This window comes from Anabrus simplex, chromosome 1 (genome assembly GCF_040414725.1).
Source record: "Anabrus simplex isolate iqAnaSimp1 chromosome 1, ASM4041472v1, whole genome shotgun sequence".
NCBI classification, from domain to species: domain Eukaryota; kingdom Metazoa; phylum Arthropoda; class Insecta; order Orthoptera; family Tettigoniidae; genus Anabrus; species Anabrus simplex.
Genome location: NC_090265.1, coordinates 641,210,515 through 641,498,872, shown reverse-complemented (window position 1 = coordinate 641,498,872; position 288,358 = coordinate 641,210,515). Strand labels below are relative to the sequence as shown.

Below are 288,358 nucleotides of genomic sequence, written 5' to 3'. Positions count from 1 at the left end.
TTGTCGAGAATCAGTGAAATATGATTCAAGGACGAGGTTATGCATTGTTCTAGGTCATGGCCAGCGAGTGTAGAGTTTTGAAATGGAGATTAATCCTTGCTGATTCAATCAGGGTTTGTCAGGAAGACTAGTGATCTTTGTTCTTGTTTTATGTTGCCGTTTTGCCGCTGAGTTTTGTTTAATAGGGCTGTTTTTTATTAGTACCTTCATAGTGTTATGTATATTCTAGTATTGATTTTCTCCATTTGTTTTGTTCTTTCTATTTTCTCCGTAAAGATTAAGGTTGAGAAACTATAAATCTGGAGAAAATAAAGATACTGGATACTTAATACTAATGCTCTACGGTGAGCGAAGTCACGTCAATAAACAACTTTCCCCTTGTGCACAATGCTTTAACCTCATCTAGTCAGTCTTATAATGACTCGTTTGCTTCTAATATATAGACCTGCAGCACTCGCCTTCAGTAATAGTAAGCCGTCTCACTGAGCAATGTGTTATTACAATATATTAACAAATTTTACCTTCTTGTGAAGTGGGTAAATTATAATTATCGACAACTCGACTATATAAGAATTTGTAAGTGTAATCAATGTTAACATCTAATAATATCAAGCCACTCTTCATATTTAAAAAAAAATAACTTTGAAGAACGTCGAGAAGAGACACACAAACCCTTGTGGTGACTCTGATCATCATGTATTTCAAAACCAAGAACATGCGCCAATTCTTAATTTTTTCTAGGTATAATTTAATGTCAGAAGATCAACAAAACAGTATATGTCACGTTGTCCATCCCTATAATTGGAGGAAACGAGCAAGTGTCCCCATATATCAACAATTTTGTACAAAACCCAGTTGGCATGTATAGGCGTGGGTTCGATTCCCACCTCAACCATCCTCGAAGTGGTTTCCCACTTCTCCACCAGACAAATGCCGGGATGGTACCTAACTAAAGACCATGGCCGTTTCCTTCCTTATTCCTTGTCTATCCCTTCCAATCTTCCCATCCCCTGTAAGGCCCGTGTTCAGCATAGAAGGTGAGGCCACCTGAGCGAGGTGCGGGTCCTCCTCCTCAGCTTCTCCCCCACGATCCAAAACTCTCACACTCCATGACAGTGCCCCTGAGGCGTTAGAGATGAGATTCCTCCATGAGTCCGAGCGAAACATCAACCCTGGATGGTAAACGGATTAAGAAACAAAGCTGCCATCCCCGAGGGCCCGTATTCGATTCTCGTCTCTGCCACCAAATTTGAAAAGTGGTACGACGACTGGAACGGGGTTTACTCAGCCTCAGGAGAACAAAGTCACTATAGGGGTTCGATTCCCACCTCGGTCATCCTCGAAATTGTTTTCCGTGGTTTCCACTTCTTTTTCTTCTTCTTCTTCTTCTTCTTCTTCTTTTTCTTCTTCTTCTTCTGTTTATCCTCCAGGGTTGGTTTTTTCCTCGGACTCAGCGAGGGATCCCACCTCTACCGCCTCAAGGGCAGTGTCCTGGAGCTTCAGACTTTGGGTCGGGGATACAGCTGGGGAGGATGACCAGTACCTCGCCCAGGCGGCATCACCTGCTATGCTGAACAGGGGCCTTTGTGGGGGATGGAAAGATTGAAAGGGATAGACAAGGAAGAGGGAAGGAAGCGGCCGTAGCCTTAAGTTAGGTACCATCCAGGAATTTGCCTGGAGGAGAAGAGGGAGACCACGGAAATCGAGGTGGGAATCGAACCCACCTCTACTTAGTTGACATCCCGAGGCTGAGTGGACCCCGTTCCAGCCCTCGTACCACTCTTCAAATTCTCGTGGTAGAGCCGGGAATCGAACCCCGGCCTCCGGGGGTGGCAGCTAATCACACTAACCACTACACCACAGAGGCGGACGTTTGCCACTTCTCCAGATAAATGCCAGGATGGTACCTAACTTATGGCCAGGAAGGCTTACTTCCCTCTTCCTTGCCTGTCCCTTCCAATCTTCCCAACCCCCACAAGGCCGCGGTACAGCAGAGCATGTGAGGCCACCTGGGCGAGGTACTGGTCCTCCTCCTCAGTTTTATAACTGATCAAACGTCTCACACTCTAGGACACTGCCCTCGAGGCGGCAGAGGTGGGATCGCACGCCGAGTCTAGGAGAAAAACCAACCCTAGGGAGTAAATGGATTTTAAAGTACGTACAACGCTACATTCTAATGTCAATTTCAATAATACACTGACTGACAGAGCAAATGCAACACCAAGAAGGAGTGGTTCGAAAGGGATGAAAGTTGGGGAAAAAACAGAGACGGCACGGACGAATAATTGATGTTTATTTCAAACCGATATGCAGGTTACACAATGCGCACGGCATCGACTCAGTAGGATGTAGGACCACCGCGAGCGGCGATGCACGCAGAAACACTTCGAGGTACAGAGTCAATAAGAGTGCGGATGGTGTCCTGAGGGATGGTTCTCCATTCTCTGTCAACCATTTGCCACAGTTGGTCGTCCGTACGAGGCTGGGGCAGAGTTTGCAAACGGCGTCCAATGAGATCCCACACGTGTTCGATTGGTGAGAGATCCGGAGAGTACGCTGGCCACGGAAGCATCTGTACACCTCGTAGAGCCTGTTGGGAGATGCGAGCAGTGTGTGGGCGGGCATTATCCTGCTGAAACAGAGCATTGGGCAGCCCCTGAAGGTACGGGAGTGCCACCGGCCGCAGCACATGCTGCACATAGCGGTGGGCATTTAACGTGCCTTGAATACGCACTAGAGGTGACGTGGAATCATACGCAATAGCGCCCCAAACCATGATGCCGCGTTGTCTAGCGGTAGGGCGCTCCACAGTTACTGCCGGATTTGACCTTTCTCCACGCCGACGCCACACTCGTCTGCGGTGACTATCACTGACAGAACAGAAGCGTGACTCATCGGAGAACACGACGTTCCGCCATTCCCTCATCCAAGTCGCTCTAGCCCGGCACCATGCCAGACGTGCACGTCTATGCTGTGGAGTCAATCGTAGTCTTCTGAGCGGACGCCGGGAGTGCAGGCCTCCTTCAACCAATCGACGGGAAATTGTTCTGGTCGATATTGGAACAGCACATGCTGAAGAATGGCGGTTGACGTGACGTGCGGGGCTGCCACCGCTTGGCGGCGGATGCGCCGATCCTCGCGTGCTGACGTCACTCGGGCTGCGCCTGGACCCCTCGCACGTGCCACATGTCCCTGCGCCAACCATCTTCGCCACGGGCGCTGCACCGTGGACACATCCCTATGGGTATCGGCTGCGATTTGACGAAGCGACCAACCTGCCCTTCTCAGCCCGATCACCATACCCCTCGTAAAGTCGTCTGTCTGCTGGAAATGCCTCCGTTGACGGCGGCCTGGCATTCTTAGCTATACACGTGTCCTGTGGCACACGACAACACGTTCTACAATGACTGTCGGCTGAGAAATCACGGTACGAAGTGGGCCATTCGCCAAAGCCGTGTCCCATTTATCGTTCGCTACGTGCGCAGCACAGCGGCGCATTTCACATCATGAGCATACCTCAGTGACGTCAGTCTACCCTGCAATTGGCATAAAGTTCTGACCACTCCTTCTTGGTGTTGCATTTGCTCTGTCAGTCAGTGTATTTATATAATATCGACTTGTGCTGTAATTGTGACTTCAATTCAGATCAGTATTCACCAACAACCAACACTCTCCTTTCCATTATAAACATTTTTTTTATGAAATGCGAAACCAGAGCATTTTAAAGTGCAGACCCATTCCTTTCTCTATCTGAGAATAATCTTTAAAAATGCCATGAATAAAAATCTAAAGCTATCGAAAAATTACCTGTATTCACCACCTGTTATGTTAGAATGTGTAGTGAAAGTTGTAGATGACGAAATGAATCAAGCTTTCCAAAAACCATATGTAGCGTAATGGTAAAGATAAAACAGTAGTAAACTTAGCCCCGCGAGTTCGAGTCCCACTTGTAAAAAATTTTTACTCAATAGTAAAATAATAAGTCCAAATTATCGAATGACAGCTGAGCAGTAAGATTAAGTTGGAGTTCAGGAGAGCAGCGGGAAGGTGTCATGGCGACATCGTAGTAGAAATAAGGACTCAGAAGGAAATGGAAATAAGAAGCTGCGGTGTTGTAAACAGTGAGTGAGCCGGTGGGAGGATGAAGGTGTAGGATGAAAATGCTAGTTGCTTTACGTCGCACCGACACAGATAGGTCTTATGGCGACGATGGGACAGGAAAGGGGCAGGAGTGGGAAGGAAGCGGCCGTGGCCTTAATTGAGGTACAGCCTGGTGTGAAAATGGGAAACTACAGAAAACCCTCTTCAGGGCTGCCGACAGTGGGGTTCGAACCTACTATCTCCCGAATACTGGATACTGGCCCCACTTAAGCGACTGCAGCTATCGAGCTCGGTATGGGATGAAAATGAGAGGTGCACCTGGGAGTTAGGCAACGTGCATACAATGGTCAATGACCTACTTCTAAAGGAAACTATAATTATAATTCCCGTCCTGAAACATATACCAACAGTACCATGATGAATCAAGTTTATCTTCATCTTCATTATCTGTTTACCCTCCACGGTCGGTTTTTTTCCCTCGGACTCAGCGAGGGATCCACCTCTACCGCCTCAAGGGCAGTGTCCTGGAGCTTCAGACTCTGGGTTGGGGATATAACTGGGGAGGATGACCAGTACCTCGCCCAGGCGGCCTCACCTGCTATACTGAACAGGGGCCTTGCGGGGGAGGGGGAGATTGGAAGAGATAGACAAGGAAATGGGAAGGAAGCGGCCGTGGCCTTAAGTTAGGTACAACCCCGGCATTTGCTTGGAGGAAAAGGGGAAAACCACTTCCAGGATGGCTGAGGTGGGAATCGAACCCACCTCTACTCAGTTGACCTCCCGAGGCTGAGTGGACCCCCTTCCAGCCCTCGTACCACTTTTCAAATTTTGTGGCAGAGCCGGGAATCGAACCCGGGCATCCGGGGGTGGCAGCTAATCACACTAACCACTACATCACAGAGGTGGAAGAAACACTGCTTCACTAAGCTAAAACAGCATTTAAATATCTCAATGGTCCTTTAAACTGAAGTAACGATTACTGTTTTGTTTTGTTTTGTTTTGTTTTGTTTTGTTTTGTTTTGTTTTGTTTTGTTTTGTTTTGTTTTGTTTTGTTTTGTTTTGTTTTGTTTTGTTTTGTTTTGTTTTGTTTTGTTTTGTTTTGTTTTGTTTTGTTTTGTTTTGTTTTGTTTTGTTTTGTTTTGTTTTGTTTTGTTTTGTTTTGTTTTGTTTTGTTTTGTTTTGTTTTGTTTTGTTTTGTTTTGTTTTGTTTTGTTTTGTTTTGTTTTGTTTTGTTTTGTTTTGTTTTGTTTTGTTTTGTTTTGTTTTGTTTTGTTTTGTTTTGTTTTGTTTTGTTTTGTTTTGTTTTGTTTTGTTTTGTTTTGTTTTGTTTTGTTTTGTTTTGTTTTGTTTTGTTTTGTTTTGTTTTGTTTTGTTTTGTTTTGTTTTGTTTTGTTTTGTTTTGTTTTGTTTTGTTTTGTTTTGTTTTGTTTTGTTTTGTTTTGTTTTGTTTTGTTTTGTTTTGTTTTGTTTTGTTTTGTTTTGTTTTGTTTTGTTTTGTTTTGTTTTGTTTTGTTTTGTTTTGTTTTGTTTTGTTTTGTTTTGTTTTGTTTTGTTTTGTTTTGTTTTGTTTTGTTTTGTTTTGTTTTGTTTTGTTTTGTTTTGTTTTGTTTTGTTTTGTTTTGTTTTGTTTTGTTTTGTTTTGTTTTGTTTTGTTTTGTTTTGTTTTGTTTTGTTTTGTTTTGTTTTGTTTTGTTTTGTTTTGTTTTGTTTTGTTTTGTTTTGTTTTGTTTTGTTTTGTTTTGTTTTGTTTTGTTTTGTTTTGTTTTGTTTTGTTTTGTTTTGTTTTGTTTTGTTTTGTTTTGTTTTGTTTTGTTTTGTTTTGTTTTGTTTGAACGCTCAAGTTCTCCTCGCCCGTGGGTAATAATATGTTGATTCAGTTAGTGCTAAAGGGTACACAGTGAAGCTATAGGAGTTTGCTCTACCGCGTCCTACAGCCGCAAAACATTCCTTATACTCAGTACACACGCTCCATTTTGACATAAATCAATTTTTTTTCTGGGAGGTGAACTGAAAATTTGCGTCACGAAATTTATTATGCAAAATGTGTGACGTGATGTTATCTAGCAACCGTGCAGGCTATGATGTGAAGTACTGATGGATGGTCATGACTGAAAAACGTATTATCAATGGGGGTTGTTAGAGTACAGATGGCCGATGTGATCTTTCAGGCTGTTATGCGAAGAATTGGCGATGGCCATTACTGAGACACATACAGAAGGTTCTTTCATCAAAGAGCCCTCATCTCATCATACTCTAGAGCAACCATTTCCAAAACAGTGGTGCGCGGACCCCTGGGGGGCAGCGACGGTAATCCAAGGGGTCGGCAATAATAATGTACGTTGTAATTAATTAAAGAGCGAAATTTTATTGTGCACACACAATTCATTATTCCAAATTTAGGGACAAATTTCTTCGACGATAAATGGTACAAGTTGGCAGTATGTTGTGAAGACCTTGTATCACAACTCCACGTCTCTGATTTACTTTTGGATCAATGACATACCCTATACCCCACAATTTCTAGAAAGGAAACACTGCGTTTAATGCTGTTCGTGACAATATGCCTGTGCGAGTTTACCTTTTCCTCTCACACAAATGAAAACGATGTAGGGAAACGGAACTAACGTAGAGGCTGATCTTCGTTTCGGGTGACTACACTTGTAAACGGGCAACGCGTCCGCCTGTCACCCGGCGGCCCCGGGTTCGATTCCCGGCCGGGTCAGGGGTTTTAATTGTAAACGATAATATCCTTGACCTGGGGACCGGGTGTTTGTGTCGTCATTAACGTTCCTCTTCTCACATTCAACACTTTACACTTCCGCCATTTACACAATACACACAGGTTCCTCACATATGGTGCAAGTAGCGGCAAAAGATCTTTCTAGGTCGAGGCCCAGAACAAATAGCATTTTATAACAAAAAACTCCGCTTATAAACGCTTGGTCTTTGGAAAACAGCACCGTCCGTTCCTGTGATCCAACAACTGTCCCAAGTGAATTTTCTCAAGTAAGTTTCCAGATGCCGCCTCCGTGGTGTAGTGGTTAGTGTGATTAGCTACCACCACCGGAGGCCCGTGTTCGATTCCCAGCTCTGCCACAAAATTTGAAAAGTGGTAGGTCAACTGAGTAGAGGTGGGTTCGATTCAGACCTCAGCCATCCTGGAAGTGGTTTTCCGTGGTTTCCCACTTCTCCTCCAGGCAAATGGCGGGATGGTACCTAACGCAAGGCCACGGCCGCTTCCTTCCCTCTTCCTTGTCTATCCCTTCCAATCTTCTCATCCCCCACCAAGGCCCCTGTTCAGCATAGTAGGTGAGGCCGCCTGGGCGAGGTACTGGTCATCCTCCCCAGTTGTATCCCCCGACCCAGAGTCTGAAGCTCCAGGACACTGCCCTTGAAGCGGTAGAGGTGGGATCCCGCGCTGAGTCGGAGGGAAAAACCAACCCTGGAGAATAAACTGATTAAGAAAGATGAAGTTTCCAGATCCAGACTGTTGTAGTTATTAGCCAAGTGTCACAATGTGTTATAATATCTATGCATATATAAAATAGATCGATGTAAATAAAGTTACATTTAAATTTAAAGGACCGGGCGAGTTGGCCGTGCGGTTAGGAGCGCGCAGCGGTGAGCTCGAATCCGGGAGATAGAGGGTTCGAACCCCACTGTCGGCAGCCCTGAAGATGGATTTCCGTGGTTTCCCATTTTCACACCCGGCAAATGCTGGGGCTGTACCTTAATTAAGGCCACGGCCGATTCCTTCGCATTCCTAGGCCTTTCCTATCCCATCGTCGCCATAAGACCTATCTGTGTCGGTGCGACGTAAGGCAAGTAGCCATCTCTGAGAATCTTGCTACCTGCCTTTCTCCATTTTGTTTCACTCATTCCCAATATGAATAGATTTTTCTTCTTCATCATATCAATAACTTCTTCAGTTTTTTCCAGTCAGGGTCAAAATATTCATTGTCCCAATTCTTACATTGTTCTTCGGACATATCTGTCTTTCGCCGGAGCTATATTGGCCGTCATACCTGCCAGATCTGATCGAAGACTTTGTCAATTTTGGTATTATTTGTTATCTCCATTCGAGGCTCGTTTGATTGTAGAAAGCAATTCGAAGACGCTACCTCTGGCTTGCTAGGCCTACCATGGATCTTTGCGTCAATACTTTGTTATGCACTAGATCAGGGCCTCTCAAACGCCCAAACTCTCACGTATGCAAACAACAGTGCAGAGTTCCTGTACACAGTGCATCGATTCCGCTCGGCTCGGTTCGGCTTGGACCAACGCTTCGTCTCTGGACTAGTCGGCTAAGCTCGGCTCAACTCGGCTCAACTCAGCTTAGATTTGGAGCGCTACGGAACAAGTGAGGAAGAGGAAGACAGGCGGAGCAAGCGAGACAGGCATGGGGAAAGAGAGAGACAGTGCTATTGGTCCAAATCGAGGAGTAGGGGTCTGCAGTCTAGTCAACCAAGCAAAGTCGTCTTTTGCACCGTGCACAGTGCATGCACCAGGCGCATGCACCCTGAGAGGCCCTGCACTAGATGGTCGGTGCCTGACACGCATTTCCCCATGTCAGTTAAGGCTATGGTTTACCCGCCAATACTCAGGAGGCTGATTGCAGTGGTTGCCCACTGAGCGATGGGGTCGCCACATCCCTAGAGTGTCATGCTAATAGAAATAGCCATTTTATGAAATCAATTGTAATATAAATATTTATTTTATTTTTGGATTTCGACATGTATGAAGTTTCTGGTAGCGGTTCATTCATGGCACATGTAGAGTACGTTTTTCGATGCACGCGGGAAAATATTTAGGTTGCCCAACAAGAGCACAGAGCCAAGAGCGAAGTAAAATAATTTTGTATTTGGTTGCTCTGTACGAGTGGGTTTGCCTGTATTGATGGCAAATTGTGATTTTTGTAGTGTTCCTCTTGGATTATAGGTGAAGTTTTTATGAGTTCTGTGGCATTCTTAGTGGATATAACAGTTGTATACGTCGTGAGGAATATTTCCCGTCATTTGTCATTCCTGTACTATGCTCAGTAAACAACTGAAACTGTAAAACTTCGTCGACGATAAAGTACCTGCTAAATATTGCTCATTCAGTTTAGGTTAGGCTTTTTACGTTAAAAACAAGAAGTTAGCCCCCGTATATTTCTGTGAAAAGCATGACTGTACTATTACAAAGTGTCAGTGGATATAGCTTTTTTTTAAATCTGCTGTAATTACGATGGTACCGTCACTGCTGTGAGTACCAATTTGGAAATATGTGTGAGTTTGTGGTTGAAAATATACTTATTCAAGTGAGTTATAATAAATAAGTTCTTATTTAGTTATTTATTTATTTTATTTTATTTAGTTGTTTGCTTGTTATATTTTCACTTAGTTATCGAGCGAGTTTATAAAATGCTAGAGAAGGGGTGCTGCGATTGCTTTTAAAAAATAATTTGCAGCTTGAGTAACGAATGTGTTGACCGCACGCCACTTGGTGAAAATAAGCTTCGTGACCGATAACGGAGGAAATATTGTAAAAGCTTTTGAGCTCCACCGCTATTATCCGTGCATTCTGTACTGTATAAAGATGTGTTCAAGCATGTTTTCAAGATAAATTCATGACGGAAGCATATCGGACAACCACCGACCAGTGGCGTATGCTGGGATCAAGACGTGGGTTAACACTATACCTTTTCGATGGTTAGTTTAGTGAATATCAAGCCTTAAACGTTTTGAGGTGCAGCCAATAGCCAACAGAATACCCTGTTGTGTTGTCAAGGCTGCTTCACAAGCTACTGCCCTGGCCTCTACAACTGTCTATCCTCAATACCTGATCAGTGGATATGGTAGCCTAAGGTTTAGCAAATTAAAGTCCTTAGCAAAAGTCTGGCTTTGTGGTTAAATGGTCCGATGGCCCCGGTTCAATTCTCAGAATCAATCCCCTTGTACTGTCAATTCCCCTGGCTTAGGGACTGGATGTTTATGACATCTTTGCCACCAAACCTATACAGATTCCATCATCATCATCATCATCATCATCATTATCTAAAGGCTTTGCCTTGTCGCTGCAACCATTGATCTCTTCTCTCTGCGATCCTTTTAGTCCTTCACTGTGCTGATACTGATAGCGCTGCTTCCATGCACCCTTATTATTATTATTATTATTATTATTATTATTATTATTATTATTATTATTATTATTATTATTATCCGCCTCTGTGGTGTAGTGGTTAGCGTGATTAGCTGCCACCCCCGGAGGTCCGGGTTCGATTCCCGGCTCTGCCACGAAATTTGAAAAGTGGTACGAGGGCTGGAACGGGGTCCACTCAGCCTCGTGAGGTCAACTGAGTAGAGGTGGGTTCGATTCCCACCTCAGCCATCCTCGAAGTGGTTTTCCGTGGTTTCCCACTTCTCCTCCAGGCGAATGCCGGGATGATACCTAACTTAAGGCCACGGCCGCTTCCTTCCTTCCTCCTTGCCTATCCCTTCCAATCTTCCCATCCCTCCACAAGGCCCCTGTTCAGCTTAGCAGGTGAAGCCGCCTGGGCGAGGTACTGGTCATTCTCCCCAGTTGTATCCCCCGACCAAGAGTCTGAAGCTCCAGGGCACTGCCCTTGAGGCGGTAGAGGTGGGATCCCTCGCTGAGTCCGAGGGAAAAGCCGAACCTGGAGGGTAAACAGAAGATGATGAATAGTATTATTATTATTGCCATCTCCATGGTGTAGGGGTAGCGTGCTTGCCTCTTACCCGGAGGCCCCGGGTTCGATTCCGTCAACTTGGGAATACTGTAGCCAACCCTGAGTGCTCGCTTTTCACAAAAAATAGCATTCAAAGATGTATATAATCCGGCATAAAGTTAATCAGAATCACTCTTGTGTCGATAGTTCTAGAGCTATCGATGATATTAAAAATCAAATCATATCGATTTATATTTTTTCTTTAGCATTATGTATCGATGGTTTAGTTTTACCGAGACTGCCATCGAAATGTGCATTATTCATTGTAAACAGATTGTAAATGTAAACAATCTGGGGTAAACAATGTTATTGCCCATGTGAAGCAGGGTTATTTGGCTATACTATATTCACGTCGGCAGTAAGTGATTGTGTGTGCTATTAAATGTGTCTAAATGATCCGTAACATCATTAGTTGCCTTTAGATGGAAAAGTCTTCTTTCATGTACAGGTTAATCGACGAAGTGTCAGTACGATGTTTCATCTTACAGAACAATATTAGCGGAGTTGTTATGAATAGTCTACTTACGATTGAAAATAAATAACATAACCATGGAAGTGATTCCTGTGAGTATTCCTATTAGCAAAGTTTACTGGATAAGTTATCATAACCTAGTTTGAAGTTATCGTAATTAAGACTTTTAATAAAGCAAACGGACATAATCAGCCTCAATCAGTTCGCATCACGCTGCTCAAGTTCATTATTAAACTTGAAGTATCTTCAGAACTTCACAAAACAATGCTTTTCTTCATTTTCTCACTTTCCTAAATTAAAGACACTCTTTTAGAATCCTTTAACATTATTATTAAATAGTAAAGCGTACAGTGTGCATGTTACAAATTATTACAATTCTAAACTGGCATTCACTGCCAAGTACTGTCCGCACACTTTATCTTGATGCATTTGTGTACGGGGATGTGGAGTAAGGAGGGAGCTGTCCCGGTATCGATAGTGCTGCCTGGTGCTGCCAACTGAATGAAAATGAAATCTGAATTGAATCGAGAATATGATCGATCGATATGAAATTTCTAAACCGTTATCATCTTAAGCCAACAACTATGTCACATACACATTATATAACATTATAAAACATATCTCTCGATGCGAATCTTGTTCCTAGCATGAATTCTAAACTTTGGCTTTGATGTGTAAACAACAACAGTACTAGTACGTAAAGTGTACGCCAGATGTCGCACAACGATGCTTAAGCGATTCATAGTTTGTGTTTCAAAGGTTGCCAGTACGAATCTCGAAGATCGCCGAGGTCGACCGATTCAGCACTAGGATGTAAATGCACCAAGATAAAGTGTGCGGACAGTAGCTGTATTAAGATACCTAGGCCTAGTCCTTTTATTGTATGCTAGAGAATGATATCTGTCACATGTGCCCCCACACCATTCACACTGGCAGTCCAAGGTTGGGTTGTAGGATTTTTTATTTGTACACCCTTTAAAGTGGAAACCATGTGCTGCAAAACGAATAATCGTGTGTCTCAATTCATAGTTTGTACTTTTCCATATATTGGATGGCATAGCTTCTGTGGCATAGAAGTCATCTATGATATAGGAATGTTCCTCTTCTTTTCAGTCTGCAATAATGTGATGCTTTGCTGTATTTATGGAAACGTCATTTCATATCTTAATCCTTCAATGAAGAAAAGTTTTCTTGCCATCTCGTAAACCAATGTTGCCTGGGAATATTTTAAGACATAAAGGACTACCTTTATGTAAATGGATTTTACTTGTTCCAGTTTTATCAGGTCACTCTTAGATATTCCCACATGAGTTCTAGTCCATAGGTTACAATTGGGACTATCTTGAGTCAGAAAAGCTTCATTACAGTCTTTAAAGGCAAGGAATGTCGCTTTTTGCTATAATTGCTGCTGTGGCCTTCTCTCGTGTGTGAACTGTAAAACCCTGTGGGTCTGGAATGTTATGCCCAGGTATTTGAATTGATTTACGAGTAAGGAGGGAGCAGTTACTCCTCAAGTACGCTGCCAAAATTCGTGAAATGCCGCTGCATACGAGCTATCAATGCATCTTTAGTACCCAGTACCATCAGAGGTACCACACGGCTGGTTGGGATTCGAATTGATAGCTTTGGTCATGAGTTAAATATGAGCAAATTTCCGTGGTTAATTCCACGACCGGATATACGGCTAGATCTACTCCGTTTATCGGAGGTATTTCCAGGACTTTGTTCACCAGTGTCTGGCCGTGAGACATATCTTCACGGATGGTTCTAAGTTTGTATAAAATGTTGGTTGCTCTTACGTCACTACCACCTCTCAAGAACTACTGAGTAGAAATGAGGCTCACCTCTTCTACCTAAAACACTCAACAGTAGAAAAATTTACCTATCGAGTGAGTTGGCTGCGCGTTATGGGCTAGTCAGTTGATAGCTTTCATTTGGAAGGTGGTGGGTTCAAACCCCACCATCGCCAGCTCTGAAAATAGACCTAAGCATAAAGGTCTCGCTTTCTAGTGTATGTAGCATGTATACAGTGGAGCTCTACACCATCTTAGAAGCTCTGCAGTTTGCACTGGGTGACAAAAGAAACCATTTTCTCATGTGTACAGATTATTAAGTTCTCTGCAGTCTATTGAAACCTGTTTCTCACAACACCCACTGATGCAGCATATTCATGACGTTCTAACCAGGTTAAATGATGCTGACACCGAAATCACTTTCGGGTGGCTTCCAAGTCACGTTGGGATTGCGGGAAATGAACTTGCGGATGAAGCTGAAAAGGAAGCGGTACTTTTACCTCCAAGACCTATGAATGTACCTGCTAAAGATATTTGTTTTCAGCTATGCCGAACCATCTTGGAGTCCTGGGAATTGGAATGGTTAGCTATCCAAACTTCCAACAAACTGAGAGCAACTACTGTGTGACGGTCCTCTTTCCAGCCTCCATGGAGAGAGGCCATAGTACTGTGTAGGCTGAGGATAGGTCATGGACGATCTACCCTCTTATCTACTAAAGAGGAAAGACCTCCCAGTGTGTTCTTGTGGTGCCAACACCATGGCCCACATCCTCATAGAGTGCGCCGATCTCTCTGGCCTAAGACGGAGTCTTGGCCTGCAGGAGACACTCGAACGCATACTAACCGATAACGCAACTGTTGCTGACCTCGTCATCTACTTTATGTGTGACAGTGGATTAATCAAGGTTATGTAAATTGCAAGTGTTCTGTTACTCAGGGAACTCGTGTTCCCTTTTGATTTATTAGTGACCTTTTCGGCTTATAAAAATACTTTTTTATTTTGTATTTTATTTCAAAATTCCTTCATTGAATAAATAATTTTGTTTTATTTTAAATTTCTTTTCCACTTTATTTGTTCAGAGAGGATGATTACCTAGTTGCACTTCCTCTTAAAAGAATAATAACCACCACAATCACCACCTTTGAATTGATTCACTGATTTGAGTTTCCTCTCCTTCAAGTATATAGTATCTTCCCTGGATGGTCCTCCCCCTCTCCTGAACATCATGGTCACAGCTTTCTTCTTGTTGATCATAAGATCATTCTTCTCTGCCCATTCTACAAGGTTATTGAAGGATTCCTGAAGTCTTTCTCAGCTTGTTGAAACTAGAGTAATTTTCTCTGCATATATGTATGAAGTTACTTTCTCAATTTTCATAGCTGCTACCACAACATAAGTTGTGATGTTGAATAATACAGGGCTCAGTGGATCTCCCTGAAGTATGCCTAAGTTCCTGTTTGTAGCAAAGGGCTGGAGGTCGTGATGTAATCGTCTATGACAAACGTTTTCTGATAGGATGTTTCTGAGTAGTGGTTTTACCAGCAATTTATTCCTATATATGGAATCAAATGCCTTAATAGCTACCACCACTACCACCACCACCTCCCAAGAACTACTGAGCAGAAATGAGGCTCACCTCTTCTACCTAAAACACTCAACAAAAGAAAACTTTACCTATCGAGTGAGTTGGCTGTGTGTTATGGGCTAGTCAGTTGATAGCTTTCATTTGGAAGGTGGTGGGTTCAAACCCCACCATCAGCAGCTCTGAAAATGGTCTTCCATGGTTCCCTATCTTTACACCAAGCAAAGGCTGTACCTTAATTAAGGCTGTAACTGCTTACTTCCCGCTTCACATCATCGCCGAAATCCTATCCGAGTTGGGCAACGTTATAACACTAGCATATAAAGAACTACTCCAAATAAGTAAACTCATGTCCTCATCCCGAGGTAGTGCAGCTCTTTTCAGGCACACCCCGAATGGAAGCGACCTGCATGTACCATTTGAACCACTTACCAGTCCCCTGCCATTCTTAAATTTCTGGCAGTACCAAGAATCGACCCCGGACTCCTGAAGATGGCAGCTAATAACACTAACCGTTACGCTATGGAGGCGGACTACTCCTAATTAATGTGTAAACTATGATCTAGAAGTTTAATACTCAGATAAAATAAAATAAGTGTTCCACATTAAAAGCCTTCTTTCCCCCTGAAATTGTTATCATTGAGCTTCTAAAGTAAATTGAAGTGCAGAAGAGGAGGAGCTTGCAAGTGCAGTGCAGTTGAGAACACTCTTAAGCTTTACCATCCAGTGAAGAGTTATCTCAAAAAGTATAAATTCTAACTATGAACTCTCTGCATCGATTTCAGCCTGAGAAACCTATTGATAGTGAAGGTAAATCTGTGAAGCTACTGTCCAGTTTAATGAAGATTGATAGCATTTTATGTCTGTTTTGTAAATACAGCAGGGTCTACAAACTTGAGAATCTGCTGTGCGGATGGAAGAACTATCTGTAGAAAGCAGTTGAAATGTCATTCTCTGTTAATTTCATTCTTGCGTACATTAGGGCCTACAGATGATTCCGAAGGTTCCATTTTTTTTTTTTTTTTTTTTATATCTGTTCTAACTCTTCTTTTAGGTAATAAAACAGAAATTTAGTTGTCCACCTAGTCAACACAATTATATTTTATGTACAATTTAAAATTGTAAAAACCATTACATACACCCTAATTAGTGATCAAGACATGTTTTGGCCTATTTTGGCCATCTTCAGCTGTATTAGGTTATACAGTACAATAGAATGACATGTAAAATATCTGAATATTAGGCCCTACATAGTGAATCTTACCTTCTTATATAGTAAAAAGGATTTAAGTTAAAATGTTGCAGTTAAAACATGAAGAATGAGTCATAAATGTTGTGGAATGATTAATAAAATTGAAAATATAGTCCTTAAAATCAAAAAAATGATGTGGGAGATATAGTAAATGTAATATTCAGATATTTTACATGTCATCGTATTGTAGGCCTATGTACTCTAATGCAGCTGAAGATGGCTGAAACATGTCCTGATCACTAATTATGTAATGTTTTTACAATTTTAAATTGTAAATAAAATATAATGGTATTGGCTAGGTGGGCAACTAAACTTCTGTTTTAGAATATTGTAAATTGTCAATCTGGAACCACAATGAAATTTAATACCTTTTTTTTTTTAGGTGTTTGATTGGGCCCATGTGAAAGTAGCTAGTGAATTTCTGGAGGCCATGAATTATGATAAGGGTAGAAGTAAACATGATGTGCTGCAGCATTTGGCTCTTACTGGAGGAGTTGCCATGGAATGGGAAGGTGAGGGTGACATCACTCTTAAAGGAACATGGTCGTGTATGTTACAGGCTCAGGTAAGCATCTTCTTCTCTTTTGAACTATTAAGTTTTGTAATGAGGTGGTATGGATTTTTTTTTTTTTTTTTTTTTTTTTTTTGCTAAAAGTTATCCTATCTTGATTGGTAAAAATTTATACAAAATATTCAACTAAAGTGTTTCAAAATGAAGTACTTTTGAAAGTTCTAGGCAGTGAATAGTTTTAAATCTTGGCCAGAAAGTGTGGACAGGTAATTTTTACACCTTCTTAAATAATATGCTTTTTTATTTTTACAGCTGATAGTACAAAAGTGTTGGATGGTTAATCTCTGGTCTTCTGTTCAGGTTTACAATGTGTTTCATATTTGTATCATATATCTGCCTAATTACAATTGATTTATATTTTATTTTCTTCAGTATTCAAGTGTAAGTAGGCTCACTGTAACTAGCAACCCATCCCGACTTTGCATAGGAGAAATTTTGAATTTATGGTGATGGACCTTATAAGATTTCCTTGTAGATGACATCAGTTGTTTTCCTCCTGATGTATATATACGAACCCTTGGCCATGATGATGATGATGCTAAACCTAGGCTGATGATGGCATAAAAATGCCAAAACCGGTACCTAACAATTATTAATACAATATGACATTTTATTTATATCACATTTTAAGTTGTATTGAACAGGTGGAGAATCCTACCCTTTATTTTTGAATATAAATCTTTTTTCAATACGGACCAGTTATGAAGTTTTGACGTTAAATTAGATATGATGATATCAAAAGTCACGTAAAACTAAACGCTTGCAATTTTATTTCTTATGTGTCATAAATGTTTCTAAGGTCCTTCAGGCCGCCTGTCTGTTAACTCACTCCTTTCTTCCCTTGCGATGTTTGAACCGTTCCTGTCCTGCACTTTCACTATAATATTGATAACTTCTAAACCATTTATACAAATTACATACTTTATTTTTATCATAAGATTTTTGAGATGATTAAACAATTAATTTTGATAAGGATTATATGATTAATCTCAAAATACGGTTTCTAATTTTAAGTAGGATATAGGATATGAACAGAAAGGTGGCCCATAATGATTATGACAGTAGAATCATTTTGGCTGAATACTTCAAAACACTACTTAATAGTGATGAACCTGAAGATTAATTTGGAATTTGATCTTATCCCAGAAATAAAACACCCCTGGAAAAGTTCATACCACCGGTTTGCAATGAGGTGCGTGCAGCTATTGATTACTTAAAAATTTTAAAGCGGCGGGAGAGAATCAACTAGTAGCGGAACTTTGGAAGAATGCAAATGTACAGACTATTCAGAATTTACATAACATCTCATTGACATATGGAATACCGAAAAATTGCCTGAAGAATGGATTGTTGCAATTATACATCCACTAAACATAAAAGGCGATAGATCAGATCCTAGTAATTCGAGGAATTTATTTGCTGGATATCACTTATAAGATTTTTTCTAAGATTTTATATTCCAGAATTCATGAACAACTTGATAGTGAATTTGGTGAATATCAGGGTGGTTTTCATCCCGGACGAAGCTGTCAGGTCAGAATATATTCTGTCACTGTATGTGACAGTAGACAGTACTACCTGGCAACTGTCTGGCCGAGGGTCTGGCAGCCGATACCAAACCAGGCAAACTAAGGGAAAACCAATAGCTGCGAGCAAAGGAGTTTTCCCTTAGAAGGTTGGATAAGATGAGACCTTTGTGTGGGAAATAACACACAAATTCATCAGCTGCTGCCTTGCAGTGAGGCAGGGGACTGCCAAAGGCTAAGGGAGACCACCCTGAAAGAAAGTCCTTTAGTATGTTAGGCCTAGCAAGTCAGTACAGGAGTACAATGCAGTTGCTTTCAAAACTAAAACGCCTTGGAAAAAAATATATTCTGAATGTTGACAATACTTCAAGTAGGCTACTCTTGGAACTAATGACGACGTCATGTCTGTGTTCATTCAAGATGCACGAGAAGAACCGATCATAGAAACAAGCTTCGGATTGGAACCTTAAACGTTATGACTCTATCAGGAAAATGCAACAAAATCATGGATTTAATGAACCGTAGACATATTCACATCCTAGGGTTAAGCGAAACCAAATGGAAAGGGTGCAACACAAGAATGTTAGAGGATGGATATAAATTATACTGGGGTGGTAATCCTGCAGTGGCAAGGAATGGAGTTGGTTTTGTATTCCATAAAGACATTGATAGTGTAACAGATTGCTCATTCATCAATGAGAGATTAATCAAAGCTAAAATATGCCTAATTGGAGAAACTCCCCAGCAGGGTTGTAGCGATGACCAAAAAGCAAGCTTCCTAGAAAAACTAGAGGACGTCATTGATGAAAAGAACATAATGATAATTGGGGATTTTAATGCCCAGGTAGGAACTGATAAGTCAGGTTATGAAGGAATTATTGGTCCATATGGATTTGGTAACAGAAATGAGGAGGGTGAACTTCTGCTTGATCTGTGTACACAAAACCAACTTCTGGTGAAGAACCCATGGTTTCAGCTATGGGATAGCCACATGATAAAGAGATACAGCTGGGATGGTCAGTATAGATCAGTGATAGACCTTATCATCACAGAGAGGTCAAGTGGTGAAAAGGTGCATGTTGTAAAAGTGATACCTAGTGATACACCACGCTCATAGATTTTTATTTTGTCTTGTAAATATTGGTTATTAATATTATTTATTATTTTAAAAATTAAGATGTGCTGTCCTAACATTGAGGTATTTGGTGTTTCTGGTTTTTTTATTTTTCTTCTTTTTCAAAATGTCCATTATTGTGCATATACTCCTGTACTGTTGGTATATTTCAAAATATGTAATTGTACTGTCTATGGAAGCTAAGTAAATGCATGAATGAATGAATGAGCCTTGATAGTGACCATAGACTCCTCAATGCAGACTTAAGAGTCACCAAACCTATTATTAAAGTAAACAAGAAGAAAAAACCATGAATTAAAGACTGGAAATTAAAAGATCTGGAAGTCAAACAGCAGTAACACGGGAAATCAGAGCTAAAATACCAATAACAGACATAAAGAAAGGTAATGAAGAATGGAATGATTTTAAGGCAAGTCTGGTTGGTAGTGCAGATAAATATGTGGAAGAACAAGCAGAAGAGTTAGAGAGAAAAGAACATCTTGGTGGAATGATAAAGTGAAAGAAGCCATAATGAAAAGGAATAAAGCCAAAAAAGTTCTTGATGTGGCTAAGTCTGGCAGAAGAATCAACAGCGACCGAATAGACAACAATAAATTGGAAGAGATGGCAAAATAATATAGATACAGGAAGTTGGAAGTCAAGAGAATTGTATGGGAAGGAAAAGGGAAAAGTTGGAAAGAATTTACAACTAAACTGGAAGAAGACAGTAAAGGGAATATGAAATATATATGGAATAGCAAAAAGTAAAAGATCAGATAAAGAAGCAGCTCTGGAGATAGCAGATGGGAATATAGTTCGCAATATGAAAGATATCACGGATACAATGGGACGGTATTTTGACAAGCTCCTAAATGGCCCTAATGAGATCTCTGTTGAGTATGTAGGACAGAAAACAATAGAGGAAGATATCCCAATTACATGGATAGAAGTAGAGCAAGCTCTCCATAGGATAAGAAGTGGTAAGTCAGCAGGAGCTGATGAAGTTACAGCTGACATGATTAAAGCTGCTGGTCCAGCAGGAATACATTATCTATGTAGAGTTCTCAGAACAATATGGAAGGATAACAAAATACCTGAAGATTGGACAAAAGAGGTAATAGTTCCTATCTTTAAGAAAGGGAGTAGAAGGCATCAGTTTTTGAAAATGAGACAAAGTCTCTCATAGTGCATTGGCACTGCTGGTGGCTCCAGGCAGCGCCTCCTAGAGAACAAGGCCTGGCAATACGATTCGTGACGTCACGCGACTGGGCTCAGCCGTGACCACCACGGCTCAGTGCGAGTGGATAGTAGATGAAGCTAATTCCTTACGAAAATTGAAAAATATGCTGGTTAAAGTGCATTCTACGAATATTCTTTCTCGTAGACGCGCATATCGGAAGCGAAATGAGTAATATACCGTAATAATTAGAAAGAACAATTAAAAATGCAAAGAATTTTTTAAGAGTCTTAATACTGAACAACTTTAATAATATGTTTATATGACACTTTCTTACGTATATTTAAGAGTCAAAAATGATCAGTTCCTTTTACAAAACTCGCCATAAGACCTCTCTCTGTCGGTGCGACGCAAAAAAAGAAAAAGCAAGCTTTTACAGAACTGAACTTGCTGATGAAAGGTAAAAAACAACATGTAAGTACAGAAAAAGCTATTAAATAAAAATAATAACGTATAAACTACCTTACTTACAGTATATTAGTAGCAGTCCAGGAACATGCAAGCTGTAATGCTCAGTGTTGTCGGTCATGAAAACAGGTAAACATTTTTTTTACAATAGAAGCCTCACATAAATTAAGGGCGTGAAGAGCCCACACAATTTGGCTGTTATGCAAAGAGAATGATTATAGTACATGCCAACAATAGTTTGTTCATCAAGTCATCAAAATTATATTCGCATTCCCTAGTGTAAATAAATGTACTTATATGATTTTGGACCCTGATTCAAATAACCAGAACAGGAAAAAAATTGAAATTCTTAAATTTGAAAAGTAGCATGCCAATTCTTATTACATTTGAACTGACCTTCAGCCAGACATTTTCTGAAATTGTTTTCAATTTAACTTCACCAGGTTGCTTAAAATTGAAATGGACATGAGGTGAACATTATATAAGAAAATATAAAAGGAAATCTCTATGAACAGTAATTGTTAAAATCCTAAGAAACCATATTAAGAACTTGCATCCCTGCCATTACATTAATAAAAAAGTAGCAGAACACACACTGAACTACTCATTTCATGCTTTATGAACCAGCTGCACTATATAGATATGACACACATGAGATCAATTAAGTAATTAATCCCCAATTTTTCACAGATGCATGTTAGATTCATTACATAACAAAAGCTGGAAGGAGTACTCTCTCCAAGAGGAAATTCATAACCAGAGTGTGAATAGGCTGTAATGCTGGAAGAGGAAATTCATAATTGAATTCACAATTACTCAAACAGGAATGTTTACTACTGAAGGAACTTACAGTGATTAGCCCTGAATTCAGAGTTTACACATTCCCTTTGAATAGAATTCATAGAGGTTCATCAACTCAGTGATTAATAATAGTAATGTACTAAAAAAAAATTAGAAAGCCTCAGCTTACCACAGACAAAAGGAAAGGATGGTTAATGATTTTGTAGGATATGTGCCACCAAGGTAATGAACCGTATTTGTTAAATGACAAAATACCTGTTTAACATAAAAGGTGCCCTCTCAAATGTAATATCACTCCCTGAAAACGTAACACCTGGCAATAAATATGATAAAATAAAAGTACTCTTGTGTTATTACTGTATTCTCTTCTAAAGAAACTACTATGGAAAATAGAGCTACTAAATTTGTTCCTTTTCAGAGCAGTTCCAGTCTTATTTTACAGATATTGAACTTAATTTTTCTTCAAATTCCTGGAAGTTCTTGAAAGAAACAGTACTGACATGAGCTTCATAGGTCTCTAAACTTTGAGCAAGAGCCTTGGCCAAACTTTCATTGTCTACTCGACAACGCCTATCGTCTGGAGCTTCTCGGTGGGCAAATGTGGTATCAGACAAGTACTCTGGGCAGTTTGGAAACTGAGAAGGAACAGCTCCTGAAACTTTAGACCAAGTTAGAATGCATTCGCCTAGGTATAAATGCGCTCGTCTATTAATTCATGGCACCACTTACTTCACAGGACCATGTCATGTCTTAGATATATCTGGTTGATTTTAATATAAAATGAATAGCACACAAGGAGACAGAGAAAAATCATTGAACTTATAATAATTATACAGAACCTAACATAGTTGCAATAAACACAATAACATTGCTGTCTAGCCTGAACTAAAAATATTAACCCACACTAAGTGGTATTTTCCCTCATGCGATATAATAAACAGAACTGGCTCACTTGCAGTTACGGGGTCCAGCACAGAAGGAATACTTGAAAGCCAATACCTTACATACCTTCATAATTTAGTCCCTATAAGTTTTCCCAGAATATCACTATACCCACAACAGTAGTCCTTTAAAGTAATGTGAATACTCAGCACATTCCAAACTAAATGTAATAACTGGTCAATTCAATACAGCAAATGCTTAAATCAGTAAGATATAAATCACCCTAAAAAATCTACTATTTCATTCATCAATAGCAAAGATATAAGAGACCTATCCACAAACCTTTCACAAGCCTTGGATGAGATAAAGATGCAGTCAATAATTTCCCATTACTCTCATCATACATGCTGGTCGTCTTTTCAACCTCAGTTTTGAAATGGAGCTCGCACACCTACAACACAGGGCTCCATTTCAAGGACCATTCCACAACTTAAGTGATTGAATGATTGGAATCATATATAATACACTAATAACTAAGACTTACCTCTGCAGTTTTGGAAGGAACGAAATCATCCCGGCGAATAGCTCGTAACCACTTAGCTCTCTCCGAGTCGTCAGTTGGAAACGAGAAAACACTCACTTTAGGGCCAGTGCGATAATTGCCCTTATAGTTTTGGAACACTGCATTTTTGAGGCATCGTTATTCATAATTTGAAAAACAGTGATCGCAATTCACAACACACCATTAAAAATAAACTCAGTTCTAACCTCACGTGGTGTCCATGCCGGCACTTTAAACACAATTTATCAATATTAACAATTTATAAGTACTATCACCTTTAACTGAACTTACACTAATAGGAATATTAAGCGAGTGTTAACACACAAGACTCGATTAACATTAATATAATCGATGAAAAACACACATAATAGGGAAACGCATCCTCATACACCAAGCAGCAACAAGCTAACTGAGTTACTGGCATGGGCCAACTTCAACATACGTCATCAGCTACTCTCATTCGTATTGCCAGGCCTTGTTCTCTAGGAGGCGCTGCTCCAGGATGCCTACGCAGTGGCCTCCACGATATGCACTAGCCATGCGTCTTGATAGGTATGCTATTTACCAACTGATGATCCCAACTTAGCACACTGGGGCGAAATACTGGCAACCAGGAACGAGTTAGCTGGAAAATTTATAATGTCCAATAACGTCCAACTATATTGGTATTATAAATTTACTCATTCAGAATAAATATTTCAAGTTCCCTATGGGAATCAACATCTTTATCAACAGTCAGTCTCTCCAGTATTTCTTCATTGTTTCACTGTGTTCCTTTCTTTTTTAATCCATCCAGACAATTGCATGCTTTCCGTCTTTTTACTGAAAACTCCCAACATTTCTAATCCTGTGGCAAAATGTAGGCTTGTTTAGAATTTCTGTTTTTGTAATCATTTCTGCTTCATTTCTTCCAATAGGTTTATTTATTCAGTTGCTGTTTCATTACTTTTGGAAAATATTGCTAAATCATCTACAAAACATGCTAGACAATCAAGTTTAATTTTTTATATCTTAATCTGATTTCTTGGATTCTTTTTCTTGAAGTCTATGGTTCCATTCTCTTCCTACCTTTTCCAAAATATGATAAAGGGTAATTTTTACCCATATTTCAGTTCTTATTTCAAATAGTTCTGAGATTTCTTCATGAAATTTTATTTTGTACTTAGTTCCTATTAATGTTTCTTTAATTATTGCCAAGGTTTTTTTATCTGTGCTAAATTCTTCAAGAGTATTGAAGACGGTTTCTCTGTCCACGGAATCATAAGTTTTTTTGAAGTCTACAAAGACTATGAAAAGTTTTTGTTTCTAAGACCATAAGATCTGTTGATCAATTTTAGATTCAAAATTTGTTCTACGCTGGACCTGCCCTTCCTAAATCCTCTTTAATATTCACTGAGCTGTTGGTTCACTTGCTCTTCCCACAACAGGTGACTTACATGCACTCTACAGTGTGATGGCAGTACTGCCAGACCTGTAACTTATATCCTTTCCAAAAGAACAAATATGACCTAGGCCAACATAGCTCAGTTGGATAGAGCAACCCACGCAAAATCAGGAGGTTGTGGGTTCGGATCCCACTGTTGTCCGGTTGGCCATTTTTGTTCTGTACTTAACATCCCTACAATATGTACTGAACATGACTAACACGTTGAAAGTTTATTTTGAGATTTGAAGGGCTTTGGATAGGATTTTGTACATTACAGTCATTGAAGAGATCCCTTTATAGTTGTTAAAATCTGCCTTATTTTATGTAGTAGATGTATGAGAGCAGATTTCCATTCTTCTGAAATTTTCTCAGTTTTCAAACATATCATTTGCATATTTCCACATTTGTACAAGAATTGAATCTTCTTCAGAAATCTTATTATTTAGTTATTTTATTAATAATTTATTTAACGCGCACAATGTTTTGAATTTGGATAAATATTTTCAGGTTCAGTTTTATTAAAACTTATTAATTGCTGGTTTTTCATCATTATAATCATCTAATTAAATGACTTGTTTCTAGGTAATTTTTACCCAGTATCTCTCAGATCTGAAAACAACTTGCTCCTCTACAACTGTAGAATCAACTAAGGACAAGCAAATTGCTGATGCAATTTGCATTCTGGACAAAACTGAGAATGGGATTGCAGAGAATCACCAAACTTCTTTGCCCTTGTCTAGAACTCCAATGGAGGTATGTGTACTCCTTAATTAATTATATGTTCTTCAGGTCCAAAATATTTCTTCAGATTACTTTTGGTGTAAAAAAAAAAAAAGAAAGAAGGTGTATCCCAAAAGTAAATTCCATTGGGCTATTTATAGAAAGCAGACCTACTATACTTTGTCATTAATGACCAGACACAACCTGAAAGGAAAGTAGAGTGATTCCATACATCGCCCAAGCATGTTGTGAGCCCATATGTGAGGCAGTGAGCACTCAGCAGAAATGTTTCTTAGCTACAACAATCAAAATGGACATATGTGAGCTCAGTGAGGCTCAAAAGGGTATGATTATCAATGCCCATCGATTCAGTAATTCCATTCCACTCATAACTATTCATCGGGGGGGTTGCACTTAGATTCCATGGGCAAGCTGTGGCACAAAACAAAGATCACTAACCTTAACACTTGCTGCCAATTACATCACCTACAGACTTCATAACAATAGAAGAGCATCGTTTGAACTGAAGAATCACACTACACATTGTGGCAGTCTGATCGACATATATAAATGTGAAACATGACGAATGCCAAATGAGCAATACTTCCTAGAGTGCATTGTTCTCACTGTAAAATTTGGCAAAGGAGGCATTATGGATGTGGGCCTGTTTGGTGGTTTTTTTTTTTTTTTTTTTTTTTTTTTTGTTTTTTTTTTTTTTTTTTTTTTTTTTGGTCCACTAGTTTTAGTTCCTTGAACAATGAATACCAAAGCCTATCAGGCAATATTGAACAATTCTTTACCACCTCCCCTCAGGCATCAATTTGGAATTGGCCCGTTTCATTTTCAATAAGACATTGCACTCTTTCTTAAAGCAGAGGCCTTAACCAAGTAGATTGTTGAAATGGGAGTGAATGAGATTGAAAAGCAAGCCCAGAGCTCTGATCTAAATCCAGTTGAGCATCTCTGGGATGAGTTATAGCCCTGGTTGATGGCCAGATCATACCAGACCAGAACAAAATAGCTACAGAATTGTTCACCACGTTGCAGGAGAAATACCTGCAGACATCTACCAAAACTTAGTTGAAAGTCTTCCTGAAAGGGAGTATAGCACTTGTTGACAGCCAGATCATACCAGACCAGAATAAAACAGCTACAGAACTGTTCACCACGTTGCAGGAGGAATAGATGAAAATACCTGCAGACATCTACCAAAACTTAGTTGGAAGTGTTCCTGGAAGGGTAGAGGCTGTGATAGCAGTGAAGGGTGGGCCTTCGTCATTCTGACACCATAGCAGCTCCAGTTAAGCCAGTGCCTATGGATGTCCAATAGTGTATTTTATGTCCATTGAATCCTAAACCTGGTGCCTGGCGTCTGAATGAGTTGGCTTCATGGTTCAAGTCGTGTAGCTGTGAGCTTGCATTCATGAGATAGTGGGTTCGAATCTCACTGTCAGCAACCCTGAATATGGTTTCCCATTTTCACATCAGGCAAATACTGGGGCTGTACCTTTATTATGGCCACAGCTGCTACCTTTTCAGACCTAGATCTTTCCCTTCCTTGCCTCGCTGGAAACCTTCAATGTGTTAGTGCAATGTTAAACCACTAGCAAATAATAATAATAATAATAGACCTGACAATCTTTTTTGGGTATTTGCCTTGTCAGATAAATAAACTGTAGGAATTCTTTATTTCATGAAGACTTTGTTCTGTGATCTCAGAAGAAAAACATGTCCTTTAATGACGATGACTCTTCTAACACTGACAGTTGGAACCTGGAAATTACCGATTGGTGTTTTGTTTTTGTTTTTTACGTCGCACCGACACAGATGGGTCTTATGGGAACAATGGGATAGGAAAGGCTTAGGAGCGGGAAGGAAGCGGCTGTGGCCTAATTAAGGTACAGCCTAAGCATTTGCCTGGTGTGAAAATGGGAAACCATGGAAAACCATCTTCAGGGCTGCTGGCATTGGGGTTCGAACCCACAATCTCCTGGATGCAAGCTCACAGTTGTGCGCCCCTAACCGCACGGCCAACTCACCCGGTGATTACTGATTGATGGTGTATGGATTGGATCATACTCTTGTTCGTCCGCAGATAGTTTACTATGCACTATTGTATTTTGAGTAGGAAGCGATGTGCCCCTCTTAGCTCTAAGCATGTTCACACATTTGTGAGTTGCGGAATAGACAACAAGGTTGCCATCTTAGCTCTAAGCATGTTCACATGTTTGTGAGTTGTGGAATAGACAACAAGGTTGTCGACTTTTCTGTGTTTTACTCATCTATTTTTCTTTCAATTTTCTCTATTCTATTCCTGTGTATCTTTCTTCCCTTGCACTTAATTTTATTTTTCTATGTGAAGAATGGAATGTCAAATGTATTTTATTTACAGTATCTTTCATAAAATTGTGAAATTGTGTTCTCCTGTAACTTACTTACCCTCCCCCCAGTCTTCTGTTTTCTTATAGGTCATTTTCCGTTTACCACAGTTAAGTTATAATGCATGTCCCCCAACAACCGTGTTAAATCAAGCTTCTGCTGTACCTCAAGAGGTGGTGATTTACCCTCCAATGTAGAGAAATGGGTATACATTTATCTTTCCCCGATTTTCCTCTCTCAGCTCTTCTATCATCCATTTCTTTGATCAAGGATTATTTGTATTTCTTTTCTTTGCATCCCCTTTTGGTCATTCTCATATAGATATGTCCTGTAAAACATGAATATAATTATTGTTTGTTTGTCCACCCGTTAGTCCTGTTCCTTGATACGGGATCAGGGATAAGGTGAGATCAATTTATATGGCCAGGTGCCCTTTCTGATGCCAACCTCAGTTGAGGATCTAATGAAGCTGAAATAAATGAGAGTGAATGATGGGTAAGGAGGTGGAAAGAATCGGTTGTGGCCTGTGAATTGGAACTGTCCCAACATTTGCCTGGCAGTGAAAATAGGAAACCATGGGAAACCATTCTCAGGACAGCTGACTTCAGGGTTCAAACCCATGTGCTTCTCAAATGCAGAACTTGGCTCCATAGTCAAAGCACACTAACATGTGCAGGTACTCCACTCGGTATGAATAATTCTTGTTAAAATATAGAAAATTAATTTGTTTTTGTGTGTGCTTGTTTTCATCAGCTACAGGTCTGGCTCCATGTCTAAATGGTTAGCATGCTGGCCTTTGGTCCATGGGGTCCCAGGTTCGGTTCCCGGCCAGGTCAGGAATTTTAACCTCCATTGTAAAATTCCGATGGCTTGGAGGGCTGGGTATGTGTCATCTTCATAATTAGAATTCATCATCGGTAGGGCCCCATCCTCATAGATGCTCAGGTTGCCTATACAGCGTCAATTGGAATGACTTGCACCAAGCCTCTTTGGAGACCACATGCCGTTAAAAATTAATCAACTACAGAATCATTCACATTTTTTTTAAAGCATTCAACTAAGGTTGAAGGTCTTCTGAAAGCCTCACGGTCATATTCAGATATCCACCAAGTCTCAAAAATATCCTCACTTGCTATGAGCCACTCCAATCCCTGTTCCCTTCTGCCTCTTTTTCTGTGAACACAACTATTGCCATTTGCAGCACCACTTTCACCAGTAACACCACCAAGTCTTACCCCATACAAGGTCATCATTAGTGTACTTTATCCAGCATCATCTACCAAATTCATTGCAGACTCTGTTCAGTTTTCTGCCTTGGCTTAACTATCACTCTAGCCAAATGAATATGAGAACCTCACAGTACCTGCAGATCCTATAACATGGATCGTCCTGTCTCCATTCACACCCGGGTTAATCAGACCACCTTTGATGATTGTTTTATAGTTGAAGTCCTTAAATATTTAGCTCTATCTTCCTACCCTCTTGCCCCTAAAGATTCTGAAGTCAGATACAAACCAGTGCTGAGGTCCAGGCAAGCTCCTGGCCTTAACATTAAATAACTGCTCCATTTCTCCATTCTCTAATTTTGCCTACTCCCCTCTCCCTTTACCTCACAATAATAGTTTATTAAGGTGCGCTCAAAAGAGCATTACTTAACCTGCGGTAGTAAAAATTTTACAAATTTGCAATTTTTATATTGTCAGTTCATAACCTGCAGATATTTCCTACTATATTCACTAATTGATTTTACTCTTTTCGGACATACCATTATATGATATAGACTGCACTTTTGATCATAGAGAGACCAAACATACTAATTGTTCGGTTTATGAAAGATGGTATTCCTGCAGATACTGTGGTGAAAGCCATGTATGGCTAGCCTGATAACAACATGCCTTTGTTCTTGATCTTCTTTAGTCCAGTTTCTGTCACTTATAACACTTGTGCTGTAGAACGCCTCTTCTATCTCTTCTCTCTTCACCTCGTTTAAGCTTCTGGCTTGATCTAGTAGCTGACAGAGAGTATTTTACCTCACAATAGCATCTACTTGTCAACAGTGAACACCACCATTCTTACTCTGTCCTCAACTGATGAAGGCTGCAGTCAAAAATGTTGAAGCCATGTGTTTATCTTATGTATATCTGTGTATGCTTAACGGTAAGTCGCTGCTCTCTATGTGTTTTCTATAAATACAAATTTCTTTATCATTTTTTGTTTCTTCTTCAAAAGGTTTCAAACTCTGTTCCTGAGAGAGATCAGCCAGTATCTAACATCAAGAACTTTGAAAAGTGTAGGTTAGAATCTGAGGTTAGTTTGCTCATTTTTATTGTTGCATTTTAGTCAAATATTTTAATGGCTACACAGAAGCATATTAAGTCAGTACTTGTGTATTAATATTTTATTTTTCATTATAGGTAAATGGATCTACGTCCAAAGCCAAGAGTCAGTCTGAGGAAGGAAATGAAGTTTATGTTAACATTACGTTAAGTTCTCTTCCTTTCCCTGTCGTTGCTACTGATGGGAAAAGTAGCATTTCTCAGGATCTTATATTGCCTCATGAGAAAGGTTCTACCAGAAAATCAGAAAAAAGGTTGCATATACAAGATGATAGTGTAGTAAACTATTGTATTCCTGAATTAAGTGAGAAATGTAAGCCAGACCCTAACGGAGAAATTTCATCAAATAATAATCGTGAAGGTATTAATAGCCAGTGTGTTCAGTTGAAAAGTGTTAATGCTAGTGAAAAGGACTGTATAGTTAGTGAACATTCCACTGAAAATCATCAAACTGACTCTGATTCTGAGAAGAATAAGGATATTATGATCAAGATCAAGCAAGTTGCTCAGTTTCTCAAACTCCCTGATGGAATGCAGGTTAAAACAAAAGAAGGGGATAAAGTTAAACTCAGTGATAGGCGCTCAGAAGTGTCCTGTGCAAGGGAAAATAAACCCAGTCTTATAGCAGAGGCAGTGCCTGAAAGTGATCACGTCGCAAAGGATGTTTCACTGACTTCCTCTACAAGTGACTGTGCTGTCAAAAAAGATTTTGAGGCAGAGACTTCCAGTGAGAATAAAAATGTGGAACCAGTTAAAAGCACTGTAACAAAGAAAAAGATCTATGAAGAATTATCACCATTCAAATTCTTCTGCACTATTTGCTCTTTCAAGTCTAAGCGAGAAAGCCATTATCAGCGTCATCTTCAACTTCACAACCAGGTTGGTATTCGTTTTTCAGATAGCAGTGTTGATGTTGTTTGAGTCACCACTCATCAGTAGCTCTCCATGCCACCCTAAGCCTGGCTGGTGGCCATGATCGTTAAGGCATCAAGTTTATATGGTCCGACACCATGGTTAGCCAGGTCAAGTCCCACTGGTGGAAAAAACTGTCACCATTAGAATTTTGGCCGGCAAGGTAGTAGAGCTGGTGGTACACAATTTATAATCACTAGATTGCTTGCCAGAAGCCTGGATTCAGTTCCAAACCTTTCCACAGTGTTCGTATGGAGAGAGGGCATATGATTCTGTTGATGGTAATCCAGCCATCAGACAGGGATGTTAAGCCTTGAGCAGACCACCGCTCAGAGTCATTTGACAGGAGTAGGGAATGTGCTAACACTGGTTTTCACCCTCACCCTACTCATCATTATCATAATCATCTTCATCATCATCCCACATTCAGATGTGCTGGTCGCCCATGGATGTCCTGTACCAGGAGAGCCAGACATGTTCTTTCTTTACCTTTTCATTTTTACATAACTATTACATCTACTGTAATCTGTTTGTCATATTCATGTAACCTTAAAGCTTTTCAATCTGTCAAAACATTAATTATAACACATATAACATACCTATCAAGAAAACTCACACAAATAAACAAAAATGTTTCATTCTACGAAAACATCCTCAGATTCTATCAAATAACTTTAAATCATGCATAGAAGAGAGTCATAACTGTCCACGAGAAAGGCTTCTCAAACAGTGAGGTTTGAATTTAGATGTTATAATAGAAGTGGAAGTGGTCACCTGTTCTCTTATAACGTCTAAATTCAAACCTTGTTGTTTGAGAAGCATTTGTCATCGACAGTTGAGATTTTCTTCTGAAGACACAGAGCAAAGTTCTCTGTGAAACGTAGAGAATTTCACCTTCTTTTCTTGACACGGCATAAGCCCAAAAGCCTATATCATGTCTATAAGTACAGGCCATGAAAGCATCGATGGCAACATGCACAATGTTGTTTACATGTTAATGATTATGAATTGGTGATGTTGGGTTTTGTTTTTATGGGTATGTATTTTGGAATGAGCTTAATTTTCATTATTTTGATATTTTAGTGATTTTGAGTTTTTTGGCTTCATAATTTGCCTGAGTAGCTGAATAATTTGTTAAGAATGAAGCCATACTTTTTAGTGTCACTCGGTTAATGTAACTTCAGAGCTTTTCAGTCTGTCGTAAACACCAATCATGACACTATAACATACCTGTAAAAAAACACACAACAGAAAGTAATTAAAATATGGTCTGTGGTGTTCAGGTAATTTTATTGATGAATTCATAAGTTTGATGCTTTCATAAATGATTCACTTTCAATGTCATTTTGAACTAGATGTATAAAATTCACTGTCCCGTTATTTTGACTTGTATTTTTAATGTAAAATAGGACATTGTAAGATTTTGAAGTACACTAGAGTCCCGTTAATCCGAACCCTGTTAATCCAAAAGTCTGGTTAATCCGAACTGAAATATTCAATTTTTTAAAAAAATTCTCCTTATTGAAATGAAAGAACATATTATAGAATGAAGATTTAGTTGCATTTTATTAGTCATATTTTACTAGAATAACTTAATGTAAACATAATTACACATCATAAACCATCAATCACTTGTCATTTATCTTTACAAAGTCTGTTAGTTTCGTTTGCCGTAGTGATTGGAACCTACTCGAAGATGGAGTGTTAAACCAGCTTCTCATAAACATCACATCAGTAAGTCACGTGTTCACGTTCTACAGCGATACCACTGAGAGAGCGGCAGAACTATTAAATAAACATCACAAGCAGCTCTTCGCATCCCGGGCACAATGCAAAAGTGTAACCCGTTACCGTATTTTAGCAGTTTTAGGAGACAAGTTTTGACCTAGTTTTAGTCATTTTCTCCTCTACGGGTTCTTAACTACCTACTGTAATTTTATACAGTATTTCTTTAATGTAACTGCCAAAGAATGGACATTTCAAATTACAGTGTGTACTGTACTGTACTGTATTGTAGAAACTATTTTCCCCAGAGGGTTGAGGCGCTGGCCTTCTGAGCCCAGCTTGGCAGGTTCGATCCTGGCTCAGTCCGATGGTATTTGATGGTGCTCAAATACGTCAGCCTCGTGTAAGTAGATTTTTTGGTACGTAAAAGAATTCCTGCAGGAGAAAATTCCAGCACCTCGACGTCTCCGGAAATCGTAAAAGTAGTTAGCGGGACGTAAAAACAATAACATTATTATTCAAAAATATTTTCTGGTTAATCCGAAAATTTCATAATCCGAACAGACTCCGGTCCCAGTTAGTTCAGATTAACGAGACTCTACTGTATATGTGTTTCGACTTCTTGACAAAAAAATGTTAATATGTTTATTTTAAAGTATTAACTCTATCTATGATTATTAGCTGAAGAAGGCCTATTTGTTGAACATATATGTTTGTCTGAATAAAGAATAAGTAGAGAGAGGTGTCAGCCTCTCGTGATGCCCCTTCATCTCTGGTGATAATCTAGCAGGCGCTCCTTCCAGGGAAGTACTTTCCACTATACACGTGAGCCTGCATTAGTTATTTAAGCAAAGCTTGCCCTGGAGGGAGTGTCACTCGGAGTCAGTACAGGGGACAGGACACTATGATCTACAATATCTACTCCTCCCCGCCTATCTTTTGACTGGCTTATATAGCCAAATGGGGGACGCATGTTATCGAAGAAGCATTGGCGCAGCTGTGGAAGAGCAAAGAGGGGCAAACAGGTACCCTGACAAACATTTTGTTAGGCTAAGGCACCTGATTGCTTTATTTTATTATAAATACATACTGCCCAAAGGCAAAATTCAAACATCAGCAGAAATAAGGGCATAAAACAAATCAACATATATATATTCCCTCAGGAGAGGGGCCAAAACCAAATAACAAAGGGTACATACACCTGCGCCATAGGAAGAGCAGCAAGAGTCAGGGAGCAAGCACAACATTTAGTCTAGAACCAACACCGTAGCCGTAAATGATCATGTAGCATCGAACAATCACTCAAAATCATGATAGTGTGTGTGTGAGGAGTAACAGAGAGAACATCAGACGAATCAGGGATGATTGTCATCTTAATTGGAGCTTAATGTTATCGTCAGCTCCCGCGTGGAGTGCTGTGCCAGCATACAGTGAGCCACCTGGTGACAAACGAATGTACCACTACAGCTCCAAAGGTAAAACAATCTTGAATTCAAACCCTCAGTTTTTGTAGAAGACATCCTTGTGAACAGAATTGATTATTTTCACCATGTTGGTTATTCCTGTCCGTATTGACTTATATTCAAATTTCTATAAAACACTTTCCCACCTTGTCAATACTTTACATATTTTATTATCTTAATCTATCAGTTTTGTGCAATAAGTGTTGAAATAGTCCTCCTAGCTGTGCTGTCCCCGACATCCCTGCAACTCACACACCACACATAACACTATCCTCCACCACAATTACACGCAGTTACCTACACATGACAGATGCCGCCCACCCTCATCGGAGGGTCTGCCTTACAAGGGCTGTACTCGGCTAGAAATAGCCACACGAAATTATTACATGTTTTATTATACCTAATTCCCGTACATGTTTCGAGAGCCAATTACTCTCTTCCTCAGTGGTGCCAAAACATCAATAATCTTTGGACTTGGTACATTGTTACAGATATACTTATCAACACAACATTTATATATAACAATCTTGAAATTGTTAAAATATTTCTTTGTGTTTCAACTTTTACTTACTTACTATGTCAATTTATTACAGACTTTAAAATAGAAATTTTCAAATCATAAATGGATATCTGTTAAATTAGTCAACTATATGCTAAAATTTTAAATCTGCTCTGCTCTTTGAACTTACGTCCTTATTTACATCTAAAGAGAACTAAAATGTTTCTTTGTGTCTAAATTTACATTTACTTTGTCATTTAATAAAAACACTTAGATTTTTTTTAAATAAATAACACCTATTAAGTCAGTCACTATGTTGAACTTAAAATATTTTCTGCTCTCTTCTTGAAAATTTCTCCTTTTCTTAAGTCCTAAAAAGAAAAACATTATATTTAAATTTCTAATCTGTAATTCTATTACCTTTGTCTTAGATCCCACCATTCGCTTTGAAAGGGACCTGGATCAGGCTCGGGATGTGGACCTAGAAAAGCAAGCTATTTATGTTCCATGCTTCCCTTACCTTTCATCTGAGTATAAAATACCTATCGATCGGTGGATTGTCAGAGGCCTGCTATTCGGAGCAAGAGGCTTGAAACTTGAAAGTTCCACTCTGTGAGTTAGAAACAATAGTAATACAGATACTGAGGGACTCTCTGCAAATCATTCACTTCCATCTGTACCTGAGAACGTGATTGACATTTCTCCCCCACTAACCCTGGGAAAATAGAAGATAACAGCCTCAACGATTAAATTTTCATTTCTTGATATTTTTAAACTCCATTGAAATTGAAACTGTATTCCGGATCCAAATGGTCACCCTCATTGGAGGATGGATGATTATTTCTTTAATAAATCTCTCTCTCTATTCCAATAGTTGTTCCTTAACTTAGTGCTGTATTGGTTTGCTGGTGGTTTATTTTAAAGGAATTGGACGGTTAAGATGGCTAGCATGGTTGGACGGGATTAAGAGGAGGAATTTCCGATTTATATGAGAGGTCTCAGAAATATACATTTACATGGACTATTTAGAATCAAATCAAATAATTGAGAAAATTAAAGGATTAATCAAAAGGTTGAGATGTGTGGACAACGTTTACATTGTTATAGATGAAAAAGAAATAGGTTTGGTAGAAGTATTAAGAAGGGTGAACGAAATAGACAATGATATCAAATTTACATTGGAGTCAGAGGTAGGAGGATCGCTGAACTACTTAAACGTCAAAATAACGAGAAATGGTCGGGAATTAGAGTACCAGGTTTTTAGAAATAGAAACGACCACTAGCACTATTATTAGGAAGGGCTCCAACCATCCAGGTCAGCAGAAGAAGGCAATATTTTACAGTATGATCAATAGGGCCCTTAAATTTCCTTTAAAAAGACAAGCTTTCAAAAAAGAGATGAGTACTATATATGAGATCGCAAAGAGAAATGGATACACGAAGAAATATGTAGATAAAATAAAGAGCAAGTTAATAAATAAACAGAGATCAACGTTGGAAAAATAAAAGAAAGAAAGGAAAAATGTAGCTGTAATAACATTCCATAACAGACACTCGTATGGAATAAAAAAAGATCTTTAGCAAAAAGGGCATTGACATTGCATTTAAGAAAAACAACAATAATAATAGAATTTTATTCAATTCACATAAGGTAAATAGGTCCAGTAGGTTCAATAAATCAGGAGTATACTGCATCAAGTGCCAAAGTTGTGGAAAGAAATATACCGGACAATCAGGGAGGAGTTTGGAGACGAGATACAAGGAGCACGTGAATGCAGTAAGACACAAAACGTTCTCGGCAATGGGTGAACACATGGAAGAGTACAATCATAACTTTACAAAAATAGATAAATATATGGAAATACTGCACTACAACGAAAGGAAAATTAATGGACACTCTAGAGAAAATAAGTGTATATATTTACCAGAGAAGCAATAATGAAAATAATTTAAATGAACCACTGAATGAAGAAAATGCGATGTACAAATTAGCATACAATCATATAAGGAAGAAGGAGAGAAAAAGAGACCAAAAAAGAAAGAAACAGTTCCGGTTGTTGGCACGCTCCCCTCCCTCTCCTACATTACATAACCGGCAGCATAGCAACAAGTAGCAGCGCGCTTCGTAAGGTCATTGACAGCAAGCAAAGAGCAAGAACATATTTATTTGATTCAGACTAGTGTAATAATATTTAGTTCGTGAATAAATTTGGTAACCAGTTGAGATTGAAGTTAGTAAATAAATTTCTCTAATCATCTGAGTTGTCATCCTTTTCGTAAAATATGTCGCTAAAGCAGGTTTTTTGTTTGTTTATTTAAAGGACTAGCAAGGTCATTACATATCCGACAGCATAGTAGCAGCTTGCCCCGTAAGGTCATTGCCAACAAGCGAGTACATATTGTTTGGTTCAGACCAGTGTTATGCCATTTGAATTTGTGGATAAATTTAGTTGAAACTGAAGTAAGTAAAATAAATTCCCCAGTCATCTGAGTTGTCATCTTTTTCACAAAAATGTCTCCAAAGTTGGTTTGTTGGTGGTTTATTTTAAAGGAATTGGACGGGATTAAGAGGAGGAATTTCCTATTTATACGAGAGGTCTCAGAAATATAGCAGTAAGTTAAGGAACAATATTGGAATAAATAAGGTAATGGAATTACAGATTAGAAATTTAAATATAATGTTTTTCTTTTTAGGAGTTAAGGAAAGGAGAAATTTTCAAGAAGAGAGCAGAAAATATTTTAAGTTCAACATAGTGACTGACTTAATAAGTGTTATTTATTTTTAAAAAATATCTATTTCAAGTGTTTTTATTAAATGACAAAGTAAATGTAAATTTAGATACAAAGAAACATTTTAGTTCTCTTTAGATGTAAATAAGGACGTAAGTTCAATGAGCAGAGCAGATGTAAAATTGTAGCATATACATAGTTGACTAATTTAATAGATATCCATTTATGATTTGAAAATTTCTATTTTAAAGTCTGTAATAAATTGACATAGTAAGTAAGTAAAAGTTGAAACACAAAGAAATATTTTAACAATTTCAAGATTGTTATATATAAATGTTGTGTTGATAAGTATATCTGTAACAATGTACCAAGTCCAAAGATTATTGATGTTTTGGCACCGCTGAGGAAGAGAGTAATTGGCTCTCGAAACATGTACGGGAATTAGGTATTTAAAAAAAATATGTAAAGTATTGACAAGGCGGGAAAGGGTTTTATAGAAATTCCTCGTGAACAGTCGACATTTTCTTCTGAAGACATGGAGCAAAGTTCTCTGCGAAACGTAAAGAGTTTCACATTGTTTTCTTGACACAGCATAAGCCTAAAAATCCATATAATATCTACAAGTACGAGCTGTGAAAGCATCAATGTTAAGTTGTCATATTTGCATTGGTCAGCTCCCTCTGTGGATCAATGGTCAAATGTCTGCGTACGAAATGCAAGACCACAGGTTCAAACATGGCAGAGGTAGTCAGATTTTTTAAAGGTGAAAATAATTCCATTAGGTACTCCATGTTGTACGATATCAATATGTAGAAGATCTGTGGTGACACATTTCTTGTTTACTGTACAAAATTATTTAAAACTCAGACACAGATCGCCCAAGAGAGATCCGGTTTACTCTGCCATGTGTTTGTTCACCATATGTTTACTAGCTGGCAGTGCTGAATGTCATTGTCTTTTTTCTAAAGCTCTCAATGTTTCAAATTCTAATGTCCCCTGTCTTTTTTTTTTTTTTTTTTTTTTTTTTTTGTAGGTTTCTAAGTTGTATGCTTGTGACAAATGCAACTTCAAAGCAATTCGCTTGGGTCACTTACGTCGCCATGAGTTGAGCCATAGCAGTACCACTGTAGCGTGTAATTTGTGCCATTACCGTACTAACAACCACAAGGCCCTTGCAAAACACAAACGCATCAAACATAAAACCAATCAGGTAATGTTGTTATGTTATTTGTCTTAACTTTCAACTTTATAAACTGTATAAGTGAAACAGACATGCTAATTTGGTTTTTTCTTAGATCACTGAAGGCAAGAAGGAAATATTCCAGTGCAAACATTGTGAGTACAGCACCAGTAAAAACCACTTCCTACTCAGACATCAACGAGTACATGGTCTAGGATCAACTGTGAAGATCCAGAAGAGCTACCAGTGTGATCAGGTATTATTTAAGGAAACACATACACTTCCATGATTGGAAAATTAGACAGTTTTATAAATGTTGTTCCCCCAGCCTATAAGCGCTATACACATTACCATTCATTGTGCCTTATATGAAACTTGCTCTTCAGAAAAAATGCATTATCTTACTTTTTAAAGTGAATGCATGGGGGTGACTATCACACAAAGTCATAGTATTGACATGCATCTGTCCAAGGATAATCAGGTTAGGAGTGGGGTTTCTATGACAATTTTCCTTCTGTTGTTTAGAAATTATAGGAAAATTCCGATGATATCGCGTTCAGCATTGGGACTAAGCTAGATTAAAAAGCCCGCTGTGGGTGCAGCCCGGAGTTTAACAATGTCACGCTTGGGGGGTTAATCTTACGCATTTGTGAAGTTTCTAGAATTATAAAAGTGATTTATATGATGTTAATGTACTATCCTATGTTGTTTCAGTGTCAGTATAAAACTAGCCGCAGAGAACATTTAGTCCGTCACTCTAACAACATACACGGTGGACAACGGCCTTTCCTGTGTCATCATTGTGGAAAAGCCTTCAAGCGGCAGGATGCCTTGAAGCAGCATGCTACCACTCATGTGAGCGAGGCTACTGTCATCTGTCCAGTCTGTAGCAAAGGTTGTCGCTCTCAGGCTCATCTCACTCAACACATGGTAATGAATGTGCCTTACTACAGATATCATGGCAATATTCTTTATAAATATAATTATAACTTTTCTGTACACTTCAGACTTTTGCCTCATACTTCCTTTTTTTCCTTTCAATCTCAGATTAGGTATACATAAGTCGAAAGTAGGTCTGTCTGCCCGTCCTTTTGATGGGACACTCACTGAGCATGTCCACGATTACATATTTGCTGACCATTTATTGACCCATTCTACACAAACTGGGACTTTGAAATATTGGGATATTGGTTTAATTTCTTCATATTTTGATGTTTTGTTTCTGTTGTTGGTCGAATAGAGTATCCTTCTTCAAACCCTAAATCAGAATATGGATACAGGCACTCTATAATACATCTTGGCAATGTGAAAAAACAAATATTGAAATAATATGGCACTTACGCTTCTTCCTGCCAACCTGTAACTACAGTTCTATTATTTCAAGTTTGATTTCTATGATAATTCAAAGCTCAGAGCATAAATATATAGACATATATATGAAGCCTTTAAAATATTGTCAGAATGATGTCCTTAGCAGTTTTCCATAGAGTTCTTTATCGGCTCTTAAACTTTCACCAACCCTTTTGTCCAGTGACCTTTTCTGATACAGTGAAAAGCAGAAGGAAATATCATTGTCGGTTGTGTGGTTTTTATACTGGTATTTTGTGATCATGTGAGGGTAGAGAGAAAGACCTGAACACAAAAAGAACTAGAAAAGTTCTGTAAGACACTGATCAATCAGATAGGATGAATTTTCATAATAGGTAATTGCGATCCTTTAGTTTCCTACGATGATTACGATATGTTGTTGTGTTAGACCAGCCCCATGTTATTCTTCTTGCAAGCCCACGGCAGGTCTGGGCACAATGAGCACTGAGGAATAAACAGCCGGAAAACACAACACATACACAGGCAAAAAGATAACGAAAAAAGAAAACAAACATTTTTTTTAAATCAGTGGAAGCTCAAATCAACCAGAGGTAATGGGGCGATAAATAAATACTTACCTATTATGTTTACACAGACCGGGTTGAAAAATGACCATAGACGAAGTCATGAACTGAACTCGAGCCTATTAAATCAAAAGGATAAAATGTAAAAGGCTACTTCTCCTACTCCTACAGTAATAATGCCGAGTAGAAAACAAAAGAGTTTATTAAATAATCATTAAATCAAAACAGAAAATTGTCACACGAAAATCAGGAAGTGATAAAATAAGAAAAAACAACACATAAGCTTAATAACCTTTTCACTATCGTCATAGTTTCATGCCTACCTATAATATAATCCAGCCAACAGGTTCAACCATACATAAAATATAATTAATCAGAAAATAACAAAAGAAATTGTTACTTTAGGATCAAAATAGAATAAATCCAAAACGCAGAGCTCAGCCCAAAGAAATAAATTATTTGATATCAATATCAACAGGACGAGTCTTTACAGATCGCGAGACACGGCCATTCAATGAGATGCCACACAACAGTGGTTTCCAATGAACTCAAAAAAAAAAGGGACCAAAGATAAAATATGGCCAAATCAAAGACAAAGGAAAGGGAGGTGCACGCAAGCATGGCGCCCGATCCAGGGATAAACAAGGCGTTGCTAAGGGAACATATACACACCCAAAAAAATAAATACCAGTGCCCAAAAATGCAAAAGTAAGAACAAATGACACAACTAGGCAATATGATATGCGTCCTACATATCTCACATTTGAACACTCACACAATAGGGATCCAAGAAACAGGGAACGCATAAAAGATAACAATGGTCAAAATAACCTCAAAAATGTAGAAGCTTGGTTCATAAATAATGTCTCACACGGATATTCGAAGCCAAACCCACACAAGATCGGAGGCCTAAATCACATCATCAATATGTCTCTCATATACAATTCAAATGTCAAAACAGCACAAACCATTCATGTACAGGTCCTTCCAATACACGACGCATAGCGGGGACATCGGAGAGCAATTTGGTACATGAATAATAAAAAAGAGACTTCTACAACATGAACCCTAGAATAAAATCGACATAACACACATCTAAGGTGCAACAGAACTCATTCACGCATTAAAGACACTCGATTACAGTAAGACACAAATCAGTGTACCGAGTTGTGACAAACATAGCTGATATAAATAACGTTACATGGACAACAACAGAAAGAACAAGACAGGCCACCAAATAAATAAATACCGACAGAGAGCAAGAAATAGTGGCCAACCACAATGCCACGTGGCGATATAAAACTAACATGATCCACGAGGCCAACCTCAAATAGCAGAAAGAATTCAAAAAATAAAAAATAGTATTTACATTACTTAATCAAGCCATTCATATAAGTGCAATAAAGCACGTTGGAAACCCCCGAGACAAAATGCATTTACATCTTAAAACGTTTAAAATAACGCTTGTAAAAACAAGCGTGTAGAAACCTTGTGTCGCTCGCCATAACCCTTCACTAAGATAAAAAGCTTAGAGGAAAAGCCATGGAGAAACAATATAGACAAGATCGGGAACAAACATCGTACAATCACAGGATGACAAAGGCGACATCTGTGATCTCCTTGGGCTAAGGTTGCGTGTGCAATAAAAGTCAAAGTCGGCCAAGATACCAAAGTCAGTCAGTACACATAAGTAACAGAGGGTAAGCAGTTCATCCGAAAGGTGAACCAGATAAAGATAGAGATGGCACACACGATACATTCAATATTCTATTAAACAGTCTCTGAGGAAGTGACATTGAAGCAAATATAAGTACAGTTTGAGTAAGTAACTGTGAAAATTTGCAACAAACTTCTGTAAAATTGGCAATTTGACTGACTAAATAGCTATTCCAACCCCTCGTATGGGATGCCATTAAAAAGTTCTCTCTGTCTACAAGAGGATGATACTACAACAGTTTCTGGATGACCATTAGGGACAAAGTTATGTGGGGTCAAAGGAAATTGTCAGTTTTGTAATTGACAGTTCACTGGACAAAAAGAACTTGCAGGTGCATTAGGTGACGTAAGGATAGGGCTAACGATCATAGATGGTTGTTGATGAGGAGGGACATTCTGAGTTTTGAGTGGTTCAAAATATGATGACATTATGGGACCAGAAAGCTTGAAACATAATATGGCCCTTTCCTCAACAGGCTCTTCAGGCTGTATTATCATATTCTCTTCATGATACACTATCAGATGGTAAGGGTATATATTTCACAAGCAACCACAATTTTGCAGTGGGTGGTGTATGAGGTGGAAAGGAAGATGTAAGCCTGGTACTCAACCATGGTTCTGTACATGTTTCCACACGGCACACTTGAAACTGTCGTGATTAGTTACGAATATGTTGTACAATCCTAAACTTGCACCTGAGGTGTCAGCAAGTCAGTGCCGTACATTAAGTAAGGTTAGGTAATAGAAAAAACAGGACCTGTCTCCCTTCATATGTACAGCATGTTGAGGTGCCATTACGCTGCCAGTAGCGATAAGCTCCATGCATAATGAATCCTATTATGGAAAAGAAAAGGAAAATAGCTACGAGAAACAGGAACTACAGTATACAGGAGCTGCAGGTAAAAAGAAAGAAAAACCTGGTAGAACAACTATAGCGTTGTGAAAAAAATGAGTCCGGAAAGGTGGAAAGTATTAAGAATAAAAGAAAGAAAAGATAAGAAGATGTGTGTGATGAATACAATTTACTTCAGTTAATTGTATGAAACAGTATAAAGCTGTATGATAGAACGCAGAAGCACGGTTGATTGTACTGGTGTAAATGAGACAGCTGCACACAGAAGCTCATCTGTACTTTTCTAGGTATAGAAGGTATATATGGAAAATAGAGTCAGCTGTAACAGGAACTGCACTTTACAAAAACCAGAGCCACGGTATACAGAGATGTAAAAAGTAGATGTGTCTGATGAATAAAGGTTAGTTCATTGAACAGTATAAATCTGTCTGATAGAACGCAGAAGCATATCTGATCGTATTGCTATAAATGAGACAACTGACAGTAAAGACCGTGAATTTCCCTCAGAGAATAATATATTTTTCTTGCAATCTGTCTGCATGTCTTATGCAGTCTGCCCAAGTGGAAGTGGCAATGCTTCCAATCGCCTCCTTCGTGAGTCTGTCAACATCTGCTCTCCAGCTCTTTGACTGACAAGCGATGGCAGTGTGTTGCCAATATCTCATAAACAGTTTGTTTTAAGTCCTTATAACATTGTTTATGGTTTCCTATGATTTATTCCTTGTGACATAAGATTTAAAATTATCTTTATATCATCCTTAAACAACAAATTTTATTTTCACCTTTATTAGCCTATGATATTGTCCAAAGGGCTTAAATCTTCGGCAGAAGCTGAATTTTGAAAAACCGAGCTCGATGGCTGCAATCACGTAAGTGTGGCCAGTATCCAGTAATCAGGAGTGTGTTCGAACCCAACTGTCGATAGCCCTGAAGATGGTTTTCCATGGTTTTTACCATTTTCACACCAGGCAGATGCTGGAGCTGTACCTTCATTAAGGCCATGGCCACTTCCTTTCCATTCCTAGGCCTTTCCTGTTCCATCGTCGCCATAAGACCTATCTGTGTCAGTGCGACGTAAAGCAAATAGCAACAAAAAAATAAAAAATTCTTGTAAAATATTCCTTGGTGCACCTTTAGAGCAAACGATGAACCTATATTCCTAATTTCAGCTCTGTTGGTCTTTTGTATATGGAGATTTCATGATCAGTGAGGTGGTATTTGGCTTTAATATACTGTTTAGATATGCACACGTATCCAGAAATGAATATGAGTAGAGTTATGTAACCAGCCAAACCCTTCAACTCCTAATGGTTAAAATGTTTCCTGGGTCCTTCATTTTCATATTTTTCATCACTCTGTATGATTCATATGTTGTGCAATGGTTTTCAGAATTGAAGACATTGGGCCATATAGGAATCTTGTGACTTTGTACGGAATATGAAACATCCTTTATACATTTAATTTTAAAATCCTATTCTTGTCTCAGGCTGTTCATTCAACTGTACGCTCATATCTCTGTGAACTCTGTGGGTCAGCATTCAAAACTCGTGCAGTACAACGTAAACATATCCTGACCATACATCAGCATCCAAAGGCATTCTTCTGTCATCATTGTTCACGGAAATTCAACACAAAATATGCCTTGCGGCGTCACAATAAACAACACAGGTACGAGCTGAGGACATAACTATGCTGTTATCAGCACTAAAACTCGAGTTGCTTTTTTCAGTGTTTTCCACTACAAAGGTTAAATTGTTTTGTTTGTGTATTTTAGTTCTGAAAGAAAATCTAAACCTGAAGATCAAGCACCTCGGCCAGTAACCAGTGCTCCAGGAACAGTGCCAGATGCTCTTGGTACTTCAATGAAAATGCTTCAGGCTGATGCCATATTTATCCAAGACACTCCAAGGAATCACTTTTCAGATAACCCTTCATCAATTACCATGCAGGTGAGCATATTTGTAGACTTGCGATGTGCAAAGTAGTCATTCCTAATCAAGGTATTTACATACACAGTGGTCAAAAGTAAACCGGGGCCGATGACCTTCGATGTTAGGCCCCTTTAAACAACAAGCATCATCATCATCAAAAATAAACCAATCTTTGCTTGCCACTACCTTATACAGGGTCTCTCTTATAAATCCAGACCGAGCGCATGGTGTTTGTACTCTTCGCTACAGCAGCTGCCTCATCCCAACTTACGTCGCACGTGGCCGCCCTCCTTTAAGCGTGCACACAATCTTATATGAAATCTTACCTTATAAAAGATGCTGGAAGTGTCATCCTTCATAATGAGAGACTTCATAAACACCATTAGGATTTTCTGCACACCAAAGCTGTCTGATAGAACGCAGAAGCATATCTGATCGTATTGCTGTAAATGAGACAACTGACAGTAAGCACCATGAACTTCCCTCACAGAATTAATATATTTTCTCTGCAATCGTCTGCATTTCACACGACCATTAAGATGAAAGAAGGTCTCATCCGAAAATAACACAAGCTGTGGGTTGAATAAACGATCATTCAGTGATGCAAGATACCACTCACAATATCTCACTCCTGTGGCTGGATCAGCAGGTAAACAATGGGCCCATGTAAACCTGTACGGTTTGATGAGTAACAGCTTTGTAGCTCTATGTGCAGAAGAAACCAAAACCCCTACTCGTTATGCTAATTTTATGAGCGATTCATTCAGTGACCATTCAGGATTTGCACCAATGTTGTCTAGCTTTTCCTCGTTAAAACTGTTTGTGTGCGCACACGTTTTTTATTGATCACTGAACCACTAGTTTCAAATTTCCTTACAATTATGTGAATCTGTGCTCATGAAGGTGGGCACTTCACCAGGAAATTGCTGAACAAATGCATCGCATCCCCGTCCAGCCAACTCTTACTTGAAATAACTTTTACATACGAAAATACGGTGTTGCAATGATAACTGTCTCACCATGTTAACAGCTGAGATTCAGACTGGCTATTGATGCTAGGTCGAACATATCTACGCTCCTTGCAGGGTCAAGAACTATGCGCATGCCTCCCGTACAGCTGCTTAGGTCTCAGAGAATAAAAACGCTGCAGGACGGTCTTGGTGTATAAGAGAAACTCGTAACTGGCAACCCTGCTGTGCATACAGAACTCCATTCCACTTTTCATCCATCACTTATTATTATTATTATTATTATTATTATTATTATTATTATTATTATTATTATTATTATTATTATTATTATTATTATTATTATTATTATTATTATTATTATTATTATTATTATTATTATTATTATTATTATTATTATTATTATTATTATTATTATTATTATTATTATTATTATTATTATTATTATTATTATTATTATTATTATTATTATTATTATTATTATTATTATTATTATTATTATTATTATTATTATTATTATTATTATTATTATTATTATTATTATTATTATTATTATTATTATTATTATTATTATTATTATTATTATTATTATTATTATTATTATTATTATTATTATTATTATTATTATTATTATTATTATTATTATTATTATTATTATTGCCTTTTATTTTAGCATTTCAGCCATCTTCTCCAGGGTGCTTACTAGTCTGAAGTCTCACCTTGCTATTGGATCAGCGGTAGAGTGTCGGCCTCCGGATCCCAAGATAGCGGGTTCAAACCCGGCAGAAGTAGTCGGATTTTTGAAGGGCGGAAAAAAGTCCATTCGACACTCCATGTCGTACGATGTCGGCATGTAAAAGATCTCTGGTGACACATTTGGTGTTTACCCGACAAAATTAATTAAATCTCAGCCATAGACGCCCAAGAGAGTTTCGGTTTACTCGGTCTGCCATCTAGTGGGGGCCTAGAGTAAAACGGAACGTCTAAATTGACGAGCAGACAGCCAGATGGCGTCAAATTGAAATGTCTGCACACGGTAGCTGAGGCCATACGATTATTATTATTATTATTATTATTATTATTATTATTATTATTATTATTATTATTATTATTATTATTATTATAATTATTATTATTATTGCCTTTTATTTTAGCATTTCAGCCATCTTCTCCAGGGTGCTTACTAGTCTGAAGTCTCACCTTGCTATTGGATCCTGCTTCTGTTGATATCAAAATATTTGCAGTTGATCTTGGTTGTTGTTACTTAAAACAACAAACATCATAATCATTTTTTGTGTGTCCTTCAGATCTACTATGTGTGTGTAGTTCACGTTTTTGTCTGGGTAAGTTTTTTCTATTCTAAGTTTTGTCTGTTTACCATCTTCATGATAGTCAATTTTATTTAAATTGATTTATCAAGGAATCTCTGTCGTGCATGATTTTACCTAGAGTCCTGTCTAACTCATTGGCTGAATGGTCAGCGTACTGGCCTTAGGTTCAGACGGTCCCGGATTCAATTTCCGGCCAGGTTGGGGATTTTAACCTTCATTGGTTAATTCCAATGGCTTAGGGCTGGGTGTTTGTGCTGTCCCCAACATCTCTGAAACTCTCTCACCACACATAACACTATCCTCCACCACAATAACACGCAGTTACCTACACATGGTAGATGCCGCTCACCCACATCGGATGGTCTGACGTACAAGGGCTGCACCCGGCTAGAAATAGCCACACGAAATTATTATTATTATTATTATTATTATTATTATTATTATTATTATTATTATTATTATTATTATTATTATTATTACCTAGAGTCCTTTCTAAAAAAATCTTACTGAACGACTTGGCTACACATTTTGGGAGATGGTGGGTTCGAACATCACCATCAGCATCCCTGAAGACTTTTTTTTTTTTTTGTAATTTTCACACCTGACAAATGCTGGAGTTGTAGCTCAGTTGAGGCCATGGCTGTTCTTTCTATTCAAGTATCATCAAAAACTGTATGAGTCAGTAAGATATTACACCTTTATCAAAACATTTCTTGTAATTTGTTTCAGGAAAACCCTGGCCAACATGATGGAGAGAAGATCACTGTCCAGCTGGCTGAAAACTATGATCCAGAGACATTACGAGTGATTCTATCTCACATGTATGTGCATCACAGCAATGAAACGGCCACTGCATTGCTCTATCTCACTGGGAACTTTACTCCTTACTAAACTCAGCTAGCAATTTAATTGTGTGACAAACTCTTCTAGGAAGAGGAAAGTTCTGATATTGACAATTTAACATGAGTAACTGGTTACAAACATGGCCATATCCAGTTTTTCACAGACTATGTTATACAGAAGAAGTCCGTTATAGCAAGTACGGGATATAGCAAGATTGATTGATTGATTGATTGATTGATTGATTGATTGACTGATTGATTCACCATTGTAATGACAGGATTTTTTAATGTCCCTTTCACTGAGTCATCTGTTATTACGATTGATTTTAACGTGTTTTATTTTCAGTTATTGATATTTATACACTGCAGTGTAAAAAGCTAGCAAAACACTCTTGATTATTTTTGTCTATGTAACTCTCGATACTCCATGAACTAAAGTTCGGTAAATATTTTTACATTAGTTTGACCGTTTTAGTCTATTAGAATTATAAAACCTTCCACGAAAAGATTGACAAAAATTGCAGCAGCAGGTCTCTTGCAAACATTTTATTGACACCATTATGCTCTTGTTTGTATCAAGAATTCACACGAAGCGGTAGATCTGTCAGATGTCACAGATTCACTGGGTTGGTCAACCTGTTATAGCAATGCATTGTCGCAATGAAGAGTTCTTTATTGAGCTGCTATTATTGCTGTTAAAAATTGTTGTTCCTCGTGGTATGACTGAATCTGTTGGGTATTCAGCCCAAAGGCTGGTTTGACTCTCTACAGCTCCACCAGCAGCTGTTATAGATAGCCTAGGTGTCACTGAAGAGGAATACTAAGGAAATGAAGAGTGAGGTAGTTTCCCGTTGCTTTCCTCACCGAGTCAGCAGTTGCTATTACATGTCAGTCTGCCAAGCCCACTGAAATGCATGCACCAACTGACCATATGAGCGATATTTTCACACCATTCATAACAGAAATTGGCTGCACAAGGAACGGTGTTACTAGAAATTTATTCTAGCCCATACCAGAAGATATAGTGCACTGTAAACACTACATCCTGCCAGCAAAGGCATACTGAATATGATGCTTTTATTTATTTATTGCTGTCACATGCAGAGTAAAATCACTTCTTGTGTTTTTGCTTAAGTCATGATTTCCTTAGTGTGCTTGTCTAAAATTGCTTTCTGTATGAGATGCGAACAGACTGTGCTATTGTTTATTTAAAAGTTTCTTTCTGTAACGTGCAAAGAAGTCGTGTATTAATGATATTAAAAGCAATCTGACTGTACCATGTAGTGTTAATTTAATTTTCTGTTTGTCTTCTGTTTTGGGTTCTGTGAACAGGATAGTTCAAAGTGTCAGCTAAGTTGTGTTTGGGATTCTTTGTTCCATTTGAAAACAGTACCGGCAATAAAACAAATCCACTTCATTCTACTGTGACTTAACGCATTACAATGTTGAGTGGGAAATGAAACTCGTTAGATTTGGCTAAAAAGTATGAAATTGTGCAGGCTTGTGAAAAAAGCAGCATGAGCAAAAGTGAAATAGTCAGGCAGTATAATTTAACATCTTCAACTCTATTTACTATCCTTAAAAACAAAGGAAAAATCAAAGACACTGTTTTAAAAAGTAGCATTCCAGGTCGAAATAAAAAACTGCATTCTGTGGACCATGCTGATCTTGAGGCTGTCCTTTTTGAGTGGTTTACCCAGAAACTGAATGAGTGACTTTGGACCCCTTTCTTAAGCCTTTGTAAGGTAACTGCTGTTTACAAATTGAGTGTTTTCCATGGAAACTTTAAATGCAAATGTAATATAGCCTAGAATAGTTTTAACTTTCATTTTGCACGGTGAAACATGTTTAATCGCTGCACGTTTCGCCAGTTTTAGGATTTTTCCTTCAGAATCAAAGTGTGCCATAATACGACCTTTAGAAAAACAAAGAACCCAAATCCCATCCGTGTTGCTGCGACGTAAAAGCACTTGTAAAGACAATGATAGTAGAGACAATGAGGTTGATGGATGGACAAATAAAGATAATTTAGAAACCTAGAACCATTTACAGATTTTACTGGCCTCACTTATATGGCTGATACTCCTGTGAGTATCCTGAAGGTAGTAGTTGGTTTCCTTTGCGATGACTTGTTTCAGCTTCTTTTGAAACAACCAAATCTCTGTTATGAACAAAATTCCCAGAGGCATAAAACCTCCCTCCTCTGAAATGGATAAATATAAATGTGGTGGAAATGAAGAAGTTCTTGGCTCTAATATTTTCAGTGGGCCACTTTTTTTTCTTTTTTTTACGTCCCACCGACACAGATAGGTGTTAGGGTGACGATGGGATAGGAAAGCCCCAGGAACGGGAAGGAAGTGGCTGTGGCCTTCATTAAGGTACAGCCCAAGCATTAGCCTGCTGTGAAAAGGAGACCACAGAAAACCAACTTTGGGGCTGCCGACAGTGGGGTTCAAACCCACTATCTCCCGGATGCATGCTCACAGCTGCGCGCCCCTAACCGCACGGCCATCTTGCCCAGTGTGGGCCAAGTTAAGAAGGACTCTACAAGGGTCTACTGGAGAATAAATAAATGGACGTGAATGCCTGATTTTTCTGAAGTTATGAGCCAAAATTGTTTTGAACAGATCTAGAATTTTTTGCATTTTACTGATAATTTGACTGCCAATCATGATTCGTATATACTCTACAAAATAAGGCCTATTTTGGACTGTTTACCAAATAAGTTTCCATTTCTGTATAAATCTATGCAGCAGCTTTCTCTTGATGAATCCATGATCCTGTGGGATAGCAGACTTAAGATTTAGGACCTACAATCCTAGAAAACTTACCAGGCATGGTATATGAGGCCACTACAGGATAACATTGGAGATTTATACTGGAGAAGGTAAGAGATTAGCAGAAACTATATTATCAGTTTTGGAACCTTACCTGGGCTAATGGCATTATGTATACTAGGATAACTACTGTAATAGCACAAAAATTACAGAAAACCTCGCCAAAGGAAAATTAGAGTGTGTGGGACTATTAGGGTGAATAGAAGAATTCCCAGAAGTTGTTTTGAAAGCTTTATCGATAATACTGAAGAGAGTCGAAAGTGGTGGTGGTGGTGATTATTGTTTTAAGAGGAAGTACAACTACGCAACCATCCTCTATATATCACTAATTAGAGGGAAAAATGGAAGGGATCCGAAACTTCGAAAAATGAAGATATCGGCCAAAGGAAGACAAGGACCACGAAGGCCGTGAAAATTAAAGACTCCCTAGCCCTCGCAAACCTAATAGCGTCGGGGTCGGAAAAGAACAAGAGTTCACCAAGAGAGGTCGGATAGGATAGATGACAGTGAGAAGCCTGGCACAAGTAAGTGGAAGCATTGCCAGGACTCAGCTGAGTGCCCCATGGTTGCCAACCCACACTCCAAAGTTCAGAGCACATGGGGCCCCTTTTGGTCGCCTCTTACGACAGGCAGGGGATACCGTGGGTGTTATTCTACTGCCCCCACCCACAGGGGGAAGAGAGGTGAAAATGTGGTTTGTCAGAAACCAGAAGTTCTTCTCCATATTTGTAAGAACAAGATGCAGAGTTTTTTCTGCCGGTATGCAATGGTACACAGTACCGACACTTCCTTTTCCCAGGTTTTTTTTAAAGAACCGTGAGTTTTTGACAGAGCAATTATTATATACATTCAAGCTTACGGTACTGTTCGAGAAATTGAATTTTCAGTTTTCATTCTCACAACTTGGTACCATGTTTCTTAGGCTTCGTAGGTTGGGAATGCAGCTGGAAACAGGAAGTTGTGTTCACTTTCTGACTCTTTCCATTGTTAGACTCTCAGTTTTGCATCCTCTCTGCAACATTTGGGTGTTCATGGGAGTTTTCAATAAATCTACTCTAAGTTAAATCAGTGCAAACTTCATTAAAAATTAATAAAATAAATAGTTACTTTTAATCAATGAGCTAAATGTCCGGCTCCATGGCTAAATGGTTAGCGTTCTGGTCTTTGGTCACAGGGGTTCCGGGTTCGATTGCCGGCAGGGTCGGGAATTTTAACCTTAATTGGTTAATTTTGCTGGCACAGGGGCTGGGTGTGTGTGTCATCTTCATCATCATTTCATTCTCATCACGACGCGCAGGTCGCCTACGGGAGTCAAATCAAAAGACCTGCATCTGGCAAGTCGAACTTGTCCTCGGACACTCCCGGCACTAAAAGCCATACACCATTTCCATTTCAATGAGCTAAATAAGAAAGGCTGAAAAAGTATAAATTATCAAATCTGTGATCCTGTAAAACACAAAACTAGTACCGAAAATACACGTGGTGAAGAGGATCACAAAACCAAGACTGAAGATTCACGGGGTCAAAGAAAATAGACTCAGATAATGGCTGACCAGACCATTGGATACTTTTGAAAAGAAAAAGCTTCTGCAAGAGAAAGGAATGAGTGTACATTGGAGTGTATGTTAGATGTGTGGGAGTTACTGTAATAGAGTACCAGCACCTTTTCTCCCCGAATAAAAGCACTGACAAGACAGAAGTTTGCATGATAAGTACAGTCCATTTTTGGCACAACAGAGGAGGTTGTAAATAGATTTGGAAAGAAAGTAGAGAAGCCAAAATGTATGATTGAATATGATAAATTCATGAAGGGGTTGAGAGGCCTGATCAGTACTTGGCCTACTATACATTTCTTAGGAAAACAGTGAAATGGAGCAAAAAGTCTTCCTTCGGCTAATAAATTGTGAACTTTTCAATGCCTTCAGACTATATCAATTGCAGAATCCAGGATTTAACATGAAGCACCGGGCAAGTTGGCCATGCAGTTAGGAGCGTGCAGCTGTTAGCTTGCATCCAGGAGATAGTAGGTTTGAATTCCTCTGTCAGCAGCCCTGAAGATGGTTTTCCGTGGTTCCCCATTTTCACACCAGGCAAATGCTGGGGCTGTACCTTAATTAAGGCCACGGCCGCTTCCTTCCCATTCCTAGGCCTTTCCTATCCCATCCTTGCCATAAGACCTATATGTGTCGGTGCCACATAAAGCAAAATAAAGTCAAAGTCACCTCCGTACAGGCCATGAAGGCCCTTGGAGGAGTGGAAGGCAAAGGCTTCCACCATTGTTAACCTCGGCACGTGATGGGGTAGAGTGGTTAGCTCTACGCCCGGCCGCCTTTGCCCCCAGGAATTAACCTGGTGCTCATTTTTTGTGTAGGCTGAGTGAACCTCAGGGCCATATGCACCTCCGGAAGTGGAAATCTTGTTTCTTAAATTTTATGACTTCCTGACGGGGATTAGAACCCACTTCCTTCCGGGCGAACCGAGCACGCCTTTACCGCCTCAGCCAGGCAGCCCCTACATAAAGCAAAATAGTAAAAAAAAAAAAATAATAATAAATATGAAGTATTAGAAATTCCTTGGGTAGGTTGCAGATTATTGGGTAGGAGAACAAGAAGAACATGGGAAGAAAGAGAAGCGGAAGAAGAGGATTTGGGGGAAGAAGTATCAAGACAACTCCATGTACTCCAAGAATGGATCCAGCTGGAAGAATGTCTGGAGATCTGAAGCTTCATAAAATTGAACCAGTCATTGGGTCTGGAAGGAAAAAGTACCCTCAGAAGCACTGCACACAAGATACGCAAGGACACAAGATACAAATGTATGCTTAGCTTGTTAAGTTCCTTTACACAAGGGCAGCTGCTTCATGTGATACCACACAAAAAGCAAGTACTAGAATCATTGGTAAGTGCTCCCACTAAGTTTCAATAATTTATCTCGTGTAAGTTAAAAGTTACAGGTATTTATGTTCCATTCTACTTCTCATGCTAGGTGTGCTTCAGCTGCTCAGTCTATAGGAAAGAATGGAATAGCATGCACTCAGACAACAGTGTATTAATAAACAAGGGAAGTGACTCTCCATGACCAGCTCTACTCCAGTAGAACTAGTAGTTAGAACTTCCAAGTACCGGGCAAGTTGGCCATGCGGTTAGGAGTGCGCAGCTGTGAGCTCGCATCCAGGAGATAGTGGGTTCGAATCCCACTGTCGGCAGCCCTGAAGATGGTTTTCCTTGGTTTCCCATTTTCACACCAGGCAAATACTGGGGCTGTACCTTAATTAAGGCCACAGCCGCTTCCTTCCCATTCTTAGGCCTTTCCTGTCCCATCGTTGCCATAAGACCTATCTGTGTTGGTGCGACGTAAAGCAAAATAGCAACAACAAAAAATTAGAACTTCCAAGTTGTAATATAAAGTTATTGATTTTACGTCCCACTAAGTACTTTTACGGTTTTCAGTGACACCAAGGTGATGGAATTTTGTTCTGCAGGAATTCTTTAATGTGCTCTTAAATCTACCAACTCAAGAGTGGTGGTGGTTATTGTTTGAAGAGTAAGTCAACTAGGCAACAATCCTGTATTAACACTAATCAGGGAGAAAAACAAATTACCACACGGGTGACGGGCCCCGAGAAATCTCGGTTTTATTCACGACATTGTTTTGGGTCTTCTTGTGACATCTCTTGACCATATCTTGAACTATTTCGGACGTGCACATTGAGTAGAATAAATCGTAGATGTATATCTGCCACAGTGTTAAATGACGATGATATTTTAGAATTATATGCCGATGATCGTTCAAATAGAAATAGTCTAATGAATTAGTGGAAACTGAATGTGAGAGTAATAGTGGAAGTGATATTCAAGCCTCTACAGGTCGTAATTGACCTAGTATACTTATTTATTCAAGTGATTCTGAATGTAAACATTAATGATGTGTTAGGAATTGACGCTGAAGATGGTTTTGTAAAGGCAGATCCACTACTACTAGGGGCATTGGAGAGTACCCATACCAACTTTAAAAATAAAATATTGACTGCTTTAATATTTATTTACATTTTTATAATCAAGTGCACCCTAGTATGCTTAGTAGAAAAATGTCCGGTCCGCAGGGTATGTGACAAGCTCAAGCATCCGGTCAGCAATGTGTTAAGGGTTCTGACACTTCAAAAAATGAAGGTATCGGCCAAATGAAGACACGGGCCACAAAGGGCATTAAAATGAAAGAATCCCTAAGCCTCGCAACCTAATACTATCGGGGTCGGAAAAGAACAAGAGTTGACCAAGGGAGGTTGAATAGCATAGATGAAAGTAAGGAGCTTGACCCAAGTAAGTGGAAGAAATGCCATGACTCAGGTAAGGGACCCATGGTCGCGAACCCACACTCCCAAGTTAAGAGCCCTTGGGGCCCCTTTTAGTCACCTCTTACAACAGCCAGGGGATACCGTGGGTGTTATTTTACTGCCTCCACCCACAGGGGGTTAACGACGCAAGACTGAACGTATTTGAGCCCCTGGACTGAGCCAGGATTGAACCTGCGAAGTTCTACTGTCTACTGCTCTACTGTCCGAGCTAATCAGCCCGGCCTTCCAAGTGGAAGGACGTAGAGAAGTTGTTAGAAAGTAAGTTGGATGATAGAGAACAGTTGAAATGGTACAGAAAAATCATCAACAACAACAAGGAATTGAATGGAGCTGTTGAAGAAAATTGTGAGGATTCAGAATGTGATCATATGAATGAAGAAATTGTTGATGATGTGGAAATTATCAAAATGATGTCTGGTGGAATATATGAAACAAATGAAAAGGAATAAAAAGACCAGATTACAATATTACTTATGAAACATTTTATATGGTAAGTCTTTCAGGTAAAACAAAATGCTGAAGGTGGAACACAGGATTTTTTCCACAAGTTTATGTTTCATATGTAAAATTGTGTTCAATTTTTTTATATTTATAGGTTAAGTGACTGTGATAAAACAGAACATCACTGTTCAACAGCCTTCGTGTTATCTTTCTTGAAGGAAAGACCCCCTCATGTTAACCCCTTAACTAGGGAATAGTTTCATAACGTCAACCAGCCAGTGGGTAATTATTCAGCGCAACGTGCACTTTTGGAATGGGTACAGTAGCAAGCGGCAGATGTAAATACTCAACAGAAAAATATATTTCACTTGATTTATTTAAATTATTAGTGATATAGTAGAAATTCAATAGCATTATGCTATTACTGTTTTTCTGGTAAACCCATAAGTATATACACAGTGTGTTCATACAAAAGTGAATATAAAAAGTGCTCCTTTCATAATTATGATGACATTTTTCAAGTTTTCAGATATGCATCAATAGGTTCTACATACTTTCTGGTTCATAGGTCATTCAGAAATTGCTCACAGTGTGGTAAATACGGAAGCACGGGCAAACACAAAGTGCCACGTCACATTCCTCACAGCAGTAGACAGTTTTCCGTCGCCTCTGGTTTGACAGGCACACAACACAAAGTTTTCTTGAGTGATTCCTACTTCCGGTCGGGGGTTCTCAGATAATTCAATGTCTTTCCTAACCAAGCCATGTTCACGTCACACGGAACAGTTTACCACGATACACAGACCAATTTACAAAAAGTTATCAGAACATGGACAATGGAGTTCGCAGAACAACTGTATCATAACAACAAAAACAATGACAACAACTTGCAAATTTAGTAATTTCAATGTATATATACACAAATAAATTCTTTACGAAGAATTTGGCGCGGATCGTACGAGGCAACACGAGACAGCTGTCGGACTGCCACCTAGGCGCCAACTACCCGACTGGCATGAGACCGGATAAAAATGAATAGGACAGCAATAATCACATCTAATATGAATGGAATTAGTTTTAAGTTACGATAGTAGATGTCAGAAGTGATTAAGAATAGCCAGACGCCTATAGGCAGCTAACCCTACGTTAGAACACATTTAGAATTACAAGAACGCCTAAAGGCGTCAAACATAATACTCATGCAACAGCGAAACCCAATTAAGGGGTTAACAGTCTAGAGAAAGGTATATTGTTCCAAGAACAGTCAACTCCATGTCTTGGTTACAAAGCCAGCGAATAATATTTTTCCTTTCACAATAAATAATAATCTGAACTTTTAGAGCAGGGATAAGCTTGAATATGTGATTAAATCTGTCCCTGAATCTATACTAAAAATGTCACATTTTTAATTACCGTCCATAACATGTTGAGCGCCAAAATCCGGCTCTATGGCTAAATGGTTAGCGTCCTGGCCTTTGGTCACAGGGGTCCCGGGTTCGATTCCCGGCAGGGTTGGGAATTTTAACCAAAATTGGTTAATTTTGCTGACACGGGGACTGGGTGTATGTGTCATCTTCATCATCATTTCATCCTCATCACGATGTGCAGGTCACCTACGGGAGTCAAAACAAAAGACCTGCATTTGGCGAGCCAAACTTATCCTCGGACACTCCCGGCACTAAAAGCCATACACTTTTTTTTTTTTTTTTAGTGCCAAACAAAACTTTTGAAATTTTGCTCTGTGGGCCAAAACTTTATTTTTATTTTCTGGTATTTCAGTAGCAATATTCCACCACACGTTTAACCTAAAAGTAAAAAATAATGTCAAAAACAAGAATAAAGTAAGGTCCACTGTGGCCTATTGGGAAACTTATGTCAGCTGGGGCCAAGGCGGTCATGCAAGTAGACACTAGCATGTGCCCTGGTTATCCGTATATGCCACCTACTCCGGAGAGATAGGTGGTGTTAAAAGTACTGATACTGGTGTGCTTAATTGCACTCCTCACTCGGTCTATAATAATTGTACTGTACCTATTAAGTTATGATTTTAAAAATTTTCAAAAGGGAAGTAATTTAGTTGTGGGGGCTGATTTATGTGTAGAAAATGAAATTTGTATTTCGGTATGTGTGTGTGAGACCAGGGCAACGGCCTTGCTGTTATGTTGGCTGAAACAGTAATTATTATTATGCATCGGTATGCGGTAGTCCTGGGTGGGTGGTCACCCATCCAGGTACTGACCATGCCCTATGTTGCTTTGGCATTGCAACAGGACTGTACTGGTGGTATTATGCAGTGACTTGCATATTTATAATTCATAATTTATAAATGATAATTTATGCGAGTGTGCGGATGTTAAAATTTAGAAGAGCAGCATTTTGTGTGATTTAGTAACTTTGTGGCGCTCCGCCTCGGCTGTACCCGAGGTTTCAGTGCTTCATTTTGTCTTTAGGTGGGAAGTGAGGAAGTGAGATGGTCTTTGTCATGGCAGGATGGTTTTAGTGTGGGGTGGGGTGGGATTTAATGTAGATTATAATGTTGGCTTGGCAGGGGGTGTAATAGGGGTGTGTTTTGGGACAAAAGTAACTTGAGGAGTAGTATGTGTAGGAGGGTGGATGTATCTTGGCTGGGCTGGTGGGCGTGTGAGTTGGTGAGAGGACTTGGGTTCGAGGGTGGTGAGATGTGGAGGCTTAAGAGGGGGAGGTTTTGTGTGCTTGTTTAGATGTTGTGCATACCTGTAGTGTGCTCTGATTGCCTTCTTAAGGAATGGGCCACCAGGGAGTGAGGCGGCGTGACTGCCTTGGCAGTTCGCACACCTCACCTAGTCCTTTGGTACCTTACAATCAGTGTGGCAGTGAGAACCGCCACATCTTTTGCAGTGGGTGGGTTCTCAGCAAACTGCTGCAAAATTATTTAATTTAAGGCAATTATAGCATTGTGTAATGAGTGTGGGTCTGGTGGATGTGCGGGTTTGAATTTCTGGTATGGGAGTGTTTTATGTTGGTGGTTTGTGTGACTTAGCAGCAGGTTTTTTTACGCCTGCTCCTAGTCTGTGTGTACTTGGCCTGTGTTTCTGGTCTTGAGACTGGTAAGGCCTCGGTCTCGGGTTTAGTTGATGTTTGTGGAGAGAGGGGAGAAGGGGGATTAGTGTCTGTGTCTGGTAGTAATGTAACATCTGTCTGTGTTGTTTGTGTAATTTGGTGTCTGTTGTTTTCAAGAGTCTGCAAATATTTGGTACATTTATGAGGTGGAGGGTTTGTTTGTGCTTCTGAGTGTTTGATGTTAGGTTGGGTTTGAGTATCAACGTTATCTGAGCAAATTTTATAACTGACACTATGGATTTTCAATTGGTTGATAATTTCATCATAGCCTTCTTCGCCACGTACAAAGATGAAAATGTATCCATTGTCTATTTCCTGCATGTAAAAAATGTGTTTGTGCGCATTAAAATGGCGATGAATGCGAGTTTGCGATGGTCATGTTTTGCATGTAGTAGTTGTTGTTCGTCGAGTTGTGGATTGTACTTGTTAGGAATAATTATTGGGTACTAGAGAGTGTTGGATGAGTCGTTGGGACAGAATCATAGTGGTTTGTGGAAGAGTGAGTTGGGGTTTCCAAAATTAGATGACATGGCTGTGGTGTAATGAGGTATTGGGATTTCTTGTAATCTGGGATGTCGGTATCCTGGTTACTCAGTCCACCGGGGTGGAACTAACAAGGTGGTTGGTATTGGGTGGGCTGTATGTTGGTGTTATTGAAACACTTGGAACGTTCAAACTCAAAAATGAGGACCGGCTTTGTGAATTTGCTACTCGGTTGACTACGGTCGGGTCAGGTATAGTTATACTGATCTTGCAGTGACAAGAAACGAACCAGTAATTTTACTGAGAGCGTGACAAATTGCTATACGTTGATTTGACTCGGTCCTGCCCTGTGATTGGCTAGCAGGCTGATTTTGTGACTGTGTGGCGAGCGGGGGCTCGCGACGGCTGGCTGGTCGCATGAACGCTCCGTGTGGTGACGTGGGGTACTGATGTACCATAGAGCTGGCAGGCAACGGCTGGAGGGCTAGCGTTCAGGGTGCTAGTGTCGTGCTTGGTGCTCCCGATGTGCTCTCTACGAATGCTCAAAGCAGTGCCCAAGTATGTGCTGAATATGTATGGCAGTATTGATGATGATGATGATGATGATGATGCTTGTTGTTTTAAGGGGCCTAACATCGAAGGTCATCAGCCCCTAATGGAACGAGATTGACGACATGATACATGATATTTAAAATTTTAAAATGTATCCACTGACAAGAGTTTAAAAAAAAGGTGATGAGAAAATGAGTATGGGATTAAAACAGCAGTGGATCTAATTCGCAATGCCTTATTTTCTAATAAAATAAGAGAAAATTTTTTTTTTTTTTTGCTAGGGGCTTTACGTCGCACCGACACAGATAGGTCTTATGGCGACGATGAGAAAATATAGGAGACAAAGGAATAAGGCATTGCCTGGTAGTACAAATGTATATACATAATTTACGTTAGATGTTAAAATAACACATTAAAATGCGCAACACAAACTAAAATGAAGTGAATAGGATAAAAAACGCAATTGACACAAATACACTAGCACAAAAGACATCATTACACACGATAAAACAGACCACTATCCCTCATAAAGCGGATGACGAGATCTGCTGACTGCTCGTCATCACGCAGGATAAGGGAGATGGTACTCGGGAGGTTAAGACTACGGCGAAGATTGACCAGGTCCACACACTCCGTAAGGATGTGTACCACGGTAAGATGATCGCTGCAAGTACACACCAGAGGGGGTTCTCCTTTCAATAGATGGGAGTGAGTCACGATACCGTGGCTGATCCGAAGACGACATATTACCACAGCTTCCCTCCGCGAAGCCCGAAGGGAAGTCTGCCATACCTTCGTTGTACCTTTTATCACTCTCAGCTTATTTGCAAGAGGAGTGGCGGCCACTCCATCTCTCAATGGGACATAACCAGATGTCTCAGCTGAGAGCGAATATCACTTGCTGGAACCTTGAAAGGCAACGGGGGCAGTGTAACTGCCTCCTTGGCAGCCTTATCTGCTAATTCATTTCCCTCTACACTCATGTGGCTTGGGAGCCACATAAAAGTGATTCTGGTGCCGGCCGCGTCTTGTCTGACAAGGCAAGGAACCGAAGGTACGTCAAACAATTCGTAACTGCTATCCAAGCGTATCCCAACCGGCCGCGTCGCTCGAGGACAAGCAGCGCGCAGCAAACGGTTGCCATTATTGAACACGCAAGGATAGCTTGGATGAAGTGGCATCTGTCGCAAATTTGCAGCATACAAAAAAAAGCATTTGCTGGCGCCTCAGGTGTAAAGGCCAGACTCAGCGAGCAGGCTGGCAATGGGGCTTGTACAAAAAGCTCCCGTCGCCAACCTGACCCCACCGTGGTGGATGCTGTTCAGCTTCACAAGAACCATATGCTGCACTGCCTTAGTCTAGCCGAAATAAAATATGTGCCCTATAGAATCGTAGGAGCACCGCGTGATCAGCCCCCCAAGAAGTGCTGCTAAGAAACTTCATGATATTCAGCCTCTTAGTGCATTGCACTTTTAACTGCCGCACGTGTGGCTCCCACGATAATTTACTGTTAAAAAGGAGCCCAAGAAATCGGTAAGTGTAAACAACTGGAAAAGCGACATTTCCTAAATAAGGCTCAGGATGGGGGTGAAGAGTACGTTGATGACAAAAGTGGACAACAGAGGTCTTTGTGGCAGAAAACTGAAAGCCATGTTCTCAGGTTCACTGCTCCACCCTCCTAATAGCTTGCTGTAACTGTTGCTCTGCGACTGCCATACTGCACAAGCTAAGCTATAGTGCAGAGCAAAATCGTCCACATATAGGGACGGTATTACTGCTGGACCAGCAGCAGCGACAATACCGTTTATGGCAATCGCGAACAGAGTGACGCTAAGGACTCCATTTTCTTGAACGTGGTATTGCGAATATGTCCTCCCTACTCGGACACGGAATAGATGGAGGGACAAAAAATTTGCAATAAATACCGGCAAGTTACCTTGCAATCTCCATTGATGCAGGACTGAAAGGATGCCATATCACCATGTGGTGTCGTAGGCCTTCTCCAAGTCGAAGAAAACTGCTACCAAGTGCTGTTTGCGGAGGACACATTCTGGATAGAGCTCTCCAGGCGTACCAAGTGGTCAGTGGTAGATCGAGTGGCTCAAAAACCACATGGTACTCGGACAAGAGTCCTTGTTTCTCCAGACACCACACGAGTCGGCGATTTACCATCCTCTCAAATAGCTTACACAGGCAGTTTGTAAGACAAATCGGTCTGTAACTTCCTGCATACTTAGGATCTTTGTCAATCTTGAGGACAGGAACGACTATGCCCTCTCGCCACTGAGATGGAAAATCACCCTCTATCCAGATTCGGTTGAACACACAAAGGAGATATAGTATACTATCATCACTAAGGTGTTTCAACATCTGGTTATGGATGTTGTCCGGTCCAGGAGACGTGTCCTTGCAAAGCGCTAAGGCGCTGCAGAGTTTCCACTCTGTAAAGGGCACATTGTAGTCCTCTGAAGCTTGGGTGGCAAAACTAAGGTGATGACGTTCTGCCTCCCGGTTCAGAACAAGGAAATCAGGATGGTAATTCCCGGAGTCAGATACATCTGCGAAATTACTAGCTAGATGGTTAGCAATTGCGAGAGGGTCAGTGGCGACACTGCCTGCAATTTAAAGATAAAAATTTCATTGTTCCGTATTGAAATTATTGATGTTAAAAATTAAATAACATTGTACATGTTTTTACGGCTGATGATGACCTGGACTAAGGTCGAAACCGGTCCCATTTAAATAGGAATGTGATTACTGCATTTCTTTCTTTTAAGTATTGAATAGGTTGAACCTCCTTTTCAATTATTTAATTTTTAACTGCCTGCAATGGAAATTCTCGGTACTGGAGATGATCCTTGGATACCCGAAATCCGTCGAAGCTTAGTCCACACTTGAGATGATGGAGTATGTGATGTCATAGACGACACATACCTCTCCCATGAAGCCTTCTTACTTTGTCGAATAAGAACTCGCGCCTTAGCGCGGAGTTTCTTAAATGTTACCCCAAGTTGGCTACCGTAGGCTGTCTACGGTAACGCTTATGAGCGCTATGGCGTTCTTTGATGGCTGCTGCTATTTCATCGTTCCACCAAGGAACGAGTTTTCGGCGAGGAGTCCCCGAGAAGAACAAAATGGACTCCTCAGCAGCCGCAAGAATAACTTGGGTGACGTTAGTTATTTCCTTGCCGACGGTCCGCCTGATATCGTCATTAAAGACAGCTAGTGATGTGTACTTTGGCCAATCAACATGTTTAAGAATCCATCGAGGGGGAGCCTCGACGGATTTATGTTTCAACAAAGTAAGGATGATGGGAAAATGGTCACTGTCACAGAGATTATTGTGTGTATTCCACCGAAACTGTGGATCCAACATTCGGCTGCTTATGTCTATGCGAGAATATGTGCTGTAACGTACACTAAAGTGAGTTGGTTCTGCTGTGTTCAAAATACATAAATCCAGCTCTGTTACTAATGTTTCCAGCTCTCCTCCCAGGGGGCAAGGCGTCTCAGAGCCCCATGTGGGGTGATGGGCGTTAAAATCACCCAATAAGAGGAAGGGAGGTGGAAGCTGATCTATAAGATCAGCGACATCATTTATGGTAAGATGCTGGGCTAGTGGAAAATAAACATTACACACTGTTGCTATGACAGGCAGCGGAACGCGAACAGCTATAGCCTCAAGCGGGGTTCTTAATGGAACCTCTTCGCTGTAGGTATCAGAACGTACAAAAATGCCAACGCCACCGAAAGCCCAGTGAGCATAGTATCGTTCTGTCGAGTATGGTCTGAAATTTCTCAAGACCGTACGATGACCAGGTCTGAAGTTGGTCTCCTGAATACGGACTATACTCGTTGCGTACTCACTAATGAGCTGACGTAACTCAGCAAGATGCCTGTCATAACCGTTACAATTCCACTGAAACAGTGCCATAGTGTGGACTATAAAAGGAGTGTTAGGTTAGGAGCGACAAAATGCTCGCAAGTCTAAACACTATCAACATCTACATCCGTAGATGTAGAGGACAGCGCGACATCCATCCCGTCATCAACAAGCGGTGGGGATGCCGCCCAGAACTTCGACGCCTTTCGGGGGCGAGCAGGTCCCCTACGAGGAGAGCGCGCAGGTTTGCGAGCAGGAGTACCTCCTGGTGCAGACTCATATCCCCCAGATGGGCGGCATGACTTCTCCTTCGCAGGGGAAGTGCGAGAGTGCTCAGCAAGGGCGCTCTTCTTCTTTTCTGGTTTAGATGGGCTGGGAGATGGTTTCCCAGCCTTGGTCGACGATGCCGCCTCCGTCGGCTGGGGCACGGCTTTCACCGACCTCTTAGGGAGGGGAGACTTAGCCTTCCCCTTTTGCTGTGCCAGCTGGGAATTACCAGCCGGCACAGACTTCTGGTTGGTCGAAGGGGGGGTGGTCCCCCCTTTCGAGCTTTTACTCTTTGCAACGTTGCTAGGAGCAGCAACAGTCACCTTGGGCGCAGCGATCAGCACAGGTGACGATGTTGTAAATGATGAACCTGGAAGACTCTGAGCTATCATGCTATAGTCGAGTGTATGGGCAGGTGTATTCGTAGAATTAAACTTACGGCGCGCTTCCTGGTAGGAAAGACCATACAGGGTCTTGATCTCCTGGATCTTCTTCTCACTCATATGTCGGACAGTTCCAATCCCAAGGAGAATGAAAACCGGAGCAGTTAGTGCACTTGTACGGGGTTGTGCACTCCTCCGCGCCGTGAGCTACTCGTCCACATATACCACATACAGACTGATTCGAACAGCGAGATACCATATGTCCGAATCGCTGGCATTGATAGCATCGCATAGGAGGCGGGATGTACGGCCTCACATCGCAACGATAAGTTGTTACCTTGACTTTCTCTGGTAACACCGACAACTTGAAGGAGACAATGAAGGCACCTGTGGCAACGACTTCACCGTTGACCTTGCGCGTAATACGCCGGGCGTGTGTCACGCCACAGTTCTTCATGTCTTCCATCAACTCGTCGTCAGTGTTCGAAATAAGGTCGCGGTGAAAGATGACTCCGCGAACCAGATTCAAGGACTTATGCTCCTCCACTTTGATGGGGATTTCGCCAAAGTGGACGCACTTAAGCAACTGATCAGCTTGCAGTGCTGTACGAGTCTTCATAAGCAAACTACCGTGGCGCATTTTCTTGAGGTCCTCAAGTTCGCCGTAGACGCCTTTAATATGTCTACTATACAGGATCGACTTTACCAGCTAAAAATCATGCCCATTGGTTCTGGTAGCCACCAGAAACCTAGGGAAGCTGGATCCCATTCCTTCACGCTGCGCGTGTTCCCAGGGAGTTGAACCTCTCAGGGAAGCAAAAGTTAAAGGCTTAGGTGGGGGACCACCTTGAGAGAGGCGACTTTGTTTGGAAGCCATGCCCGAAAACTTCCTCCCCGAATGCCACCCACTCCGATCAGGGGTCTCTGTAGCCGAACCAAGCAGCCAAGGCAATACCCACCTGGTCATTGCAGGTACTGCCTTGGGTCCAATGTTGGACGATGCCTAATACGGGATGACTGAGGCAATGAGCACCAGGGCTCCCTTCCTCCAGTCACCCGCAATAGCATGTACCCCATAGCGTGTACAGAGCACTAAATATAAATTAAAAAAATAATTAATATTAATATGTCCTTCTGGCATTCGGCTGTGCGGGGACCTGTGTTGTCAGGCGGATACTATTGCCAAGGTACATGGCGCTCCCACCCGCAAGAGTCCTGGGTGGTTAATTGCGGGCTTTTGGGCGTAATCGCACACGTAAGAGGCCCATCTCCGGGCAGCACACACATCAAAATTTGGAAATGGTCTGCATCTGACCCTTGGAAAAATAATAAAAAATAAAGAGGGGACCATGGCCACATGACCCTTTAAGTCACCTTCTACGACAGGGAGGGATTACCTGTGAATGTATTCAACCCCTCCCATCCACAGGAGGTCCAACACATTATACCAAACCGCAATCCATATCCGCGCCTAGGTCGCCCCTTTTAGTCAACTCATACGACAGGCAGGGGATACCACGGGTGTATTCTACATGTGCGTCCCCCACCCGCAGGGTGTAGTGTGTTTGGTCTGCGAGAGGTATTTTATTTCCCTCAAGTCCGCCGGCAAGCCGGTTAGGACCCCCCTATCCGCCACCTGGGACGTGCCACGTGGGAGTATCACCTCTCCCCCTGCTACGCCAGCATAGTAGGTTCATGGTATGGCAGTATTAGAAGTGTTGTGTTATACAGTATTGGATAATGGAGCGAAGCAGGAGACTTGTAGAATTCACATTGCAACAACTGAGAGGTATATATGTATAATTCAATTTGTGCATACTGTCTCTGCATCTATCAAGGATATTTAGTGTATACCGTTGATATCATTTTGCGGTTTACAGATCAGAAGCGGGAGTCGAGTAATAGTGACTGCAATTATTCTGATGCAGATCCATATTATAGTACTCGTCACATAAGGCCAAACGCTAAAAAAGCAAATATCGTTGCCCTATTCTCTGTTGTTTTTTTTTTAATGGCTTATCACTGCTGCCGACTTGACTAGTTATATGTTGAAATCACGAGACATAACAATCAACAAACTAAACTCAATGTAAGTACTGTATCAATAATGGAGGTTCCCTTACCCAAATAAATGATCAATCAAGATATTCATAATTAAGAGGGTTTTTAAGCCCAATGAGGAACTAAGGAAATACACACTCTTTCTCACCCTCATTTAATTTAATGTTTTATATTTCTGCCTTGATTTTGATGTATGCATTACTATAACTGTATTTTTTCATGTTTGCCTTGTGTAAAAAATTCAGCTACCTTCCTGGAATTTGCTATTACTTGTTGGACTTATGTGAAATCACGCTGTAATAATGCACATAAGTAAACATATTACATATGCGTATGCCACAAGTCAATAAGAATGTAAAAAAGGCGAAGTCTTCAAACTGTACCAAAGTCATGACAAAACACAGTTAGGTTAGGTTGATAACAAAATTTCCTACCATTTCAGCTGAACTGATCTTTATAGAGGAGGTAATGTTGCTTTCCTTTTCGAAGAGTTCTTGCAGATTTTTCTTGTTTCTCATACATCCTAACCGAGTTCTATACATACAAAATGGACGAAATAAGACCTTATTATTAAAATGCTGCGTTTGTCATTTAACACCAGTTACATTATTAAACGCATTATTCGAACATGCCACAATTTTACTTACCTGTTCATAATAAATTCGTATTGTCGGCTTCAATATGAAATAAGGTCTAATTAATTGAGTGACCCCACCTTTACAATACAATACAATATTCTCTTTTTATTTTATTTTAAGAAAAGGGACATGTTTCCTCTCTTCTATTGTGAAACATCTTCAGCCTAAACTGTTTGGTTAGTGACAATGAATTGAACTTAACAGTTCAGAAAGTAACTATAAATTACTACCTTCAGTATTAACAGGGGAGAAAGAGTAAGGTTGTGCCCTTAGTGTATAAGCTTAACATGGCAGGGAGTATACCTACAGTCATTTTCATCAGAGGATATTGAGAAAATATCGGTAGTGAGTAGCAGTAGCAGTGAGGGGCAAGAAAACGGAAAGGAACTTTACACAACTGAATTATTTCAAACAAGTGATATATCCGGTGGTCACCAAGATGAAGTTTTGAACAGACTGTCAACATCTAGTGAAATAAATAAATGTTCCGAATAGTGGCTCTGATATATTAGGCCCTAGCAGTTCATCAGAAAGAAAACTGTTCCCATGTGGCAAATTCCAAATAGGTAATCATGCACAATTTTCTGTCACGGGGTACACGTGGCATAAGTGATGCCTACGCTGGTGCAGTGAGTAATTGCACTCCATTTGAATGTTATTCTGCCTTCTGTGATGTTAATATACTTATTAAATCATGCAGCAAACTAATGTATATGCTACACAGGAACTGACGAATGAAACATATGTTTTCAAATAAATCCGGGCTGCACCCATGGGCACCGACGGACAGATCGGAAATGAAGATATTTCTACACCTCATAGGTTACATAGGCGTGATGTGGATGAATTCAGTATGGGACTACTGGAGCGAGAATCCCTTATACAAGAATTAAATAGCTCCAAATATTAGGAGCAAAAATCGCTTTGAAATGCTACTAAGAATGTGGCATTTTTTCAAGTAATGAAGAGTGTATGGAAGGAGGTAGACTGCATAAAATACAGCCCTTTGTTTCCAGGATAGTTTCTAAATTTCATCAAATATATACTCCTGGAGAAGTATTGTGTGTTGATGAGACATTGGTCCCATACCGGAGAAGACTTTTAATGAGAGAGTAAATACCTCAAAAGGTACCCAAATATGGTGTAAATTTTTTAAAATTGTATTGTGAACATCAGTATGCTTGGAACCTAAAGATATATGCAGGTAAGGAGAAAGATTCCCTTCAGTCAGTTTCCACATCTGTTGTTCTGAAATTATCCAAGAATTTACTCACTGTGGGCTGTACAGTAGTGACATCTTCTACACCAGTCTTTAATTGGCCAGTATCCTCTTAGAGAAAGAGAGGCAACTTGCGGGAGCCCTCAGGCCAACTAGGCACAGCAACCCTGCAGAAATTATAGGCAAGAAAAGAAGTAAAGTGATACATATGCTCTTGAGAATGAGAAAGGGGTATTTGACATCAAGTGGCATGACAAAAGAGATGTACTGCTTCTATACTAAGGCCCACAAGAGTTGATGTCTGACGTTTAGCGCCTCCAGCAAGAAAAAGTTGACTAACGCTGCTCGAAAATGGTCTGTTCCTATGACAGTGATAAGAGTGATGCCACATTTAAGGAAGCTATCGCCATGTGGGGTGGTTTGCTCCCATTCACTTTTGTGATATTATTCAGAGTGGTACTGTGTTAGCTGTGTTAATTGTTGCTGCTTTATGTATTTACATGTTTATTTTCTGAATATTATTTTTGTTGTTAGTTTATTTTTTGTAAGTTGATCAGTGGCTAGTTGTACAGGTCTATTCTGTATTTTTAACATGTGTATTTGTTGAGGTTATTGTCAGGAACTGATGATTTTGTTAGTGATTGTGAAATCTCATATTTATCGACAATGACGTTTTCTGTCTTAATATTAGCACAAGCTTAGGAAAGGGTCAAAGTTTATTGAATTGCATTAGGCCTAACACGTTTTATTTGTCAGCCTGTCCGAAAGGGTGATATGCCGCAGATGCAGGTAACTATGACAATGCAGCATACTTCGTAGTTACTGCATTCTAAGAACAAAAACTAAGAACAAAAAATTGTGTTACTGCTTTCGCCACTCAAATGTCAGACTCCAACTCTCGTAGGCCCAACTATAACAACAAACCACACAGGTCAGACTGTTGAAGTGTAGAGGGGCACTGGACTTGTAAACAAACCAACAGGAATTGTTGATTACAAAGCAGGAACCGGTTCCATTGATATATCCATCCAAGTGTCCAGCTATAGCACAGCTCTCGGGCAAATTGTGAAATGGTATAGAAAAATTGCCATTGAACTTTTGCTGGAAACAGCTGTAAGCACACATTTTATTTTTCGAATGGTGACAAGCAAAGAAATTTCCATCACTAAATTCAGGGAAGTGGTCATAACAGGTTTGCTAGAAGAAACCAAGAAAGAATACCCACAAGATTCTCATCTGAGAAGGAGATCAAAATCTTCATACTGTTTTGAATAAAAAGCAGGCCGAACACGTGACAGCCGGAAGTACTGTAGAGGTTGTTACTCCAAGAGGAATAAGAAAAGCATCATTGAGAAAAACAAACTGAAGAAAGTGAAACATCTACTATAGAGACTGTGTAGGAGAACCACACCAAGTGCGTCAACACAGAACACAAATAAAAAGGTTATTGTTGTTCTGGCTGTACATCCATAGCATCTATGTACATTTCTGATTCCATTGCCTAATTTGTCTGAGTTTGTATCAATTGTCTTATTATTTTCTAATTCTATTTCCTAATTTGTCTGAGTTTGTACCAGTATATCTTATAATATACTAGCAAGATACCCGTGCTTCGCTACGGTATTATACTGAAATTTATAATTGAATGCTTATTGTTTTAGATATATAATCCGCCTAAATTCGCGGTCTGACTCGTTTTCTGCGAGAACCCACCAAAATTCCCGATCTGACTCGTTTTCTATTAGATTACGGCATGTTTCCTCCCATTTTTCAATCTTCTTTTCCAGCAATCGATTTCGTACTTCCCGGGCTAGGCTCAGGTATTCCTCCCGGTCAGTTGGGTCCGTAAATCTTTGCCATCTTTTCCTATAATCATTTTTAATATGGATAAAATCCTTCAGGAGATCCGGCGTGGTGTCGTATTGGGTGCCGAGAAGGCAATGAACCCGCGGCCGGACTGCATTCTTAGTCATTACCCGTCCAGGAGCCGTTTCCAGCGCGGTCCGCACATTTGACGACGGTCCGGAACATTATTATTATTATTATTATTATTATTATTATTATTATTATTATTATTATTATTATGTGTTGCTGGAATGGATGATGACAGGAAAACCGGAGTATCCGGAGAAAACCCTGTCCCGCCTCCGTTTTGTCCAGCACGAATGTCACATGGAGTGAACGGGATTTGAACCACGGAACCCAGCTGTGAGAGGCCGGCGCGCTGCCGAGGATCCTTATAAGTACATTAATAACAGTAAAATCAATTGGTCTCACCTCCTTCTACACCCCACCGCCGTTAAGTTTATTTACCGGCACCCCCCCCCCCTGCAAAAAAATTAAAAGAAGGCTTGTTTCTTATGTTTAAAGAAGATTTCAAACACCAATGTTCACGTCTATTACCTTCAGTTTTGAGATATAAGTATCCCCATAAAAATAATTTACCTTTTCACTTCATTTCACACTACTCCCCCCCCCCCCCTAAGTGAATTTTCCCGCAAAAAATACTTGTTTCTTTAATAGTAAAGGATCTTCTAAATACCAATTTTCACGACTCTAACTTCTTCAGTTTTTGATTTATGTGTCCTCATGAAAGGAATTCAACTCCTTTACACTCCCGCCCTCCAAGATGGTTTCCCCCCAAAACGCGTTTTTCTTTGTTTTTAAAGGAGATCCAAATACGAATTTTCACGTCTGTAACAACTTTAGTTTTTATTAGATGTATGTATTCTCATTCAATTAATTCAATTAATTTTTTGAATTCTTTCACCCCCCCCCCCCCCTTCATTGGATTTTCCGAGAATACGTGTTTCTTTATTTTTAAAGCAGATTGCAAATATCAAATTTCACGTCTGTAACATCTTCATTTTTGAGATATCAGTAGCCTAATTAAAAGAATTCAACACCATTTTCAGTCACTTTTACCCCCCCCCCCTCCATTCAAGTGGTATTTCCGAAAGCTAAAAATACACGTTTCTTTATGTTTAATAGAGATAAAAAACCATTTTTCACTTCTGTAACATGTTAAGTTTTTGAGATAAACTGTAAAAATTCTCATTTTAAAATTTCACCCCTTTTGAGTTCCCCTTAAGTGGAGTTTCCAAACACAAATCACCTATGTTTCTTTAGATTTACAGGAGATTACAAACACCCACTTTTTACGTCTGTAACATTTAACGTTTCCAAGATATTCTGTAGATATAGTCTTTCAAAAATTCACCCAATTTGTCACTCCTGTTTAACCGCCATTAATTGGATTTTCCAAAACTAAAAAATACGTGTTTCTTTATTTTTAAAGGAGATCCCATATACAAATTTTCAGTTCTGTAATATCTTTCGTTTCTGAGATATATGTATCCTCATTAAAGGCATTCAACCCATTTTTCACCCTTTTACACCCCTCCTATTGGGATTTACAGGAAACAAAAAATACGTTTTCCTTTATTTTTAGAGGACATTCTAACTACCAATTTTTACATCTGTAAATTTTAAAGTTTTAAGATGTATACACACTCATTTTAAAAAAATTTACCCACCCCCTTTTTACCCCCCAATATTTGGATTTTCCAAAAACGAAAAAATACGTGTGTTTATTTATTTTTAAAGGAGATTCTAAATACCAATTTTCACATATATAACCTTTAAACATTTTGAGATAGATACACTCATTTTAAAATATTACTCCCTTTTCACCCCCCCCCCCCCTAAATTGGATTTTCCAGAAACAAAAAAAATACGTGTTTCTTTATTTGTAACGGAGATCCCAAACACCAATTTTCAGGTCTGTAATATCTTCAGTTTCTGATATATATGTAGCCTCATTAAAGGCATTCAACCACTTTTTAGCCCCTTTTCACTCCTCCTATTGCGATTTTCCGAAAACAAAAAAATACGTGTTCCTTTATTTTTAATGAAGGTTCTAAATACCAATTTTTACATCTGCAAACTTTAAAGGTTTGGAGATATAGATTCACTCATTTTAAAAATTCACCCCCTTTTCACCCTCCCATTAATTGGATTTTCCAAAAACAAAAAAATACGTGTTTCTTTATTTTTAAAAGAGGTCAAAAGTACCAATTTTCAGGTCTGTAATATCTTCAGTTTCTGAGATATAGGTACCGGTATCCTGATTAAAGGCATTCAACCCATTTTTCCCCATTTCACCCTTTTTCACCCCTCCTATTGGGATTTTCTGAAAACAAAAAAATACGTGTTTCCTTATTTTTAAAGAAGATTCTAAATACCAATTTTTACATCTGTAAACTTTTAAAGTTTTGAGATATAGAGCAACTCATTTTAAAATTTCACCCCCGTTTTCACCCCCTTATCGAAGGAATGTCCAAAAATCCTCTCTTAGCGAGCACCTACGTCATAATATGAATATATCCCCAAAATTTCTTCTCTTTATGTCCAGTAGTTTAAGCTCGGCGATGATGAATCAGTCAGTCAGTCAGGACAAGCTACTTTATATATATATAGATGTATTTGTCTTTGCATGGGAGGGTGAATGACATTCAAACTGCATGGAAAATAAAATAATTTTTGTCGTACCTGAATGTATAATTTTGAAGCCTGGTGCATGAATTATAACCAAAAGGGACCTGACGGATATTCGACATGGTCAAATTCAGTATTAAAGTGGACAAGTGCATATGGTATCAATTTTGAACCAGCGGACACCCACGTCCGCCATGGCCTAGCAGGAAATACAAAAATAGTCACCATTGTCCGCTGTGGCACTCAGCTTGTTAATAAGTAACCAAATTTTGCTCCCTTCTGAAAAAAGGGCATGTTTGTAACCAATTTACTTACATATGCTTGAATATGAAAGGAAGCGATTCAGTATATTTTGAAATTTGGGATCTATTTATCCATGTTCTTTTGTGAATGTTTTTCACCATACTGCAGCTTCTTATCAGCATAAATACTTTGATCAGGAACACATATAACTACAACCAATTTTTTTTTTGTCCATTTGCAAAGAAAAAATCAGAACTTCAGTTTATTGAAAAGAATATTGGAACTATGTAAGAGAAAGCACATACTGAGACAATATAGAAAAAAATCTTAAATGATTTTACAAAGAAGGAAATCACTAAAAAATAAATTTAAAAAACTCTGCATATCCTCTTGTTATTTGTTGTCCTTCTGTTCCCAAGATAGCAGGTTCAATCCCAGCTACAGTTGGTGGCTTTGAGGGTGTTTAAACATGACAACTCATGCGTCATTGGCGTTCAACACGTCATACTGTTTGCACAAGGTTTGTTGGGCATTGGCTTTACAAGGAAGTAGGGGCAGGGAAGGGGGAAGAGTGCCGCTTCGGCATTCGTTTCTACAGTACTGCCAACCAAAGAGAGTGAAACAAATGGGGAAAATCTCAGTCTAAACAATATTTACTTTAAATACGTATGTTTACTTTTATATGCATAAATGAAAAAGAAATACTGTAAAGGCAAATGTAAAGAATCTTAAGTCTGTTTTGAGATGGGCCTTGTCCGAGATGGTGAAATAATTCTTTATTAAATAATTCACTTCACAATGCATTTTGAAGACATTAAGTACCAGACATACAAAATTCTCTCATCATTTTTTACACACACAACCAAAAGGGATAAATCTGAACACTTTAGAAACAGTAGAAATTTATAGACATAAGTCAATAGATCCACAACACATGTTTGCTCAATGATAAAAAAGAATATTAAAATATAATCTTAAGCTTTATCAAAAACTATATATTTCTGAAACTACACAGCTGACCCAACTTAGACATTTATCTTCTACTCTTAAATGTATTGTAATATACAAAATTCTGTGAAAACAATTGTATATCAAGTAGAATAATGTCATCATTTCACCACCTGACTCGTCCTGGGATCTCCCGGCACTAAAAGCCGGACACCATTTCATTACCACCTGACTATGGAGCCGAGTCTCTGGAACGTATTGTGAAATGAATTATTTAATGAAACTTCCAAAGTGACTAGTAACTGATTTATTATTTCATAAAGAAATGTAACGAAGTACAGTGCTATAGATAGATACTTGCGCTTTTCTGCTTATTTCATTTTGCCAAGCATTTTTGGAGGTTTGTCGGGATGAGGCGCATAAAATTATTTGATTCTCCTTACAGTGTTAATTCTTTTCTCCATATAAGCAGCAGCTTGTTCTATAGACTTGCTGAGCGGGAGCATCAACTGACAGTACCGCTACGCCTTTTCAAAACCACAGCATTCTGCCACTTTGGCTATTATTTTTCTGCTTTCTTTGTACACAGTTGTACAAGTACCGCAAGAAAAAAATTTCATAGTAAATCTGTATCGTCGGCCTCAATAAGAAATAAGGTCTAATTGATTGAGTGACTCTACCTTTACATTACAATACAATATTCTCTTTTTATTTTATTTTAAGAAAAGGGACATGTTTCATTGCTTCTATTGTGAGACATATTCAGCCTAAGCTATTATGGTAAAAACACATGATAATCTTAATGCCAAAAACAATGACATATATTAAAATATTGAAGAGTCAAGGTGACTCAATCTGTCACATTTAAACACAGATTTTTGAAAACACAGTTCATCTAAGTCTTAAAACCAATTATTTGGATAGTAAAAGTCCCATTGAGCTTTTAATATACAAAATGGATTGAAAAGATGGTCATATCATGCTAAAATCAGAGTTCAAACTTGAAAAACTTCTATGTGATATTGTGTTGGAAGCCTTGAGTACGTGAATATCTGATCAAACAGGGCTTGTTTGTAGGTAAAATAACTCAGTTGAATTGTATTATTTGGCCAGACAATTCTTGCAAACCATATATTATTTGGAAAATCTAAGAAAAAAGAAAAAGAAGAAAAGGTAAGAGACTTGTACAAGATAGTGAAATAAACAAAGTGTTTTTATGAAAGCATCTGAGTACTTAATTCTCTGCCCTGTTTTTCTCTTTCCCTTTGTCGGTTGGCTTGTGTATGGTTCCGTATGGGACTGTTGTCTGCTGTTATTTGGGAGCTAGGAGCAGGGGTGAGGGGAGTGGTAATAAGGAGAGTCGAGTGGAGGGGAACGGATGAATTAAAAGCGTTAGAATTGTTCGTGTTTTGAAAGAAAACTCTTTATAATTTCTTTGAAAAGAATGTTGTGAGTTTCGGAAATTTTGTTTTGATTACTGTTGGGGTTAATTCCTTGATCAATGTTAATAAAGATATTTTCATATATACTGAGAAGAGTGCCTTTATTAATTATTTTTAAGATGGAAAGATCTTGTTCAATTTTGGAAAAGGAGTGATTGTAATTAGACGTGACTACTCATGGCCGAGAATATACCATGAACGTGTTCCGAATAATGAACAGAAAAGCCGTGTCCTGTTTGCCCAATATAGCTGGTGGAACAGTGGGTACAATTCAGTTTATAGACTCCTGAATTAGAGAATTTAGATCTGGTATTGATTTTATGAAGACTGAAAAACAAAGTAGAATTATTATTAACGATCTTAAAAGCTAATTAAAGTTCTGTCTTTTAAAGAGATTTGTAATTTGATATATCTTATCATTATGGTAGGTAAATGTGATGTGATTCTCCCTTTTTTGGTTTTTTGTTCTTTCGTAAGAGTGGTCACAGGTTTATTTCTCATTTTATTGACAATTTTATCAATAAATGATTTATTGAAACCATTCTTAATAGCTAGACTATAGATTATGTTCATTTCCTCCTTTAGATTGCTAGCCAATGAGGGGATACTGAAAGCTCTATGAATCAAACTAAAGAAAGTCGCTCCTTTTTTTTTTTTTTTTTTTGGGTTTCGGAGTGAAAGGAATCCCGTCTTACGGTGATATCGGTTTGTGTGGGTTTTCTGTAGATGTCATAGGTAAGTTTCTCGTTAGTTCTAGTGACAGTTAAATCTAGGAAATTCAATGATTTGTCAACTTCTGATTCTTGTGTAAATTTTATAGAAGGATCTATTTGGTTCAAGTGATTAAGAAGTGTTTAGCCATTAGATGCCTTCTGGTCAATTATAGCAAAAACGTTTTCTACATTGCACATCCCAAAGACAATTCCGTCTATTTTATTCAAGATCTTATTTTCTTCAAGATGGTCAACATATTAAATGAGAAATAACAAGATGGTCAACATAGATCTCTGCAAGTAGGGAGGCCTTCCTATCAATAAATTATATTAAATGAGAAATAATTATTGGCAAGGACAAATGAATGGATGAAAACCATAACGGTATAAGTGACATTTTTAAAAAAATGAGTTAAATGCAGGATGTAACTCCGGGAGGTTGTATTCTTTTACCAGCAAAGAGATACAAGTGATAGCGGTAATACACTGCGCTCTAGTGATGGGTGGTATAACTACAAATAGCATGCTTTATATGAGTGTTAAGATGTTTAAAAGCCTTTTTCTCTGAATGACCAAAATGCTACTTATACCGTTATGGTTTTCATCCATTCAAATTTCAAGATATAAATAAATTTGTCTATTTCATATCTGCTTAAAGAGCTGTGTTTGTATAAGTTGTTCTTAATTATGTTAATAGTTTTGTTACAGGTTTATTAGAATACATATTAGTTGTCATAGGAATGTATTGTATAATGGGGTTATATGAGATTTGAGGAAATTCTGCAAAAATCAACTGAGTTTTTGATGGGATTCTTGTTAAAAAATCTATAGTGTTTCTTTAAAAAATTGTGTATAAATTTGGATGTTTTGTAGGTGGGACTCCTTATATAATTAATAATTGGTTTTATAGGAATACCATTTTTGTGGATTGCTAGTGGGATACTTGGATTCATGCTAATTAGCTTCCGAGCTTCATGTTCACTCAAGATAAATGAGGTGTTTTTTCAGGATTTGTTTTAAGTGCCTTTGGACTTTGTTAGTAGGGTCTTTTTCGATCTTAAGGAGCTAGGTCGTCTTAGAAAAAGTTTTCTATTTTTTCAGTGTAGTCTTGTTCGTGCATATTGGCTGTGGTATTCCCTTTGTCGGCTTTAGTACTTATTAGATTATTTTCTTTAATTTTTACTTTAAGATTCTGTATAGCTTTTTTAGGAATTTGGGGAATGTTTGGGTTATATGAATTATGGGAATTGGTTAGGTTGGGTAATTTTTTACGTATTTCATACTGGTATCTAGTCTCTTCTTGTTTTTCTAGAGGTAATTTAGAAATAGCCTGCTCACTTTCTACTACTGTGGTTATTAAATTCTGTGATTTGTTTTAATGGGGCCAGTTAAACTTTGGACCTCTTTCCAATATATTAATTTCAATGTTATCAAAATGCAGTTCTGTTAAATTTTTGACAGGAGGATGAAAGTCATGTTCGTTACTCGAAACTTTATAGTCATTAACTTTTTGAAAGTAGTTACCATTGGATTTTTTATTGTGTAAGAGTCGTTCTAGTTTCTTATCTAGTGCATCTTGTTTTTTGGAAAGGATGTTCTGGATTCTGATATTAGTATATCTTTGGAAAGCGGGATTAGCGTAGAAGCACCACTCAGATGCATGTCATATAGCTGAGAGTTCAGCAATGATTTTTTCTTATATAGGAATTTCATTTCATTCTTTAGCCATATAGGTTTTTGTATGGATTTTTTTGTTACCGATATGTTAGTTTACGTTTGTTTGTTTTTTAAATTCAGAAATTTAGGAGTGAGGTCATTGATTAAGCATTCTTTAAGAAAAATCAAGTCTTTACCAATTTTTGAAATCTTAGTCTTAATATTCAGATATGAGTTGGCTAACGTATATGCCTGGTTGGCATGGCTACTGCGAGAAATAAATTTCATAGTAAATCCCTATTGTCGGCCTCATTCTTTTATATTTATTTAAAACTAGCTGATGTACCCGTGCTTCGCTACGGGATTCTCAGAAAGACTGACTTGGTGGTTTTCCTAACTGAATTCAACATAAGTCATTACAAAAACGTCAGTAGGAATAGAGCGATTGAAAGCAATGTTGTCATATAAAATACTCTATCAAATGAAAAACCGCACACTTTCTCACTTTCAACAAACAGTACTACGGTGCCGATCTAAGAGTCCAAAGTTCCAGAGATGGAATAACCAGGCCGCAGACTGCCGTGAACACTCCTCTGTCATTATTCCGTTAAATATGCACACTACTCATTCCCATCAGTGCCTCAGTGTAGGGATTGAATAGCTCGAATACTATGATGAACCAGTGTGTTACGTACCAGATATATCAGGAAATGTATGAACCAGAGGAATGGCATGCTAAAGAAGAAAGTTATCTTACTCCCCAGCTACTTCCCGCCAATATACAGGCAGGCTGTTACAGTCGGTACGACGAGGCAAGTTGCCCGTGTGGTTAGGGGCTCGCAGCTGTGAGCTTGCATCCGGGAGATAGTGGATTCAAACCCCACTGCCGGCAACCCTGAAGATGGTATTCCGTGGTTTCCCATTTTCACACCAGTCACACCAGGCTGTACCTTAAAGCCAAGGCCGCTTCCTTTACACCACTATTCATTTCCTATCCCATCGTCGCCATAAGACCTACCTGTGTTGGTGCGACATCAAACAAATTAAAAAAACCTCGGTACGCTGCAGTAATCCTATCTGTCGGGTATGAGAGGAAACAGAAGACAAAAAGCACATCACAACAAACAATGGTCAATGTAATGTTATTGTTGATAAAGTTTATGAGTTTTCTATATTGCAGCCCTTCACATTAGTTTTCTTTCGACTCTGTGATATTAGGGTGTCCTACAAAATTATTTATATCGTAGACTGTAGTTCCTTATTCTCAGACTTTACATACCGATTTTCACTAAATTCTGTTTACCCATTTTCTCGTGATTCGGCGCTGATATGGACTTAGTAACAAAAATCCAAATTCATGAATATCTCTGATTATTTGCGGTACGGTAACAATGTATAAGACATAAGTGATTGGAAATTTAATAACTTCTTACATAACTACTAGTAACTTACGACATAACTACAGTTATGTTAGTTATGTAGTATTTATCGATACAACCACTAATAACATAAATAACTTATTTGAGAATTACATTTCAGGCCTTCCCCTAAACTACCATTTCACTCAACGTGAATAAAATAATTTGTAGCCTAGATTGCAGTGGTTCATCACCCGACATTACATACCGATTTTCATTAAATTCTCTTCAGCCGTTTTCTATTGATGTGTGTACATACATAGCTACAGACAGACAGACAGACCGGCAGACAGAAATTACGGAAAAGTAAAAAATGCATTTCCTTGTTACTGTGGACGTGGCAGATACAGAAATATCATTCATTTCAAATTCTGAGCAATGCACAGGCAAAACACTTCTTTTATATATAGATTACATTTCAGGTCTTCCCCTAAATTACCATTTCACTCAATGTGAATAACATTATTGATAGCCTAGATTATAGCGACCTATGCCCCAACTTTGCATACCAATTTTCGTGAAGATACAACCACTAATAAAATAAATATTTGACAATTAAATTTTAGGCCTTCCCCTACCATTTTTCTCAGCGTGTATAGCCTATATTGTAGCGAATTATTTCCCATCTTTGTCTAGCGATTTTCATTAAGACATGACCACTAATAACATAAATATTTGAGAATTAAATTTCAGGCCTTCCCCTAAACTACCATTTCACTCAGCGTGATTAAAATAATTTATAGCCTAGATTGTAGCGGTTCATCACCCAACTTTTACATTCCGATTTTCATTAAATTCTCTTCAGCCGTTTTCTCATAATGCGTATACATACAGACAGACAGACAGAAATTACGGAAAAGTAAAAAATGCATTTTCTTGTTACTGTGGACATGACCGATACAGAAATACCATTCTTTTCAAATTCTGAGCAATGTACAGACAAAACTCATCCTGGCCACATCCGTGACATTTCCACAGTATTTGTAGAGCTCTTGGTTGGCTCACATTTTGTATCCATTCCCTGTTGTGAAATGGAACCAAGGAGGATGCGGTCCATTTCAACAATGTAATCTTTTGTTGTTAGTGACAATGGTCTGTGCATGTCCTGGCTAATGACAAAACCCATCCGTCTAACATATCAGGGGAGGGGAGTGTGCTCCCACAGAGCAGGAGCACTGTTTCAAATCGGACCATTTGTCCAACAGCAAAGACATTTGTGAAGAAATTATTTAGGAGTTTTTATTGTGCACTAGTAGTAATGAAATCTATCTGTGTTGATTTCTGGGAGCAACGGTATATTTCATGAATTTTAGAACAATATATCAAAAGACCACGAAAGACAAGAGTACAAATGAAGGAAACAGAAGGAAGCTGGCATTAAAATACCTGTTACTGAGCTTTTAGGAAGATGCAGGCTACAGTGGTTTGGACATGTTATGAATATGGACAGAACAAGAACAGCAAGGAATTACTTTGACAGAGAACTGAAGGGGGAGGCCAAGGAATCGATGGATGGACACGGTGAAATCGGAGGTCAGCAAGAGGAATGTCAAGTGGGAGACATAGAGGAACAGAAACTATATTTTGACAGGAAGAAGTGGCAAGCGCTTGTACACCTCTCACAGGAAACTGGAGCTGGAAAATGAAAATGATTATGATGATGATGATGATGGCAGTGGTAGTAGCTGCAGGAGATATGGAAAATACTGTATTATAACATATATTCATTATCATTATAGACTGTTATGCCTTTCAGCGTTCAGTCTGCAAGCCTCTGTAAATTTACAAAACGTCGCCACAATCCTCTATTTGCAACTACTGCTGTGGCCTCATTTAGTTCCATACCTCTTATCTTTAACTTGTTAGAAACTGAGTTTAACCATCATCATCTTGGTCTACCTCTACTTCTCTTACCATCCATAACAGTCCATTATTCTCCTAGGTAACCTATCCTCCTCCATTCGCCTCACATGACCCCACCACCGAAATCGTTTTATGCGCACGGCTTCATCCATCGAGTTCATTCCTAAATTAACCTTTATCTCCTCAAACGAGTACCCTCCTGCCATTCCCACCCATTTGTACCAGCAATCATTCTCACTACTTTCATGTCTGTTACTTCTAATTTATGAATAAGATACCCTGAGTCCACCCAGCTCTCGCTCCTGTAGAGTAAAGTTGGTCTGTAAACAGAAGGATGTAAAGATAGTTTTGTCTGGGCGTTGACTTCCTTCTTACAGAATACTGTTGATTGCAACTGACAGCTCACTGCATTAGCTTTACTACACCTTGATTCAATCTCACTTACTATATTACCAACCTACGAGAACACACAACCTAAATACTTGAAATTATCGACCTGTTCTAGCTTTGTATCACCAATCTGACATTCAATTCTATTGAATTTCTTACCTACTGACATCAATTTAGTCTTCGAAAGGCTAATTTTCTTACCATACTCATTGCACCTATTTTCAAGTTCCAAGATATTAGACTGCAGGTTTTTGGCACAATCTGTCATTAAGACCAAGTCATCAGCATAGGCCAGACTGCTTACTACATTTCCACCTAACTGAATCTCTCCCTGCCATTTTATACCTTTCAGCAGATGATCCATGAAAACTACAAATAGCAAAGGTGAAAGATTACAGCCTTGTCTAACCCCTGTAAGTACCCTGAACCAAGAACTCATTCTACCATTAATTCTCAATGAAGTCCAATTGTCAACATAAATGCCTTTGATTGATTTTAATAATCTACCATTAATTCCATAGTCACCCCGTTTGGCGAACATCTTTTCCCTCAGTACCCTGTCATATGCTTTCTCTACATCTATGAAACATAAACACAACTGCCTATTCCTCTCGTAGCATTTTTCAATTACCTGGCCCATACTGAAAATCTGATCCTGACAGCCCCTCTGAGGTCTGGAACCACACTGGTTTTCATCCAACTTCCTCTCAACGACTGATCGCACCCTCCCTTCCAAGATGCCAGTGAATACTTTGGCTGGTATACTAATCAATGAGATACCTCGATAGTTGTTGCAATCCTTCCAATCCTTTCTGTTCCCTTGCTTATGGATTGGTTCAGTTACTGCTTTTGTCCAATCTGAAGGTACCTTACCAACACTTCATGCTAATCTTACTACTCTATGAAGCCATTTCATCCCTGCCTTCCCACTATACTTCATCATTTCAGGTCTAATTTCATCTATTCCTGCTGCTTTCTAAAAATGGAGTTTATTTACCATCCTTTCCACTTCCTCAAGCGTAATTTCACCAACATCATTTTCCTCATCCCCATAAGCTTGGCTGTTCGCACCACCACCAGGAAGATTTCCTTATACGTTGGGAAGATGTTCAAAATATTCCCTCCACCTCTCCAGTGATTCCCTGGGATCAAAACACTGTTCATTTCCTTTTTCTCTCCCTTCCTAAGATTCTTTATTACTGTCCAGAAAGGTTTCCCTGCTGCTTGACCTAGCCTTTCCAGGTTATTACCAAAATCTTCCCACGACTTCTTTTTGGTTTCAACAACTATTTATTTTGCTCTGTTTCTTTCATCTACATACAAATCCCTGTCTGCCTCGGCCCTTGTTTGGAACCGTTTCTAATAAGCCTTCTTTTTATGTTTACAAGCTGCTCTCACTTCATCATTCCACCAAGATGTTTGCCTTTTCCCATCTTTACACACAGTTGTTCCTAGGCATTCCCTTGCTGTTTCTACTACAGCATCCCTGTCTGCCACCCATTCTCTTTCTATATCCTGAACCTGCTTACTGTCTACTGTTCGAAACTTCTCACTAATCGTATCCATGTACTTCTGTCTAATTTACTTGTCCTGGAGATTTTCTACCCTTATTCATCTGCAGACAGATTTCACTTTCTCTACCCTAGGCCTAGAGATACTTAGTTCACTACAGATCAGATAGTGGTCTGTATCATCGAAAAATCCCCAGAAAACTCGCACATTCCTAACAGATATCCTGAATTCAAAGTCGGTTAAGATATAGTCTATTATGGATCTGGTACCCCTAGCCTCCCAAGTGTAGCGGTGAAATAGCCTTGTGCTTGAAGAATGTATTCGTAACTGCTAAACCCATACTATCACAGAAGTCCAGCAAATGCTTCCCATTCCCATTAGCTTCCATATCTTCCCCACATTTACCAATCACCCTTTCATATCCTTCAGTTCTATTTCCAACTCTCACATTGAAATTGCCTATTAGCACTATTCTATTCTTGCTGTTGACCCTGACCACGATGTCACTCAATGCTTCATAAAACTTGTCAACTTAATCCTCATCTGTACCCTCACATGAGACAGTTCTCGTCCTAATTCCTCCAACTGACAAATCTACCCATATCATTCACTCATTTACGTGCCTAACAGAAACTATGTTGCGTGCAGTGGTATTCCTGATAAACAGCCCTACCCCATACTCTGTCCTTCCCTTTGTAACACCCATCAAGTACACTTTATAATCTCCTATCTCTTCCTCGTTATCTCCCCTTACCCGAATATCACTTACTGCTAGTACATCCAGATGCATCCTCTTAGCTGACTCAGCCAATTCTACTTTATTTTTTCCATAAGCCCCATTAATATTGATAACTCCCCATCGAATTATTATAAAAGTAAATATATTTCTAGGGGCAGATTGGTGGGTCTCTGTCATTCTTAATTAACCCATCACTCATACAAGTTGTGCGAGGTAAGATCTGCATCATTTACCTTTTGCTATTATGCCATTTATGCTGCACGTCCTTGGTAATCTGCTACCTGCATCTTTCTTTAACACTAGAACTGCAGCTGGGTCATTACTGGAATATTTGCTAATTCTTTCTTGTATAAAGTTATTTTTATTTTACTTGGGATCGTGACTTTTTATTACTTTTCATCAATAATTATAATAAACAATCACATGTACTTTCGTATTTCTGGGGACAACCCATTAAGAAAAATCTGCATATACCTAGAACTACAGTGTCTTTTGATTCTTCCTGCTTTCTCAACAATCACACTCTTTGTCACAGTTGGGCAACTATGCACGCCAGCCATGCAGGTGGAGAAGCAGCCTCTGATATCAGTTACATTATTCATGTCTGAATATGCCGAGTGTAGTCAAAAAGCTTCCTCATTGTTTTGTGAAATACAATATCAATGTGCAATTTTTCCAGCAAACATGGTTGTGACAAGACTCTTTATTATGGTTGTGCATCGAATAATTAAAAAAAATAAGATATTATTGACACCCTAAATGACATTTTGGACAATGAATTCGAGCCTTTGAACGTTACATCTAATGCAGAAATACATCAACTTTCAAACTCGTCATCAGAAGACATTTCTATACTAGTAGCAAGTTTAGTGAATGCCAGTACTTCGAGTGAGTATCAATTTTTATTTAATAGCTTTCATTCCACCAAGCGTTGTTGCATTGGCATTCCTTACTACAATCCCCAAGGTCCCAGTTTCGATTACCGGTCCGGCAGTGTAGGGAACGGTATCTCACCTTCCTTCTCATACCGAGGGTTTAATATAAAGTGGAAATAAAAGAATGACCCCTCTGTCTCCACAAACTCTTGAGATTCCAATCAGTCTTTGGGCCAAGGACACAGCACAATATGAAACTCTTTACTACTGATGTGTTCATTTGGAATATTTAAATCACATAACAATGCTAATCAGGAATTTAAAAATGTTAAATTTATTACAACAAGGATTCTATTTTACTTTCAATCTATATGCTCCTCATTTGACATTAGACTATAAAGGCAGCATTGCATGTTTAAAATTTGTATTGTATTGCACTTTCAACTGAGTTTTGGATTTTCTATTTAATACTAAATAAATATGTTATAACAATATTTAGTGACCAATAACTCACATACTTTGATTCGTCGTCGTTGTCGGCAGTTACTCATTTCCGAGTTTACATATTTCCTGGCTAATAGCTCACTTCAATTCACAGCAGTTTGTGTTTAAACTTCTGGTGACTGTACAGGCCAATTCTTGCATAGAACACCCATCAAGTACACTTTATAATCTCCTATCTCTTGCGCAGCTGAGGGACGAGGGAGATCTTGGCTGGGTTTGGCGAAGTTTGCGTTCCTGTCGCTTACTATCTTCATGTCTGCGGCGTTCTTGTTCGAAGTGTTGATCTGAGGCACAGACACTTTGCTGCCAAAGTAAACAGTCCTTGGCAAGTGTTTCTTTAATCAAAATTCACATAAAAGGAAGATCCACGGTTCTAGAGGTGAGCCAAACTGTTGCAGTTCTAGTATTAAATATAATATTCTGAGAACAGAAATATACAGTTTCTTTAAAAATTACCAATGATATTAAATTTTGTACAAAACATGTAAATCACAGGGGGAAAGGTTATAAAAAAAGGTCAGTATTCATTGTATTGTTTCCTGCAAAAGAATCTGACTAGAGAATGCATTTCCAAAGAGTTTTACTATCCAGTGGCCATCCCTGTGTTGTAGGATTTTAATTCTGGACTGAGGGCTGGAACAGAGCTCACTCAGCCTTTTGTAACCAACTGAGAATCTGTCTGATGTGAGAGGAAGCAGACCCACTCTCAAAAGCCAAGCAACAGGCTGAGGATGTCATCACTCTCACCCTGTGATATTCCAAGGTCTGTTGTTGCCTTGGCAAGTCCATGTCATTGATGGGTTCTATATGCCATTAGGTTCTTTTACCACCCAGTGATGTAAGTTGAACTCCATTTTGTTGGGAATCTTACTGTTTCTTAGTGTGGAAAATTTTAAAACATGACTCCAAGCAGCCAACTTCACCTGTTTACATCAGCATCTTGTATCCTTACAAGAACGTTTCCTGGTCAACTTTTTGTTTCTGAAGCTGAAAATATTGGATCCTGACATGTCCTAATAAGCTGAAATACTTTGCTGTGGCTGTAGTGCCAGACCTGTCACTCAGATCACTACCAACAGAACAAATATGACCAGCACCACCAATAGCTCAATCGGGAGAGCATCAGATGCAAAATCCAAAGTTTGTGAATTTGGTCCCCTCCAGTGTCCAGTTGGACATCTTTATTCTGTATTTTTATCCCTTCATATATACACCTTTAAACTCCACTGCTGTCCTGTCCCAAGCCCAGAATGAGAAAGGAGGAGGGTTAGCTGGGTTGGCAACCAGCTTGTAAAAACAGCTAACGCTGAGTGTTGAGCGGCAGTAAATAACTCAAACCCTTAAGGTAGGCCAGCGACTTTGGGTGGAGGAGCCTCCTTAGAATTGAATGATAGTCCCCCAGTGGAGGAAATGCCACTGAAGTCAACTGTGTTCTGATCCAACAGCAAAGTAGGCAGAGGAGGAGCCTCTTATTTCTTAGTTCCCAACGGCTGAGGAGGTGGAAGGGGTCATGCCAGATGGATTGGTTGTAAAGGGGCTATTCAATTGCACTCTGAGTCTGCAGCAGTCCATTGCAGTTCTGGTGCTGGAAACTGCATGTCTCATGCTATTTGTGCCGTAGTGAATGGCTCCAGGACCACAGCGTGTGGGTCACTCCCTGGCAAGTTGTGATCTAACTTAAACAAACTCATGCCTATGGCATTCTCTCCTGCTGTTCCTCTAAAAGCCCAACGGCGATGGGATAAAGATGATGGAAGCAGGTTTGGGTAAACTGTAAGCTTCTAGTCTGGACCTACACGTTGGTAGCAGATGTGTGAAGGTTGCCTTCCTGAGACCCTGTGACTACTCAGGGATCCGGTCCTGCATCTGTGACTGGGCAGGCCTATTTAGGACCACCACTGCCCATCCTGAATGGGGAAGGCCCTAGAAAATGTGTGCTAAACATCGGTAGTCACTTTTAAAACCTGTCTGGGAAACTGCACTCAGAGGATTACCCCAACTTGGGGTCGAAATCATGAAAGAAAGAAATCTACGCTCATCACTATTTGTGCATGGAACGTCAGAACAGTATTAGACAACGATGATAACAGACCAGAAGGAAGAACAGCTCTCATCAGCCATGATTTAAAGAGACTCAACATTGATGTCATCGCCGAGAGTGAAACCAGATTTGCGGGAGAAGGAAAAATCATCGAGGATTCATCAGGTTATACCATCTTCTGCAAAAGAAAGGAGGAAAATGAATGTTGCATCCATGGTGTGAGTTTTGCAGTAAAAACCAAATTCGTGAATTATCATCGACTTGCTCCCATCGCAGTAAATGAAAGACTCATGACTCTCCGCATACCTCTTCCAGGAGGCAGATTCATTACTCTCATCTCCTCATATGCCCCCACTCTTAAGGATGACGAGGATTCTAAGAACCGCGTCTACCATCAACTGAACCAAGGTGCCTGCTACAAACAAGCTTGCACTACTACGAAATTTCAATGCCAGAGTGGGGAGAGACAACCTCTTATGGGGAAAAGTCAGGGTAAACATGGAATTGGGAACTGCAATGCTAATGGTCTGTTACTTCTTTGCCTGTGTGCTGAGCATGAGCTTTTTATCACCAATATCCAATTCCAACTGCCAAATTGCTTCAAGACCACATGGGTGCCACCACGCTCTAAACATTGGCATATGATAGAGTATGTCATCACCCGACAGTGCGACAAGAGTGATGTCCTAATCATGAAAACAGCCCGGAATACTGATGACTGCTGGACAGATCATAAACTTCTTATTAGTCAATTCAGGATTACCATCCATAAAAAGCCACTTCACGAATCCAATAAGGAAGAAGTTCAACACCTCTAAGCTTCAACTTGATAGTGTTGCCACAGAATACCAAAACTCTGTTCTAGAACAACTAACTCACAATCCAAATAACACAAAGGATGTAGAATGCGAATGGACCTCACTTCAAAATATCATTACAGAGTCTGCACAGAAAGTCATTGGCTATAACGAAAGGAAGAGACAAGACTGGTTTGATAATAACAATTAAATCTTGAACCTCATCCAGGCTAAACGGAATGCCTATCTATCCGTTTCTCAAGATCCATCCTCCAGAGAGAAGAAAATGCTTTTTCAAGAATTAAAACAGAAGTGTCAGTCTGAAATCAGGGAAATAAAGAACATCTGGTGGTAGTAAAAAGCCAAGGAACTTCAGAAATTCTCAGATATCAGGGACTTGTGCAACTTTTATGCAGGACTGAAAGAGCTCTATGGTCCTGTCCGCTCATCATCAGGAACTCTGAAAGCTGTTGATAATACCACCATTCTTACAGCCAGCCAGGACATCTTGAAACGATGGAAAGAGCACTTCAGCTCACTCTTAAACTGAAGATTTTCTTTTAACATGTTCCTCAACATACTCCCCAATCCTGGATGGACACTCCTCCAACCTTCCAAGATTTTGTCATGGCTCTCAGCAGAATGAAAACAGGAAGCCTCCAGGATCAGACAACATTCATCTTGAACTCATTCAAAGTGAGGGCTCACCTCTAAAAACCAGGCTTTTCTAGCTGATTCTTCTAATCTGGGTAACCAAATATGTTCCTGCTGCCATGAAAAACTCCAGAATAGTTACAATCTCCAAGAAAGGTGATCGCAGTATCTGTGGAAACTACCGTGGTATATCCCTGTTCTCCATAGCTGGAAAAATATTTGCTAGAATCTTACTGAATCGACTTCAGGTTGTTTCTGAGAGGTTACTACTTGAATCTCAGTGTGGGTTTCGTGCCTCTCATGGTACAATTGACATGATCTTCTGCGCAAGACAACTCCAGGAGAAGTGCAGAGAACAAATGACACCTCTGTTCTTAGTGTGCTATGACCTTGAAAAGATCTTTGATACAGTTCCTTGAAACGCTATGTGGATGGTTTTGAGGTGCTTTGGATGCCCTGAGCATTTTGTTGGTCTGATCCAAGCTCTCCATGATGGTATGGTTGGTCAGGTACTGTATCAGAATGATATCTCAGAAGAATTTCCAATGACAAATGGACTGAAGCAAGGATGTGTACTTGCACCTACACTTTTTGCCCTTTACCTGGCTGCTATGCTTTATGAGACAACGCCTGCAAACAACACAGGTGTGGAAATTAAATATTGATATGACGGGGGGGGCTTTTCAATCAGGCCAAACTTCGCTCCAAAAGATTAAACTATTCTACCTGGGTCACAGAATTGCAATATGCAGATGACAATGCTTCTCCAGCCTACACACCAGAAGAGCTTCAACAATCTGTCATCTGCTTCAACAGAGCTTATGAACATTTTGGCCTGACTGTCAACATTCAGAAGACCAGACTGGCACAGCTCTGGAAAGGGTGGAGCACTTCTCGTACCTTGGGAGTATTCTTTCAATGCACTGTACCTCTAATAGGGACGTGGAAAACAGAATATTGGCTGCCCATGTGGCCTTTGGACATCTTTCACATCGTGTATTCCAGAACAAAGATCTAAGTATACGCACGAAAATAATGATGTACCAAGCTGTTGTTATTTCTACGTTACTCTACAGGTGTGAAACCAGGACCCGAGATTGCCAGGACATCAAGAAACTGGAACGCTTTCATCAACAAAAACTCTAATCCATCATGAACGTCAAATGGAATGACTATATACCTAATATAGCAGTTCTTGAGAAAGCAAAGCTCAACAGTATCGAAGCCACCATCGTTGGTCATCGGCTTAGATGGGCATGCCATATCCATCGTATTAATGACAGCAGACTGCCTCGGCAAATCCTGTATGGTGAACTCAGCCCTGACAAGAGGACTCATGGTGCTCCTCTGAAGCGATATAAAGACCAACTTAAGCAGACTATGAGAAGAGTAGATATAAACGCAAATACTTGGCATACTCTTGCAATGGATCACCTTCGCTGGCGTACTACCATCTTAACTGCAGTTGCACAGTTTGAGCAGGAACGTCGAAGACAGAAAGAGGAAACTCGCCAGAAAAAAGAAGCTACGTCAAACACTGCCACGTCTCCCACCTTCCATCAGATGCAACATGTGTGACCGCATCTTTTATGCAAGAATTGGTCTGATAAGCCATCAGCGTTACTTTCATTGTGTGGCCTAAGGATTACGGAACTGCAGGTGAGAAACGAAAACTCAGATACGAGTATCAGCCAACGATGACATCCCTTCAACATGTACTGTATGAACTCAACACCAGTGTTGCCAGATGTAGGGACTTTTCCTAACACATAGGTACTTTTACCCACGGATTTTGTGTAGGGAATTTTCAACTAAAAATATTCAAATCATAGATACTTTCAGTATTAAAACATTTTTTAAAATGGGTAAACTTATTAACATTCCAACATTAATGCATTTTTTAACAACTTCCTGAAACTTATTTTCTGTACGTAGGATATGTATTAGATAGTATGTGGAAAAGTTGTCATGTCATACTTGCTGGGTGTGGATCTCCCCGAGTTCAATCAGCGGTGCTGATTTGGCGCTTCACTCATCCTCTGGTGGCTCCTAGCATCCTTTGCCACTAGTACTGTACATGTGAGTTTTACAGTTCATTTTGATGAGTTGAATGAGTGTATTTCTTGTCTGTTAATGTATGTAGTTTAGTGCCATATATGTCATCTGAAGAACAGTAAGACCCATCTAAACCTAAAAAAGTATGTGAAAATAGGGGACAACATTTAAAAACTGAAAAAGCATGGAAAAGGCAAGAATTTTCAAATAAATTGCTTGGGGAAACTGAATGTTGGTGTTGGCTGACTCCTCAAGAAGAGAAATTTAAAGTTATGTGTTATGACAAAATATGAAATGCCAGTAAAATTGAACATTTGAATTACAAGAATACAGGACATAATAAAAATGAAAAGAAACTGATTAAATTAACCCAAGTATTTCCCTTCAGTTAAATATGATCAGTCAGTCATTGCTGAATTAAGATTAACCTTGTCGGCTGTGAAACATCTTCTTTTCTTCATGGGGCCTCTAAATATTAGTTCCTAATTAGGGTCAACCTCTAAGATCTTTTGCTACCATGTTTTTCCTTCATTCCTGCCTAGATATACCTGCTCACTTCACAAAGCTGCAGGTTGTTCTTATTGGGTCTTCTTGGTATTTCTCTCTCTCTTCACCTGGTAGTCCTAGAGTGGAGAGTCTAATTCTACCCAGCACCTTACATTCGAAAAGTATGTGTTCAGTTGATTCCTCTGCTTCATTGCATTTCCTACATTTTTTGTCTCTTATTACTCCAATTCTATGTAGATGTTTTTTCAGATTGCAGTGTCCTGTCAACAGTCCTACTACCCATCTTATACTTTCTCTGCTGAGTTTCAGTAGTTCTTTAGTATGCTTCTTGTTTGGTTCTTTTATTGGTTCCTTTTGCAAGCCTGCATCCTGGAGTATTTTTCCAGTTTTTCCATTTGTTTCTTTTGTACCCATTTTCCTATGTACAGGGTTATTCTAAATGATTGTCAGGGTTTTGTGAATTTTTTTTTTTTTTTAAAAACGTGGAAAACGTACCATTTTTATTGTTGCAGTAACGGTTAGACAAACTCTCAAAGTTTTGTTTTGCATCAACTATAGTACATATAGTGGATACAGGTTGTTTGTGCAAAGGGAAAAGTAGTGGGCGTCCCACTGTGTCAGAAGCGGATGTGAATCGGATTACAGGCGTTTATCTCAGTAGTCCTAAGAAATCAACTACGAGATGTAGCAGGGAACTGCAAGTTCCTCAAACCACAGTATGGCGTGTGTTACGAAGGCGCCTAAAGGTAAAGCCATATCGCCTACAATTGCGTCAAGCTCTAACAGTTAATGACAAAGCCCTACGTCTCAACTTTTGCATGGCACTGCAGGAACGGATTGAAGAAGATGATGGTTTTCTTGACAGAGTAGTTTTCAGTGATGAAGCTACTTTTCATGTAAGTGGAAAGGTAAACAAACAAAACGTTCGCATTTGGGGTGCAATGAACCCCCACTGTTATGTGGAACATGTGCGAGACTCTCCTAAGGTGAATGTTTTCTGTGCCGTTTCAAACACGAAGGTCTATGGCCCGTTCTTCTTCAATGAACAGACAGTAACAGGGCTGACTTACCTGGACATGCTCACAGAATGGCTGTTACCCCAGTTGAGTGACGACAGGGATGATTACGTGCTGCAACAGGTTGGTGCACCACCTTATTTCCAGAGGGAGGTTAGAGCATTTTTAAACCAAGAACTTCCACAACGATGGATGGGACACGGAACGGAAGGTGATCTGATGCTCTTACCCTTTCCACCGCATTCACCAGATCTTACACCATGTGATTTCTTCCTGTGGGGATATGTTAAAGATCACGTATTTGTTCCCGTCTACCGGTGGGTATTCAGGAAGTGAAGCAGCGCATCCAACCCGCCTTCGAAAGCATCACCGCTGCCATGTCGACTCATGTGTTGGAAGAGATGGACTATCGAGTAGATGTGTGTAGAGTGACACAAGGCACACATATCAAGCATTTGTAATGTACTATGTATGTCAAAATAACTTTATGAGTTACAGTACACAATAAAACAAGATTCATATTCCTACGTCAATTGCACTGTGAGTTATGAATTTTTATAACCCCGACAATCATTTAGAATAACCCTGTAGTAATTCCAAATGGAACCAGACTGTGCTTCATAAATAAGCTTCTGATAAGTTCACCTGCATACACCCCAGCGTCAGTGGGTAGGGTCTGACACATCCCACTCTGAAGAGTCTAGTGTCAGACCTAAGACGAAACGCTGGTTAATAGAGCAAACGCCGGAAAAGCCATCCATCTAATTTTTGATATGCTCTATTGGTGGAAAAGAATCTAATTCCCTTCATGGGAACTTATAATTTCCATTTGGAATTGCTAGGCGGGCATATTTCCATTGTGGAGTTTTATCTCCCGTATGCAGTTATCAGACTGTGCTTCATAAATAAGCTTCTGATAAGTTCACCTGCATACACCCCAGCGTCAGTGGGTAGGGTCTGACACATCCCACTCTGAAGAGTCTAGTGTCAGACCTAAGACGAAACGCTGGTTAATAGAGCAAACGCCGGAAAAGCCATCCATCTAATTTTTAACCCTGTAGTATGGGGCTTGTCCATAGGAAATCCCGCATACAGGTTCTGGGCCTACAAAATGTGTTTCTGCCCCTTTGCTGGCCAATTTATCTGCCTTTTGATCTCCTTCTATACCTGCATGCCGTGGTACCCATATTATTTTGACAATGTTGTACTTTGAAAGCTTCAGGAGAAGTGAGTACCAAAACCAGACAATTCTGGATATTATCCGGACTGCCTCTAGTGCCTTAATGGCTGCTTGGCTGTCCGTAAAAATGAAAATGTTCTTTTTCCTATAGTTCATTTTCAGATTTTCTTCAAGACATGTTGTGATAGCTATCATTTCAGCTTGAAAGACTGTAGTATGTCTACCCAGGTTCATCTGGATTGATCTCTCAGGAGGCTTTAAAACATAATTTCTGTTTCAATTCCATGGAACGTACTGTTAAACTGGCTCAGACACTTTTTTCTGAATTCAAAAGTTTGTGCTGGTTTGGAAATGCAACACACTAAATTAATGAGTATAGTCAAGATTATTCTGAGTAGACTTAAATACTGTATTTACCTAACTGTACAGGTAGCCAAAGTCATATAGGGGCCAAGAATTGGTGTATTTTAGTCAGATTATGTAATACTGATATAATGCTTGCTGGAGATGGTTAAAATAGATGCAGATGGCATGACCGCAAATAATTTGTGCAAAGTCGTATATGGACATGTGAATTTAATTTTATGTAGGCCTACGCTTAGGCTAGGGTAATTATTTATGTAATTTTTAACAATTCATTGATAAGATAAAAATCTCAACCTAGGATTGACTGAACTTAAAACCCCAACCTTCCAGGAGGAAAGCCAGCTGCTAAGCCACTGAGCTAATCATACCCCCAGTTTTTTTTTTAAGAGCTCATAATGTGCATTAATCTTAACCATGTTAATATACACTGGCAGAAAAAAATGTTCTAACACCAGAAGGGGTTGTGCTAATTAACAAACGTTGGTAGATGTGTTTATACATCTGAAGGGCGTAGATTGAAATTTCCTGCAAATCGCATTAGCATGGTGCTAACAGCGATCCCATGATGTTGCTCATCATGCTTGTTTAAATATGAGGTTGTACTGTTCAAGAGCATTAGTTACTTGTGAGATTGGACAGAGTGACTGTGAGTGGGTCAAAAATGCCTTTATGGCAACAAAGAGGCCAGTATCAACAGCTCACTGCGGTTGAACGAGACCGTATAATAGGGCTACGTTAAGGTGGGTTTTCCTTTCGCGCTATTGCAGAATGACATGGTAGGAATGTCTCCACTGTGCATGCGTGCTGGCAGCAGTGGCCACGAGAAGGTACACTCACAAGTAGACCGGGCTCCGGACATCCCATTGGCACCAACGAGAGGGAGGATCGATGTATTCGGTGCATGGCTATGGCCAGCAGACTGCATCTGCAGCAGTAATTTGAGTGGCAGTTGGCACCATGCAATGAACTGTTCGAAATTGGTTACTTGAAGGACAGCTCCATGCCAGATGCCCTGCGGTGTGTATTCCACTTATCCCAAACCACTGCCATCTGCAACTTCAGTAGTGCCAAGCGAGAGCTCATTGGAGGATGGAGTGGAGGTCCATTGTGTTTTCTGATGAAATAAAAATGTTGTGATTCTATTAACAACATACTTTGTATTGAAAAAAGGTGGATCAATTACACTTTCCTCTACTGTATGTTAATCTCCTTTCAATACGGACCAAAGATGAAGTTTTTAATTTTAAATTATGAAAGCTAGCTCTGCCTTGGTGCCAGTGATGGTCATGTGTTGGTTAGAAGGAAGCCAGGTGATCACCTGAATTCCACCTGTCTACGGTATCGACACACTGGACCTACACTGGAAGTTCTGGTCTGGGGAGCAATTTCCTATGAGAGCAGTAGCACTCTCGTGGTTATCCCATGCACCCTAACTGCAGATGTGTTCGTCTGTCTGGTGATTCGACCTGTTGTGCTGCCATTCATGAACAGCATTCCCGGGGGTGTTTTCCAACAGAATAATGCTTGCCCCCGTGCTGCTATTGTAACCCAACGTACTCTACAGAGTGTCAACATGTTGCCTTGGCCTGCTCGATCCCCCGAACTGTCTCCAATCGAGCATGTATGGGATATCATTGGACAACAACTCCAGTATCATTCACAACTGGCATTAACCGTCCCTGTACTGACCAACCAAGTGCAACAGGGATGGAAATCCATACCACAAGCTGACATCCGGCACCTGTATGACACAGTGCATGTAAGTTTGCATGCCTCCATTCAACAGTCAGGCAATTATACCGGTTACTAATGGACCAGCACGGCACATTTGCGATGACTTCTCTCGCGTGGATATTAACCTGTAGTCTTGTACCTTTAATCAATTAAATATGTTACGTCGACAAATATATTGCCAAAATTTCTGTATTCTACATTATTTATTTCATGGTGTTTGGATATTTTTTTCCACCAGTGTATTAGGGTCAGGTCATTTGAAATCAGGATTAGGGGCTATTTTAGAGTGTACAACCAATACTTTATGCCCATGAACAAACTAACTGGTAATAAAATTCAAAATAGGGAAAAATATAACATAGTAGACAAAACATAGGGACATTTCAGCGGCTCTGTAGGTACAACTTGTGTTTCCCAACTCGACACGACTAATCAGGTGAAAGTCTACTTCAAGTATTTTAATAATTATTCATTATTATGGATTTGAATCCATTTGTCAATTTGGCTCTTTGGATAGAAGGCCTTATGAATAAAGGGATTTTTATGGCTATGAATAATATTTTAATTTTGTTATTAGCACAATTACTTACTATCTCTTCACTTAGATAACCGAGATTGGAATCTCAGTTGATCTCAGGTTGGCATTATTCCCTGAAAAATCATGTGGTAACAGGAAAGGTTTCCTTCTTTAAAACCTCAATCGAAAACTAAAATCAGCTGGGGTGCTTCCAACAACCCTAGAAATACTTGGGATAAGAAAGATTTTCAATAATATCCAAGTTTTAACACTTTATTGTTTGAATTTAGTACAATGAAGAAGTTACATCTTTACATTAAACATTTCTATCTGAGCTCTATATTTTCAATTCAATTTTCTCTCTTACACATTTTATACAAAGTTGTAATAAATTCCTGCTTTTAAACCTCTTCATTTGGAATGAATTCTAGGCAGACACTGTTGATACAATAGCGCAGACCTGTTGGTTTTGGTCCATCTTTAAAAACATGTCCGAGATGAGCTCCACACTAATAAAAACAAAGAGCACATATTTTAATTTTTAATTTCACTTTAATTAGACATATTTCTTCAGATAATGCATACATTTGAAACTTATCTTTGAAGAGTTTCAAAATAATATATGTGCGTCATGTGTGAGTACATGGATTATTTGTCTTTGTACATTAAGCCATTAAGACCTTGTAGCCATTATAATGTACATTCAACTGCACAAAAATTAGCCAGCAAAGAAATATTAGATTTTATACATACTCAAAAGGATATTCATAAACTGTGAATAACCAGAGGCCGGATACGTGAAATCCTACCACTTGCACAATATGTTCACCCTATTTCAAACAAGAGGCTTTAGAAAGAAAATCATCTTCTGTGATACCAATTTTTGTGCGGTTGACTGTACATTTTTTTTTTTTTTCTTTCATAACTTTGAAATGGCTTGTAGTTAATAATGAACTTCTCTGCCCCTTGTTGGAATCAAGTGGGACTCAGTTTTAAAGGTAAGAAGTGTGAAACAGCAGTTAAATGATTCACAGAGGCTTGCAAAACTGAATGCTGAAATAATAAAGATGTTTGTGATACGTAATAAGTTGGTATAGTGTACATGTCATACTGTACATGACCTGATTGTTGAAAAACTTTAAAAATGAAGTTAATCATTATCATTCTGCAGAGCTTCCAGCCACTAACCAGGTCTTTCATCATCTTCCACTTTCCCACCATCTGTCTGTCGTCAGTTTGATCCAATTGTTGCCCCCTGTGAGTGGGGGAAGTAGAATAACACCCACAGTATCCCCTTCCTGTTGTAAAAACAACCAAAATGGCTCCCATATCCACTTTAGCTGAGTCCTGGTATTGCTTCCACTTACTTGTGCCAGGCTCCTCATTTTCATCTATCCTATCCAACCTCCCTTGGTTTACTCTTGTTTTTTCTGACTCCAGTGGTACTGGTTATCGAGGCAGAGGGAGTCTTCCAGTTTCATGCCCTGTGAATTTCTTCATTAAGTGTCAGACCTCTTCCATTTCTTCCCTCTGATTAGTGTTAATAGAGGATGTTTGCTTAGTTGTACTTCCTCTTAAAACAATCATCACCACGACCACTGGTCCAGTTGTCCCCTATTTTCTTTACTTACTCCTCCACTCTTTTCAGTCATCTGTCCCTTGGTCTTCCTCCTGGTCTCCTGCCTTCCACTCCCATCTTATGCATTATGGTAAGTATTCTCAATTCTGCAGATGTGTCTATACCATCTAAACCTTGATTCCTCTATCCTCATGCAATGGTTCCCCTTGAACTAGTTCTCTAACCTTCTCATGTTTTATCTTATTCATTTCTGCTATTTGTTTTTTGTCGCACCGACCCAGATGAGTCTTATGGCGACGATGGGACAGGAAAGGCCTAGGAATGGGAAGGAAGCGGCCATGGCCTTAATTAAGGTACAGCCCCAGCATTTGCCTGGTGTGAAAATGGGAAACCACGGAAAACCATCTTCAGGGCTGCCGACAGTGGGGTTCGAATCCACTATCTCCCGGATGCGAGCTCACAGCTGCGTGTTCCTAATCGCACAGCCAACTCACCCGGTTATTCATTTTTGATACTCCTATTCTACTTCTCAAAAATTTCATCTCACTAGCTTGGATTCTGCTCTTCTCTCTTCCAAGTTTCTGAAGCATATGTCAGTATTGGGACATAATATGTCTTTTGCTGTTTTAGTGCAATGCTAAGTATATTTATTTATTTACTAGCAAATGTACCCATGCTTCGCTACGGCATTCTACATTGTATATGCATCATCATCATCATCATTTCCCTTTATCCAGCTGTAGCCGGGTAGGGGCAAATATGGTTCCTCTCCACTTTCTTCAGTCGTTCCACCACTCCTCCTCCAACACTGTGTCCCAGTCCAGGTTTCTTTCTATAATGCTGCGTTGGATGGTATCCTTCCATCTCAATCGTGGTCGTCCACGGCCTCTCCTTCCTTGGATTTGCATTTCCATCACCCTTTTTGGCATTCTATCGTCGCTCATTCGCTTTATGTGCCCAAACCATCTTAGTCGGCTCTTCTCTATTCTATCATTCATTTTTTCCACTCCAATTTCTTCCCGGATTTTCTCATTCTTTATTTTGTCTCTTCTACTCTTCTGTATCATACTCCTCAAGAATTTCATTTCGGCTGCCTGTATTCGACTCTCATCCTTCTTTGTCATTGTCCAAGTTTCTGCTCCATAAGTTGTTATGGGTACGTAATACATCTTGTACATAGTATCCTTTGCTTCCATTAGCACATCTTTGTCCCATAACATATTTCTTACACTATGATAGAAACAACTTCCAGCTTGAATCCTTTTACTAATCTCAGCATCCAGTCGAGCATTCTCCATTAATTCACTCCCCAGGTATTTAAACGTTTCCACTACTTCCAGGAGCTTGTCTGCAAGTCTAATCTGACCTTTCCCTTCTTTCTCCCCTCTAGTCATAACAAGAGTTTTACTCTTTTCTACACTTATTTTCAATCCACATTCTTCAATCTTCCCATTCACCACATTCAACTGTTCTTGAACCTTCCTGTCGTTTTCTCCCCAAATCACAATATCATCTGCAAATAACATCATGTTCATTTCTCTTCCTCCATATGCTGCTTTTGCTGTTCTCATGATGTCATCCATTACTATTGTAAACAGGATTGGTGATAGAACACTTCCCTGTCTCAGCCCACTAGTTATTTTGAACCAACTTGTCCTGCCAACTTGTGTTTGCACGCAACTACAACATTCCTTATACAATGCCATGATCATTTTTATTAATCCCTGTCCAATTCCTTTTTGCACCAGACTGTCCCAAACTTTCGTCCTAGGGACACTGTCATATGCCTTTTCAATATCAATGAATGTCATGTATATGGATATCAAAGTAAATTACTGTACATGCAGTGAATAAGATTTTTTTAAATTGCACGTCCCTTAGCGTTATCCAGAAACAGCAGGGGGAGGTTCCCATATGTTGTTTCCAATGTAAAGTGCGAGTTACGGAGTTGTGATGATAACGGCAGGCTCACTTGCCTACTGCCATTCACAATCGAGTAGGTAAGTTTTCGTTATAATGAGAGGCCCCATTACCTACTGCGCAGTCACAGTCAATTTGGGGAGTTTTCGTTACAACTGCAGGCCCTTTTCTACTTCCAGACAGATTACAGTTGAGAAGTTTTTATTATAATAGCAGGCACCTTCCCTACTGCCTGTCAAAATTGAGTTGTGCTGTTATCATTATAATGACAGGCCCATTTATCTTTTTTTGCTAGTGGTTTTACGTCGCACTGACACAGATAGGTTTTATGGCGATGAAGGGATAGGAAAGGCCTAGGAGTTCGAAGGAAGCGGCCGCGGCCTTAATTAAGGTATAGCCCCAGCATTTGCCTGGTGTGAAAATGGGAAACCACGGAAAAGCATCTTCAGGGCTGCCGACAGTGGGGTTCAAACCCACTATCTCCTGGATGCAAGCTCACAGCCGCGCGCCCCTAACCGCACGGCCAACTTGCCCAGTCCCATTTTCTTAATGACAGTCACACCGAGTTGGAGAGTTTCCATTATAATGGCAAGACCACTATGTCTAATGCCAGTCACATTTTAAATGGGTACATTTGTTTATAATTGCGGGCACACTTGCCTACTCCCAAACACAATCGGTTAGGCAAGTTTTGAACAAAATTGCATGTTCCCTTGACTTCTGCCAGTCAAATCGAGAAGGGAATTATTAATTACAATGGTAGTCCCTCTTGACTAATGCTAGTTACAAAGGAGTTGGAGAAGGATCCTGTTCCTACTGCCAGTCAAAGTCGTTGTGGAGAGTAATATATAGATCGATATACGAAGTATATGCATGTTTAAAATACTGCAAATCTTCATTTACAGGTTAACTGCTGTTAAACGATACGTCATAGCGACAAATGGATTGTACTATAAGATGCCTCATTTAGCGGTCTAAATGGCTGGTTTTAAGATATTTTCTCCTGTCTCAACTATTTGTGGGTAAAATTGAGTTAGAAACATTGAATAGAGTGAAATTTGGGTAAGGTTTTCTCACAGTGCACTACTTTTGGGTACTTATGTAACAGCTACAAACATAGAATTTGGCTTTAGAAACATTGAATAGGGTGAAATTTGGGTAAGGTTTTCTCACAGTGCACTACTTTTGGGTACTTATGTGACAGCTACAAACATAGAATTTGGCTCACATTAGGATACTGGGTGAGCCAATGTTCGTGTTGAATTAGATGATTCTATCTTTTATATAAGTGATTCGAACAACGAATTATACGTGTACAAAGAGCAAAATGTAGGTATAATCGAGAAATAGAGACAAATCTAACATATAAGAAAAAGAGATACGACGAAACATCATAGGACCTGTTGTAGATCACTCCAAATTTAATGGAAATTGTGCCATCTGTTTTGTGATACGACTTACCGTTTAGCATCAAAATACCTTGAAACAAAGGTCTGCACCATCATTAAAATTGCCTCTATATTTCAATATTCTTCTGGGATAAAAAGTGAAAAATTTAAAGATCTTGGAAGTTTTCCGTCGGTTACAGGCTAAAACTTATAATTTGGCCTAATTTCAATTTTCTGGCTCGTCTGTCAGATTGTTCCACAATCTTGATTTTGGGTAATGGGGGTAAAATTTAGGACTTTCAGGAAACATTAGCTAAAAAATATGCAGATGGTCATTATTACCCCTTAAAGGGATATCTGTACGAAAATTTCACGAAAATAGTCAATGCACAGACACATGGTCATTACAATTTTATTTATATAGATAGATAAGGAATGTACTCCATGTACAACACCTTTTGGGCTATGTCCGCTGCACTTAGCCTCCTAAAAAGACCGTTCATGATATCTCCCTTATAAATCCTCCTGTTGAAAAAATTCACATGACAAAAAAAAAGTTTTAGAAATTGGTTTCAATCAAGGTTGGTCGATTTCCAGTCATGTTGGTCTTGTATGTATTGTGGGAGAGTAAAATCACTGTTTTGTTTCCCTATAAACCCCCAGTCCATTCTGGGAATTTGAAATGGTATGGACCTTAAAACCTACCTTTGGGGTGGATGCTAAATACAAAATTTGGTTGAAATATCTTCAGTAATTTTCAAGTTATAAGAAATGCGCTTTACACACACCCGCTTTTGAGTTAAGTCCGGTGGGACTTGTACCGAAAAATGGCCTGTTAATGATATCTCCCTTATTAATCCTCGTATCAAAATGATGCATATGAGAAAAAAAGTTTAGAAATTGATTTCCGTTAAGACAGGTAGATTTTCATTAAGTTTGGTTGTGTATATTTTGTGGGAGTGTAAAATCTCGGTTTCATATAAACCCCCAGCCAGTTCAGGGATTTAGAAACAATATTTGCCCTAAAACCTACCCAAGGACAGGCAAATTCTAAATACAAAGTTTGGTAGAAATATATCCAGTAGTGTTCAAGTTATAGACAAACAGACAAATAGACAGACAGACAGACAGACACCAAAGCTAAAAAATGTGCGATGGTCATTATTAACACCTGAAATGGATAACTGTATGGATATTTCACCAAAATAGGCAATGTACAGAAACATGGTCATTACGATTTTATTTATATGGATTTATTTATTTATTTATTTATTTATTTATTTATTTATTTATTTATTTATTTATTTATTTATTTATTTATTTATTTATTTATTTATTTATTTATTTATTTATTTTTTACATTGAATGGCCTGCATAGGGCCACTCTAGTCTATTATACAAAGGACTTTATTATTATTATTATTATTATTATTATTATTATTATTATTATTATTATTATTATTATTATTATTATTATTATTATTATTATTATTTCTTGTTTCGTTATGCCCATTCATAGAGCGCGTTGGAACTTGTTCATTGGCTTGATGACTTTCGCCTTCCTATTCTTCTAAAATCTCTTCATGAACTCACCATGTTGCCTCTTCCATTCTTCTGACCACTTTGTACCAGTCCTGCTGCTAGTTTTGACCACAAATATGTGTTTATTTACCGAGGTCCTGAAGACTTGGCAATTTTTCATGATGTCTTCACTGATGTTCAATACATTCAGGTCTCCTGTTGTTTCCTCCAGCCAATTTATTCTCCCCTTTTGGGAATTTATTATTATTATTATTATTATTATTATTATTATTATTATTATTATTATTATTATTATTATTATTATTATTATTATTATTATCATCTTAAGATGGAAATAATTCAAAATGGCTTACAAAAATTGGAGGAAGCTCCCACTAGAAGCTGAGCTAGAATATTTTTCTAATACCTGCAGTATTGATTTACAGCTTTATCAAATAATTTCATTGAATTGTAGAGAAATTAATTGCAGATAAGTGTTTGATCAATCAGGATTATAGGTTATAAGTTGCTTTCAAAGAACATGCGACATCAAAGACAGGGACAGGATCTCCCGCTGCCGTGGCTCAGTCACGGCCAGTTAGATTCCTTTCTTGCATGAAGACGGAGGCAGAAGTTCAGAGAGATCCAGTAGAATTCTCTCTCTTATGTCAGAATAGCAGTGGAAACGTACAGTAGTTGAATGTGTCAACTTTGGAACACAGGATATGATGCAAGTACCTAATGGGAGGAGGAGTGAGGAAATGATAATGGACGAATAGCGTAAGAAGGAAGAACATCCTGGGATCGCTAAGACATTGGTGAAAGGCATTCTGGCTATTCCACTTACGAATCTTAAGATGGAAATTCAGAATGGCTTACGAAAATTGGAGGAAGCTCTCAATGCTGGAGTGGCATGCAGGACATCCTGGAAGAGAGCTAGGGAAAATCTAAAACAGGAACAAACAACTGTAGAAATGAATGAATTGCCTGCGACACCCTTAGTGACAAACGGGGAGGAGAAAGATAAGCAGAAATGGGTAAAGGTTGTCTGCAAGAAAACAAGATGAGTGAAATGAAGGAGGATAAAGATATTCAACCTTTAATAGATGGGGTGGCAGAATGGAAGTCATTGATAGTGGGAAAAACCAGCATGAATGGACCCATTTAAAACCAAGGGATCGTTCAGATGCTGTTCTTATCAAACCAGCAAATGGCAAGACCTTTGCAAATGTTTTGAAGGGTATTCGGAGTAAAATAAAACCAGAAGACAGCGGTGTGAGCATTTGATCTATTCTTAAAACTCACAGGGGACAATTCTTCTCAAGTTTAATAAAGCCACACAAAAGGAGAACAGGGACAATTTTAATCAATCTTTGAGAGATGTCCTGGGAACGGATGGCAATGTGAAGACTTTGACCCCCATACTACCTTGGAAATTCAGGACATGGACAGTATCACCACTGCTTTAGATGTAGAGGAAGCTGTAAGACAGGATCTTCAGAATTTCAAAGGAGAACTGAAAGTCTCAATTAATAATCCAAACAGCAGAGGATAAAAACTTGCTATTGTTGAGATAGAAGATAAGGAGGCTCAGAAACTTTTGGAAATCGGTAAAATTAAAATAGGATGGTTAAATTGTAGAATTCGAAAAAGGATCATGGTACCTCGCTGCTTTCGATGTCTTTCATATGGGCATCATGCACGAAACTGCAAAGGTGCAGATAGAAGCAAACTTTGTTTTAAGTGCAGAGAAGCCGGGCATAGGGTGGTAGGTTGAAAAGCAAATCCAAGATACATAATTTGTACAGACATTAACGTTGACGAAGCTAATCAAAGTCATGTTCTTGGCTTAGGAGCCTGCACAGTATTTTGTGAAGCTCTCAAAAAGGTTAAAACTAGTGGTAAATGATGCAGGTTATTCAGGCAAACATGCACAGGAGTCGAACTGCCAATGATCTTTTGACGCAGATGACCTTTGAGATAGGAGTAGACATGTTTCTTCTTAGTGAACATTATCAGGACAGGGACCACCCAGGATGGTTTGTGGATAATTTTGGGAGAGCTGCAATTTGAATACCAGATTTGGGTAAATGCCCAGTATCAAACTAAGGATGCAGAGACAGTTTTGTTTGGGTCCAAACTGGTAAATATTCTTTCGTGAGCTGTTATTTTACTCCAAATGAGTCAGTATTTTATTTTCAGGCTAAGCTGGATGGCCTAGAGGATGTCTTACAAGGGTTTGACAACAGTTTAATCGTTGCTGGTGATTTCAGTGCCTGAGCACTAGAATGGGGTATGTTACAGTATGACTCCAGAGGGCGCCGAACTATGGAGATGGCCGTTAGATTGGGTTTGATGGTTACTAATATTGGAAATGTGCCAACCTTTTGACGACTGGGTTGTAGGGGAACTATACCGGACGTGACTTTTGTATCTGAGGACATCGTGTCGAAAATCAATGACTGGCAGGTGATTGAAGAATAAGCAAATTATCACAAAATAATTTATTCTATTCAATACATGCCATAGGTGGTACGATAGAATAAATTATTTTGTGATAATTTGCTTATAGTCAGCTTCAATACAGACCAACCATGAGAACTGTCTCTTGCAGATTGAAGAATACACGGGAAGTGATCACCAGTACATTATTTTTCATGTCCTTCCTAAAACTCCACAGATGAATACTACATCGTATAAACCAACATGGTGGAATATAGAAAGTATGTACAGAGAGAAATTTCTTGCTGACTTAAGAAATGAAATGGATAGCATAACAGAACAAAGTTGTTGTTATAAAGAGAAAGAAGCAGCTGAGAAATGTGTTGAACTCACCATGCAGCTTATCTGGAGAGCATGTGATTTGTCCATGACTCATAATACATTACAAAAGAGGAAGCGTTCAGTGTATCGACGGATCAAAGAAATTGCCGACCAGAGAAGACGTCTGCAACTTAGACAGAGGGCACAGAGAGCATGAGTCAGCCAAGAAGACACCTCACTCACAGCTGAGTATAAGTTGGTGAAGAAAAACTGAGAAATGCTATTAAAAAGAGTAAAGTCAAAAAGGAAAATGGTTGGATGACGACCTATGGGGTTTAGGATACAAGGTCGTTATGAAGAAACTTGGAAGTTTCTTGAATTTGATCATGGACCCAAATGCAATGAAGGATATTGTAGATACATTATTCCCAGACCATCCTGAGAGGTCTGATGATGATAATGATAATGACTTCATAGATGATGTACCACTTTTTACACTAGAAGAATTGATGAGAGCGATTAACTCCCTTAGAAATGAAAAGGCCTCAGGACCAGATGGTATTCCAGCAGAGATACTAAAGCTGATAGCAGATTTCTGCCCACATCTGCTGCTGAAAATGTACAATAACTGCCTGCTATCGGGGGTATTTAGTGTTCGCTGGAAAACAGCTCAGCTAGTTTTAATAAGCAAAGCGAAATCTGGGGGCTACAGGCCTTTATGTATGCTGGATACTGCTGGGAAAGGATTAGAGAAACTTCTGCAACCAAGAATACTTTCAGCAGTACAACTAGTTGGGGAAGTCTCTGATCATCAATATGGTTTTCGATGAGGACATTCAACAATCAATGCAGTGTGGGAAGTGTTGAATACAGCGAAAAGTGCACAAATGGGTAATCATCATTCTCGAAAAGTAACACTTCTTGTGACTCTGGATGTCAAGAACGCTTTCACTTGGTGAGATTGAATGACATGTTGGAAGCGCTTTAAGAAACTTTCAAACTACCAGAGTATCCCATGCACATAATGAGAAATTATTTGAGAGATCGTACTCTAGTATATCACACAGAAGATGGGCAGAGAGTGAAACAGCTCACAGCTGGTGCAGCACAAGGGTCCATCCTTGGCCCAAACCTGTGGAACATTTTTTATGATGGATTGTTGAGATTAGAGATGCCAGAAGACACGATGCTAATGGGCTATGCTGATGATATAGCTGTTTAAATAGTAGCTCAAAATTTGGAGCAGGATCAGTTTAAGCTAAAAGTGATACAACTGGTGAAAGATTGGATGGGAAATCACAGATTACAGCTGGCAGATCATAAAACAGAGATAGTTCTCTTGACAAGAAAAAGGATCACGACTGTTATTCCGATGTATATTGGACAAACAGTAATCGAAACATCTAGAAGTATAAAGTACCTCAGTGTGACACTTGATACCAAACTTACATTTTGGGATCATATCAAATGGGTGGTGGATAAGGCAGTAAAAACAACGATTGCACTGAGTAGATTAATGAGCAACATTAAAGGTCTGAAGTCTAGCAAACGACGACTTCTGATGTCAGTAGTTCACTCGACACTTGTGTATGGTGCTGAAGTCTGGGCTGAATCTCTGATGTTTGAAAAATACTGGCAAAGGATAGCTGCAGTACACTCAAGGGGAGCTCGGAAAGAAGGGTGCTAAGGAGCTAGCTTATAGGCAACAAATGCAATGATGGCAGCAAAGATCGTAGGAAGATCCTCGAGGAAAATGGACTAAGCAGCTGATATCATGTTTAGCTGATTGGGTTGCACAAGCTCATGGTGAGGTTAACTTTTACCTCGGGACAGGTCACGGATACTTCTGGAAATTTCTACACAGAGTAGGTGGAGCGAGTGATCCGGCGTGTATTTATTGCAATGATGTTGACGATGTACTTCACACATTTTTTGTATGTTATCATTGGTCAACCCAGAGAAGATGTTTAGAAGCTATGCAAGGAGAATTGACTCTAGAAACTATTGTGCAGGTGATGCTACGAAACCAAGAATCTTGGGATGAGGTAGCAGTATATGTAGAAGGCATCCTGCGTCAGAAAAAGAGGGATTTTAATGCTCGCGAACAGCAGTAAAGGAGAAATAAACGAAGAAGATACCTGAGAAATTACAAGCACAACACCGCTCTGAAGTAATGCGAGAGCAGTTCCGGGGCGGATATATACGTCGTGGGGAAAAGGGTGTGTGGGTTTTAGTGAGTAGAAATCTCACATGCATGTGGAGTGTGAACCCTCGCAAGTGTCTCATGAAAGATTTCCCATTATCCCACGTAAAAAAATATTATTATTATTATTATTATTATTATCCTCCGTGGCTCAGGTGACAGCACATCGGCCTCCCACCGCTGGGTTCCATGGTTCACTCCTTGTGAGATTTGTGCGGGACAAAGCAGGGTGGGACAGAGTTTTCTCCAGGTACTCCAGTTTTCTCTGTCATCTTTCCTTCCAGCAACACTCTCCAATATCATTTCATTTCATCTGTCAGTCATCAATCGTTGCCCCAGAGGAGTGTGACAGGCTTCGGCAACCGGCACAATTCCTGTCCTCGCTGCAAGATGGGGTCTTCATTCATCCCATCCCTGACCCGGTCAGTGACTCGAAAACAGGTTGTAGGTTTTCTTTATCATCATCATCATCATCATCATCATCATCATCATCATCATCATCATCATTATTATTATTATTATTCATAAAAGTCTGTGAGGTGTTAGAGCAATCAGTGAGCCCAGTATGGTAGCACTGTGGTGCAATGCATGTGATTACTAAACCAAGTAAAATAGGGAAGAGTGTTGTTGCACTGATAAATTTTGAGGCTCAGTTTGGGTAAAGTCACATGGACAGACCATGGGCCACATGTAAAAGGTGTGTGTTTTTCTAAGTTACAGTGTAGACGGGGTGATGATGTACATAAGGAAAATTACTTAGGAACAATCTTTGAAGCTTGTACGCCAGATGAATCAAGTAAGGCAGATCCTTCCAGCATCATATTTTAAATAGTTTTTTTAATGAGATTATACAAGTTAATACACGAATAGGTGCTATTTTATGGTCAAATTCATCAACAGACCTACCACAACGTTTTCTGTTGGGGTGAACTCTCTTAGCCTTTCATAGTCCCGTACTTCATCTGCAAGGCAGCAGGTACATTTAATACCAGGTGTTGAATAAGGCATTCCTCTATAGTACAGACACCACTTCACTGAAGTACAGATGCTGCTACATGAAGATACTGCTCCTCCTTTGTCTGCCATTGGGACAGTAAGTCATCCTCTGATGTCCAAACAGTTGACTGTCTTCTCCTGAACCCAGGAAAGGGGCCCTTACAAGGTACGAATAGCCAGACCAGCTGGACCAAGGCTTTTTAGAAAAGTGTTACCCCTCTATACTCACCCTTTGTCCTGACTTGTGAGACAGAGCCTGGGTAGCCAGATATTGGACCCAGGTTGACACAGTTAAAATGAAGTTAATATGGTTTCAAAATTCCATATTTCTTGGAAGTCACAACTATTTAAAAGAAAACACGAAATAATTTTTAATAATCTTGGACCAGATGTAAACAAAAAGCTTTTCTCTTACCTTGCTGCATTTAACTTCCACTCGCTTCATTCCATGGCTTAAATCCTCATGTTCTTCCACACTATTGTTTATTGCAGCATAAAACGATGGCCATCCAGTTCCAGAATCAAATTTCATTTCTGATCTAAAAGAAATATAAAATTAATAATGAAAGCATTCCATGACTAGACATACTTTTTTAATGGGAACCAAACATAAATGCACACACTGAATTATGAAGATCTCTAAAAACTGAATTTAAAAGTAAAAGAACAAAAAGGTCTACATCTCATGTGACCTACATTAATTTATACTGAATGCTTTGTAATGAAGTAAAAGAAACTACAGGTGCAGGTGTAAGAATCCTAGTGGAGAAAGTGAGCATGCTCAGATGTGTTGATGACATTGCAGTCATCATCATCATCATCATTCAAGCATCTCCAGGTACAGTGTAAGAGCACTCTTCATCTCTGTCTTTACAGGCACATTTCATCTTCTTCTTGGACTTCCAGGTCCTGCTTTATTTGGGAGCACCAATTTTTCCTTCATCAGCCCCTAGGTCTCTTGTCTTCTACATTTTTTTCAATTTTGGTTCATTCTTTATATGTCAAAATTATTTCAACCTTGATATGACTATGTTTTCACAGGATGGTGGTTTCACTGGAATCTCTTGACAGATCACTTCGTTTAGGATCTTGTCTCTTCTTTATTTCAGGAATACTACACTACAAAACTTAAATCTGCATCTTGGGGTCTGCTATTAATTGTAAATGTTTTAAGGCTATAGGTTGTTGTTGGTAAGAAGTAGGCCCCCTGAAGCTATTTTTATGGCCGAACTCTACAGGAGATGGCTTTCTACCAGTAGGTCCAGATGTCTCACTTCTGTTACTCTCCTTCTTCAGTGCTTCCCCAAATCACCACATTATCTGCAAAAGTGAATGCTGTAAAATCCATGCAGTTATTCTGTTATTTCATTCTCTTCATGATTTCATCCTTTACAGAGATTAACAGCAGAGGAGACAGTGCACTGCCTTGTTACACTTTATTTTCTTTATTAGACATTCCCATAGTTTGTACCTAGGCTATCTGATGATGCTTGTTGTTTAGAGGGGCCTAACATCTAGGTCATCGGCCCCTATGGTACAAAATGAGACGAAATGTGATTACAATTTTAAAATAATAATAAAATCATCCACTGACCAGAATTCAAAACGTGATGATGAGGAATGAACTGATGAATATGAATTTAAAACAATCAGTGGATAAGACGCGCAATGCCTCACATTCCCAGAAACAATATTACTGACCAAGGGATTGCTTCCAAAGCCCAATCCTGAATCGATGATGCTTGTCTAAATGGGCCAATATCTATGTCAACGATCCTGCATAATGGCACTTATCGCTAGTAAAGGAGAACCATGGTATTTCTCAAGCTGTGGTACTAATCAAAGGTAGCGTAAACTCACGGTGTTCCAAACATTATGGTACTACTCACAAGTATTGTACCTCATACAGGTAACGCAGACCTATGGTATTTCTCACACAATGGCGCCACTCACAGCCAACGCAAACCGATGAGGTTCCTCACCTAGGTGTACTAATCACAGGCACTGGTATTCCCGTGGTGTTCCTCACATAGTAGGCACCAATCACAGGCAACGCAGACCCACAGTGTCGCTCATATAGTGGTACAACTCACAGGCTACACCCAGACCCGTGGTGTTGTTCACATGGGTACGACTCACGGGTACTGGAAACCCACAGTCCACACCCACTGCTGCTATGAATCACAAACCTATTGTATACCTAATATATTGGCACTACTCACAAGTAAAGGCGACCCATGGTGTTCCCCACGTGATGTTACTAATCAAAAGTAGTTTCATGGTTCAAAGGCAAACATCCCTTGGTCGCCCCTTTTAGTTGCTTCTCACAACAGGCAGGGGATACCATGGGTGTATTCTTCGTCTGCATCCCCCCACCCACAGGGGGTCCTAGGCTATCCAGGAAGACAAAGATGATATCTCTTCCTTTCTCTCAGTCCCATAATTATCCTAACAAACAGTGAGGTCTGTTGTCATCCTCTTACTATTAAACCCATCCTATTCCTCCTTAAGCTGAAGTCCAATAATGGCTCTTAAACGCTTTTCAATAACTTTTCTATCAAATTACATCCATGAGACAGGAATGTATTTCCTCTCTAATTGCCACATTTTCATCTACTTCCCTTTTTGAAGAGGAGGAACTATAATACCCGTTGCCCAATCAACTGGGATTTTACCTTCTTTCCTGATGGTGTTTATTACCCTAAATAGCCACTAAAGTCCACGAATTCCAGCAGTTTTAACCATGTCTGCACTTACTTTGTCAAAGCCTTGCTGTTGTTGTCATTCATTTTGCCCGCATAAGGAGCGTGATTGAACTTATTCAGCTGAAATCGTTGCCTTTTTCTTCTCCCAAAATTTCTTCATCTTCACGCCGTGGCTTTTCTTGTGATCCTCTGACCAGGTCTTGTTGGTGGTAGTGCTTAGGTGGTCTGCAAAGCGGTGATTGTCAACTAATTTTCTGAACTTTGTGATCTGTTTAATACAATGTCATCTGCGATGCCTATTTCCTAAAGATCTCCAACTTCAAGCAGCCATTTATTTATTTTTACTTTCATTGACTACTCATTCTGAGAACATGTCAGTAAAATTTCAAATGTCTTTTCCTAAATGTGTTTAAGATTTTCTCTGAATGCTGGTATAATTCATGAGACTTCCTTATCAACCAAATTCTCCCTGTATAGACTGGTCCAAAAAATGTTCCTTATAATTTTTCATTCTTGCTTTTCTACATCTTTAATCAATGATCTGCCCCCAATGATCAGTGTTTCAGATGCATATAATGCTTCAGGTTTGATTACAGTGTTGTAATGCCTTAATTTTGCATTGCAGGATCATCATCAACATCTTCCTCCCTTGCCCTTTTCCAGCTCCTGCCAGGTTGGGGCATTTATGGCACTTCTCCACCTTCCTCTCTCCTTCTGCCATTCCTCTTCCATTATTTTGTCCCAGTCTAGGTTTCTTCTTCTTGCATTGCTCTTTATTGAATCAATCCATCTTGTTCTAGGCAAGGGCACCCATGCCCGGGAGCAAAGGGGACACACGGCCCCCCCTAGCTCTCAGAGAAAGGAAGAAATCTAATGTAGTCAGGGGTTTTTCTTTCAAGAAAATTATTCAAAAGTCAGTATTATGCAGAAGTGGTAGGGGATACCATTTGTGGTATTCTACCATGGAATACAAGTCGCCATTCATCTTCCAAAATATTAAAAATACTACATACCCCCAGGTCTAGCCCCCACCCTACAAACTATCCTATGGGCGCCCTTGGTTCTAGGTATCCTTCGAACTTCATCTCCATCGTCTATTTTGGTATTCTTTCCTCCTTCATCCTCTTTACATATCCAAGCAATCTTAGTTTATTCTTATCAGTCCTCTCATTTAGGTTTTCCATTCCACCCTCCTTTCTCACATCTGTGTTTCTCAATCTGTCTTTCATTGTTTTTTTCTATCATAGGTATTTCATTTCACTGGCTTGAATTCTACTTTCCTCCCTACTTGTCACTGTCCAGGTGTCAGCTACATAGGTCAACATGGGTGCATAATATATTTTCTACATTATCTCTTTACAGGATATTATTATTGTTATTATCATTCATTCATTCATTCATTCATTCATTCATGTCGTATTGCCCAACTTTGGACCACATCATTTCAACTGGCCACTTCTGACTATGATGTCTGCTAAATACTTCCACATGCGTTCTCGGTGTTGTTCTTTCCTCTCCTGCATGCGTGATTTCCAGTTTCTAGTTTTGGCTTGTCTCAGAAACCCTGGAATGCTTAAAGTTTCTTCTTAAGTTGGGGATGTTCCTGATGTCATTTTGTGTGATTCCTACTTCTTCAAGGTCTCTATCCACCCCAATGAACCAAGCCCCTTTGGTTTTCTTCTGCTGAAAGAAGGTAATGATGCGGTTGGTCAGTCTTGTTGGGTGCATTCGTGTTATCATCATCCCATTTAATGCAGGGTCAGGGATGAGGCAAGATGAATTTATTTGACATGTGCTAATGAAGATGAAATGAATGATGGTAAATGAAATTGGATAAGGAGATGGAAGCAATCGACTGTAACATATGAGTAGGAACTGTCCCAGCATTTGCCTGGGAGTGAAAATGGGAAACCATAGAAAATCATTCTCATTACAGCCAACGGTGGGGTTCGAACCCATGCATCTTCCGAATGCAGACCTTGGCTCCATAGCCATTGCTCATTTCATCAAAGCATTGCAGTACTGATAGAAACTGAACAACATCTTCAAAACTTTCAAGTAACAGATGGAACACAATTTGGAAACATGGGATAAAACTGAACAAGAAGAAGACTAATATTTTTTATTTGTGGCAAAGAGGAGAAAATATGAACATAAATTGAACTTCAAACACTTGGGCTGCAAAATTAAAGAAGATGGTTGATCGCCATCATCATCATCCAGGTATTCTGCCTTATGGCAGATCTTGTCATGAGATGAACCTGTTCTACTTTTGCTTGTCCTGCGCTAAGTCCGAATATTTCTTTCCTTTGATATTGTCCAACATTGATATCTTTTCCTTTATCTTCCACATTTGCCTTTCACCATTCCTTCTATTCCTTCTTTCAGTAAACAGTCCCTCCTCAAACAATGTCCGATCCAGTTCATTTTTCTCCTTCTAATGATTTGCAACATACTTCGTTCTTCTCCAACTCTTCGTAATACCTCCTCATTCCTTACCTGGTCTTCCCATTTCACTTGTTCTATTCCCCTCCATACCCACATCTCTAGTGCCTCCAATCTTCTCTCATCTTCCTTTTGCAATGTCCAAGTCTCTGCACCATACAGCGCTACGCTCCAAATATAACACTTAGCAAGTCTTTTCCTCAAATCTTTGTTTAGTGGTCCACAAAGTAATTTTGATTTTCTCTTAAAGCCTTCTTTTGCTATGGCAATTCTTTTCTTAATTTCTGTCATGCAATATGTATCATCTCTGATCATACTTCCCAAATACTTAAAGTTACTGACTTGCTCTATTACTTCTCCTACACTAATACAACAACTTCTACCTCTTCCTCCAATTATCATACCTTTGGTCTTCTTCTTATTAATTCTCATTCCATATTCTTATAGTTTCATGTTGAGTTTATCTAACATTTGTATCATTTCACGTTCGCTTTCTCCCATCACAACCATATCATCTGCAAATCTTATACATTCTACTCTCCTCCCTCCAACACAAACTCCACTTTTTCCCTTTAAACTTTCATTGATTACTTCTTCGAGACAGATGTTGAACAGTGTCAGTGATAAAGAGCAGCCCTGTCTTACACCTCTTCCTCATTCAATTTCTTCACTCATCTCATCTCGTATTCTCACTCTTGCTCTCTGATTTAAATACAATTCTTTATTAGCCTTCTATCCCTTCAATCAACTCCATGTTTCTTCAGGATTGTCATCAATTTGTCCCATCTGACATAGTCAAAAGCCTTCTCAAGATCAATAAATACAGCATAAACCTTCATGTTTCTTTCTATGTACTTATCTCTTATCACCCTCAGTAGCCCAATGGCACCTCTTGTTCCAACTCCTCACCTGAAACCAAACTGTTCTTCACCTATAAAGTTATTCAGCTTTCCATATATCCTTCTGTTGAGCGTCCACAGTAAGACTTGCATGTGCATGTGCTGCATGTGAAATTAGACTCAATGTCCTATGTTCTTCACATTTTTTGCTGTTCTTTTTCTTTTCCATAGGGATTAAGATGATATCACTAAAGTCCTTTGGCCATTTTCCTGTTATGTATATCTGATCACATAATCCAATCAACTCATTATTTCTTCTTCTTCTTCTTCTTATTCTTCTTCTTCTTCTTCTTCTTCTTCTTCTTCTTCTTCTTCTTCTTCTTCTCCTCCTCCTCCTCCTCCTCCTCCTCCTCCTCCTCCTCCTCCTTGCATTCCGACCATCTAAGGACCACGTTAGAATTTCAGTTCTTCCTTCTTAGTTGTTCTTTCCTTTTCTTCCAGTATTCCTTCATTGTTTCACTGTGCTTCTTTTTCCTGTCTTCAGTCCTCTTTGTGCTCTTTTCCTTCCTCCCTTGGAATCCTTCCATTTGTAAGACTTTCTTCCTGAAAATATTTCTTTCCAATAATTCTTCTTCTCGTATGTTGTTCCTTTCCAGGTCTTTCTTGACTTCTTGAATCCAGGTGGTGGTTGATTTCTTTTCCCAAATGTACCGGTACTCGAAGATTCATTTAGTTAGTTTAGTCTATTGTCATCCATTCTGTAAATGTGTCCAAGAAATAGCAATCTCCTTTTTTCTTATTTTTTCTGATATGTTTTCTATGTTCTGGTAAATTTCATTGTTACTTCTTAATTTCTAAAACTCTGCAATTCATAGAGGACCTAATATTTTTCTTATAATTCTTCTTTGTAATATTTCTAATTTATCAAGCTTGTACTTCAGTGCCAGACATTCCCTGGAATACAGGCATTCTGGTTTCACTACTGTGTTGTAGTGCTTTATTTTAAGTTCTGTTGATAAGCACTTTTTGTTGTAATTATTCTTAGTTATGCCGTAAGCTCTTTCCATCTTTTGTATCCTCTCTTTATCGTTATTTATTTAACGCTTTTAACAGTTTAACAGGAATCTCATCTATTCCCATTGCTTTTCTATTTTTCATCTCCTTCAGTGATGCTTCAATCTCTCTTCTCAGTATGGTTTCCTCTTTATCATCCCCTTTAACCAAATCTTCCTCCTCTAATTGAAGTTCTTCTTCATTTAGTCGGTTGTCCCGATCATATAGCCATTCTATGTATTCTTCCCATCTTTTTCATTATTTCTTGGGGTTCATACATCATTGTGCCATCTGTAGCCTGTATTTCCTTATTGTTGTTGTTCGTGCGGCTGTGAGCTTGCATCCGGGAGATAGTAGGTTCGAATCCCACTATCGGCAGCCCTGAAGATGGTTTTCCGTGGTTTCCCATTTTCACACCAGGCAAATGCTGGGGCTGTACCTTAATTAAGGCCACGGACGATTCCTTCCAACTCCTAGGCCTTTCCTATCCCATCGTCGCCATAAGACCTATCTGTGTCGGTGTGACGTAAAGCCCCTAGCAAAAAAATATTGTTGTTGTTCCTTCTCTTTTCTTTGAATACTATATTTGTTGCTTCTTTGTACATCAAGTCATATTTCCCTTCTTTCTCCATTTGCTCTATCTCATCACACTTTTCTGACAACCATTTCTTCTTTGCTTTTTCTGTTTCTCTTCTTAATTCATTATATAACTTCCTGTAGTTACGCTTTCCTTCTTCTGTACTTTGTATTTAATGTTTTCCATTTCCTGCATTCCTCCATTTTTCTTATCATTTCTGATGTTATCCATTCCTTCTTTGTCCTTTTCCTCTCCTTGACGCCAAGTGTTTTCTTAGCTGCTTCTTTTATCCCATTTTTAAAAGTTTCCCATCTCCTTTCTACATTTTCTGTTTCATTTCCTGGTGTATTATTGTTATGATACTCATCCTCTAGTTCTCTGCACTTGTCTTTGTTTTTCAATTTCTCAATATTAATTTCTTCTCTCTTCTTTCCTTTCCACGTTATTTCCAATTTAATTAGTACCTCTGCTACAACTAATATATGGTCAGAATAAATGTCTACTCCTGGGTAACATTTAGCATTCTTTAGGCAGTTTCTGTACCACTGTTGTATCATAATATAATCAGTTTGATATTTCTTGTCATCTAATCAAGATATCCAAGTATACCTTCTCCTTTTGTGGTTATACACAATGTTTTTCCAACCACCATGCAATTTTCATTACAGAATTCAATCAACCTTTCTCCCCTCTCATTTCTGTCTCCCAATCCAAATTTACCAATGGTCTTACCATCTGATCCTTCACCAACAACCACATTCCAATCACCCATTACAACAATACATGCATTCTTTTCCACTTTCTCGATGAGTTCATCTATCTTCTCATAACACTCTTCTACCTCATCATGTCCGACTCGTTGGCTGAACGGTCAGCGTACTGGCCTTCGGTTCAGAGGGTCCCGGGTTCGATTCCCGGCCGGGTCGGGGATTTTAACCTTAATTGGTTAATTCCTACAGCACGGGGGCTGGGTGTATGTGTTGTCTTCATCATCATTTCATCCTCATCACGACGCGCAGGTCACCTACGGGTGTCAAATAGAAAGACCTGCACCTGGCGAGCCGAACCCGTCCTGGGATATCCCGGCACTGAAAGCCATACGACATTTTATTACCTCATCATCAGTATGATTACAGGCGGCATACTGTATAAACTTGAATGATCATTCTTTTCTTTTCCCTTTCAGTCTTATCATCGTAATCCTTCCATTAATATATTCAACCTTCATAACTTTGTTCTTCAGTTGTTTTCCAATCAGTATTCCAACTCCATACAGTCCATTTTTATCTTCACCCGAATAGTTCATTAGTGAATAGTGAATTCATTCATCTCACTTCACACATTCCAAGTATATCCAAATTATTTCTCTTCCTCTCATATTTAGCATTTTCTAATTTTCTTTCTTGTAAAAGGGTTAGAACATTCCATGTTTCTATCCATAATAATTCTTCTTCTCCTTCCTTCCTTCCTTCCTTCCTTCCTTCCTTCCTTCCTTCCTTCCTTCCTTCCTTCCTTCCTTCCTTCCTTCCATATGGATCTCTGGGAGGTGTATACAACAAGGTTTTTAAAGTACGGACAAAGAAGTCCATCTCATGAACGTCATGGGACATACTGCCATTGGTTGTTTCCCGTTGCCTTCCACTGTCCTCCACATCCTGTCGGCTCGCTGACCCAGATTCCCACTGGAGTTGGTACCCAACCTTCCACTGGGTTGTTCAGCTTAACAGGGGCACCACGTGTAGGTAGAATTGTGGAAAAAATGGAAATGGCGTATCGCTTTTAGTGCCGGGAGTGTCTGAGGATAAGTTTGGCTTGCCAGATGCAGGTCTGTTGGTTTGACGGCCGTAGGCGACCTGCGCATCGTAATGAGAATGAAGTGATGATGAAGACGACATATACTCCCAGCCCCCGTGCCAGTGTAATTAACCAATTATGGTTAAAATTTCTGACCCTGCCAGGAATCAAACCCGGGACCCCTGTGACCAAAGGCTTGTGCGCTAACCATTTAGCTATGGAGCCGGACAGAATTGTGGTGAATTAGGGTGAGAGAGGCTAAGAGAACTCTCTTGTTGAGTTCTTATATTCACATCTCACCCCCATTTATTAGCCAGAGTCACAAGGTTGAATTAGTGACTCCCCCAGGTCATCTCCTGGAAATTTTCCCCAATGTGCATAGCTTAACATATACCATAAGCTAAATAAATAACAACTTCCAATAATATTATTCTAAAGACGATAAAATGTATTTCCATTACTTGCAATACAGAGACATACCAAGTGTGAAGATTCAACTTACCTAAAGAGTTCATTTCCACAACTGCTGCAGTTGTAGACCCCAGGGAGGAAATGTTTATTGTAAATGCCAGAGCCTGGCTGTAAAATACAGAATCTTCATGAAACACATATTATTTTGTTAATCTGAGTTCTGTCACTAACCTTTGCAAATTATTTTATAAATTCACAATATTCTTAAGATGGGCTGCAATGAGTAAGTTGATATAATTATCCATTTTACAGCTAATGGAAGATGAAATACAGTGGGCACCCTCTTAATCAGCCAACCCAGTGAATAATGTTCATTCCAGTTTCGCACAGTTATGAGCACCCACGCTGTCTTCCACTCTGACCCCTCATGATTGGATGCAACTTGTTTAATTCATTGCTTATTGCTTAGAAGAGCAGATGCCATTTTTAGTCAGTTTTCTGATTTATTCCAGGCAGGAAGCAGGTTTACTCTTGTAGTGATTGTAAAATGAGTGCCGAGAAAAGAAAACAGAACATTTTAACAATCCAGCACAAACTTAGTGTGTGTGAATCTGTGTGATTAATGAATTATGAGTTGGAGACGTACAATGAACTATTGGCATTGGAATTGAAAATTTCTCCAGGACTACTTAGTATCATGGCAGACAATCACATTGTTACGTAAGCAAAGCAAAGCAAAGTCATCCCTGTACAGGCCATGAAGGCCCTTGAGGGATGGAAGATAAAGGCTTCCACTATCCTTAACCTCGACACTTAGCTCTATGCCCAGCTGTCTTTGCCCCCAGTGGAATAAATTTTTGATGTAAGCCTCCGTGGCTCAGGCGGCAGCGTGCCGACCTCCCATCACTGGGTTCCATGGTTCAAATCCCATCACTCCATGTGAAATTTGTGCTGGACAAAGTGGAGAAGGGACACGTTTTTCTCTGGGTACTGTGGTTTTCTCTGTCATTTTTTATTACAGCAACACTCTCCAATATAATTTCATTTCATCTGTCAGTCATTAATCATTGCCCCAGAGGAGTGTGACAGACTTTGGCAGCTGGCACAATGCTTATCCTCACTGCTAGATGGGGCTTCATTCATTCCATTTCTGACCTGGTCGAATGACTGGAAACGGGCTGTGGAATTTTTACATTCATTTTTGGTGTAGGCTAAGTGAACCTCAGGGCCATGTGCACCTCTGGAAACATTGATATGTATGTACTGTATTCTTGCATTACTTTTTCATGTTGAAATAATTGTAATAGGCCTACTGTAGATAACTAAAATTAAATAAAATTTATAAAGCTATGTTTCAAAAATATTGTTTAAAACATAGTGTAAAATCTTAAAGTACAGCACTGTTAATTACTAGATGGGCCCTTTATTTTAATATTGTTGGTTTAACTGGCCATATCATTATCTGACCAAGCAAGGGTCTGATCCCAAGGAGGGTGGTTAAAAGGGTGTCCACAGTAAATGTAAACTATATTAGTTTCCAAATGGATATGAAAACCTTCAGTAATCATCTATGGATGCAAACAATAAAATGTAATAAATAACTATATCTGAATTAGATCAATGTGTTCATTGAAAACTCACTCTTTCTGTGCCAGATTTCCGGCACACTTTGTATGCCTCAGGAGAAAGCTGTTTAGCCCATTCTGCATCTGTTAAATTTAAATTATCTGGAAAACACAGAAAGGAGACATAGTAAGTGCTTATTTTAGCAACATTTTGTATCTAAGCTTGGAATGAGTGGATACTGGTAAAAGACAATGACTACTACTACTACTACTACTACTACTACTACTACTACTACTACTACTACTACTACTACTACTACTACTACTGTCTTCTTGACTCTTCCCTTTGACAGCTTCTATCTGAATCTTCCATTTCTATCAATACATTGAACATAGTGTAAAACCTTAAAGTACAGTACGGTACTGTAAATTGCTAGATGGGTCCTATATTTTAATATTGTTGGTTTAACTGGCCATATCATTATCTGACCAAGCAAGGGTCTGATCCCAAGGAGGGTGGTTAAAAGGGTGTTCACAGTAAATGTAAACTACTTTAGTTTCCAAATAGATATGAAAACCTTCAGTAATCATCTATGGATGCAAACATTACCAGTGCAGCCACCACAAGTGAGCATAATCAGATGTAGAATTAGAAGCAGCTCTGTGATTGTTGTTGCTTTATGCATAGGGTTTAGTCCATGGTTTTCAATAGCCTTGTGTATTAAGACTGATTAATAGTCTGTGTTAAAGCAGTGTCTGTACTGATATATTACTTTCTTCTTCTTCTTCTTCTTCTTCTTCCACTCTTCCCACACCTGTGGAGTCGCAGGTGCAAACTGTGTCACACAAGTGGATTTGGTCCTGTTTCAAGGCTGGATGCCCATCCTTATATGGAAGGATGTAATCACTATTGAATGTTTCTGTGGTGGTTGGTAGTATAGTGTGTTGTCTGAATATGAAGAGGAAAGTGTTGGTACAAACACAAACACCCAGTCCCTGAGCCAGAAGAATTACTCATACACGATTAAAATCCTCGACTAGCCAGGAATCAAACCTGGGACTCTCTGACCCGAAGGCCTCAACGCTGACCATTCAGCCAATGAGTCGGACAGTGTCCATATTGGTATGTGTCTTAATAAATAATTGCATTTAGGAATGTGAATGAAGCAGCTCTGGCTTATTTAGTAACAGTAGTACAGCCTCAGCTGCCACATCCAGGCATTTTAATTTGATGCTATTTAGGCTGCCTGCATCATTATACGACTTGGGGTGGCACATGGACTTTCTTCACCCTTTAAAAATTCAACTGGGTTTGAGGCCAAGGCCTTGGAATCCACAGGTGACACTCTACCACTAATCCACAGAGGGAATAATAATAATAATAATAATAATAATAATAATAATAATAATAATAATAATAATAATAATAATAATAATAATACCGGGCGAGTTGGCCGTGCGCGTAGAGGCGCGCGGCTGTGAGCTTGCATCCGGGAGATAGTAGGTTCGAATCCCACTATCGGCAGTCCTGAAAATGGTTTTCCGTGGTTTCCCATTTTCACACCAGGCAAATGCTGGGGCTGTACCTTAATTAAGGCCACGGTCGCTTCCTTCCAACTCCTAGGCCTTTCCTATCCCATCGTCGCCATAAGACCTATCTGTGTCGGTGCGACGTAAAGCCCCTAGCAAAAAAAATAATAATAATAATAATAATAAAAAATAATGAAAAATTAAACAAAATCCCTAAACACCATGTCAAGCTTCTTTTGGGTGACTTCAATGCCCAACTAGGTCGTGAACAGAAGTACAAGAAAGTTATAGGAAATTACCCTGCTCACAAAAGAACCAATCCCAACGGCAAAAGACTGGTGTCCATTTGCGAAAATCACAACCTGCAGGTCATGTCGACCCACTTTCGCCATCTACCCAGAAAGCAAATGACTTGGCGTTCTCCCGTCCAAGCTCTCGGAGAGTTCCAAATTGATCATGTTGCAATCTCCAGGAGAAACAGCCCTGAGATTATGAATGTCAAGATAAAGAAAGGCATCAATGTGGCCTCAGATCGTTATATGTCCCTTATCAAATTCAAACCAATTCCCGCAAACACAAGGAAGACAACCAAACAGATCACACGCTTCGACAATGATAAACTTCGGCAAAGGGTCGAGGAGTTCCAGGAGAAGGCTAGACCAAATGACTGTGACTTTAACAATGCCAAAAGTCTCCTTGTTGAGGCCGCCAAAGACGTTGCAGAAATCAAGAGAAGCGAAAAGCATGCCTGGTGGAATAGTACCTGCGAATCAGTCCTCCAGGAAAGACTCAGTGCGTGGAAACAGTACTACTCTACGAAATCAGAAAATGATTGGGAAACCTACAAAACCCAACGTGCCCAAGCAGCTAGGGTATTCAGAACTGAGAAACGTACATACGAAAAATCTCTCATTGAAAAGATAGAACAAAACTTTAGGAAGAATGAAAGCAGAGAGTACTACAGAGCCTTCAAACGCAAACTCACTGGCTATAAACCACCATCTCTATGCTTTGAGCGAAAGAACGGCACACTGGTGACGTCGAATGAAGAATTTTGCAGCATTCTGGCAGATTACTTCAAGAATTTACTTAATTGCTGTAAACCGCAAATCCCCATTGAGACCAAGGAACCCTTACTCAGGTACCCAGATTCCAGACCACCCGACAGAGATGAAATCAAGCGCCACATTGCCCATCTCAAAAATAACAAAGCGCCGGGGGAAGACTCAGTAGTAGCAGAACTATGGAAATATGCCCCAGAGGAATCACTTGATATCTTGCAAAAGCAAATAGAAGAAATTTGGAACAAGGAGACCCTACCCGAAGATTGGAAAATAGCTTTGATCCATCCACTACACAAAAAAGGCAGCATGAAGAACATCAACAACTACAGAGGAATATCTTTGCTACCCGTGACTTACAAAATTCCATCACTTGCCATCCTGGAGCGTTTGGAAGCAGAAGTCGAACATCAAATAGGTGAATACCAAGGAGGGTTCAGAAAAGGTCGCTCAACAGCTGAACAGATCCAAAATCTCAAAACGATCATCAGATATTGTACACTAAGGTCCAAGCAGTATGTGTCTGTCTTTGTGGACTTTAAGAAAGCGTACGACTCCATTGACCGGGAAGTCCTGCTAAACATCTTAAATGAATTTGGAGTTGATTTGAAACTGCTGGCATTAATTAGAGCCACCCTGACCGATACAAAATCCAAGGTGAAGTTCCACGGATGTCTCTCGCATTCCTTTGACATCAAAACAGGAGTCCGACAAGGTGATGGGCTATCCCCGATACTCTTCAACTGTGTTCTTGAAAAGATCATCAGAACCTGGCGGGTGAGATTACAGGAAACCAACTACAGTCCATTGAGAATAGGAACCAAATCCAAGGGGATCGCAACAGACTGCTTAGCATTTGCCGATGATATTGCTGTTCTCAAATGACATAGAAACCGCTATAGCTCAAGTTGAAATTTTAAAGGAAATTGCCAAACAAACTGGTTTGCAGATATCGTTTGAGAAAACAGAAGTAATGACTAACATCAAAGAGGCTCCACCAAAACTCCATACAAAATACGGGGACATCACCCGAGTAGACAAATTCAAATACCTGGGTGAGATCATCATGAAAAATGGACTGGACAAAGAAGCACTTCAGGAGCGAGTACGCAAACTGGAAATAGCCTACCAAACATCCTGCACAATCTACAACAAAAAATGCCTTTCCCAAAACACCAAGATACGTCACTATGAAACAGTTCTGAAGCCAGTAGTTCTATATGCAGCCGAAACCCTGTCTCTAAATGCCAACAAAGGACTCCTTGAAGAACTGGAGAAAAGAGAACGCAAAATTGTGAGAGGAATCTTGGGATCAAAGTACAGACATGGAATCCATCAAAAGAGATCCAACAAGGAAGTCTACAGCAAAATAGAGAAAATTATCGACACAATCAGAAAAAGACAGGCACGATTTTACGGTCATCTGAAAAGAATGGACGGAAGAAAATTAACTAAGGAAATCTTTCACTTTTTTGATTCAAACCCCAAAACCACAATTCCCTGGTTTAGAAATACCAAAGAAGACCTGCAAATGCTACATATCTCAGCTGAAGACGCCCTTAACAGAGATCTCTTCTGCAAGAAAATATTGACGAACGGGCTAAACCGAGACGAGCAACCGAAGAGAAGACACGGTGCCCCTTGGACACAGGAGCATAAGCAGGCCCACTCACAAAGAATGAGGGAAATTTGGGCTCTAAAGAAGGCCAAGTTCAGTGTCAAATGCAACAAGACTTAACATGGTCTTTGATGGCCCCAGCGAATTATATATATATATTATAATAATAATAATAATAATAATAATAATAATAATAATAATAATAATAATAATAATAATAATAATATTCCATTTTTAACATACTAAAATAACATGGTCAGGTTTCTCAATAATTTAATTAATTAATAAATTTTGCTGCTGCAACCCATCTAGAGCCATCAGTAATATTTAAAAAACTTAAAATAGCAATTGGTATAATGGGGTTATACCGTTTAGAATGAAAAACAATTATGTGATCAGTGTTGGGGTAACACATTTTTTATCTATTTTATGGAAAGCTGAAAAAATCAAATTCATTGCCAAAATAATGACAAGTTATAATAAAACATAATTTAATTTTTACAGCCTCCGTGGCTCAGGTGGCAACGCGCCGGCCTCTCACCGCTGGATACCGTGGCTCAAATCTAGGTCACTCCATGTGAGATTCGTTCTGGACAAAGCCGAGGCAGGATAGGTTTTTCTCCAGGTACTCCAATTTTCCCTGTCATATTTAATTCCAGCAACACTCTCCATTAACATTTTGTCTATCAGTCATTTATCATTGCCCCAGAGGAGTGCGACAGGCTTTGACAGCCGGCACATTTCCTATCTTCGCCGCTAGATAGGGGCTTCATTTATTCCATTCCTGACCCGGTCGAATGACTGGAAACAGGCTGTGGATTTTCACTAATTTTTACAGTTCAATATTATAATTCCTGGGAAAGTTACACTAAAAAATCCAAGAAAATTGATCGGTATTTCCCCACATGTATTGTAAACAATGATTGTATTTCAGGTTCTCCAAGTGCTTTCATCATGTTCACACTGAGCTCATCCAGTCCAGCAGACTTGTTTGTCATTTTACATATTGCTGTCTCCACTTCCAGCCAAGTCAAACTTTCTGCGTTGTTGTTTATAGGGTTTGGAGAGTCATCTAGTGTGTTGTCATTTGTATTACACTTCAGTAGGTGATTTAAATATCTACTGAACTCCTGTAATATTTCATTTTCATTTTTAGTTACTTCTCCAATATTACATATTAAACAAAAAATATTGATATTTTTGTAGGCAAAAAAAAAAAAAATCCAGCAATTGAATTTATTTTCTAGATTATTTCAGGTTAGTAAATTAATTTATTGTGTCATATACTTCCTGCTGCTCCTTATGCACTTGTTGACTGTACCTATCTCAGTGGCAAATAGAAAGTATAACTTCAATAAATTAAAACTAATAAAAACATATCTGTGCTCTATAATAGATATAGCCCTGCATGGATATCCACAAAGTTAGTGTCTTGGCAGATGCAAACTGTATGACAGTGTGGATAATTTCACTGATAATTTCTAAATAATGTTTATTGATTTTCACTCAGGTATACTCTTATTTTTGTTTGTGGTTAGGCAACCCTTGACACTGATATGGGAGAATGGTAATATATAAAGAGTCTTGAGACCATAAAGCCCTAAATCTGATTTAAGCCTAACTGGCTCCTACCACAATTAGTAGAAGGAAGGAACAAAGATTCCATAAGGGAACCACTTAAAATGTTGGTAGGTGTAGCAAGAAGAAATCTCTCAAAAACTTCTGACTATAGGGGTCTGATGCCAGGTATCGGGCCTGTTGTATCATGTTAACAGATCTACCCATTTCAATACCTTGGGTGTAATATAGTTAAATATTTACAATATCCATGGATAACCACTCGTAGATGCGGATAATATTTTGTATATCTACACAGTATTCTAATAATAAGCCTGATTGAGAGCTTTAACAAGCATCTCAACTCAGAATGAAATTGTCAGAAACTTGGATCTCTCTGCAAAGCCAGGGATGGAAAATTTGTGTGAGAAGATAAACTAATCAAAAACATTAATGAAGTGAAACTGTTAACTTTTTAGTGTGACTTGATAATTAATGTGAAGTTTTGAAAGTATTACCTTGCAGCTGTTAAAAACGTACATGGTGTAGTAGGATCATGAACATTGCTTTATAGTCTCCAAATTGTTTGTTTGTAAGTCACTTAAATTATTTAAGTTTCAATGCTAAAGAGACCCAAAACCTTGAGAAACTGGATAAACGCCACCAATATCAAAAGCGAAGCTACAGTATGTAAACTTACTTGGACCAGGCCTGATTACACCTAAAATCTCTGATCTATAGACATCTGAAATGCTGAAAACCCAAATCCATTCTGTAATTTTGAACTTAGATGCACCCTAAAATATATCCCTGAATTAGAATATTCTAAATATGAATTTTCTTTAAAATACACTGGTAGTTTTCCTGTTTTAAGAAGCCAAAAAAGAACAAAAAGAAAACAAATGCAGAAAGACAAATGAGACCTTAATAATTTGATTGATATGTATCGTACCTTTTAGTATGTCCTCTTTGCTTGTCAAATCAGCCCCCTGGAATAAGACATACTATTTTAGATGGTAATAACAAATTATCCCAACTGGAACATGGTTCCAATGTATGGGATCATAACCAGGATTACTTGATTTGAGAACCAAAAAAGATCCAGAGGAAAGCAGTGATTTCTGACAAAAATACAAAAGAGAGATGAAATTTATTACCTGTAAAAGAGTAGTGTTATGAGAAAATATTGGAAACTTTGGGAGTAAGGAGTCAAGCTGCTTGACTAAGCAGTATGTTCTGAGCTATCAGTTGAGAAATGGTGTGGAATGACAGTAGACGAATAAGCTTGAGCAGAACTTTTTAAAGGTAGGAAAGATCGTAATGTGAAGTTAAAGTTGGAATTAAAAGAACAAATTGGGGAAAATATTAATTTCTAGGAAGAGGAATTAGGGAATGGAATAATTTATCAAGGGAAATGTTCGATAAATTTCCAAATTCTTTGAAATTATTTAAGGAAAGACTAGGTAAACAATTAATAATAATAATGTTATTTGTTTTACGTCCCACTAACTACTCTTTTACGGTTTTCAGAGACGCCGAGGTGCCGGAATTTAGTCCCACAGGAGTTCTTTTACGTGCCAGTAAATCTACCGACACGAGGCTGACGTATTTGAGCACCTTCAAATACCACCGGACTGAGCCAGGATCGAACCTGCCAAGTTGGAGTCAGAAGGCCAGCGCCTTAACCGTCTGAGCCTCTCAGCCCGGCAGGTAAACAATTGATAGAGAATCTGCCACCTTGGCAACAGTACTAAATGCAGATAAAATATGGTCGGTCGATAATGTCCAGGTAAGGGAGGTACCTTAACCAGGGTTGCAGTGGTAACAGAAATAGATTTCACACAGACTTGTGAAATGACAAATTTAAGATGAATGAGCATGTAACGAGCTTCTTAGAAGGGCTGTTTGCCAATTAAGAAAGGAAAATAACTGCATTAAATTAGTTGTACGTATTTAAATGTCTCAATATACCACTGCATATTTTAAGGAAATGCAAATACAGATTGGCAAGAAAACTGTACACCACAGCTATAGCAAAATATTTGAATTATTTTGCTGTGTTAGCTTAACTCAAGAGTTGGTCAGTTACTTAAAATAATTTTATCAGCAGAAATTGGTTTCCATAATTATGACATATTTGCCACTAGCAGTGTCAATATCTTGCTAATTTTCTAGATTATCTGGTAAATAATAATAACTACAACGATAATACAATAATAGCAAAACAATGAAGGAACGAAGGGATTGAATTCACATGAAAGTTCGGTCTCAACTAAGCTGGCCTATACTGTAGTTCTACATAACATAAAATAACATAATGCCATGATGATACTTTATATCAATAGCAGCTCGGTCTAAAGGGCAGGAGGCACAAGCCCCTCCAGCTAAGTAACTGTTATTACATGGTTTTACAAGTACAGATAATTTGAATGATGATATTAGGCACACCATGCAGCTAGTGCGTCAGTGTTTTCATCAGACGCGTACTTCGCCTCCTCTGGCAGGCTTCTCGCTGGCCAGTCCCCTTCCCTGTTGACTCTTTCTTTGGTAATTTTCATTAGAACCTGAATAGAACTAATTTTTAACATGCACAGAATGGGAGATTGGGTCATTGCTGATGTCAGCCCACTACGATCCAAAAATACACAAAAACTTATCACGCCAAGTCGAATATCCATTTCATATTCACATTCCAAGCCTATCGTCTGCGGTCTGACAAGTGTGCTCTACTGGCTAATGAAACTGGTCAATATCCTATTTTATAATATTTAGTGTGGTGTCATTAAAATTAAATCTATAGTGTGCAGTGTGCAGATAAATAGAATCCCTATAAAGAGTCGCTTAAGGTATATCACATATGTACTCATAGGTACGATTAACCTGTAGGCTATGTACAATGAATTCTGTGAGTAATGTTCTAAGTAGACCTTTTTCATAACTGTTGTGTTAGTACGTATATCACACTCTCACACTGTATTCAGAAGTAAAGTAAGGGTGTATTCTGCCGGAAGGCAGGTCCGAACCTCCGCAGAGGTGTGCCTGAGCTGGAGTTTACGTACGCTAGGGTGGCCAGTTCCTTTCCGCTCCTCCATTCCCTTCCCCCACCCCCACCAACAGCACGTGGTAACCCATCCAAATCTTGACCATGCCTAATGTTGCTTAACTTTGGAGATCTCACAGGATCCGGTGTTTCAATACGACTATGGCCGTTGGCATTCAGAAGTAAGATATATTATTATTGTCATCATTCATATTATTAATTTAATTCATATTTCATTTGTATATTTATTCTTAATGTTTTAAGCTGGAAGGTCTTCATATGTAATATGAGTAATTTGTTTTGTACAAGCGGATGGGAAAACAGTGCTATTTGCAACTCGGAAAGTTTCTGTGAGTCACGTGGAACAGCCCAGAGCCGATGACATGGCCTAGTTGTTATTGTCTTGGGACACCGAAGTGGTTCAGGACATGGTCTTGGTATGGCGTGACTGGATGGCCAGGATCAATCTAGACGTACAATGTGAGAGCAGGGGGAAGCTGACGTCTATTTAGGCATGTGAAAAAATGACAGAGAAGCTTGTCTGAAAACGTTGGTGGAACATGGTTGACTTAAAACTTTGGCGGAACGTTGTTGACTTGAAATTTTTATGGAATGCGAAATGCGGTACTGGTCTACAAACTGTGGAGTGCTTAGGCACTCGGGAATTGTATCACTTGTAGCGGCTTAGTGTCTTAAATGTTGGTGAAAGTTATGAGTTATGTCAGACTTCCCATAATTTATGTTCTGGAACAACAAGCAACAAAGCATTGCAACAAATTGGTATTTTCCAATTTCTGAAGAAATTTGTTCCCTACACACATTCAACATACAGTCCAAACAAAAAAGGGCTATTTCAGACTTCATAAAGTGTGTAACACAACAACATGAAGAAATAGATATGAGAGGGGATCAAATATAAACATGATTTTATTTTTTATTTAAATTCATTTATTGAAAAACATAAGGCAATTACAATTTATTTTTCCACATAGTTTCCTGCTTTGGAAATGCATTTGTCCCAGCGTATGAGCAGCTTTTTGATGCCCTCACCATAAAAAGAAGAGGGTCGTGTCACCAGCCAGTTGCGCACGAAGTCATCCACACTCTCGTCATCTTCAAATCATTGCCCTTCTAGAGCTTCTTTAAGCGGTCCGAACAAATGGAAATCACAGGGCGATAAGTCTGGGCTCTAATGAGGATGATCAAGTGTAGTCCAGTGCATTTCCTGTAACTTGGAGACAGTTAGAGCTGAAGTATGGAGCAGCGTGTTGTCGAATTGGTTGGTCACGTCTTTTGCGGTGATATCCAACCCTCGCCTTGTTCAACAGCTCGCAGTAGTAAGCAACATTGATTGTGTATCTCTCATGCAAAATATCAATCAGCAAAATGCCTCGCCGATCGAAAAAAAACGGTTGCAAGAACCTTGCCAGCTGAAGTCGAGTCTTGGCTTTCACTGGTGCTGCCTCCCCTTTCCTCCTCCACTCCTTACACACACATGTCCTTGACAATGTTTGATCACCCAACTGTGCAGTCAATCTCTGGCAAATTTCCGCCGCTATAACTCCTTCACAAGCAAGATATTTTATAATTATGCGTTGCGCAGTGGAGGGGTGCACCTGTTGCTCCAACATCGTGAGCGTTACTAATGAAATGGCAGGAAATATCTAACAGCATGCTCTCCCCACTCCTAATGGTCCCGCCTAAGCATAGCAGAAGCGCGGGGCCAGGAACAAAAATCCTGTTTATATTTGAAAGACCTTCGTACAATTGCATGTGATTTCACAGCTTACAATAATTCTGGTAAAAGACATAGAGTAAGTGATACAAGGTCCATTGCAGCAAAAGCAGTCTGTGAAGTTGTAATGAACAAGGTGCATGATAGGTTTGTATTTACTGGGTATATTGAAGCTGCAACATTATTGTACTCCAATTCATTTGAAAATTTCTCTACTAACTTTCAAGAACGTACTAAATTCTACTATGTTACATTATCCAATGTTGCAGAAAGAAAGGCTAAAGGCGGAATTAGAAGAGATTTATAAACTGACAGATTTCAGGCAAGTCAATGGAGCTCTACCACTCCTCGCTTTTATTTTAGAAAATAATTTCAAATAAACTTTCAAAGAAATTCTAAACTTTCTCAGGATAATTGTGACAACACCCATGTTCACAGCCAAAGCAGAGTGCTGTTTCTCGATACTGGCTCGTGTTAAGCCATTTGTACAAATAGAGTGACAGAAGAATGGCTCTCTGTTTTGGCAATGATTTCTATTGCAGAAGACCCCATGTATGATGTGCCAGACTTTGACGATAAAGTCATTTTTAAGTTTGCAGACTTATGGCATAGAAGAATGGAATTTGTGTTTAAATAAAGGAATAACACCGCCATCGTTGAACAGTGCACAGGCCCTATTGTAGGATGCGCAGACTGTATTTCATTCATCCTGGTAACAGGCAATAGACTCAGTAGTTGGCCTGTCAGTAGGAACAGTAATTTGAATGGACTATTAGATTACCCGGCCAACTAACAGTAGTTTATTCGATAATATATATAGTGCTGTGAGATAGACTTCAGTGACAGTAGGTACATTTAAACAGTTCAAGATACTTGAGTGAGTAAGAATCTGGATCGCCGCCTTCTTCGAATGGACACCAGCATTTCATTCCACATTTTCTCTTAAAACGAAGAAGACAGTGAAGTAGGCGATTAATTATCAAGTATTTAACCCTATATAATACGTATTGGATATGCATTTTGTTTACTTATGTGTGTTTAGTAAGACCATAAATTTGTGAAAAAGTTGTGCCCCTCTGCCAGCCCCCCTCAGCAGCCACTGCTACTTTATATGAACAATTACTTTCAAACAGCAGTAAAATTCAACACTCAAAGTCAGAATGGCTTCCAAAGAGTCTTTTATCTTCCATTTTCTTGCAACTGATGCTGTCTAATTCTTGTGTCATCTGCCATCATATGCTTCAGCAACCATTTTTGTACATAAGGCGTTGGAACCCACAAAACCCGTGGCCCTAATAAGTTGATGAATATCAAATTAGGCACATTTTCAATCGAAAGATGATTTCTGGGTGATGTTATGATTACATTCAAAGTTCTAAATACCCTTTCACAGTGAACGCTAGTTATTGGCAATATTGATATAGCCAGCATCACTTTATCCAAATTATCTTTAACGCCTCTACCATTACTGTGTATGAAATCCCTAAAGTCTTCATGAACCATGTCAAATGACATGCAGAACCTTTTACATAGTTGTGCAAATTTGTTCTCTCCCCCAAGCCATCTACTGGCCATTTAGAAGGTTCCATTACTTGATTTGTTCAATCAGTGCTTTGAACTCTGATGCATTGGCAGCATCACCTTAAGAATTACAGTTGGAGGAAATTATCAGCAATCTGTATTTCAAATTCTCAGGCAGACTCTGAAGAAATATATCCCAGATTTATTTTCACCACAGAAGGAGAAATTTTTTTATCGGGACATCACAAAAATTTCCATTGTGTATGGCAATTTCAGCTTCCCTCAAATATTTTACAGGGCATTCTTTCAATAACATGAATGCTTCTATGAATTATTCTATAGACATCAGTCAGACTAGTAGAATCTTTCTGCAATAATAAATTAATTATTTTAACTTTTTAAAAAACCACCAGTTATTAGTGCTAGATTAAACACAAACTAGTGTAAACATACACATGGACAGGGACCTTTATGCATTGATGCTCTTTAGAACTGTTATTGTGATCATATGATGCCATTAGGAAACGTTCATACAGACTTTTGTAACTCTTTAGGTTGCTTCCGCAGCTCTGTGAGATGAAGCTACCCAGTGCACAGACAGAATTATCTCTACTTTTGCTATTTGCAGTCTTAAGTCATTCGCCAGTAGCTAGTTTTGACTTTTTGGGTATCTATAGTACAATTAATAGACTTTACATGAAAATCTAAAATGCATTCACTTCAGACACTGAGTTTATGGTATTACCAACACTCAGTTCTATTATGAAAGAGTTGTTTGAAGGGACTGGAATTGGTTCAGGTGTTGAAAAAGAATCAGAGCTCTATATTTCAAAAGAAAGGGCAAACACTGAGGTTACATATTATGGAAGCAAGAAAGGGGAACTGCAAATATCACTGGGGAAGAAAATATTGGATCATAAAAATCCAAGGCACACACAATAATATTAGACAAAGACCTTGGAGATAAGCAGCATTACAACATCTAATTGGTCAACAACTCAGTAAACAATATGCTAAAATCAATAAGATTTTTCATACGATGTAGCAAAAAATTGCATTTCATCTAACAAATACCCTGATTTAATAGATCTACAGGTAGCCAGTGGAGTGAATATGGGTATAGGCCTCCAGAGTCGTACATCAGCCACCAGTATACTTAATTGCATCGTTTCAGAAAGGCAAGGGAAAAAAATGTTATGCAAGGAAATAGTTGCAGCTGATTCTAAATTGTTGGTTATTATAGATGAATCAACAGCAATATCATTAAAAATACTTTTAATAGTATACAGCCATGCATCTTTCAGAGGTGAGGAACCAATAATATTTTTCTTTAAATTGCTATAACTGGAGTCTGTTTCTTCTGACAGTATAGTGAATAGGCCTACACTTCTTACCTATATTTTAGTGGCTTCTCACATGAATTTTTAGCGAAACATTTTACTGATGTAGAGATAATGCAAGTTCTATGATGGGTAAAAATCTGGTTCCCTGAAATTACTGAGTCTGACATATCCTACTATTATCAAGTTCTGCCACGTTTGGAAGTCGGAAGTAATACTCAATATAACACATTCCAGAGATTGACGAAGCATTGTAAGTAAAAATGCAGTAGTTATTAGATATGAAGTTCTTCACTATTGGCCTTTAAAATAATATGGGATATTTAAAACATACAAATGTTATAAAATAAAGAAACTTCAGTCAATTTAAAGGGGAATAGGTTTCAGACTATGTTCCAACTTTCCAAATAGGTTTCAGACTCTATTTTGGTGCATTCTGGCATCACTGCATCCCTGACCGTAACTAATACTGGTGAAGTACTGCAGTATTTACCAATGATAAATGAAAACATTTACAAAAACAAAAGAAAGCTATAAAAGCAACTTGGATTGATAAGATATCTGGGGATATACTAAAGACAATTGGTTGGGATATAGTACCATATCTGAAGTAGGTAATTATTTGAATACTGTTTGTATGGAAGATCCACACCACATTAATGGAGAGCTGCAATAGGTGCTCCTATGTACAAAGGAAAGGGTTATAAAATAGATAATTACAGGCCAATCAGCTTGACATACACTGCCGGCCAAAAGTTCCGGACAAATATATGTACCCGCACAAATATATTTAATGACAACATATTACTGTAACCAAGTTTCAAAGGTTTTCGGGCAATGGCAACAAGTTTATGTTCGATGTTCAGCATTGGAAAAAATGCACCAAATTTAAGTAACACTGGACAAAAACGGCTCAGGCTGCACTTTAATTAAGGCTGCAGCCGCTTCATTCCCACTCCTATCCTGTGGTTGTCATAAGACCTATCTGTGTTGGTGTGATGTAAAACAAATTGTAAAAATAAAAAGAGTTGGGAAGTAATTGAGTAAAAGTAATCGAATTACTTGTAACGATTACATTCTAAGTAATTTTTACTTGTAATTGCTACTTTTTTTTAAATGTAACTTTTACTTGTTATTTACTTCTTGAAATAAAATTGCAATTGTTACATTCTAGTAATTGAAATACATTGCACAGAAGCAGAAATGTGAAAAAATAAATGAGGATGAAGATAACTTCTTCAGTTCTACTACAGCAGAACCAGTAGCTTCACCAGTTCTGGATGAGGTACTTTCTTACCTCTCCAGTACTTCCAAAGACATTCCAACGATGTTCTTATAATTAAACATCGGCATTCCTTCAAGTGCCCCTGTAGGGCATCTTTTCAATAAATGCAGAGATGTACATACTCCCCTACTTAAAACGTCGAGGATTAGCGATTAGAATTTTAAGAACCAATTCCTTTATTTGCCAAGTAAATGGAAAATAGCTGAGCTGAGTAGATCGGACAGTAGAACGCCGGCCTTCTGAGCCCAACTTGGCAGGTTTGATCCTGGCTTAGTCCAATGATATTTGAAGGTGCTCAAATACGTCAGCCTCATGTCAGTGGATTTATTGGCATGTTACAGAACTCCTGTGGGACAAACTTCTGCACTTCGGCATCTCCAAAAACCATAAAAGTAGTTAGTGGGATGTAAAATCAATAACATTATTAAATTTAAAAAATCATTTCAAATTCAAACATTTCAAATGCTAAATGATGAAAAAAGATAATTCCAAAAATTCCATGGTATCATGTTTAGTCTTGCCTCTGTACTAAAAAAAAACCACTTCATTTATTCCTTTTCCTTGTGAAATTTGTATTATTCCAGCCCCAAGCAAAAAAAAAAACAAATTGTGATTTCCTTAAGACTAACATTCTGTAAAGTAATTGTAATTTTAGTGATTACCTATTTAAAAAAAAAAGTAATTTTTAATCGTAATTGAGTAAAATATTTCTCAAGTAACTGTAATTGAGCCCAATTACTCTTACTTTTTTCTTGTACTCTTCCCAATAATAATGATGATTATGATGATTATAATAATAATACATGATTTGAATCTGTAATGAATACAGCACGGGAGTGTGATACATGTACTATCACATTTGCAAAATTACTAACTGGTTTGATAGAAGATATTGTGGGTTTAGGAAAGGTTATCCCAGTGAGGCTCAACTTGTAGGATTCCAGTAAAATGTAGCAGATATTTTTGATTCAGGAGATCAAATCACTACTGGCGTATGTAAGACTTTTGATAAGGTAGATCACCACCAACTAGAGATACCATGGACTTGTGGAACGGCAACTACCAAACTTCCGCTGAATGGCAGAAGAGACTCAATGACAAATACTGCCCGACAATGCCTTCTGTGAAGAAGACGCCGCCACCTGGTTTCAACCTCCCTTGTAGACTATGGTCCGCACTGAACAGGATCCCAAACAAACCACGGGAACTGTGCAGCCTTCCACTAGAAGTGGAACAGAATCTCAACACCTGAGTGTGACTGTGTCGCTACAAAATAGACAGTAAAGCACCTCATCAAAGAATTCAGGCTTTTGCAATTCCAGAGGCTATAGACTATATAAACAATTTGGACATACATATGTAGTGTAGATCTTACAACAATAGATGCTGTATTAAATAAAGGTGGATCATGAGAGACTACTGACAAAAATGAGGGCTATTGGACTACACACTTGAAAAGCTGTGTAGAATATGACATCAAATCAAAATGCCTGCACATAGAGGCTGCAAAATATGGGGCCTGAAGAAAGTTGACAGGAGACGGATCGATGCACTTGAGCTTTGGTGTTGGCGACTGCTGCTGAGAATATCATGACAGCCAGTATTAGTAATATGAAAATCTTGGACCATGCCAAGCCAAAAATCTCCTTGGAAAAGCATAGAGTGAAACAAAAGTTATCCTACTTTGGCCACATAATGAGAAGTACCTCCTTGAAACAGGTAGGCATGCCCGAAATGATGATTGGTAAAAGAGGAACTGGAAGGTGAAGATCAAGTTGGTTAGATGGCATCAAAGGAGATACTAGCACGACAATTGCTAGGTTGAAAGAAACTGCTGAGGAGAGAGCTGAATGGAGATGCATATGTACTTGGTCTTCATTGTCTCATTGCAGTATGGTATTCTCAGCACCAACTCTGGCTAGCCTTGTGCTGTTGTATTTTGTCAAATATCTTGGTGACAGAGATTAAGTACTTTACTTCAGACTTTCAGGCGTAAATCAAAAGTGTGTGTTAACTCAAGCAAAATTATCAGTCAACCAAGTGATAGAATCGGTGTATAAAGAGGTACAGTATCAAAGTGCTATACCATGTTTCAATGGTGTGTGTCTGCAATTTGTGTTGATACACAAAAATAGTAAAGGGCAATATATCTGTGATGTAATTATTGGTCATCAGGCTCAGTACAAATGGTAGTTCAGTCCTCTCTGTTGTTTCCCACTGCCTTTATTATACAATCACTTTACGTACATAGGAAAAGTCTTCCAGCAGTTTTATTTTTGTGTATTAATGAAGCGCTCAAGCACTGACGCAAGTCAAAATATAGTTAGTTATTTTAAGTTATTTTATAATCAGTAGATATTTTTGGAAAACCTAGGGGCAGTTTTTACCTGTTTAATAATTTTCAGGGGGGTAGGTAAGGCCCATAACGGATGTACCAATAAGCAGCACATGTACACGCCCTATGAAAGAAGAAGAAATTATCATGATCTATTTAAACTGGAGGGATCCATGTGCCTCTCTTGTGGCCATAAAAAGGCAAAGAAAAGATAATTCCTTGGTGAATAATAATTAATTTACCTGTAATATAGTGAAATACATCAGAAGGGCAGCTGTAAAACCCAATGTATGCATGATGCTCTCTCAAAGACAACTGGCAATTAGGTAGTACGTGTAGACTCCCCTTAGTGTACTAGAAACTTCCTATATATCATTTGTGAGATAATAAAAAAGTCCATAAAATGTTAGGAGGAAGTTTCTTCATCAGCTAGTGAAACTAATATCAATTTCCAGTACACCTGGCATGAAACGGTACGCTGATTATTTTCCCCAGCCATCAAAAAAGTAATTGCACAAGCACATCTCATAATATATAGATGGCTCATTATGTAATAAGTACACAAAAAATAGTTCTGCTTGACTGCACACAGGAATACAGTAGGCAGCTCATAGTATAAAAAGAGCCAAATATTCTAATTTCAACACTGAGCAGTGAATTACACTGTATTTCCATTTCCAAGGTCTAATGATATTTCCTGTTCAATCATTTATTGAGAGAGTTCAAAAACTCCAGATTGATGATGTTGCAATGGAATTATTATTATTATTATTATTATTATTATTATTATTATTATTATTATTATTATTATTATTATTATTATTATTACCTCACGCAGCTTCTAACAGGGCATGGATATTTCCAGAAATTCCTGCATAAAGTGGGCAGAGCGAGTGACGCAGCATGCATATACTGTGATGACATTGACAACGTATTTCACACCTTTTTTGTATGCGGCCATTGGACGATTCAGAGAAGATGTGTGGAAACTGAACTAGGAGAATTGACAACAGATAATATTATTTCGGTGATGCTGCGAAACCAGAAATCCTGGGATCGCGTGGCAGTGTACATGAAGAACGTCCTTCGTCAGAAGAAGAAGGATTTGGAAGCATACGAACGTTCGTAAAGGAGAAATGAAGAAAGAAGACGCCTGAAAGACAAAGCATGATATCACCCTGAAGTAATGCGAGAGCGGTTCCGGGGTGATGATACACATCGTGGGAAAATTTTTTTTTTTTTTTGCTAGTTGCTTTACGTCGCACCGACACAGATAGGTCTTATGGCGACGATGGGACAGGGAAGAGCTAGGAGTGGGAAGGAAGCGGCCGTGGCCTTAATTAAGGTACAGCCCCAGCATTTGCCTGGTGTGAAAATGGGAAACCACGGAAAACCATTTTCAGGGCTGCCGACAGTGGGATTCGAACCTACTATCTCCCGAATACTGGATACTGGCCGCACTTAAGCGACTGCAGCTATCGAGCTCGATCATCGTGGGAAAAAGGGTGTGTGGTTTTTAGTGGGTAAGAATCCCACACACTTGTGGAGTGCGGACCCTTCACAAGTGTCTTTTGAAGATTTTCCACAATCCCTCTTTAAAAAAATTCTTCTTTCTTTCTTCGTTATCCCCATTCATAGAGCGCGTTTGAACTTGTTAGTTGGTTTGATGGTTTGTGCCTTCTTATCCTCCCAAAATCTCTTCATGAATGCACTGTGTTGCATCTTGCGTTCTGTCGACCACTTCCTACCAGTTGTCTTTTTTGGTTTCTCCCTAAATTTATGATTGGCTACTTTGGTTCTAAAAGCTCCACGATTTTCCATGATATCGTCTGTAATATTTATTTCTTGGAGGTCCGCCTTAGTTTCTTCTAGCCATTTTATTTTGACCTTCTTTGAGTTGATTACTTTGAATAATCTTTTAGTTAGTCTGTCGCTGTTCATTCTGTAGATATGGCCATAGAAATTAAGGCGCCTTTTCCGTACGGCATTAGTAAACCTAATTACATGTAAATTAGTAAACCTGTCGGTGAAGGAGTAGAGGTCCGCTGTTTTCCTCTTAATCCACATTCCATTTTCTCTCGTAAGACCATAAATTTTCCTGAGAATTTTCCGCTCCTGCTTTTCAATTTCTGTAATTTTAGAGTGACCACCTAAGCATATCGTTTCTGAGGCATATAAAGCTTCGGGCAATACAACTGTCTTGTAGTGTCGTAATTTTGCATTACGCGATATGACTCTTTTGTTGTAGTAATTCCACGTCAGTCTGTATGCCTTATGTAGTTTGGTGTTTCTTTCTACATTGGCACTACTGTCTAATCCTGATGGTAGTATAATTTCTCCAGGTATTTGAAGGAGGGCACCTGTGAAATTGTGCAGTTTTCCATCTCTAGCGGAGTTCTTTTGCTATTTTGACGTAGATTTTCCATGTACTTGGTTTTCTCGTAGGATATCTGGAGGCCTGCCTTTGATGCTATATTGTGTAGTCTCTGTATGGCATACCTTGTTTCATCCTTGGTCTTAGTAATGATTGCGAGATCATCAGCAAATGCTAAACATTTCACATTGACCTTGCTTCCCAAATTTCGGATGTTCACACCCTTGATATCCTTTTCCCACTCTCTAATAACTTTGTCTAGAACTAAGTTAAACAGAATAGGGGAGATGCTGTCACCTTGACAAACGCCCGTACATATTTCAAAAGGCTCAGAGATTTCTCCAAGGAATTTCACTTTAGAGGTCGTACTTGTGAGGGTCTGCTGGATAAGTGCTCTGGTCTTCTTGTCCACTCTGAGTTCTTCTAGAGTATCAATACTGTCTGTCTGTCCACAGAGTCATACGCCTTCTTAAAATCCACAAAGGTGACGATCGTGCTGGCACTTCGGCGAATCCTTAATATCGTCTTCAAGTTCCATATTTGTTCTGCACATGATCGACCTTTCATGAAACCCGCTTGGTACTCGCCAATCAGATGATCTGTCTGTTTTTCTAACCGGTTCAAGAGAGCTTTGGAAAGGATTTTGTATGCGATTGGCAGTAGAGATATGCCTCTATAGTTGTTTGGATCTGCCTTGTCACCTTTCTTGTGCAATGGGTGTATTAATGCACACGTCCAATCCTGTGGAATCATTTCCATTTCCCATATTTCTACTAGGATTGAATGAATTTTGCTTACAAGATCATCTCCAAGTTTACACATCTCTGCAGTGATGCCGTCCTCTCCAGGAGCTTTATTATTTTTAAGCGATCGTATGATCTCTGCTGTTTCCTGTATTGTCGGTGGCTGTGAATCGGGGTTGGGCATGGGCTTTTCAAAGTTCAGTCTTTCCTTTGGAGGATCACAATTGAGGAGGTCTCGGAAGTAGTCAGCTAGAATAGTGCAGTTCTCTTTGGTGTTCGTTTCTAATGTTCCATTTGCTCGACGGAAACATAAAGATGGTGGTTGACAGCTAGATAAATTCTCACGGAAGGTCTTGTAGAAATTCCTGGAGTTGTTTCTAAGGAAATCTTGTTCGATTTCCATGAGTCTATTTTTGTCATAGGCTCGTTTCTCGCTGCGGATTATTTTTGAGGAGATTTTCTGAACTTTTAGGAAGGTCTCCCATCTCTTAGTTGTTTGATGTCCATTCGACTGATTCCATGCTTTCATCCGTTCATCAATGGCTTTATCACAGGTCGTGTTCCACCACCTATGTTTGCGTTTCCTTGGAGGCTGTCCTAATTTCATGGCTGATGTCTGAAGTGTTTTACGAAGGCCTGGCCAGTCCTTGGGGTCCTGCTCTCGTATGTCTTGTAGAGAGGTCGTGGCGTTCTGTCGAAGACATTCTGGATCAACTCTTAGAGATCTTTTGTGTTTAGGTCTGCATCTGTTGGGTTGGAATCTCACTTTGATTTGTGTTAGGTAGTGGTCCAAGTCGACAACTCCCTTCCGTACTCTAACATTTTGGATCTCACACATATTCTTTCTGGAGATTGCGACGTGATCGATCTGGAATTCGCCCAATAACGGGTTTGGTGATTTCCACGTTTTCTTCTTATATGGGGGTCTCGCAAAATGCGTAGACATTAGTTTTAAGACAAAGGTTTTACAGAAGTCTATAAGACATTCTCCATTCTTGTTCGTTCTCCAATGTGCCGAGTGATGATCAACAATCCATTTGTGTTTCCTCTCTCTGCCAACCTGTGCATTAAAATCACCTACTAAGATTTTCACGTGATGCTTTGGAATCTTGCTAGTGGTTTCTTCTAAGAGTTCCCAGAAGGCTTCCACTTTCTCTGGATTTTTCTTATTGTCAGTGTTTGTGGGAGCGTGGGCATTGACCAAGGAGTAAGCTTTATTGCGAGATTTCACAGTAAGTACTGAGATTCTTTCAGATGGGGATGTAAAGTCAAGTACAGAACTGATGATAGTTTTTCGTACCGCAAAAGCTGTTCCAAGTTGTGTTAAGTTCCCATGGATTCTTATGGCAGGTTTACCCTTAAATATCCTGTACTCTTCAGAGTCAAAATGGTTTTCATCCTGGTAGCGCGTTTCCTGGAGTGCTATGATTTGAATATCGAACTAATCCAGGGTGTCCGTTAGCTGTTTAAGCTTGCCTGTTTTCAGTTGGGTGTTGACATTAATTGTACCTAAAAAGGTCTTTTTCTTGGGACGAAGAGATTTTGAGAAGCTCCGACTCTTCTCTGCATGATGCTCCCGATCCCCCAGAATCCGATGATCGGGAGAAACCGGACTAGGTGTGTCCAGAGCCTGGGGTAGTTGCTGTGATAACGTGTTATCCATCATGCCAATGTTGCAAGTTGAAGATAGATGCAGGGGGTGATCATACTGGTATGATCACAAGGTTACAACTCGATGGTTAAGATCGAGAGGTGCCTCTTGGTGTCTTCCGGCTAAATTATCATTTACGATTAATTAGGAGTCCGTGGTTAGAACTTCGGTTGTAAGCCGAAGAGCCAGTTCTTCCGCTCTCTCAGCCGTTGGGAAATATCCTCTTCTGCCGTCGAGACCGTTGACTGCAGTCCTTTTTGCCTCAGTTGATCCGCGGGTGCTTATTTGTATTATTATTATTATTATTATTATTATTATTATTATTATTATTATATTCTAGACTTCTCCACAGGAGGTATGGGTAGTAACGGGGCATGGGATGCATCAAGTGCCTTACAATAATTAAAGTATTTACACATTATAATACAAACATTGATGTACAGGTATATACAAAACTCTAGATCATGGGATCTTCATTCTTGTGAGCGGAACGATCACACAATGTTGCATAATTCTGTAGATGTTCGGTGGAAGACCCAGTTCTTGCAGACTCTTATGAAGTGTGTGTGGAATGAGGCCGTTGACTGACAAAATCACAGGGACTATCCGTACCAGTTTCATTTTCCAGATCCTCTTGATCTCTTCTGCAAGTTCTTTGTACTTGCAGATTTTTTCATGGTACTTCCTGTCAATGTGGTGTAATTGGGGATTGCAATGTCAATAATGAAAGTTGTCCCAGTTTTCTTGTTTACCAGTATGATGTCTGGTCTGTTAATGTTGACTGTTTTGTCTGCCACTACAACAGTGTCCCAATAAAGCTTAATCAGACTATGGTGCTGGCTATTATACCAAACCATATTGCATTTAATAGTTTTATAATCTTAAAATAATATACACATTACACATGATATATTATTTTGTCTAAATATTATTAAATTTGGAAATGTAATAATCAGTCTGGCCTATGCTGACGACTTGGTCTTAATGGCAGATTGTGCCGAAAGCCTGCAGTCTAATATCTTGGAACTTGAAAATACGTGCAAAGAGTATGGTATGAAAATTAGCCTCTCGAAGACTAAATTGATGTCAGTAGGTAAGAAATTCAACAGAATCGAATGTCAGATTGGTGATACAAAACTAGAACAGGTCGATAATTTCAAGTATTTAGGTTGTGTGTTCTCCCAGGATGGTAATATAGTAAGTGAGATTGAATCAAGGTGTCGTAAAGCTAATGCAGTGAGCTCGCAGTTGCGATCAACAGTATTCTGTAAGAAGGAAGTCAGCTCCCAGACGAAACTATCTTTACATCGGTCTGTTTTCAGACCAACTTTGCTTTACGGGAGCAAAAGCTGGGTGGACTCACGATATCTTATTCATAAGTTAGAAGTAACAGACATGAAAGTAGCAAGAATGTTTGCTGGTACAAACAGGTGGGAACAATGGCAGGATGGTACTCAGAATGAGGAGATAAAGGCTAATTTAGGAATGAACTCGATGGATGAAGCTGTACACATAAACCGGCTTCGGTGGTGGGGTCATGTGAGGCGAATGGAGGAGGATAGGTTAGCTAGGAGAATAATGGACTCTGCTATGGAGGGTAAGAGAAGTAGAGATAGACCAAGACGACGATGGTTAGACTTGGTTTCTAACGATTTAAAGATAAGAGGTATAGAACTAAATGAGGCCACAACACTAGTTGCAAATCGAGGATTGTGGCGACGTTTAGTTTAGAGGCTTGCAGACTGAACGCTGATAGGCACAACAATCTATAATGATAATGTATGTATGTATGTATGTATGTATGTATGTATGTATGTATGTATGTATGTATGTATGTATGTATGTATGTATGTATGTATGATATCTTCTTTCATCTAAATATTATTAAACTTACTTTACTAAATCTCTGCTTTAATTATCCTTCATTTAAATAAACTCAATATTCATTTTGCTACTGCGACCTATATTTCTGAAATCCACTTTCATGGTTTATTGTAAATACCACTTGAAGCACTTTCTTTCAAATAGCCAGCTGGGCTGAGTAGCTTGGATGGTAGAGCGCTGGCCTTCTGAGCCCAACTTACCAGGTTTGATCCTGGCTCAGTCTGGTGGTATTTGTAGGTGCTCAAATACGTCAGCCTCGTGTTGGTAGATATTACTGGCATGTAAAAGAACTCCTGTGGGACAATATTCTGACACATCTGAAAACTGTAAAAGTAGTTAGTGGGGGACATACAAACCAATAACATTATTAATTTTATATAGTCTCGGATTGCTTACTTCTCTACTTTCAACTGGGATTAGGATTGCCATATGTCAAAGATTTTATAGAGTAAGAACAACGTCTGGGCCAAAAAGAAAGAAGTCTGATGTATTGCATTTAATTTTGAAGTGTTGAAAAACCGAGTAACTGAAATTTTTCACCATATCTCTAAAAGAGTCAGGTCAGAATATATTCTGCTACTGTATGCGACAGTAGACATATTACCTGCGACTGTCTGGCCGAGAGTCTGGCGGCCGATACCAAACCAGGCAAACTAAGGGAAAACCAATACCTGCGAGCAGAGGAGTTTTCCCTTAGAAGGTTGGATAAGATGAGACCTTTGTATGGGAAATAACACATAAATTCATCAGCTGCTGCCTTGCAGTGAGGTGGGGGATTGCCAAAGGCTAAGGGAGACCACCCGGAAAGAAAATCTTCTAGTACGTTAGACCTAGCAAGTCAGTACAGGAGTACAATACAGTTGCTTTCAAAACGAAAACAAGCCTCGGAAAGAAACATATTCTGAATGTCGACAATACTTCAAGTACTCTTGGAACTAATGACGATGTCATGTCCGATGTTCATTCAAGATGCACGAGAAGAACCGATCATAGGAACAAGCTTTGGATTGGAACCTTAAACGTTATGACTCTAACAGGAAAATGAAACAAAATCATGGATTTAATGAACCGTAGACGTATTCACATCCTAGGGCTAAGTGAAACCACATGGAAAGGTTGCAACACAAGAATGTTAGTTAGAGGACGGATATAAATTATACTGGAGTGGTAATCCTGCAGTGGTGAGGAATTGTGTTGGTTTTATACTCCATAAAGACATTGATAGTGTAACAGATGGCTCATTCATCTATGAGAGATTAATCAAAGATAAAAATTTCATTGTTCCGTATTGAAATTATTAACATTAAAAATTAAATAATTGAAGTTCAACCAATTCAGTACATAAAAGAAAGAAATGTAGTAATTACATTCTTATTTAAATGGGACGGTCCCATTTAAATAAGAATGTAATTACTACATTTCTTTCTTTTATGTATTGAATTGGTTGAACTTCAATTATTTAATTTTTAATGTTAATTTTTAAGATTAATCAAAGCTAAAATATGCCTAAATGGAGAAACTCAAACTGTGATCCAAGTTTATGCAAGCTTCCTAGAAAAACTAGAGGACATCATTGATGAAGAGAACATAATGATAATTGGGGATTTCAATGCCCAGGTAGGAACTGATAGGTCAGGTTATGAAGGAATTATTGGTCCATATGGATTTGGTAATAGAAATGAGGATGGTGAACTTCTGCTTGATCTATGTACACGAAACCAACTTCTGATGAAGAACTCGTGGTTTCAGAAATGGGATAGCCACAAGATAACGAGATACAGCTGGGATGGTCAGTATAGATCGGTGATAGACCTTATCATCACAGATAGGTCAAGTGGAAATAAGGTGCATGATGTAAAAGTGATGCCTAGTGAGAGCCTTGATAGTGACTACAGACTCCTCATTGTGGACCTAAGAGTCACCAAACCTATTATTAAAGTAAACAAGAAGAAAAAACAATGAATTAAAGACTGGAAATTGAAAGATCTGGAAGTCAAACAGCAGTTTCAAGAGGAAATCAGAGCTAAAATACCAATAACAGACACAAAGAAAGGTAATGAAGAATGGAATGATTTTAAGGCAAGTCTGGCTGGTAGTGCAGATAAAATATGTGGAAGAACAAGCAGAAGAGTGAGAGAGAAAAGAACATCTTGGTGGAATGATAAAGGGAAAGAAGCCATAATGAAAAGGAATAAAGCCAAAAAAGTTCTTGATGTGGCTAAGTTTGACAGAAGAATCAACAGCGACTGAATGGACAACAATAAATTGGAAGAGATGCCAAAAGAATATAGATACTGGAAGATGGAAGAAAAAGAAAAGTTGGAAATAATTTACAACTAAACTGGAAGAAGATAGTAAAGGGAATATGAAAATGATATATGGAATAGTAAAAAGTAAAAGATCAGATAAAGAAGCAATTACAGCTCTGGAGACAGCAGATGGGAATATAGTTCGCAATATGTAAGATATCATGGTTATAATGGGACAGTATTTTGACAAGCTCCTAAATGGCCCTAATGAGATCTCTGTTGAGGATGTAGGACAGAAAACAATAGAGGAAGATATCCAAATTACATGGACAGAAGAGAAAGCTCTCCATGGGATGAGAAGTGGTAAGTCAGCAGGAGCTGATGAAGTTACAGCTGACATGATTAAAGCTGCTGGTCTGCCAGGAATACAGTGGCTGTATAGAGTTCTCAGAACAACATGGAAGGATAACAAAATACCTGAAGATTGGACAAAAGGGGTGATAGTTCCTATCTTTAAGAAAGGGAATAGAAGGAAAAGTCTAAATTACAGAGGCATTACCCTCTTATCACGCGGCCTTAAAATTACGGAGAAGATCACTGAAGCCAAAGTAAGAGATATACTAGAGTCTATCTTAGAAGAGGAACAACATGACTTTAGGGCTGGAAGAAGCACAACAGATCTGATATTTGCTTTGAGGATGTTGTCAGAGAAACACTGGAAAATAGGAAAAGACCTAATTATTGTGTTTATCGACCTTGAAAAGGTGTATGATAATATTCCTAGATCAACTATTTGGAAAAGTCTTAGAAAACTTGGTGTACCTAATCAGGAAGATACAAATGCTATATACTAATTGCAAAAGCTGTATCAGTAGTGGAGATGGTCACTCTGAATGGTTCAATACAACCAAAGGAGTACAACAGTACAACAGGGAAGTGCCTTATCACCTCTTCTATTCATAGCAGTTATGTATACCTATTTAAAGGAAAAGGTAATAAAGATCTTCAGACTCTGGTGTTTGCAGACGATGTGGCAATATGGGATGAAACAGAGGAGGGAGTGCAAAATAATGTGAATGCATGGTGTAAGAAGTTTGATGATTATGGAATGAAATTGAACCCATCAAAAACAGTAGCACTGAAAATCAGCAGACATATTACAGTTTGCAACATAATAATACAGGACCACCAAGGTGAAGTAGTAGGTACACCAATTCAGATATTTAGGAAGTGTAATGGCTAGTAGGAATAGAGCTGAGATAGACATAACAAACAGAGTAACCAAAGGTTCTAACTTTTACAGTATTGTTAGACACCTACTATAGGATGAGAAGGTCCTACAAAGAACAAAAATGACCCTGTACAAGTCATATTTCATTCCCATCCTTACATATTCTCTGGAAACCTGCACACTTACATCAAAGGATTGTAGTAGGATTCAAACCTGTGAAATGAAATTTCTTAGAACTGCCCTCCAAAAGTCACGACTTGATCTCATGAAAAATTATGTGATCCGTTCTAACCTAGGTCTAAATGAATCGATGGAGGAAAGGCTTAGGTCATTTAGACTTAAATGGTTTGGGCATGTTAAATGAATTAATAGCACAAGGTTACCATGTGTTTATTTGGAAAAGAGAACAATAGGTAGAAGACCAGCTGGAAGACCAAGAAGGAAATGGATGGACCAACTGAGGGAAGACGTGAGGAAAAGAGGATGGAATTGGGAATCTGTCATGGACAACAAAATTTTTTGAATAGGCAACTTTGGAAAAACGCTCATTTTCAAACACCCTACCCGGCTCGCTGGAAGAGCAAATCGATGATGATGATGATGATGATGATCTAAAAGAGTAATCAGATATATCATGATGCTGTTCATCATTAGGAGGAAGTTCCTTCATCAGCTAGTGAAACTAATATCAATTTCCAGTACACCTGGCATGAAACCGTATGTTGATTATTTTCCCAGCCATCAAAAAAGTAATTGCACAAGCACATATCAATACCATAGATGGCTGGTTATGTAATAAGTATACAAAAAAATAGTTCTGCTTGACTGCACACAGGAATACAGGAGGAAGCTCATAGTATAAAAAGAGCACAAATATTCTAATTTCAACACTGAGCAGTGAATTACACTGGGAAACAGTACTCTGAACTGCTCAAAATTGTAGGGTATTATCAAATACTTTAATATACCAATACCGGACAGCTCTATCTCAACAGCATTGAGTGGAGTACTAACAGTGACGGTGGTGACATCTAGCGTGTTGGTGTGAACTGCATACTTGTCTACGCTACAGTTGAGAGGAATGCACTGCACTCATTGGAAATATTTTTGTTAAAATAACTGAATAATCATAATAATTAAGAATTACATTTTAAAATATGAAATGCCTCCTTCATAAACCTCCAAACGAGCATTACGTTAGCCGTGCCTTTCGCTATGTCTTAATAATTATAAAGCAGAATTTGTTTAAGGATCCACCCAGCCTCTGGGGAAAATATTTAACAACTACCGGTACTCTCTCCTCTTCTTTCTAGCCTTTTCTCGACTACTTAGTGCAGGATTTTGTATGGACTTAGCCTAGTTTTCCGGCCGGATACCTTTCCTAACAGCAATCATGTGTAGAGGGATATATACCGTACTCACTGTTGCGTGTATCTGTGGTTGTTTTTCGTATGATGTATTGTATATACTTGAAGATGCGTATGAATATGAACACAAAGCCGTAGCCTCGATCTACAGGAATTAACAGACGCGATTAAAAATTTCCGACTCAGCCGGGAATCATGCCAGGACCCTCTGAACCGAAGGCTAGCGCACTGACCATTCCGTCGTAGTGATTATTTTAAGAGGAAGTACAACTGGCCAGCCATCCTCTATTAACACTAATCAGAAGGGAAATGGAAGAGGTCCAACACTCCAAAGAATGAAGGTATCATAAAAAAGTGGTGGTGGGGGGCATGAAGCGCTAACCATTCAGCCAAAGTGCCAAAGGGGGCAGACAACTTAACAACATCTGTGATTTATTAAGATTTTGGGAAAGAGAAGCTGTAATTAAGAAAGAGGAGTTTTGGTCCATTATTTCGATTTCTTCTTCTCCTACTTCTTTTTCTTTTTCTTTTTCTTCGGTACGGCCAATCTTCCCGAACTCTACAGGGGAATTCACCTCACACTGCTATCTTGCTCTTGCTGTAATTTGAATTTTCTGTTTTACCTCTGAAGACCGAAATACATAATATATATATATATATAACACATAGGTATTGGGTTTACGTGAGTGAACTACGATGTTCCTGACAAGGAAGAAATGTTCAGAATTTCCTGAAGTCTCTTTCACAAATTTATGCATGAAGAGTGAACATACACACGTATTAAATTAGTTGGATGGGTGCTCAAGCCTATGGCAATAATACACTGAAATAATTTTCTAACGCCAAGCTGAGTTGCTCAGACGGTTGATGCGATGACCTTCTGATCCAAATTTGGCAGGTTCGATCCTGACTCAGTCCAGTGGTATTTGAAGGTGCTCAAATACGTCAGCCTTGTGTAGGTAGATTTACTGGCATGTAAAAAGAATTCCTGCGGGACTATATACAGGCACATCGCCGTCTCCAAAAACTGTAAAAGTACTTAGTGGGACGTAAAGAAAATTATTATTATTATTATATTCTTACAGTAAAAAAAAAAAAAAAAGTGACTGGATTCGAAACTCATGGCCTCCAATTTTCAATTTCAAGACTACTGCGATAACCATTACGCTACAGGCCCACAAGTTTTCGATTTTCAAAAATTTATGGTACCTACTGTTTAACAATGTGGACCCTCAAGTTTGAGTATACTAGAGTTCCATATTTGTTTTACGTCCCGCTAACATTTCAGTAGAGTATTTGATTGATTTTCTTAATAATAAGGGGCATAGAATGTAACCTCAATACAGATGCGAGGTCATTATCAGTTCCCATGCCCATTATCTTGCTGGGTAATTTGTTCAGCGCATAACACTTTCCTTGGAATATAACTGCAGTGTAAGATTATTTAGTGACAAACACTGACACACAGCAGTGCGCGAAGAATCATACAGATGGCAATATGTCATTGAAGAGCTGGTCACACCAAGCCATGTGGATAGCAGCGCTATCGACTTTCTCGCTGAAAACAGCAAACTGTCCGGTATTATCATATTAAAGTATTTGGTATTATTCCTCTCTTTGTGGGTATAATTTGAATGTAGAGAGGGTGTTTTCTCTCATGTTTGCCCAATGGACAGGAAAGAACAGGTCAGTACTGTAACGCAATTTTGCATAGTACATTTGCATTGGCGCTGTTTGAAAAACAAGATGATTCCAAAGCAATGGCGAGAATACGTCACTAATTCTCCTAACAAGGTTGATGAGACCAAGATTCTACGTAAAACAAACAGTAACGAGCAGAGTGATAGGAAGCAACACTGGGGGGCGGGGCAGGGATAGGAGAGGTTTTTCCGTGGTAGGCACCAGAAATGAGAAAAGGATCATCATTCGACAATTCGGATAATGAAATATATTAGACAATTGACCTTGTAAATTACATACACAGATTAACATGGGATTTGAAAAAATTCCAAGAGACAACATAGATGAAGTCCAGTAATGCGTTTTCCCACTTTCATTAAAGACCACAGAGTTCGAAACAATCAAAACAAAGGAAGAAACTGCTACCCAAAATCTTCTCACAAACTTTAAAATGATTTACACATACCATAAACTCACAACACTCCTTTTTAGGATAACAAGGATAAACTTTTCATAAAGCAACATTTTAGCATTACAACCATAATTATTGGCCACGATTTAAAAAAAACTAACACCTCCAGGGTGTTTTACAAAACTCTAATAATTCAAGCAAAGGAGGGATGGGAGGGAAAGGAGGAAGATGAAAAATAGCAAGGATGAAAGAAAAATAGGAATCCGACTGCGCAATACTTAGAGAGAGTTCTTTCGCCGGTTACTGTGCTATTTAAGAGGTTTGAACATATCATGTCAATGGTGGTCACTCTTAGTCCAAATTAAAGATTTTCATCTTCATTTTATGTCGTGAAAATTTTAAGTCCAGAGAACAGATTGGGCACAAAATAAGGCCTTCAATAAGCAGAATGAATAAACAGACAAGAGCCATGCAAGGCCAAATTTAGTCTTTGCAAAATTAGAAGTGAAGTGTTGGCTCACCCAGTTTCCCGACGATACGTTGTTTCCAGTTGGATGGAAAAGACTTGTGCTTGAACACAGCAAGCCGCACAAGGACAGAGTCTCTCTCTCTCTCTCTCTCTCTCTGTATACAATTCGATGTCAGGCTGGTGAGACGAGGAAGGCAGTGCCTTATATATACGCCAAGAAAGGAAGCCCAGTAACTTCAAGAAGTTTTTTTTTTTTTTTTTTTTTTTGCTAGGGGCTTTACGTCGCACCGACACAGATAGGTCTTATGGCGACGATGGGATAGGAAAGGCCTAGGAGTTGGAAGGAAGTGGCCGTGGCCTTAATTAAGGTACAGCCCCAGCATTTGCCTGGTGTGAAAATGGGAAACCACGGAAAACCATTTTCAGGGCTGCCGACAGTGGGATTCGAACCTACTATCTCCCGGATGCAAGCTCACAGCCACGCGCCTCTACACGCACGGCCAACTCGCCCGGTCAAGAAGTTTAGGGTGACGTAGCAGATGACATAGACCGTAGAATGTAAACACAGAGTGGCAGTCAGTACTGTATGTAGTGAGACACGGGAAGGAAGAGACGGGTGAGCACCAAATATGATTAAACCATTAACACATAGATAATAATAACAGTAGAAAGCATATAGTCCATTAGAAATGTAGATATTGCAGAATATATGGAGACGTAGATGTGACGATATTTCGTGAAGCTTGTAGAACGTAGATCGAAGGGTTATGGCAGGAGCACGTTACAGTACCAACATCTGTAAATGCAATGTTCCAACCATTCCAAGTCCAATACAAAATGAAACATGTAAGTTTTATAGGCTCAACTTGTGAAAATTTGAATTTATAATTCCACCTTTACAATACTGTAATTGCCTTTATTAAAAAGACTACGTTAGATTATACTCGTGTACTCGTTTGTCCTCATGAATACCAATGTAATCTTCTCCTACCTTTAAAACAACATACACTCAAGTCATCTACTAATGTAATTCCACACCATCTCTCCAGTGATAACTCAGAACGATGTTACAAATGGGAGTGTATATGGAATCAAGCATGTTTTAATATGCAGCAATTCATGAAAGACAGCAATCCATATGAAGTAGTAATTAATAAAGATTCATTGACAGGCTATCCAATGAGAAAAAGGCAGGGACCAATTTGAGATCAATAGAAGGAATAAGAAGAACAATAATAAAGTTTAATCAAGGCTATGTATACTTTCTACTTGAAAGATAATCCAAAACACAATTTAGCATTCCGTAACATGGTACATTAATTCAAAAACTCTTGAGTCTATTGATTAATTGGAGGCCATATTTTGTTGGAAAGAAACACTCATGTAGAACTGAAAACCGCCTGAAGAAATGAAGGTAAGTTTAAGACACTGGCTGCCAAAATCCATTTGGTAAACAAAAATGATAATAGTAAGTAAAGCACTCTGTTGCTCACCCAATGCAGTAGAAAGTAAACGGAGTTTCCCAGCAGAATACTGGGAACCCTTTGGACGACCCTCCAACCTCACTCGGTATCAGCGCTGGACTGAAGACCGATTTTTTTACGGGGGGCCGCCATGGCAATCGACTCAATCTACATTGCCTCCGACATGCTATTAGTTTCTAAGTAGAAAAGAGATAGCTATTTTTTTATTATTTTTTTGCTAGGGGCTTTACGTCGCACCGACACAGATAGGTCTTATGGCGACGATGGGATAGGAAAGGCCTAGGAGTTGGAAGGAAGCGGCCGTGGCCTTAATTAAGGTACAGCCCCAGCATTTGCCTGGTGTGAAAATGGGAAACCATGGAAAACCATCTTCAGGGCTGCCGATAGTGGGATTCGAACCTACTATCTCCCGGATGCAAGCTCACGGCCGCGCGCCTCTATGCAAAAAGAGATAGCAGGGAAGAGTGGGAAGTGATACAAGGAGTAACTGCTGGTTTCCGAGTTAGACTTACTACCACGGCAAAGTTTGTGTTGGTAAGGTAGTGTTAAGGTGTGGTATTGAAGGGTCAGGGAAAAAACCACATAGGCAGAAAAGAGAAAGAGCCTACATGTAAAACCTGACATCTTTTGATAGCACATGCAAGGATGTGGGCTGGAGGCTGCAGAGGCTGTGTTAGGAATATTTGTCATGCAATCATAACCATTTCCTTGCCATTGTCTGTTATTATGGGGATCAGTCCTTCTTGTCACTGTCGGGTCGGCTCAGGTCTACTAACGTCTGGACTTTGGGCCACAGGTTCGTCCCATTGCCCAGCAGCCAGCAGTCCCTGGTGCCAAGTCTCCGTTTGGAGAGTGAGGATTAAAAGCCAAGCCTTACTTGGTGCAAGAGGCTATCTTCTTCCGCCTGTCAATGTCCCTCTATGTGGTGTTGTTGGACACACTTGTCACTACAGTTCTGCAACTATGCTAAGGTTATTAGTAACAGTAAACATATATATACAGGTACTCATTGGAGTGCTGGCTTGCTTCCCTGCTCTCATGTCCAGCGTTCCACCTAAATAAGGGTGAAATAATACAAATAAATAACTATATTATTACTGCTGTCTTCGTTGTAGGGCGCGGACAGGTGTTCCGCTCGCGTGGCTCTATTGGGGGGGGGGGGGAGGTGGATTGATTCGTCCTTGGCCGTCTGGCTGTGTTGCTGTCGTCTTCTTGAGTTGTTTTTATCAATCTTTCCTCGCCTGGTCCCTGGGGATAAAGACAGCTGTAATCAAAGGGACATTTATATAGGTACATGTTGTCTGCAGTGTGTGGGTTTAAGTGTTGCCTAGGTGTCAGCTTGCACACACAGACCAGTCAACATAAAACAATCTACATTGCCTCCGACATGCTATTAGTTTCTAAGTAGAAAAGAGATAGCTATTTTTTTTTTTTTGCTAGGGGCTTTACGTCGCACCGACACAGATAGGTCTTATGGCGACAAACAAACCCTGTGGCTGAAGAGAATGCGTTTCAGTGTGGGGTACTTGGTGTAAAGATCGACATCGTAGCATCCGATCGCGCTTACTAGCGGGGTGATCTTATTACCCCATGACTTTGTGTACATTCTTAGTGTTTGTTTACGTATGTGGTGCCTTATCGAGTTGACTTTTGCAATATCGCGTAGTTGGCGTATTGGTGTGTCGAAAGGGAGTCTGGCTGCTGCTCGAATGCATTTACTGTATTTTGTATTAGTTCTAGCTTATCCAGGTTCGTCATTGCAGTGAACCCCCGCGCTGGGGTTGCGTACATGATTATTCGCCTAATTAAGGCCTTACACATGTTTATAGCTATGTTTGTGTTAATACTGGACTTTTTGTTCAGCATAGGGTATAGCTGGCTGAATCTAAAGTGAGCTTTTCTTTGGATATCTTTGATGTGGTGCGGCATGGTGAGCTTTCTGTCTAGGACTACTCCTAGGTATTTGGCTTTGTCATGCCATGTTATATCTTGATTGAAACGCTTTAGTGGTTTTATGTTGACTGGTCTGTGTGTGCAACTGTTCTTCCTAGTGAACAGCACGGCTTGGCACTTAGAGCTGGGAATGGTAGGAGTGGAGCGGAGCAGTTGTTTTCACTCGTCTTCCAGAGACCTCCGGTAATCCTTCAATTGAATTCACTGGTGGAAAATTCAAATGCTTTAATGTGGGCAATGTTGTAATGGTGATCGTAGGAGGAATTACAATTTAGATTTCAGTACTAATTCCACAGATGCATGTGTTCTCCTACGTTTGTCATTCAAATGCTGTAGTCGTTTCAAGATCGCCGCATTATTTGTTACGTTATGAACAACAGATTTTGATCTGCTGACATTCAGTTTGCAATAGGTGCAGGAGGATAGAATACTGTAGATTGAATATTGGCATATATTATACCGTTGCAAATGCATTTACAATATTATTAATAGTAAAAATGTTTAAGTAATAATTATATTCCATTGCATATAAAATGTATTATATACGGTGCTGTTACATTAATTATACTCGTAGCTCATTTATTACGGAAGAGTAGGCCCAGCTCCATGGCTAAATGGTTAGCGTACTGGCCTTTGGTCACAGGGGTCACGGGTTCGATTCCCGGCAGGGTCGGGAATGTTAACCTTATTCGCCGGCACTGGAACTGGGTGTATGTGTCGTCTTCATCATCATTTCATCCTCATCACAACACGCAGATCACCCCTACGGACGTCACATCAAAAGACCCGCATCTGGTGAGCCGAACTTGTCCTCGGACACTCCCGGCACTAAAAGCCATATAACATTTCATTTTTTACTGAAGAGCACGAACTGATTGGAAGTGGTTATATGCTGTATCGGGCTGAGTAGTTCAGATGGTAGAGCACTGGTCTTCTGAGCTCAAGCTAGCGGTTTCAATTCCGACTTTGCTCGGCGGTTCTTGAAGGTGGTCACATACAAGAGTCTCATGTCAGCAGGTGTACCGGCACATGGAAGAACTGCTGTGGGACAAAATGCGGGCACTTTAACATCGCAGAAAACCACAAAAGTGGTTATAGGAGTACAATAATAATAATAATAATAATAATAATAATAATAATAATAATAATAATAATAATAATAATAATAATAATAATCTTTCTATCAATTTACCCTCCAGGGTTGGGTGTTCCCTTGGACGCAGAGAGGGATCCCACCTATACCGCCTCAAGGACAGTGTCCTGGAGCGTTAGACTTTGGGTCGGAGATACTTTTTTGTTTTGTTTTACGTCGCATCAACACAGATAGGTCTTATGGCGACAATGGGATAGGGAAGGCCTGGGGGTGGGAAGGAAGCGGCCGTGGCCTTCAGTTAGATACCATCCCGGCATTTGCCTGGAGGAGAAATGGGAAACAACGGAAAATCATCTTCAGAGCTGCTGACAGTGGGATTCGAACCCACTATCTCCCGCCTAGAAATTGCTCTCCTTGGCCGCTCCTAGCACATCGTCGCCATAAGACGACATGACGTAAAGCAAATTGTTACAAAAGTAATCGACAAATGAAACACGAACAATAAATGAGAATGTATATATTTCATATATTCGCCTTCGTCATAATTATAAATCAGTATTTACTATGTCGCTAGCACATCCGTTGCGCACCACGGATGCAACGGCAAGCGAGCACACATTCAGTACTGTTCCTCCATCCTCCACTCGCCCTGTGAAGCACCGATTGGTTTGTAAGCAACAGTTTACTACCAGAGAATACCGGAGGGAGCGCTGCACTCGCACTACCGATTGCAGTCATAGGAGCAACTGCTCCATTCCCAGCTCTATGTCCAATGACGAACCGATTCAGTCTCAGATGAAACTGTGCAACATGACATAGCTAAGATGAAGACAGACTGGCTAGAGCTGGGAACGGTAGGAGCAGAGCGGAGCAATTGTTTTCGCTCTTCCTCTGCAGACCTCCGATAGTCCTCCGATTGAACTCACTGGCGGAAAATTCAAATGCTTTAATGCTGGCAATGTCGTAACGGTGATCTTGGGTGGAATTACAATTTAGGTTTCAGTAGGCCTACTAAGTCCACAGATGCATGTGTTTTTCTACGTTTGTCATTCAAATGCTGCAGTCGTTTCAAGATTGCCTCATTATTTGTTACACTGTGAATAACAGATTTTGATCTGTTGAAATTCAGTTTGCGTCCGCCTCCACCCCCAAGGGCCCGGGTTCGATTCCCGGTTTTGCCACAAAATTTGAAAATTGGTACGAGGGCTGGAACGGGGTCCACTCAGCCTCGGGAGGTCAACTGAGTAGAGGTGGGTTCGATTCCCACCTCAGCCATCCTGGACGTGGTTTTCCTTGGTTTCCCAGTTCTCCTCCAGGCAAATGCCGGGATGGTACCTAACTTAAGGCCACGGCCGCTTCCTTGTCTATCCCTTCCAATCTTCCCATCGCCCCGCAAGACCCCTGTTCAGCATAGCAGGTGAGGCCACCTGGCGAGGTACTGGTCATCCTCCCCAGTTGTATCCCCCGACCCAAAGTCAAGCTCCAGGACACTGCCCTTGAGGCGGTAGAGGTGGCATACCTCGCTGAGTCCGAGGGAAAAACTTACTCTGGAGGGTAAACAGATAAGAGAATAAGAAGTTTGCAATAGGTGCAGGTGGATAGAATAATGTAGATTGAATATTGCATTTACAATATTACAACAGTTAAAATTTTTAAGTTATGATTATATTCCATTGCATGTGAACAGGTGCTATATAAATTATACTTGTAGCTCATTTATTACTGAAGAGAAAGAACTGATTGGAATTGTTTATATGCTGTACCGGGCTGAGTAGTTCAGATGGTAGAGCGCTGGCTAGTTGTTGGGACGGAGCGGTGTGGAGCGAAGCAGTTGTTGTGACGTCATCACCCGGTGGTACCGAGTAAACTACCGAGTGAATGTACTGTTTTTTGTTTTTTTTTTTTGCTAGGGGCTTTACGTCTCGCCGAATCAGATAGGTTTTATGGCGACGATGAATGTACTGTAGCGGCACGTTTAAACACGTTACTGATATGACAAAGTAAAGGTATTTCACCCGTCTATTCAATGCCCTTTTCTCACAACATAACTGTTTCGCTTAATACAGCAATGTTGTTTTCTGCTGCTGAAGCCAACCTGCTCATTTCATCCTTGTGATGCCTCTTGATATGATCCCACAAATTTGATGCATTACCACCCGTCGCGTAAATGCGGCCGCAAAATTTGCATTTTGCTGGTGTTTATCATCAGTCATTTCAAAGAAATGCCATGCATCAGATGGTCTTTGTGGCATTTGTGGTGCAAATTTCTGTAAACATGTATTAAATTCCTTTAAATATTCTAAAACATGAATACCATCTAAAAATGGGATTAAATATCAAACTAATACTACCACAATTATTTTCTAATATACTTTGCATTATCTACAAAACAACAAGCAGAGGAAATATAGATGCAAATTTAATAAGCACAGGCTGAATACAGGTACAATACACTTACAAGGGGGAGGCCACGATGTTCAGATCACAGACTACCTTCAAACTTTGTACACATTTAGTAGTCCATTATTAAATTGTAATCAAGTTCAACTTGCATCATCAGTATAACTCCACCTCTTAATCAAGAAAGCTATTTTAATGTGGCATTATCACCACACTGTTTTATGTACAATATGCATATAATTTTATTCGCACAGCCACTCACGTTGTTTTATAATTGAAAATTCATTGTTTTGAACAACAATTTAATCTGTGATTTTAACTGGACTTCATGCTTCATATCATGTTCACGTTGCACCATTTTAACATTGAAGATTGACAAGACGCCATCACACCGCGTTACAGGATACAAAGACTTTTTATTCACTTATTTCAACGTGTCCTCGCCTTATTTTTAATGTTTTGTATTTGTGACTGAAGATGTCCCATAAGAGGACAAAACATGTTTCACGAGTATAATTTAATGTAGTCTTTTCAATAAAGAAAATTAAAGTATTGTAAATGTGGAATTATAAATTCACAATTTCACAAGTTATAAGAAAACATGAAATGAAATTTACACCAACTTTTATTCTGCAAAATATTTTGACAGAATGTAGTTTTGGTTTCCAAAGACATAAAGACAGTGCACTAGACAACAGTGAAATCACCTGCTGCCATGTCAGTGGCAGTGCTTTTCTTTTCATTTGTGCAAACCAGGGTAGAACTAAAATGTTGCTAACCAGGAGCATTGAGTTAACGTAACTGGATTTCTACGTACCTCAATTCTGCCAGTTAAACTACAATATGATTCACCATACCTGTACCTTGATTATTATCAACCCATACAACAGGTACATGCAGCTACTTCTCAATAAGAATGAGTATAGCATGTTCTGACTTTATTCACCATGTTATACATAAAATACTTACAATATATAAAATAGGTATTTACATTTCATTACAGGCAGACAAAACTTAACATTTCTTTTGATTCACTCAAGTTGGCTTGTTTTGTGGGGCAAACTTCAAACACACACTGTTGATGCAGTACCTGAGTCCTGTCGGTGGAGGGCCATCATTAAACACGTGCCCCAGATGAGCATCACACTGAAAAAACAATGTTAACTTTATCTCAAATCAAGTCATATATAGAAAGATAGGAACACATAATAGGATGATATATGACAGGTCAGCATCAGTGGACTCTATATCAGGCATAAATCATGTGTCCTGTATTATCTGGTTTTTGTCCTATATTTTTCAATAATAAAATTTAAGAAATAAATAATTCAAGAAGGAGAAAATTTGGGAAGCTTCATGGAATTTTATAACAAAGCTCTAAGATATCTCCTCTAGTCTTATGATTCATTTGAGGAAAATGTTGCAGCAAGGCTACAAGTATATTTAGAAAAAAAAACATTAATTTTTTAATCATCATTAATCTGCAATTACGACTGTCACCTAAACTTTTCTTAAATGATTTCACAGAACTTGGAAATTCCCCTTGATAAATTACTCCAATCCCTAATTCCTTTTCCTATAAATGAATATTTGTCCCAGTTTGTCCTCTTTAATTCCAAATTATCTTCATATTATGATCTTTCCTATCCTCAAAAGCTCCACTCAAGCATATTCCATGCCATCTCTCCACTAACAGCTCGGAACATACTTCTTAGTTGAGCAGCTCGTCTCCTTACTCCCATTTTGCAACATTTTTGTAACACTACTGTTTTGTAACTTTAAAGCTTTTCAGTCTGCTGAAAACACTAATAAAAACACTATAACATATCTGCAAAAGAAACTTAAACTAATAAACAAAGAATGACATGTTTCATTCTATAGGAACATCCCCAGATTCTACCAAGTCACTTTAAACCATGTGTATATATGTACAGTATTGTTTACATTGTGTAAACTTGTCAATAATTGTGAATTGGTGATGTTATGATCAAGTGAAACAAATTATGATGTCAGTAGTCCTCCAATGTCAACATAATAACTTCAAGAAAATTTTCTGTACTTAAGCAGCCAACAGACTATTACCTCCAGCAACTATATTTGGACTGAAGCTAGTTCCCTTGCTCTGGTCATGGTTGCTTCACTGGCAAAAATAGTATCCAAACACCATGAAGTAAGGAATGTAGAATAAGGAAACTTTGGCATTAAATTTTGAGGTAACATATTTAATTTATTAAAGGTACAAGACTACAGGTTAATATCTGTGCGAGAAAAGCCATCGCAAATGTGCCATGCTGGCCCATTATTAACCGGTGTAATCGTCTGACTATTGAATGCAGGCATGCATACGTGCATGCATTGTGGCATACAGGTGCCGGATGTCAGCTTGTGGCATGGAGTTCCATGCCTGTTGCACAAACAGGCCCATCAAGGTGAGTCCCTTACTTTAATATTTTTTAATTTAATGCCCTCTTTTCCATCAACTTATTTTAATTCAAAATTTTTCTTTCTAACACTTCAGGTCCTGCACTGGATCGAGAACTTTCTGGTTTCATAACAATACTTCTGTCAATGCCGTTAACACAATCCACTTACATAATTACTTTATAATTTATTGCTTACCTTATGAAAATTGATGCTACAGGCCACTACCAAGTTTCATATTATCAACAGAGGAACAATGTTTTACATCAGCTTTTAGATGTCAACATTCAATATTCATCCAGTGTTTATTCATGCCATGCTCAAGACTTTTAGGCATTATACAGTGACAAAGACTTTTTAAACCATTTGTTAATATTTTTTCACTTCTACTTTATTATTTGGCCATCAAGTCCCTAACTTGTAAATTTTGTAAGAATTACTTTTTTTTTTTTGCTATTTGCTTTACTATGTTGCACCGACACATATTATGTCTTATTACATAAAATCAGTTTCATGGTCCGTATCGCACTTCAATAGATTCACAATTAAGTATTTATTATTTTCCACCTAGTCAATACAATGATTGCTTAAGGCAATTTAATGGTTAAAAGTGGTACATGTTTCGTATTTTATCAACAGTGTTATGTGGCTGAAGATGTTGATAAAATACGAAACATGTATCACTTTTAACCATTAAATTGCCTTAAGCAATCATTGTATCGACTAGGTGGAAAATAATAAATACTTAATTTTGAACATATGTCTTACGGCGACGATGGGACAGGAAAGGCCTAGGAATGGGAAGGAAGCGGCCGTGGCCTTAATTAAGGTACAGCCCTGGCATATGCCTAGTGTGAAAATGGGAAACCACAGAAAACCATCTTCAGGGCTGCCGACAGTGGGGCTCGAACCCACTATCTCCCGATTACTGGATACTGGCCACACTTAAGAATGACTTTTAAGCACTATCACGTTGTATATATCATCCAATTAATGTCATTTTATTACTAATGGTCTATATTTTGTATTATAATATATACAGTATATATATATATATATCTTTGTTCATTTGATCTATTGTTGCTGATGATGGTATCCAAAAACATCGAAACTGGTACCTAATAAAAATGTTGTGATCTTGTATTGATATAAGGTGGATCATTTATACTCTCCTTTATTGTATGCAACACTGGAGTTGTCGTCTTATGATGTCCCATACGTGATCGATTCGGGGGGAGGGGAACGAGCAGGCCAACGCAACATGTCAACATTCTGTAGAGCACATTGGGTTACAACAGCAGCATGGGGGCATGCATTATCCTGTTGGAAAACACCCCCGGAATGCTGTTCGTGAATGGCAGCACAACAGGTCGAATCACCTGACAGAAGCACACTCTGCAGTCAGGGTATGTGGGATAACCACGAGAGTGCTCCTGCTGTCATAGGAAATTGCTCCCCAGACCAGAACTCTCAGTGTAGGTCCAGTGTGTCGACGCCGCAGACAGGTGGAATGCAAGCGCTCACCTGGCCTTCTTCTAACCAACACATGGCCATCACTGGCACCAAGGCAGAAACAGCTTTCATCGGAAAACACAACGGACCTCTACTTCATCCTCCAATGATCTCTCGCTTGACATTATTGAAGTCGTAGATAGTGGTGGTTGTCAACAGTTGCGAGTGGTGCCAACTACCGCTCGAATTGCTGCTGCAGATGCAGTCCACTGCACCACAGCCATACACTGAATACGGCGGTCCACCCTCTCGGTGGTGCCATAGAGACATCCGGAGCCCGGTCTCCTTGCGAACATACGTTCTCATGACCACTGCTGCCAGCATGCATGCACAGTGGAGATATTCCTGCCAAGTCGTTCTGCAATAGCACAGAAGGAAAATCCACCTTCATGTAGCCCTAGTATACAGCCTCGTTCAACCGCAGTGAGCTGTTGATACTGGTCTCTTTGTCGTTGTAAAGACATTCTTGACCCACTCACTGTCACTGTCACTCCTTCAATCTCACGGGTAATTAACGCTCTCACACAGTACAGCTCGTATTTAAAGCAAACCTGATGTGTAACGTCATGGGGTCGCTACTAGCGCCACGCTAATGCGATTTGCGGGAAATTTGAATCAATGTCATCTTTCAGATGTATAAACAAGCCTACCAATGTTCGTTAATCTAGCACAACCCCTTCCTGATGTTTGGATATTTTTTTTCTGCTGGTGTATGTAGGGGAATGCCATAGGTGATAAGTCTGTTCAGTGGAGAGTGGGGATGGGAAGTGCTGCTTGGTTATCCTGTCTTGTTGTGTATTAGAGAGTAAATGTATGATAATTATTTTATTAAATAAAAATTCAGTACAGATAAAAATAACCTAACCCACATGCCAGGCATTTCGCATCAGAGTGTATAATTAGTGTTTTCTACAGACTGAAAAACTTTAAAGTTACATTAACAGAGTCCACAGTGGGAAGTACGGTTTCTTTTTTAACACTACTATTTTGTCAGAAATCACCCAGAACAAATGATGCTGCTTTCCTTTGGATCTTTTCCAGTTCTCGTATCAAATAATCCATCCTCCGTGGCTCAGACGGCAGTGTGCCAGCCTCTCAACGCTGGGTTCCATGATTCAAATCCCAGTCCCTCCATGTGAGATTTGTGTTGGACAAAGTGGAGGCGGGACAGGATTTCCCATGGGCATTCCAGTTTTCCCTGTCATCTTTCATTCCAGCAACACACTCCATTTTCATTTAGTCATAATCATTGTCCCAGAGGAGTGTGACAGGCTTCAGCAGCCAGCACATTTCCTTTACTTGCCGCTAGATGGAAGCTTCATTCATTCCATTCCTGACTTGGTCAAATGACTGGAAACAGGCTGTGGATTTTCACTGTATCAAACAATCCTAGTATAGATACCGTACACTGGGACCATATTTTAACTGAGGTCTTACCAGAGACTTATACGCCCTCTCCTTTATATCCTTAATACAACTCCTAAATACCCCCATAACCATATGAAGAGATCTGCAACCTTTATTTACAACCTTGTTCATGTGATAGCCCTAATGGAGATCTTTATTGTTATTAACACCTAGGTACCTTCAGTGATCCCCACAAGGTGTTATAACCCCATCAACACAGTAATTAACTGTGAGGATGTTTCCTCCTGGTGAAACTTACACCCTAACTTTTCACCCCGTTAATCATCATACCATTGCCTGCTGTCCATCTCACAACATTGCTGAGGTATTTTTGTAGTTGTTCACAATCCTGTAACTTATTTATTACTCTGTATAGTATATCATCATATGCAAAAAGCCTCATCTGTGATTCCAGTTCTTTACTCAAATTATTTATATACATAAGAAAACATAATGCTCCAATAATACTGCCTCTTATTCATAGATTGCACATAGTTGTTCTCGAGGCAGACTAATTTAAACGTTACCAAATCTTGGAAGTAATAACGCACTACCATCTGGCAGAATTTTCATCATCAATCCTTCCAGTTGTGCCAGTTGCCACATAAAGGAAAGGGAGTAGTGTTATATTCAGACTGCCCGAAAGTAAACTGCTGGGATGACTCATAAATCACCTCTGTCCTCTTCTGAATACATAAAAGTAGTGAAGATATCATGCAACCTCACCGCAGTGAGGTCAGTTCCTGGTAGGTCATTCAACACAACCCTTGGACATGTGCTGGGATTCTGCCGGAGCACTGGGCTAATGTGCAACCATTGCCACCACTGTGTAAGAACGTCAGTTGCTCAAGGCTTGAGACAGCGTGGATGGCAGGTGCACGAGGAGGTTCATTGCCTCTCTACCAATGACTCTAATTCAGAGGGCTGACATCATAGCCATTAACAGAAAGGACATTAAAGATCCCACCATTCACTTTGAAAGAGACCTAAATCAGGCTCGGGATGTGGACCTAAAAAAGCAAACTATTTATGTTCCATGCTAGCCTTACCTGTGAAATAGAAGAAATAGTAATACAGATACTGAGGGACTCTCGACAAATCATTCACTTCCTTCTATACCTACCAGGCGAGTTGGCCGTGCGGTTATGGGAGTGCAGCTGTGAGTTTGCATCCGGGAGATAGTTTGTTCGAGCCCCACTGTCGTCAACCCTGAAGATGGTTTTCCGTGGTTTCCCATTTTCGCTCCAGCAAATGCTGGGGCTGTACCTTAATTAAAGCCGCAGCGGCTTCCTTCCCACTCCTAGTCCTTTCCTAACCCACCGTCGCCATAAGACGTATCTGTGTCGGTGCGACGTAAAACAACTATAGAGCATACAGAGTTAAGAAAAGACTACATGCCTTATGGGCCTGCTGCCTTCCACTGTTGCCATACTCGCTCACCCACCGCGGCTCGGACACTGCTTGTGAAATACAGTGATGACATAAAATTATACATCGCTTGGTACAGCTGTTGCAAGACCAATAGCAGCAATAATAATAATAATATAAATGCTGGATTATCTCCAATCATTAATGAAATTACAGTCATGAAATTTTGTTTTGCCATAATGTTTCTAAGGATAACAGCCCACTGATTGTATCATTCGAAATAGAGTAAGAGTTTGAACAAGTAGGGATGCGAACTAAATAATAATAATAATAATAATAATAATAATAATAATAATAATAATAATAATAATAATAATAATAATAATAATAATAATAATAATAATAATAATAATAATAATAACGACGACGACGACAACAACAACAACAACATGCGTGTCCAGAAACCAAAATGATTATGTCTTGTTTCTTATATCTGAGAAAGTTTCATGATCGTTGTTGCTTTAAGGGAGCGCAGTGCTGAGTCTATTAGCCCCCAGAAACATTTCACTATTAAGGCAAATACTGTGTGGTTACAACACAGGAAGCTGACGGCGAGATATCTCTTTCTCGGTGATGTATCCTTCAGCTCACTTCAGATAAATTTACTTGTGACAACAGATGCATGTTTATCACAGAATACAATAAATTAAATATTCTTCTGCAACATAAAATACAGAATGCTGAATGACCTATTCGTATGATTTCTTAAAATCAGGTAGTTGGGGGTTGCTGTTTACGGAAGTGAGGATTGTGTTCAGAGTTGGCGGTTCATCTCTAAAATAGAATTTATGGGCAATGCGCTGTATTCCACTTCTGACAAAATCATTATATTTAATGTCTGGAATTACTGCAAATTAACTTTTTCCTTTCCCGCTTCTTGATGGGATACTGGAGTGGCCCTTCACTGGCTTCTTTCCTTATTTTGAAGACGGAAGACCTCGAAATTCCTAAAAACTTTGCGGCTTCATCTACTACCCAGCTTACACTTTGTCCTGAATGCTTTGTTTTCAAATATGAATATGTATTAAGCACCATTTGCTGTTCCTTTCTCCTGACAACTTCATCACTTCTCCTTTGCAAATGTTCAGCCATAATTTAAATTTATTACTTGCCGACTGATTATATAAACTACTAAACAGACAAAAACAATACACGATACACACAACCAAAAGCAATGCAATACATGCAAAAATGAAACATAAACAAACACTATGCACCGCAGAAAGACGATCACTTCAATCTGCTGAATATCTCCCTTACATAAGCAATCACTGTAATGAGTGACACACGCAAAAGGGGAAACATGCCGCACTGACCTCACCAATAATGATTCGCAGTAGTTAAGCTGAGTTATTACACATGTTGACTACTGTACACACTTCCGCACTACACGCTGAAATGTGGCGCGCGATGCGACAAGCATGGCCGGCTGTTCCGTGTACTGAACCACATATACAATATTTAAAAGGATAAACTCAAAGATATCAAAATTATTTTACGTCTTCTTCAATATTGTACGACACAACCAATGCTTGTTTCATAAGAAAATATACATTTTGATAGGAATTCTTATATACATGTAGAACTGAAGTGGGTAACACCAACAGAAGTAAAAGCCCATAAGACCTGTAGTCTTTTCTTAACGCTGGATGCTCCCATTGCATCTATACCTGAAACGCGACTAACATTTCTCTCCCACTAATGCTGGAAAAAAGAAGGTAATAGCATTAACGATTAATTTTCCACTTTTTGATATTTTTAAACTCCACTGAAATATTGTAACTGTATCTCAGATCCGAATGGTCACCCTCATTGGAGGACAGATGATTTATCTATATATATAAAATAAGAGTTTTGTCTGTACATTAATCAGAATTTAAAAAGGATGATATTTCTGTATCGGTCATGTCCATAGTAGCAAGGAAATGCACTTTTTAATTTTCCGTAATTCCTGTCTGTATGTACACGCATCACGAGAAAAAGGCTGAAGAGAATTTAATGAAAATCAGTATGTAGTGTCCGGGAACAAGCCACTACAAACTAGGCCATAAATAATCTTATTCACGTTGAGAGAAATGGTAGTTTAGGGGAAGGCCTAAAATTTAATTCTCAAATATTTAACTTATTAATATTATTCTTTTATTCTTTATTATTATTATTATTATTATTATTATTATTATTATTATTATTATTATTATTATTATTATTATTATTATTATTCTCCAGATCACAGTAACCAAATACCCAATCGATCCATTGAATGAGAAAAATAACAATGTTCATCCTAAGCCACCAAATTCCACCAACAGAAATTGACAACACAAATTCCTAATACAATTAATAATACAAACGGAAATAATAATAATAGTAATCCTTGCCGTCACGGCACATTCCTTCACCGCTATTGTACTTCTGCTTGACCCACTCCGGATTGCTGAGTCCACACTCCCTTACATCACCAGTCTGGACTTTGTTTACATTCATCTGCTCATGTGTCAACTTTATCCTTGTGCTACTTCTCTGTTTCCGCACTTCATATTTAACCCTACCTAATCTAATTCAAAAACCCAGCCACACTCTACATTAAATTTGCCATCCCGTTTCCATGAAAATATACCATCAGTCCTTCTATAACTTAACAACTTCTCCAAGACTAATCAATAATACCTCCATAAATAATACCACAACAGTAAATACACCACCACTTCTCTATACTTCTCCAACACCACATTTCATCATACCAAACTGCCATCCTTTCACCTTCATCCCTTACTCACAAGTTACTCATAATTCAATACCAACACAACTACCATCACTTTACCATCTTCCCACTACAAGAATAAAAAGCCCATCAATAAGTAATTCTACAACAATAAATACACCATCATTTCTCTATACTTCTCCAGCACCACATTTCAACATCAAGCTAACATCACTTACCACTTACTCGCTCCATCAATTCAATACCATCACATATTAAATTTGCCATCCCGTTTCCATGAAAATATACCATCAGTCCTTCTATAACTTAAAAACTTCTCCATACTTCTCCAAGACTTAATCAATAATACCTCCATAAATAATACTACAACAGTAAATACACCACTACTTCTCTATACTTCTCCAACACCACATTTCATCATACCAAACCGCCATCCCTTCACCTTCACCCCTTTCTCACAAGTTACTCATAATTCAATACCAACACAACTACCATCACTTTACCATCTTCCCACTACAAGAATAAATAGCCCATCAATAAATACACCATCTCCAACCCCACCTTTCAACATCCATTCACCAATAAATAATACTACAACAATAAATATACCCACCACTTCTCTATACTTCTCCAGCACCACATTTCAATCTACCAAACCTCCTTCACTTACACTTCATACCATACTAACAACTTACTCATATTTCAATACCAACACATCAATAAATCATACTACAACAGTACATAATACCTCCATAAATAATACTACAACAGTAAATACACCACCACTTCTCTATACTTCTTCAACACCACATTTCATCATACCAAACTGCCATCCCTTCACCTTCATCCCTTACTCACAAGTTACTCATAATTCAATACCAACATAACTACTATCACTTTACCATCTTCCCACTACAAGAATAAATAGCCCATCAAAAAATAATTCTACAACAATAAATACACCATCATTTCTCTATACTTCTCCAGCACCACATTTCAACATCAAGCCAACATCACTTACCACTTACTCGCTCCATCAATTCAATACCATCACATATTAAATTTGCCATCCCGTTTCCATGAAAATATACCATCAGTCCTTCTATAACTTAAAAACTTCTCCATACTTCTCCAAGACTTAATCAATAATACCTCCATAAATAATACTACAACAGTAAATACACCACCACTTCTCTATACTTCTCCAACACCACATTTCATCATACAAAACCGCCATCCCTTCACCTTCATCCCTTACTCACAAGTTACTCATAATTCAATACCAACACAACTACCATCACTTTACCATTTTCCCACTACAAGAATAAATAGCCCATCAATAAATAATTCTACAACAATAAATACACCACCTCCAACCCCACCTTTCAACATTCATTCATCAATAAATAATACTACAACAATAAATACACCCACCACTTCTCTATACTTCTCCAGCACCACATTTCAATCTACCAAACCTCCTTCACCTACACTTCATACCATACTAACAACTTACTCATATTTCAATACCAAAACATCAATAAATCATACTACAACAATACATACACCACCACTTACTCTTAAATTCCATACCAACACATCTACCATCACTCTACCATCTATCACTTACGACTTCATCCCTTACTAACAAATTACTCGTAATTCAACACCAACACATCAATAACTCATATCACAACAATAAATACACCACCCCTTCTCAATATTTCTCCAACACCACATTTCAATAAATTCAACTGTCTTCACTTATTCTGTCATCGAACCATACCAGTGAACATCACTTCTCAACTCTACATTCTGTCGTCAAACCATCTTTAACTTTGCTCTTCAATACACTAATGTTTTTTGCTTCGAGTAACAACACCCCTCTCATTTCCACCTGTACCCCACATGCCTGTCAATTTTCTGTGCCTTCCTGCTTCTCTACCACCTCTCTTGGCCGCCATTTCATCACTATCTTCACTCTGTTGGTTTCCTTTGCCTCCAACTTCAGCTCTACTCAGGTCCCTTAAACTTCTGCTCCTCCCTCTGCTCCTACTCAGATCCAGACTCTCCCAGGTCGCCCCTGACCTTACCTTTTTACCTTCGCTTCTCTTACTTCACTGCTTTCACTTTCCTGCCTATCCTCTTCACTGATTATGGTCCCATTTTCACTTGGCCCCTCTCCCTGCCTCACTTCACATAGACTACTGATACTTTTGGTGTTTTGCCTATCATCGCTACTGATAGCTCTTCCCTCTTTTTCTTTGTCTTGTTCTATCTTCATTTCTAAGTCCATCAATCTATTCACAGACCAGATTCTCTTCCAGTTGCTGCCTGTCACTACTAGTTCCTGTCCTTTGATCGTTGCTCTCAGCCCCTGCTTTATAGCTCGTATCTTGTGTTTTCTCAGTATTTTTTCATTCCTAATCGCCTCCATTCCCACGTCTCTCTTGATCCATATTTTTTCCCTCTGCACATTCCCCGCATTGCCTAACACAGCATCCGTCATCAGCATAGAAAACAGGTGAACTTTGATAGGCCTGTTGCCTCTAATTCTCCCCACTCTCTGCACATCATCTATGTCCACTGTATTAAGTCCACTACTTTGTAGGTTGTAAGCACTTTATCTTCTCTCAACTCCTCCAGCACACCATATATAAATAGGCACTTCTTCCAGCGATTTAAAGTATTGGCTTCCACTTCTGCTTTCAGTTTCAACGTCTCCTCCTCTAGTCGTCCTATTTTTTCCCTTAATGTTGCAACTTCTTCAGCGTTTTTCCTCACTTATGCTGTTGTATCGTCAGCCCTTTCTCGTAACCATACCTTCATTTTTTCAAACTCCCTGGTTTGTTCTTGAATCATATTTTTAAGTTGCTCAAAGGGGCAGACTTCCTCAACCACCTCTTTTATAATTTTTCTGAATTCTTCCATGTCTTCCCAGGTCTCATCTCCACTATAGGTCGGACCTGGGTTCAGCTCAACCCCCCGAATCCATAGCAATATTATAACCACTGCCGCTGATAGCAATAATTCTCCTTTAATCTCCATTTCAACTTTACACCCACCTGGTATCACTTCTTCTTTCTTCTGTCTCCCCTGCCATCTTCCTATAGTTGCTCTGTATTGTTCCACACCAATCATTGTCGATAAACTCCACACATGATGTAGACGTTGATTCCCATAGGGAATCAGAAATAATTGTTCCGAATGAGTAAATTTATAATACCAATATAAATGGTCCGTTATTGGACATTATAAATTTTCCACCTAACTCATTCCTGGTTGCCAGCGTTTCGCCCCCGTGTGCTAGGCTGGGCTCATCAGTTGGTACCTAGCACACCTACCAAGACGCTGGATAGTGCATACCGTGGAGGCCACTGCGTAGGCTAACTGTAGCCACCGGCAGTGCCAATGCACTATGAGAGACATTGTCTCATTATCAAAAATTGATGCCTGCTTGGCCATCAGATGATGTAGACGTTGATTCCCATAGGGAATCAGAAATAATTGTTCCGAATGAGTAAATTTATAACACCAATATAAATGGTCCGTTATTGGACATTATAAATTTTCCAGCTAACTCATTCCTGGCTGCCAGCGTTTCGCCCCCGTGTGCTAGGCTGGGCTCATCAGTTGGTACCTAGCACACCTACCAAGACGCTGGATAGTGCATACCATGGAGGCCACTGCGTAGGCTAACTGTAGCCACCGGCAGTGCCAATGCACTATGAGAGACATTGTCTCATTATCAAAAATTGATGCCTGCTTGGCCATCAGATGATGTAGACGTTGATTCCCATAGGGAATCAGAAATAATTGTTCCGAATGAGTAAATTTATAATACCAATATAAATGGTCCGTTATTGGACATTATAAATTTTCCACCTAACTCATTCCTGGTTGCCAGCGTTTCGCCCCCGTGTGCTAGGCTGGGCTCATCAGTTGGTACCTAGCACACCTACCAAGACGCTGGATAGTGCATACCGTGGAGGCCACTGCGTAGGCTAACTGTAGCCACCGGCAGTGCCAATGCACTATGAGAGACATTGTCTCATTATCAAAAATTGATGCCTGCTTGGCCATCAGATGATGTAGACGTTGATTCCCAACGCTGGCAACCAGGAATGAGTTAGCTGGAAAATTTATAATGTCCAATAACGGACCATTTATATTGGTATTATAAATTTACTCATTCGGAACAATTATTTCTGATTCCCTATGGGAATCAACGTCTACATCATCTGATGGCCAAGCAGGCATCAATTTTTGATAATGAGACAATGTCTCTCATAGTGCATTGGCACTGCCGGTGGCTACAATTAGCCTACGCAGTGGCCTCCACGGTATGCACTATCCAGCGTCTTGGTAGGTGTGCTAGGTACCAACTGAAGAGCCCAGCCTAGCACACAGGGGCGAAACGCTGGCAACCAGGAATGAGTTAGCTGGAAAATTTATAATGTCCAATAACGGACCATTTATATTGGTATTATAAACTCCACACAACCTTCCCGCACTCAGCATTCTCTCTCCCTACTCCCACTCCCGGGACCCTCCACGCAATACGTCCGCGCTCGACCGTGGCTTAAGCTGAACTGATTTAACTTATTAGTGGTCCTATCTTAATGAAAATCAGTATGAAAAGTCGAAAAATAAGTCGCTACAATCTAGGCCATAAACAGTCTTATTCACGCTGAAAGAAATGGTAGTTTAGGGGAAGGTCTAAACTTAAGTACTCAAACTTTTATATTATTAGTAGTCCTATCTTAATGAAAATTGGTATGAGAAGTCAAGAAATAAATCGCTACAATCTAGCCTGTAAATTTTTATTCACGCTGGGTGGAATGGTAGTTTAGGGGAAGGCCTAAAATTAAATTCTCAAATATTTGTGTTATTACTGGCCCTATCGACAAATACTAAATTACTTAAGTTATACCGTATTAAATTTCCGATCATTTATGTCTTATACATTTTTATCGTACTGGCTATGATAACAGAGATATTCATGAATGTGTATTTTTGTGGCTAAGTCCATATCAGCGCCAAGTCACGAGAAAATGGGTAAACAGAATTTAATGAAAATCGTTATGTAAAGTCGGGGAATAAGGAACTACAGCCTACGCTATAAATAATTTCGTAAGACGCCCTAATATCACAGAGTCGAAAAAAAAACTAAATGTGAAGGCCTACAATACAGAAAGCTCATAACATTGAACAACAATAACATTACATTGACCATTGTTTGTTGTGATGTGCTTGGTGTCTTCTGTTGCCAGTCATGTCCGATGGATGGGATTACTGCTGTATACCGAGTATTTTTTAAAAATTTGCTGGGATAGCTTACAAGCAACATGCCAAACTGACTGGTGTTATATTTATCTCCCTTTCCTTTGTACACTAAGGCTTCTATACCAAATCTCCATTAATTCTGATATAGCTCCTTCAAGCAAATTCATCAAATATTTCAGACATGGCACTATATCCCAACCCATTACCTTTATTATATTCCCAGAAATCTTATCAATCCCAGCCGCTTTTCCAGCTTTCAACTTTTATATATTTTTTAAATGCCTTTATTATCACCACCATCATCACCACATCATCACTTCACCACTATTAGTCATCACATCTACCTGTCCGTTATTCTTATAGCCAACCATCTTTACATACAGCTGACTGAATACTTTTGCCTTCTGATGATGATGAGATGATGCTGCTTGTTGTTTAAAGAGGCCTAACATCTGGGTAACTGTCCTCACAAATACACTCCACTTGTTCATTAATGATCCTTGGATTGTCTTTCGTGAAACCTGGTTCTGCTTTAAAGTACCTAAACATATCTTTCCATTTTTCCCTAAAATTCAAGACTGCCAATTATGTTTGCCATCATGTTATTAACAGCTGACTTTTTTTTTTTGCTATTTTAGAATTCAATTTCATAGTAATTTTCTTCAATCTGTCCTTACTTCCACAACCACTCCGAACTCTATTTCTTTATTTCTCTGATATGATATAGTTGGTCTTTACCATTCCTTACCACCTTTAAAACGTGTTTTCACACTCCTCAGCAATTGCTTTAAACCCATCCCATTGGCTCTTTACATCTTTATTTACCATTTTCCAGTGATCGTAATGATTAAATTGTACTGCTTAATAGTCCTACTTTTACAGCCTTCCTTTCTATCACCTTAATTAACTATAACAAAAACAGCTTCATGATCTCTTATACGAATGAAATTGAATGTCTTCTATTAATCAAGGAAACTGATATAGAAGAGCTCTACATAGAGTTCATTTTTGGAGACATTACTGGACATCCTGGAAAGTGGTGAAGATGTATCGTAGAAATGGGTACCAGTATTTATAAAGCATAATGAAGGGTATAAACTTAAGGAACTTGACAAATTACTGTTTTGTGCTTGGTGTTCCTGGTTGAAATGAGAGGATTGATATGAGAAAATAAATTACCAGCATCCCCAATAAAGAGTGAACTTCTGATTTCAACAATTATGAAAATGTCCTGTCAAGAATTCCATGAGTACAATATACTAAGCTGACATTTAAAAGGCACCAAAAGTTAAATAGCAAATACACCTGGAAGAAATAAGATAATTTAACCCTGTTCTCAAATCAACAGTGAGTATGATCTCCACAGAATGTCCGATATTTACAGTGACACGTTCCTTTTTTCATTTGGCAAAAGATAGCAACCCTAGTAGAGAAAAAACACAAAAAAGGACAAGGACAGTTTCCATACACTGCCATCTTCAAACATACACAAACATACATACAAAGACCTGCTATAAATACTTACAAATAAGATTAAATGATGATATGATAAACAGTTGATACTCTCCTTTCTTGATTCAATCCTGTGTTCCTACACTATAATGCTTTGCACTAACACATCAAATGTTTACACCAATGCAAGGATAGGAAAGGGTTAGGATTGGGAAGGAAGCAGCCATAGCATTAATTAAGGTACAGCCCCAGCATTTGCCTACTGGGAAAAAGTGAAACAACAGAAAACTACTTTCAGAATTACCGATGGTGGGATTCGAACCCACCATCTCCCGACGCAAACTCACAGAAATGGAATTTCTCCCATCTATATATATAAAATAACTTGTCCTGACTGACTGACTGACTGACTGATTCATCATCGCAGAGCCAAAACTACTGGACGTAAAGAAATGAAATTTTGGGGATATATTCATATTAAGATGTAGGTGCTCGCTAAGAGAGGATTTTTGGATATTCCTTCGCTAAGGGGGTGAAAAGAGGGGTGAAATTTTAAAATGAGTGTGTCTATATCTCGAAAGTTTAAAAGTTTACAGATGTAAAAATTGGTATTTAGAATCTTCTTTAAAAATAAGGAAACACGTATTTTTTGTTTTCAGAAAATCCCAATAGGAGGGGTGAAAAGGGGTGAAAATGGGGAAAATGGGTTGAATGCCCTTAATCAGGATACCAGTACTTATATCTCAGAAACTGAAGATATTACAGACCTGAAAATTGGTACTTTTGATCTCTTTTAAAAATAAAGAAACACTTTTTTTTTTTTTTTTTTTTTCCGAAAATCCAATTAATGGGAGGGTGAAAAGGGGGTGAATTTTTAAAATGAGTGAATCTATATCTCCAAACTTTTAAAGTTTGCAGATGTAAAAATTGGTATTTAGAATCTTAATTAAACATAAAGAAACACGTATTTTTTGGTTTTCGGAAAATCGCAATAGGAGGGGTGAAAAGGGGTGAAAAATGGGTTGAATGCCTTTGATGAGGCTACTTATATTTCAGAAACTGAAGATATTACAGACCTGAAAATTGGTGTTTGGGATCTCCTTTAAAAATAAAGAAACACGTATTTTTTGTTTTTGGAAAATCCAATTAATGGGGAATGAAAAGGGGGTGATTTTTTAAAATGAGTGTATCTATATCTCAAAACTGTTACAGTTTATAAATGTAAAAATTGGAATTTAGAATCTCTTTTAAAAATAAAGAAACACGTATTCTTTTGTTTTCGGAAAATCCCAATAGGAAGGGTGTAAAAGGGTGAATAATGGGTTGAATGCCTTTAATGAGGCTACTTATAACCTGAAGATATTACAGACCTGAAAATTGGTATTTGGGAACTACTTTAAATGTAAAGAAACACGTATTTTTTCGTTTTTGGAAAATCCAAATATTGTGGGGTGAAAAGGGGGGTGAATTTTTTAAAATGAATGTGTCTGCATCTTAAAACTTTAAAATTTACAGATGTAAAAATTGGTAGTTAGAATCTCCTCTAAAAATAAAGGAACACGTATTTTTTTGTTTCCTGTAAATCCCAATAGGAGGGGTGTAAAAGGGTGAAAAATGGGTTGAATGCCTTTAATTGTGATACATATATCTCAGAAACGGAAGATATTACAGAACTGAAAATTTGTATATGGGATCTCCTTTAAAAATAAAGAAACACGTATTTTTTAGTTTTTGGAAAATCCTATTAATGGCGGTTAAACAGAAGTGACAAATTGGGGTGAATTTTTTGAAAGATTATCTTGGAAACGTAAAATGTTACAGACGTAAAAAGTGGGTGTTTGGAATCTCCTGTAAATGTAAAGAAACACAGGTGATTTGTTTTTTGAAACTCCACTTAAGGGGAACCCAAAAGGGGTGAAATTTTAAAATGAGAATTTTTACAGTATATCTAAAAAAAACTTAACATGTTACAGAAGTGAAAAATGGTATTTTTATCTCTATTAAACATAAAGAAACATGTATTTTTAATTTTCGGAAATACCACTTGGGTGGAGGGGGGTAAAAGTGACTGAAAATGGTGTTGAATTCTTTTAATTAGGCTACTGATATCTTAAAAATGAAGATGTTACAGACGTGAAATTTGATATTTGCAATCTGCTTTAAAAGTAAAGAAACACGTATTCTCGGAAAATCCAATGAAGCGGGGGGAGGAGGGTGAAAGAATTGAAAATTGTATGAGAATATATACATCTAATAAAAACTAAAGTTGTTACAGACGTGAAAATTCGTATTTGGATCTCCTTTAAAAACAAAGTAAAACGCGTTTTGGGGGGGAAACCATCTTGGGGGGCGGGAGTGTAAAGGAGTTGAATTCCTTTCATGAGGACACATAAATCAAAAAGTGAATAAGTTAGAGTCATGATAATTGGTATTTAGAAGATCCTTCACTATTAAAGAAACAAGTACTTTTTGCGGAAAAATTCACTTGGGGGGGGGGGGGAGTAGTTTGAAATGAAGTGACAAAAGTAAATTATATTTATGGGGATACTTATATCTCAAAACTGAAGGTAATAGACGTGAACATTGGTGTTTGGAATCTCCCTTAAACATAAAGAAACACGCCTTCTTTTAATATATTTTGGGCGGGGGGGGGGGGGTTGGCAGTAAAAACTAACGGCGGTGGGGTGTAAAAGGAGGTGAGACCAATTGATTTTACTGTTCTTAATGTACTTATAAGGATCCTCCGTTGCTCAGGCGGCAGCGCGCCGGCCTCTCACAGCTGGGTTCCGTGGTTCAAATCCCGGTCACTCCATGTGACATTCGTGCTGGACAAAACGGAGGCGGGACAGGTTTTTCTCCGGATACTCCGATTTTCCCTGTCATCATTCATCCCAGCAACACATAATAGTAATAATAATAATAAGAAGAATAACATTAATAATAATAATAATAATAATAATAATGTTCCGGACCGTCGTCAAATGTGCGGACCACGCTGGAAACGGCTCCTGGACGGGTAATGACTAAGAATGCAGTCCGGCCGCGAGTTCAGTGCCGCCAAGGCACCCAATATGACACCACGCCGGATCTCCTGAAGGATTTTATCCAGATTAAAAATGATTATAGGAAAATACGGTATGGCAAAGATTTACGGACCCAACTGACCGGGAGGAATACCTCAGCCTAGCCCGGGATGTACGAAATCGATTGCTGGAAAGGAAGATTGAAAAATGTGAGGAAACTTGCCGTAAAATAATAGAAAACCAGTCAGATCGGGAATTTTGGTGGATTCTCGCAGAAAACGAGTCAGATCGCGAATTTCGGCGGATTATATATAAAACAATAAGCATTATAAATTTCAGTATAATACCGTAGCGAAGCACGGGTATCTTGCTAGTATAATATAAAATCCAACCCCGATCTCTCTTAAAAATATCATCACTACTGACAAAATCAAATCAAATACAATATCATTTATATCAAGAAGAGGAACTCCAAGTAAGATTCAATCAAATGAGTCTAAATTATATTTCTAATTTCTTCAGAGTATATGTCAACTTCTTCAATAGAGGAAAATGAAAAAGGCATGGCAGAAGTGGTTTAGTTAATGGCTTTTCACACTGGAGGCCAATTTTCCCATTTCAGCAATTCCACAAAGTAATTTTCGTCTTCAGAGTATATGTCAACTTCTTCAATAGAGGAAAATGAAAAAGGCATGGCAGAAGTGGTTTAGTTAATGGCTTTTCACACTGGAGGCCAATTTTCCCATTTCAGCAATTCCACAAAGTAATTTTCGTCTAGAAAATGACATAGATATGAAGGGTGTCTGTTCTTAAATACTGTATCTTGTAAACAGCAACATAGACTCGGAGTGGCTTTAGTACTCACAGAAATACCCAGGCAAGGAGATGGAACTACTTCTTTATAGGTGTATGGTGGGGATGAGAGAAGACTGAATGCTTGTTTTAAAATGTGACTGATTTTGTGGAGACCAGGATGATATGTGGTTATGAAGGGAACTGGATTAGTTTGCTTGGAGATTCTGGGGACATAGTTCTTGGCTCGAGAAATCTGGCGGTCAACCAATTGGTTGGTATAACCCCTAGCAATAAAGGCCTTCCTCAGGTTATCATTGCTGGAGGCACGGGCTTTAGGGGTTGAACAAATCAGTTTGCCCCAGATGGCAAGGATAAATGGTAGAGATCGTATCATGTGATGTGGGTTAAAACTGTTATAGTGGAGATACCATGGATGGTTAGTGCATTACATGTGTACAGAGATATTGATTTTGCCATCCTGGAGGTGGAGATCAATGTGAGTAAAGTGAGGGAGGTGGGGGGAGATCTGCCAAGTGAGATGGGCACTGTAGTTGAGGAGTCAAATAGGTTAGCTTCATAGTGCCATAGAAGAAAGATATCATCAATGGACCTCCACAGAAATCTTTCCAAGGTTTTTCTATGAATACACTGGCAGAGAATGAAATCCCAACACCAAGAAGACATTTGTTAAGAGGAATGCAATTTAGGCTAAGCAATTGTCTTGGTAACATATTTATTTGATTAAAGTTTCCAGGTCACAGGTTCAAGAATGCGCAAGAAGACATACGACATGATGTTACATTAATAACCGCTGTAGTTACCATGATTTTAAATGCAAGCATGCAAAAGTGCAGGCATTGTGTCGTACAGGTGCCTTATGTGATTTGGTGGGATGGAGTTCCATGCCTGTTGCACCTGGTCAGTCAAATCAGCAACACTTAATGCTGGTACTGGATGATGCTGGATGTTGTTCCATAATGTCCCATACGTGCACAACAGGTAAAAGGTCTGGTGATCTCACAGACCAAGACAACTGGTCAACACTCTGTAGAGCACGTTGGGTGACAGCAGCAGTATGTGGATGAGCATTATTCTGCTAGAAAACATCCCCTTGAATACTGCAAATAAAAAGGCAGCACAACCAGTTCAATCACCAGTTGACGTATACATCCGCTATCAAGGTTCTTAGGATAATGACGAGTGTGCTCCTGCTGTCAGAGGAAATAACTACCCGGACCATAACTCCTGGTGTAGGTCCAGTGTGTCGACACCGCTAACAGCTTCGTCCCAAGCGCTTGCCAAGCCTCCTCCCTACCAATCTACGGCCATCACTGGCACCAAGAGAGAAACAGCTCTGATCTGAGAACACAAAAAATTTCTACTCCAACCTACCCTACACTGAAGTCGCAGATTGCAGTGATTTGTAGTCAGTGGTATGAACACTACAGGATGTCTGGATCCGAGCTGTCCTTTAAGCAATCAATTTGTTACAGTTCACTGTGTCGCTCTGGTGCCAACTGAAGCTCTAATGGCTGCTGCAGATGCATTATGATCCACCACAGCCATGCAGCGAATGTCTTCCCTCTCTGTAGTGGCCCGTGTGGGGCCAGACCTCAGTCTTCTTGCCTTCCCGTAACCACTGTTGCCAACACTGATGCACTGTTGACACATCCCTGCAAGTCTTTCTGCAATATCGCGGAAAGAACATCCACTTTCTCATAATCCTATTACACGGCCTCGTTCAAACTCAGTAAGCTACTGATACTGCCTTCTTTGTCTCCTTAAAGACATCTTTGACTCACACCTACCTCACAGCATCAACACCGGATGATGACTAATACTTACAAAGTGTACAGCACATATTTAAAGCAAACTTACTTTGCAAAGTCATAGTGGTGCAAGTAGCACCACTCTTCATTGACTAGCATGCAAATTTGAATAGCCATCATCTTTCAGATGTGCAAATATGTCTCCCAAATTTAGTTTATCCAGCACAACTCCTTCTTGATGTTGGGATTTTATTTTCTGCCAGAGTATGTTGCCATAATAGGAGACCATCTTGGTGCCCATAGCAGTGCCTCAAATCTGGTGGTATATTTGCCCCTTAAAGTTGAAAATATTGTGACTTAGGGTGTATTTTGTGACAAGGAAGGAAGGAAGTATGAGGTGGGGCATTGATTGTGCTGTCATGTGCTCAAGGACATTGTGTCATTGTGTGAAATGTTGGTGAATAGTGAAGTAATATTTTTAATAATTGTTGTAAATATTTAGCATATTTCTGGGTGAGTGCATTCTAATTATGTTATTCCTGTTAGGGAATGTTTTAACATACTTTTGTAAATTTTGAATTAATTCCTAAACATTTGATTGTAATTATGTTATACTATCCACAAGGAACTTTTAATGCTCATGTATTTTTTTGCTTCTTGCTTTAATGTATTTCTTTTTATTCTTCTTTATCATTAAATTTCTTATTTTGATATAATTCCTTGTTAATATACTGTGTTCATGTAACTGTTTACTGTATTTATGTAATTTGTGATTTGTCATTTAATTTTGCTATAAAATCTCCCAACTGCAATGTATTTGTTAACGACAACAACAATGAAACTATGAAGTGAAAAGTCACATGCCTTTGATCCAAATTCCATGAAAAATTAGTGGTCCTGTTGCTACAGTCATATAAAATTTTAAACTTGCCTGTTAGCTTGCTTGCATGGGCTTTAATGTGCAGTACAATAAATTGTGGCAACTAAAAATTTAACAAAGTTAACAGAAATTATATTTTATCTGAGGTAGAAAAAGAAATAAATTACAAATAAAAACTCTGGAACAAAGATTGCCTTTATTTTTAGTACTTACAGTCGAACATAATATTTCTGTACGGATCATTCCATGACTTGAATCATTCCTCTCTTGCACAGCATCCTTCATGCATTCATAAAATGATGGCCATCCACTTCCAGAGTCAAACTTTGTTGTTGAACTAAAATGAGAAAAAGGCTGGCATTAAAATCATATGTTATCTACTCAAAACTAACTTGCATATATGAAAGGCAGGTATAAGCCATACAAGATCCAATGCCATTTCAGAAGTTTCCATTCCTCTAGTAAAAAAGAATACTACCAAACTAATCCTGTAGTGTATATTTAGGTTGGAAACACAAGACATATGGCAACAGAAGACGAGAAACAAGAAAGCTTGTGGTTTAGGAAATATGCTTAGACTCACACAACATGATATTTAATTCATTTATTAATGCACAGAATTTGTGAAGAATAAGCTTACAAGTAGAAAAGATAGAATACATTTCAGTTCATGCAGTAGTCTATGATATTCCTAGATTTATACACTTAAGAACGTGGTAATGTTCACAAATTCTCAATCTGAGTTTGGATCATGGTATGATTTTGTCTTGCACATTTTATGATGGAAGCCATGCACAGCCAAAGAGGTCACAAAGTGACCTAAGTCCTGATTCATGTCAATCCATGCTTTATTCATTATGGTCCCAGTCAAGTAGAACTCAATACAGGTCACATGCACAATAGCTGCCGAATTCTTCTGTCTCTTCCACCTTATGTAAGTCACATGATGCAGCCACTGCATAGGGTAATCTCTGCTCCAATCAAGAAATTCAACCTGAAATTAGATTTACTATCCCGGAAAAAGTCTCTAACTTAATAAAGAAAAGCAAATCAAAAGTTTCCTAATTTCCCACAAAAACAATTAATTCTTGAAACAAAACATCAGTGACAATAATTTAATCGTGATGAAAGCTGATAAAGGAAATGCCACTGCGATCATGAGCAAAGGAACTTTTATCCAGAAAAAAATAATTTTTTCTCAGAAAATTAATTTAAGGCAATCAAAAAAGACCCAACCAACAGCATTAAAAGAAATCTCAAGCAGATACTCAAACATACTTCGTTCATTCTCAGTGAACATGAAGCACAAAAACTAATTAACATGAATCCGAGCATCCCCACAGCGAAGCATTACCAAAGGTTCATAAAGAAGGAATACCTGTAGGACCTATAATTAATTTTTGGAATAGTCCGACATACAAGTCCTCAAGATTCATCCATAACTTTCTGAAAAAATATTACACCTTCGAAAACACCAGGTCCATTTAAAATTCACTAGAATTATGCAATTTAACTAAAAATCTATCTTTTCAGCCCCATCACAAATTACTGTATATTAATTTGATATCAAAAACATGTACTCCAACATACCAGTATCTATAACCATCAAATTAATCAAAGACAACTTGCAAAAATATTGTAAATTAAGCAAGCAAAAAAGAAGAGTTCACAGCAATCCTGGACTTTGTAATATTGAACAATTATTTTACTTTTAATGGCCTCTTTTATAAACAAGGTCTTCCTATGGGCCTCAGGGAAAATGGCTATATAGATCACTTAGAAAGAACAAAAATCCTCAACAACATCAAAGGAATATCCTTCTGGACGTATTATGTGGACAACACATTCGCTATTATAGATCATAATGGGACCAATGGGGATTCCACACTAGAACAATTGAACAAGGTTGCCTCATGGATCAAATTCACATGGGAATCTGAAGTTAATAATTTTCTGAACTTTTTGGATCTGGTCATCAGCATACACTCTGAAAACCTTTCATACAGTATCTATAGAAAACCTACACAGACAATAAACACCATAGGACAGGAAGCCACATACCCAGAAGCCCACAAAAGAGCCTCATTCTATACCATAATCTATAGAGCCTTCAACATCCCCTTGTCAGATGAGAACCGGAAAAAAAGAATTAAACACCATTTATCTCATAACGAGAAAAAATGGTTTTAGGAAAGATTTTAAAAACAAAATCATCAATAAAGTAAAAAAATAGACCTACTTCAATATTACTTAGAGAATTCAAAAAGAAAATAGATAATTATGCATTCACTTTCGGAACAAGAACATTTATAAAATGACTAATACCTTTAAAAAACACAACATCAGCATATCTTTCAAAACTGTCAACCAAATGTAAACCTTTTTTTATAATCAACATATAGTTAACAATATTAACAACAAATTCCATAAATCAGGGGTGTATAAGCTAAAATGCAATCAATGCCAATGTGGGCAAACTGGCCATAATTTTTACATTCGTTATAATGAACATATTAATGTCACAAAATGCAATAGGTTCTCTCCCTCCTGTGGGTGGGGGTAGTAGAATAACACCCACAGTAATGCCTGCCTGTTGTAAGAGGCAACTAAAAAGGGCTCCAGGGGCTCTTAACTTGGGAATGTGGGTTAGCAACCACAGGGCCCTCAGCTGAGTCCTGGCATTACTTCCACTTACTTGTAGCACAGCCCTCACTTTCACCTATCCTATCCAACCTCCCTTGGTCAACTCTTGTTCTTTTCCAACCCCGACGGTATTAGAGCACTCGAGGCCTATGGAGTCTTTCATTTTCACGCCCTTTGTGGTCCTTGTCTTTCTTAGGCTGATACACTTAATTTATCGAAGTGTTGGATCCCTTCCATTTTCTCTCTCTGATTAATGTTATACAGAGGATGGCTGCCCAGTTGTACTTACTCTTTAAACAATAATCACTACCACCATCAATAGGTTCTTCACTATGGGCTCCCATATATCAGATTTCAACCATTTTTACATCCATAGAACAAGACCTACAGATCCTTCACTTTAATAACAAAGGCAACTTATTCAATATTTTGGAGAATATATCTATCAACATCGATCAAAAACGTAATCTGATACACAATTAAAATTAAATTTCTGAGAACACGAATGTGCTAATTGAAGGAATAATATAATTATAAGATTCTTCATAACTACATATCAATACAGAACAGTACACTTCCGTTCCCTGCCCGCTTACTCTAACCCCCTCACTCCTTCCCCTATGTGCTCGCTTTCTCAAACATGCGATCTACACACACGCACGCACGCACGCACGCACGCATGCACGCACACACACACACACACAGAGAGAGAGAGAGAGAGAGAGAGAGAGAGCTCAGTTGGTCATAGCACACAGGAAGAGTTGAACCTCATGTGACCGGCAAAGACATAAGTAAAGATCTACCATAAGGATTGATTATAAGACTTCGTCATAAGAGTAGTTATAACTACTATATTCTACTTGCTAGTCATTTTACACACATTTGTACCTAAAACAGTATCCTCTTACTTACGTATAAGAACAATCAGGATCCTGATCTATCTTTCTTTCAGGTATGAGATTTTTAGGCTGATGATGCCCTCATTATGGGTGAAACATGTCCCTATATCTAATATGTTAAGAACTGTTTCTTAAATTCAAATAAAAAAACCTCTTATGTATTGAACAGGTAGAATTTATATGTATTGAACAGGTGGAATTTATAATCTACAGTAGTATTATTATTTGACTTGAAGACATAAGTAGTCAGATACATCTTTATCACATAGGAATTTTACATACATCTCACGTTTATTGATAACTTATACATTCTTATTTTTATTTTAGGCCTATTTTTCTTCTATTGGTACAACCAGACATCTGGTCTGTGTGCTTCTCAAGCTAAAAGTTCCTCCTACAAACCACCTTGTAACAAGACTAATTATAAGGCATTGCACCGGTCTTCACGTCCAATATATCAAGAGTCCATCCAACAGCTATAATTTTAACAAAAACTTGAAATGTGTGCTATCAATATTCAATCCCACAGCATTGTCACAAAAAGACCTTGTAACAAGACTAATTATAAGGCATTGCACCGATCTTCACGTACAATATATCAAGACTCCATCCAACAGCTACAATTTTAACAAAAACTCTCTAATGTGTGCTATCAATACTCAATCCAACAACATTTGTCTCAAAAAGTGGTGTACATCAACACTCTTTTACAATTTTAAACATTTGTATGTCTGATATTTTTCTTGAAAAAGTGTTGTATTTTTAATCAATTATCATCGACTGATTTGCCAACCAAATCACGTTTTATCTTTAAAATGTGTCCTAATATCCTTGTTTTATTTTTAACTTGTCTTCTGCTCATTAGTTGATGATGTCCCTAATGGGGATGAAACATGTCCTTAATTAACAAAAACATGTTATTTTGAAAAATAAATAACTTCCTTCTGTTATTGTAAAGGTGGAACTTTTAATTTTCTTAACGATTATTTAATTGACAGTACGGGCTTAAAATGAAATTTATTTCCTTATTTCCTGTAATTCAGTTCTTTTGCATTCAACATGAAATGAAGAAGAGAGTTATCTATGTTAAATGTAAACTACCTCTACTTATCAAAGATGTGATGTGATGTGAAGATTAATAGAGCTGGATGATACAGCAAATGAATACAGGCATAACCTGAGATCACAGGTTAAATATACCAACTAAAATCAAAGTTCTGTTGCACCACTGTCGATCCTGTTGCACTCTATGGTGCTGAATGTTAGACGACTACAAGAGAAGCAGAATGTAAACCATGTGTCATGAACACTAACAAGGGAACTGTTTGGGCTGAACCAGACAGTATTAATGAAACTTTGTATGAATGATCAATCATCATACTTTCCTAAATTTAATGGTAATAATCATTTGCTGTAAAATCAATGGCCATGTTATAATTATTTGCTGAGAAATAGCTGGGTGGCTGGGAACTGTCCACTGATGATGATGTAGAATAACCTTGCATATGCACTGAAGAAATACACTGAATGACCAAACGTCATGGGAAGACATTGAATGTGATGTTAATAAAAACAGTTGGAAACATTCTGGAGGGATCTGGACCCACACATCTTGCATTGCTACCCACAATTGGTCTTGTGTAATTAGTGCAGAATTCATAGAGCGTACATCAGCATCGAAAGCATCCCATAAATGCTCGATTGGATTAAGACTGGGGGATCTGGAGGGCCAATCCATGGTCATAACTTCACTGGAGTGTCCTACAACCAGTTGCGTGCCACCACAGAGTGGTGACATGGCGCATTGTCCTTTTGAAACATGACATCTCCATCAGGGTGCTCTAGGGCCAGAAATGGATGCAGATGGTCTGAGAGAATGTCCACATAATGTGCACCTGTCAGCGCCCCCTGCAGCCGGACAATGGCGTCTAATTGTGACCATGATAATGCCGCCCAGACCAGCCACCTCCCGCCTGGACATAACCTTGTTGACACGCAGGATCCATAGCTTCATGCGGCATACGCCACACTTTCATGCGCCCATCAGCTCGATACGACTGGAACCGGGATTCATCGGACCATACCACATGCCGCCATTGTTCCATGGTCCACTGCTGATGTTCGCAGGCCCATGCAAGTGGTTGAGCTCTATGTCAAGGTGTCAGCAAAGGTATATGAGTTGGTTGTCGGCTGGTGAAGACTGTGCAGTGTACAAATGGGTTACTGAATCCCAACATTCACCTAGGCGATAATCTGACTCACAGTAACCTGTTGAGTGCCCAGTATGTTTCTGCGGAGGCGACATGATGTCCTTTCGTTAAACACCTGTGGTCTTCCCGTGCGGCAGTTTGTGTGGGTGGTAACATTCTCTCTGCGATATTGAAGATCCACCCTCGACATTGTTGACCTCAGAAACCTAAATTCGCGTGTAATCTCCGCAATGCTATGACCCATGCGCCGTGGGCTGATTTATTTATTATATAGCATATGACGATTACGATATTATATACAATATTTACAACAACCATCTCAAGTTCATAACTAAAGTTCCATATCAAAAGTTGAGAGCCAGAAAGGAGCTTCACTTGAGATAAAGTGTAAGTCCTCTACAGAGCCTGCATGCAAAGGACACACAAATGCAATGTGATCCACTGTCTGCTCCTCTTCTCTACAATCACATTGCGGTGATGACTTCCATCCCCATTTGATGAGAGTGGCTCCACATCTACCTTGGCCAGTCCTAATTCGGTTTAGCGTTCTCAACTGCCACCTGGGAAAGAAAAATCCATCTGGGCACTTGCAGGGGTTCTCAATGATGTGATGATGTAACGAGGATTGCTGTTGCCATTCTTCTTTCCAGGCATCCGATACATTGAAGGGGGTGTCCTGTAGATTCATTGCAGTATGCCAAAAAGGGTGTCTGGATTTCAGTCATTTGGATGGGAAGCTGCTATGTCAGAATGAATAGGGAGGTGAGGATTGTTTTCCATTTTCTTCCATAAGTTAAGCAGAGACTGCAATCTTCTTAGGGGTGGAAGTGGTATGAGGCTTAGTGTCGGAAGCCAGTGCGTGTTAGTTCGTCGAATGACCCTGTAATGATAAGCACTGCTTGGTTCAGCTGGGTGTCTACTAGTCCAGTGTGAGCACTGTTAAGCCAAGTTGACCAGCAATATTCAGCGACGGAATAAGAAAGTGCAAGAGCAGTGGATCTCAGGATTTGAGCATTAGCACCCCAGGATGTACCCACCAGCTTTTGAAGGATGTTATTCCTGGTCTTGATCTTGGCTGACACATTACAGAGGTGATTCTTGTAGGTCAAGGACCTGTCCAGTGTGACTCCCAGTAACAGTAACAGTACTGTAGATTCTCTCCTCTGAATGGTATGGTTGGTTTGTAACCAGCACTTCTATTTCGCAAGTGGAAGGTAGAAACAACAGTTTACTGAGGGTATGGTCTAAGGTTGTTCTGGCGAAAGAAACTGTCTAGAATCTTTAAGTCTGATGTAAGCATCGACTCAGACTCATCGAAGCGTTGGTATTGGGCGGCCAATGCGATGTCATTTGCGTAGATGAATTTTCTGGATTTGGTTACTGCGAGGTCATATGAGTACAGGTTGAATAGTAGAGGGCCAATACAGAGCCCTTGTAGAATGGTTCGCAGATTGCAAAACTTTGGTCGTGAGCAAAAATATTTTTCCTGGCCTATCTACTTCTAACCTACCCATGATAACATTGGCAATGTAATGGCCCTACATCACTGGTTTCATTGATTGAAACGAATATTTTGTTTCCAGAGACTTCTTCTCTGATATTCCTTATTGTGTCATCATAACATTGGGATAAATAGTTCTTTCTCAGAGTAGACTCATCCGGAATTACACAGCCCGCATACCTTTCTAAGAAACCTCTCTGTTTAATATTGTTCAATATCCAGAGTGGAATGTTTGAAGAAACCAAAACTTCACACAAGTCTTCACAAAGGAAGTACCGCCATCAGAGGATGACTTTGAGAGTAACAGTTGAGAAACTTTTCGTTTGCTACTATTTTGGACTCCAGTATGTGCTTCTCTCTACCGATATGTTGCTGAACGGTAAATCTCCTATCTCCTGCGACTTTCACTTCACATATTTTGCAGAAAAGAATTTCACCATCGGTAGTAAAAATATCCTTGCCGAATTCTGAAATTATGTGTTTGAAATGAACAGCCCTAGATAGCTTTAACTTCGGCATTTTAAAATACACTCAAAAACCATTCGCGACCCCCCTCAATTTCAACATCGCTTCCAGATTAGCCTCAAGTGCAGGTGTGTCTCCTGGAACGTGGATATTCCAAGAAATAAGGGTCGAACAAAGTTGTGGAGATTCGCATGTCTTCGTATTCAACCTCAATTTCAGTTCCGTTAATATCCAGTACCATACGCAAAAAATGCATCATAAACCATTAAAAATGTGAGAAAAATGTATAAAATATTCTAATAATTTTCCTAAAATGGCATAATAATGACGCAAAAAGCGAGAAAATGGCCTAAAAAAATACTAGGAAAAATTATGAAAATATGACTTAATAACTATGCATTTCTGTAATATGGGGGCCATGAACAGGATTTATATGTAAATTAGCAATGACTGTGGTGAACTATTTAAAAGATGGCATGTCATCAGAATCCAGGCCCTGGTGATGACCCTGATGGGGAAAGATGACAAGATCATTGATTTTATGAGAAAGAGGATGTAGTGACTAGGAGTGAGCGAAGTAAAATGGAAGGGGAAAAGTAGAAAGAAAATCGAGGAAGGGATTCATACTGTACTGGAATGGGGGTCATAATTAAAGGAATCCTTGAATAGTATGTGGAAATGGCAGACTGTATAAGCAATAGGATAATCAAAGTTTGGATGAGAATGGAGAATGGAATGAATGTATATACGAGTACGCATTCCAGATCAGAAACAGAGAAGAGGATATTGAGGTATTCCTGGAGGAACTGGAAAGAGAAACTACTGATGTGGACGTGATAGCGATAGGTGACTTTAAGAACAAGTGGGAACTGAAAGAGTACTACTACTACTACTGCTGCTGCTGCTAAGTTTTAATTATGTTCCTGAAGGGGCAGCAGGCCTCCTTGATGGTAATGGAGTCTCTCACACCAAGGAGATTTAATACGGTGAAGGAGATGTTCAGAGAAGGTGAGAAGGCAGCACCCACAGCTTATACTTGGAACTGTCCAGGCATTCACCTTAGTGCAGAATGGAAAACCATGCAAACACCATTCTCAAGACAGCCAGCGGTGGGGACCAGCCCCTCTCAGTCTCCTGAATGCAAATCTGTTGCCACCGGTAAGCCGAAGCTCCTCTGTTTGGTTGGTCAGTCAGAATGCAGAGCCACGGTCAAGTTGTGGCCACCAATATGGCCGAAACTGATTCTACATCTGCTCTGAAAGACTAGGGAAGGAAAAAGTTTTTTAATGTTTACTATTTGATTTACGTCGTACCGATGCAGATAGGTCTTATGGTAACAATGCGATAGGAAAGGGCTATAGTAGGAAGAAAGTAACCATGGCCTTAATTAAGGAACATTGTTTTTCATAGTTTCCCTATTTTTACACCAGGCAAATACTAGGGCTGTTATTATGGTCATGGCTCTTCTTCCACAGTTCTCTTCTTTAAACAATAATCACCATCATCACCACCACTTGCCTTTTCCTATCTCATAGTTGCCGAAAACTTATCTGAATTAGTGCGACAGTTATGAAAAAAACCACATACAACCTACTTTTTAGTTGTCACTATTATGTGTGCTAACTTGGCAGTAAATATAAGTGAATCCCTCCCTGTGGATGTATGTGACAGTCCTCTGATGATTGAGATAAGTAATTCTGACATGTATGTAGTTAAAGTGACCTATAATTCCATGGAAATTATCCCATGTATAATAAAATATATCGGTTGACAAGAATTGTAGTCAACTTGACAGTTACCGGACTGCCCCTTTGTCAGGCTCAAGAAACAAGTCTCTTGAATAGCGAAATTTTATTTTAAGCTCTACCTCCTCATACATTTCAAATGAACTACAGTGATTTCACAGTGGAAGACCCATAGAGAGGCCATCCGACTAACCTTTCTTCCCGGAATCATCTCAACATGATAATACAAATTACATGCTTCATAGAACATAACCTCTGATTGTGATTCACTCCTCACATTTGAGGCTAAACAGTGCTCTAGGCAGTGTTTAAACATGGCCGGTTTTAGACTGTGTCTAAGTGATAAATAATGTCTCTGGAATGTGGCAGCCATACTTAGACATTGTTTAACCGTATACATTATCTAAACACCGTTGCTGCAATCGGCCCTTAATGACTTTCTCCATGACATCTAAGTTGTCGCAATAGTACACTGCGACACCAAGACAAGTTTCCCAATGTGTTATAACTGGCTGGGGAGGTAGGGGCAATGAAGGTGCTTCTCCTTGAATTTCTCAGCACGAAGTAGAGCTTTGACATACACTTTCTTACAGTTGGATATAAATTTATATACTTCAGGGTAGCTACTTCTAACTTCTTCAGCCACCCTATCCAAGGCATGTCACATGTGTCATTTTTGGGTATAGCATTTTAAGTCCCTTGGCTGCATTCATCATATATGGAGCAGCAGCATCGATTAAAAATAGAAAAATGTGCTCTCTCTTCACCCCATTTGATCACAACAGATTCACTGAATTGTCGAAGAGAACTGCAATGGTCGAATGATTTGTCTTCTCTAGCACTTCTTAAGTCAGGAGGAATGTATCTACAGGCCAGTTTTCTTTCAGCGTGCCAACAATCATATTTGGTACATATCTTCCATCCACATCTGTAGCTTCGTCTGTTGAAACCCATATTTTACTGCCTCCCACTTTATTATATATAACATCTCTTCATAACAACCAATCATATCATCCTTCCTGAGAGTAGATTTATTGAGAACAGAATGCTTTGTATATTTTTCAAGAAAATGTCTGAAGGTTTGGTTCTTAAGTTTCTCTAAAGCAATATTAGACGAAACCATCATCTTGCATAGATCCTGCAAAATTTGTGAACACTGTGAATTTGATGTTGGAGTTTTGAATAGCAGATGTTGCCTATTTTTGAGAGCAGAATGTCTATTTACACAACTCTTATGTTTCGCAGCATTACAATGTTGTAGCAAAGTGAAGCAGTAACTTTTACCTCACACAATTTACAGAATAATACTGAAGATGTTTTCACCGAACATGCAAACAAAACTTAGCAACTTCTCACTAACTGAGACTTTCATTTTATACATATTGAAAGCAACTGAATGACTGAAGCTCCCTCAATCAAGGTCATTCAGTGTGTTGAAGGAGAAAGAGGGGAGGGCAAAGGAGAGAGAGAGAGATATGAACAACGACAAATAACTGCAGAACTGCCTCTGCTTTGTAAACAATAGCCCAGTTTCCAGGAATTGGCCCAGCCAGCAAACAATAGTTCTTACCTTCTAAAAACATTCCATACACTACTTTTCAATGGTTCATCAGAAGTCTATCCTTAAAATTGCCAAAATATGTTGTTATAATGAGATGTTGTTCAAAATATGCCACAAAACAAAAGAAGTCTAAAAATGCATGTATACGCCCAATAAAACCTGTTTAATTTTGATTATCATGCTTGAAACATGTTGAAAACTAGACTACATGATATAATGTTATGGGGGGGGAAAATCTGATGTCATTGTCATAGAAATCTGTCCCCTAGTAATAATAAAGGCACTGGACCTGTTGGTCTGCAATGGCTGTACAGATTGGATACAGAAATGTGAGCCAGAAAAATGGAGAAAGGGAATAATAATACCGAAGTTTAAGAAGGGATACAAAAAATTAGGCAATAACTATCAATGAATCACACTCTTATCTCAAGTTGCAAATATCACAGAAAGGATAACGGAGAGGAGACTTGAGAGAAAAAATGGAAGTACAGTTAGAAGAAAAGCAACTTGGCTTTAGGGAAGGTAGATCAATATGGACCCCACCTTTTGTATGAGACAGTTGATGGAAAGATATTGGAAGTATGGTAAAGATCTAGTGACAACATTTTTCGATATAGTAGAGGAATATGATAGTGTACCTGAGCAAAAGGTATGGGAAACCATGGTAAGAAAGGGAGTTGGCAAATAAACAATAGAAACGATACGTGCAATGTATGGTAAATGTTTCAGCTGTCTAGACCCAACCCAGGAGGACGGAATGGTTTAGGAATGTTACCGGACTAAGACAGCGAAGTGTGCTGTTACCACTATTACTTATATTGGTAATGGAAGCATTTGGTGAAAGAGAGATGAAAATAATGCTATTTGCTAGTGATATTATAATCTGGGGAACAGACACTAAGGAAGTACAAGAACAGGTGGACACAATGAATGTGCAAATTGTGAAATACAGTATTACATTCAGTGTGGAGGAGAGCAAGATAATGATGATAAGAGGCAAAAGAGTATGGAAAGTAATCATAAATATTAGAGGTCAAAACCTTGAAACTGTGGACAGCTTCAAATACCTAGGAAGTGAACTAATGCAAAATGCAAAGCTGGATATAGAGATTAACATAAGGATGCAACAAGTGCATACATTCTACCAGAGTGTAGTTTGGAAGGAGGAGGTATCAAGGAGGTGTAAGGAAGTGATGTACATGATGTACTAAACATCCCTACTCAGTGGAGACCTGGGCAGTGACAAGAAGTGAGGAGAGTAAATTCAAGCCAGTGAAATGAAATTCCTAAGTAGTTTGACAGGAAAGACAGAGAAATGAAGATGTCAGAAAAGAAATTGGAGTAGCAAAGTTAAATGACAGAACTGAGAAGAATAGACTAACAAGGGAACATCAGCAATGGTTAAATCTCTGATCGTGATGAAACTTGGAAAACACATTGACGTACACGTAAAAAGATGTCAGCATCAATTTTTGGTGCCAACATTCATTAGGGCGTTAACTAAGGGGCCTAAAAGTTGTGACATTTCAAGTTCCATGTGAACAGCGATGAATACCTGCTGGCCAATGCTAAGCTGGTACACTGCCTGCCTCCTGCAACACTTCTGCACCTCCTCCCCACCCCCTCCTATTGGTTCACGCCACACGTTTCGTTTCCCTTCTCCCTGTGCCTGCCCGTCTGCTTAGCTGTTGAACGGGACTGGCACTATACTTTGCTTCTTTTCGTACTATAATTATTGAAATTCTTTAAATAACGTTCCTTTTCACACATAATGATAATAAATAACCTAAACTAAGATACCCATATTTTATTTGAATCTTATACTTTCATTCTTGTTAACTCCGGTGAGTTGTCACATTGTGGGTACAACCCCAAGTTAAGCACCATCGGGTGTAGTCAAACGTGGGATGGGGTACTGCATCTGACCTACGCTTAAATTTTTATTTACTTCTACAACAGCCTTAAAGCTGTCTGTAGTGTCCTTTAGAGTGGACATACATATAAAAGTAATTTAATTTAATCACCCACCATTAAATAAATCACACACCTTTAAACAACATTAAATATATTTTTATTTAAAGAAATTACGTGACCAGGTAATAATAATGAATAATGAATGTAATGAGGTTCGGTACCTCAGGATACCAAAACCTCGTTACAGGTCCAGATCTTCTTTTTATGCCCCTTACCCACTTTGTGTACGCTATCAGTTGTGTCATAACGAAATCGTGGACAACAATATTATAAACTCCGAGTTTGAAACTACTGGTATTTTCCATATAAGTAGAATATTTTTATTTTTGTTTGTCAATCAATCAATATTCTAAAGGCTAATGCCTTGTCGATGCAACCATTCTTTCATTGGCTGTTCATTTCAGTTCCATGTAATTGTCACAACCTGACCTCTTCTTGATGTCGTCCAAATACTTCATCCTAGTTCTTCCTCTTCCTTTCTTTCCCACCACTTTCCCTTCAAGAATATTAGTGATGAAAGTCTTGTGTTTGATGACACATCCAATAAATTTTAATTTCCTGTTGTCCATTTCCTTTAATAATCTTCTCTCTTCTTTAACTTCCCTTCAGACTACCAGGTTGGTTTTTCTTTCCGTCCAGCTCGTTATAGTCATTTTCCGCCATATCCACATTTCAGCAGCTTCAAGTCGATTCCTTTCTAATTTACCCAGAGTTTGTGCTTGTACTGAACGACTTATTTATGTTTTGCAGTGACAGACACAACACATTTCAATTGCAGCAATGGTTACCGAATATAAATCAATTTAATGCATAGACAATTTTGTCACGAGTATGACATGGAATGTAGTAAAGTTTGGCATAATAAGAAAAGCCTTGAAAAATAAAAAAGATGTGCATTTATATATACAGTAGATATACAGTAATCACAGGCAGACCTGAGGTCTTACTTTATCAGTACTTTTGCATTATTGCTGACGAAGGTCTATGTATTCAACAGGTACTGATATTAAACTATCACACTACAGTCTTCTGGGCACAATGGCAGTTACATACGTAAAAATTAAAATGGCTATTGTATAAACTGGTAAAACAACAGGAATGAAAGTAAAAAATTTAAATAAAATATTAGTTTAGGTTATTTATTATCATTATGTGTGAAAAGGAACGTTACCGTATTTAAAGGATTTCAATAATTATAGTACGAAAGGAAGCAAAGTATAGTGCTGGTCCCGTTCAGCAGCTAAGCAGACGGGCAGGTACGGGGAGAAGGGAAACGTGGCAGTGAACCACTAGAAGGGGGGAGGGTAGGAGGTGGAGAGGTGTGGCAGGGGACAGGCAGTGTACCGGCTTAGCATTGGACAGCAGGTATTCTCGCTGTTCGCGTGGAACTTCAAATGTCACAACTTTTAGGCCCCTTTGTTAACGCCCAAATGAATGTCGGCACCCAAAATTGATGCTGACATCTTTTAACGTGTACCTCAATGTGTTTTCCAAGTTCTATCGCAATGTTCCCTCGTAAGATGGTTTGGATATGTAAAGAAAATTGAGGAAGGAAGGATACCGAAACAGGTGATGGAAAGAGAGCAAGAGTGAGACCCAGAGCAAGATGGATAGACTTGATCAAGACCAGTATAAGAAAAGGGAACCTGGAATGGAACACTTTTTTTTTTTGCTTTACGTCGCACCGACACAGATAGGTCTCATGGCAACAATGGGACAGGAAAGGCCTAGGAATGGGAAGGAAGCCGCTGTGGCCTTAATTAAGGTACAGCCCCAGCATTTGCCTGGTGTGAAAATGGGAGACCACGGAAAACCATCTTCAGGGCTGCCAACAGTGGGATTCAAACCCACTATCTCCCGGATGCGAGCTTACAGATGCACGCTCCTAACTGCACGGCCATGGAACACAATTACAGAAGAAGAATTGTGGAAGGAGGGAGAGGTGGAGAAGTACCAAATGCCTCAACCAGGCAGGAGCTGGATAAGGGGAAATGATAATGATGGTGAAAACACATTGTACCAAATGAGATTCTGATGACAGGAACAGATTTTCTCACTCTACAAACATGCACAGTATATATGATATAGATGATTCAGACAGGGAACCTGAAATATTTGTCCTGAATGATGATGCTTGTTGTTTAAAGGGGCCTAACATCTAAGGTCATCGGCCCATGTCCTGAATGAGTAAATTCTTAATCCCAATATAAATGGAGAATTTATATTATCAAATAATGGGCCATTTATATTGGAATTACAGTAAATGAATATATCAAAATATTAGTTTTAGTATTTCTGTTTCATTTACAATGGAAGCTAAAATATTGTGTAGTGAAATCTTGGTCACCTACATATAAACATGCACACTGATGAGCAACTGAATTAGAGACACACACACCTGGCTAGTAGTGTGTAGCGTCCCCTTTTGGCCTGGTGATGGCAGTCACGTGGTACGACATGGACTCCACAAGGTATCGAAGGTGTTAAGTAGCCATTCTCATCCATAACCACTGCATAACCTCCCATAAAGCACAGAAATTGGTCAGAGCAGGGTCCAGGACACACAGATTCCTCTCGATAGCATCTCAGATGTGCTCAATAGGCCGGGTGACATTCGGCATGAAGCAAGCATTCTCATGTCAGTGGAGTGTCCATTGAACCAATCGACCACAGTTTGGGAGTGATGGGCTGATGCATTATTTTGCTACACAAAATTGTTTCCCGCAAGGTGCTGGAGGAAAAAAAATGCAGGGACATGATCAGACAGCACGATCCTGTAATGTTCACTGTGAGAGACCAGCTGTAACCTACTGGCAAGAGGGACATTGTCTCGTGCTGGATGACATGCTCGTAGCCTGCCATCCTCATGTACCAATTGGTACCTCAACTCATCTGACCAGGTGACCTTTTTTCCAAACTTTTAAGGTTCAAAGGTGATGTTCTTTTGCCATGTCAATCAATGTGCCTTCTGCGTTAAGCAGAGGAACCCCTGTGAGATGGTGACTCATGTACCCTATTGTGAGGAGATGGTTCTGGATGATATAACTGCTCACACATCATTGTTCTCCAGTATCTGCATTGCTCATCATTGTATTAATAATTAGCTGGTGTACCCGTACTTTGCTACGGAATTCTACATTGTATACAGAAGTCTAGATGAAGTTGTGTACATGTTGTGAATAAGATTTCATTAAATTGCATAATAACATAGGTATTTAAAAATTAAATTTTAGGCACCTTCCCCTAAACTACCATTTCATCCAGAGTAAATAAAGTTATTTATAGTCTAGAATGCAGTGCTTTATTCCCCGACTTCACATACCAATTTTCATTAAATTCTGGTCACCCATTTGCTTATGGCTAGCCACTGATGTGAACATGGCAACAAAAATCGAAATTCGTGAATATCTCTGTTAACATAGCTGGTACGGTAAAAACGTATAAGATATAAATGATTGGAAATTGAATTCTTTTAATTCTGTATAACTTTAGTTATGTAGTATTTATCGATAGAATGCCTCATAACATAGATTTTTGATAACTGAATTTCAGACCTTCCCCTAAACTACCATTTCACTCAGCCTTGTTCCCCAACTTTATGTACCGATTTTCATTCAGTTCTCTTCAGTCATTTTTCGGTGATGCACATACAAACAGACAGACATGACGGAAATTTAAAAAGTGCATTTCCTAGTCACTGTGGACACAACCAATACAGAAATGCAGTTCTTTCTTAATTCTGAGCAATGTACAGACAAAACTCTTATTATATACATAAACCCTTTAATTAGTACAAATTAAGAACCTGACAGATTCCAATTCAGAATCACTTATTTTGTCAGGCTGCAGAGAGCCTATGTAAGAAAGGCAGACATTCAGCGACGTTCTGTGATATCGTAATTGATCATCCTACCACGTTTCATTGCAATCAGTGCTTCTGATTCACCACGTTCCATTTAAAACTGCAACAAAATGTTACTACTCTTTAAGTAAATTTTATCTTACAGCAGAATGAATTGTGGAAAAAAGACAATTTCTATAAAATAGGAAAAGGGAGACAGAAAACAGGACCAGAAAGTAATGAAAAAGGTTCAAAGGTATTTCCAAAAGGACTGATCATTCACAATACTTCAAGGTATCAAGGACCTAACTTGAGTAGAAATACAAACATTTCTATGATATAATTCCAGGAATACGGACCCAACTTAATTAGAAATATAAATATTTTCATGATATGATGGAAACTATTCATGCAACACGGTCTATTATCAGTTTATTCTCTGGAAAATCAAGTACCTAACTTAAAGAATACCAAATTAGTTCTTCTGAAAACTTACTCAAAGAGCTTTGATCCACAACAGGTACATGTATATACACCAGCAGCTTTGTGACTGCAGTATTCTCCACTGAAGGGCTAAAATATAAAGCAGCATAGAAAATTACAAGATTAAGAGAAAAATATGGAGGTAAAATGTACACCATGCCTTATGAATTTCCATCATCAATCTAAGGACCAATAAACAGGACCCAATAGATATAAAGGAAAAAAACATGCAATACAGCAAGCTATGTGCTTAATAGAGCTTGTCAATGATTTATGACACTACTAACTGAAACAGTTAGGGAAGTCTCTTACATGCTCTGTGGCTCCCAACCGACAAACATTATATTCCACTGCACTTAGCCTACGAGCCCATTCTTCATCACTGAGTTTTTTGAAGTTGATACCTTTAAAAGAAAAATTAACATATTGGTAACAGACAGGTAATTTACAGTGGTTAGTATTAATGGTTAATAATAAGGCATATGAATAGACTTTTCATCAACAAAAGAAGCAGCAGCAAGAAGAAGGTCCTCAATTACCATGTGCAGGTAGTCTGGTTTATGTTCTGATTTACTCTGCCAGATGGCAGAGAATTTCATTGAACATTGTTTCCACTTCTTGTATACCTACAGGCTGTTTTGTTCAGTCAAACATCAATGATCTGTATTTAGGGCTGTCACCCAGGAGGCAGATTCCCTATCAGTTGTTTACCTAGGTTTTTCTTAAACGTTTACAAAGAATTTGGAAATTTATCGAACATTTCCCTTGATAATTTATTCCAATCCCTTACTCCTCATCCTATAAATGAATATTTGCTCCAATTTGTCCTCTGCATTGCTCATCATTGTATTAATAAGTAGCTGGTGTACCTGTACTTCGCTACGGAATTCTACATTGTATACAGAAGTCTAGATGAAGTCGTGTACATGTTGTGAATAAGATTTCATTAAATTGCATAATAACATAGGTATTTAAAAATTAAATTTTAGGCACCTTCCCCTAAACTACCATTTCATCCCGAGTAAATAATTTATAGTCTAGAATGCAGTGCTTTATTCCCAGACTTCACATACAGATTTTCATTAAATTCTGTTCACCCATTTGCTCGTGGCTCGGCACTGATGTGAACATGGCAACAAAAATCTAAATTCGTGAATATCTCTGACATAGCTGGTAGGTAAAAATGTATAAGATATAAATGATTGGAAATTTAAATCTTTTAATTCTGTATAACTTTAGTTATGTAGTATTTATCAATAGAACGCCTCATAACATAGATTTTTGATAAATTAATTTTAGACCTTCCCTTCAGACTTACGGTTTAGGGCCGATGACCTACATGTTAGGCCCCTTTAAACAACAAGCATCATCATCAGCAAGCATACTTATGGCTAAAAGTATCAAACAGTGAACCGGACATAAGGAAGCTGAGCTTGGTTAGGCAGGCCCACTCCTAGTAATAGCAAGTCAAGTTAGTGTATTTAACTTAATGAAATCTTGCAATAAAAATCTAGCATGGGCAAGTGTTTCCATAGCCTACAGACTAGTTATATTATCAATTTGTCAGAACCCCGGCCCCGTGGTGTAGGGGTAGCGTGCCTGCCTCTTACCCGGAGGCCCCGGGTTTGATTCCCGGCCAGGTTAGGGATTTTTACCTGGACCTGAGGGCTGGTTCGAGGTCCACTCAGCCTACGTGATTAGAATTGAGGAGCTATCTGACGGTGAGATAGCGGCCCCGGTCTAGAAAGCTAAAAATAACGGCAGAGAGGATTTGTCGTGCTGACCACATGACGCCTCGTAATGTGAAGGAAGCAGCCGTGGCCTTAATGAAGGTACAGCCCCAGCATTTGCGTAGTGTTAAAATGGGAAACCAGGGAAAACCAGGCCTTCGGGCTGAGCAGCGGTCGCTTGGTAGGCCAAGGCCCTTCAAGGGCTGTAGTGCCATGGGGTTTGGTTTGGTTCTAAAAGAAATGTTTCAATGATGAGAATTTTGAATATAGATGTGCTCAACTTTATAAAACACTGGTTGATACCAGGGGGTGAAGTTTTTTCTTTTCTATAATTGGCTTTATGTTGCATCAACATAGAGGGGTCTTATGGCAACAATGGGATAGGAAAGGGCTAGGAATGTGAAGGAAGCACCCATGGCCTTAATGAAGGTACAGCCCCAGCATTTGCCTGGTGTTAAAATGGGAAACCAGGGAAAACCATCTTCAGGGCTGCCAACAGTGGGGTTCAAACACTCTAACTCCTGAACGCAAGCTCAGATGTGGTAAAGAATCATAGGGATCTCTAAAATGCAGTGGCGATTCGTGACATTTTACTCTGGCAAGGCTATGCTGCCATCTCTTCCCCCTCTCCCAATCGGTCCAGGTTTCACTGACCAGCACCACAATATAACAACAACAACAACAATAATAATAATAATAATAATAATAATAATAATAATAATAATAATAATAATAATAATAATAATAATAATAATAATTCGATGGATGACACTAGCTGAATAGAAGTCTGCTTGCATTACATTAATGAACTACACTTCAGTGGCATTTATGCACACATATTAACAGGCTAACAGCTAATGCAATCCCAACTAGTATAGCACTGCACTGTTTCACTGATCACAAACTACAATAACAACATTCACGAAAACAAATAAACAGTGCCCGCCCGAATTTCAGTCATCCTGCTTAAATTTCAAAGCATGAAAACATATTTAACAATCTAACCACCCTACTAATAGTGCCGTCACATTATGATTACTTTTTGAATATTTATTTTGGCTTCTTTTTAGAATAGAATTGTTTAAATAGTCAGTGTAATGGAATTCATTGTTTTGTAAAATGTTTTCGAATTAATCTAACAATTAATGTAAGACGTGGGGGAAAAAAGCCTAGGTACATTGTAAAGTGGTTGGTGATGTTGCTGAGGGCTCCGCCGTTCAGCGTTTATACCCGCCTGCACTCTTCTTTCCACTAACAAGCCCATATTGTCCTTCCAGGCTCCTCCAGCACCCCGACACTTGCTAACTCTAGGGGCCTACTGAGGGCTCCCCTGCCACAGTCCGAATGCCTCAAGACTAAAGAGAAAACATTGTGCTTATTGAACAGCAGCCATGGTCTTTGCCATTTCCCTGAAAATAGAAAAGTGAAATGTTTACAGCCGAAATAATAAATATAATATTGTATAACTGAATCGTGCACACATAAGTTGGACTTCACTACATTTGTCCATCCCTTTATGTAATCAATTACAGAGTGAAATAACGTTAAATGTTTAGGAAAAGGCAGTGGGGGAGGTGCCCAAAAGCCCTTCATGCATGAACCACCACTGCTAAAATCTCACTCTCAAGACTGGTATGTGAGCTAGCAACAGAAACTTCCTTAGTTGAAGATTTACGATTCAAACTGCAGTTGCCTTCCATAAGGCAGGAACTCCAGATGAGAAAGAGGAAGTAGGCAGAAATTGAAACTGGCATTCTTCACAAGAGATGCAATGATAAATCAAAGTTGAAATGGACCAAACAAAGAACTGAAAAGTGCTATGAACAAGCTATAGGCTACAGAGCTTCCACCACAAACTGTGTACCCAACCTGGTTCCCACGAACCATCTGTGCAATGTGTGTGCATGGTATGTAACAGACGGTGTGAAATATATTTTTAGTTAATGCTCTAAGAGAACAAACGCTTTATAGAACAACAGTAAAGCCGGAGTGGTACTTAAGTTGACCCTTTGGGAGTGAAAAAGCATATTTTAAAAAATGGTGTGAAATTATATCTGAAGTAGCATACAGGAGAGATGCAGAAGAGAGATCCTTCCTTTATGCTAGCCAGGGACCCATCAACCTGCGCATACTACCACTACTAAATTGTACTCATTCCTCCCCTGAAGGTGGAGGCAGACCTCTTACACGGTGATACCGTCTCTCAGACCAGGAGATTTGTGGTCGTGATGGCGATGTGTTCAGAAGGTGAGGGGGTTGGCAACTGTACCCTATACTAGGAACTGTCACGCCATCTGCCTTAGTGCAGGAGAATGGAAAAACACGGAAAACCCTCTCCGTCTCCCGAATGCACAGTAAAGCCGTGGCCATCCGTCCTCTGCCCAGTCACCGGCCCATAGAAGCATTCTTACTCATATAGAGGAGTAAAAACGGAGACTGAAAATGTGAGGTATGCAACAATTTTCTGTGTTACTATTGGCCGGCTTCGGTTAGAAGTCATGAAGGCAAGTTTACTATAGTCTCCGTTAGAGCTCGCATCATGTGTGCCCACAAAGCTGCCAACTTCACTGAAAATACGAAAACCGCAATTTCAAATTATGAAGTTCGCCCGTAACCTTATTTCTGTCGCTGGGTCACTTTCACATTTTAGCAGATCTATGGATCCCTAACCTATTTTTCGCGAAGGGTCAACGGTAGTCCTAATCAAATATGACATACCATTATCATATTGTACTTACCAGAATTGTCTTTATTATGCAACTGCACTGATAATGTCACATTTCTCAATGAAATTACAGAGTATCTTGAAAGAGATAAACATCGTCTTAATCCCACACAAATGCTTCTACTGTATGGCAGCATTTTTTTTTTTTTTTAAAGTACCGGTAGTCCGAGGAAAGAGAGAAGACCAAGAATAGACAACGAATAGCAGCACGGGCCGACACAATCCAGCTGCCCGCAGTACTGTAGTTCTTCGGGTTAAACAGCTGATCGGAAGCTCGTCCCGCCCACAGTCATGAAACGAAGGCAACAGCGAGGAGAGCACAACCTGGCACAACCAAAAAATAAACATGAAGCCAAATAGTTTCGCAATTCATACCAAGAAATAGGCCTAGGAACCGTCACGTACCACTTCTTATCACACTTTGCTATAGGCTATTAATTTTATTGTTTTCTTCTTGTCAATTTCCATAGATATTTAAACGCAACAGTAATATTATCATAACAAAAATATAACAGATTCAGGTTCTTTTGCGAATTGCAAATAATTTTAATTTACCTTTATCTGAGAGATGAAATCTTCATACCGCATTGTAGATTTCTTGACGTAGGGTACCGGTACCGCATATGTTTTGTTTACGAGTGGAAACTATGGATGGACTTAGTAGACATTTTTGGTTAACGGTTGCAACTGGAAAAGTTACCGACAAATATTCGTTAACTATAACGGTTAAAAATAACTACTAGTACAAGGGCTGATCGGTGCCAAAGGATGGTGGTCTCCTGGTATTCGAAAGTAAAAGGACAGGAGACTATCACGAGAAGATAAACGGGATATGTCTCGGCCTCGAGATTGTTTCTGGAGAAATTCTTCCCAAATTAGAAACCTGGAGTGTTATTATCATGGGCAATGAGGGAAGGAAGGAAGTTATTTAATTCCTACTCCTCAGCGGAGGAGTACCGGTAGGTGCGCCATCAGTTATGCGTGTAGCTCCACTGATAAACATTTAACACCAACATGTTAAATTTAACATGTTACAATTGACATGTATATTGTGACTGTGTGTTCCAATTGACTTTGCATGTTAACTCAGAATGTTGAGGTTAACACTTTTAACATGTTGGCGTGTTTTCCGCTCCAAGTGGAAAACATGTCAAGTCAATTCGTTGTTTGGAGATATCGGCACAGCTTCGGCAACTTCCGTGCTGTTTCCATGCCAACAGATAGCCCAAACGACGCAAACGACGTGCTTCTCGTGAAGTAGGATTATAGTTAAAACACTTCTCAACACTCATCCTCTTTGTTATCAGCTACAAATACAGTACGGGCACGCACGCTAGCGTGTGTCGTTCTCTCTGCTCTATTCTAAAATATATAGTCAGAAATGGAGTGAAGCAAGGAGATTTTATTTATTTTTTATTTTATTTTAAAATGCTATTTGTTCGGAGCGCCGACCTAGAAAGATCTTTTGCCCCTACTTGCACCATATGTGAGGAACATGCGAGTATTTTGTAAATGGCGGAAGTGTAAAGTGTTGAATGCGAGGAAAGGAAAGTTAAGAACGACACAAACACCCAGTCCCCAGGCCAAGGATATTAATCAATTACAATTAAAAATCCCTGATCCGGCCGGGACTCGAACCTGGGGCAGTCGGGTGACAGGGGGACTCGTTTCCCCTAGACCGCGGGGCCGGACTAGAAGCAAGAAGATTACTCTAGACTTAATTAATGATATCATTGAAAGGCATTGCTTGTGGGATGTCTCACCAAACGAATACAGAGATAAAGCGAAGAAAGCCGACAGTTTCCAGGAACTCGAAATTATCTATAATTATTCCCGCGAGTGCATCGAAAAACAACTAGTGTCCCTCCGCTCCCAGTACAATCGAGAATTGCAAAAAAAACAGAAAAGTGGGGGGGGGGGGGCGAGGTGACAAAGTTTATACTTCAAAGTGGTTTGCTTTTGAAGCAATGAGCAAGAAGAGGGGAGGAAATGTGCCTAATAAAACTGCATTTCTAAATCATAACAAGAAGTAACAGTGGCAATAACAAAGGCCAAATCCTCTTCATCTGAGTCCATTCTCCTTGTTTGAAAATACTAGACACCACCTAAATGGATTACCGCAAATTAATATGATGAACTACCTATATATCAACAAAGAAAGTCAAGTTTAACATGTTTATTAAGTGTGGACACAACGTTAAATGAAACAGTATTCAACATTTAACATGTTGATGGTGTCACCAGTTAACATTTAACATGTTGTTGTTAAGTGTTAATCAGTGGAGACCGGCCTTTAGGTCGTGTACTATTATTATATTGTTGTATTTTAGACATGTTAGGGAAAGTACGGTATGCCTAGTAGGCTACATACTCTGGGTAGGAACGAGAAAGGAAAACTGGCGCAGCAGCTCACCAAACCCAAGACATCCCCCCTAGGCGCGCGAGCACCTCAAATCGATGGGCAATGCGTCGCACTTACTTTGCAAGTTTTCATTCCCCACCCTGATGGGGTGGGGCGGGCCACCTAGAGGGTGTCGCCCTCTCTCTGGCCAGGAGAGATGACGGGGTTGAGAAGGAGTGAAAAAAGAGGGAGATGGGGAAAAGGTGGTTTGAATAAGTAAAGGAGATGGGATAAAGGAAGTGTAGGTTATCTAGCGCTTTATTGACAGATTTACATTTGTTGTGCTTTATTGACAAAGATACATACATATATACAGAGCTTTATAGATGTTTATGAGAGTTACATGAGCGAGTTTACAACCAGGTTGCGTATGGTGGTGTGATGAAGTGACGGGTTTCGTGAGGTGGAGGGAGGATGTAAAGTGCTAGGATGTGATACAGGGAGGAGAAATTTACCAGGGAGGTGAGTAGGAGTCTTAAGAGGTTAGATGGAGGAGGGGGTAGTGGGAAGATTGCAGGTGGGGGTGGTGGATAGTTGCTGGGTGAAGATGGTGGAAAGCGGAAGTGTGGACTGGGAGGTTGCTGAGGGGGTGCAGGCCGGGGGCGTGTGCGGTGACGGGGTGATTTATGTTGGTTAGGAGTTGGGGGCGGAGAGCGGGACGGTTCTATCCTGAGATGTCGGTCGTTGAGGTATATCCCTTGGGTGATGAGGCGCTGGACGTCTTCGGGCGTTGGTAGTTGCAGTCTAGTAACCGTGGTTAATACTGTAGTTAGCAGTGGCGATCTGACGAACCGAAGCCTTGCACACCTCTTTTCCCCGGTCACTGCTCCTATGCGTAGCCTACGAGATTATGTGATATACAGCAGCGAGCCATGGCGGGAGAGTCGAGGGGAGAGGGATGAGAGTCTGGGCTGCAATATCAGTTTCCGATTCCTTGCTGTCAGAAATACGTGCGACGTTTTTTCTCACTGCTTTGAAGTTTTATTTAAATGGAACAACGTGTCAGATGCTTTACATTAAAATGTGATTTAGACTTCTCAGTTGAGGTTTGGGCTTCACTGATAGCCTTGGTAGCCCTCAGTATACGCCACTGCGGTACAGGTTGACTTTGTTTCATGTAGATCGGGATGTACTGAAATCCTACCGGCAAATTTCTCACAAGTAGTCAACATTGCCAACGGAGCCTTTGCGTGCATTATTGACCTTGTTATAGAGGTGAACAATGGCGCGGTATACCATTCCTACTGTTTATTTCAAAAGTATTAAAATTTTTGTTTATATGCAACGATAATCTGTGCTTTACGTCGCACCGACACAGATAGGTCTTATGGTGACGATGGGATAGGAAAGGTTTAGGAATGGGAAGGAAGCGGCCGTGGCCTTAATTAAGGTACGGCCCCAGCATTTGACTGGTATGAAAATGGGAAACCACGGAAAACCAGTTTCAGGGCTGCCGACAGTGGAATTTGAACCCACTATCTCCCGGACGCAAGCTCATAGTTGCGCGCCCCTGACCGCACGGTCAAGTTTTGTACTGGAAAAGATGGTTCTTGAAATCGAATCCAGGAAAGATTGAAAATAATGGTTTTGTGATCTTAATCAAGAGCATTATGAACTATAAAGTCGATGATCATGTTATAACATTTAGAGACCGTAATGTCAATGACATCGGTTCGACGAACTCAAGCTGGATCAAGGATCATTATAAGAGCTGGACATTTACCGGTAGTAGGTTCAGTTGGGGCGTAGACACCGAGATCATTATCTCTCATATGTTGCTGTAGTATTCTTCCCATAGGATTTGTAGTCATGGAGTTCCAATCTGGATGCTTATAATTTCAGTCGCCGCTGTAATAGAAGGTCGTGGAGCGAATAGCTTAATAGAAAATCAACTTTTCATTACAAATCCAGCAAATTGCGTTATATTCATTTACACATTTGCCTCTGCCGCTATTATTGCCACTTTTAATTATTAATGCCAGCGCCATCGTCGCGCATGAGCAAGTGCGCGGGATTTCTAGCGGAACAAGGACATTGACCTCATCATCAAATGAACTTGCTTGTTTTATAAGGAAATAATTAATATTGTGTTGTATATAAGTTTAAGACTAGATCTCAAGTTTCGTGAATAATCGGTTGGCTGCACTGTTATTTAGCATCTCGTCATGACCAAATACGATCGCGATTATTTTTGTTCCTGAGAGAAACCTAAAATACGCCGTAGCCGTACTTGTTTATGCTGTTACCTGTATGAATCGCGAAGGAATCCTCTAGGTGTACCATTAATATATTCCAATAAGAACATAACTGAAGAGTATAAACTTTCGTTCATAACGCACCTATCATTTTCGCGAGCTTGTAAGACAAATAGGAAATCAATCAGCAAAGCACATGCTCTTATAGTCTCTAAAAATATCTAAACCTGCTTGCGGGTAAGTTAATAAACTTAGAGGGTTTTCTCCTTCAATTCATTCTGTTATTATTGTCCTATGAGTACAACTCACTGAATATTTTTCTGTCGGCTACACCTCATTTCAATTTATCACGCATGACGTATCCGCATAGCTCATACAAAAAAAAAAAAAAAAAAAAGAAGAGTTTTATATTTCCAGAATGCGCTGTATTCGGTGCTTGTTTCCGCAGACACACACATGTGGCGTTATAAGCGATAAGCGGTAGTTATAAACCATTTCGGCTGATGGTAAGTCGTGGTAAATGGAAAGGGATTGACATATTGCTGCCGGTCCAAATTTCTAAATTGCCTACCAGGCGTAAAACGCGAGGATCGTGGTTATTATAAATAAAAGATAAAACTGATGAGTGTTAAAGTAGAGGTTTTTCCATTCTGATCATGTATTCTATAGATGAGCAGATACGAATTTATCTCCGCTAGCGAATATCTTTAAGGCAAGAAGAGACTTATCTCAGGTAAGGTTCTTTTCTCCTTAAAATTTCTCTAGATTTGACATGTACATGTAAAGGTACGAAGTTTAGGTCCTGGGACATACAATTCAGGGGAGATTACAAAAAAAAAAAAAAAAAAAAAAAAAAAAAAAAAAAAAAAAAAAAAAAAAAAAAAGTTGGTAAAGGGATGGCATTCCATGAAGTGTTTCACAGTCTAAGTCCAGCTCCTAATAAGAAAAAATAAAGAAAATAAAACACTTCCTTATTTATGCTTTTATCATGATTTAGATCCCTACCCATTAATATTACACTTTGTGGATTTTTATGTGGTATTTTAGAAGGGAGAAATGGTAACTTGCAAAGTAGTCTTCCTACCCCTGTGTTTAAATTCAAAGGGGGATTTGTAGACTATCATCTGCAGTAGTCACTACTGTTCCTCTATCTTCATAATCACAGGCCTATGTCATATAGAGGAGCTTGCTATTAAACTTAGGCACTTGGCTCTCATTTGATAATTAGGATTAACATATTAACATCCTTTCTTCTGTTCTGGGTAATATGCTGGTGTCAAAATTAGGTCCAGTTGGAAGAGAAAAACATTCTTATATGACTCCTTGTGACTGTGCAGTGGCACAAACAGGTTTCCAACTGATTCCAGCTTTGCATTGCCAGCCTCTTTTCTGTTTTGTCTTTTCAATCTGACTTTCCTTGTCGGCTCCTGTTTCTCCTGACTCCAATGACATATTCATGAAGACTAGGTAATCTCATTTTCACACCTTTTGTTGCCTTTTCTTTTCTGTAGTAGATACTTTCACTCTATAAAGGACTCAAACTATTCCTGTTCTACTCATCATCATCATTGTCCCACTCGAGTCCCCCGGGTGTGGTTAACAAGCCTCCTCCGCTCCTTTTTGTCCTTCCTACTTTTCCTGCTCCATTACTTCCACCACATGCAATGCAGCTTCTCTAATGTCCTTCCAAATTTGATCCATCCACCTTCTCGGTCTTCCAACTGGTCTCTTTCCTTTAACTTCTCTTTCCAATTCCCTTCTTGCTACCTGTTCCTTTCTCATTCTTTTTACATGTCAGAACTATCTCAGTCTTGCTTTCTGTATCTTCTGTACTAACGGTTTCATATTTAGCCCTTCTCTGATTTTAATACTTTGAATTCTATGTCTTCTTGTCTTTTTAACCATGTTCATAACAAATTCATTTCTGCTGCTTGGATCTTACTCTCTTGTCTCTTATTAGTTACCAGTGCACAATTGGTTACAATTGGTATGAAATACTGTTTATATAATGTTAATTTCGTTCTCTTGGGTACTTCGTCATCCCATATAAGCTTTCTGACTTGATGATAAAATGTTGTACGGTACCTTCACTTAGTTGATTCAGGGTTGATTTCATTACTTCCATTAATAATGCTACCCAGATATGTAAACTGTTCTACATTCTCTAACCGTTCTCTGTCTATGTTCACTTGGCTTCTCTTTTTCTCTTTTCCACTGTGCATGACTATAGTTTTCTTTTTACTAATTACTATTCCAAACGTCTAGTCTTCTTTGTACTTCCTTTTCTCCCCTTCTCCAAATCACCACATCGTTTGCAAATACCAAAGCATTCACTTCATCACTACTGATACTCTGTTTTACACGTTTTATGATTTCATCCATCAGTATAATAAACAATAATGGCAACAGTGCACTGCCTTGCATGAGACCTTTTTTTGTGTAAAATGTTTCAGAGTCATCACTCCCCACTTGTACACTGCTTTTACTCTCATGATACAACATGATTTTGGTACATTCCTCTTCAGTAGGCACTCCCATATATGTTAAATTCTGTATGATAAGCTTTTTCCAAATCCAAAATACAAAGATGATTTCCTTGTTCTTTTCTAAATGTTTTTCCATTATCGTTCACACTGTAAATATTAAGAACTAGCAAGATACCCGTGCTTCGCTACGGTATTATACTGAAATTTATAATTGAATGCTTATTGTTTTATATATAATCCACCGAAATTCGCGATCTGACTCGTTTTCTAATAGATTACGGCAAGTTTCCTCCCATTTTTCAATCTTTCTTTCCAGCAATCGATTTCGTACTTCCCGGGCTAGGTCCAGGTATTCCACCCAGTCAGTTGGGTCCCTAAATCTTTGCCATCTCTTCCTATAAGAATTTTTATTATGGATCAAATCCTTGAGGAGATCCACCGTGGTGTCCTCTTGGGTGCCTTGGCGGTACTGAACCCGCGGCTGGACTGCATTCTTAGTCATTACCCGTCCAGGACCCGTTTCCAGCGCGGTCTGCACATTTGACGATGGTCCAGAATATTATTATTATTATTATTATTATTATTATTATTATTATTATTATTATTATTATAGATGTTCTGGACCCCATAGCAAGATGCAAGACCGCTACTTGGCGGTAAATTACATCTGCTGCCACTGTCATTGTTAACAATGTGACCAGCACCATTGTCGCGCGTAGCCAAGTGTGCGGGATTTCTGGTGATACGAATGACATATTCCGTGCATTGTTGACCTTATTATAGAGGTGAACAATTGGATGGTCAATCTTATTCCTATCGTTTATTTCAAAGGTGTTTAAATTTTTATTTATATGCCAGGAGAACCTACTGTAATCTAAGAACGTTCTCCGAAGAAAAAGATGGCTCTTGAAAACGAACCCAGGAAAGATAAAAAATGATCGGTTTATGATCAGAATAAGTACATCGAAAATCTACAGCCTATTTCCAGTCATTCAACAGGGTCAGGAATGGAATGAATAAAGCCCCCATCTGGCGGCGGCAATAGGAATTGTGCCGGCTGCCGAAGCCTGTCGCACTCCTCTGGGGCAATGGATAATGAATGACAAATGAAATGAAACGATATTAGACAGTGTTGCTGGAATGAATGACGACAGGGAAAACCGGAGTATCCGGAGAAAACCCAGTCCCGCCTCCGTTTTGTCCAGCACGAATGTCTCATGGAGTGACCGGGATTTGAACCACATAACCCAGCTGTGAGAGGCAGGCGCGCTGCCACCTGAGCAATGGAGGCTCCTTATAAGTACATTATGAACAGTAAAATCAACTATTCTCACCTTTTACACCCCACCGCCGTTAAGTTTATTTACCCCCCCCCCCCCCCAAAAATAACGGAAAGGCATGTTTCTTTATGTTTAAAGGAGATTCCAAACACCAATGTTCACGTCTATTACCTTCAGTTTTGAGATATAAGTATCCCCATAAAAATAATTCACTTTTTTCACTTCCTTTCACACTCCTGCCCCCCCCCCCCCACAATTGAATTTTCCGGCAAAAACCTTGTTTCTTTAATAGTAAAGGATCTTCTAAATACCAATTATCACGACTCTAACTTCCTCAGTTTTTGATTTGTGTGACCTCATGAAAGGAATTCAACTCCTTTTCAATCCCGCCCCCCAAGATGATCCCCCCCCCAAAAAAAACCGCGGTTTTCTTTGTTTCTAAAGGAGATCCAAATACCAATTTTCACGTCTGTAACAACTTTAGTTTTTATTAGATGTAAGTATTCTCATACAATTAAGTCAATTTTTCAATTCTTTCACCCCCCCTCCCCCCGTTGGTTGGATTTTTCGAGAATTCGTGTTTCTTTACTTTAAAGCAGAATCCAAATATCAAATTTCACGTCTGTAACATCCTCATTTTTGAGATATCAGTAGCTTAATTAAAATAATGGCATTCAACCCATTATTCACCCTTTTACACCCCTCCTATTGGGATTTTCCGAAAACAAAAAAATACATGTTTCTTTATTTTTAAAGGAGGTTTTAAATACCAAATTTTACATCTGTAAACTTTTCAAGTTTTAAGATGTAGATACACTCATTATAAAAATTCACCCCCCTTTTCACCCCCCATATATGGATTTTCCAAAAACGAAAAAATACCTTTTTCTTTATTTTTAAAGTAGATCCCAAATACCAATTTTCAGGTCTGTAATATCTTCAGGTTCTGAAATAAAAGTAGCCACATTAGAGGCATTCAACCTGTTTTTCACCCTTTTCCACCCTTCGTATTAGGATTTTCCGAAAACAAAAAAAATATGTATTAATTTATTTTTAAAGGACATTCTAAATACCAATTTTTACATCTATAAACTCATATTAAAAAATAACCCCCCTTTTACCCCTGCCATTAATTGGATTTTCTAAAAACAAAAAAATACGTGTTTATTTTTAAAGGAGATCCCAAACACCAATTTTTAGGTCTGTAATATCTTCAATTTCTAAGAGATATGTATTCTCTTTAAAGGCATTCAACACCCTTTTCACCCCTTTTCACCCCTCCTATTGGGATTTTCAGAAAACAAAAAAATAGGTGTTCCTTTATTTTTAATGATGATTCTAAATACCAATTTTTACATCTCTAAACTTTAAAACTTTTGAGATATAGATGCACTCATTTTAAAAATTCACCCCCCTTTTCACCCTCGCATTAATTGGATTTTCCAAAAACAAAAAAATATGTGTTTCTTTATTTTTGAAAGCGATCAAAAGTACCAATTTTGAGGTCTGTAATATCTTCAGTTTCTGAGATATAAGTACCGGTATCCTGATTAAAGGCATTCAACCCCTTTTTCACCCTTTTTCACCCTTTTTCACCCCTCCTATTGGGATTGTCTGAAAACAAAAAAAATACGTGTTTGTTTATTTTTAAAGAAGATTCTAAATACCAATTTTCACATCTGTAAACTTTTAAAGTTTTTAGATATAGACACACTCATTTTAAAACTTCACCCCCCTTTTCACCCCCTTAGGGACGGAATATCCAAAAATCCTCTCTTAGCGAGCACCTACATCGTAATATGAATATATCCCCAAAATTTCATTTCTTTATGTCCAGTAGTTTTGGTTCGGCGATGATGAATCAGTCAGTCAGTCAGTCAGTCAGTCAGGACAAGCTATTTTATATATATAGATATTGTTGATCTACTTGGTCTAAAGCCATATTGTTCTTCCTCTAACTGTGTTTCTGTTATATCCCTCAGTCCTTTGTCTATAACTTTCTCCATTATTTTTAGCCTGTGTGATAATGGGGTTATATCTCTATAAATTTCACATTCTACTTATGATTAGAATTAAGAGGAGTTGATAATTCCCTTGCTTTTCCCCGTAAAGGAACAATCAGCACACTAATTTTAAACTCAGTAACTGCATCGAGGGCATGGATAGTCTTAACTCTTTCCTTTTGTCATATCTTATACTAACTGATGTATCCGTGCTTTGCTATGGAGTTCTACATTGTACACAGAATTCTAGGTTAGTTAGTGTACACATTGTGAGTAAGATTGTATTAAATTGCATAGCTCTTAATGTTACCCTAGAAACGCGATGGGGAAATCACCAAACATCTTTTGTTATGTGAAGATTGGGTTAGGGAATTTTCACTGTAATGGTAGGCCCTCTTGCCTACCATCAGTCACAATCATGTTGGGGAGTTTTCATTATAATGGCAGACACTCACTTTCCACCTGCTTTTTTTTTACATCCTCAGAAAGACTGTCTTAGTGGTGAAATCAACATAGGTAATTACAATGTCGCCAGTAGGAATGTCGCGATTAAAAGCAATGCTATCATATGAAATACTCAATCAAATGAAAAACCACATATTTTCTCATTTTAACGAACATTACTACGCTGCCAATTTAACAGTCCAAAGTCCCAGAGCTGGAATGACCAGGCCCGCAGACAGTTGTGACCCATGAACACTGTAATTTCGGGGGGGGGGGGGGGGGGGGCAAATAGTGTAGTGTTCCAGAGCATAAACTGTGCCGTTTTACTCATCTGTTTAATAGAAATACCCAATAAGTGGGAAAATCTCAATTCACTACACTGGCGGGGGGGGGGGAACTATTGGACTTGGAGGAAATGTTTTCCTCTAAGCCAGAGGAGAATCCCCTTTTCGCTGCTAATTTGGAATAAAATAAATGTAGAATTTAATAAAAGTGAAGAGCAAGAAGTTTTTCTTAAGAAACGGCTCTTTTTCAGGATTGAACTTTGAGTTATTTAGTGTATTGTGGTGCTATAATTTTGAATAGGCCAAAATTGTAATTCTAGACCAGGTCGTAAGTGAGCCTCTGCCATTATACCGTTAAGTGCGCACAATGATCATTCCAATCAGCACGTCAGAGTAGGGATCGAATAGCTGGAATACTAAGATGAACCAGTGTGGTACGTACCAGAGTATCAGAAAGTGTATGAACCAGAGAAATGGCATGCCAAAGAAGAAAGTTATCTAACTCCCCAGCTGTTTCCTGTCAGTATTCAGGTAGGCTGTTATACTATGTACACAGCAGTAATCCCATCTATCGGAGATGAGTGGTAGTATAAGAGACAAAGAATATCACAACAAACAATGGTAGATGTAATGTTAATGTTGTTCAATTTTATGAGCTTTCAACATTGTAGGCCATCACATTTGGTTTTCTTCTGACTCTGAAATACCACTCTTATCATAGTTGGTACGGTAAAACTGAATAAAACATAAATAATCGGAAATTGTATTCTCTATAACTTTTGTTATGTAGTACTTTTCTATAGGACCAATGACATAGGTATTTAAAAATTAAATTTTAGGTGCCTTCTCCTACACTATCATTTCATCCAGGGTGAATAAAATTATTTATAGCTTAGAGTGTAGTTATTATTCCCCGACTCTATGGTACTGATTTTCATTAAATTCTCTTTACCCATTTTCTCGTGGCTTGGCGTTGATATGGACTTAGCAAGAAAAATACAAATTCTTGAATGTCTCTATTATCATAGCTGGTACAGTAAAAATGTATAAGGTATAAATGTTCAGAAATGTATTTCTATATAACTTTAGTATTTATCAATAGGACCACTAATAACATAAATATCTGGGAATTAAATTTTAGGCCTTCCCCTAAACTACCATTTCACTCAGCGTGAATAAAATTATTTATAGCCTAGATTGTAGTGGTTCATTCCCCGACTTTACATACCGATTAAATTCTCTTCAGCCGATTTTCATGATGCGCATACGTACGCATTTCCTTGTTACGGTGGACATGACTGATATAGAAATACCATTCTTTTTAAATTCTGAGCAATGTACAGACAAAACTCTTATTTTTTGTATTATACAGATACTTCAGTTGCTGTGTCGAGTAGTTGCCAAGTGATCTATTAACTAAATTAGAAATGCATAAGCTAGTTAATTGTTCCAAATTAACCTCACTCAAATTTTAGTTGTAAATAGATTTGGGCTGTCTTAATTTTAGTTCAGTCTCTTACCAGATTTGCTAACATCTAGTCTTCCTGTTAGAGTATTGTGAAATTATTGTCTGCAGCATTATTGATCTGTTGTTTATAGAGACACTATCTGATTGTACAATGTCATTCAAATTCTTAGTGAAATAATCCAACTTTATTCTGTATTTAATGGTAGCCTGATTGTACAATGTCATTCAAATTCTTAGTGAAATAATCCAACTTTACTTCTGTATTTAATGGTAGCCTGATAGTCCAATGTCATTCAAATTCTTAGTGAAATAATCCAACTTTACTTCTGTATTTAATGGTAGCCTAAATGAATTGCCCGATTATAGTGCTTCCAACAGCTTTAGTGTCGGAAAAAGAAATGAAGTTAGGTAATTCAATTGTACAGTAATTATCACAGCATCATAATGAATGCGAGTATTGAAAAGTACAGATTTAGTTAACCATTATATGTGTGGTTTTCAGTAGGCCTATTAAAGGTAAAATATAAAGGTACAATATTATTTGGTAGAATAAGTTGTGGATACCGTAACTTACTTATCACTATCAGTACCTTAAATGAAAATATTGTAGTATATCATGTTACCAACTTGATTGAATGGTTAACATACTGGTCTTCGGTTCAGAGGGTCCTGGACTCGATTCCCAGCCTGGCCGGGAATTTTAACTGCGTCTGGTTAGTTCCTCTGGCTCAGTGTTTGTGTTCGTTCTTAGTACACATCTTCATAAACATACAACACGTCAAACTACGTACCACCACAGAAACAAGCAGGAACACTGAGTTGGTGTCAGGAAAGGCATCCGATCGTAAAACTGGGCTTAACTCATACAGAGGACCAACTTCAGGTAATTGGGGAAAAGATCAGGAAGAACAAGAATGTGTTACCAATGGCGAATAATACTGGTACACTGTTTATGATGTCATCTTGTAGTTTGACACTTTGTCCACATAGACCTATGTCTGTGTATTCTAGAATATACACTTGTTGTTTGAGCCATCAGTCCAAAGACTTGTTTTGATGCAGCACTCCATGCCAGCCTATCCTGTGGTAACCTTTTCATTTCTATAATTACTGCATCCTACACATCCTCTAATCTGCTTGTCATATTCATACCTTGGTCTACCCCTACCATTCTTACTGCCTACACTTCCCTCATAAACCAACTGAACAAGTCCTGGGTATCGTAAGGTGTGTCCTATCATTCTATCTCTTCTTCTTGTCAAATGTAGCCAAATTGATTTCCTCTCACCATTTCGATTCATTATATCTTCATTCGTGATTCGATCTATCCATCTCACTTTCAGCATTCTTCTGTAACACCACATTACAAACGTTTCTATTCTCTTTCTTTCTGAGCTAGTTATCATCCATGTTTCACTTCCATACAATGCCATGCTCCATATGAAAGTCTTCAAAAACTTTCTTCTTATTCCTATATCAGTGTTCAAAGTGAGAACATTTCTTTTCTTAAGAAAGCTCCTCCTTGCTTGTGCTAGTCTGCATTTTATGTCCTCCTTACTTCTGCCATTGTTAGTTATTTTACTACCCAAGTAACAAAATTCATCTACTTCCTTTAAGACTTCATCTATTATAATCTAATATTACCTGCATTATCTGACTTTGTTTGACTGCACTCCATTACGTTTGTTTTGGACTTGTTTATTTTCATCTTGTACTCCTTACCCGAGACTCCGTCCATACCATTCAGCAATTTCTCCAGATCCTCTGTAGTCTCAGATAAAATAACAATATAATTGGAAAGTCTCAGGGTTTGGATTTCCTCTCCTTGGATTGTGATTCCCTTTACGAATTCTTCTTTGATTTACTTTACTGTCTGTTCTATATAAACTTTTTTTTGGTTGGGGGGGGGGGGGGGAACTAAAGCCTTGCCTTACTCCTTTCTGGATTGCTGCTTCTTTTTCAAAGCCCTTGATTTTGTTCACTGCAGACTGATTTTTATACAGATTGTAGATCATTTTTCGTTCTCGATATCTGATCCCAATCATCTTCAGAATCTCAAATAGCCTAGTCCAATCAACATTTTCAAATGCCTTTTCTAGATCTGCGAACACCAAGTATGTGGGCTTGTCCTTCGTAATACGATCCACTAAGATCAGATGTAAAGTCAGGATTGCTTCACTTGCTCCTACATTTCTTCTGAAGCCAAATTGATCTTTTCTGAACTCTGTTTCAACTTGTCTTTCCATTCTTCTGTAAATAAATATGTGTTATAATTTTGCAGGCATGAATTACTAAACAAATGGTATGGTAGTTTTCACACTTGTCAGCACCGGTTTTGTTGGGAATAGGTATAACATTCTGCTGAAAATCAGATGGCACTTCTCCTGTCTCATACATCTTACACACTAAATAGAATAACTTTGCCGTAATGGTTCTTCTTAATGCAGTCAGTAATTCAGAGGGAATGTCATCAATTCCAGGTGCCTTGTTCCTATTTAGGTCTCTCAAACCTCTGTCGAATTCTGACCTCAAAAGTGGGTCTCCCATTTCATTACCATCGACAGCCTCTTCTTGTTCCAGAACCATATTATTTATGTCTTTACCTTGATACAACTGTTGGATATGTTCCTGCCATCTTTTTGCCTTGTCGTTTTTCTCTAGAAGTGGTTTTCCATCTGAGCTCTTAATATTCATACACCTAGATTTCCTTTCTTCAAATGTTTCCTTGATTTTACTGTAGGCAGCATCTACCTTTCCTAGGGCCATACAACCTTCAACATCCTTGCACCTCTTCAGCCATTCTTCCTTAGCTGTTCTGCACTTTCTATCCATTTCATTCTTTAATCGCCTGTATTCTCTTCTGCCCTCTTCATTTTTTTCATTCTAGTATTTTCTTTATTCATTAGTCAGTAGTATCTCCTGAGTTTCCATTCATTCTTAGTTGCTCTTTCCTTCCTTCCTAACATTTCTTCAGCAGTTTTACTGATCTCATTCGTCACAACTGTTCATTCTTCCTCTATTGTGTTTTCTTCAGACTTTTCATTTAGTCCTTGTGCAATGTGTTCTTTGCAAAAAATCTCTCCCACTCTTTTCTTTCCATCTGTCTAGATCCCATCTCCTTGCATTCCTTCCTTTCTTCAATTTCTTCAACTTCAGATGGCATTTCATGACTAACAAGTTGTGGTCAGAGTCCACGTCTGGTGCTGGTAAATTTTTGCAATCCACACCTGGTTTCTGAATCTCTGCCTAATCATAATGAAGTGTATTTGATACCTTCCTGTATTTCCAGGTCTCATGCATTGTTTGTGGTGTTTGAACCAAGTATTAGGCCGGGCGCACATTGGGACACAGGCGAAGCAGCTAAAGCAGCACAGAGCAGATTTTTGTAATCCACACAAATCATTGCACCACTGCAAGTTGACAGACAGGGCAGGTCAGAGCAGAGCAGACCGGTTCAGCACCTACTTCAGACTACCATGTGCAGTCTTCAAAACACAGTTTCCTGCGCACGTGTCACATAGTTAGCTGAGTAGTTGAGACATGGAGGAAAACATTATCGAAGCCATGCGGTTGTACCCTGTTTTATACGATGTGAATCATGTGGACTATCTGGAGACTAAATTAAAACTAGATATTTGGAGTGAAATTGCCAAGGACAATGAATGTTAACAATGGTAAATACTATCAAAACAATTTATTCACAAATTACTTTTTATAAAATACTTTAGGAAAAGGACATACTGTATAATCCCGAATACCACCCGCACTTTTTTCCTCAAAATATTGGTTCTACATCTTGGGTGCGAGTCGTATTCAAGCCGTTCATTCTCGTAAATATTTACTACATTTACATGGAGTATTGAAATAGATTTTAATATGGTTATCGTACTCAGTATACCACATGTAAACGAGCATTCAGGTCTTATTGATTTTTAGTTGCGCTCTAGAAAACAAGATCGATTTTTTTCTGAATACGGTTACTGTGGCATGTAAACACGAAATGTAAGGTAATGAAATACAGTAAATCAAAGAATATGGGTAAATATTAAAGCTGCTGCTGCGGATGCTCGATCGTCATTTGTTTCACAAGTGTTGCTGGCATGCTGGGTGTGCGAATAGCTGATCTCATGGGATATCGTACTTTGCGAGAGTCGAGACGGTTGGTCACGGAAGTCTACCTCGCTCACATTTGAGTTCCGTATCTGTCGCGTGAAAGTGCTGTCTCGATAGTAAGCGATGGATTCAAACTGACATCTGCGGTCATTTACTGTACGTGAGAAACTTAAAGTTGTAAGCGAAGCTGAAATATACACAAATCGTGCAGTTGGCAGAAAGTGTGATATTGATGAATTGTGTATTCATGATTGGCGGAAGAAGAAGGAAAAACTTCTAAAAAGTAACGGCGATCGCAGAGCGTTCCGCGGGCGGAGTGCAGTGTTTCCGGAAATTGAAGAACAACTCCACAAATTTGTGTTAGAAAAACGTGGGTTAGGATATCGTGGTTCTAGTGAAATGTGTCAATTGAAAGCACTAGAGATCACAAAAGAACTCAAAACACAGGGTTTTACTGCAAGCCGCGGATGGATCCGAAACTTTTATCGGAGAAAGGGATGGTGCATTCGGAGACATACGTCTATTTTACAACGTCTCCCTGGGGCATATGAAGACAAAATAATGGCCTTTCAGCATCACATTATTTATTTGAGGAAGCAAAATTCTCATTTGCTGTCGCAAGTTGGGAATGCTGACCAGACACCTGTCTATTTTGAAATGCCGTTGGAAAATACAGTGGATACGAAGGGTTCTAAAAGTGTAACCATCAGAACAGGTGGTAACGAAAAGCACCAGGCAAGTATATGCAACGAAAAGCAACGATGCATGGTAATGTTGTGTGTATTAGCGGATGGAACCAAACTCCCTCCATATGTGATTCTGAAAAGGAAAACACTTCCGAAAGGAAACTTGCCGTCCGGTGTTATTGAAAGAACACATAAGTCTGGCTGGATGGACAGTACATTAGTTGGGGACTGGGTGAAGTGCGTTTGTCAACGTCGCCCGGAAGCTTTGTTACAAAAACGAAACTTGCTTGTGTTGAACAGTTACCGAGAACATACAACTGACGCCATAAAAGATATGATGAGGAAAGGAAAAAACGATTTTGCGATAATTCCCAGAGGACTCACTTCTATTCTACAGCCGTTGGATGTGTGCATGAACCGGCCTTTCAGAACTGCAATGTAACAGTTGTACACCAAATTGATGTCTGATGGTGATCACGCGTCAGTACCAACCGGATGAGTGAAGAGGCCTGAAGTGGGACTAATATGCAGCTGGATCAAGACCACATGGGCACACATTTCCAATGATCTAGTGTCCAAAAGCTTTAAGAAATGTGGAATTTCAAATTCAGTGGACAGTAGTGAGGACGACTATTTATGGAAAGATGCCAGCGACAAAAGTTCCTATGGTGAAACTTCAGATGACGACGGTGAATTGTGAATGATCTGAGTATTGGACCAATTTTATTTATGATTTTTGTGATGATTTTATTAATTGTAAGCTGTTTGAATTTATATTTGTGGCATATTTGAAGAAAATTAAATAGGTATGTAAGTTACTTAATTTTTGATTTTTTCCATATTTTGCCATCTCAAATTTAGGGTATGGGTCTTATTCGGTGGCGGGTGGTATTCGGGATTATACAGTATATGTGTAGAAAATGAATAATCGTAATACAATGAAACAATAAGTCATCTTCGTAAATACAAAAATGAAAAAGAAATTAAACAACGTGAAGAATATGCCATCACACCAGGCAATAATTCAGCTTCCCCAGATATATTTTTGACCTTGCATATAAGACTGAAGAAGGGGAACAATGTCCGTTACCTGGAATTTCTTGTCCTCATAGTAACTCGGTAGTTCCCTCTTGAAACTTTATCCACTTGCCAAGGCACACTTCCTACCGTGTTGAAGTAATTGGTAAACTTCTGTCTCAATATAAAAGCACTGGATGCACTCCTTCTCCTTTTCAGGCAAAGTGTTTTATCTCACAAAATTTTGCAACACACAAGCTGCCTTTATGACTTTATCAACACTGTCAACTTTGATCACAAATGGTTTTCAGAAAACATGGAACCTGGACGCCAGTATGCCAAAAGAACATTCAACAGTTTGCCTTGCTTGTGACAGCCTGTAATTGAAAATTTTATTTTCATAGTTTCTGGTTACACTTTGTTTGGGATAAGGCCTCATTAAATTTTCAGACAATGCAAAGGCCCCATCACCAACAAAAGCGTACAGTAATGGTTCTTCAAAATTATTCACCAGTGCTGGAAGTGGGATTTTCAAATTTTGTTCATTCATATTTTTGCCCAAGACACTAATTGAAAATATGTTTCCATCACTAAATCTTCCTATTGAACCAACATCAATTATTATAAACTTGTAGCTGAAGTCAACTACAGCCATTAACATGACCAAGAAAGTGTGCTTGTAATTGAAGAACGAACCACTTTTTTCTGGGTTCTTTATGACAATATGTCCAAATCCAACTGCAATCTGCCCCCATATTTCTGCTGTAGGTTCTGGTAAATACAGTGGTTGCATGATGTCCCATATTGTGGTTGATACTTCATTAACAATCTTCGAAACAGGTCGATCACCCATTCTATATCTATAAGCAATACTTTTGTAACTGTCTCCAGAGGCCAAAAACCTGTGAACAAGAGGAAAATACTATAAGACAATCCATCCATCTAAATACATTGGAGCTTACCAAATATTAACAAAGAATAATAAATTAAGTTGAAAGTACAACTAGACATCTAAGTTGAAATATCCATCACTTTACCAGAATAACTGAAAATGATCTCTTTTTCTCTTCTGGTAATGAAGCTAAGTCCATCTGGACAAACTTGAGGAGCTGTCAAAGAGATGCGCTTCGTAGGTGATGCAAATATCTTACAAGTGGAGCTGCAGCTGAGATCCTTAAGGAATGGAAATTCCAGAAACAGATGGAATTTTTATTGCCAAATATGGTTAACAGGAAGTGAGTTGTCAATTTGCATGACAGCGATGATGAAGAGTCACAGGCCCAATGTGAAAATGTTGATGAAGACACTGAAGATACGGAGTCAGCAATAGCAGACGAAGATGGTAAGACGCAAAACAACGACGCTGACTTTGAAGATGTTACAGACAAAAACCGAAATAGCGCTGACTCTGAGAAAGATATTTCTATATCAGCTGTCAAAAAGCCAATTTCAAAACAATTACACAGGAAAATTGCAAGGCTTGACATGAGCAGCTTACTACATAGGTCAATTACGGATCATGAACACAGAGCAAGAGAGAGAGAGAGAGAGAGAGCGCAACTGAACGCCAAAAATTGCATGATTCGAAACCTTCAGGCAACTCTTTGTATCATTTTTTATCTTGATGTACCTTGCAACACAAAAAATGCCGCCAGCAACTCAGCGTATTATTAGAAATAAAATATTTGAAGCAGTTCACCAAGCTAAAGCTGCCCTGTTGAACATGCCAGGTACATTATTTCAAGAACAGCCTAAGCAATTGAATGAACTCCAGTTTCCCTCCAGTTCTTTCTCAGCTTCACCAGCAAGTACTCCACGTGACCCTTTCAAGCAGCCCCATAGATGACGCTCAGTTAATCGAGATAAAAAATTGCAAACATCTAGTGCACTACATAAACAGTTTCCCAGGATCTATGTGACAACTTTAGAATGATAATTGTGAGAAACTTACATTTTGTGTTACTTTACTGTTTGAATGCATGAGTGAAATATATTTATGTATTTTTGAGCTCTGTGGAAATAATTATATTTTTCTTTTTTTGCTACATTTTTATCTACTTGCCACAAGACTAAAATTCTATCAACATTGACAATCTGTTGTGAGTACATTTTGATAATAAAAAGCTTATCAAAGGAATACAGCTAATTTTTCTTCAGGTTCAATCGGTCTTTGTGCATTACAACCTTCAGATCAAATAGAACTTTGTTGAACTGGATTCTGGTTAAAGAAAAGTAGTTACTCAACTGTTTATCTGAAAATTCTGACGTCAAGGCGAATTCACTATGAGTTTTCCTCTTCTTCATATACTCTGCTTTTCCAAGTTGACTTTTTATGTCATAATGGTATCCATTTCTTCATCAGAATCTGATTCGGAACTTAGAACTTAGATCAATGTAGCTAGCCAGTGCTCCTTCCTTCTGAGAACTGACACGAGACTGCGTGGCAATGAGCGCTCACATGCACTTTGCAGTTTCGTCAGAGCTACTCTGTCCTGCTCTGTGGCCACCTGCTTCTCATTGTGCGTCCGGCCTTAAGCAAGAACTAAATTATGATCCGTGCAGAATTCAACCAGCCTCTTTCATTCCTTTGTCCCAATCCGAATTCTCCTACAGCATTACCTTTGCCTACTCATGCATTCCAGTCTCCCATCACAATTAGATTCTTGTCACCTTTTACATAATGTATTGAATCTTCTATCTCTTCATATATTCTTTCGATTTCATCATCATCCACTGACCTAGTAAGCATCTATTGTGGTGGGCATTGGTTTGGTGTTATCTTGACAACAATAATCCTGTTGATATAGATGTTGATTCCCATGCACTGTATGCACTAGCCAGCGTCTTGGTAGGTGTGCTAGGTACCAACTGATGAGCCCAACCTAGCACACGAGGGCGAAACGCTGGCAACCAGGAATGAGTTAGCTGGGAAATTTAAAATGTCCAATAACGGACCATTTAAATTGGTATTAGCAATAATCCTTTCACTATGTTGGTCATTGTAACTTACCCGCTGCTCTATTTTCTTATTCATTATTAAACCAACTCCTGCATTTCCCCTGATTGATTTTTTTGTAGTCGCCTGACCAAAAATGCTGCTCTTCTCGTCAACGTACTTCACTTATACCAACTACATCCAACTTTAGTCTACCCATCTCCCTTTTCAGATTATCTAACCTACCACATTGATTCAGACTTCTAACATTCCACACTCCAACTCGCAGAATGTCAGTATCCATCTTTCTGATGATGTACAAATTATGTGGTTTCCCACTTCCAGGCAAGTGGTGGGACAGTTCCTATTCATAGGTCACAGCCAATTTCTTCCACATCCTTACCCAATTTCATTCACTAGCATTCATATCATCTTTATTAGCTCCTCAACTGAGGTTGGCATCAGAAAGGACATTCAGTTATAAAATCATGTGTAGTCCCCACCCAGAGATCCGAATTGGGGCTAATTTACCTCCGGAATATTTTTACCCTTGAGGAAGCCATCATCAGTATATCATTCATACAGGGAGAACTGCATGTCCTCAAGAGGTACGGCTGTAGTTTCCCTTAGCTTTCAGCCGTGTAGCAGTAATAATAATAATAATAATAATAATAATAATAATAATAATAATAATAATAATAATAATAATAATAATAATAATAATAATCGTATGGCCTCAGCTACCGTGTGCAGACATTTCGATTTGACGCCATCTGGCTGTCTGCTCGTCAATTTCGACGTTCCGTTTTACTCTAGGTCCGCTAGATGGCAGGCAGAGTAAACCGGATCTCTCTTGGGCATCTATGGCTGAGATTTAATTAATTTTGTTGGGTAAATACCAAATGTATCACCAGAGATCTTTTACATACCGACATCGTATGACATGGAGCGTCGAATGGACTTTTTTCTGCCCTTCAAAAATCCGACTACCTCTGCCGGGTTTGAACCCGCTATCTTGGGATCTGGAGGCCGACACTCTACCACGGATCCACAGAGGCAGTATCAATACCGCTAAGCCATGTTGAGTATTCTTACAAGGCCATATCAGTCAATCATCTAGACTGCCACCCTTGCAACTTCTGAAAGGTTGAACCATTCACTATTCGTTAGTCTGGTTGGTCTCTCGACAGATACCCATCCGATATGGTTGCACCTGCGGCTCAGCTATCTGCTTCCTTGGGAAGAGCAAGCCTCCCCACCGCGGCAAGGTCACATGGTTCAAAGGGGAGTATCCGCTCATATAAAAATATTATTCTGTCTTTTACTTTAATAGAATGCATTCAATATTTTGAATGTGACTCCTATTAACCACCAGTTCAAGAATTTTGTTCCTAAGTAAAAATATTCATACCTTTAAATTTTTATTCCATAAATATAACTTTGTCTATTTATACTTTATATTTATGCTTGATAATGCTGTGCATGTTAACGTGATACTGCTGTGGAGCTGAGTTCTGCATATGGGAGACAAGTAGGTTTGAACCCCCCCCCCCCCTTTTTGGTTGTCCTGAGAATGGTTTTATGTGGTTTCCCACTTCCAGGCAAGTGGTGGGACAGTTCCTCTTCATAGGTCACAGCCAATTTCTTTCACATCCTTACCCAATTTCATTCACCATTCACCATCTTCATTAGCTCCTCAACTGAGGTTGGGGTCAGAAAGGACATTCAGTCATAAAATCATGCCATATAATTTCATATCATCTCATCCCCGAACCTATATCAGGAAACGGGACTAAGGGGTAGACATACATACATACTGTACTGAACCCATAATTCTACAATGAGAAAATTATTTTTTCCCCCCCAATATTTATTTCAGCTACAAACTACTTTTTGAGAGCAGCCAGGTTTCTATTTCAAGGGTCTGGCTGTCTCGTGGGAACGAGCTCCCCGTGTCTGAGCAAGCTTGCGAGCTCGTGAAATACCGGGACCGTTCGGTGGACTTCGAATATTGAACAATTGATCAAATTCAAGGAATTCATCATAACGAGAGATTTTGGTGACGTAGTAAATCCAGAAATAAAGAATCTAAATTATTCTTAAACCCTATGTGAAGACAGAACCCCCAGGGTAAAAATAAATGCAGTTAAGTCTAGAGAAGAATTTGCGCCCGGCTCCTGAACTAGCGACACATGCCAAGACCGATGGATGAAGAAAACCCGCAAAACGCCCGGGAAGAAATAATTTATTTCACCTGTTGAGAGTATGGGAAAAATATGAAATTAACACCGTAATAAATCGTAAGTCTGTCCGAAGTTATGGAACAAATTTCAGGAAAATTGGTCTATTGGATGCGGAATTAGCATATTACACAACCAAGCTTCATGGTGTGAGTAGCGTCACCCCATAGGGTATATAAGAAATCTCCCTCCGTATATTTCACATTCTCTGTCTGGTTGCTGGAGCAGTGAAGCCCGCGTCACTCGTCAGCAGAAAAGTGTAGAGATTTCTTCTACCAGTAACTTATTACATGTCCGTGTCTATGGTTCAAATATACTGTTAAAGTGGAAGATGATAGAAATTTTCTGAGCTGCTGCTAATGGAAACTTTGAAGGTTTAGATACGTGGGTGAAAAGTAATTGAATTTCTCTCGGTATTCAGTGTGTGTTTGTTAAAGAGGAGGCTGGAAGTTAGCTGCGGGGTCTGGTTTCTTATCTGTAGGAACACCTGGACTTTAGTAGGGTGAGAGGAAGCAGAGGTCTTGCAAACGCAGTAAACGTGGTCATTTGAGCAGAGTGCTCGTTGCCTGTTAAACGCTTTGAAAGTGCATTATAAAGTGTTGTGTAATTTAAGTTATATGTATGAGAAGATGATGGTAAATGTAGCCATGGAAGGCTAGACGTGAGGTCTGCTGGCTAGATGCAGCCAGAATCCAGGATGGTGGCTAGTATTTCAGGTGTGTGAATATTTTGTATTAATGTTGTAGTTAGATTATTGTTTGTCCCAACCAACTGTCATTGCGTGTGTCGGGTTGATATTTAGTAATGATCAGGCAAAGGTATTATATTTCTGGTCATCGTGTGAAACTCTTCATGACGAGAGAGGATTCATTAAGAAGATGCATGCTGTATCACGTGAAATCTGCACTGAAATTCGAGATCACATTCTCAAGTTTCCAGTCAAAACTTCTCATTATGGGGGTAACAAAGTAAACTATTTGGATGCAAGGCTGAACCTTAAAAAAATGCATGATGATATTTTGTGAGGAACATCCTAATCTTGAAGTAAAATATACATTTTATATTTGTGTGATTATTTCAATAAGAACTTTGGCTACAGATTCGGTAGACCCCAAATAGATGTGTGCAGTATCTGCGAAGAACTTCAAGTCAAAGAAGTCTCCACACTTATCAAAAAATGTTAAATTAGCAGCAGCAAGTGAGCTAAATATTCACAAGCGCAGAAGTCACAAATTTTATTCTTCTATGAAATCATGCTCAGAATCCTGCCAGTCTGATGATACAACCTGTGTTGTCTTTTACTACATGCAAAATTTACCTGTACCTCATATACCTGTTCAGGAAATATTCTACCTAAGGCAGCTATGGGTACACATATTTACAATACACAACCTCCAAGACAATAGTTCCAAAGTATACATGTATCATGAGGGGCAGGCCAAGAAAGGGGCCAATGTAGTGTGCACATTCATATTGGACTATCTCACCAACTAGATTAAACCAGGCACGAAGAAACTTCACTTGTACTCAGATGCGTGTCCAGGCCAAAATAGGAATCATTCATTTATTCGTTTCTGCATTGGCTTGGTCGAAGATAAACGATTCGAGGAAATTATTCACCGCTTCCCTATTAGAGGTCATTCCTTCCTGCCTTGCGATAGGGATTTTGGTGTTTTCAAGAAACAAATTAAGCGCTGCGACAGAATCTACACTCCAAAAGAATACTGTACAATCATTGCTAACGCAAAAAAGGATGTTACAATAAAAATGGTCGAAGGAACTGACATCATTGATGTGGATGCGTGGTGGCCTAAGCATTATAGGAAAACAACTCTAAGTGATGAATCAACAGGGAAGGACGTTCCTAGAAGTGCGAAGGTGGTGTTTGCTCCTGCATCCTTTTCCGAGTTCCAGTATTCTGCAGATCATCCTGGCAGAGTGATTGCTCGTCCCTTCATCGGGAGCATAGTCCATCACACATTCCACTTGTCTCAGCCTGGGCCAAGAAATGGTCCTCTTATTAATCAGTTGATGAAGGCCTATGAAAAAAGACGTGTACCAATCAAATCAACGAAAAAGGATGATCTCAAGAAGGTTCCTCGTTATGTCACGACTTCTGAGGCGAGTAAAGCATTTTTTGATGAATTACTAGAATAGCTGTGTCAGTGAAAAAGCTTTGCCTGTCTTTTCTAACAGTGTTACTTGTTTTACTAATATGCTTTTGTTCCTCAATATCTGTGACTACAGTGCAGCTGTTTTATTAATAATGGGTTTATATAAACATAATGCATAACAAAATAATAAACAATTCCATGTGTTGTTTGAAGAAAACAAGTTATTCCATTTCAGTTACCTTGTATTTTCATGCTTGCATATACATATATTCATTTAGAAATAAAGGAAATAAACCAAGAACGTAAACGTTATTGCTCGCTTACAGGTTCTGTTCGTTCCATGTTGAAAGGAACTAAGTCCAGTTACGTATTTTGTCAGTAAAAGTGTTAGTAGCATACGGAACAATACAATTTTTACTTTACTATAATGGTGTGTATGTGCACTTTACATTGTACAAACAATTATGTCTCATATTACAATACAAGAGCGGAAAAAAGTTTTTTGTGTTTATCTCAAAACTTTAAAAATTGGACATAGTGCCTTTCAACAACGAGCTATTCAATTGGTGAAAGTATTTGCAATATTGACATTAGAAGGCTACTATTATAATTAAAATGAACAAAGCAACAGTCTGTTATAAACAAGTAGTAAGATTGCCATAAAATTATGTTGACCAACCAGCGGTTACAATTAGACAATGACGAAAATGACGTTCAAAATCGTATTTATTCAAAAATTAATGTTGAATAAAATAATGTTGAAGGACGGTCAAGTGACCTGTAATTATTTGTTTACATGAGATAAAAGTCGAAGGTCAGTGGCATATGGTGAAGTTGTGGTTCACTTTGATGAAAAAATACGGTTATAGTTGAAGGTTGATGAACGATGTTTAAATTGGACCTCTATGGACCATCTCAATTTGATGCGATGCTAAAACGTTGTTAAGAATATGGGTTTATTGACATTCTAGTCAAAAGGCAATGTGACAGTTGAATCATTTGACGATGGTGAAGGTAACTTGTTACGTTTGAGCTGACAGCTGACTGACAGTCGTCAATAACTTTTAGCTCAAACGTAACAATAAGGAAAACTGGTGCTAACAGAATTACCACTAATGAGATGAAGTTCATGTGAGAACAGTGGGATGTAATTGATGGGATTATAGAAGAAATGAAGTGTTAATGAAGGAACTCAAAATTGAATCAGCAGTAAACTATATACATGGTTATCAAGAAAGCTGGAAAAATTGTGTTTGAAGAATGGTTAAAGGAAGATTTCCCAGAGATATTCTTCTAAAGAAACAAGGTCCACCAGTCATCCAATGAATCATTGGTGAGAGAATACTTTAGAGCAGCCATTCCCCAACTGTGGTTCACGGATCCCTTGGGGGCCGCGACAATAATCTAAGAGGTCGGCAATAATAATGTAAGTTGTAAGTATTTGAAGAGTGAAATTTTATTGTACACACACAATTCATAGACCCTTATTCTAAATTTAGGAACTACGTGTTCACTGTTGTATAACTTATGTACAATATATGTAACTCTTAACTTGGCTGATAGATGGTACAAGTCAGCAGTGGAATAAGAAGAAATACTACAAGACAGTGTCAGTGAAGTGATTGTGGCACACTTGGAATTGCTAGTATCCACACTCAGACCATATTAAACGCTTCTGGTTGAGAAAATCTTGTGGATTACAAATCCCTTCTTTGAAACTGAACATGAACTGCCCTCCCTTGAAAAAGATCAACTAGCAGAAGTATCTTGGCAGAGAGAAAGTGAAACATAAATTGAAGTATGATATGGGTAGAGAATCAGGTGGAGTGACATGCTTACCTCCAAGAAGTTCCATGATTGTATCACAACTCCATGTGTCTGATCGACTTTTGGGTCGGTGGCATCCCCTGTACCCTACAATTTCTAGAAAGGAAATACTGCATTTAATAGCTGCCTCTGTGGATCAGTGATAGAGTGTCTGCCTCCGGATCCCAAAATAGCAGGTTCAAACCCGGCAGAGGTAGTCAGATTTTTGAAGGGCGGAAGAAAAATGTCCATTCGACACTTCATGTTGTACGATATCAGCATGTAAAAGATCTCTGGTAAAATACTTGGTGTTTACCTGACAAAATTCATTAAATCTCAGCCATAGACGCCTAAGAGAGTTTCGATTTACTCAGTCTGTCATCTAGTAGGCCTAGAGTAAAACAGAACGTTGAAATTGACAAGCATACAGCCAGATGGCATCAAATTGAAATGTCTGCACACGGTAGCTGAGGCCATACGATTATTATTACTGTGTTTAATGCCTTTCGTGACAACATACCAGTGTGAGTGTACCTTTTCTACTCTCACACAAATATAAATGAATACAGAAACAGAGCTAATCTAAAGGCTGATCTTCGGTTCGAGTGATTACGCTTGAAGTAAATAATAGTAGTAATAGTAATAATAAGAGTCTAAATTATACGAATAAAATCAAACATGGTATCATAAAAAAACATTTTGTTTGTTTGTTTACTGTATGCAGTATTGTGTTCTGTGGCTAAGGGGTCCTTGGACATGCATGCGATATGCTCAGGGAGCCTCAGAGACAAAAAGTTTGGCAAACCCTGCTTTAGAGGATTGTAACCAGCCACGAGGTCTAGTACCTGAACAGATGATGATTATTTGTCACTTGAAAACATAGTTACTGATAATCTGTTTTGGAGACAGTAAAATAAGATACGAGGCATATTTTTTAAGTAAGGTCCGTTTGAAAATAAGTACACAATGAAAGGTTATTTCGAAAAAGTAAATTTGTTTTCAGAAAGTACGTACTTCACTCTATTTTTCGACATAGTTGCCAAGTTTGTTCAAACACTTATCATACCTTGTATCCAATTTTAAAATACCCTCTTCTTAGAAAGCCAACGGCCGTAGCCGTGTTGAAACACGGGATCCCGTGAGATCTCCGAAGTTAAGCAACATTGGGCGTGGTCATGAGTTGGATGGGTTGCCACGCGCTGTTGGTGGGGGGTAAGGGAATGGAGGAGCGGAAAGGAACTGGCTACCCTACCGCACATAAACTCCGGCTCAGGAACACCTCTGCAGAGGTTCGGACCTGCCTTCGGGCAGTATAACCCTTACCTACCTTCATAGAAACTTGTCGCCTGCTCCGATAACCAAGAGTTCTCTGCCGTTTTCACGTCATCGTCATCATTGTAATGGCTGCCACTGAGGTGATGTTTGAGGTGGAGGAACATATGGTAATCGCTCGGCGCAAGATCAGGACTGTAGGGTGTGTGGTCTAAAACCTCCCAGCCAAAACTGTCCAATAAATCGCGGGTCTGACCTGCAGTGTGAGGTCTTGCATTGTCATGGAGAAGGACAATTCCTTTTGTCAGCATGCCACGTCTTTTGTTTTGAATCATTCTGCGTAGCTTTCTCAGGGTTTGGCAGTATGCTTCTGCATTGATAGTGGTTCCTCGTTGCATGAAGTCGACAAACAAAACACCATGCCTATCCCAAAACACCGACGCCATGATTTTGTGCTGGAACAGAGTCTGTTTGGCCTTCACCTTTACAGGCGAGTGTGTGTGTCTCCATTCCATGCTCTGTTGCTTCGATTCGGGTGTGATATGCGAAACCCATGTTTCGTCTCCAGTTACGATCTGACTCAAGAAGCTGTCACCTTCTTCGTCCTAATGAGTCAAGAACTTCATCGCACACTCAAATCTTTGGTTTTTGTGGTCCTCTGTTAGGAGTTTCGGGACCCAACAGGAGCACAGTTTCCTAAACTTTAGGTGTTCAGAAACAGTGTTGTAAAGCACTGATCTCGACACGTCAGGAAATTCGTTTGAGAGACCTGTTATTGTGAAGCGCCTGTTCTCACAAATCTTCGCTTCAACTGAAGCCACAATTAAAATTGAAATAATTGATAAGGAGATTCCACCTATTCAATACCAAAGAATAAGAAATGTAGTGAATTACATTCTCATTTAATAATAATTAGAAATGGTACCGGTTTCGACCCTAGTCCAGGTCATCATCAGCCAATTAAGAAATGGAAAACAATGCATAGGATCAGTAGAAGAGGCAATATGAAAAGGAAATGAACGGGGGTAGACACTCTAAAACTTAGAATAAGTAAAATACAAGTCATTCAAAAGAAAAACAGTGCGCAATTCTCCTAGCGGCAGCAAGGCACACGCAGTGCTAGGCAAAGTCCCACAATGATTACGAATAGCGGAGAACTGTTCAAAGCCAGTTATTTAAACACTGTCAAGCATAAAGTCACATCACAATCGAACACATACGAAGGTCCATATTCGTGTAGGAGTTGAAGACGAGCAGATTCATTGAAGCAACTTGCCAGCTCCCGGTGATCAGCACGACACATTCAATATCAGGCACTGTGGTTTCAAATGCCAAAGTAAAATGGAGAATAGCTTGACGATCGAGTTATTTTCCCTGGTTGCGGGAAAGTAAGTATATAGATAAATATAATACAGTTCAATATAATTCAATATAATTGAGTAAGTAATTGTGCTCCTATAGAGTTCTTAGAACAGTTGTTTTTTCACAGAGGCGAATGGAGAATAGCTTGACGATCGAGTTATTTTCCTTGGTTGCGGGAAAGTAAGTATATAGATAAATATAATACAATTCAATATAATTCAATATAATTGAGTAAGTAATTGTGCTCGTATAGAATTCTTAGAACAGTTGTTTTTTCACAGAGGCTTGCAGACAGAATGTTGAACACATAACAATCTATAATAAAGATGTATGTACAGTAAATAAAGAATGGGAAAAGGGCAGGAGGCTTGCAGAGAAAGAATTCTGGAATTCTCACCAGATGTAACAGTAGGCCCTAAATTACAATGATCCAAGATGACCCATTTTAACTTAATTCAACAGGCCGAATCACCTGGCACATAATATTACAGAACTGTGGATTGAATTTTATTGTGTACAATCTAAAGTGTTAAACTACTAGCAAAAGAAAAAAACTAAAAAGATAAAGATAATTTATATGGCATGTATGAAGATATGCCCATCATAAGCTGCAGGTTACAGGCTTCTAAACATGATTATGTTACAAACTTGGATGGAAAGACCAACATTTTTGTCTTGAAACTGATTTTAGAAAATGGATAATACTGACCAAGTTATGCATGTAAGCAAATTCATTGTTACTCTCAAAGGCTGCTGTTATAAGTAGGCCTATACGAGCAGCAAATATATTTGGAACTAAGAAGCAGATAGCTAATAATCTACTCTTACACTTGTTTCTGTGTCTGTATTTCATTTTCCAGTGACGGTTGTTGTATGGCCACAGAAATCAGTGCATACCATTTCGCTTCCCATACTGCCTACAACATTAATGAGCAATACAGAGGATTAAAATGTCCAAATAAAATGGTAGTTGACTTTTATATGCATCTTAACATCCTTTCTCACATGGAATCTAAACCACTGGGATATTACCTTTCATTTTTAAAACCATCAAAAATTGGCTGAAATTTCAATCACAAGCCCCTTAATGGAAAGCCAGTGATGATGTCACTCAGCTCTCCTGTTAATATTTTCAAAGTCAAGTATTCAAGCTCTTCAGGACTGGAAAATCCTGAAGAGCTTGGATCATTTGTTATTTGCAATAAACGAAGTGAAATTATGGTTTCCTTCTGGGAACTAAATTTGTGGTATTTTGATAGTTATTTTTATTACAGTCTAACAATCTATTAGATTCTAGGTATGCCAAACATAGAGGGGATTATAAACTCTAAGATGAATGCTAGTGATGGGCAGTCTGAGACTGGGTCTTGAGATTTCTCGAGTCTAGCGCAAGCACTGTTTCTCATGAGAAATATAGAGATCTCAAGTGTGTTATCCCCGCATTGTGCGGCGAGCAGCCTACTGGTAGACGGAGCTGAATGTTGTTTGTGCTGATTATGGAAATAGACAACCACGGGCCTTCTCCATTCCATAAATATGTCCTAACAAGCCAATTTAATTTCTACCAAGGTCTGTTTTGATGCAGTATAACACAATTATAAAGGACACACATTCTAGCATTGTATGTAGCAGTAAGTACATGAATGAGTAGGCTAAGTACAAAAACTGACTGCTACTGCAGGTGTACATAGTTATCATTCATTATTTGTCAGTCCCCACATTCAATATCCATTTAACCAGTGGTTGTTTTTACCAACATTATGGTGAAGAAGGAAATAATTCCTTACAATGTTATAGAGTATTTGCGTCATAATGAGGTACGGTACAGTGTGTAAATGTGTCCAGATGTATGCGACAACTTTAAAACAATGTCCGAAACACAACGTAAGTCGTGGGCATGGGATTATTTTGCCGCACAGCACAGCCCACAAATATCACTGAAGGGGAATCGTCACAGAGAATACCTCTGGCACGGTCTGCATCACAAGAAGCTACCCTGTTGAGGTATCCACATAGGTGTACATCCTGTGTACAGTTATTGACAAATTTTGCAGGGTTATTCAGCTAAGATTCCACCTCAAATAATTCGTGCACCATTTAAGGTACTGATATTCTGTTTTCCAGGCTTTTGACCAAATTTATCGGCACACATGTTTCTGTATGAGAACGTTATTTCACGCAATAACTGCTGATATACTATCAAGCTTACCCTCATAGTTACTGGGACATCACACTGATCGCAGAACAGGAGAATCAGTCTCGAGAGTCTCGAGCCTATCACTAATATATACTTCTTTGCGGCTACAACAGGCTGCCATAATTATATTTCTACCTGCTATTTTTTAGCATTTTTGAGAAATAAATGATGAATAAGATGGTTCTTTTATCTTCTTTTTTTTTTTTTTCATTTAAGGACAATATGGAGATGCATGATCTGATAATCAACATTGTTATTGATCCTGATGATGGAGACACAACACTGCATCTGGCTTCATTTCTGGGAGATACTTATACTATCAAAAATATTCTAGAAACAGATGATGGTAAAAAGCACCTTAATCGTCCAGTGAGGCCATTTGGTTCGTCACCCTTGCGGTTAGCGTGCTCAGGTAATTAATACAAGTTGGATATGGAAAAATTGAATGGAAGAGTGATTTAAAGTGAATATTCATGTCTTTGCTGGTTAGATGTAGTGTTTACAGTGCACTATGTCTTCTGGTGTTGGCTAGAATAAATTTGTTACTTTCATGAAAGTGACCGTCGTAAGAGTGATTCCATTCCTTATGCAGCCAGTCCCTGTTATGAATGGTGTGAAAATCACATGAAATGAATTTCATTTTGGCCTGTATTGATGATTTATCACTATCAGCAAAGATGTGAAGGTCCACTTATTCAATACTGTATGTAATATGTTAATATTATTTATTACATCGGGACTAGTTTTGACCCTTGTATTGGGTCATCTTCAGCCTTAAATTATAAATGGAAAATGTAACTTGTAACTTGAAAATACCAACACCTAATATAACGCTATTGGCTTCCCCACAGTTTGCAACATTTTTGTAACCCTACTCTTTTGTTGGAAATCACCCAGAACAAATCGTGCTGCTTTCCTTTGGACCTTTTCTAGTTCTTGAATCGAATAATCCTAGTGAAGGTCCCATACACTGGAACCATACTCTAATTTGGCTCTTTTCAGTGGCTTACATGCCCTCTCATTTACATCCTTACTACAACCTCTATCGATCAATCATCAATCAGTCATCAGTGACCTGGATTTAGGGCTGTCGCCCAAGTGGCAAATTCCCTAGCAATTGTTTACCAAGCCTTTTCTTATACGTATATTTTCAAAGAACTCGGAAATTTATCGAACATTTCCCATTAGTAAATTATTCCTTGTCCTATAAATTAATATTTGCCCCATTTTGTTCCTTTGATTTCCAGATTTACTTTCATATTATGATGTTTCCAACTTTTAAAAGCTCCGCTCAAGCTTATTCGTATACTAATGTAATTCTTTGCCATCTCTCATTGACAGCTCGAAACATACCACTTATTACAAGTTATAAATTTCATTTTGGTTCGTGGTGGATATATAGCATAGTAAATAAAAAAATCCACCTTTCCACCACAATAATAATCTTTTGATTATTTATTCTACACTAAGTTATACATTAATATAGGACATGTTTTGTCCTGTTTTAGGACAGCCTCAGTCGTGTTTTCGTGTTATAGGTTAAAATTGACGCAGAGAACAAGGATCCATAAAACACTACATAAACTACAACACTAAAATGTCTTGTCTATGACAAGGAGAGTAGTAAAAATTCCAGTAGGTCTTGTGAATCTTGTCTTCTAAGTATGTATGACACACATGGTTTGTTAGAACTCGTTATTTATACACTGCTGCACTTGTGCTCTTTTTTAAAAATTCTTCAACAGTCTAGTATATTAAAAATCTTCTTTTGATCAGAATTATAACATAAATGAGCATAATTACTTGTAAGGAAAACATCTGTAGCCTACTTATTATGAGGTGGAAAGGGAATTTCTTATTGTTGGACCAAAATTGGACTTGATGAAGATGAAACAAATCCATAAAATCTGTTACGTCCAAATCTGAAAAGAGGAGAAATAAAAATTGAATAGTATGGAAATGTGAAAGGGACCAACTGATGTATATGTTAGACCTTAAGTGTACTCACCCACCACTTCCTACAGCCGACTCACTCACAGTCACGTACTGTGCTAAGCTGTTCTTCGTCTAATATTGTCACTGTGTTTGATAGGAGGACCTGCACATGCAGCAGATTTTGAGGGTTATCAAAAGAATTAGTAAAGGGAGATTCATGAACATGAGAGAAAACTTGTTTATCCATCTAGACCAGAATAAATACAATCTCAATGAAAATTGAGAGAATAGTAATCCTCTTTATGATGAAACGCCCTCCTTGTTAATGTTATTAGGTTACAATAAAGAAAATCTTCATAGAAAAAAGAAACTTCCCTTTCTTGGCAGACAGGACACTTCCCCTCCGCCCCCTTTGAGCCCCTCTTCTTCAATAATTCACCTGTATTAGTCTTCTCTTCTATCTGGACTTTATGCTTGTATTCAGCTACCCTTTTTTTTCTTTCTTTCTTTTTTTTTTTTTTTCTTTTTGTTTCAATTGGATTTACATTGCACCAACACAGATAGGTCTTATGGCAATGATGGGACATGAAAGGGCTACGAGTGGGATGGAAGCAGCCATGACCTTAATTAAGGTACAACCCCAGCATTTGCCTGGTGTGAAAATGGAAAACCATCTTCAAAGCTGCTGACAGTGGAGTTCAAGCCAACTATCTCCAGAATGCAAGCTCACAGCTGCGCATTCCTAACCGATTGCCAACTCGCTCCGGTTATTGAACTACTTTTATATAATACTGACTGAATAATTCTGCCTTCAGTAAGTCCTTATATAAACTCCACTTGTTCATTAATGATCCCTGGAAGATTGTTTCTGCCTTAAAGTATCTATACATATTCTTCCATTGCTCCCAAAATTCATATTGTTGCCAATTATGCTTGCCATCATGTTATCCTTAGCTCTTTTTTCGCTGTATTCAATACTCTCATAAGCTCTTCAATCTCTCCTTACTCCTGCAACCATTCCTAATTGTATTTCTTTCTAATCTGCACCTCCTTCTTAGTCTCTTTATTTCTCTGTTATAATATAATGGGTGCTTACCTTTACTTATCACTTTTAAAGGTATATATGTGTTTTCATAGGGAATCTGAAATATTTGTCCCGAATGATTAAATTTATAATACCAATATAAATGGTCCGTTATCGGACATTATAAATTTTCCAGCTAACTCATTCCTGGTTGCCAGCGTTTCACCCCCGTGTGCTAAGTTGGGCTGATCAGTTGGTACTTAGAGCACCCACCAAGACGCATGGCTAGTGCATACCGTGGAGGCCAGAAATCAATCAATCAAATTAGTTATTTCATTCCCACCCCTCCCTGGGCTGTCAGATATACGTGTGCTCTTGGGCCATGGAATAGGGAGGAAGAGTTACGAGGATGAAATACGTAAATGATATGTGTATGTCTTGTACATACTGTACCGGGCGGTACACCTCCACTCCGCTAATTTAAAATGTGCGCCTGTGGAAACTCCTCTGCTGGAGGAAGTCTGAACTTTATTTACCCTATTAATTTTCTAGTTTCTCAGAAGATGTCACCACCTGGAAATTTTTGAGTTTGTGAACTGTGTCATTTTCGACGTACTTTTGTTTTGCTTGAAGTAAGAAGTGTGAACTTTCTCTTCTAGAGGACACCACTGAAAAACTACAATAGTGCACCCTAGTGGGAAGAAAAATAACTGTTCTTTGGAGAAAATTTTATTTCAAAAGTTTGTTCTTTGTTAAATTTCTTTCTGTTATTGTTTAAGTTGGCTGTATACCCCTCTCTTTCCCCTTGTTTTGCATTTGACCAATCCCGAATTTCTGTTATTAATTTCTGACCAATCATTGGTATCTTCCCCCAACTTGAATATGTTTCTATACCCTAGCCAATAAAAAGCTTGTGGGAGGGTGTTTTCTTTCCCCTAACACCTAGAACCTTCCGCGAGAGGATATAAACTGCTGATTTTTGGGTCTCCGGGCCACTTCTGTTCCATCTTTCAGTGTATTAAGTACATAGCAGGAGGCAGGAAGCGCCTCTTTCTCCGGCAGCGGTCAGCTATAAGGTAATGGCCGATTAATATATTCTTTCTTTGCTAGCTCAGCAGTTTAACTCTCGGGGCGGGTGCGAAGCGTTCCACCATGTAACCTTTTCCTAAAATGTAAATGTAACTACTCTTTTCATCTATTCTCTTGGAAAGCTACATTCTGGGATAGAGAGTGCTAACCCTCTCGAGCTCCCACTCATATTGTTTTGAGGTGAACTTATTTTTCTCAACCTATTCTTCGTTAATGTAAAACAAATTGTTCTCTTCTTAAGTCACCTCTTTAGTATGGGATTAGCCCTTGTATTAACGGCCTAGCGCCAAGTAGGTCTTAATCTAGTGTATTAGGAGTGCAAGTTCGCCTCCTCTCAAATTGTTATTTTAGAGGTCATTTAATTAACATTCTTTTCGTTTAATAGACCTCAGTAGATTGGGTATTTTACCCCTGTGTTTATGTCCGTTGAGGACAGCTTGAAGGTGGAGTTTGGTGTGGCCTGGGAGAGGCTTAAATTTGAGAGCGAGTGGCTCTTTTGAAAATTGTATGTTGTATGCCTCGAGGAGGCTTTTCAGTGTAATTTGGAGCAAGGGCTCCTAGGTATGAATGGGGTTTTCTGCCCCTCTGTTAAAACTTGTGTTTGGGGTAAAACTGAGCTGATTGCCCAAGCATTGTGAACTCGGGGCGCGAAGCCCAAATTCTGTAAATATTGTAACTACCTTATTTTGACTTGCTATTCTGTACCTGCCATGCTTGTTACTTATTTATTTTGAAAAGAAAATATAACCGTATTAAATTTTAAATTTACTTTACTGGCACTATAATTTCGTAGCTTGAGATCCATTCACACCCGCACCTTCTTTCACCTCTACCTACCGCTAAAACACGGTAACACATACAATAAATAGAATTGAAATATATAGAAAATACCTGACCGGCTTAGAGGGATAACCGCGGCAACAGGATGGATCCCAGGGGAAGCCCGCAGAGCACCCCGCCCAGGACAGAGACCCCCAAACATCCTGTTTATTGATCAGATTCAAGTTACATTGTTTACTTGGTGCCGTGTTTACAAACAGAACATGGGTAAATAAACAAATATAAACAGAGAAGTGGTTGGCCTTGAACTTGCTGGGCCGAGTGAGACGAGTTCTTAGTCCAGATATATAAACAAACAACAAGCACTGAGGTCAGTGACCAAGCTGCACTTTTAAAGTCTACGAGTGCGGATAAAGATGATGTGTCACGTTAAGGCCAAACAAAGGCATAAACAGAACGAAAGATGTGACTGTGACACGTAATAACCAAAATACATCCTGTGCTGGGGAAATGAAAGGAAAGCTGGCATCACTGTCTTGAAACATAAAAGATAAAAGGAATAAGCACTCCAGCACACGGCACAAATGGTAAATTAAGTACAGAAAAAAGAGAACTGTGTCACATAAAGCGAAAGAAAAAATATAAATAAATGGAAGATACACAGTGGAGTGTCTTAACCTAAAAAGAAAAGAACTAAAGCTAAATAATAAAAATGAGGACAATAATAATAATAATAAGAAGAAGAACAAAAATAAGAACAACATCAAATAAGAATAACAATAATAAGATCAAGGAGGAGAATGATAATAGTAGTAATAAGACGAAAAATATGGACAAGGAGAATAATAATAAGAGTAATAATAAGTATAATAGAAAGAATAATAATAATGAATAATGATGATAATAATAATAATAATAATAATAATAATAATAATAATAATAATAATAATAATAATAATAATAATAAACAAAAAGAATAAAAAATCTTGCAGTATCACAAGTTTGGTATGCACCACCGTACCCAGGAGCAAGACAAGATTATGGCAAAGATACTAAAATTGATAGATGTGATAGGTGACAGTGGCAGGTAGGAAGTGAAGCTAAGTGATGGGGTGAGGGAGAAGATGAGAAGTGGCGGGGGTACGGGCGTTATTTAAGATGGTCATGGCAAGAGGGGAGAGGGTCAGGGATTCGGTAAAAAGGGGATTGCAATGTAGGGTGCCATTAGTGAGATATTTCAGGTGGAGGGAATGAAGATGTTCGAGAATGGTGGGAAAGGAGTAAAGGGGGGTAAAATTTTGGCAGAAGGGGTATCAAATGAAAGGTGATGGGCAATACGTAGAGCGTGGCAGTCAAGTTTAAGGAGTTGTATGTATTGTCGAACGTCAGCTTAATCCATCTAAGTGAGGCGTACGTAATAATCGGGCGAATGAAGGATTTGTAAATGTTAAGGTTTTGAGAGGAGGTAAGTCCCCAGGTACACCCAGTAAGCATATGAAGGGGTCGAAAACGGGAGTAGGCTTTCTTATAGGCTAAGGTAAGGTGATGGTTCCAATGAAGGTTATTTTGAAAAAGGATACCTAGGTATGTTAATGTTTTAGTTTCGGTTAACGGGGTGTTATATAATGTGAGTGGGACGTGATGACGAGGGCGGCAAAGGCAGGATTTTTTACGGAAAACGATGATTTGTGTTTTGGCGGGATTAACAGAAATATGCCAGGAATTAAACCAGGATTCGAGGATGTCAAGTTAGCGTTGGAGTTTGTTAGTAAGGGAAACGGTTGTGTTGCATACGGCAAAGATGGCAAGATCATCCGCATATTGATAGAGGCGGAGGGGAGGATCAGGATGAGGGATATCATGGAGACAACGGGCTGCCTTGTGGTACACCGGAAGTGATAGGGAAAGAGTATGACAGAGTATGATGTATAATGATGCGCATAGTACGGGAGTGGGGGAAATTGTAAATGAAACATATGAGCGTGTCAAGGAGGGGAAGTAGATGGAGTTTGAAAAGGAGACCCGGATGCCAAACAGAGTCAAAGGCTCGATTGACATGCATACTAGGGCTGTGGTTTTACAAGGACAGAGGAAAGTGTAAAGGGATGATGTAATATGGAAAAGATGATCATGAGTAGAAAAACGAGACCTAAAACCTGCTTGGGAAGAAGGAAGAAGATTGAAGGAGGTGAGATAGTGGGATATTTGGCATGCAAGTATGCCTTCAAAGATTTTTGAAAGGATACTTAACAGGCTGATAGGACCATAGGAGGCGATCTCTGAAGGGGGCTTACAAGGTTTAAGAAATAAGATAATGTTAGCTCCACCCCAATGTTCTGGATAAAAACCAGTGTAAAGCATGGTAGTGTATAAGATTCTCAATAAATCAAAGAGAAGGGGTGGAGCTTCATGGATATGGCAGTAGGTGATTTTATCGGAGCTGGGAATGGTATTACAATGGTGGGAGAGAAAAGAATGGATGTCTTGAGGAGTTATAGGAGTATTCAGAGGATAAGTATAGTCTATATTCGGAAAATGTGAGAAGGAGTGTTGTAATTCAGAACAAGCTGGGTGGGCAAGTTGGTTACGAAGTAGTTCATCAGGGTGGTAAAAATTAAGAGAATAAGTCGGGGAATATACTGTGGAATAATATTGTACAAAGGTATTGGCTTTGTCTTGATCAGTGGTGGGAACGTGGTTATTATGACAGGTGGGGTAGAGTGGGGAGAGATTTACGAGTCTGGGTAAGTCTCTTGTAGTCGTCCAAAATTTATGTGGGTCGTGTGTGTCAGAGAGGTCAGAGACTCATAGTCCAATGTTTGCGGCGAATGGCTTTTATATAGGAACATGCATGCCTGAGTGTACGTCTGTGGTGAAGTAGCGTGACGGGGTCGCATATGTGGGTGTATTCACGATGTAAGTCCTGTTCTAGTCGTAGTAATTGAAGTCCCTTAGGTGGGATAGGGGGTTTAAGAGAAGTATATGAGTGATAGGGGATGTGAAGACGATCTACGGTGAGTAAAGCATGCTCGATGGTAGTTACAAGTGATTGAAGGTGCTGAGGGGAAGTGGGGGAGAATGAGTCGTGGAGAAGGGTAGTGACAGTCTGACGGTAGGCATTCCAGTTGGTATGTTTATATGCGGGTGAGTGGAGGGTGAGGAAGAGGGTTAGGTGACAGAATACCGCAAATGGTGATGAGGGCAGGAGCGTGATCACTATTGAGCATGAAACAGGGTTCGACCTTAAGGTGGGTGGAAAAGGAAGGTGAGACAAGAAGGACATCAGGGGTGGAATTATGGGAAGGTAAGGTGGGGAAGGGGAAGGGGAAGGGGAAGTGTATGCCCTGGATATTATGGCAGACAGTATTGAAAAGAGATCAGTGGTAGAGGGTGTAGGATGTAATGTTTAGATCTGAGACAAAAATATAATTTTGAAAAGAAGTACTGATGTGTTGAATAAAAGCTGTGGGAGGGGGATTGCAACCAGGAAGATAAAAATTGACTTTCACAAAAGATTGAGTGGGGGTGATGATATCTAAAATGAGATATTCTTGAAAGTTATCAGGGAATTGATAGAAGTGTCGGCAAACTGTTACATTCCTCCGGACGCCGATGGCGATGCCATTGCTAGCTTTATGGGGTCGATCAGCACAAAATAATTTATAAGTGGGAAAGATAGGCTGCTGGCGGCGCGTCAGGAAGGTTTCATTTAGAATAAAGAAATCTGGGACATACAAAGAAAGGGAAGTTTGAAGGAGGACACGGTTGGTAGTAACTGAATGAATATTTAAATAGTAGAACTTAATGGTGTGTTCTTAGCGAATAATGGGGATGGTGTTCAGGGGAAAGAATGCGAACTGCATTCTATTCCCCATATACACTACATCCACATGTGTGTTTAACACCAACCATGCCGCAAGTTGGATTTGTTTAAGAATTTGTTGACAGCGGAAAGGAAGGACGTTCTGGAGAACCATCATCATGAATCGGATGATGTTCTCTGTACTGGGGGAGGGGAGGGTGGAGGAAGGGGCAGGGGTAGGAAGGTCCTGTGAAATGACAGGGACAGCAGTTTCAGGATGGTTAGGGATAGGCAGAGGTTTCACCTTGCATTTATAACTAAAGGAGGGGTGGAAATCACTACAATTTACACACTTTGGGATATGTTTATTAGTACATGCATAAGTGGGGTGCTCCTGGGCACATATGGCACATACCTCGGGGTGAATGCAGGGCTGTCCCGGGAAATGGTCAAAGCGTTGACAGCGCTCGCAGCGGACACGACGTGGTGGGGCGGATCGAGAGCTTCCACGTGATGGCGGCGGGCGTAGATCAGCACGCCGTCCTGTAGAAAATTGTCTAAGGTGTTAACATCCCGGGAAAGGATCCGCACCATGGTCGTTGGTCTAGTTGCATTCTTTATCCGGACAACCCGGTAGATGACGTGGCCCCCAAGCTGAAGCTGGGCAGCCACCTCCTCGTTGGTGTAGTCCCGTTCGACCCCATATGCCACCACAGATAGTATGGGGGTGGGTCGAGATGGAGCTTGCTGGCGAGACACTGGTCGTTGCTGAGTCAAGCTGGTAGCCCTGGCGTGCTTACCCAGCTGATGTATGCCGATGGCCCCGGTGAAATGGGAGTAGAAAGGTATTGATGTCTTGAGGTTAAATCCTTCTGTAGTGCGCTGAATTTCCAGATGGCACTGGGCCAGGTTAGGAGTGAATCGGGAGATGAGCTGGTAAAGGGTCCTGGTATTGTCAAGATGTGGGTCGATGTTGGTGAGCTTAATGATATGGAACTGGGGAGGAGGGGTAGGGATGGATGTGATGGCACTGCGCTGACGAACATGGTTAGGCAGGGCAGGGTTCTTCGCTGCGTCAGCGTAGCTTCGGACATTCCCTGGCATATAGAGAGCTAGTGATGCTGTTTGAGTAGACGGTAGTGGCTGAGGGTTCTTGGTAGGAGGCAGCGGGTTGATGCCGCTGACTGAGGATGGCGTGCCTGCTTGTTCAGCTGCAGAGCTCCCGGTGTAGGTGGAGCCGGTAGACTCATCATCAAAAGGCAGAGGAAGGGCACGAACCTTCTTCTGACCATCAGTAGGGCTAGGTGAATCAGCCTCGTGAGAACGTTCAATCTTGGTGCTCTGGTCATCCATGTCCTGATGTTCTAGGGTATCCAAAAGAGAAGTCGGATCACCTTCCAAAGGTGAGCTCATGATGGGCGTAGGATGGAACAAGGCCCTTCTAGAAGAATCCACGAGGTGAAGTTCGTAAGCGAAACCCGTAGATGGAGGTGCTGGAAAGTTCTAGAAGCTTCTAGAAGACAGTGATGAAGCGTAACTACCCAGGTCACGATGATCTTGCAGAAACTGAGAGAAGACCGTGGAACCACTGCGTAGGCTACTTGGAGCCACCGGCAGTGCCAATGCACTATGAGAAACTTTGTCTCATACCAAAAATTGATGCCTACTTGGCCATCAGATGATATAGATGTTGATTCCCATAGGGAACCTGAAATATTTGTCCTGAATGAGTAAATTTATAATACCAATATAAATGGTCTGTTATTGGACATTATAAATTTTCTCTTTCATAGTGCATTGACACTGCCGGTAGCTCCAAGTAGCCTACGCAGTTGCCTCCACGGTATGTACTAGCCATGTGTCTTGGTGGATGTGTTAAGTACCAACTGATGAGCCCAACTTAGCACATGGGGGCGAAACGTTGGCAACCAGGAATGAGTTAGCTGGAAAATTTATAATGTCCAATAACGGACTATTTATATTGGTATTATAGCTTCACCGGGACCGAGAAAATATTCCATAGTGGACAAGTTCCCGTTTTATTCGAGTTCCATTTTGAGCACGTTTTACTGGAGTGTGGAAATATCAACAGAAATAAAATAGCATATTCTATGAAGAGAAGTATGTGTGCCAGAGAAAGGAGATATTGTATATTACACAAAGATTTCATGACAATAATGCAGGCAAGAAACTAACTGATAAAATAAGTAAACTACAAACATTCTAGTTAGACGTATCCAAATTATGAATTACTAGGAATAACAGGCTAACTATAGGAATTAGGTAGTTACACTAAATACATGTATAGACAGATAGCCAGACTACTACTACTACTACTACTACTACTACTACTACTACTACTACTATTCACAAACAGAAAAAGCATACAAGATACTATCTAATAAAAATAGCTATGCTACAGTTCTAGATTGTAATTAAGCCTATGCTAACTACAACAGGTTAATTGAAACAATAGAATTCTAGTAAGATCTAAACTCCCAAATACATTTTTCCCCTACTACACAAATATTATTCAATAAGAATGTAAGAACTTAAATTTATAAAAAGTAATATACTACAATAGGTCATTCTAAACTGCATTTAGACACATCCTAATTACAACATTAGCCCACTTCTCTTCCACAATTTCTCTCCTTCCTTCCCCTAGTGTCTTCATCACTGTAGTAGTTGTGTGGAAAGGATGAAATGTAATAGATTTTCTATGACATTAAGGATACTCTCATCACGTATGAAGAGATCTGGTGCTGATGATGGTGATGATGCTTGTTGTTTAAAGGGGCCTAACATCGAGGTCATCGGCCCCTAATGGTACAAATGGAATGACAACAGAAAGTTCAAAAAATCCACTGACCAAAATAAAAAAAGGTAATGAAAAATGAATGGATGGACATGAGCCCAAAAACACAAAAACAAACAAGAAACAAACAAAAAACAGTGGATCCGACTCAAGAAAAAGGTCATAAATAATAGTATAACTGACCAAGGGACCACTTATAAAGCACAGTCCTTAATTGAGGATGCTTGATGTCTAAAGGGGTCCAAAATCCAGGTCTAAGGCCCCTCAGAATGGTACATGTTGTGAGTAAAGTAGAACCATGGTATTTGTCATGTTGGGGTACTAATCAAAAGTGCGAAGACTCACGGTGTTCCACACAGGATGGTACTACTCACAAGTATTGTACTTCGTATAGGTAACGCAAATCTATGGTGTTTCTCACACAATGGCACTACTCATAGCCAACACAAACTGATGAATTTCCTCACCTAGGTGTACTAACCACAGGGACTATTACAATCCTGTGGTGTTCCTCAAATAGTGGGTACTAATCTCAGGCAACGCAGACCCATGGTGTCGCTCATATAGTGGTACAACTCACAGGCAACGCCCAGACCCGCGGTGTTGCTCACATGGGTACGACGCACGGGTACTGGAAACCCACAGGAGAACCCCTTCTTGTTGCTACTAATCACAAACCTATTTCGTACCTAATATAGTTGTACTACTTGCAAGTACAGGCAACCCATGGTGTTCCCCGCGTGATGGTACGAATCAAAAGTAGTTTCATGGTTCTAATTCAATCATCGCTTGGTCGCCCCTTTTAGTCGCCTCTCACGACAGGCAGGGGATACTGTGGGCGTATTTTTCGTCTGTGTCCCCCACCCACAGGGGGTAGAGAGAGAGAAAAAAGAAGAAGAAGGGATCCGTCACTTCGAAAAATGAAGTAACGGACGATGAAAGGCAAGGGCCACGAAGGGTGTGTCATTGAAAGACTCCCTAGGCCTCGAATGCTCTAACACCGTCGGGGTCGGAAAAGAACAAAAGTTGACCGAGGTAGGTCGGACAGGATAGACGAAAGTGAGGAGCCTGGCACAAGTAAGTGGAAGTAATGTCAAGACTCATTTAAGGGCCCAGTGGTCGCCAATCCACACTCCCAAGTTGAGAGCCCCTTGTAGTCACCTCTTATGACAGGCAGGGGATACCGCGGGTGTATTCTACATGTGCGTCCCGCACCCGCAGGGGGTAGTGTGTTTGGTCCGCGGGAGGTATTTTATTTCCCTCAAGTCTGCCAGCAAGCCGGTTAGGACCCCACTATCCGCCACCTAGGACGCACCACGTGGGAGTATCACCTCTTCCCCTGCTACGCCAGCGTAGTAGGTTCATGGAAGAGATCTGGTACCTTTATTTACAATCTCATTAATGTGATAATCTCAATGAAGATGTTTCCTTATAATAACACCTGGGTACTTAGAGTGTTCAATGCCATGAACATATAATTGTTTATTTACTTATCTTTTTTAGACTTGAATTACTGTATTTTTCAATGTTGATAACTATTATAATAATATAGTAGTGATAATTCAGGACATTGAACCAGCTTTCACTACTTTTAGAATTACCTCTTTATCATTTTTTGTCCTTTCCATTACTGTATGAATAGTTTATTTCAGAAATAACATAGATCAGTGAACAGTGGCTTTTCAGAAATTGCAAAGAAATATAAAAAAACACCTTACAAGGATATTGTTGTATGTTGTGTATGTTGGGTATTCATCCCAAAGGCTTATTTGATCCTTCACAGTTCTGCCAACAGCTGTCATAGATAGCCTGGGTGCCACTGAAGAGGCATTCTTGGGAAATGAGGAGTGAGATAGTTTGCAGTTGCTTTCCTCACCGGGTCAGAAGTTGCTATTACATATCAGTCTGCCAAGCCCACTGAAATGCATGCACCAACCAACCCCATGAGCAATATTTTCACACCATTTATAACAGGGACTGGCTGCGTAAGGGATGATATTACTAACGTCACTCGTACCTTGGTCACTTTCATATTGTCAAAGCCAAGGGTGAGACTGAGACAGGTCAATGAAAGTAACATATTTGTTCTAGCCCAAACCAGAAGACATAGTGCACTGTAAACACTACATCCTGCCAGCAAAGGCATAGGATATTGTTATCATAAATATACTGACCCTTCTGATAGGGAGGGGTTCTGTGCCATATTTAAGATGGGTTTGTCTTTTAGTTTTGTAAAAAAAAAAATCCTGAATCGTTCCTTTACATTTATAAAAACCATTGACTTATGTTGTTTCTGAAATTAACACATTAACAACTAAAATGATTTTTAAAACATTTTAGAATATATTTAAACATAGAAACCCTACATATCAGAAACTTAAAGGTTTTAGTGAAATTAAAAATATAGTACATACAAAACTAACGTATTACTCTCTACAAATTGATTGATACAATCCCTGGAAATACTGTAAAAATTAAACTACTCACACAATGGCCAGTCCTGTAATATTTTTTCATATAATATTGTAGTTCCTTCCTTTTAAGGATATATGCCATTAGCTTGAGAATGTCATCTTCCCTTCCTTTTTCTTTCTTAGGAGATGCCCTTCAGGTAGGAAAAATTAATTGATCAACAATTTTATACAGAGCACTGCAGACCATGAATAATAACTACACCATCATTTACTTATAAAGTGGCTAAAGTGTAATTACTGGCTGATTTTGAAATGGAACTCCTCTTCCTTATGCTCAAGAGATGCCACAGTTTTTTAATATCTTCACTATCTACACTTAGAGTCTATTAAATCAGAACAATCTGGGATCAGTGCTTGAAGTAGGTTTTTACTTTCTCTACGTATGGGCTGTTAAGTCCAGAAACAATTACTTATTTTGTACCTGAATTCAAATCCTTTTTTCCATGGCCATCTAAAACTCTCAATGACTTGAGCTTTTTGTGTTTAAAATAATGAATATACATATTACTCATCCCAGGGAAAAACCAGATAAGTAATTTATTCTTGTTAATTTTTGCAGTAATCTACAGTACTAAGGTCAATGCTCTCTCTTTTGACACTAACAAGAGAAGTAATTTCATCATAATAATGAAGAAATAGCCAAATTTTACTTCCACGTTATTCAGGAATACTAAACAGTCACTGGTAAGAACCAGATAAGTTGAGTTATCAGTTTATTATTCTGAATATTGTTATTTATTTATTTTTTTAATTTTTTTGCTAGGGGCTTTACGTCGCACCGACACAGATAGGTCTTATGGCGACGATGGGATAGGAAAGGACTAGGAGTTGGAAGGAAGCGGCCGTGGCCTTAATTAAGGTACAGCCCCAGCATTTGCCTGGTGTGAAAATGGGAAACCACGGAAAACCATTTTCAGGGCTGCCGATAGTGGGATTCGAACCTACTATCTCCCAGATGCAAGCTCACAGCCATGCGCCTCTATGCGCACGGCCAACTCGCCTGGTAATATTGTTAATAAAAATTGGCTTCAGGCAGATATGTCAGTTTGTGTAGAATATTTTCTGTTGGTTTGGTGGAAGTGGACATTATTGTCTTGAAAATAAATTAAAAAATTATTGGTAGTGAATTTACATAGCTGCCTTTGTTAAAAAGAGCTTATAAACCTCCCTAGCTAACAACACAAAATGTGACCTACACCACTTTGGAAAAGTTACTTTAATTCAAGATCCAAAGCAAATACTTGCGTCATATTTTGAATTAGACAAAATCAAATCAAGATCATTAGCTGTTTCACATAGTGCAGAATAGTTTGACAACATTTGGTCAACCAGTGATTTAGTATCATTTAAAAACAAAAAAATTGCTTCCCCTGAGAACTTTAAATCCTTTGACCTATCTTTTTATTCCTTGAGATGAGTGGTATATAGAAGGTAACTTCACCGTTTGTTTGTCCATCCTTTGTCCCATTTCTCTGCGGGGTCGGGTATGAAGTGAGATGAATCTGTCATCGCAGGTTTTTATGACTGGATGCCCTTCCTGATGGCAATCTTGTCAGAGGAGTTAATGAGATGAAATGAATGACGTGATATATGATAGTAAGAAGGGATATGGTGAAACCCGGTGCCGGCACATAGCCTACTCCTGTCGAATAGTACCAAGGCGTCTGCTCAAGGCTTAACATCCCCATCCAACATACAAATCACTGTCAACAGCCGTCATATGCCCTCCCTCCATATGATTGATCTCTGCAGAGAGGTTTTGAATTTAATCCAGGCTTTTGGCATACAATCTAGTGATTAGAAATTGTATACCACCACCTCCCCCTAACCTGTCGGCCAACATTCTGATGGTTAATATTTTTAACCAACGGGACTCGAAACGGTTAACCACGGTGTCAGACCATTTAGACTTCAATGCCTTAATGATCATAGTCACGAGGCGGGCATATAGAAGGTAACTTCACTGTTAACTCAAAACGGTCAACATCGTTATACAAGTTGTTTTTGAAATAAATTTTGTATATGGAACCGTTGGAGTCCTTTTCTCCTTCTCTGTCTTCTGTTCCTAGATTTTTACTACCTGCATTAATTTTTATTTATTCCCTTTTCCTATGTTTATCCATCTTACTTCTTATCCCGCAATTCCCACACAAGGACTGAAAATCTGTCAAGGTGGCTCCTCAGTGATCATTGATGCCTACCCTAATGAAGCTGGGAAGCACAAATGAATGAGCTCATTGGGGGCTGATAAGAAATAGTTGTAGAAGAGCTGGGACTAACGAGGAGAGAGCTCGCTTATTTGTTGACAACATTGTATTATGAGGATGTGGAGATTCTCCTTGTCTTTGTGTGTTTTCATTTTCTCCCTCTTCCAACACTGACCTCTCATTGTGTTTATCGTGTCTGTGTTCCTTTTAATGCCCCTTTCTCTGTATAACTTGATTTTCACTTGTTTGTACCTTTTCATTACTTATTTACAATTCAAATATCGGAAAGGAACAAACAAGTGTCAAATCAGGACGTATATAGCAGGGGTGGTGCGTGGTATTGTTGCAGTGTTGCACAACTCCCAATAATTTTACACTTCATCTACCATCTTTTCTTCTATTTTGTTAGTTGAATAAACCTAACATATATTCTAAACTATGGCAAGTTGGCCGTGCGATTAGGAGCGCACAGCTGTGAGCTCGCATCCGGGAGAGTGGGTTCGAACCCCACTGTCGGCAGCCCTGAGATGGTTTTCCGTGGTTTCCCATTTTCACACCAGGCAAATGCTGGGGCTGTTCCTTAATTAAGGCCACGGCCGCTTCCTTCCCATTTGTAGGCCTTTCCTGTCCCATCGTCGGCATAAGACCTATCTGTGTCGGTGCTACGTAAAACAAATAGCACCACCAACCACCAAAATATGGCCCTTCGATGTCATAATGCTGCCAGATTTGAAACAAACTCAGGGGGTTTTTCCTTTCCTATGGCAACTCCCAAGTGGTAAGCCTAAGCCTATGCCTATGCATCAGTAGCACACTCGCCAGTATCGGTCCTTGGATGTTGCACACAACCAGCTAACACCCTATCGAGTAACAACTCCAAATATCCCTGTTAGATTGCACCACTCTTTAGAGATGACTTCATGCCTGCCTTCTCTACTCTCATAACAGTAATTTCTTTTCCACCGATCCACTTACAATATTACAAACATTTTGGATCAATGATAAACTGGAGGGCAAATTTTCAATTCAGGAGAGGTAAAAGTAATTATTGTAGTTATACTGTATAACTAGCCTGTTATTTCCTCTTTTTTTTTTATTGCTGTATATATTTGAGTTTAATAGGAATATATGGTAGTTCATTATTTAATGATAATAGATTTTCTTGTTATTTCTGTAAGCTTCTCATATAAAAACGTGACATTGAAAAATTTAGTGCAGCACCCAGCTTCAGACACCACCAGCCGCCACTGGTATATAGATAGATGGAACAAGAAAATTATCAAATATTTGGATGATTTATCCATCCAGATGGCCCCTCAATGAGTGCTGATGTCTGCCCCTCCTGATAAACTAAGATTTAGGTTGAAGGTGAAATCCCACCTTCCAATACTTATTTGATTTTTATGGCTAGTCTATGTAATCACAAACATATTCCAGCATAAAATCTAGTTAAATGATTAAAAAAGGACATGTTTCATTCCTGATTTGGAACATCTTCAGCTAAAAAACATGTGTAAAGATACAAACATTGACCTATATGAAATAAAAAAACACTTATCATGATGATGATGATGATGATGATGATGAGATAAAACATTCCTTCATGTTGAGCTACAACACTCAACAAGTCGATGTTCAAATTTGTAATAAAATCTGTATGTAAGGGATCCTGGAAAGTGAGCTTCTTTTTTCAAAATGCTGGAAAAGTTGCTTTAGTTGCTTATTTATGATACTAGCATTGCCCGGATAGTTTTTGAATGTTTACCTTTAAGATTTGTATTACCAGTTAGTTATGCATGAAGTGAATTTTTATAGAATTCCTTTTTGACATGTTGATTGATATTTTACAATCTATTATGTATTTTTAGAGTTATTTAGATGTGTTTGATTTCAAGTTTTAGATTATTTAGTTTTCGAGTAAAAACTTTGTCCGTATGGAAGCTCAAATTCCCCAGGAAGTATTTGATCTCGTCATGAAAAAATCGTATGTATTTATCCATTGCATTATAGATATGATGTGCACGATTTGAATCTTCACTGAGACTGTCACCAATCAGCATTGCGACCTCAAAAGCATTGGATTCAACACTAATATCGGTTATTTACTTTTAAGCCCATCTCAGTCCCCCGTTTCAGTGGAGGCTGAACGTAGACTTAAACTGAATCCAGAGCGTAAAAATTCATCTCAAAGAAACGTAAATAACAGAAATAATAGATTTGACATTAATATAGGTTACTTTCCATTACTTTTACATGTCAACCTCTCCCATTCCCCACCCCAACCGGGGGTTGGGATGTTTCATCTCCATAGTATTTTTTTTTTTTTTTTCAGATGGTAAGTCACATGTATACCAAGTTTCGTTGAGAGCTATTCTGAAATATACCTACTGACATACATCCATAATCTTGGTCATTTTCACCCCTTCCCAACCGTAACCAGCATCCAGAGTGTCACAGTTCAACTCAGCAACCTCATAAAACTGGATTCAACATTGATATCAGTCATTTTCATTAATTTTTATATTTCACTCCCTCTCCTGCAAGTGCTAGGGGTGTTTTCCTCCAACAGTATTTTCTTCAGATATCAAGTTATATGTGTACCAGGACTGTATGGGGGCTATGCTGGAAGAAACACATATACATGTGTAATTTCATTCATTTTGGACATTTTCCTTTTCATCCCTTCTCATCCCCATGCCGATGGGGGCTGAATATGGACTTGAACAACATTCGGAGTGTCATAATTCACCACACCGACTCCGAAAACTATGGACTGTACATTAATACTTGTAATTAGCAATTTTCATTCCTCTATCCGTACTTTCTGTAAGTCAATCCCACCCATAGGGGTGCTAGCGGTATCTTACCCCAGAGTAATTTCTTTCAGATAATATGTTATATGTACATTAGAATATACACTCATACGTCCATAAACTCTGTCATTTTGGACATTTTCTTTTCTTCACTCATTCTCACTCCTCCTGCTGACTGAAACTGAACTTTGTCATAAATGGCATCCAGAGTGTCCTAGTTCTTCTCAGCAACCCCAGAAACTATAGATTTGACTCAAATATCGGTCGTTTTCGATTTTTTTTTTTTAACTCTACCCTAGGGGGCTAGAGGTCTCTCACCCTCACAGTATTTTTTCCAGTCAGTCAGTCAGTCAGTCAGTAAGTCATCAATTTTAGTTGAGAACTATGCAGGAACATACACACATACATCCATTATCTCGGTTAATTCGGAAATTTTCTTTTTCACTTTTTCTCACCCGCTATGCGAAAGGAGGCTCAACATGGGCTTAAACGACATCCGGAGTGTCATGATTCATTCATCGGCCCTGAAAACAATAAATTCCACACTATCTTTGATTATTTTTATATCTTACCCCCTCCAACCCCCACCCCTAGGGGTGCTAAGGGTATCATACCCCACAGGGTTAGTCTCCTGATAGTAAGTCATAAGTGTACCAAATTTGGTTCAAATCACTCCAGTAGTCCTGAAAACTATGGATTCGATACTGTTATTGGTCACGTTTAGTTACATTTTTATTTCACCCTCTCCCGTAGGGGTTCTAGGGGTGTCTTGCCCCCACAGCATTTTTCACAGATAGCAAGTAATATTTGTACCAAATTTAGTAGACAGCTATGCTGGGAAATACACACATACATCCATATATTCAGCATTTTGGTAATTTTATTTTTTCCCCCATTCTCACTCACAATGCCAAAGGGGTTGAACTTGAACTTTAAAAAATCCTGAGTGTCACTATTCATCTCACAAACCTGGAAACTGTGGATTCGGCACTATTTTTTATTATTTTTGTATCTAACCCCCTACCACTAAGGATGCTAGGGGTGTCTTACCCCCGCGTGGTTAGTCCTCCGACAGTAAGTCATGTGTACCGAGTTTGGTTGAGATCTTATCAGTAGTCCTCAGAAATATGGATTCGACACTAATATCGGTCATTTTGAGCTATGTTTGTACTTTCTCCTCTGAGGATTCCAAGGGTCTCTTGCCCCAACAGCATTTTTCACAGATAGTAAGTACCAAACGTAGTTGACAGCTATGCTGAAAATTACATACATAGATCCATAATCTCGGTCATTTTGGTCATTTTATTTTTTTCATCCTTTATTTATTTCACCCATTATTTTCAATTATTTTCATATCTCACTCCCCCCATGCCCCCCATCCAAACGGGGCCTGAACTTGGACTTTGAAAAAATCCAGAGTGTCACTATTCATCTCAGCGACCCCGAAAGAAAACTGTGGATTTGACACTATTTTCGATAATTCTTATATGTAACCCCCCTGACCCCCACCCCTAGAGGTGCTAGGGACAGCTTATCCCCACAGTGCTCATCTCTGGATAGTAAGTCATAATTGTACCAAGTTGGAATTTTCACGACCGCATTGTAATCAAAATCGACTTTCAACCTATTAGGTCGTTTTACAAACATTTAGTACGTGTTGAAGAGATGTTAAGTACAGAACAAAAATGGCCAACTGGACTCCAGTGGAATCCGAATCCACAACCTCCCGAATTCGCGTTGATTGCTCTACCCATTGAAGTATGGTGGCCTAGGTCATCTTTGTTCTGTTGGAACACTGTAGAGTGCGTGCAAGTCGCCCGTTGAGTGCCAAGTCAATGAATATTGAATTTTCACGACCACATTGTAATCAAAATCGACTTTCAACCTATTAGGTCGTGTTACATACATTTAGTATGTGTTGAAGAGATGTTAAGTACAGAACAAAAATGGCCAACCGGACACCAGTGGGATCCAAACCCACAACCTCCCGATTTCGTGTTGGTTGCTCTTTACACATGTTGCATCTTGTATATTTGTATCTTTACACATGTTTCTTAGCTGAAGATGATCCAAATCAGAAAAAAACTGTACTTTTTTAATCATTTAACTATATTTTAAGCTGGAATATGTTAGTGATTACATAGGTTAGCCATAAAAAAGCAAATAAGTGTTTGAAGGTGGGATTCTTCCTCCAACCTAAATCTTAGTTGAGTTGATGCCAATACAGGACAAAAATGAGATTTATAAATTGTCGTCCTGATGAAATTGAAAATCAGAAATGAGCTTGCTGGGGTCTGAAAAGAGATGGACGTAGAAGAACTGGGATTGACGAGGAGAGAGCCTAGGTACAAAGGGAGTTGAACATATAATGCAACACATTTTTTTTCTAAAAGCAGGTTGGTTTTATTGAGGATTGAAATACACCATGTTATTCCCCCATCTTCTTGCTACAATACCCTATTTTTCAACATAATCTCCGTTCAATGCTACGTCCTTGCGCTACCGTAATGTGACGGCATATATGCCTGCATGGTACCACTTGACTGGTCGATATCGGAGCCAACATCGTGCTGCATTGGTAACTTCCCCATCATCCACGTAGTGCTTCCTGCGGAGTGCATCCTTCAATGGGCCAAACAGATTTAGTCAGAAGGCGCGAGGTCTGGGCTGTAGGATGGATGAGGGAAAAAAACCAGTCCAATGAAGTTTTGTGAGCTCCTGTCGGTAATGTGATGATGAAACACGCCTCGGCTAAAGACTCACCATGTTTTTGTCCACTGCTAGGTCTCCGTAGATTTTCTGCAAGTGTCTATGAACATCTGTGATGCCCTGGTTTTGTGTCAAAAAAGAAAGTCAATAACTGCTCTCTGTTTAGTGCGCACCTCCGTTACACGCCATTTTGAAGCCTAGTTATAGTGCTGCCACCTATCGGAAATTAATGAAACTCTGCAGGACAAAGTGGGAATATTTAAAGATATCCCAAACAAAATTCCAATTTTTTAAAACCAAAGTTGGCCGAGAAATAAAATGTATTGCGTTATATATTGAACGCCCCTCGTATTTATTGATGGCAGAGTATGAAGATTGTCCTTTTCCTTTGAGTTTCCATAATTGTTCTTGTATCCTCTTCTATTGCTCCTTCTTCGCTCACTGACCTGCCTTTATGCTTATCCAGTTTTGTGTTCCTTTTCTTGTTCCTCCTATCTTATCTATATAATACAGGGCTGGACAAATCAGAAACAATTCTAGGAGGCAATAAAATTTCTTAGGCACCAGGAATAAAAAATAAAAATCATCTGTTTTACCTCTGCTTTACCAATGCGATATCTCATGTCATCTTAATCATTCTTTAATCACATTCATTCAGTGGGCCCAAATGTTCTATGTCCCGAGCATTCCTTATTAGATAGTAGTGCCTTACACAAAACACATAACGGAGAAAATCTGGCGCCAAGACTGGCAAAAAGTGAAGTTTTAATTTGTCGACGTAATGGTTACGAGCGATCACAACGTATATCGAATGCTTATAATGATTCAGGTCAATGTTCAGGTGTAACCGCTGCTTATAACCGCTTCCAAACCTTATAATCTCCATGTTTTGAAATGCTAGAGAGGACAGCAGTAACAAGAACAACAGGAAAAAGATAAAAACACCTTAGGAACAAATTTTACTGTAGAGTTTTTAAAATGCCACCAAATTAATTTTTTAAGCATTGCTATTTTCAGAGTGAAAATAAGTTCTGAAAATATTGTTTTTCCTCAGACTGGAATTTAGTAGTTACAATTTGAAACTGTTAGGCGCCTACATATTTATTTTCGTCGCCATGGTGACCGAGTGCCTGGGATTTGTCCAGCCCTGATATATGACCTTATTTTCAATTCATTTGACATAACAGGAGTTTAAAGTGAATGTGCTATACAATCATCTTACATGTATTAGCATTTCTGACCCATGTTTACTGGGTGTTCATAATGTATATGTGCATTCCTTAGAAACGTTTTCCTACATTAAAGGACAATTCTGGAAGGTATGGTTTAAAAATATTTCATGTTGTAGGTGGTTGTAGTTTAGTCACTATATATGCTAATGTATGTTTTTATTTTTAGCTGGAAAGGCAGACAGTGTTCAAGAACTTCTGAAGTATGGAGCTGATATTGATTTTCCAGATATAAAAATGCAAACCCCTCTCTTCGTTGCTGCACACATGAATCATGTGGAGTGCTGTAAACTGGTGTTGCAAGCTGGTGCCAACCCTAATGGGAATGCTGGCAATCTCATACCTCCACTCCACATTGCATGCAGCAGGGGTTTTGCTCCAATTGTACAGGTCAGAAAAAAATTTATGCTGAGAATTTCAAAAAGAAAATTTGAGAGGCATGATAGTCTTTTGGGTCTGTATTTTGAAAAACTTGATATGTTGCAAAGAACTTGCTTTACTTCCACAGAAGAAAACCATAGCTGAAGATGTTCCAAATCAGAAACGAAACATGTACTCTTTTTAATCATTTAACTAGATTTTAAGCTGGAATATGTTTGTGATTAAACAAGTAGGTATTGGAAGGTGGGATTCTTCCTTCAACCTAAACCTTAGTTGAATTGATGGAAATACAGGATAAAAATAAGATTTGTAAGCTGAAAAGTTATCCTCATTCATCACCAGATGACCCAATATGTACCACTATAAACTGTTATGTTGGTTCATCCCGCCTTCCAAAAAAGTCACTGTACAATACAATGTGACTGGCAAACCTTCTTTCTTATCTTTTTGCCTACCTCTCTCAGTATTGTTGTAGCTGTCCAACTAGTTTGTTTAATTCTCCTCCATATCCACATTTCTACTACTTCTATACTTTCTTAATGTCCAGCTTTAGCTTCTATGCAGAAGCACACTCAAAACAAACAGTTTTACAAAATAATTTTTGCTAGCTGATTAGAAAATCATTCTTTACTTAAAGAAGACTTTTTAGCCATTGCTACCCTTTTTTGACTTCAGAAAGAGGTACCAGTACTTATGTTATCTATTTTATTTCTCATTCTCCATCATAATTTTAGCTACAGATTGCAATAAACAGGTTGTTAGCTCAGTTTTATTTTTATTCAAAGCTGTTACTCCAGCATGGAGCTGAATTGGGAGGAACATTCGCCCATCCTCTTCATGTAGCTGCAGCAACTGGTCAACTATGTTGCTTTATTCTTCTTCTATTACATGGAACAAAGACTGACCTTCTAGAACTTGAGAATCATGAACCATCGCTTCAACAAGTTTTAACAAAGAGGTAATAAGTCTGCTATTTTCTCTAGTGTGGCATATTTTCTTGATATTTTTAATATCGTTATTATTATCAAGAATTTATTTATTATTGTAACCGGATTTTCAGTGGTTACACGATACACAGTTAAATGGGAGGAAAATAAATCAAATTAGACGGTACTTTAAACCCTAGACATGCAATAAACAGTAGATGAATACACACAAACAAGTATCAGGTTGGGCAACTTGATGACTATAAAAAAAGGAACGTGGAAAGGAGGCTGGAAAACCTACCAAAGGCCATAGAGATGCGAAGGTTGCGGGTTTCCAGAAAAATGAACGGTGATCTCTTGTTTTCAAAATATTATTTTCCGAAATCAACATGACAAGGTAACTTCCGAACATATTCATCTATCCACACAATTTAGATACACAACTTATGAAATACAAATTAGATGTACCTTGCCAAGAGTTTTGCAATTAGGTCAAGAGGTTAACTAAATATATCTTAGCATAAATCAAGTTCTAGAATATTATTTTGAGGATAAGAGGCACACAAGATACAAATACACTTAAATGAAAGTAAACGTACTTTCTAAAGCATCTGAGGAATAGAGTGGCGAGTAGGGCAAACTGCTATGTGGTAACACCAGTGAAACATTAAATGTAAATTAAAGGGGAATAGAAATCAACTGTGCTTACCCTAAGGTAGGCCATCTCGGGAGCGGGGAGTTGCTGACGTGTGTCTATCGCAGAACTGACGAGAGAACGAAAGACCACGAAATCCTGTCTCGCTCACTTAAAAAGGGAAGTCTGGCCTTGGTGCAATTACCAAGTGGCCAATCAGAGCACAGGAGTTTGTCTATCGCCACCTAAATTCACCAATCATAACTCTTTATCCGGTCACGATGTTTATACAATATTCCTGAACATATACAGACATTAATTGTGAACTTTCTATCTTCCAGAATTAGTAAGGACATATTTCTAGAATCGACAACCAACAGGGAAAGTTCACGTCACAACCTTTCTGGACTGTTCCAGCTATTACAGAGCAATAATTTACAATCTAGTAGTTACTTAAGTGGATAAAGGGAATACAAATAAAATATTCTACCACAACATTCCACATCATACAGCGAATATTCCTTAAAAAAGATTTACAAATAAAATATTCTGCAACAACTTTCCACATCATAGAGAGATTCTACACAGGTCTCATCCTTTCTCCCCCCCGAAAATCGAGCTACGCTCGACAATTAACATAAGATTACTGGGGGGGGGATCACTTCTGGAAACTTGCACACACCATAGCACAGATTTGTAAACATAACATAATGGTATTCACAACAATAGTTCTTGGAAATTTTGACAGTCATCCTACTAACAACATTGATTTTCTTCAAGTTGAACTTCCAATAATGAAACAAAATGCATTTGCCAATATTCCAAAATGCTTTGACCATCTTAACTCTGTCCGCAGAAAGGATGTACACTCTTTCCTTCTGCTAAATGCCAGTAACTCTGAGCCCTTTCACTTTCTTGTAAAAAAGCGTCCAATACCTCCTTCTTAGCGAAGTTACAGAATAAGTCGATCTTGCACCACTTTTCACACCAATCATAGGATCGAAGTTGCACAACTAGGCCACAGGTTCTTGCAGATGATGTGGCTGCCAACACGGCCGTTTGCCAACAGCCTCCATTCAAGTTCAGTCCAAACCAGGTTAGGTAAGTTGCAGTGCAGCACAGCCGTATCTTGAACCAAATGAGCAGATGTGTGAGGCAGAGTCTAGCCAGACTGCCTCCATTGCAACATTTTGCCACAGGATTGTGGTGCCAGATGTTAGCGCCCAAGGTATAAAGTATGCGCCTTAACTTGGCACGTTAGGTTGCCGTCAGATGAAGTTGGTCACTGCAGCCACTGTAACATAAACCAACACGCAGCAGACAGGGGAATATTCGAGGCAAGACTACCCTGCCGGACTAGAAGATCTTGGAGAAAAACAGTTGTCAAGGAGGGTTAGAGTTCTTTGTTTAATTCACTGACTAGCATAGAGTCTCCCAATGGTTGTTTCAATGAATTTCATGTACAGACCCCCTCCCACACCAGGGACATTAGGGCACCTAGCTCGGGGTAAGCACTATCCACTATCCATACATTTTAGAGAAGATTACGGTGGGGGAGGGGTGAAAGAAAACTACAGGAGTTTACCCTGAACCCGAAATGTTAGGGGAATAAATTCCAATCAGTGACCCTAAACTAAAACCTACCGTACCTAACTTATCATACTAACCATTACACTAAGGGAGATAAATGCTTGAGGATACCTAATGTATTTACCCACACAATTATAGTCATGACTAATTAACACAAATTACTTATGATTAGGGTATAGATTTAACTACTACTTGCTGGCCAACATCTAAAATCTTACAACTACCTTACAACAAAACTTATCATTACCTTACACCTAAAATCCTACAAATACCTTACAACTAAATCTACATGGTCACCAACAATGGTATTTACCTCTCCCTATACGACTTAAGGTACTTTTATCTGAGAGAGGTGTACTCTGCTGATCCTTTTCCTTTCGGGATCGCTCACCAATAATGACACTGGGGTAAGGAACTTTAAGATGGCGCATGGACCTCGAAATCTGGGGGCCAACTTACTGATAACATTGTCCGCAGCACTACTGACGGGGTGCGTTTTAATATACACCTGGTCACCCACAGACAGATTGCGCAACCTTCGCCCGTGGTTGTAATTACGCTGGACTTTAGCGTAATAAACCTCTTTTTAGTGCACGGTGCCAATTAGCTTGGATCTTTTCTGGGCTGGCATCGTCAAGCAGAAAATCATTAATTGACCACAGATTTGATAGTGGAGAATTTGGAGTAAAGGCTAACATTAGCAAAGCAGGAGTTTGCTTGTGGCTTTCATGGACGGCAGTGTTAAATGCAAACGACAACCAATTTAGTGATAAATCCCACTTAGAGTGGTCAGCGGAATGATAAGCGATGAAGGCAGATCGCAGGTTACGATTCACTCTTTCAGCATAATTTGGCCTCGGGTAATATGGGGTAGTAGTTACATGTGCAATGGATAGGTCAAAACAGAAATTCCGGAACTGGACAGAAGTAAAAGCTCTTGCATTATCATTCACCAGAAATTGACAGGATCCAAAAGAAGCAAATATCTGTTTCAAGCATGAGATGGTGGTGTTGGCGTTAGCCATATGAGTTGGGAACAGCCACGTAAAACACAAAAAGGTGTCAACACACACAAGTATGAAACGATGGCCGGTCCATGATCTCGGGAAAGGACCAATGTAGTCTATGAACAATCTCTCCATTGGACGAGAAGCTTGCTCGGAAGACAACAGACCTAGATGAGTATTAGGGGCGGCTTTACTGATGTTTCAAGTTTTACAAGATTTGACAAGGGTACGGATCTCACCTTCCATGGATTTCCAAATGAAGTGCGTACAAAATTTCTCTTTGGTTTTGAAACCGCCCAGATGCCCCTCCACAGGGGATTCATGAAAATACTTGAAGAGAGCCGGAACTAGGTTAGTTGGGACAACAATTTTGGGGTCTGTGCGACCACGAGCAGGACAACACATGACACCATTCTTAAGGACGTAAGGCTTGACATGTTCACCAGATTTAATCCTGTTGATAATAGCTTTTAACTCAGCATTGTGCTCCTGATGTTTATTTATATCTTTGAAAAGGAAGGGAGAGTCAGTGAGAACTATATTCACAAAGGCTGATACTTGTTCAGGAGAGGAGTCTGCAGGCTCTAATTGAGGGTCAGAGTTGCCTGGATAAAACATCCTACTGAGGCCATCAGCCACAACGTTTTCAGTGGTGAGCTTCAAATTGGAAGGCTGAGATGCGCACTGCCCAACGCACAAGACGACCGGTCCTTCACGGTTTGGCCAGTACCCAACTCAACGCCTGATTATCAGTTTCAAGATTAAAAGGAGGATAATCCAGGTACATTCTGAAGCATTCTAAAGAGGAGACAACAGCTAAGGCTTCCAACTCATAAATGGAATAGTTTCCTTCAGCAGGATTCAGAGCACGAGAAGCATAAGAAATAGGTCAACACCCCTCTTGAAATTCCTGAAGGAGAACACTGGATATGCCTGTGGAAGAGGCATCAGTCTGAAGGATGAAGCGTTTGGAAAAATCTGGCATAGCCAGTACAGGAGTGTTACATAAGGCGGATTACAGGTCGCAAAAGGCTTCACATTGGGCATCACCCCACATAAATTTGGCATACTTTCTTCTCAAGGCATTTAATGGGGCTGCCCGTTCAGCAAAATTGGGAATGAATTTACGAAAAAAAATTAACCATGCCAATAAATCTGGCTACAGAATTGACGTCTTTTGGCATGGGAAAATTTTGGATGGCGGCAGTACAAGACTGATCGATTGAGACGCCCTTCCCCGACACAATATTGCCTAAGGAGGACATCTGGGGTTGTGCAAAAGAAACCTTGCTAGCCTTAAGGGTTAGACCTGCTTTACGCAGTCTTTCAAGGACTTCGTTGAGATGGACAAGGTGTTCCTCGAAGTTTTCACTGAAGATTACCAAATCGTCAAGGTAATTATAGACAAACTCGAATTTAATGTCAGACAAAACATTATCCAGTAACTGAGTAAGGACAGCAGCTCCCGTTGCCAGTCCAAAAGGAATGTGTTCAAATTCATAGAGGTTCCAATCAGTAGCAAAAGCTGTGAGGTGCTTAGATTCCTCGGCAAGAGGCATCTGATAATATGCCTAATTTAAATCAAAGGTGTTAAAAATGTTGGTATTAGCAAACCAAGGAAAACAAGAGTGCAAATCAGGAAGGGGAACAGATTGGAGGACCACTTTATGGTTCAACATCCGATAGTCAACTACAGGACGATAACCACCTTGCGGTTTAGGGACAAGAAACATCGGAGAAGAATAGGCTGACTGAGAAGGGCATATCACTCCGTCAGCGACCATTCGGTCAATAATAGACTTAAGGGCTTTCATTTTGGGAGGCGGCAGCTGATACGAAGGAGAGCAAACAGGTATGTTATCCATGACTTCAATTTAGCAATCTAAAACATTGGTGACACCTAACTTGTCGGTAAAGACATCAGGAAAATGATCACAGAGTTTCCTAAGTTGGTTGGCCTGCTCATCGGGTAAATGATTATATCAAAAGCTTTGGGCTCACCATTTTCTTCAGGAACAGCGTTAACATGACAAGGCAGAATAGAGGAGTGATCACACAGCTCAAAGGTTATTGCAGAAAATTTAAAATGGAATCTGTTGAACTGCAGGTCCAAAATCATGCCAGTTTTAGCAATAAAATTGGCACCCAATATGAACTGGCAGGATAAATCTTTTTCCACTAGTACTGGCATTTTCTATGTGAAATCACGGACTCTTATCTTGACATCTAGGGATCCTACACTATTCAATGGGTTGGAATTAGCAATATGGCAGGTTTAGGACACGGGTTCTAATGTAGGTAACTTGCAAACAGTTTTCATAAAATGATACCAGGTCTCACTCATCAAGTTGATACTACTCCCAGAGTCTAGTAACGCACAGACAGGTTCATTATTTACCTCTATGCATAAGTACGGTAATTTTCAAGAAGGTATGGCAGAAATCCCACAAGATTGCAAAAAATGAGCACTAGAGTCAGAATGGGACCAATCATTAGCCTCAGAATTAGGTAAATCGTCCTCCAAAGTAAGTTATGACTAGAGACGAGAATTATAGGCACTAAAAACAGTTAAAATAGGCAGGCATATAGGCTCTTAAATTAGCCAAAATAGGCATGTAAATAGGCACTAACATTTAAAATAGGCAACGAAATAGGCATAAAAAAATACTTATAATTTAATAACATACTATAAAAGGAATTTACAACAAGCAACTTTTCAATGTTTTCCGGTAACAATCTTGTTCTCCTCTACTCTACTCAGGTATCATTTCACGTCATTTTTATTATATTTTCACCCGGTGAACTCGACAGGAAGCTGCCAGATTTTAACTGAACCTTTTTTGAGGACATATTTCCATGTAAGTTACGAAATTTTCTTGTCCATATTTCAAAGTTTCTAGAAACATCACCTCTAAAATTTTTTTTTTTCCTTTTTTCCTTTTTTTTTTAAAATGAAACAAATGCATGTTTATACTTATACTATATGCTTGCCAGGGACTCACTAAGCTGCCCCCTAGCAGTATTCTTACTTATATGGAATTAAAACAGAGGCACTATCAATCTCCGATTTGTGAACATTTTATATTTGCTATTCGGTGGCTTTGGTCAGCCGGGTCAGCTGTCATGAAGACTATTTTCTGTTGCATCATGTGAGCCCACAAGGCTGCTACCCTCGTTGAAATTAGAAAACCGCGTGATTTGAAATTGTCGTGGCATGCGCTCATAACCTTACTTTCTGTCAGTTTAGCAAGACTCTAGATGGAATGCTAGAGCTTATGCACCCCAGACTCTCTTCGCTTGCCCCCCCACCCACCCCCCTCCTAGCATAACGGTCACTAACCTGGACCTCACCAATCCAGACAAACGGTCTTTTCACTGGCTTGGTCTTGTAAAGATAGTCTTTGCAGCCTTGTAAAACACACTGTGACATCGTCCTAGCCATGCCATCTTGTATGTCTAGCCTTTGTGACATCGTCCTAGCTTCACCACATTGGATCTTCAACCTATGTTTTGCGAAGGCTTAGCGGAAGCGTAATAGAGATACTCACGATTTTTTAAAATGGCATTTCAGTTGTAGCCCGCTTCCGTGGTGCAGTAGCTAGTGTGATTAGCCGCCACCCACGGAGGCCCAGGTTCGATTCCCGGCTCTGCCACGAAGTTTGAAAATAGGCACGAGGGCTTGGAACTGGGTCTACTCAGCCTTGCGAGGTCAACTGAATAGATTTGGGTTCGATTCCCACCTCAGCCACCGTCGAAGTCTTTTTCCGTGGTTTTCCGCTTCTCCTCCAGGAAAATGCCGGGATGGTACCTAACTTAAGGGCGCGGCCACTTCCTTCCCTCTCCTTTGCCTGTCCCTTCCAATCTTCACATGCCTTCACGAGGTACCTGTTCAGCATAGAAGGTGAGGCTGTATGGGTGAGGTACTTGTCATCTCCTCAGTTGTATCCCCCAACCCAAAGTCTCATGCTCCACGACACTGCCCTTGAAATGGTAGAGGTGGGATCCTTCGCTGAGTCCGAGGGAAAACCAACCCTGAAGGGTAAACAGATTAAGAAAGAGAAAATATTTCAGTTGTAAATCTCTATTTTCACAGGAAATGAACCAGAGTTCAAAATACCAATTTTTAATTTTCACCCACTCTGTGGCAAGAGGCCACCGGCGTTCTAACTCCCCGTTCAGTAATTAAATGATTATTTACATTTTAGCAATATAAATTATTGAAAGTTGACAGCTAATACAGCATTACAACAGAACAACTTTCCACAATACATAAATTGATAGGGCTATAAATGCTACAATTAAATGGGATCTAGCTTAAAGGACCCTAAAACTGATTTATATCTCAAAAGACTACGTTTCTGAACACAGGAATAAAATAGGCAAATTCCCTCGTCTCTAGTTATGACAGACAAAACAAGAAGCCACGCTTTGGGGTTTACCATTAGAACTGGCGGTTAGTCATCTAGAACTACTATTGCCCAGGGGTCCAGAGCCTATGTGGGCACTGCCTAGAGAAGGGCCTAGTTGACCCACAGTTACGGCAAGAAGTATTGGTGGAAGAGCCTCTACCAATGGCAGGTCTTGCATTGCCTAAGGCCCCAACCTTAGGACAATCCCGCTTGAAATGAGCAGTGGAGCCACAATTGAAACATGAACGAGGATTACGCGAGGTGGAAGCAGGTGAAGGGGTGGTTTTAGAATCCTGAGGAGAGGGCATGCTCATAGGAGGGGGGGCTAATGCAAGGCCTAATTGGTCGGCATATCAAACACCTTCTGCAGAAACTGCAACAGCTTCCAACTGAGCAAATGTTGCTGGTCGTGGCGAAAGAGCCAGATATGATCTGTAGTTCGGGGCGAGACCTTCAATAATGTTGGCAACCATTTGGGCCTCGGAATAGTGGAGGCGGAAAATCCTAGCCTGGAGCTTAATATCTTGAACATATTCAGATAATGACTCGTTGAAATGTTGCACTCTGAAATACTGCTTCTGCACTAATGAAGACAAGCACGAGAAGGAATGAAAAATTTACAGTCCATCTTGCGGAAATGGCCCCAATGATATGCTCAGAAAGAGCTCCAGATACATGTGGGTATAGGATTTGAAACATGTGGTCGTTACTGAGATTGTTCACTATTGCCTGATCCTTGAACTTGATTAAGAACCGAAGGAAAGAAATAACCTCATCAACGGAGTTAGCCGAAAATTTAGAGACTCCCTTAAACACAGTAGTCAACGGGTGAGGTAGGTTAGAGAAAATCTGGGGGAAAGCAGGTGTAAGAGGTGCCTGGGAAGTCTTAGTGGTCCTGAGGGGTTACAGAGTCATCGTACCTTTGATTTGGGCGCTCTTGTGAAAAGGATGGAGTACAGAAGGTTAGGTTAAGACCACGGACCTCTGGGTTATGGGCCCAGCACGCTTCTACATCATACAGCGAATATTCCTTAAAAAAGATTTACAAATAAAATATTCTACAACTTTCCACATCATAGAGATTCTACACAGGTCTCAATTATTTATATACACTACAGAATAGAATAAATGTAATGTAATATAATGGATAAAGCAATCTACAAGTGTTCAAACTGAGCTCTCACTAACCCACCCTTGTTGCTAACAAAAATAATATATCTTGAAATAGATCCCAAGTATCTTCTAGAATGACTTGGAAAGCAACATTTCATTTGTATATATTTGTATTTTGTTGAACATATCCTTCAAGAAGGTTATGTATGATAATTTGCAGTATTTTTGTTGAAGGTGTGAACCAATATTCCTTGAGTTATGGATACTCTTTGGAGGCAAAGTGCACGAACATGTTGAGGCAGGTCCCTTAGCAGAAGTACTCCTTAGATTGACAAGTAAGTAATATTTTTATTTTCAGTCTGTTACTTATGCAAATATTGTCCTACTAAAATTTCTAATTTCCAGTGATAAATATAGTTTTTGATATAATTAATAAGGCTCAAATATTCAAGGTTTAAAATCACCCAAATATGCTAACAAAAGTAATCTAAGAAGATGCAAAATATGACCCAAAACTTGATTTAAAAAATGGTGTTTTAAAAATTTCTAAATTATAACTGCAACATTTTCAAGGGTGAATTCATTGAATTATTTATTGTTGTAATTTTCATATAAGTTTTCTAAATACAGTGGAACCTCTATTCTCCGTCTTTGGAGGGACTATTAAAATAAAACGTACAAAACGGGAAAACGGAAAATCCGGGAATGAATGAAAGCCATCAGCAATTTGGCTAAACATCACAAAAATGAAATACAGTATGTACAATTATAATCTTACAACACTCCTAAACCAAATAAAACTACAGCCCCAATGGGCCTTTGCCTGCCAAGCGACCGCTGCTCAGCTCCAAGGCCTGCAGATTACGAGGTGACGCATAGTCAGTGTGACGATTCCTCTCGGCCGTTATTCCTGGTGGCTCTCTAGACCGGGGTCAACATCTTACCGTTAGATACCTCCTCAATTAAAGGTAATCATGCAGGTTGAGTGGACCTGGAACCAGCCCTTATATCCAGGTAAAAATGCCTGACCTGGCCGGGAATTGAACCCGGGCCCTCTGGATGAGAAGCAGGCAAGTTAGACTGCAAAACTGGCATCAAACATTAATTACCAGTAGGCAAGTTCAAAATCTCGATACTTTATATATTCAGTTTTACAGGGGAAACGTTAGTTTCCCGTAAAAACTTATTTCAGTTCAGCAACTTTGATTAGCCAAACTCTTCGAAAAATCTAATAACGTCAAGCCAAATGACAATAGACCACAAGTAGGTTTTAATTCTCTCATCTAATAAAATTAAGCACAGTAGATACAAAAGCTCCCAGCATGATGGCAAAATCCCTTCTTTTCTTAATTTTCCATTGTAATTGGGTCTAGTCAGTTTCTGGAATACTGTACCACATATAAAGGCCTACATTGACTTTTAAAGGTTATGTTGAATTCGAGAACGATTTCAAAGGTAAGTATCGATTCGCAGAAGTACTCAAATGTATTATATTCAATTCTGCCTTTCACTAATCCAATCAAATTGGAAAGAGAAAAAAATATCATCAAAACTTCAGAAATTACGGCTGTTCGTGTCCTTGGGCTCAGCTGGAAAGCACGCTTGCCGCACGTCAGTATGAGTTGGAAATGATACACAAACCATTTATTTTTTACATGTAACATGCGCAAATAAAACGACAGCGGTTTTTGACTTTCAACACGAAAATGTAAAATTCCCAGTCTTATATTAGGACCAAAACAGTATCAGGCAATCCCAAGGTTCCTTATGGGAATCAACATCTATATCAACTGATGGCCAGGCACGCATCAATTTTTGAAAATGAGACAAAGACTCTGTCTAATAACAGACCACCTATATTGGTATTATAAATTTACTCATTTGGGACAATTATGTCAGGTTCCCTATAGGAATCAACATCTATCAGCTGATGGCCAGGTAGACATCAATTTTTGAAAATGAGACAAAGACTCTCATAGTGCATTGGCACTGCCGGTGGCTCCAAGCAGCCTACGCAGTGGCCTCCATGGTATGGCATTCTGCTTTTTGACTCGGAAGAGATCGCACCTATTGAACTTCGTTTTCACGGCAACTCAGAAGGCCTTGAATCCGACTCCAGCTTCCTAGATCCTCGGCTAACACGGTCTCCCTTGCCGTTAGCCCAGCTTGAATCCTGATTGGTCGACGTCATCGCCGGCTATCCAATCACCATCATCCCTTCCTCACCAGCGTATAGACCTGCAATTGTGCTTCTTGCCGGGGAGACACCCCTTTAAAAACTGTTGCTTGAGGCAAGTTGCAGTTTTATACGCTATCATTCCCTTCCTTAGTGATCTACCTCCTGGTATTTTATCCCCTCCCTCACCTATCCCATGGCTCGATACTCGAGAAAGAACCATCACTCCTTGGAGCACTCAACTACCTCTTCTTCCAACTCTTCCTCTTATACCAGTTTACAATCCTTTCCTTCTACACCTGGTGTTCTACACCCATCTGAAGAGCTAGGTATAGCCATACCTAGCCCTCACCACACCAACACACCCAGCACCCCTTATTCGGCTGGGGTGAACCAAGTAGCCTCAGCTGGTAAGGGCTCTGTTGGTACAACACCAACACCAGGTTCGCACCTTGCTTACAAACTCCAAGTTCAACAACAGCTCTTAGGTCAATCATCTAAAGGTCTAAATTTAACCCCTCCTATCTCTTCAAGTCAAATAAAAGCCTCTCCTGTTTACAAACCAAAACAGAAACCTAAGTTGACCGCTTCCAAACTTGGTCCGTATAGTGCCACTAAGGCAGAACAAATCCTTGAATATGCCAAGAGACAGACTCCTGATGAAGATGAATTTGTATTCCCACCAACTAAGAAGACTATCAAACATATCACTCAGACTAATCAAACTCCACCTGTACCTACTGCTAATGCGTTCTCCCCTTTGCAAGTTAGCATGGAAACCGATACTACGAATCCCACAGAAACCATTGAAAATGCAGCCCCTGTATCTACTGATAATACTTCCAGAAAAATCCCTGCCATTACCATTAGAAATGATACTATTTCCTATCTTGAAAGATGACAGTTCGTCAAAAGCATCATCAAGGGAACATTCTCTGCAAAAATGTTATGTAATCACGTCATCCAATTTAAAATTAATACCATTGAAGATCATAGAGCCCTGATTACCGCATTGAAACAAAATGACGTCCAATTCTATACACTGAGTACTGAAAAAAGCGATATCTTCACCATTATTCTCAGACAACTACCATTAGATACCAAAGTTGAAGACATACATTCTTTATTAGCAGAAATGGGCTACCCTGTTCTAAAGGTCGTCCAGCTGACCAAGTCATACCGTTCCACCACTACCAAGTCCGACTCGTTGGCTGAATGGTTAGCGTACTGGGCTTCGGTTCAGAGGGTCCCGGGTTCGATTCCTGGCCGGGTCGGGGATTTTAACCTTCATTGGTTAATTCTAATGGCTCGGGGGCTGGGTGTTTGTGCTGTCCCCAACATCCCTGCAACTCACACACCACACATAACACTATCCGCCACCACAGAAACACGCAGTTACCTGCAAATGGCAGATGCCGCCCACCCTCATCGGAGGGTCTGCCTTACAAGGGCTGCACTCGGCTAGAAATAGCCATACAAAATTATTTATACCACTACCAACACCAATGGAGAATCATCTGTTACCTTCGAAAGACGAAGTATTCCGTTCTTCGCAGTGACCCTAAAAGATAACTAATTATCTCATCAAATTTTCAAGAAACAGCTATTTCTCTTCGACCCTGAAGTAAAAATTGAAAAACCCAGAAGAACGTTAAATCCACCGCAATACAAGAGATGCCAGAGAACAGGGCACTCAGCTAAAAATTGCAATCTAGCACCTAGGTGCGTGAAATGCCCTGGCCCTCATGCAACTTCGGAGTGTAGCATTCAAGATATCACCAAGTTCACCTGTGTCAACTGTGGTGCTAATCACACCGCTAATTATAAAGGATGCCCTGCTATCAAGAGCGCCAAGCAGAAAAACAAGGCTCCAAGGAACATAGAATCTGAAATCTTCCAGCTGTTGGGAAAAGACTTTCCTCCTTTACCCACCCCGAAGAAAGCTCTCCCTTTTACCTCTGCGAATCAATCTAATCCCAATCCTAATTCTTCTAACAAGACTATATCCACTAATTCTATTCCTAAATCAGTCAACATATCCGATCAGACACCTCTAAATATCGGTGGAACACATGATATCTCCCCTCTCTCTCTCACTCCTCTTCCTTCTACCAGAGAGGAAGCTGAAAACTATCTTTCTACCTTACCATTTCAACTACAACACCAAGCTCTTATTTCTCATATCATTACTACTGGTATTCGTGAACGTATCATCAATATGCTTTTAGATCTTATTTACCCACCCACAACTTTCGGACAAGTTGTCTATAGCCATCTGTTCCAATCCTTTCATTAACTAAACTTCCTTCCAACTATCTGTTGAAAATAATATACATCCAATCAGAAAATTCTCTCCCCTTAGACATAGGCCACCTGCATTCAGGTTGCCTATATTTCCCCTGCAGAAATACTCTCCCCCTTAGATATAGGCAAACTGCATACAGGTTGCCTATATTACCCCTGTAGAACTTAATATCTTCCTATCGAACCTGCCTTTTACTTTATTTAAATACTGCATGTCTCCCACTTTTCTTCACTTTCCTCAATATCTAATGAACCTTAATTTAACTTATCTATCCAATTATACTGGTCTACCTTCATTTTATCAAAGTTGTCTGCTCCAGGAGCCCCACACAGTTGAAGAAGAATAAGAGACCAAGTAGGTCGGAGATTTCTTGCGTTCTTACGCTATTTTCTCTGGAAATAGCGGTCGCAACAGAGCTCGCTCGCTCGCTCCATGGTATGCACTAGCCATGCATCTTGGTAGGTGTGCTATTTACCAACTGATGAGCCCAAGTTAGCACACTGGGGCAAAATGCTGGCAGCGAGGAATGAGTTAGGTGGAAAATTTATAATGTCCAATAATGGACCACCTATATTGAAATTTACTCATTTGGGACAAATATGTCAGGTTCCCTATGGGAATCAACATCTATATCAGCTGATGGCCAGGTAGGCATCAATTTTTGAAAATGAGACAAAGACTCTCATAGTGCATTGACACTGCCGGTGGCTCCAAGTAACCTACGTAGTGGCCTCCACGGTATGCACTAGCCATGCATCTTGGTAGGTGTGCTATTTACCAACTGATGAGCCCAATTTAGCACACTGGGGAGAAACGCTGGCAACCAGGAATGAGTTAGCTGGAAAATTTATAATGTCCAATAATGGACCAACTATATTGGTATTATAAATTTACTCATTCAGGACAAATATATCAGGTTTCCCTATGGGAATCAACATCTACATCACCCAACAGATTAGTCGACAACAAGAAATTTTCATCTCCGCTGATGTTGAAAGACAAGAAGCTGGCAACAACGAAGTGCAACTGCATTCTGCTAACCCTGGAGAATCTACAACAGCTCCACAACCAGGACGTCATCAGTAAAGATACATCGATGACAAAGTGCGGAAGAAGAAGAAGAAAAAGAAGAGGGGATATTATCTATTAGTGTGATTTGTGAAATATGTAAACTTTTAAATTGGCAGACTTCAGAGGTGTGTGATTCTCCTTCTGTTCCCAAGATATTGTGTTCAAGAGATCATAGAGCCACTTCTAACACTAATATGGAGCAAAGGACACCTTCCTAAGGAATGGAAGGAGGGAGTCCTCATCAAGATACCAAAGAATGACTTAAAAATAGATGCTAACGAAATAGGCTTAAATATAATTTTAAAAAAAGAGTAAGGAAATGTGCATAAACCATAATAACATTTCTAGCTTGACTCTAGATGGAATGTATATAGAAAGTGTAGAGGAATATTTCTACTTAGGAAGCACGGTCAGCCAGGATGGAGGTGCTTTTTAGAGAGATTGGTGAGTCATATAAATTAAAACAAAGGAGCTGTTGCATATTGATGACCAATATGGAGATCTCCTCACATTAGCATAAACATGAAGCTAAGAATATTCAACTCAAATGTTAAATCTGGTTTAAAAAAACAAACATTTTTTACAATTTGATTTATGTCACACTTTCGTATATAGGCAGTGTTGCCAACACGATGGTTTTCCCAATAAATCTAGGTTTTCTTACTCTTCGTCAGTGTGTAAATTTTAACTCACGGTGGGTAGTGGGAAATCTAGTCTTTTTCATGCTTATATCAGTGGATATTTTGTTGGTTTTTCAATTAAAGTTTTATGTAATATTTCAGATCTAAGTTCTTGACATTTACAGTTGTAATGGCATCAGAAGCTGAGCTGGGGAGGTTCTGAACTGTAGGCGAAAGTTAGATGCGGGGCATTCCATTAAAAGTAAGGAAGCAAGAAATGCTTCAGTGTGTGTTTCTTTCATAGTGAAATGTCACGTCTTCAAGTGTCAAATGCACTTAAGGTTGTTATAAAATAATTGATTCCCCTTCTTGAATCTTGTAATTCTGATGCCAGCGCAAATATGAATTTATCAGATTAATAAATATGGCCTTTGTCAAATGGTCTCACCGCTAATTTCTGGTGTAACGTGATGAAATTTTGCATTGCAAATAACACCAATCCGTTTCAGAAGCGGGTACCATATGTACTGCTGCACCTAGTATTGCCAAAGTCAAATGAGGAATTGAAGATAATATTTAGTCATTATTAAAACTAAAGTGTACCGGGCGAGTTGGCTGTGCGTGTAGAGGCGCGCGGCTGTGAGCTTGCATCCGGGAGATAGTAGGTTCGAATCCCACTATCGGCAGCCCTGAAAATGGTTTTCCGTGGTTTCCCATTTTCACACCAGGCAAAGGCTGGGGCTGTATCTTAATTAAGGCCATGGCCGCTTCCTTCTAACTCCTAGACCTTTCCTATCCCATCGTCGCCATAAGACCTATCTGTGTCGGTGCGACGTAAATCCCCTAGCAAAAAAAAAAAAACTAAAGTAAAAAAATAAAATGAGACTCTAAAAATCTATTCGAGCAGGACAGAGAAGAATCAAACAATGCTTCCTTATGAGCTACCAAACAAGGTATTTAAGAAATTAGGGACTTTGAAAAAACAGATATCCTCTTCCTTTATGCCTTCTATCAAAGTGCTAGGAAAAGTCATCAGTGATCACTGACTACTAGGAGTTCACCTTCAAATATATTTCAAATACTGTAACGTTTGAACTGAAAGGATATATTTCATTTTCCTTTTGATGTAGTATTTTCGTAACTGAACAAAGCTTAACGAGGGGAAGTTGTGGGGGGGGGCGGTTAGTGGTTTCTAGTAGTTTTCAAGCAGCTGTTTAGTGGGTAATCCCATTCCACTGTTGGCAATACTGCAGACAGGTCTTATAGCGATGATGGGATAGGAAAGGTCAGGGAGTGACAAGGAAGCGGCTGTGGCCATAATTAAGGTACATTTGCCTGCTGTGAAAATGGGAAAACGTGAAAAACTATCTTCAGGGCTGCCGACAGTGGGCGGCGAACCCACTCTCTCTCGAATGCAAGCTGACAGATTCATGACCCAAACAGCACAGCCACTTGCATGGTAAATCTGTTTAACTGTATGGAAGTGAGACCTGGAAAGTGACCAAAGACATTACAACAAGGTTATAGACTTTTATAAATCATTGCTTGAGGTACATTATAAGAATATGGTGGCCAAAGATCATCTCAAACAAAGACCTTTGGAAGGCCCGAATCAAAATTCCATACAGAAAGAGATAATAATAAAATGGAGGTGGATTGGCCACATCATGAGAAGACCACAAGAAAGTATTACAAAGCAGGCATTGAACTAGAATCCACAAGGCAAGGCAGACCGAGGATTACCTGGAAGAGAACCATAGATCGGGAGATAACTGGAGTCAACAAGCCTTGGAGAGAGGTGAAAGCATTGACAGTAGAAAGAACAAGCTGGAGAAATTTTGTCGAGGCCCTATCATCCATCTAGGAATTAAAGGAAATAAGTAAGTAAACCCTGTGGTGCTGCCAAGCGATCGCTACTCAAGCCCAAAGACCTGAATGTTAAAAGTTAACATGTGGCCACTGCAAGGCCATTGTACTTGGCGTTCCAGACCGGAGCTGCTATTTCACTATCAGGTAACTCCTCAGTTGTTCACAAATGGGCTGATCTTTACCTCATATCCAGGTAAAAAGAATCCTTGATCTAGCCAGGAATAGAACCTGGGTTCACCCGGTAAGAGGGAGGCTTGCTACCCCTAGACTGTGGTGCCAGCTACTTTCATCCCCCTGTGGGTAGGGGCAGTAGAATAACACCACGGTATCCCCTGCCTGTCGTAAGAGGTGATGACTAAAAGGGGCTGCAGAGGATCGGAACTTTGGAGCATGGGTTGGCGACCATGGGGCCCTTAGCTGAGTCCTGGATTTGCTTCCACTTACTTGTGCCAGGCTCCTCACTTTCATCTGTCCTGTCCGACCTCCCTTGGTCAACTCTTGTTCTTTTCCGGCCCGACGGTATTACAGTACTCGAGGCCTAGGGAGTCTTTCATTTTCACGCCCCTTATGGCCCTTGTGTTCTCTTGGCTGATATCTTCTTTTTTCGAAGTGTCAGATCCCTTCAATTTTTTCTCTTTGATTAGTTATACAGAGGATGGTTGCCTAGTTGTACTTCTTCTTCATTTTTCGAAGTGTCAGATCCCTTCCATTTTTATCTCTGATTAGTGTTATATAGAGGATGGTGGCCTAGTTGTACTTCCTCTTAAAACAATGATCACTACCACTATCACCATCAGCTACTTTCAACTGCCTATGTTTAAAATTCCTACTTCAGCTCAGTTTAATCTACCACATTCTTCTTCTTCGTAAGACACTGTCTTCAAATGGAGGTTGGCGATTTACGTAGCCAGCTCTGATCTTGACATTGCAACATGAAAAGCTTCTTTTGATGTCTCCGTCTCCCAACGGACCCTTGTATGTTTCCTTCAATAATTAGCTGTAATAATTGATATCACTTGCCCATCATAACATGTCCTAGGTATTGCATTTTCCTTCGTTTTATAATAAGTAGCAGTACATTTTGCTTTTTCATCCATTGAAGGACCTCAACATTTGAAATTTTCAATATCCAATGTATGCACAAGAGATGTAGCAAAAGATCGTAGAGGTCGATGCTAATTAGGAACTAATATTTAGAGGCCTTGTGAAGAAAAGAAGTAGAAGATGCAAAAGAGATGACAGTACAGATACACTACAAAGGCTTTGATACGTTTTTCAATGCTTGGATCCAGAGTTCAGCTTTCACATCCATATAGAATAGAGAATATGTAGCAATGGATCATGCGGATTCGTAGCTGCAGACTGAGATCTGACCTTACAAAGAATTTCTTCATGTTTATGGATTGTTTCCTAGCGTATTAATTTCTAGATTGTATCTCTTGTTTGGAATCATGGTGTTATAAGCTGTAAATTTCATTTCTGTTCTGCATTGAAGTGCAATTATAAGAAATAAATTGACAAGAGGGTCAGTACAATATGTCAAGTAAATAATATTACATTAGTCTTGGGACTAGTCCTCAATTTATTTCTTATTATGGAATCACATAGGTCATTCAGCATGGTGCTCAAGTATTTGAAGGACACTTACTCAACTATATTACCTTTTATTGTGATATTAGCTTTATATTGTCTGTTTAGAGAACACCATCATTTTTTTTTCACTATGCTGAACTAAGCTATCTAATCTAAGACATATCAAACTGTAATCACTAGAGATGAGCACAATGTGAAGAAAATTTTCTCAAAATATAAAAATGTGGAGGAAAATTCAAAATATGAGATACATATTTTAATACTAAAATATCTTTGTCCCTTTGTCCTTTATAGATTAAGTTTTGTTTACATTTGATAATAATAATAATAATAATAATAATCATCATCATCATCATCATCATCATCATTATTTTACAGTTCCAGTTTCCCAGGTACTGTTGACAAGCCTCTTCCACTCTGTCTTATCGAGGATACATTCTGTTGTTAATGACGTTCTCTGGTGTCCTTCCCTGATCTGTACGATCTATCTTCATGATGTCTAACCAGTAGGTTCTTGGTCTTCCCGCCATCTGTTTTCCTGCCACATGCCTCTGCAGGTTAGCAAAAGCTGCCCTTGTTGTTGGCTCCATCCTCATTACATGCCCGAACCACCTCAATCTGGAGATGCTCGACCTGATCTAAAAATGATGACTGAATTTCAGTTTACTTTCTCACTATGTCATTCTTCAACTTGTCCATTTTTGTTTATCATATTGTAGACCTCAAGAACTTCATTTCAGCTGTGTGTAACCTTGATGAGTCCTTGTTAGTGCATGTTTTGATATCATAGATGAAGATCAGTTTTAAGTATTGATTGAACATCACCAGCTTTGTTTTTGTTGATACTTTTGGGGTCCCAGAGGAATGTTCTTACTTGCTGGTAAAAGCGAGAGCTATTCTGCACTCTGTTCATCACGTCCTTTTTGGTTACTGTGTCTCGAGAAATTATGCTGCTGAGGAATGCAAAGTTTTCCACATTTTCCACACTTTCCAGTGGGTGGTTTCCTAGCATGATGTTTGCAGGTCCTCCTTCTCCATTTAATGCAGTCAGTACTGTTTTGGCTTTGTTTATCTTGAAATTGAATTTCTGGAACTTAAACCTTCCATTCACTGAGTCTCAACAAAAGCTACTGCATTAAGTTCTCTAGAGGTTTGCTTGATGTTCTTCATTACATCATCCATGATGGTGATAAATAATAATGAGATAGTGCACACTGCCTTGCTGAATCCACTTTTGGTCTGGAACCAGGATGAATGTCCATCACCAAATTGCACACAGTTTGTACAGTGCTCATACAGCATTTGAACTTTCCTCACCAGTCCCTTCAGCACATTCCTCTTTTTCAGGTATTCCCATCTCTTCTCTCTTGCAGTGATATACCTTCTCAATATTCAGAAAAACCATGAACAGATCTTTGCCTTTCTCTCAATATTTCTCCATTAACATACAGACACTGAATATTAGATCTGTTATGGACTTATTAGGCCTGAAGCCATACTGTTCCTCTTCCAACTCTGACTCTAAGATAACTTGCTGTCTGCTTTCTAAGATTTTCTCAAGAATCTTAACGTCATGAGAAAGGAGCATTATTCTTTGGTAGCTGGAGCATTTTTGGTGATTTTGTTTCTTAAACAGAGGGATAATGACACCTTTGTTCCAATCTGCAGGTATCTTGTCATCCTTCTGCACTGCATTGAACACCCTATTACAATTGATAATGCAGTGCCAAATGAAATGCAATAAATCACAGTAATTTTATTGTCTTTCAGCATCATGGAACCCTTCCAAAGTAAATCACTGGTTACTTTAGCTGGACTTAATAGAAGTTACAATATGATACAAGTAGATTTTCAATGTTTTCCAGCTAAAGGTTGCATCTTTCGTCAGTTAGTATTTTTTGTAGGATGGAATAGATGGTGCAGGAGATTCGGGGGCATTGGAGGGGTTAAAAAGAAACAGTCAGTCATTGTTGCAAGACTGCTGTTAGAAAGAGTGTGTTTCCTGGAAATTTTTAAAATAAATCTGGATAGCCCATGTCATGGCTAATGAAAATATTAACAGAGAGAGACAAAAATGTGTACAACATGAAAAAAATCTGTACCGTATTTTAGAAGTGAATCTTGTAAATCTTATAAAATATCAATAAGACTTATTTTATAAATAACAATGTAAACCTACTCTGAACTATTTAGGGACAAATATATTTTCATGAAATATAAAAATTTTACCAATATATGAAATATGAAAATATTTTCACACAAAATGATTTCTACATATTGTAAATCATGAAATTCCTTGTTCCCATAGCACAATCAGTAATGGTTTAGAATATGACATTTCATATTTAGTCTGTCACTAGTAATCACAACCCTGGTTAGCTGTTGAAATTTACACTGAAGAAGAAAAGGAAGCTTTGGGTACACTAAAACAAGGAGAAGAGTGCTACTTAAATGTTGGAATTTTTTGAATCCTTTTATGTGTATGTGATATTTCTTCTCTCTTCTAATTTCAGAGTCACCGTTATCCTTACAGTGCCAGTGTCGCATACAGATCTGGAGAGTGATGAGACCAAATGTGATACAACGACTATCAAAACTTGAACTGCCAAGAACACTGATAGAGTTTTTAGCTTACAGGGACATCCCTGCTGTATACAATTGTGTTTCTAAAGTAAACAGCATTTTAAAGACTGACGATTTATTGAACTGAAGTAACTGTGAAGATTTCATATTTTTATTTGTTTGTATACCTTTCTTTTTCTTTTTTAATCTATGCCTTCATAATATAGAGAAGTGTTGTTTAAATAAAAGGAATGTTAAACAAAAATAACTGTCAGTGATTTCTTTGCCACTTGACTAACTGATATTTAACATCTGTGCTCCCGTAGAGGAGTATGGTCATTTAAGCATGCCATTTTCTGTGGCCCATTAAAGAGTAAAATCATTTAGCAATTGTTTAGTATAGTGTGCTCCGATATGCTTGTGTTTTCAGGGACCAGAAGAGTTCTACCTAGAATTTTTTTTTTTCTTCCAGAAGATCGCTTAAGTAGGCCTATTCTATTTTCTTGACATTGTACAAACCTCCCTTTGTGTTCTTTTACTCATAGTTTACAAACTAATTTTGGCACTTCTCAAACTGAGTGAAACAGCAAGTGGCAGTGGTTGTGTAGTAGACAAAGCTTCAAACATGAGTAAATTTTGTAGAAATAGAGTGATTCCAGAAGAAGAAATCTATATATTGCACCCAAATTGCTTTAGGCATGACGGTGGAATATTTAATTCATTAATTTCCGAGTAGAAATTAAGTAACATTCGACAATTCTAGCAAGGACTGCAGAATTGTCACAGCCCACCGACGTAGAAGATTTAAACCACCTTAGCAGAGGTAGAGCACATTCTATTGGGGGTTGTTAAGCAATTATGTCACAAATGCACTTAGCTAGGAGCTGCACCCTGCAACTGTGAACATTCACTGCACCCTGGGAACCGAAACTTTCTAAATTTTCCACGCATCTTTGTTAGACAGAGAAACCTGAGATGTGCGAAAAGGACAAGGGATAGCCGAAATTCTTTGAATTAGATGAGTAGGCCCCATAAAAAAAATGGATCAGCCAATCAAATTGCTTCATTTTTAAGCACCAAAATTTCCCACTGAGAATATTTTTGTCTATCTTGGGAGTTTGTGTAAGACTGCACATCAACTGGGCTTCTAAGGACTGCATCGGAGTGAATATAATTTTTGGTGGACTCGGTTAAATTAATTACAACCTAATTGAAATACAATCATTGTGTGTGACTGGTCATGTGTTGATGGCGTGAAGACAGCGGAAGTGAAAAAAAGTGGCGCCATCAAACAAATGGCCGGCATTAATTTAATCGAACCCACATCAAGTGAATTATACAAAACGGTACAATCGTACACCTACTTTCAGCTCCGCACCATGATACCAGGAAAATAAGGAACAACGGACACCTGTTAATGACTTGTGACGCTCCATGATATCACCGGAAGTCGAGTTAGAATCATGTAGTCGTACTGAAGGTTTATAACAGAGACATGAACCGAACCATCAGTCAGTGAGTAGTCATTTCAAGAGTGAGCAGTCAGTCAGTCAGTCTACTTCAGTCTCAGTACAATCAACAGTGTGCGTGTCCAACCGACTTCGAGTGAACGCCAGGTAACCGACTGTTCAGGGCTTACATCAATATAATTCAGAAGTGTAAGTGAATATCCATAAACTATATTGATTCACTTTCAGTGGAGAAAATAGGCTCTAAGTAGGTGACTTTCTTAGCGTAATAACATGTCATTGCCTAGGACAATGTACGATTTCATAAGACAAGGTGCAAATACAACGTTGAGATGAAAAGTAGCTGGTTCATTTTAAAAACAGTGGAGTTGGACAGGCTAAATTTAGCAGAGAAAATAAGGGAACATTCTTAGCAGGTAGGGAAAATTTTGATAAATGACAACCTCTTGTGAACTCCCCAGTCTCCAAATTCACTAGCCTGTCCTTGAGCTCATTAAGGACATTCCTTTGATCCAACAAGCAGAAGAAAATGAACGAGGGATGGTAAACATTTGCTAGCCAGCCTACGGGGACAGGTATTCTGTTGACCGAGAATTTAAAGGGCCGTTTCTTTTCCTGCAGAAGTGACCAGCTGATAGGAAATTATGTAACCGTAGGACAGCGTCCCCCCACCATGATAGAGTGAGATTATCACCGGGAGTGTGTTAGGAAAACAATTAGTATTAGAGCATAGAATTAAGTTGAAGAAGAGTGTTACGTGTGTGCATAAAATAAGGCGTGTGCTATCAATGTATAAATAATGTGCCAATTTGGATATACACCAATCACCATGACAATGCTAATATTTAACATGGCCTAAATCCAAGGAAGGTACCGCATGCACGATATGGGGTAGCCCAACAACGTAGCTTGGATGAGTACCAGATCATTGAAATGTTGTTTTAATTAATATGTAAATAATTAACTATATCCGTGACCATGCTGTCGTCCGATAGATATAACTATGCCAATTTTCTTTAATCTTATATTTTTGGAAGGACAGTTGAAATTGCCTTAAATGTAAATGTTATGTCACTATAAAGTATGGTCATGTCGTGAATTAATGTTGAAGGCCCGATATTAAGTCATTATCTGCTTAACATGTATGATTTCATTATGTTCAAGATTTTGGGATATCTACTGTGTCGCTTAATGATCTAAAATGATATCTACCGTGTCCCAAATTTCTAATCATATGAGATTAATAATAACAAGAAGTAAAATACCAAATTCACGCGAATAATCCACGCTGCTGAATAATCCCTGCACCCTAATTTTAAGAAGGATCATTTTTAAAAAATGAAATGAACTAAAATTCCTTCCATCAAAGGAGTAAAGTAGGCATAAACAAACATTTCATATCACTACGTGGGGTCCACGTTGTCTTTATGCAAATATGTACGTGTAAATTTACGGATATGGCTGCTTTGCCTGAACATATTTGAGATGATAAAAATATATTATCACTGCTATAAAATATAATGAAAATACACAGTCTGTTTCCAGTCATTTGAGCGGGTCAGTAATGGAATGAATGAAGCCCCCATCTAGCAGCGGGGATAGGAAATGTGCCGGCTGCCGAAGCCTGTCGCACTCCTCTGGGGCAATGATAAATGACTGATAGATGAAATGAAATGTTAATGGAGAGTGTTGCTGGAATGAAATATGACAAGGACAACAGGAGTACCCAGAGAAAAACCTGTCCTGGCTCCGCTTTGTCCAGCAAAATCTCACATAGAATGACCGGAATTTGAACCATGGTATCCACTGCTATAAAATATATTTGCCATGAAAATTAGCAAGTAGGCCTAGGTATTTCACCTTAGTTTTGCGATACAGTAAAACCTCGTTAATTGGAACTCTTCGGAACGCAAAAATCTAACTTTGAATTACGTGATTTCAAATTAACTGCCAACTCATGCTTCAGAAATGCCAACCCTTGCCATGTCACAAAATATTCAAGACCCGTTACTGCATGCAACTAACATTGATTCACAGTTTAAACCTTTCAAATGCCATGGCAAAAAAAATAAATAAATAAATAAATAAATTATCCAACAAGGTGCATTTACAGTATTCAAATAATGCACTTGGATAACTCAGTGGCAAACATAACCTCACGCAACAAAAGAAAATAAGAAACACGATTCAAAGACGAGGACAAATTATGCTGGCTCGCCTGTGCAAGTGCTTTTTTTTTTTTTTTTTTTGGATGACTGTACTGTTTGCATTTTTAGATGCTTTGTACTTGCACGGAAAGTACCCGACGCCCTTAAAACATCGTGGCTTATCGAGCTTTCCTATGACGAGGGGAGGAGGTCTTTCGCTTCCGTCTACATTGCAACACAGTACAGTGACCGCATCTCCTTCAAAACATCCGTTTTTGCTAGGCATAAAAGAATGCAGTTTCATTGGCACTGACAGTATTGTTCAGTGCATACAAATTGATTATAATTATGAGCTACGCTTTATCGTCGGCTTCGTCATTGTTCGCGGATTCTGATTCTCCGCACACTGCCTGTCACATGATATTGTGGCGTTCCTTAAAATGCTGAATACAAAAGAATTACGATTTCACTTGAACTTAGCAACTATGAAAGACACTGATGACACACTGAAGTGAAAGTGAGTCCGGAAAGCTAACCCTGCTTGTTTCGGAAGACGCATACTATTATGACATGGAGAAATTTTGAATTTAAATTACTCTGTAAAATACTTTCAGTTTTTAAATGTAAATGCAGTTTTAAATCAAATGTCTGAATTATTTTCCATTTAAATATGACATGGGGGCAGTTTTCTTCCATCTGCGGTTACACAAAGTGTAACTGTACATCCAACATCGAAAACTTGCCAACCTTGATGCAAATAAAATTCGCACCCCAATTTCATGCCTCATTTTTAAAAAAATATATGCAGGGATTATTTGTGAAAATACTGTAATAATAATAATAATATGTTGTGGTGCGATTGAAACTTTTGTAGTGAAGGGTCGCAACGATAATAATAATTGTCACGAGATTTTTGATGACTAATTAACAATAACCATTTATGAAATTTTGTGAAGTCAGATAATAATAATAATAATAATAATAATAATAATAATAATAATAATAATAATAATAATAATGATGTTGCGATTTTCATGAATTACTTAGCCAACTCTAAGTTATGGACTTACAAAGTTTTCAACATAACAGAATATGGAGATATCCATATCCATGGAAGGATCTGACATTGATAGCCATGCAGTAATGAAATAATTGGGAACTTCTAAGAAATAAGTGATAAATGTTTTGAGTTCTTTACAAAACAGGGAATGAGCCTCTGTGGCTCAGGCGACAGCACACTGGCCTCTCACTGCTGCATACCGTGGTTCAAATCCCGGTCACTCAATGTGAGATTTGTGCTGGACAAAGCGGAAGCGCGACAGGTTTTTCTCCGGGTGCTCTGGTTTTCCCTGTCATCTTTCATTTCAGCAACACTCTCCATTATCATTTCATCTGTCAGTCATTAATCATTGCCTCAGAGGAGTGCAACAGGCCTCAGCAGCCGGTGCAATTCATATGCTCGCCGCAAGTTGGGGGCTTCATTCATCCCATCCCTGACCCGGCTTCATTCATCCCATTCCTGACCCGGTCATTGACTGGAAACCAGGTTGTAGGTTTTCACGAAACAGTGAATTAATTGATACAGTGCTTATCGGATGGGTAGAAGTGAGTTAAGGTCTGATATAAATGAAAAATGAAAATTTGCAACAAGCAAAATGAGAAAGAAAGAAAGAAAGAAATCCCCTCAAGAGGAGGAAAATGTTACGTTGAGGTACCTGTGAAAATAATCCTGGATTAACAAGTGACAAGCTAAGTGCCGTTATGAGAGCCAATGTCTGCAAGTAAGGATGGATAAAATATAAATAGAGCTCCGAGGAAATAATAAGAGAGAAATAGAAATAAGAATCTAGACTGAAAATAAGAGATGAAAAACAAGCCACTTTGTAATAGGAAGTAATGTTCGAACACAGGGTATAAAGACCGCCTTAATCACAAAATTCAGATGCACTGGGAATATTTAGTTGATATTGAGTTGATTCCAGATTGTGTCCTCTGATATAAAGCAGAGTTAAATTGATATCCATTTATTTTATACTTTAACCCTTTCGGGCCTAATGTTGGACTCAATCCGACATCGTTAATTGTCAGTTCCGGTCCTACGTCGGACCTAGCTAATAGTGTTGAATAGGTGGACCCTTCCTACTCTTTGGTACCATTAGAATCTGTCAAAAAATCATCATCAATATCGCCACTGTCATACAAAGTAAAACTGTTCGTAAATATCATCAGGCTCCATGCCGCAGCTGGTGGATGCCATGTTGATAAAGTAAGTAAACACAGCAGTGACAGTGAGGAACTATCTCCAAAGAAAACACAGTTCAGCTTAAGGAATGAACAGCAGATGGAAGTAGGCAACAGAGAAATGCCAAGGCTGTATACTGCGTTAAGCTTGGCACCATTTCTGCTCCAGCATACGAAATATCCTAAAAGTTATGTCGGACTAGTTTTATAAGACAATATACAAGCTAATAGTATTGAATAGGTGGACCCTTCCTACCCTTTGATAGAGATTCTAACGGTGACATTAGTATTCCTGAATCTGAGAATCATATTTCGAGTGAGGAGGAGGAAATTGAGGTGGAAAATAATGGGAAAAGTGCTGATGTAGAGGGTGAAGAATGGAAAGTTTATGAAGAAGGTGACCGTGTTTTTTCCAAGTATTCTCACAACAGTGCTATGGAATACATGCCTCCTACTACAGGAAAGAAGCTGGTAACTCCTTTAGATTTCTTTTTGTTGCTGTTCCCCGTTTCACTGTTCTCCGAAATATGTAAGGAGACTAACAGGTATGTAAGAGAATGTATTACCAAACGTATGCCGTTGCAACAACATTCCATATGGTGGGACTGGGTCGATGTTACCATCGCTGAAATGATGGCATTTCACGGTGTTCTTCTGAATACAGCACGTACAAAAAAGGAAAACTCTAAAAGAACATTTTTCAGACTTGTGGCTCGATATTCATCGACCTGGTGTAAGGACATTTTTTCTCGGATATTCTGTGGCTTTCATGTTTCTCCCCCTCCACAATCAAGTGCATCAACAATGGCTACAAGAACGAGTAAAGTTAGAAGTTTCTTAGAATGTGTAGGAAAGTAATTCTTGGAATTTTATAGGCCAAGTCAGTATCTGTCAGTTGACGAATTGACTGTAAGCTTCAAGGGGCGTGTCCTTTTTAAAATTTATAATCCTCAAAAATCAACAAAGTGGGGTATTAGGATATATGTTATTGTTGATGCATTGAATGGGTACGTTTCGTCCATGATTCCTTACTTTGGCTCACTTACGACGCTAAATTTACTTTTCTCTGGTTTGTCATTCGGCAGTAGAATAGTTTTACAGCTGGTGACAGATGTACTTCAAGTTACTCAAGCTGTAATTTATTATTTGTTTACCGACTGATTTTATACTAGTATGGAACTGGCAAGAGAACTGTTGGAAAGGAACATTCACCTAACTGGGACTGTGCTACTGAATCAGAAAGGACTACCACCTCAGCTGAAAGATGGGAGACTAAATCTGAAGAAGCATGAAATCCATGTTCTGTGGAAGGAAGAAAAGTTCATGGTATTTTCGTGAAAGACAAGCGCACTGTGTCAGTTCTTAGTACATGGCACAACCCAGCAATGGTGGAGGTAGTCAGACACAACCGGAATGGGCAAGGAGAAGAAAGAATTTTGAAACCTGTTACCATTGTAGATTACACAGCCAATATGATAGGGGTCAATCGTGCTTATCACTATTGCTCATCTTACGGTTTTGTAGTGAAAAGCCTTAAGTGGTGGAGGAAATTGTACTTCTGGGTGTTTGAGGTAGCTTTGGTGAACAGTTTTCACCTATATAATTTGCAACAGAAAGCAGAAAATAAGCCCGAGGTGAATCACAAGACTTTCAGGGACCGAGTTATTATGGGGCTTGTTGGGGACGTTAGGAACAAAAATGCCCATAAGTGCGGCCGACAGAGCAGCTGTGATGAAGAATTTCAACTGAACAGGAAGCTACACATCATAGATGCTCGTGAGGACAAAAAAACCAAGAACTGTGCCGTGTGTTCCGACAGGAAAGCGAAAGGAGACATAATATTTTTGTGTGATCCGTCCAGGGAACCCAGGACTACACCCAAACAAATGCTACCGGAAGTACCATACTTTGAAAAATATCGCTGATAATGTGGTTAACTTGACTGATAATAAATAAATTTGCTGTTCATATTATTAATGTAAAAATTCAGCTTTTTACTTATATGAGTATTTCCTTCCCATACTTTCCTAATGTCAAATTGGACCTGTACAGGATTCAGGCAGGAAATCAATTGGACCCCAAAGGGTTAAAATTACACCTGTGAATAATAATCAAATGACAAAATTCTGACACGGTAATATTTTGCTATGGAGGTCAAATGATAATATTTATGGCCATGATTTATTTTGCTTTACTTTTCATTCGTAATTTTATCATGGAAGGATAATTAATGGATAGTTTATGAGGATCTTACAGCCGGATGTATTTTCATGCCTATTTATTTTTGATCTGACTCTTTGATGTTTAAGTTAAGAGACATTTCATAAGAATTTTTGCTAGTTGCTTTACATTGCACCAACACAGATAGGTCTTTTGGCGACGATGGGACAGGAAAGGGCTAGGAGTGGGAAGGAAGTGGCCGTGGCCTTAATTAAGGTACAGCCCCAGCATTTGCCTGGTGTGAAAATGGGAAACCACGGAAAACCACCTTCAGGGCTGCCGATAGTGGGGTTCGAACCTCAAAATAATTTAAATAATTATAGTTACCATGATATGAGATAATTGGACTTGGTCACACACACACACACGCACGCGCACACACACACACACACACACAGAGAGAGAGAGAGAGAGTCCACAGTGAGACATTACCATAGTCAATGTGACGAGTGAAATCACATTCAGTAATATTCAGTCATTTGAATGACAGGTGCGGTCAGCATCTTAGGAGTAAATAACAGTCAGATTGGTACGTGATTGTATTGCTCTGTGGAAATACAGTAGTATAGGTTAGATATTATAGGGTGCCCTCTCTTTCAGAGTGTATTTAGATGATAGAATTAGGATAACTGAGGCTTAACTGATTCTTTCTCTTGTCATTTAGTTTGTTTTATGGTCAACGTAGGAGGATTTGCCCACAATGTAATGTAAATATATGAGGTCAATAACCTTACGGAAGGACGGCAGCTTGGTTATGTTTTTTAAAACAACATTTCGCTTACA

At 39.2% G+C, this 288,358-nt stretch overlaps 4 protein-coding genes and 1 pseudogene across 6 annotated transcripts; 3 read left to right on the top strand and 2 right to left on the bottom strand.

Moving 5' to 3' along the window:
• Positions 1–11,136: 11,136 nt before the first annotated feature.
• On the top strand, positions 11,137–49,208 carry LOC136884809 (zinc finger protein 480). Of its 2 annotated transcripts, XM_067157130.2 has the most exons (12): positions 11,137–11,186; positions 11,277–11,392; positions 16,311–16,493; positions 25,038–25,208; positions 29,784–29,861; positions 29,969–30,769; positions 38,253–38,429; positions 38,515–38,655; positions 39,114–39,329; positions 44,347–44,528; positions 44,635–44,809; positions 47,820–49,208. In XM_067157130.2, exons 2-12 carry the CDS (start codon positions 11,378–11,380, stop codon positions 47,979–47,981), a joined length of 2,301 nt encoding a protein of 766 aa, XP_067013231.2. In that variant the 5' UTR covers positions 11,137–11,186; positions 11,277–11,377; the 3' UTR covers positions 47,982–49,208. The 2 variants fall into 2 exon arrangements, with proteins under 2 accessions (XP_067013231.2, XP_068083267.1); XM_068227166.1 differs by lacking the exon at positions 25,038–25,208 and having other exon boundaries at positions 11,169–11,392.
• Positions 49,209–91,821: 42,613 nt separating this feature from the next.
• On the top strand, positions 91,822–92,480 carry LOC137502705 (uncharacterized; annotated as a pseudogene).
• Positions 92,481–96,080: 3,600 nt separating this feature from the next.
• On the bottom strand, positions 96,081–153,733 carry LOC136884710 (peptide methionine sulfoxide reductase MsrB). The gene is made up of 7 exons (XM_068229682.1): positions 153,729–153,733; positions 143,450–143,513; positions 126,294–126,330; positions 119,652–119,737; positions 118,102–118,178; positions 108,602–108,725; positions 96,081–96,325 (listed from the first exon to the last, which is right to left on the bottom strand). Exons 1-7 carry the CDS (start codon positions 153,731–153,733, stop codon positions 96,218–96,220), a joined length of 501 nt encoding a protein of 166 aa, XP_068085783.1. The 3' UTR covers positions 96,081–96,217.
• A 4,775-nt stretch (positions 153,734–158,508) lies between these two features.
• On the bottom strand, positions 158,509–202,383 carry LOC136857248 (peptide methionine sulfoxide reductase MsrB). The gene is made up of 5 exons (XM_067135740.2): positions 202,073–202,383; positions 197,917–198,008; positions 197,618–197,694; positions 180,496–180,619; positions 158,509–158,733 (listed from the first exon to the last, which is right to left on the bottom strand). The coding sequence occupies exons 1-5, from the start codon at positions 202,194–202,196 to the stop codon at positions 158,623–158,625; spliced, it is 528 nt and encodes a 175-aa protein (XP_066991841.2). The 5' UTR covers positions 202,197–202,383; the 3' UTR covers positions 158,509–158,622.
• Positions 202,384–206,711: 4,328 nt separating this feature from the next.
• Positions 206,712–280,049, top strand: LOC136871606 (ankyrin repeat and SOCS box protein 12). Of its 2 annotated transcripts, none has more exons than XM_067145062.2 (6): positions 206,712–206,892; positions 234,579–234,774; positions 257,412–257,632; positions 258,409–258,581; positions 267,537–267,637; positions 279,450–280,049. In XM_067145062.2, the coding sequence occupies exons 2-6, from the start codon at positions 234,585–234,587 to the stop codon at positions 279,644–279,646; spliced, it is 882 nt and encodes a 293-aa protein (XP_067001163.2). In that variant the 5' UTR covers positions 206,712–206,892; positions 234,579–234,584; the 3' UTR covers positions 279,647–280,049. The 2 variants fall into 2 exon arrangements, with proteins under 2 accessions (XP_067001163.2, XP_067001173.2); XM_067145072.2 differs by lacking the exon at positions 206,712–206,892 and adding an exon at positions 226,269–226,327.
• The last annotated feature ends 8,309 nt before the right edge of the window (positions 280,050–288,358 follow it).

What these genes read in the sequence shown, in the direction of transcription:
- LOC136884809 (XM_067157130.2), top strand. An exon ending in AGAGCTACCAGTGTGATCAG is followed by an intron (nt 38,656 to 39,113) that starts GTATTATTTAAG and finishes ATGTTGTTTCAG; the next exon opens with TGTCAGTATAAAACTAGCCG. An exon ending in CTTCATCAATTACCATGCAG is followed by an intron (nt 44,810 to 47,819) that starts GTGAGCATATTT and finishes AATTTGTTTCAG; the next exon opens with GAAAACCCTGGCCAACATGA.
- LOC136884710 (XM_068229682.1), bottom strand. An exon ending in CTGAGCCAGGATCAAACCTG is followed by an intron (nt 126,331 to 143,449) that starts GTAAGTTGGGCT and finishes GTCTTATTCCAG; the next exon opens with GGGGCTGATTTGACAAGCAA. An exon ending in TGGAAGTTAAATGCAGCAAG is followed by an intron (nt 96,326 to 108,601) that starts GTAAGAGAAAAG and finishes TGTTTTTATTAG; the next exon opens with TGTGGAGCTCATCTCGGACA.
- LOC136857248 (XM_067135740.2), bottom strand. Translation starts at nt 202,196, where the DNA reads ATGCTGCCATACAGTAGAAGCATTTGTGTGGGATTAAGACGATGTTTA. An exon ending in GCATAATAAAGACAATTCTG is followed by an intron (nt 198,009 to 202,072) that starts GTAAGTACAATA and finishes TTTCTTTTAAAG; the next exon opens with GTATCAACTTCAAAAAACTC. An exon ending in GGTTGGGAGCCACAGAGCAT is followed by an intron (nt 197,695 to 197,916) that starts GTAAGAGACTTC and finishes TTTATATTTTAG; the next exon opens with CCCTTCAGTGGAGAATACTG.
- LOC136871606 (XM_067145062.2), top strand. Translation starts at nt 234,585, where the DNA reads ATGGAGATGCATGATCTGATAATCAACATTGTTATTGATCCTGATGAT. An exon ending in GTTTTGCTCCAATTGTACAG is followed by an intron (nt 257,633 to 258,408) that starts GTCAGAAAAAAA and finishes TTTTATTCAAAG; the next exon opens with CTGTTACTCCAGCATGGAGC. An exon ending in AGTACTCCTTAGATTGACAA is followed by an intron (nt 267,638 to 279,449) that starts GTAAGTAATATT and finishes TTCTAATTTCAG; the next exon opens with AGTCACCGTTATCCTTACAG.